Consider the following 283,498-nt stretch of genomic DNA (forward strand, 5'->3'; position numbering starts at 1 on the left):
AAGAAGGAGGCAAAAAAGAAGTACAAGAGGGGCTAGTGGTGGCAAGTGGGTGGGAGGAAATGGGCACCTCGCTTGCTTTTGTACCAGCGGCAAGCACCAGTGGACATTTCCAGAATTGTCTTTCATCAATGCCACCTCAGTACACTGCCTGAAAATGAGGAGTGCTGGGGGTTTCCCTCTTTCTAGAGCCACTTAAATAGAGAGGGCAATGAGCAGAGAGCTCTGAGAGGCACTGGGCCTATGCTCCAATTATAGCTGTTTATTTGCTGTGTGACCTGAGTCAGGTCACTGAACTTCTCTGAGCCTCAGTGTTCCCAGCAGCGTAAGCGGATTGTGCGGGGGAATATCCAGGAGATAATTTGCTAACCAAGTCCTTCCCCCTTCCTAGCTATCAAATCTGTTGCAATCAGAGGTGCCTGGGTAGTTCAGTTGGTTTAGCATCTGTCTTTGCTTCATGATTTTGGGGTCTTGGTATCCAGCCTGGAGTTGGGCTCTTTGCTCAGCAGGTAGTCTGCTTCTACCTCTCTCCCTACTTCTCCCCCTTCCTCTGCTCCTGCTCTCTCTCTGTCTCATTCATAAATAAATAAATAAATAAATAAATAAATAAATAAATAAATAAATAAATAAAATCTAAAAAAAAAAAATATGTTGCGGGATCCCTGGGTGGTGCAGCGGTTTGGCGCCTGCCTTTGGCCCAGGGCGCGATCCTGGTGACCCGGGATCGAATCCCACGTCGGGCTCCCGGTGCATGGAGCCTGCTTCTCCCTCTGCCTGTGTCTCTGCCTCTCTCTCCCTGTGTGTGTGACTATCATAAATAAATAAAAAAATAAAAAAAATCTGTTGCAATCATAGAGATCTCTATTGTTGAGGTGAGAAGGAGGTGGATGTGGGCACGAGGAGGAGGGGTAGGGAGGTTGGTTCAATGTCCAATTTCCCCCATTTCCTGCTTTCCCCTGGAGACCTGGTTGACCTTTTCTGAGTATTCCCCATTCCCTCCTTCCCCGGGGGCATTGGGCGAGCAACAACTTTGCATCCGTTTAGTCCTGAGGTCCTTAATTTCTTCATCTGTGAAAGAAGGGGGATCGAATCCGGTTCTGGTCTCCAAGATGCTTTGTTGGCGTGTCTGGGTGCTTGGGAAGAGGCGGTCTAGTGAGGGGTCTGTGGGAAGACTGGCGGTATAGTGGGCTTTTCTGGAAATCGCCGAGCGAGGCACATCCTTTATGCTTTTATTTATGGAGTGTTATCTATGAATGTCACCCCTCGTGATCTTCTCGGGGCCAGAAGAAGGGCTCATCCTAAGAATGCCATCCCTTCGTGGGGAGTGCCAACTCCCAACCCAGCGAAAACAACCCCGGTCTGTGGCTCAGTTAGTGGGGAAACATGTCAAGCACAGGGACCCAGGCGCGGGGCGCGGGGCGCCGGGCGCGGGGCGCGGGGCGGGGAGGGAAGCGCCCCCCTGCAGCCCGCGGTGTAGGCGTCTGACTTCGGAGGTCTCCAGCCGCCGGCGAGTTGCGAGCTGCGGCGGCGGACGGCGGCAGAAGGGGCGGTGCCAGGCCTGGGGGCGGGGCGGCCGGTCCCTATATAAGGCGGCACCGGGCGGTGCCAGCTCGCGAGCTGCTGCGGGAGACGGTGGCTTGGAGAGCGGAGGCGGGCGCGGATTCGCGGAGCCGGAGACCCTCGGAGGAGGTGAGGGCGTTGTGGCCGGCGAGGGGGCCTGGGCCGGCGGCTCGGAGCCCGGCCGAGGTGTCCGCCTCGTGTGTGTGTGTTAGTGTCCCAGCGGGTGAGTGTGTGCGTGCGCGTGCCGTCTTCACAGGTGAATGACGTGCGTGGGTCGGCGCGTGGGGCTGGGCTCGGCTCCCACGGGTGTCTCCGGAAGGTGCGCTTGTGCCGGAGGTCGGGCTGTGTCGGAAGCCCGGGGCGGCGGGAGCGCAGCAGAGCGGGGGATCCCCTGCCGCGCCCCCCGCCCTGGAGCCAGGGGAGGCGTGGACTCGCGCGCCCCAGGCCCCCGGCGGCGCGCGGAGGGAGCCCCCGGGCGCGGAGCCCCCGGAGGGGCGGGGAACGCCGAGCCCGGCAGGTTCACCGCCCTCCGCTCCCGGCGGCTGCGATCCAATCCGCGCCGTCTCCGCCCAGACCCCTGCGGCCGGGGTCCCCGACGCCTCCGCGTCCGCCACCGGCTGGGCGCTGAGGTCAGCGCGGGCGGCGTACCCCCCCCGGTCCTTGGGAACGTGTTGGGACACATCCTTTCAGGGCAATCGAGGAGGTGACTCACGGTGACAAGGAGACCCCGGGAAATGGGACGGGTGCGGTCAGAGCCCCGCCCGGGCTGGGGGACAGTGGCGCCCCAGAAGTCGGCTTCCTCCCCGCCCCGGGTGTCTGTGCCCCGATCGGCACAGTGACTGTTTGGCTGGCACAAAGTGTTCTCAGGGAAGCCGGGACATCGGGAGGTCCAGGACTGGGTGTCCGGTCCCCGCCTCGCAGCGCGCCCTCGGGGACCCGGAGCGGTGGCCCTGCGCGGGCTGGGCTCGCTCCAGCCGGCCCGTGGGAGAAGAACAGGGGTCGGACACACCTGTCCTCCTTCGCGCCCCGCCTGCCCTGGGGTCGGGGCGCCGCATTCCGCAGCGGGAGGGGAGACCTGCGCCGCGGGGCCGCGGGGCGTGCAGCCCACGCGCGGGGCGAGGGACCCGGAGAGGTCCCATCTGGAGGCTGGTCCCACCCTGACGGCCACATCCGGGGGCTCCCGGCGCCCCTCGCCAAACTGCCCTGTCCGAGGGCGACTGCTCAGCGCGCAGCGAGAGGACGAGCCGTCCTTTGGGCGCCGCCGCCCAGCGCGGGCCACCGTGCACCCCCCCCCCCGTCGGGGGCCCTCGGGGGACACGGGCGCCCGCCTCTTGCGGAAAAGAATCTTGGAATTGGGTTTGGCGCTTTGGGGTGCCCGGGCGGCTCCCTCCCTGCCCCCCCTTCCCTGCCTCCACGTCGCGGTTCGAGGACTGTCGAGCGGTTCTGTTTTCCTTGCTTTCGTCTATTTTTATTTTCCAGGGATCTGACTCATCCCGTGCTTTGGGCGTGGAGATAAGGTGGAGGGACCAAACCTCTGCGCGCCTCTGCGTGCGGAGTGTGTGTGTGTGTGTGTGTGTGTGTGTCACGGAGGCGCGCGCGTTTTTCCAACAGTGGCGGGGCTTTCGGAAGCCTGGCTGGCTCAGCGTGACGTGTTCGCGGCCCCCGGTCCGCCCCCCGGTCCGCCCCCCGCCTCCCCTCCCCACCCGAGGGTGACGCTGCAGCCCGAGCGCACGCAGAGTTGTGGCGGGCGGGGAGCGCTCCGCAGGAAACTGACTCATCGCTGCTCGCGGCGGCGGCTCGCGGCTCTGCCCACACGCCGACCCTGCGCGTGATTTCCTGGAGACCGGCGCCCCCGTCCGGCCCCGAAGCGAGTAGCAAGCCCGCCTTCCCTTCCCGCCTCGCTGCGCCGCGGCTGAGCCTGAGCCGCAGCTGCGAACGCCCCTGAAAAAGCATGACCCGTTGGCTCATCGCGGGGTGCTCAGTGCTTACTGGTTACTTCGGAATTAAAACTGGCTGAAGTCTAAGACACGAAGGCCAACCAAGGATGCTATTCTCGGTTGTTTGTGAAATAAGGGTTTATATTTGACTTTTCTCTGAACTGGGAGTTACGATAATGGGAATGAGATCAGATTTTGATGAGGAGCCTATGAGGGCCATAGGGTGGTAGGAGAGAGGATCCTTGCCTGGATTCTGGTCCCATCTTGAGCGCCTAGAAGCCTGGGAATACTCAGCCTCCTGGTGAAAAGCCAAGGCAGGCTCCTCCTCCTTGTGCCAGTGAGGCCATCCTGTGTATCCTCTCTTGAAAGGCACCCCAAGAGTGCCCATATGGGGAACTGCCAAACACCTGCTTAAATCCCCTTTATTTTATTATTTTTTAAGATTATTTATTTATTTATTCATGAGAGACACACAGAGGAGGCAGAGACACAGGCAGAGGGAGAAGCAGGCTCCCTGCGGGAAACCGGCTGTGGGACTCTACCCTTGAACTCCGGCATCAGGCCCTGCACCGAAGGCAGATGCTCAACTGCTGAGCCAACCAGGGGCTTAAATCCCCTTTAGTTTGAGTTATTCTGGGAAGAGAGGGACCTATCAACCTGTATTTTTTAAAAAGCTCCCTAAGTGATTCTGCTGGGCCTCTGGTTAGGAACACAAAACTAGAGAGGGAGTAAGGATGAACACCAGAGCACGGAACCCAGGATAAACAGGCCTGGGTTCAAATCCTGGCTGTGCCACTTGTGAGCCATGTGACCTCGGGCAAGTTACTTTACTTCTCTGAGGTCTTAGTTACTTCTTCTGTTAAAAAAAAAAAAAGACCAATATACCCACTCTTTAGGAAAATTAATATTTATTAACTTAGAACAGCCCCTGGCACATAAAAATATATAAATAAATCCTGATGCTTGCCCTAAAGAGAGTGGGTGAAGGTTATTTGAGGGCTCCGCCCACTGTGCTGTGTAACCCCTCTATGGGGCAGTGGCCCTTGGCCTTTTTAGTTTTCTGATTTGGGGGCAAGCCTCGTATCTCTCTAAACGCTTGCCCTTTAAACTTGGTCTGAGGTCACCTAATGTGTCCTCTCTCCTATAAGCTGTGGGAGGTGGGGTGGGGAGGGGGAGCTGTGGCAAGGGTCCAGGGCTTCCTGCCCCAGGAGGTCACTCAGCAGAGCTTTCACCCTCAGAGCCTGCAAAGCAGGACTTGTCCTCGGGGGAAAAGCCAGTCCCTGCCAAGGTTGCAAAGCCGCTCAGCCCTGGAGTCAGGCCAGAGCAGGGCAGGTAGGTGCCAGCACTTCGTCATGAGCAAACTCACCCTCGGTTTTCCCTCTTCTGAAGTGAAAGGAGAGGAACCAGGTAGACCGGTCAACTCTAATTTTCTTTGCCCGCAAAACGGGTTCCTCAGATGCAGCTAACACAGGCAGAGGCTTCCAGGCTGTCTAGACTTCAGATCACCTGATGTGCCTGGCAGGATGTGGCTCAGCCTGGGAGAAATCATCACCCTGGCCTGCCCTGCCCAGCCCCTCCTCACCTCCAGGCCTCCCGCCTGATGACATCCTTGGGAAAGGCCCCCAGCACACAGCACCTGTCAGCTGCTGTCTGAAGGAGGTGGTGGTGGGGGAAGGGGGGGAAGACTCAGCCAGAACTGAACACAGAGAAATAATAACACTTCTATATACCAGCTTCTATATACCAGCTGCTTCTCTGCCTGTTACCTACGTTAACTCAGTTAATCCTCACATCTGTCCTCTGAGACATTCACTATTACTGTCTCCATTTTACAGATGAGGCAAATAGAGTTGAGAGAAGTTAAGCTATTTGTGCAGGGTCACCCAGCGGAGCCTGGATTCCAACCTAGGCAGTCCTGCTCCAGAGCCCTCACTCTTAACTACAGGATAGAGCCTCCACCTCTGTTCTATTGCCTTGCTAGAAGGGACTCCCTGACCAATTGCTTGAGCATGCTTGCACAGCCCCATTTTTTTATAGATGAGAAAATTGAGGCCCAGAGACATTAAGTGACTTTATTTTTTTAATCTTTAACATTTTTAAGTGACTTATTTTTAACAGATTTTATTTATTTATTAGAGAGAGAGAGAGTTGTGCACAAGCCGAGGAAGAGGCAGAGAGAGGGGGAGAAGCAGACTCCCTGTGGAGGAGGGAGCCCAATGCAGGGCTCCATCCCTCAGGATCATGACCTGAGCCAAAGTCAGACACTTAAACAACTGAGCCACCCAGGCACCCCTTTAAGTGACTTTAAAGTTTATGTAATACGCAGCAGAGCTAGGAATAGATCCTAGGTGGGGTTTTTTTTTTTTTTTTCTTTTTATCCCAAAACCCTGGGGGTACTTTTGAATTTCAGAACAGAATTATCCCACATGGGTATCTTGGTAGAGGGATTCAGGAGGCCAGAGTTGCTGTCAGCCTGCCCTTTCATTTGGGACCTGACCTTTTGGTCCGGGCTGGGGTTGGGAAACTACTGGACTCTGGTAATTCACACCCATGAAGGACACCTCGAGGGGGAAACTCATTGATTTTAGTTGATAATACTGGTGGTAAACAGGACTCCGATCCTGCTAATGCAATAAACTTGTCTTTGTTGACAGAACCTGTCCTTCAGCTGCCCACTCCCCCAGTGACCTTGGGGTGCCAGGATGGCTGAGTTCTGGCCCCATCCGGGGGCTGTGGACTGGGGGCTGGGAGTGGCCTGTGGGGAGGAGATGGTGGAGAATCAGCTGGAAGGACTCAGAGACCTCGTGTTCTAGTAGGAAGCTCCCCTCTGAGCTTGCACAGGAAGCCCGGCCTGCTAGGGCAGGGTGCCATTCCCCAAGTGACCGGGGGCCTTGTGTCTCAGCTGCAGGTGCCATGTCGGAGCCGTCCAGGGACGCCCTGCCCATCCCTCATGGCAGCAAGGCTTGCCGCCGCCTCTTCGGCCCCGTGGACAGCGAGCAGCTGCGCCGGGACTGTGACGCGCTGATGGCCAGCTGTGTGCAAGAGGCCCGGGAGCGATGGAACTTTGACTTCGTCACCGAGACGCCGCTGGAAGGCAACTTTGCCTGGGAGCGCGTGCGGGGCCTGGGCCTGTCCAAGGTCTCCCTGCCTGCGGGGCCCCGGGGGGGCCGGGATGACCTGGGAGGGGGCAAGCGGCCCGGCACCTCGCCTGCCCTGCTGCAGGGGACAGCTCAGGAGGACCACCTGGACCTGTCGCTGACCTGCACCCTCCTGCCTCACTCCCCTGAGCGGCCTGAGGCATCCCCGGGTGTGCCTGGCACCTCTCAGGGCCGAAAACGGCGGCAGACCAGCATGACAGGTGAGGATGGGTGTGGGGAAGGACACTGCAGGGGACTCTCAGAATCCGTGGTGCAGGGGCTGGCCTGTCGGGTTCAGCTGGCTCATCAGGCCCAGAGGGAAACAGGCCAGAGAGAGGAAGTCACTCGGCAGGTCTACAGCCAAGACCAGCTAGCTAACATTTATTGGGAACATTTATTATAGGCCAAGCCCCTTGCTAAGGTGAATTTCTAAGACGGTTTCTTTTTGCTTCCTTCCTTTTTTTTTTTTTTTTTTAAAGATTTATTTATTTGAGAGAGTCAAAGAATGCGAACGGGGGTGGGGGGGTTGAGGGGTGGAGTGGCAGAGGGAGAGGGAGAAGCAGACTCCCATCCATCTTCCTTATTTTTTTCTTTGGCATATGGTTTGTTTGCTTGCTTGATTTTACTATCAACAGCTACTTCCTTATCTTAAGATTGTCTATGTCCCTCATGAAGTGATTATCTCCACGAGAAAGGGATCTGCATCTTTCTTGTTCATTGCTGAATCCCCAGCACCTAGGACAGTGTCTGGCATATAGTAGGTGCTTGATAAAAAAAAAAAAAATCAATGAGCAAGGCTGACCTTCAAGCACATACTGTGCCTGGCTCCAGATCAAAGCCTTTAGAGAGGGCATTTCATCCAATTCTTGGAGCATTGTACCAGTGGCAGCTTCATTTTATACATGAGGAAACAGGCTTAGAGAGGTGCAGTCCTGAATCCCATGGCAGGGGCACCTGGGTGGCTCAGTCAGTTGAGTGTCTGACTCTTGGTCTCAGCTCAGGTCCTGATCTCAGGGCTGTGAGTTCAAGCCCTGTGTTGGGTTCCCTGCTGGGTTTGGAGCTCACCTTAAAAAAAAAAAAAAAAAAAAAAAAAAAAAAAAAAAAAGAATCCCATGGCAAATTTGCAGCTGAGTCAGAACTAACAATACGGATAATAATAGTTCCTATTTATATGGCCCAGTCATTGTACGGAACACTTCTCGCAGAGTATCTAGTGGCATTCTTGGAGCAGTGCTGTTCAATGGAATTCTGCAGTGATGCAGATGTTCAGTGCCGCTAGCTCCAAATAGCCACTGAGCATCTGACGTGTGGCTGGTGTGACTGAGAAACTGAATTTTTCATTTTATTTGATTCTACTTCATTTAACGACAGACATAGCTGGCTACTGTAGTGGGCAGCTTGGCTTGGAGCCGGCCCACGGATGTAGGTCTGGTTATTGTTGGTCACAGCTGTGAAGCGTGGTGGGATGCTCTCTGTAATGCTCCCCGGGGAGGCAGAGTGGAAGTTGCCCCCCACCCCCACCCCCGGACTTGGCAATGTGTCCCTTCGGCCCTAGGAGACATCCCTGCCCCCTCTGCGTGTGCTCTAGACGGATATAGCTCTGCTGGGCCCTCTTCCTCCTGGTCAGCTGACTTCTGTTTTTTCTTCCCAGATTTCTATCACTCCAAACGCCGGCTGATCTTCTCCAAGAGGAAGCCCTAATCTGCTCACCGGAAGCCTCAAGCTCCTAGAAATGAGAGCCCCCCCACATCCCAGGCCCCTTCTACACCTTTTGCCTTTACTCCTTCAGTTTGTACGTCTTAATTATTATTTGTGTTTTAATTTAAACTTCTCCTCATGTACATACCCTGCTTGCCACCACCCTCCCCCCCCCACCCCTCCCCAGCCTTTGGCATTTAGGATTATTTAAAAAACCATTAGATAGCAGAATGATAGGCTTATTAGAGTGCTAGGTATTTTTATTATGCAAACTGTTATTTAAATACATCTTCCCCCTGTGCTCCTCATTTCCACTCTCCCAGAGGTAAGGTGGGGCTGGCATGACCCTCACCTGCTGGGTGGTGTTCTCTGGAGGGGCCTGGCTCCCTCTGCTCACCGCCTGGTAGGTGTTCTGAAATTTCGCCCCCTTCCTGCCTTCCCAAACCTGGATTCTTTATCATTTGAGAAGTAAACAGCACTTTGAAGGGGGGCCCAGCAGGGTGGGGGCAGCATCAAAACTTTGGGGTCCTCTCACCTTCTCTAAGGTTGGGCAGGGTGACCCTAAAGTGGGCACAGCCTAGAACACTCTGTCCTGTGAAGGCATGGGGGAAGGTAGGGTCCCGTAGCAAACCACCCCACCTCCCCTCACCCCCTCTGCCACCACAAGGGAGACAGTCTCCATGTTTGGCCTCCCATGAGGTCTTCTAGGAGCTCTGGATGCCCCCTGTTTTCCAGCTGGGCTTTCAAGTCTCTCTCTGTCCCCCGCCCCTCCCCCATTCTCTTTCCCACTAGGACCCTCTCAGTCCTGGGTGGCAGCTCTGGGATGCCTGTTCCCCCAGCTTAGTGGACTGAGAGGGTTTCCTAGGGGTATACTAGAAGTGGGGGTCCCCAGTTCTACCTCAGGCAGCTCAAGCAGCGACCACCTCCTCCTCTCACCTCCTGGGGCAGAGGTCCTGAGAGGGTGAGATAGGCCTACTTGAGTGGGGAATCTGTCAGGGGCGTATTGGGGGGGAGCAGATTTTTCTAGGAGAGAGAGGGCAACACCAGCCCCTGGAACTCATCCAAGGACTTTCCCCACTGCCCTACCCTTCCCCCATTTCATTGCACTTTGAATAGCAGCTGAACAAGGAGTCAGATGTTTTAAGATAGCAGAGGTAGACGCTGTGGATAGGGCATGCTACATGGGCTAGTTGTGAGTTATTGTCTCTTCTGGCCCTGAACATTGAGCCCCTAGAGGTACTGAAGCACTTAGTGGGTCTGACCCCAAACACTGTAAGCTCCTGTAACATCCTGGCCTGTACTGTTTTCTCCTGGCTCCTCATGTGTCCTGGTTCTCCTGTTTCCACCTAGACTATAAGCCTCTGAAGGGCAAGAACAAGTCCTGTACTGCCCTGGGTCTCTCACAGCCCCTCCCGCAGTGCTGGGTACACAGCAGGTGCTCAATAAATATTTCTTAGTAACTTGTATTGTGATCAATATGCCTCACCATTTGTAAGCACAAGTAGGTGGAAGATTATGTGGGTCGTTTTTACAATTTTAGCAATTAGGCATTTAAAGTTAAAAAATGCCGAGAGCTTAACAAAGACAATGAGGCAAAAGACGACAAAACCCAAAACAATAAACATCACACCTCTGCAAAGATTGCCCACCAGGATCAATATTTTGGTTCATTGTGTGGCCTCTTTTTAGTAAAGAATATGTTGTTAGTCACCAGGGACATGCAAATCATTACTCATTGGGGAAATGCACGTTAAAACCACAATAAGATAAACTGCACCCTTATAATAGAGTGACTATAAGGAAAAAAGCTGACCTTGCCAAGTGTGGGCAAGCATAGGGAACAACCGGAACTCTTACACCTTGCAGGCAGAAGTATAAAATATCTCAACTACTTTAGAAAACTGTTTGATGATACCTTCCAAAGATGGCTCGCCTCATGCCTGCCCCGTGACACAGGAATTCCATTCCTAAGTTTGTTCTCAAGAGAAATCAGTACATATTTCCACCAGAAACCATGTTCATAGCAGTCTTGACAGACCCAAACTGGAAACAACCCAAAAGCCCATAACAAGGATATATATGTAAATTGTGGTAGCTTTCTATAGTAGAGTACTGTAGAACAAAGTGACCCACAGCTCTATGGTCAACTCCTCTGCGACAAAGCAGGAAAGCATATTCAAAGGAAAAAAAGAAGAGACCGTCTCTTCAACAAATGGTGTTGGGAAAACTGGACAACCACATGCAGAAGAATGAAACTGGGCCATTTTCTTACACCAATAGAAAAATAAACTCAAAATGAATGAAAGACCTAAATGTGAGATAGGAAACCATCAAAATCCTAGAGGAGAACACAGGCAGCAACCTCTGACCTTGACCATGGCAACTTCTTGCTAGACATGTCTCCAGAGGCAAGAGAAACAAAAGCAAAAATGAACTATTGGGACTTTATTAAAATAAAAAGCTTCTGCAGAGTGAAGGAAACAATCAACAAAACCAAAAGGCAGCCTATGGGATGGGAGAAGATATTTGCAAATGACATATCTGACAAAGGTATAGTATCCAAAACCCATAAGGAACTTATCAAACTCAACTCCCAAAAACCAGATAATCCAGTTAAGAAAGAGGCAGAAGACATTTTTTTCAAAGAAGACATCCAGATGGCCAACAGACACACAAAAAAGATGCTCAACACCACTCATCATCAGGGAAATACGAATTTAAACCATGATGAGATGTCACCTCACACCTGTCAGAATGGCTAAAAATTAACAACACAAGAAACATCACGCTGTTGGTGATGTGGAGAAAGGGGGACCCTCCTACACTGTTGGTGGGAATGCAAACTGGTACAGCTACTGTGGAAAACAGTGTGGAGGCTCCTTAAAAGTTAAAAATAGAGCTACCCTATGATCCAGCAGTGGCACTACTAAGTATTTATCCAAAGGATACAAAAATACAGATTTGAAGGGATACATACAATCCAATGTTTATAGTAGCCTTATCAACAATAGCCAAACTATGGAGAGAGCCCAAATGTCCATCAACAGATGAATGGATAAAGAATATGTGGTGTATATATGTTTATGTACATATATATATATGTAATGGAATATTACTCAGCTAATGAAAAAGAATGAAATCTTGCCATTTGCAACAATGTGAATAGAACTAGAGGGTATTATGCTAAGCAAAATAAGTCAAAGAAGGACAAATACCATATGATTTCACTCATATATGGAATTTAAGAAATGAAAATGAACATAGGGGAAAGGAAGGAAAAATAAAATAAGATAAAAACAGAGAGGCAGGCAAACTATAAAAGACTCTATAATTAAGAGAACAAACTGAGGAGCACCTGGGTGGGTCAGTCTTAGGTTAAGTGTCTTGATTTCGGCTCAGGTCATGATCTCAGAGTTGTGAGACCAAGCCCAGCATCACTCTGCACTCAGGAGTGCACTCCAGTAGTGGAGAATCTCTCCCTCTCCCCCACCCCTCCCCTCAGTCATGGGTGCTAGTGCACGCTTTTTCTCTCTCTCTCTAATATAAATAAATAGGTCTTAAAAAAGAGAGAGAATAAACTTTGGGTTGCTGGAGTGAGGAGGGTAGGGGGATGGGTAAATTGGATGATGGGTATTAAAGAAGGCATTTGTCATGATGAGCCCTGGGAGTTGTGTTTTTTTTTTTTTTTTTTTTTTTAAGATTTTATTCATTTATTCATGAGACACAGAGAGAGAGAGGCAGAGACATAGGCAGAGGGAGAAGCAGGCTCCCTGTGGGGGAGCCCGATGTGGGACTCAATCCTGGAACCCCGAGATCATGCCCCAAGCCGAAGGCAGATGTTCAACAGCTGAGACACCCAGGTGTCCCAGCACTGGGTATTATATGTTAAGTGATGAATCACTAAATTCTACTCCTGAAGCCAATTTTACACTATATGTTAACTAATTAGAATTTAAATAAAAATTTGAAAAAATAAAAGAACAGAGTACTTTACATGTATCTTCTGATTATCTGTTTATAATTAACCACTCCAAGACTTTAGTGGCTTAAAACAATAATCATTTATTTGCTTCTGACTGCAGTTTGACCAAGAACTACTTTTCTTTTTTTTTTTTAATTTTATTTTATTATTTTATTTTTTTATGATAGTCACAGAGAGAGAGAGAGAGGCAGAGACATAGGCAGAGGGAGAAGCAGGCTCCATGAACCGGGAGCCCGATGTGGGATTTGATCCCAGGTCTCCAGGGCCGCGCCTGGGGCCAAAGGCAGGCGCTAAACCACTGCGCCACCCAGGGATCCCCAAGAACTACTTTTCAAATGTTGGATAATTGTCTGCTGTACAGGGGCATGGCTTTGCTCTAGAACCCTAGGGCTCCCAGTTGGAGCTCAGCCCGCACTGGGGCTTTTCAGAGACTTCACATATAATATGTGAGTAATATCCTATGGATATTTCTAGTACCATGGGATACACTGACTCATATGTCCTGAGTGCTTGTTCTATAGCATGGACCTGTCACAGATTTGTCTTTTGTCCTAGACTCCACTCAAACATGGCAGCTCCCCACATCATCTAGTAAATTTGCTGGAGAGTTAATATAGGCCTCCAAAGTCCAAATAAGCTCACCCATCCTGTGCCTCTCTATAGGGGGAGCATGTCCACATTACAATGGCTTGTCTTTTCTTCAAGAGGGAATGGCCCAGCATGTCTCTGTTCATTTGACCGCTTAAACTGTAACATGACAGGTCTCTGAATTTTTGTAAGGAATGTGAACATGGGATCTCTGGGTGGCGCAGCGGTTTGGTGCCTGCCTTTGGCCCAGGGCGCGATCCTGGAGACCTGGGATCGAATCCCACGTCGGGCTCCCGGTGCATGGAGCCTGCTTCTCCCTCTGCCTGTGTCTCTGCCTCTCTCTCTCTATCTGTGTGTGACTATCATAAATAAATAAAAATTTATAAAAAAAAAAAGAGGGAATGCCACATTTAAAAAAAAAAAAAAAAGGAATGTGAACATGACCCCTTTTTTTTAAATCCCCTTTCCTGAAATGAATTGGGAAGAATGCACTGGCCATATTATTAGTGTCTTACAGTCAGAACCCACGTAGACTATTCTATAGCAAAGGCACCATATCTGATGTAATGGCTGCAATTAGAGCTACTGTGTAGATAGCCATCAATTGCCATGTTTCATTTGAGGTGGATGGAATGGGGATCTGATGGGGACTACTTTGCATACTCTAGGTCTTGAGTGTAACACTAATGTCTGCATATCCACCTGGCTTGTGGTAGTGCTTCTGATTTACTGCTTGACTAGTAGGATGATAGCAGAGACTTCCACTTCATCCTTCTTTCCATAATGGCTCTTATTCCACAGATAAGGAAACCGATCAGTGAGGGTTCTGGCAACAGCTAAATATATCCATCCCAATTTGCACTCAGGGGCTGGGAGATAACCACAGAGTAGGTCCATAGGCCCACTAGACTCTGAGATGAACCTGGCCAGGACTCCATTATCACCCAGCCTTGCATGTCCTCCTCCTCTAAAAGGAGCCTATAATGGTATTTTGGGTCGGCTGGTACTGGGGTAAGCTCAGACTCTGTATCAAATAGACCTCAACAGATCTGTTCCACACTGCACAGCTCTTCTGCTAAATAGCCAGAGGGCACTTTGAAGGGAAGAGTTGAGGAAGTATTTATTTAGTATACTTACAGTGACATTATGGGGTTTTTTCTTCAATCAGTGAGTCTGAGTCTGAGAACTGGCTCAAATTTGGCAGCTGGGTGAGAAATTGTGATTTTTCTATGGTGGCAGCTGGCATCAGCTTTTGCTCACCCCCCTTGACCAGCAGTGGTTCAGTCAAGCCATGTCCTATTCAATGCTCCTCTCTCTTAGCTTTAGAAATGCCACTGTCAAAGGGCTCTGCTGACCCGGTCAGGCTTTGTGTCTACCTTGCCTCTGATGATTAAGTGGCTGTCTGAGGCCTCTGCTCCTCTTGGATCATAGTGTGTCCCTTGCGTTGACAGTGGCCATGTCATTTCATGATAGTATCTCCTAGCCAGCTCTGAGCTCCTCTCACTGGTACATCCTTTATTGCTTTGAGAAGGGAGGGCCTTCTGGGCCCTCCTGGGGATGACAGGTCCAGGGTGGGGGGCCTCACTAGGATGTTCAGTCCTGAGTTAAGAGAGAGACTTCCATACAAACTCTCTTTATCTAGTCTGTATTCCTCATCTCTCCCAGCACTGGTCCTTGAGATCTCCCATGGGTGTTTCCCTAGTCATACCCATACTTATTAGCCAGACTGTAGCTTTTTTGGTAACCTGTACTTTCCTGGTTGGGCAATGTTGAGACTTGACCCCAATGATTCATCTAGAGAAGGGGCCAGCAAACCAAAACTCTGTGGCCTAGCTACCTGTTTTGATTAAAGTTTTATGGGAAAGCAGACATGCCCATTTGTTTACCTATTGTCTATGGCTGGTTTTGCTCTATTATATTAAGGAGTGCAAAGTCCGAATTGAGTAGTTGTGACACAGACCATGTGGCCCACAGACCTAAACTATTTACTCTCATGTCCTTGAAGAAGATGTTTGCTGCCTCTGGTCTAGAAGCCATGAGGGGAGGTGGAATGGATCTTGGGGAAGGTAAACATTCACCTCAGGTGAATCCTTCGTGTGGGCTTCAGGTAGTGATAGAAAACCTCCTCTAGAGGGTGCTTCTGCAGGCCTGGGGAGCTTAGGGGACATGGGGTACAGGTTCCTGAGGGCATCCATCCACATATCTCAGCACCCCTCTCCCAACTTTTCCTGCTGGCTGGAGCCATGCACTGAGCCCTCCCGTAGCACCACCACCTTTATGATGAAATCCTGGGGCTGATTATCAACCCAGATGAGGGCCATTTAGAATGCTCTTATGGGGTTCTCCTGTCTCCCACAACATGCTCTAAGTCAAGCCTGTCATTCGTTTTCTTCGAGACCTCTAGGGCAGTTAACCAAAGCAAGCCAAGGTCACACTCCTCACCGCCACCCCCCCACCCCCCCACCCCCGTCTTTCCAGCGTTAGATCTACGGTATAAGTCCGTGTTGCCCTGGAATCCCACCTGTTCCTCACCCCAATCCACCTCCGCACAGCTGAGTGTTGGTCCTTGTGTAGTCACAGCCTGTCACGGGCTGTCAATACCTTGTTCATTGCCAGCAGTCCGGTCCCCCTTGTCGTCACATTGGCAAGGGATCCATTTTCAGAAGCCCATACTGCTTTCTGTCATTTTTGGTACCAGGTCTGGGAATCAAGTCCCGTATCAGGCTCCCTGCGAGGAGCCAGCTTCTTCCTCTGCCTGTGTCTCTGTTTCTCATGAATAAATAAATAAAATCTTTTTAAAAAATATTGGCAACTAAAGGGAAAGAATTGAACTTTTTTCTACTTGAAAAATTTATTTTACTTATTTTTACTATTTTACCAATGTGGTAAATATTTGGGAAAGAGCTATCTCTAGATCAACCAATACACTTTAAAAATATTTTGTATTCTGGGATGCACGGGTAGCTCAATGGTTGAGCGTCTGCCTTTGGCTCAGGGCATGATCCTGGGGTCGTGGGATCGAGTCCCACATGGGGCTCTCCGCAGGGAGTCTCCTTCTCCCTCTGCCTGTGTCTCTGTCTCTCTCTGTATCTCTCATGAATAAATAAATTAAATCTTAAAAAAAAAAATCACTGTGGCTTTACCCTCTCCCACCAGCCCACAGAAATGTGAGCTCCATGAGGGGAAGTCTTTGCCTGTTTTGTTTGCGGCTGTGTCCCAGGACCTAAAAAAGTACCCAACACAGGGCAGCCCGGGTGGCTAAGGGTTTAGCACCGCCTTCAGCCTAAGGCGTGATCCTGGAGACCCAGGATTCGGTTCCCTGAGTGGAGCCTGCTTCTCCCTCTGCCTGAGTCTCTGCCTCTCTCTCTGTGTGTCTCTCATGAATAAATAAAATCTTAAAAAAAAAGTACCCAACACCTAGTAGGTGGTCAATAATATTTGTTGAATGAATGAATTATTCCCTATGGCTTGTATTTCCTTCCTGACCCCAGTATTCATCTTTCAAACCCCACCCCACCCATCCCTGCTTCTGGTCCCGGGTTGCTGCCCCTCATGGCTTGACAATCAGTTTGGCATGTGAACAGGGCTATCTGCGAATTGGCAGGATGGACAAGTTGGAGACTCTCTCAGTCCCCTTCTTTTAACAGCCGCAAAAATAACAACAGCTAACACTGATGATCATCTGCCTAACACAGTTCCAAATGCTTTATGCGGGTTTATAGCATTTAATCCTAATAACAGACCTAGGAGTTGGGCATTGCCTTTGCCTGTGTTTTACAGGAGATAAACTGAGGCAATAAGCCCTTAAGTCACTCGCCTGAGAGCACTCAGGTGGGGAGCCAGGATATTCACGCGGATACCTCAGGTCATGTGGCCTGCTCCTTGAACCCTGGACCTCTACCATCGTGACAATTCTGGGGAGGCCTGCCAGCAGTCTCCCCTGTGCCCCTCCTCTGTCTCTGAAGTAATTTTGGGGTTTTCTCAATCATATGTAAAGTGTGCTGTATAAATGCGAATTTGCACCAAGCTCCCTGGCCGGGGTTCCCTGCAGGGAATAGCCGGCTGCCTACATGTTCTTTCCAGAGATAGTTGGGAGGCAACAGCTGGAGGCTGGGAGCCCAGCTCTCGACACTGCACCTCAGGACGGAGAGTATTTTGCTTCAGGATTTACTAAACCTTGAACTGAATTCAAGCATCTTTGGGGGATTGAAAAACAGTGAATGTGAAACTTTCCCATTCATAAAACAGTCTCACCATCTTGGATCTCCGTTCATCCACTCAGTTTTTGGAAAATGTAGTTTCTGAGCTCAGTGTTTTTAAGTCCAGTGACGCCGTATTTTAAAATAAGCTCTGCTGTTTCCAAAAAGGCCTGGCTCTAACTTTTATCTCAGCACTTGGCTCCAGCCTCTGGCCAGCTGGCTTGCAGGCAGGTTCCCTCCTGGGGCTGCTGCACGGGGCGGCCAGGCCTGACAGGCTGGGCTCTGACCACTTGGGCTCTGGCAGGGGGTCCTGGGACCAGCCGGGCCTTCTCCGTGCCCCTTTTATCTCCATGACTGGGAGGTGGGTCATGGGGATGTGGGGCAAATGGACTGAGGATGCTTTGAGATCCTGGGGGCTGGGTCTGAAAGTTCCAACTTCACTCTGCTTCCCAGGGAAATGGAGAGATTCCCTCACTGCAGAGAAAAAGGCCTTGGATTTGTGGCAGTTGCCCCATCCAGCAGCGAATTGGGTTGACCCTGCTTTCAAAATATATCCAGAGGTGTCTGGGTGGCTCAGTTGGTTAAGTTGGTTAAGCGTCTGACTCTTGATCTCAGCTCAGGTCTTGATTTCAGGGTTGTGAGTTCAAGTCCTGTGTTGGGCTACATGCTGGGTGTGGCACCTGCTTAAAAAGAAAAAATGGGGGGCACCTGGGTGGCTCAGTCGGTTAACCAACTGCCTTTGGCTCAGGTCATGATCCCAGGGTTCTGTGATCAAGCCCCAAGTCTGGCCCCTTGCTCATTGGTGGTAGTGGTGGGGGGTGTCTGCTTCTTCCTCTCCCTCTGCCCCTCTTCCCAGCTCATGTTCTCTCTCTTCCTCTCTCTGGTCTCTCTCTCAAATTAAAAAAAAAAAAAATCTAACCCCCCTACCCCCCAACGATATATATCCAGAGTTCTCTCACCATCACCTCCACCACTGTTTTCCTGGTCCAAACTATCTCTTCTTGTCTGAATTATCCTAACAGCCCCCTTCCTGGTCTCCTTGTTTCTGTGTTTGCCTTGTACAGTCTGCTATCCACAATGAAGGATCATGTCACCCTCCAAATGGCTTCCACCTCACTTACACTAAGAACCCAGATCCTTACGTGGCCTATAAGTTCTCCTTTCTGTTATTCCCGACCTTATCTTCTCTACTCTTCCCTCCACACAGGTCTAGCCACACAGGTTTCCTCACTGTTCCTTGTGTACACAAAATGTGTTCCTACCTCAGGGCCTTTGCATTCACTGTTCCCCCTCTTCACATTCTTCTTCTAAATCTTCTTCCTCATAAGGTCTCTTCCAATACCACCTCAGACAGGCCTCCCCCAAACACCTCATATAAAGTATGCTTCTCACCATTTTATCCATTCGCTCCGCTTTACTTTTCTTCATAGCACTTATTGTTACCAAACATTATATGGCATATGTTTTTTTCTCTTAGTTTTGTATTCTTTTTTTAAAATTTTTATTTATTTATGATAGTCACACACAGAGAGAGAGAGGCAGAGACACAGGCAGAGGGAGAAGCAGGCTCCATGCACCGGGAGCCCGACGTGGGATTCGATCCCGGGTCTCCAGGATCGCGCCCTGGGCCAAAGGCAGGCGCTAAACCGCTGCGCCACCCAGGGATCCCCCTGTTTTGTATTCTTAGTGCCTAGCACAGTGTTTGGTGCATATTAGGTGCTCAAAAAATATTTTGGGATAAAAACAACGAATGCCTTATTTAGTTCAATAAAGCTATAGAAACTCTGAGTATCAATTTCCTCAGTTGTGAAAATGGGATAAAAAGGGATGGTTTGTTGGGAGAATATATGTTTATTTAGAAATTAAATAATTCAATTTCAAAACTTTATTTATTTTTAAAAATATTTTATTTATTTATTTATTTATTCATGAGAGACACACAGAGACAGAGACAGAGACACAGGCAGAGGGAGAAGCAGGCTTCATGCAGGGAGCCCGACGTGGGACTCGATCCCGGGTCTCTAGGATCACGCCCTGGGCCAAAGGCAGCGCTAAACCTCTGAGCCACCCGGGCTACCCTCAAAACTTTTTTTCAAAGATTTTATTTTTTTATTCAAGAGAGACACAGAGAAAGAGGCAGAGACATGGGCAGAAGCAGGCTCCCCGCAGGGAGCCCAATGTAGTACTCGATCTCAGGGCCCCGGGACCATGACCTGAGCCAAAGGCAGATGCTCAACCACTGAGCCACCGAGGAATCCCCAATTTCAAAACTTTTGGTTTTGAAATAGTTTCAGACACACAGAAAAGTTGCAAAAATAGTAAGGTAATTCCCATATACCCTTCACCAATAGTCTCTGTATGTGACCATTTTAGCACATTTCCCGTATCATTCTCTCTCTGAATAATAAATTTATTTTTGAGCAGATAATGTATAAAAATGGTACAAAAAAAGCAGTGGAATATAAATTTCCCTCCTTCTCTCCAGCCAACTGCTACCAGTTTCCCATATGTCCTGTCAGAAATATTTGGTGCATTTACAGCCATATATGAAAGCACATGTATTTATAGAGCATAAATTTTATCCACACACTTTTTTCTTCATGCAAAACATACTGGACTCACTGTTTTGTACCTAGCTTTTTTTTTTTTTTTTAAGATTTTATTTATTTGTTTAAGAGAGAGAATGAGTGGGAGGAGAGGCAGAGGGAAAGAATCTCAAGCAGATTCCCCACCAAGCGCGGGGCCCGTTGTACCCTATTCTGTGGCCCATGAGATCATGACCTAAACCGAAACCAAGAACCTGATGCTTGACTGAGCAAGCCAGCCAGGCGCCCCTGAACCTTGCTTTTTAAATTCAACAATATATTTTGAAGATCTTCACACCCGTCCACCTGTATCTTTCTCCTCATTTTCTTCACAACCACAGGGTGGGTCCTATATGGGCATATTTGAGCTTCTTTAACCAGGTCCCCGTTGATGGAAATTTCAATTGTTTCCAGTCTTTTGCTTCTATCAACAATGCTGTAATGAAATCCTGTCGTATCGACATTTGGGGCATCACCTACAGGACAAATGACTAGCAGTGAAATTGCTGAGTAAAAAGCTCTTTCCTTTTTAATGTTGACAGATATCACCACATTGCTTTTCAGGAAAACTGTACCAATTCACGTTCTTACTCACAACATGTGAAAATGTTTTCCTACATCCTTTACAACACACCACACCATCAATAATTTTTTGTTCTAACAGTTGGAAAACTTAAAAATATCACATTGTAGTTTTTTTATTGCTTTTATTATAAATGAGGATAAAACTTTTTCACATGTTGAAAAGCCATTGATGCTTTTTTCCCATGAGCCACCTATTTATATAGTGCCAATTTTTCTAATGCATTGTTGCTTTTTCATTGATCTATGAGGAACTCATGATCTATGGAGGAAATGAACTTGTTTTCTGTGATATGAGAATATTTTTCATTGTTTGTTTGCCTTTTGGCTTGTCACTGGTGACCTTTATTTTTGTCACTCAGTTATTTATTTTTTATTTATTTTTAAAGATTTATTTATTTGAGAGAGAGAGCACGAGTGGGAGGGGCATAACAGAAGGAGAGACTCTCAAGCAGATTCTACACTGAGCACAGAGTTAGATGTGAGGCTTGATTCCACCACCATGAGATCATGACCTGAGCTGAAACCAAGATTTTTTTTTTAAAGATTTTATTTATTTATCCATGAGAGACACACACACAAAGAGAGAGAGAGGCATAGACACAGGCAGAGCGAGAAGCAGGCTCCATGCAGGGAGCCTGATGTGGGACTCGATCCTGGGTTTCCAGGATCACGCCCTGGGCTGAAGGTGGTGCCAAACCACTGATCCACCAGGGCTGCCCTGAAACCAAGAGTTGATGCTTAACCGACTGTGCCACCTGGGAGGATCTTCAGTCATTTATTTTTTATTTGGAAACTTCTATATAGTTGAATGTGTCAAATTTTTTTTTATGGCTTCTAATGATTTGTAATAAGCCTGAAATGGCTTACTTGCTCCAAGATTATTTTAAAAACTCTCCTGGGGCACTTAGGTGGCTCAGTTGGTTAAGCGGCTGCTTTCGGCTCAGGTCATGATCCCAGGGTCTTGGGATCGAGCCCGGCATTGGGCATTCTGATTAGCAGAGAAGAAAGAGCCTGCTTCTGCCTGCCTGTCCACTTACTTGTGCTCTCTCTCTGTCAAATAAATAAATAAAATCTTTTTTAAAGAGATTTTATTTGGGAAGCCTGCATGGCTCAGCAGTTTAGCACTACTTTGGCTGGGGCATGATCCTGGAGACCCAGGATCGAGTCCCATGTCAGGCTCCCTGCATGGAGCCTGCTTCTCCCTCTGCCTCTCTCTCTGTGTGTGTCTCTCACGAATAAATCAAAAAGATTTTATTGATTTATTCATGAGAGACACACAGAGAGAGACAGAGGCACAGGCAGAAGGAGAAGCAGGCTCCCTGCAGGGAGCCCGATGTGAGACTCGATTCCGGTTCCCAGGATCATGCCTTGAGCCAAAGGCAGACAAACACTCAACTGCTGAGCCACTCAGGTGTCCCATAAATAAAATCTTTTAAAAAATTTTTAATTAAAATAAAAAACTATCCCATGATTTCTTAAAAAAAAAAAAAAAAGATTTATTTACTTACTTGGAGAGAGAGAAGAGAGAGGAAGGACCAGATGGAGAAAGAGAGATCTCCAGCTGACTCCCCACTGAGTGTGGAGCAGGATTCAGGACTTGATCTCACCACCCTGAGATCGTGATCTGCCCTAAAACTATGAGTCAGATATTGAGCTGACTGAGCCACCCAGGTACTCCTATCCCATGATTTCTTTCTGCCTTTCATTTTCTTTTTTTAAGATTAATTGATTGGTTGGTTGGTTTTTTAGAGAGAGAGAGAAAGAGCATGCACATAAGCAGGGGAGGAAGAGAAGAGAGGAGGAGGAGGAGAAAAGCAGATTCTCTGCTGAGCGAGGAGCTGGGATGCGGGGCTTAGTTGAATGAGCAGAAATCAAGAGTCCCAAGTATCCTGCTGAGCCACCCAGGCACCCCATCCCATGATTTCTTACAGCATTTGTTCTAACATACACAAGAGTGTAGAGAGACTAGAATGAGCGGACAGTAACTTCATTAACTTCAACAGTAAGCAGAACAGGGCCAGGACTTTATTTCACATGCTCCACCTGTTCCCCCACCCTTCCATTATTGTGAAACAAATCCTAAACTTATAACTTTATGATCTTTTAATGTTGAAACTTCTGATCCATCTGGAATTATTTTATTATTTTAAAAAAGACTTCATTTATTTAATTTAAAAATACATTTCCTAAAAATTTTATTTATTTATTTATTATTTATTTATTTATTTATTTATTTTAGAGAGAGAGCATGCACATGAGTGGGGAGTGCAGAGGGAGAGGGAGAGAAAGAATCTCAAGCAGGTTCCATGCTCAGCACAGAGCCCGATAAGAGGCTGGATCTCACAACCCCTGAGATCATGACCTGAGCCAAAATCAAGAGCTGGACACTAAACTGACTGAGCCACCCAGGCACCCGGGATTTTATTTATTTTTAAGCAATCTCTACACCCAATGTGGGACTCGAAATCACAACCCCAAGATCAAGAGTTGCATTCTCTTCTGACTGAGCCAGCGAGGCGCCCTCATCTGGAATTATTTTAGAGTTAGATCTCCAGCTTCACTTTTGCAGATAGCTAGCTCATTTTTCAAATCGTTTATTGAATAAGCCATCTTTTATCCACTGATTTAAAATGCCACTTTTATTTATTTATTTAATATTTTATTTATTCATGAGAGACAGAGAGAGAGAGCGAGAGAGGCAGAGACACAGGCAGAGGGAGAAGCAGGCTCCGTGCAGGGAGCCCAACATGGGACTCGATCCCATGTATCCAGGATCAGGCCCTGGGCTGAAGGCAGCGCTAAACTGCTGAGCCACCCGGACTGCACTGTAAAATGCCACTTTTAATATACATTAAATTCCCATATGTACTTGAGTCTGTTCCTGTCAATTCTGTTCCATTCATTCATCCCTGTATATTCATGCACTGGTATCACACTCTTTTTGGTTGTAGCCCTACAGTATATTTTGGTATTAAGTTAGACTATTTATCTAAAAGAAAATTTGGATGAAGGCCTCCCCTGATATTCCTTACCACCTGAGGGTGAGAACCTGAGGGAAGGCACGGTGTGCAGTTACTCCAGGATGGTTCATACACCCAGCTTTAGCCACAACTGTGCCCATCAACACTCTGGTTGGGACAAGGCATAGCAACATGCTGGCAACCGAAGACTCAGTTCCAGGTTCTGGCCTTGCCACTGAGAGCTGGGTGACCTTGAGCAACCTGTCTTCCCCTTCAGAGCTTCTGCTTAGAAAGACCTCCCTCTCATTCCCAGCACTCTCTAATTCTACGATTTTAGGGTGAGAGACCTGAGGAGGACCAGGCAAGATTATGAAAGGACAACCAGTGCTTGCTTCTACAGGAAGTCCCATAGATAACACAGGAGATTGGCTCGCTGGGGAACGGAAAGAGCGATTAAGCAAGAGACAAGACTGTTAACAGTGCCAGAACTCGTGGGCTCCTGGGGGCAGCGGTTGCCTCAGCGCCAAGTCCAGGAGGCCAGGACTGTGTGCACGACTGGGAGCCTTTGAGAGGTGGGAGCCACCTGGAGTCACAATGCTCTTTTTCTTTGGAGGGGTTGGGGTTGGGAGAAGGAGCAGTGGTCCCCATTTGGCTCCAAGGACGCAAAGATCTGAGCCCTTTTTTCTCAAGAATTTGGAGCTCTCTGCATGGTCCAGTGAGGGTGCTGGGGCAGGGGGCTGGGATAGATTGCCTACCATAAGTGGCCGTGTGATTTTGGGCAAGTCACCTGTTTTCTCAGGTGCCTGGTTTCTCTCTTCGAGTCTGTGAGAGGAAGAGAGAGGTAAGTAGACTAGAGCAAGGCACTAGGTAGTCTCTCAGACCCACCAACTTACAATTTGGGTTCTGTGACCATCACTATTACTGGTAGTTATTGAATGACGTGAATGGAGTGAGGAGAAGACCCAGTTCTTTGCCCGTTTGGAGAAAGAATGAAGGAATTGGGGGAAGCCCTAGGGTAGCCGTTCCCTACCCTGTTTTTCTTATAAGGCTCTCCACGCCCTGACCCAAAGCCTATAGTGTCTGTTCCCCTAACCCAATGGCACAGTGGGGAGCTGATTCCTGTAGTTTCCTGGGAGCAAGATCGATTTGTTCTCAACTTTGGCTTCCAACTTTGTCTGGTTTCTCAGGTGAGGAATGTGGGGAAGAGAGGGGAGGGCTGAGGGTGCCAATGTGTGTTCCTGGTCACCAGGGGCTTCTAACGGTTTAGGGTATGAAGTAGGGATGTTCCAGAGAGGGGAATGTGGCAGAGGATGGAGGAGTGCCCCTGCAGGCTGACTGTGAGGGGTGTTGTTCTGAGTGACTCCGAATGGGCAGGAACCTTCGTACATGCCAACAACCTGTGAAGAATGTCCTATCAGACCCGTGAGGGAGTGGTCAGTGGTGGGAGCTGGCTGAGGAGGGAGTGTGTGTGTGTGTGTGTGTGTGAGCACCCATGTACGCACAGGTAAGGAGTGACAGAGAATGTCCCCTACTATCTTTGGGTGGTCATGCTTGGCTGTGAAAGAGGTGCAGACTGTTTTTAGGGTGTGCTGTAAGGCCATGAGGGGGAGGGGAGGGCCAGAGGGAGAGAAAGAAGCAGGCTCCCCACTGAGCAGGGAGCCTGATATGGGGCTCGATCCTAGAACCCTGGAATCATGACCCAAGCTGGAGGCAGATGCTTAACCGACTTAGCCAGTCAGGTGCCCCCAGAATTTATTTTAGGATTCTAGTTTCCTTTACTTGTGGGAGTCCAGCAGACTCAGTGATGTGGCACCCATATCATTGTAAACTCTTCGCTTAGTGTTTCAGTTCTGGAAGCTTCTGCCCTGAGAATCTTATCTTGCTGCCTCCTGTATGTTGTCTCCAACGGAAGTACATGTGCACCTTGAGTTTCCAAGTGTTACACCTACAGGCAAAGCCGGCCCACTCTGCCCTGCTCCCGAAGCCCTTGTCCCACACACTCTCTGTCAGGTCCACACAGAGATGGTGGCATCTATGGTCCACACAGGGGCCTTCGGCCACCAAGGAGGTACCTCTCCAGGAAGTGGTCTGGGGGATCCTGGGGGGATCCTATTCTACTAAGCGTCATGGCTTGGGCAGGCCTCAGCATCTCAGAGCTTTTCTTGGCCTGCTCACAGGTCAACTAGGAATAAATTGTATCTGTACAGTACTCGGCTTTTATGAGGCTCAAATGGAATCCCCCCCCCCCCCCCCATTTGTAGCCTTTGCTGGTTCACGTGTGTAAATACTCCCCTGGTGGCTGATCCCATGCCACTGGAAGAAATATGCACAATTGGCTTCTGCAAGCCCCTTAGACCCAGCTTTGCAGTTTTCACCTATGAGCTTTAAACTGCATCTGAAACAGACTTGACAGGCCCGAGAGAGAGCCATGGGGACAGCAAGACAGAGAGAAACAAATGCAGAGATAAACCACACAAGAAGAAAGAGAGAGAAAGGCTGGCGGAGAGAGAGAGAGGAGACACTTGACTTCTCTTTAAAGTCTGGGGAACTCTGCAGGCTGAGGAATGGCCTTATTCAAGTCCTATGCAGCCTGTGTCAGAGAACTTGCCCGAAGGGAGGCTGGACCAGTGGTGCCAGGACCCTAGAAGGAGCCCACCGTCCCTCCGTTCAGCCTGTCTGTGACCTTCCACCACAGCAGAGAAAGCCCAGAAGAATCTTCTTGTTCCTGCTGGCTCACACTGCTCATGTTTCTTTGTGCGTGCCGTTCGCTGCTTCTAAATCCCACCTGCCTTCTTTAGAGCTTGGCTCCAGTCCCACGCCCTGCAGGAAGCTGCCTGCCCGTGGGCCCAGCAAGGCCCTCGCACCCAATGGAATTTTATGTACCCCTTGCTTATTCCCCCAGGGCAGGCCCAGACTGGATATCTTCCAGACTCCTTGGGGTCTCACCTAGACAAATCTTCATCCATCAAAATCCTAATCAATTGACTGACCCAAGACTTTCAGTGATAGTTGGGAAGACTCCAATTAATGAATTGGACAACCCGTACATGAGCACCTACTGTGTGCTAAGGAGCTGGGAACACTGTGGACCAAAGTGCACAGTGACATCCATAGGGGGAGCCCAGAGCATCACGGGGCCACAGTCCAGGGGGCATTGAACGCTGCTTGAAGTGTGGAGATGGCTGCAGGGAAGGCTTCTCGGAGGAGGCAGTCTCTAAGGTGAGGGAGGAAGAGGCATCATTAGGTGGAGGATAAGAGAGTTGGGGAAGCTTGGCAAAGGGAGCAAAATGAGAAAGAATCTGATATTCTAGGAATGAAGGTGGTTCAGCAGACTTGACAGACCATGAGGGTGTGGGAGAGAGTGGGATGAAGCAGGGTGCAAGTCTGTAAGAGCTACTGATTCCCTGGTGCATGTGTCCAAGGAGCAGGGAAATGGTGTTTAGAAATTAAAAAAAAAAAAAAAGATTGTTGGAGGTCAGGTGAGATAGAGGGAGGAAGCAACCTCCAAGGTGAGATATGAGGAAATGAGCTGGAGAACTATCAGGAGAGACAGATGAGACAGCTAGATCCTGGACAACCGTGTGTCCGCACCCTCGACTCAAAACAGAACCTATCCTGCGTGGGGCTCTTCTCTATAATGGCCAAAAGATCTAACAGAGATGAGGACACATGGATAGCTTGGGGGAAAAGCATTCCAAGCAGAAGGAACAGAAAGGGCAAAGGCCTCATGCTGGAAGCCAGGAGGTGGGGGAGGCTCCCGAGGTTGGAGAAGCCAGCTGGGGTCCAGTTAGCTTCATCAGCTGTGGTGTGTTTTCTCCAAGAGCCGTGGGAGGGTTTTCAGCACAGTGACTGCTCAGCAGCCTGATGCCACCTCTCCATTCTTCGGTCCCCAGGCCAAAGCAGCATGGAGAGTGGACAGAGAGTGCCCCGAAAAGGCCGCAAGCTGGGCTCCAGCCGCCGGCGGCAGATGCGAGAACCAGCTGATGGCCAGGATGCCCCCGTGGCTTCAGAGCCAGAGCCCTTGTCCTCAGAGGTGGCCGTGGAGCTGCAGCGTTTCTTTCAGGACTGTGGTGCCAAGGAGAGGGGCTTTGTCACCCGCGAGGACCTGGCGGTGAGTCCACATCCCTAGCTCACCCTCTGAATCCCTTTTCTGTAGCCTCCTGAGACTTCCTATCCCAGGAAAGCAGGGCAGGCCTGCTCTTTCCCCTTTCTCTCATCTAAAATTTGCTTTCAAAGAGGAACTCTCATGCACTGTTGGTGGGAATGTGAATTGGTGCAGCCACAGTGGCAGATGGTATAGAAGTTTCTCAAAAATTTTGAAATAGAAATAGCATACAATCCAATAATTTCTCTATTGGGTATTTACCCAAATAAAATACTAATTCAAAAAGATATCTGCATCCCTATGTTCGTTACTTATAGTAGCCAAGATATGGAAGCAGCCTAGTGTCCCTTGATAAATGAATGAATAAGGAAGAAGTCACACACACACACACACACACACACACACACACACCACACTGGAATATTACTCAGCCACAAAAAGAATGAGATCTTCTTATTTGTAACAACATGGATGGACCTAGAGGGTATCATGCTACACGAAATAAGTCAGACAGAGAAAGACAATACTCTATGATTTCACTTAGATGGAGAATCAAAAAACAAAACAAATGAACAAACAAAAAGCAGAAACAGACCCATAAATGCAGAGAACAAACTGGTGGTTGCCAGAGGGGAGGCAAGTGGAAGGACAGGTGAAATGGGTGAAGGGAAGAGGGGGATACAGGCTTCTGGCTATGGAATGAATGAGTCACGGGGATGAAAGGTACAGCATGACGAATATAGTCAAGGGTATTGTAATAGTGCTGTATGGTGGTGGCTACACTTGTGCCAAACACAGTGTAATATATAGCCTTGTCCAATCATATGTTGTACATCTGGAACTAATGTAACATTATGTGCCAACTATACTTCAATTAAAAATTAATTAATTAGGGGTGCCTGGGTGGCTCAGTTGGTTAAGCCTCCAACTCTTGCTTTCAGCTCAGGTCATGATCTCTTGGTCATGAGATCGAGTTCCATGTCAGGCTCTGTGCTGACCATGCAGCCTGCATAAGTCTCTCTCTCCCTCTCTCTCTCTGCTCCCCCACTCTCTTCCCCTCCCTAAAAAACTCCAATTAATTAATTAATTAGTTAAACAAAATACAAAGATCAGTGGGCAAAAAGCATGGTTTGTATGCAAAGAAATGTTCTCTGTGCTAGTTGACAAGCACATGTATTTTCTGAAGCAAATAAATAAATATGATAAAATTTGTGCTCAGAAAAGGTGAGGAATTTGTTTATATTAATATGTAAATGGATGATCAGGCATTATGCATTCCCATCTTTCAGAAAGATTTGCACTTAACAAAGGAAAGGACCTCACACCAAAGAAGGAACTTGCAAGTGACATAATTTTAGGCCCATTGAGCAGAGAAGTTTATCCCGGGGAGCAGAGTCCTACAAACCATGTCAATGACTATAAATGTCAGTGACACATGAGATTGGCCATGGTTGTGTGTCCCACCCAGGAAGGAGTCTTAGGCTCTGGCCTAGACCAATGTTGACTGATATTTGGTTTTTCCTCATTCTCTGCAGAGCGGCCTATGTGGCTTGCTGGAATCTCACTGGGCCTACTGTCTCCTCTGGATACTTTTCCATGCTCCAGACCTTTTCCTGCCCCTGTCAAAACTGACTTTGCCTGTGTTCTATCCTCAGGGCCATAACAAAGTACATGCAAACGGCTGATACTGAAATTGAATTTTCAGGGGCGCTTGACTGGCTCAGTCAGTAGAGCATGTGACTCTTGATCTCAGGGGTCATGAGTTCAAGTCCAACGTTGGGCATAGAGATTACTGAAAGAAAGAAAGAAAGAAAGAAAGAAAGAAAGAAAGAAAGAAAGAAAGAAAGAAAGAAAGAAAGAAAGAAAGAAAGAAAAACTTTCTCAGGGTAGCCTTTACCAACTCCCTCAAATAAGTCAGTTTCTCTCTCTCTCTCTCTCTCTCTCTCTGTCATGAATAAATAAATAAAATCTTTTTTTAAAATTTTTATTTATTTATGATAGTCACACAGAGAGAGAGAGAGAGCCAGAGACATAGGCAGAGGGAGAAGCAGGCTCCATGCACTGGGAGCCCGATGTGGGATTCGATCCCGGGTCTCCAGGATCGCGCCCTGGGCCAAAGGCAGGCGCTAAACCGCTGTACCACCCAGGGATCCCTAAATAAATAAAATCTTTTAAAAAATCAAGCAAATAAAAAACAGCACTCATCAAAGTTCTTATCTAGTTAATTATTATTACTAATTAATGAAGGAACCACTAAGATGTTATGATTGGCTCAAAAGCACATGAGAAGCCAGTATACAGTATTTAAAGGCAATTTGACAGGAGAGTGTTAGGATAAGATTGCTGAGTTCAATTTTTAAAATGGCTGATGTCCAACAGGCTGTAAATCTTTGGGGTTAGTTGTTCTACAAGACAAAAATTATTTTCATCTCTCCCGGGCAAAAATCTGCAAGTTAACAAGTAACTGCAGCAAGTCTGGGACTTTTTAATTAAAGATAAACAATGAGATGGACTGAGTACATTCCTCTAGTCTAGACAATGCTTGAAGGGACGTGTTCTCTACCTTTTGGCCTGGTTTCCAAGTTTCCAGTTATTCAGATAATTTTCTGTGATGATAAATAATCTCCCAAGTCTATTCCCAATATAAAAAAAACTCTCATTAGGTTGCCACCTATTCCCATCCATGCAGCCAGGGTATTAATGACACATGGGCATGGGTTTGCTCTGCAAATATACACTTTGAAAATATTAAGCCATTTTCGCTTCTGTCCAGATGTTTTCACACAGAACCTGAGATTTAAAACCTCTTATTTGCTCTTCTACCTAGAGTGAATCTCTGTCCCAGTTTGCCAGGGGCTGGAAGGATGCCTGGGATGTGGGACTTCCAGTGTCAAAACTGGGAATGTCTGGCGCAGCCTGGGTCAAGCTGGCCACCCAATTTCTATGCTCAGGCCAGGAAACTAAACCCAGGACTTTTTTTACCAGCTGTCACCCGCAGCCCCTATAAGTGCAAGGAGTTTCCTTTCTTGAAATTCCCAATTTTTCTAAGGTCCCTCTCCAGCCCAGAAGTGGCTTTCCTTATCAACTGGTTCCAGGCCAGGTTGCTGGGAGGATTTTGCAAATATGATTCCATGGCTGTTCCTTACAGTAGACTTGTCACATATGATTGAGAATTAGTCTCCAACATGACAATCTTTTTTTTTTTTTTTTAAGATTTAATTTGTTGGGCAGCCCCGGTGGCTCAGCAGTTTAGTGCTACCTCAGCCCAGGGCATGATCCTGGAGACCCCGGATCGAATCCCATGTCGGGCTCCCTGCGTGGGGCCTGTTTCTTCCTCTGCCTGTGTCTCTGCCTCTTTCTCTCTCTCTCTCTCTCTCTCTCCCTGCGTCTTTCATGAGTAAATAAATAAAATCTTAAAAAAAAAAAGATTTCTTAAAAAAAAGATTTAATTTGTTTATTTGACAGACACAGAGAGACACAACACAGCCATGAGTAATAGCAGGCAGAGGGAGAAGCAGACTCCCCACAGAGCAGAGAGCCCAATGTGGGGCTCAATCCCAGGACCCTGACCTGAGCCGAAGGCAGATGCTTAACTGACTGAGTCACCCATGTGCCCCCAACATGACACGCTCATTACACAATTGATTCATCCAACTACATCCCAGCAAAAAAGGAGGACAAATTCTTATTGAATCCATGTAAATAACTATATTGCCATGGAAAGTAAGGAGGTTCAGTAAAAGTATCAGTTTCTGAATCAGGAGGGGGGTCAATGAGATTCAAATAATATTTAAAATGTTTAATTTTGGGGGCACCTGGGTGGCTCTGTGGTTGAGTGTCTGCCTTTGGCCCAGGTCGTGATCCCAGAGTCCTGGGATCGAGTCCTGCACCAGGATCCCCACAGGGAGCCTGCTTCTCCCTCTGCCTGTGTCTCTGCCTTTCTCTCTGTGTCTCTCATGACACAGAGAGAAATAAATAAATAAATAAATAAATAAATAAATAAATAAATAAATAAATAAAATCTTAAAAAGGAAAGTTTAATTTCAGTTTACAGAAGCTGCAATCTACTAAACTGAAAGTTAGACATGGCTCAAGAAGACAAAAATCTTCCTCATAAATCCATAAAGATAGAATAAAAAATAATACCAACTATATTCCCAACAAATAACCACACCTCCATTCCCTTGAACCATTCATTCAGTTCTACATCATTAATTCCTGATCTGCTGGATCTTGAGTGAGCTGGCTGCTTCTGGACTCAAGAGTCTTAGAAATTATCAGGCTGCCAGCTTGGCTCGCTAATGTCAGCTCAGAATCTTTGTATCCATGTGAAGCATCAGTAGTTCAGAGAACCTGGTACAATCCTTTTCCATGAGGCTTCGGGTCTGTACTTTGTGGCTCATGGCTTTTAACTGAGGTTTCAGGCCAGGGTAGGAAAACAGAAACATTTTTGGTAATGAGACTGAAAAGCTGTGGTTACTTATTACAGTAACTATTAATATCAGAGTGGAAGATGCTAAAATTCTCTGTTGGGATACAGCACGTAACTATTTTGTAGGGTTTGATCAGTGTTTCCTCTGAAGATAAGCACTTATCAAAGATCGGCAAAGGCACTGAGAAATCTCCAGGGCCTTCCTATAAAGCATGCAATTTCTGAAGTCTTTATATGAATTGCATTCTACCTACATAAACTTAGCCTAGGAAAGCCTGAACATCTCTTCTGATTTGATGGTTCTTCCCATGATGTTCTTTTTTTTCAACCCAAACCATATATATACATATACATTTTATTTTTATTTTTAAATTTTATTTAAATTCATTTCATTAACATATAAAGCATTATTGGTTTCAGAGGTAGAGACCAGTGATTCATCAGTCTCATATAATACCCAGTGCTCATCCCATCACATGCCCTCCTTAATGCCCGTTACCCAGCTACCCCATTCCACCACCCCCTTCTCCTCCAGAGACCCTCATTTTGTTTCCTATGATTAAGAGTCCCCCACCAAAAAAACAATGAGTCCCTTATGGTTTGTCTCCCTCTCTGATTTTGTCTTTTATTTTTTCCTCTCTTCCCTTATGATCCTCTGTTTTGTTTCTTTGATTCTACATATGAGTGAGATCATATAATTGTCTTTCTCTGATTGACTTATTTTGCTCAGCGTAATATCCTCTGGTTCCATCTGTATCATTGCAAATGGCAAGATTTGGGGTGTTTTGATGGCTGAGTAGTATCCCACTGTATACATATATATATACCACATCTTCTTTATCCATTCATCTGTCTGTCAATGGACATCTGGGCTCTTTCCATAGTTTGGCTATTGTGGGCATTGCTGCTATAAACATTGGGGTGCAGGTGCCCCTTCAGGTCACTACATTTGTATCTTCGGGGTAAATACCCAGTAGTGCAATTGCTGAGTGGTAGGGTAGCTCTATTTTCAACTTTGTGGGGGACCTCATAGAGAGGCTACACCAGCTTGTGTTCCCACCAAGGAGGGAATGTAAGAGGGCTCCCCTTTCTCCGCATCATTGACAACATCTGTCATTTCCTGACTTGTTCATTTTAGCCATTGTTCCTGGTGTGAGGTGGTATCTCACTGCGGTTTTGATTTGTATTTCCCTGATGCCAAGTGATATTGAGCATTTTCTCATGTCTGTTGGCTATTTGTACGTCTTCTTTAGAGAAATATCTATTTGTGTCTTCTGTTCATTTCTTGATTGGATTATTTGTTCTTTGGGTGTTGAGTTTTGATAAGTTCTGTATAGATTCTGGATACTATCCTTTATCTGATATGTCCTTTGCAAACATCTTCTCCCGTTCTATCAGTTGTCTTTTGGTTTTGTCGACTGTTTCCTTTGTTGTGCAAAAGCTTTTTATCTTGATGAAGTCCCAGTAGTTCATTTTTGCCTTTGTTTCCCTTGCCTTTGGAGATGTGTCTAGTAAGAAGCTGCTGTGGCCGATGCCCCAAAAGGTTGCTACCTGTGTTGTCCTCTAGGATTTTGATGGATTCTTGTCTCACATCAATGTCTTTCATCCATTTTGAGTCTATTTTTGTGTTTGATGTAAGGAAATGGTCCAGTTTCACTCTCCTGCATGTGGTTGTCCAATTTTCCCAACACCATTTGTTGAAAAGACTGTCTTTTTTCCATTGGATATTCTTTCCTGCTTTGTTGAAGACTGGTTGACCACAGAGTTGAGGGTCCATTTCTAGGTTCTCTATTCTGTTCCATTGATCTATGTGTCTGTTTTGTGCCAATACCATGCTGTCTTGATGATTACAGCTTTGTAATAGAGCTTGAAGCCTGGAATTGTGATGCCACCAGTTTGAGTTTTCTTTTTCAACATTCCTTTTCTTTCTTTCTTTTTTTTTTTTTCAACATTCCTTTGGCTATTCGGGGTCTTTACTGGTTCCATTCAAGTTTTAGGATTATTTGTTCCAACTCTAAGAAAAAAGTTGATGGTATTTTTTTAAAGATTTTATTTATTTATTCATGAGAATACACAGAGAGGAGAGAGAGGCAGAGACACAACACAGGCAGAGAGAGAAGCAGGCTCCATGCAGGGAGCCGGACGTGGGACTTGATCCTGGGGGTTACCCTGGGCTGCAGACGGGGCTAAACCGCTGTGCCACCTGGGCTGCCCAAATTGATGGTATTTTGATAGAGATTGCATTGAATGTATAAATTGCTCTAGGTAGCATAGACATTTTAACAATATTTATTTTTCCAATCTATAAGCATGGAACATTTTTCCCTTTCTTTGTGTCTTCCTCAGTTTCTTTCATGAGTGTTCTCTAGTTTTCTGAGTATAGATCCCTTACCTCTTTGGTGAAGTTTATTCCTAGATATCTTATAGTTTGGGGTGCAAATATAAATGGAATCGACTCCTTAATTTCTCTTTCTTTGGTCTCATTGTTAATGTATAGGAATGCAACTGATTTCTGTACATTGATTTTATATCCTGCCACTTTGCTGAATTCCCGTATGAGTTCTAGAAATTTTGGGGTGGAGTCTTTTGGGTATTCCATATAAAGTATCACGTCATCTACACAGAATGAGAGTTTGACTTCTTCTTCTTTTTTTTGTTTTAATTTTTATTTATTCATGATAGGCACACAGTGAGAGAGACAGAGGCAGAGACACAGGCAGAGGGAGAAGCAGGCTCCATGCACCGGGAGCCTGACGTGGGATTCGATCCCTGATCTCCAGGATCGCGCCCTGGGCCAAAGGCAGGCGCCAAACTGCTGCGCCACCCAGGGATCCCAGTTTGACTTCTTCTTTACCCATCCAGATGCCTTTTGTTTCTTTTTGTTGTCTGATTGCTGAGGCTAGGACTTCCAATACTATGTTGAACTACAGGGGTGAAAGTGGACATTTCTGCTGTGTTCCTGATCTTAGGGGAAAAGCTCTGTTTTCATATATATATATATGAAATATATATATATATATATAAATCATATATATATGATATATATATATCATACACATGGATACTTTTTCAAAAGTTTAACCTCCATCCTCCTAACCCAAGCCATATGTAATATCAGATTTTTTTTTTTACAGGTTAAACCCTCAGTTTTTATTTTCATCTACATGAAACAGATATTGTTAAGATTTCTCTTTATTGATATAATCAGCTCACTATCTTTTAGGAGCAAGTGTTAAACATAACTGTTTTATTTGTATTAATTAACCTTAATGAACTTTATTTTTTTTAAGATTTTATTTATTTATTTATGATAGACACAGAGAGAGAGAGACACACACACACAGAAACACAGGCAGAGGGAGAAGCAGGCTCCATGCAGGGAGCCCCATGCGGCACTCGATCCCAGAACTCCAGGATCACGCCCCGGCCAAAGGCAGGCGCTAAACCACTGAGCCACCCAGGGATCCCACCTTAATGAACTTTAAAAATACTTCATAAGTTATTCGTATTGTCCAAAAGGACATTAGAAATATTTCAGTATCAAGGATTTGAAGCAAGAATTTCTTTATGATTTTTGAAAATTATTTTTTCAGGTATTTTTAAATTGAGTCATAACTGACATTATATTAGTTTCAGGTATATAATGTGATGATTTGATATCTATATATGTTACAAAATGATCACCACAATAAGTCTAGTTAACAGCCATCACCATACAGTTACAACATTTTTTTTCTTGTGATGAGAACTTTCAAGATCTACTCTCCTAGCTACTTTCAAAGATGCAGTTCAGTATTATTAACTATTGTCACCATGATGTGACAATATTATATCCCCATGATTTATTCATTTTATAACTGGAAGTTGTACTTTCTTTGACCCTTCCTCCTGCAACCCCTGCCTCAGGCAACCACCAATCTGTTCTCTGTATTCATGAGCTCAGTTTTTAGGTCTGTTGGTTAGTTGGTTGGTTTTAGATTCCACATATAAGTGAACTCATTCAGTATTTATCTTTTTCTGTCTGACATAATTCATTTAGCATAGTGCCCCTCAAGTTCCATCCCTGTTGTTGCAAATTGCAAGATTTCATTCTTTTATATGGCTGAATAATGTTCCATTGTATATATATCCCATGTATTTATTTGTTCTTCCATCCATGAGCATTTAGGTTGTTTCTGCCTTAGCTACTGTAACTAATGCTGCAATGAATGTGGGAGTACAGACATCTTTTCATATTACTGCTTTGTGCTATCTTCAGGTAAATAGCTAGAAGTAGGATTGCTGGATCCTAGGGTAGTTTTATTTTGAATTTTTTTTAGCAACCACCATACTGTTTTCCACAGGGACTGCATCAATTTACATTCTCACCAACAGTGCACGAGGGTTCCCTTTTCTCTACATTCTTGCCAACGCTTGTTATTTCTTGCCTATCCTGCTCTTATGATAGTGGTGAAGTATTTAATAAAGACAGAGAACGATATCCTAAAATTTTTTCCCCTAAATTTAGGATCTTATATTGGGAGGGCAAAGTCAGAAGAACTATCGGAGAAGATTTTGGCCACTGGATTAAGATAGGATCATAGGAGCCTGAGAAATAGTACTTCGTTACCTATTTAATCAAAGTGACAATAAAATAAAATATTTTGAGATAAACATAGAAGAAGGTAATATGACTACAAGGATACTTAGCTCTTTCATAAAAGAGATGCCTTAGATGTTTTATAAATGAAAATATGATCAAGTCAAAACAGAGAAGTTTATTCTGTTGACATATGGAATAATTTATCTTGACAATTTACACAGAAGATAAATAGTAGCTACTTTTTAACTCCTGCTAAGAGCTCTACAACCAGTTCATCATTTTAATGGAGATAGAGCTGAATTCTAGTTTTTGCATTAATATAACATGTGGCATATAACATATAACAATTTTTAAAAATTATTTATTTTAAACCCATCAAAACAGAGACAAATTTGTCACTTGGCAAAAACACATTTCATAGCTTATTTATTATAAATCAAGGCAACTAAAATTCCCTTTCAGCAAATTCTTCACGTTTGTATTTTCATCTCTTTTCATGTTCTGAAACAATCAGACACTTAAGACAAAACCACTCCCTTATTCCTTAGAAAATCAAAACGTATCCTGTTTTCCTTGCAGACACAGCTGTATCTCTGCCACCGTTGGTCCTAGTAGAGGCTCAAACATCCGTAGTGATTATAACTTTTAACCAAAATAACTAACTTCTATTTCACAGAAAGAGCTGGGATGCAAATAATGGAGCACTATCTGTGTTATTTAAGCATTTTAGTAGATTTAGCAAAGTTCACAGACACGACACATTTTACAGTCACACATATCTCTTGCACAAGTTTTTAAAAATTTGTCATGAAAGGGGGGCTTGGGTGGCTCAGTTGGTTAAGCGTCTGCCTTCGCTCTGGTCATGATCCCAGGGTCCTAGGATCAAGCCCTGCATCAAGCCCTGCATCGGGATCCCTGCTCAGCAGGGAGTCTGCTTTTCCTTCTCCCTCTGCCCCTCCCCCTGTTCCTGTTCTCTCTCTCTCTCAAACAAATAATTAAAAAATCTTCAGAAAATTGTAAAAAAATATACATAACATGAAATCTGCTACTTTAAGCATTTTTATGTTTAGAGTGCAGTGGCATTGGGTGCATTTCACAATTGGTGCAACCATCACCACCACCCATTTCCAGACCTTCCCCAACTGAAACTGTGTCCCAGAGTTCCCATTCCCATTCTCCTTTCTCTTCATCCCTTGGAATCCCCCACTCTCCTTTCTATGAATTTGACCACTCTAGGTCCCTCATATAAGTGAGAAAATATAGTATTTGTCTTTTGTGACCCACCTCTTTCACTCAGCATGATGTCCCTAATGCTCATTCATGCCATAGCAGGTGTCAGAATTTCCTTCCCTTTTAAGGCTGACCAATATTCCACTGTATGCATAGACCACATTTTGTCTTTCTGTTCATCCCTCAGTGGATATTTGAGTTGCTTCCATCCTGTGGCTATTGTGAATAGCACTGCTATGAACTTGGGTGTAAAAATATCTACTTGAGTCTTGAGTTTCTGCTTGGCCTTGCACAACTATTTAAAGTGGCAAGAATGGGGGCACATGAGTGGCTCAGAAGGTTAAGCATTGGACTCTGGTCATGATCTCAGGGTTGTGAAATTGAGCCCCAGGTCAGGCTCTGTGTTCAGTGAGGAGTCTGCTTGGGATTCTTTCTCTCCCTCTGCCCCCACCCCCACCTGCTCTTTCTCTCTCTCTCAAATAAAGAAATAAATCTTAAAAAAAAAGTAAAGTGGCAAAAATGAATTCACTCATTAACATAACCCAAAGTTATAGCTGCCCTCTTGCATGTAAAAATAAAAAGTAAAAGGACATAAACTTAAAATTATGCTTAGCAATCAATATTTCAGTTTTTCTCAGAAACTATCCCCGTAGCCAAAAATTATTTATTAATTATTATTAATTCACATTTTTGAAGTTACCTAAGGATTTTGGGACTGTGTAATGAGTCAACTTAGTTGAACACAAATTTACTTTTTTTTTTTTTTTTTTTACATTTTTCTTATCTTAAACATTATGTAAGGGATCCCTGGGTGGCACAGCGGTTTAGCGCCTGCCTTTGGCCCAGGGCGCAATCCTGGAGACCCGGGATCGAGTCCCACGTCGGGCTCCCGGTGCATGGAGCCTGCTTCTCCCTCTGCCTATGTCTCTGCCTCTCTCTCTCTCTCTCTCTGTGTGACTATCATAAATAAATAAATTTTTAAAAATTATAAAAAAATTTAAACATTATGTAAGGATAATGTTGACTTATTTGGTCAGTAAGACAAAATCAGAAGTATAAGAAATTAATATTAACTAGTTTCTTCACATAAAACAAATCTAGATCTTATAAAAAGTAGAATGTTTAATTGTATTATACTTAATATAAAGCAAACACTGATAGCCATTATTTGCATTTTATAAACAAAATTACTAAACCAGTCTAATTTACCCAAAGATTTACATTAATTACGTTAACCTGGCTCCTTAAAAGCTTTCTGAGCTAGCAATTTCTTGTAAGAGGGATTTTTTTTTTTAAGTCTAGCACATTTAGGGGTTCCTGGGTGGCTCAGTCGGTTAAGCGTCTGCCTTTGGCCCAGGTCATGATCTCAGGGTTCTGGGATTGAGCCCCTTGTTGTTGGGCTCTGCACTCAGCAGGGAGTCTGCTTCTCCCTCTGCCCTTCCCCCTGCTCGTGCTCTCTCTCTCTCTCTTTGTTAATAAAATCTTTTTAAAAAATATTTATTTATTTTATTTATTTATGATAGACATAGAGAGAGAGAGAGAGAGAGAGAGGCAGAGACACGGGAGGAGGGAGAAGCAGGCTCCAGGCTCCATGCGGGAGCCCGACGTGGGACTCGATCCCGGGACTCCAGGATCATGTCCTGGGCCAAAGGCAGGCGCTAAACCGCTGCGCCACCCAGGGATCCCCAAAATCTTTAAATAAATAAAGTTTAGCACATTTAAAGCACTAGAAATTCAGTCTCTTTATTCATGATTTCGGAGAACATTAGATTTATATTAGTGCTTATTTGTTTCTACAAACCAATCAACACAGAAACCCTGTAAGACACATAGTACTCTAAGTCATTAATACCCTCCAGATGTAGAAAACTATTTCACACTCACAGAAGAGCTAAAGGTCTTTCTGAATTACAGCCATGTAGACACCCAGATACAGAGACCCAGGGGCTTCATACGTACAACTCCAGGGCACAGATCAAAAGTAAACACAGACACACAAAACTAAACAGTCCAGAACTCAAAGAGCTGGTCTCCTTCCTAGCAGGTACAAAATGCTTCAATTTGGAGCATACGTAGAAAAACCACCACCAACAACAAAGATCAGCAAATCAGATTTTCTGTTGCCTCTCAACCAACAGATACTCTGTCTCCATCATGCATCCCACAGGGATCGCCAATGGCCAGTCCATAGAGCTGAATTCCCCATCATTGCTATCACCAAAAATGAAAACACAGAATCAGCAAGAAAAAAAAGACAAACCACAATAGCAAGAGAAACAGCAAACCTAAAGTTCTGTCACACATGGGATTCTGTCCAAGAGCCAAGGGAGGAAATGTTTGAGTTTCTCAAAGCCTATGAGGGGCACATCTCCAGCACCACACATTCTTGGTTCTGACAAGTGAGTTTACGGGGGCATCTCCATGGAACCTCCAAAACTCTTACAGTACGAGTTCCAAAAAGGTAAAATCATGACCCTTGGGCAAAAAGAAAATAAATCCCTCTTAAAGGTTTTATTTAGCTCATTAGTTAATGAGAGATGCCATGAGTAGTTGACAGAGCATTTAAAAAGCTGGATAACAAAGAAGTGTTAGAACGAGATTGCTGAGTTAGATTTTTCAAAGCTGGTTAATGTACAACAGGTCATAAATCTTTGAGGTCATCTGAGATCTCCAGTCTGTCCCAGGAGATGAAATGAAGTACATTCTTACAGTCCAGAAGATGCTTGGGTGGCCTCTGCCCTTGTGGAATGCTGAAAGAGTGTGCTGTCCACCTTTGGGACTTATTTTCAAATTCCAGATAACTTTTTTGGATCTCGATAAACACGTCCTGGGGAGGATTAGCCACCGTCCTTAGGGATGAGACTCAGAAGGGGTAAGTTTTTATTGATGTCAGATGGAGGAAGGGAAAAGATGTGTAGGGAGTTGAAGGCTCTGCCGAGAGGGCTGTCTTGAGTGGGGTCCTGGAGCCTCCAAGGTAGGCCCTGGATCAGCTTGGGTCTGGGACTCCAAAGATGGGGAGGGAAGGGATGGGGGTCGCTAAAGACAAACATTTCTCTTTTTTTTGAGGATAGCCCAGAGTCTTCCCCAGGGCGAAGAGCGCCAACTTACCTCTTCCTTGCAGGTGGCCAAGTTCAGCTTCGTGGGCAGCGAAGAGGAGCTGGAGATGATCTTTGACTGGGTGGATGTGGAGCAGAAGGGACGCCTCTCTCTGGAAGAATTCAGCTCTGGGCTCAGTATGTCTGTCCTGGGAGAACTCTAGTGACTTGCTGCATAGCCAGGCATCCCATGCAGTGTGCCCAGTACAGGGAGGCTAGGCTGACATAAAAGGCAACATAAAAGGCAACAGGGAACCTCCACAGCACCCCGAGAGCAGTTCATGGCATGGATGATGATATGAATTACTCTGGAGATGAGGATACTAAGTCCATGCGGGCAAGCAGTTGGTTTAAGACAGGGCTAGGCCTTAAGGCTCTAGCCCAGGAGACCTGCTCACTTCCTTTCCTATCAGCAAGAGCAGTTCTTTGGCTGGGGATGGAGGTGCTCCTCTTAGCATCCTCCTCCTCCAGGGAGGCCTCCAGGCTTGCTTACTTTCTGATGCCTCACTTGTCTTCTCCCCAGCAAAAGGTTCCCTTGAGCAAGAGGTTAAGCAATCCCCAGTCTTGAGACCACAGGCTTTGTTTCTGCCTGAGGAAGGTCACATTCTGGCTTTGGGAATTCCTGGCCCCAGGGAGCAACAGAGGGTGATATTTAGCAGTTGGGAGCTTCCCAGGCTTTCTTTGTCCCCCTTTGGGCAGGGCTACTCCAATGCTTGCTTCTCAGGACAGGCCCAAAAGGACCTAAAAAGGCCAAGGTCAGCAGAGCACAATACTCCCACTGATCTCGATGCGGGTAAACTTTCCCGCCAGAGCAATGGAAGGTGTAATGTCCTTGCCGAGACCCTGCAGAGCACAGCTCAGGCTTAAATGCCTGCAAAGCCGTTCAGAGTTCTCAGGTCTGATGAGTCTCTGCAAGTTTGGGGGACAAGGAGGAAGAAGGCCAGGAATCTGCATTTACAGGTCATAAAATGGTCAGAATGTCTACCTTGAACAGATTCCCATGGATGACAGGGCGAATGTATGAACGTGGCCCTGTATAAATGTGATCACACAGAGAGAATTACTTCCCCAAGGGCCGGAACAGGACAAGATGGGAGATCAGTGGACCCAACTCCACTCTGCTGCCTTTTGTCCCCTCTGTCCCACAGAGAACATCTTCAGCTCCAGCCTGGGCACCCACAGGCTCCACAGGAAGAGGCCACTGTCTTCCAAGAGAGAACCTGCAGCTGCCAGTTTCCTGGCACTGGAGGAGGCTGACCATGAGGAGAAGGAGGCGTTCTTTGCCTTTATCCAGCAGCTGGGGGCAGGTGACGTCCTCCCAGAGTAAGGCCAGCACTGAGTGTGGAGGGGTGGGGGTAGGAGGCAGGGGCAGGCACTGCCCATCAGTGCGGGGCAGGACTGGCCTGGGCACAGGTGGGAGGCCACCAAGTAGAGCGGGGTGCAAATCTGGGTTTGGCCACTTGGGTTAGCTGTGTGACCATGGGCCGGTAGCCTAACCTTTGACATCTGTTCTCCAGCTGCAGTGTGAGTGTAAGGACAGTTGTGGGATGAAATGAAGCCCACCCGTGGAGAATGTCTGTTCTTGGGGAGTCCCTCCCACGCCCCCTCCTCCGCTCCCTCTCCATCCTGCCCTATGTGATTGCTCCCCAGGATTAGCGGCCTGGGGTATCAACCTCCCAGGTGTAGTCACAATCTTAAAAACATGACTACCTAAAAAAAACAAAAAACAAAAAACAAAACAAAACAAAAAAAAACATGACTACCTGAGGGGGCCCTTTTTTTTTTAAGATTATTTATTTATTTATTCATAAGTGACACACAGAGAGAGGCGGAGACATAGGCAGAGGAATAAGCAGGGAGCCTGCTGTGGGACTTGATACCAGGACCCCAGGATCATGGCCTGAACCAAAGGCAGATGCTCAACCACTGAGCCACCCAGATGTCCCTGAGGGGGCCTTTCTTAACTAGAAAAGAGGGTCCCGAGGATCCCTGGGTGGCTTAGCGGTTTTAGCGCCTGCCTTTGGCCCAGGGCGCGATCCTGGAGTCCCGGGATCGAGTCCCATCCCAGCATGGAGCCTGCTTTTCCCTCTGCCTGTGTCTCTGCCTCTCTCTCCGCTCTCTATGTCTATCATAAATAAATAAATCAAAAAAAAAAAAAGAAAAGAAAAGAAAGAAAAAAAGAAAGGAAAAGAAAGAAAAGAAAAGAAAAAGAAAAGAAAGAAAAGAAAGAGGGATCCCTGGGTGGCACAGCGGTTTGGCGCCTGCCTTTGGCCCAGGGCGCGATCCTGGAGACCCGGGATCGAATCCCACGTCGGGCTCCCGGCATGGAGCCTGCTTCTCCCTCTGCCTGTGTCTCTGCCCCTCTCTCTCTCTCTCTGTGTGACTATCATAAATAAATAAAAATTTTTAAAAAATTAAAAAAAAAGAAAGAAAAGAAAAGAAAAGAAAAGAAAAGAAAAGAAAAGAAAAGAAAAGAAAAGAAAAGAGGGTCCCCTCAATGGAGTGATTCATGTACAGTGATGCCCTGGGTTGGGCAGGTTTGGAGATGGGGAGGGCATTTCCTCCAGACTGTCTCAGGCTCTGGGCTTACGGGGTTCACTCATGCTCAGAGAAGGGGGACTTCTGCCTGTAAATACCCCTCTCACACCTCCCAGGTCCTCCTGGGTCTCTTAGAACCATCAGGGGAATCACCCTGCCTGTTTACCTGCCTCATGGGGCTCTGCAAGGACAAGCTCTCAGAGGGTGGGACTCAGGGTACAGGCAGGCAGGGCAGGTGTGGTGGATGGGGAGCCATTTACCTACTTGGCAGCTTGGCCTGGGCCCAGCCCTCTGGCATCTATCTTCGTAACTTAATTAAATCCTTAGGGGGGATCCCTGGGTGGCTCAGCGGTTTGGCACCTGCCTTGGGCCCAGGGCATGATCCTGGAGTCCCGGGATCAAGTCCCACATCGGGTTCCCTGCATGGAGCCTGCTTCTCCCTCTGCCTGTGTCTCTGCCTCTCTCTCTCTGTCTCTCATTAATAAATAAATAAAATATTTTTAAAAAATCCTTGGGAAAGCAGCATTAATTGAGTGCCAGCCATGTGCCTGGCCCCAAGCTGGCACTTTCACTGGGCACGGCTCATTCTCCGGTGACCCTACTGGGCAGGTATCAGGCTCCCCTTTGTACAAATAAGCCCAGAGAGGGCAAGGGAGTTGCCAAAGGTCACACAGCTACAGGGTGAGAGAAGAGGGAAGACAGATGGCAGCCTGGGGCCATCAGGCTCCCAGCTCCTCCCCTGCCCCATTGCCAAATCAATGAGCCACAAAGTACCGTGGGGGTTCAAGAAGGAGAGGGCACATCTGGGAAGGGTTCCTGGAGGAGGTAGTAACTCGAATTGTACCTTGCAGGGTATGAACCGATTTTTGTGGCCCAGGTGCCCAAGTTTCTTCGAATGTTGCCATCAAAATAGAGAAGTGGGGGGTGCCTGGGGGGCTCAGTGGGTTAAGCGCCTGCTTTCAGCTTGGGTCATGGTCCCAAAATCCTGAGATCAAGCCCCGCATTGGGCTCCCTGCTCCATGGGGTGCCGGCTTCTCCCTCTGCCTCTCTCTCTTTCTCTGTCTCTCATGAGTAAATAAATAAAATCTTTTAAAAAGTGAAAATAAAAAATACAATACAATACAATAAAATGGAGAAATGGGCCCTCTGCTTACTGGCTCCACGTCATATCTCCTCTCTGGCTGTCCCCCCTTCCCCAGGCAGGCAGAGATCTGGGAGCTGTGGGGGAAGCTGAGGCAGGAGGAGCCCCAGCTGGCAGGCAACCTGGAGGGCTTTCTGGCCAGGATGACCAGCCGCCTGCAGGAGGCCCGGGCTGACAAAGAGGTCCTGGAGCTGACGCTGAGGAAGTGAGTGGGGCTCGGGGGGGCCTCACCCACCTGGTGTCTGGCACAGAGTATGTGCTCTTTACATTTTAGCTAAACGGGAATTGAATTCCCTCAGCTCGGGGCTTAGGGGTGGGATATGGTGACAGCAGGAAGTGGGGCAGAGTGATGGGGCGAGTGGGACCATGTGACAGGGCCGGGGAACCAGTATCTTGATGATGGTTACAGGAGTCGGCGTGTCGGGATCAAGGTGACCAATGTCAAGGGTGTACGGGTCAGGGGCCATTGTCGGGATGACTGTCCTCAGGGTGACAGGGGTCAGTGATCACTGGCGGAGCGAGGCGAGCAGCGAGATGGACTCCACACCCAGGCCCAGAGCGGCCCTGCCCGCAGCAGGGTCCCCGGGTGCTCACGGGCTGCCCGGCTCCCCCTCGCACCCCTTCCAGGCGGCACTCCGACCACCATCGGGAGGTCCAGCAGCTCTATGAGGAGATGGAGCAGCAGATCCGCCGGGAGCAGCGGCAGCTGCAGGCTGAGGTGACCTCCCCTGGCAGCGCCCCATCCTGGGCTCCTCCGGGCTGATGCTGGCCAGTGCGGGGGGGGGGGGGGGCGGGCAGCTCCTCTCACCCCCGCATCCTCAGGGAGATGTGCTGGGAGTGCTGGGCCTCGCCCGGCCCTCCCGGCCCTGCCCACCAGGTCTCACTCTCCTCGCCTCAATCTTGTTGCCACAATCTCGGCCGGAGCCAGAGAAGTGGTCGTGAGAGGCGTCCCCGTACCCCGGGCCGGGTGCGGGTGCGGGTGCGGGTGGAGTGTGGGGAGGGCTGGGCGTCAGCAGGCCGCGGGGGCTGAGACCTGTCTGCTCCCAGAGCGACTCCCGCGGCCTGGCCTTCAGCTCCCAGATGCAGGAGGCCCTGGAGGCCAAGGAGCGTGAATGTCAACGGCTCACGGACGGCCAGAGGGAGGTGAGTGCCAGCGCCTCCCCGGGAGCCCAGATTCTGAGGAGTCACACATTCTGACACCCCGCTTCTCAGACTTCAAGGGGGTGGCTAGGCCCGAGAGTGGCTCCCTTTGCCGAGATGAGGTCAGGTAGTGCAGAGGGGCCACTGGAAAGGTCCAGGTTCAAATCCCTGCTGTTCCCATTAGGAGCCAGGCAAATCTGAGGCAATGACTTTGTTGCTTTTTTTTTTTTTTTTTTAAAGATTTTATTTATTTATTCATGAGAGACACAGGGTGGGGGGGTGGGGGCAGGCAGAGACACAGGCAGAGGGAGAAGCAGGCTCCATGCAGGGAGCCCAATGCGGGACTGGATCCCAGGACTCCAGGACCACACCCTGGGCTGAAGGCAGGTGCCAAACCGCTGAGCCACCCAGAGATCGATCCCCTGAAGCAATAACTTTGGCCTGAGTTTCTCCATCTATAAAATGGGACTAACCACATCTACTGCATCTCCTAGGCCAGTTGTGTCAAATGAGGTGATAAATAGGAAAGCACTCTGAAACAGAAAGTCACTGGGCTAACATGAGGTCACAGTGTTAGAGAGGCTGAGTGATAGGGTGGCATTCAACTCTTATGTCCGCTGACAGCTGAGTCACCTGGGGTAGGTTTGTAACCTCTCTGAGCCTTGGTTTCCAAATCAGAAAAATGGAGATCAGAACTCTTGCCCTAGAGGGCTGCTGGGATGACTAAAGATACCATATCTGAGGGCCTAGCATGGTTCCTGGCACACAGGAGGTGCTTTTCACATCACAATTGTTACTGACTCTGAATCTGACCTAGCTCCCTGCTACCCTGACACCCCAGATCTCGTAGCCCATAGTCACTTCCAGTTGGCATCGCAGCTAGGTGTTTGGGTCTGAGATCCTGCTCCCCCCACCATCTCTTCCTTTCTCAACTCCCAGACCACTGACCTTAGTAAAATCACCTTCTGATGGAACCAGGACAACCACCTTTCCTTCAGCGCTGGGCGAGGTTCCCAGAGCATTTTCCACTGTCGCCTCGCCTGGCTCTGTTATCTGGTCTCACCTTCCCAACATGGGCTGATTTCCAGATGCCTCTGCAGCAGCTGCTCCTTAGAAATTGAGGCAGGCCCCTTCAGCCAAGGGAAGAGTTTGGACTTTCCAAAATGGGGCCAGTTTGTCCTGTCCCCCGTAGATGTGAAGCCTCTCCTCTGAAGTCATTCATTCCTTCACCTGACAATTCTTACGGCATGCCTACTAGTGCCTGGCACTGCTCTAGGGTCCTGAGGAACATGATAGACACAACCCCCTGCCCACAGAGTGATAGCCTTAGTCAGGAAGATGGATGATAAGCAAAATAAGCAAATAAAATCTATAACATCCTGGAGGCTGGAGAGTGAAAGTGCTAAGGAGAATGAAGGGAAGCAAGGAAGGAGAGTAGAAGGGTTTTGACAAGAGGGTCCAGGAAGGCCTCCCTGAGTTGATGGCATTGGAGTAAAGGCCTGAAGGAGATGAGGCATGAGCCGTGTGATACCTGGGGAAGGGCAGTCCAGGCGGTGAGAATAGTGAGTTCAAAGGCCCTGAGGTAGGTGCGTGCCATGAATATCCAGGGAGCAGCAAGGAGACCGGTGTGCTGGAGCAGACAGTGGGAGGGGAGAGGAGTGGGAGAGGAGGGCAGAGACCTCACAGGGCGGGAGGGACTGTGCAGGCACTGGATGCCACTGTGAAGGCTTCACTTTCTCTTCTGAGTGCTCAAGCAGCCCCCCATCTCTGAGTATGTGACTTGCTGTGGCTCAGGAGCTCCCTGTGGACCACTTGGGGTTCAGAGACAAGCAACCATTGCGGAGCTCTGAGCAGAGGAGAGTGTGATCCAATCTACGTTTCGGGTCCTTGTGGTGCTGGCCGTTTGTGTTTCTTACACAGTCCCTCTGTCCTCCCTGCCCAGCATTTCAAGTGTCTCTCCTGGACGGGAGGTCACGGAGCTAATCAGGCCAACAAGGGGTAACCACGCCCCGCCCCCACCAACCCTCAACCCTTTGTTTAAGCTGGGTCTCCAGGAGCCTGGAGTCTGTGCTCCACAGTGGCTTTGGGAGGCTGCTTGTCGCCCTGGAGGGCCCCGGGGCTTCTCTCCTCCTCACCCTCCACCTCCCGCAGCTGGAGGCCCAGCTCCACCGCCTCAGCAGCACACACCAGGAGGCCTGCTCTGAGAACCAGCAGCTGCGGGAGACCGAGCATGACCTGGCTGGGCGGCTGGAGGAGGTGCAGGGGCAGCTGCAGGTGACCAGGGGGCATCTGAACGCCGCCAGGGGCCGCGTGTCCTGGCAGATGGAGGAGGAACCAAGGCAAGTAGCTGCCATCCGTGGGCTAAGGTGGGTACCAGGGCTTCCTAAAGGTAGGGAGGGAAGCTCTGGGTTCTCTGAAGCCCTGGTTCAGCACCCAGAACACATGCAGAGTTTCCCTTCTTAAACCTCACGACAATCCTGCAAGGCCACCTTCTCCTGCCCATTTCTCAGACAGGGAAACTAAGGCACCAAGAAGGGAAAGTCATGTGCCCAAGTTCACACAACTTGGATACACACACACACACTGCTAGTATAGTAATGGATCCCAGAAAGCCACTCACTCTACCTGTTAGAGCTCAGAGGAGTGGGATGGGCCAGAATGGTCAGGGAAGACTTCCTGGAGAAGGTGAGGCTTCATATAGGCCCTGAGAGATGGGCAGGATTGGACAAGGGGGAGGCATGGGGCGCATGCAGGGTGGGGACCACCTGAGGAGAGACTGGGGGTTGGGGTCAGCTGTGAGGTGTTACCGATGGGGAGAGGTTCCCCTGACCTCAGCTTCCTAAACCCTTCCTAGTGTCCCCCGAGCAGGTGAGGAGAAGGCTTCAGATGCCCAGGCAGTCCCCTCTGAGGAGGCTCCCCTGCCCGGACTGTTTGGGGAGGAGGATGACTGGGACCAGCTCCTGAGCAGCTTCAACACCTCCTCGCGCAGAGCTCTGCAGCTCTCCTGGAGCCCACCTCCCACCCCAAGGACCCCCGTGGGCCCCCAGACACCCCGAGTTGTCAGGCAGATCTCCATCTCAGAGCCACGTGCTTTGCCGTTTGGTCAGGAGCCACCTTCAGATCTGGAAGGGGCTCCAAGGGGCCCTGCTGGGGCGCCCTCTGGAGCCAAGGAAGTGAAAGGAGTGGGCGCAGATGGGCAGGATGACAGTCCAGAGCAGCCCATCCAGTCTCGCAGCCCGGAACCTCAGGAGGAGTCAGGGTCTGGCCCTGAGGCCCTCTCCCTCCGGAGTTTCCAAGGGACCACCACTGGGGAGTCAGGGAGCCTGGTGGCAGCTGCACTCAAAGTGCTCATTCCTTTGGAGGATGCACCTCCTCCTCTGGTGACCTGTCCTCCTCCCCAGGCCCCAGCTGGGCCCAGTGAACAGCTGCAGGCCTCATACCCAGGTGACAAGAGCCCGGGGCCCGGGCCTATCCCAGACAAGCCGCCTAGGCAGACAGAGGCCCTCCATTGGGACCGGCAGGATCCTGGCTCTGAGCCAGGACTGGGGTCCCCAGGAGCTGAAGTCCTTATACCAGGGCTGGCTGGGCCCTCCCAGGATCCGGGACCTGTGGGTCAGGCTCCCTCAGAGGGGCTGGAGCGGGCCTGGTGCAGCCCTGGTGTGCAGGGAAGCCAGCCCGGGGGGCCAACAGAAGCTCAGGGCCAGGTCTTTGGGCCAGATGGGCTGTCTGGCCTCTCCCTTGAGCGTCTGGAAGAGCCCAGGGTGGAGGGAAGGAACCAGGTAGGCCGAGGAGGACAAGACCTCAGTTCAGAGCAGTCAGCTGGGGCTCACAGCCTGAAAACTGGGCATTCAGAAGCCCCCCCTCCTAGAACGGGGTCACCTCCCCTGGAGTCTCCCCTGGAGGGGGCTCAGCCTGGGGATAGAGCAGAGCCTCAGGAGCACCGGTGCAGCTCCCCCACCACAGTGGAGCTAGAAGCTCAGCCCATGCCCTCACCTCCAACTGCTCATACAGAAGAACAAGGCTCCCTTCGATCCAGGGAGCCAATGGCAGAGAACAGACTCGAAGAAGACCCAGGAAGTGAGCCCGGGGAGGCTGCGCTGAACCGGTCCCCGGAGTCCCCCGCGGCCAGCGAGCCTCTAGCCGACCCCGATTACCTCTTCCATGTCATCTTCCTGGGAGACTCCAACGTGGGCAAAACATCCTTCCTACACCTGCTGCACCAGAATTCCTTTGCCACCGGGCTGACAGCTACTGTGGGTAAGGGCTGACCTGGGGAGGGAGGCTGCAGAGGGAGGGGATGCCCGGGGAGACCCAGGGCCAATGAGCTGGAGGCAAGCCAGACAGATCCATCTCCCTGGGAAGCTGCAGGTTCTGTCCTGGCCACAGGCCCTGCATTAGACTTTATTTTATATGGGCACAATCTTACTATTTTACTAATTATCTCTAATTATAGGTAATTTGCTTTGCTGCATTGATCTGATTAGCTTATAATGTGCCGCACCAACAAAGCACCCTGCAATTTAGGGGCCAGAGCTGGTTGCCAGTGAAAACAAGCAAGTCTCCACCCACATGGCCCTGGGGGCAGGCCACTGCAGGGTGGGTGCCTCTTGCCTTTGCTCACAATTAGCCCCAGGCCAATGGGCCAAGCTCTGGCAGAGAGTTGCCCGGGGCAAGTTGAGTACTTTACACAGAATGTGTTTCTAGAGTAAGGTCAGTTAGGAGCTCAGATACCTGAGTTCAAATCCCATCTCTGCCACCCACTAGCAGTAAGGACTGGGAGAAATTATTTAACCCCTCTGAACTCTCAAACCCTCATCTGCATCATGCAGACTGCATAATGCAGGCAAGTGTACAGGCTCCCTAAAATAGGTGTAAGGATGAGTTCAGTTTGTACATGTCTTAGAATATCTGGCATGTGGTAAGTGCTCAATATTATTTTTATTACTATTATCATAAGCAAATATTTGATCATGTCTAATGCAGTGGCCCCTGCAAATGAAATATCCCCAAACACAAAGACTCCTCTACCTACAAATGTTGGGATCTGTGATCGCTTGGCATTGTACAGAGCCACGGAAATGCAAGCTCAAGAATGAAGAGGACACCCGCTTAGGCACAGAGATGGGGGGACCCATGTGTTTGTGCCAGGCAAAGTGCATGCTAACTGGGGACCAGCGCCAGACCAATGGGTAGATGACAGACTTCATGCAAAAGAGGCTTCAAGATGGGTTCTCAAATTTTTCTTTAAGAATCCTCACCTGGGGGAACCAGTTAAAAATTCAGTGTCTTGGGGACTAGAGAACTTGCAGCAGGCCTGGCCTGCTGTTGGGGAGGGTCACAGGGTCTGCGAGCCCACTGTTCTGAATCATCTGAGGTCCTGGTTACTGACCACCTACAATGCGCCAAGCATCTTCCGTGCCTCCTTCCTTTACAAAAGCCCTCCCTATATAACTGATCTGCCCCCATTATTATGTGATAAGAAGGTTCCACAAAATTCAATCAAGAAAAACACAGGTTGCATAATTGTAAAAAGACAGGGCAAGCCTGCACTCACTGCTAGTCGGCTGGGAGTCCCCGAGATCCAGGGGAGTGACCTGTGCCCGTCCCAGTGCCAGCTGCAGTTTGGTGCCTCCTGGTGGCTGTCATCCATCTGGCTTCACCATCAATGGGGACAATTCTGGCTTCCTCGGTCATGAACATTTCCACACCCAGCGTCACCTCCTCTGTTTCCTCCCCTTCTCTCAGAAGATGAGAACTCTAGCCTGCTGGCATTTGAGAACAGGGCTGGGTGGAGCACCAGAGCCAGAGCCAATGGAGTTATATCTGAATGTGCATTTTTGCCAGGCTTTTCCATATCCCCATTTTACAGATGAGGGAAACAGATCATAGAAGACCTGGTCAGGTTTCCTGCCCTCGCTGGGGCCCAAAGTTCATACCCATGGTCTCCTGCTTTCAGAGCACATGCCCCACCCTAGAAATTCTGCTGTGTTCTGGGTTCAGCGTGACTCTGCCCCTGGGGCCGCTCATGTAAAATAGCAGATTCCTTGGGAAGGAGATAACTGTTATATTCTTAGCGATTTATGTGGTTAAGTTATAACACGTTTTGGGGACATATGGGAGCCACGTGGGTGGATTGAGGAGGGGATGGGCAGGTTGGTGGGAGTAATGGTGGAGTTAGGAAATGCAAGGAATACTTGTTAAAGACGTTCATAGATTACATGGTGGGCATTCAAGCCAGGCTGGATATCATCACCAGGGGTTGGGTTAGATAATCTCAGAGGTTCCTGCAGACCCTGGGCTTCCTAGGACAAGGATTCCTAAGGTAAAAGAGCAGTAAAGAGAAGCGGATGCTACAGACTTCTGCTTTGCCATTTTGCTGAGTCAGGTTCCCCAGGCTGCCACTTCCTGCGGAGAGCATGGGCGGGGGAACAAGGTTTCAGCCCCCACCAGGGACAGCTGCAGAGACTTTGAGAAAAGTCTCCACCAGCTCAGGGCTGGTATGAGGAGGCACGCCTTTCCAGAGCTGGCACAGGGCGTGCAGTGGGCTCCATAGCTTCAGGGCTCCCTTAGGAAAAGGAGTGGGGATGGGAAAGAAGTCCCTCTCCATCACTCCCTACTCTGCCTGAATTCCTTGGGGGTTGGCAGAAAGGTGTACCCCAAAAGTTTCTAAACCTTCCTGGGATTTCACTAATCCCTTTATATTTGCAGAGACAGGAAGGGTCCAGAAGCATGACCACAGCGAGGGGTGGGGCTGTGAAATTGGAAGGGCTGTGGCTCAGGGAGATGAGAATAAGACTGAAAATGATCACCTCCCAAGCACCCCTGGGCCAAACCTCAAACGTGATCATTCAATCCTCCCAATCTTTCTGCAATGTGGAGCTTTTATTTTCTTTATTATTGTGATATTCTTTTTTACAGGTAGTTTTTAAATTTATTTTTATTTATTTTAAAATAAGCTCTATACCCAAGGTAGGACTTGAACTCATGGCTCTGAGGTCAAGAGTCACGTGCTCAACTGACTGAGCCAGCCAGGTACCCCAATGTGGGTCTTTTTTAATTGTCACCTGGCAAAGAGGGAAGGGAGGCTCAAAGAGGTAAAGTGACTTACCTGAGGTCACGCAGCCAATAGAGCAGCAGAGGATGGGCAGCTCACAGCCCCATCGGTCATCCCTGAAACCAGTGCTCCTTCTTCCCTCTGAGGCTGCCTGTTTCTACCCCACTGTGTGGTTGTTGGGGGAAGATCCATGCTATACTTAGGAATGAAACAGAGAGTATTATAAAAATAAAACAGTGAAACTGATTTTCCTGAGGGACCTGAAGAATAAACATTGCTGTACGGTTGGGAAGACAGATATGTTCATAGAAGCCAAGACAATGCAAGGTGCCTCAAATTGGCACCGACCATCCGGGTGTGGGAGTGCAGTGGGCGAGGCAGTCAGGAAGGGTTTCTTGGAGGATTCAGGCTCTTGAGTATGGATGGGATTTGGAGAGCTGAGGGGAAGCTCAGCAGCCAGAGGAGCTGGTGTTGGGGACAGGTGTATCCTGGGGCAGGTTTGGGCTGGAAGCCCTGGATGGTAACTTGGCAGCAGGCCCAACACCCCTGTGTGTGTCCTAGGAGTGGATTTTCGGGTCAAAACTCTGCTGGTGGACAACAAGTGCTTCGTGCTGCAGCTTTGGGACACAGCTGGTCAGGAGAGGTAAGGGGCCCTGTCTCCGTTAGTGGCGTCGGGGCCCTGCGCTGAGCCCAAGGTGAAGAGGGGTGGAGGGCAGCCTGACCTTGACAACTCCAACTCAGGCAAGAGGTGATCAAGTATAAAAAAGCCATCCAGCTCCTAAGCATTTAGGAGGTTGGGAAAGCAGAGATGAGTCAAGCTTCTGTGGGCTCACAGAGGGGGCAGCAGACCCAGAGGCCCCCCCCGCCCTTGGCCTCGCAGGACAGCTGTGAAGGCCATTCCAACATGGCCCTCGGGGGACAGCTTGGCCGATCTCCAGGCCTTCTGAAAATGCTGGCCTGCCACTTTCCAGTGAGGCAGGAGTGATCAACGTGCAAAAGGCACACCCTTAACCCAGCAGTTCTGCTTCCAGAAATTCATTGTGCTGGTGAACTCACACATGACTGTAATACCAGCATGTCCATCGCAACATCGTCTGTGCTGGGAGCACCAGGAACAGCCTAAACATGAGGACTGGTGGGCCAGAGAATAAGTCAGGGTCTGGCTACACAGTCCATAGAATATTATGAAGCCACCAAAAAAAAAAAGACTGAGGACTCTGTCTGTGTGCCAGCGGGGAAACACCTGCAAGATGTTATATTAACTGGAAAAAGCAAAGCAGATGAGTGTTTTGCCCCCTATTTGTGTTTAACAGGGAAGAGAGGTGTACGTATGTGAAGGTGCGTATGTACACGGCGTGCATGTACGCATACATATATTTGTATATATTCATAAAATACCTCTGGAAACTGGTAACCCTGGCTGCCTCTGGGGAGGGAGACTGAGTGGTGGGGGCCGGGGGACGTGGGGACAGACTTTTCCCTGGGTACCCTTCTGTACCTTTTGAAACTTGAACCATGAGAACTGCTACCTTTTCAACAATCACTACGCTGCAAGAAGGAAAACGTCTGCACACTGTCTTCGGGAAGCAGTTAGGAGCAGGAAAGCTTCATTCTCCCACCTTGCAGCTGAAGTAGCTAAGGCCCAGAGGGGCCAGGGTGAGGGGGCGGCCCACCAGGCCTGGCCTCATGCAGACTGTCTGGGCAGGTATCACAGCATGACTCGGCAGCTGCTCCGCAAAGCCGACGGCGTGGTCCTCATGTACGACATCACCTCCCAGGAGAGCTTCGCCCACGTGCGCTACTGGCTGAACTGTCTCCAGGTAAGCAGCCACCTTAGCCACCTGCAGATGGCTGTTGGGCTTGGCCCCAGCTTTGGGAGTCAAGAGGGAACTTGTACCCTGCCCACGCCCTCTTTTCTCCCAGGATTACGAATGATACCACGGACATGTGGGTGATGTGACCCACTGAGGACATGGGGCTGGATGAGCTGGGAGCATAGTCATATGAAGAAACCACAACCACGTAGTACAGCCTCCAAAACAAACTACTTCCTTTATCTCTTGAACATTCCTTTCCTATATATAGCAGCTCTGCAATGTCTTCTTAACACCTGGGGATAATGCAAGGCTAGTACTACTCTAGGTGATAATTCCTCTGTCCACACATGTCTAGTTCTCTCCCCCATGTACTTAATTGTTCCATATATACTGAAATTCTGCAGTATGTACTAGCACTGCAGAGGGGTATGATGAAAGACATGTGTCTTCTCTCTGGAAGTTTCTAGTCCAGCTGAAGAGAAGTAGGATAAGGTCTAGTCCGGCAAAAGAAGTAGGATAAGGTACTATACGGGGGTGGCCAGGCTCTGGGTCTGACAGGACCTCGGTTTGAATCCCAGCTACCCTGCCCCGACTCTATCATCTTGGACAAATAACTTCTCTGAACTTCCATCTTCCCACTTTTCTCATACAGTTGTTAGGATTAATAGGTACAGTTGCCGTTAGAACAACACCGGGTATATTGTAAGTGCTCAGGAAGCAGAAGCTAGTGGTAGTAGTACTCATGAAACAATCAGGAAGTGAGCCAAGCCAGCCCATGTAATCAAGTGCTGGGCTGTTTGGCACAGGCAAGAAGAGAGGGTTGTGGGCAGGAACAATCCTGGAAGGCTTCCTGGGGGAGGTACCTTGGGGGCTGGCCTTGGGAAATGGGTGAATGTTTGCAGGCAGCAAGAAGGGGCATGTTCACTCTAGACTGAAGGGAAGATGTCGTGGGTGGGGTAAAGGTGTGGAGTGAGTGTTACAGGGAAAGGCCGGGGCAGGGGCCGGGGGCAGGGTTGGGTGTGCACACTGTCAGCTTCCTGGAGGGCAGGGCCAAATCCTCCCAGGGCCTGGCACACCACAGCAGAAACCCAACATGTGTGGCTAAGGGAATGTATTCTATGTGCAGGAATCAGGGCCCAACGGGGTGGCCATCCTTCTTCTGGGAAACAAGACGGACCGTGAGGAGGAGCGGCAGGTGCCCATAGAGGCCGGCCAGCAACTGGCCCAGGTGAGCACCTGGCCATCAGTCCCCCACCCAGCCTGGCCTGGACAGAACCCTCCCTGGAGGGACATGAAGAGGTCACCCTGGCCTGGGCCACTGAGAAGGACCCATTGCCCATCCCTGCCCCTACCCCTGCCCTGCCAGAGGCCGGGTCAGAGTGGACAGCAGCCCGGTCTCCTCTGCCTCCCACCCACCCTGTTCTTAGACTGAAACATGCAACCAGCGGGTCTGACTTTGGCTCTCAGATGGACTTAGCAGATCCCTACACAACATTCTGACCTATATAAAAATATCTTCAGAGTAAAAAAAAAAAAAAGTTTTAAGAGCTTCACTTAAAATTCCCAATCAAATCTTAATTTTCCCTCTGGTCTCTAATTAACATAACATTCCTTCTAATTTATTCTATCTTAAGACTCCAATTCTTCCCTGGCAAGATTGCATCAAAAGTCCCACCACCAGACAGTGGATACTATTTATTTATGAACAGAAGTTGACCACATTCCAGAAACTCCAGAGAATAATAAAGAAGGGAAAAAGCTCCCAGCCCCTGCCCGCCCCCCACCACAACCCCCCTTGGCATTTCCATATTGTATTTCTTTCCCCTTCTCCCCTCCTTTCTCAGAATCATGAGCTCATCACCATGGCTCCTGGTTGGCGCAGGAATCGCCCCCCTTAAATGTAGTGGCTCATCTCTTTGACATAGTAATTCCTCCTCTAGCAATTTATCCTAAGGAAAGAATCAGAAATAATAATCCCTACGAGAATAGCATAATGGATACCCACATATAATGTATAATCAAGCGTGTTTATATGAGGATGTTCTTTACAGTATTATTTATAAGAACAAACATTTGGCAGGAGTTGGTGGTTAAGTTGTGGAGGTTCATGTGAGAGGCCACCATTTGCCATTAAGAATCCTGTCCCAGAAAAATATTTGAGGGCGTGGAGGAAGTGTCTACAATGTAATGTGAAGTCAGAAGAGCAGCTGCAAGTCCCAGCTTAGGTTGAGTTGAACCCTGGGAGGTTGCTGACATTCGACTGGGTCCTGCCGGAGCAGCCAGTTCATAGGATTGACTCCACCAGCACGATGGCATTTAGCCCACTCACCCCCAGGGGGTCATATAAAACGGAATAGAAATATATATCAAACACTACCTAACACGAGTGGTTTATATTTTGCTTTTGCACTTTTTGAAGGCTGTATTTTCCAATAGTTCCCTGCCCTCAGCTGAATATTTTTGAAATCAAAAAACATAACTAGAGGACTCAGCGGTTGAGCACCTGCCTTTGGCTCAGACCGTGATCCTGGGGTCCTGGGATCGAGTCCCACATTGGGCTCCCTACAGGGAGCCTGCTTCTCCCTCTGCCTGTGTCTCTGCCTCTCTCTCTGTGTGTCTCTCATGAATAAATAAATAAAATCTTTTTTTAAAAAACCACATAACTAATAGTTTAAAATGTCCCCAAGGACATTTCTCCAATTTGGGACACAGGCTTTCCATCGTCACTCAGGGTGTGGGCTGTGGAATGTCTCTGGGGTGGCATCTTTGACACGGTGGCCAGCCAGGGTGGAGGTGCAGGGGGCAAGGAGCCGAGGGCCGGGGGCCAGGCTGCCTCACCCATCGAGGGTGGCCTAGGGACACCCTGGGTGGGATTCTTTGATGGCCAGGCCATGGGCATTTCTGCCAGGATGCTCAGTGGGCTCTCCCGGGGGTCTGTCTGCAGGAGCTGGGGGTCTCCTTTGGAGAGTGCAGTGCTGCCCTAGGTCACAACATCCTGGAGCCCGTGGTGAATCTGGCTCGGTGAGTTCCACCCCGATGCTCACCCCCTGAGTCCCCTGGGCAGCCTCCAGATCCCGCCTGTGGGAAGGGAAGACCCACTCTGAGGAAGCATCATGAAACTGTAAAGCTCACCCTCTGGGGAAGGGGAGAGAGCACTCTGTGGAGAGTCTGAGTCCAGCTCTACTAGTTCCATTGCTCTGCTCACCTTCTCAAAGTCTCCTGCACCCTTTCGAGCTTTAGCTTACTTTCTCGCTTACCCAGTGCAGTGGGCCTGAGAGGGTCACCTTCCTGCTCTCAACCTTCCAGTAACTTCCACTAGATTGACTTATTTATTTTTGACAGTTTTTATTTTTATTTGTTTACTTAAGTAATCTCTACACCCAATGTGGGGCTCACACTCATGACCCCTGAGATCGCAAGTTGCATGTGCTTCCTACTGAGCCAGCCAGGTGCTCCAACTTCCGCTAGATTTAGAATAAAATCCAAATGCCTCCAAACGGCCTTTGTCGTCTCTGGGGCCTCCCCCGTCCCTGTGTGCACACGTGCAAGCACACACATGCACATTTACTCACTCAGCCTCTGCCACTCAGAGGGGCCCTCCCTGACCACTCTCTGTCCCACCACTATTCTGGATCCCTGTCCCCTATTCGTGTCCTTCAAAGCCCTTCTCGACATATTGTAAGGACACAGGCATTTGTCTGTTTCTCTGTTCCCTGGTTGCTGTGAGCCTCCTGCCCTAGGCGGTAGCTCCAGGAAGGTGGGGCCATGTCTGTTGGGTCCAGCTCCCCTCCCTCTACACCCAGGGCCTGGCACCTACTAGGTGCCCCCAAAATGAAGGAAATGAGTAAGGCAGAAGGGGTCCCCGGCCCGATCATCTGGAAGCCCCTTATCTGACAAAGTAGCCCAGGTGCCACGTGGAATGCAGTGCAAGGCAGAGCAGATGAGAGAGAGGGGGCTTCGGGGGGCACAATCCCCCAGCCCCACAGAGGATCAGGTGATGCCCTGGGTTAGACACCTGCTCAACAGCTTCCCTCAGCTTCCCTCCTTCAAAAGCCCGAGTTCCTGAATGTGGCTTCCAGGCCCCCAGGGCTCTGAACCCCTATTGCCTCTAAGGCTCATTTATGGCCAATTTGGTCTTTGGGCTTCGCATCATTCAGCGCAGTGGTCCGCACACAGTAAATATATCGTGAGTGAATGAATGAACGAATGAATGAACTTCTTTGATTTCCCTAAGCTCTCTCTTGACACTGAGCCTTTGCCCTCAGCCGGAAACAAACCCCCCTTTTCTGCTAGGGTCCCTTGTCCTCTGCTCAGCCTCAGCTCTGACGCAGCCTCGGCTCTGACACTGCCTCCTTCCTCCCTAAACCCTTCGGGGACCCGGTGTGCGGTCCCTCCATGTCCTTCCTTATTCCTGGTTCTGACGGCCTCTTCTCCTGTCCGTTTCCTCACTTCTCAAGGCGAGGACATGCTGGCTTCGTGGTCTCGTTCAGTGTCCCTTGCACAGTGGAGAGGCACACAGTAGGCTGGAAAGAAAGCTAGGAAGGCCACAGAAGGCCAGAGTCTCCGTGGCCCCATTTTCCTGGTGCCACGTGGAATGCAGTGCAGGGCAGAGCAGATGGGAGAGGGGGCTTCGGGGGGCACAATCCCCCAGCCCCACAGAGGCACCCACAGGCCCCTCCGTGCTGCCCCCCGAAGGTGAGACAGAGGGCTGATGTCTCCTGTTGTCATACAGGTCACTCAAGATGCAGGAGGACCGCCTGAAGGACTCGCTGGTGGAGGTGGCCCCTAAGAGGTCACAGAAGAGAGCTGGCTGTTGCTTCTGACCATCTGGCCCAGCCAGGGTAGGACGCCCACCCCTTGGGCTTCCTGTTCCTCAGCTCCTGTCCCACCTGCCCAGATGCAGCAGTGACACAGATGGCCAGCTTGAAAGTTCAGGAAGATCTCCCTCAGGTCAAGACTTGGATCCCAGGGCAGGGGCTGCATGGACACTGCTGCTCTTGCACTCTGAAGAAGGATTTGACGGGGGTGGGGGTTGGTTGTTCATGGTGAAAACCCTCTCAAGAAAGGAAAAGTCTAGAAAAATGAATTAAGGAAAACATACCATATCATTGGCCACACATCTCTGTGTGGTAAAATTATAGGGTGAATATGTGGGGGAGTCATTTCCTTTTTTATAAGTATTTGTATTTCTCTATCTTTGGCAAAGCTTGGGTATTCCTTATATAGTCAAAAATAAAAATAAATGCAGAGAGGAGGGAAAGAAACTTTCCGAGGAGCTTGCTTTGGGGGCTGATGACTAATTGATACAACCTGTTAATTACAAAATACTCTTTATTAAGCAGTCCCACTGTTGTATGCCTGCCAAAACCGGTGAACCTTGTCTCACTCTCCATCTGTGTGCGAGCATCAAGTTTCTTCCGAGCAGAATCCGATTCCCAGGGAAGAGCAATGTTCTGATGCTCCCTGGCAGGCCCTACTCCCCGTGTGTCCCTGAGCCCCAACCCCATTCCGTTTCCCCAAGACCTGTCTCGCAGGGGTCATATTCGGGGATCCCACCCCTTGCTCCAATGCCACAGCGTCCCCTGGTGCAGCCTTCTGCCCTGAGGTGGGCTGGCGGGGTCTGGGGAGCAGTGGAGAAGCTGGATTCAGATCACTCAGAGGCTCCTCTTTGGAGCTTTTGTTGAAGTTCCAAAGTGGCTGCAGATTATAAACCAGGCCGGGGTCCTCAGTGCCATTGAGGAGTCTGCTTGGAAAGTCTTGGGGAGTTGACCCCTCAGTGTTGGACAATCTGTCATGTCAGTTTGCTGCAACTGCTGTCCTTGTCATCGTACATCGCAATGATGCTCGCCACATCCCGCAATCCAGTGTGTGCGGGACGCTGAGCTTGTAATGATTACTTTGTAATCGTTCAGTACTGGTGAACCAGAGAGGGTGGGAGGTAGAAGACAGAGCCTTCCTACAGGCTTAATCAGTCTCCAATCTTGGCTCTGTCCCTCTGCTCAGTTCCGGAAGGGATGCCTGGGATGCCTCTGCAGCAGTGAGCTGTTTGTCGTTCGAGGCATATAAGTGCATGTCGGGTGACACTTGACAAGAGGCAAGGTGGAAAAGATTCCGGCATCAGAAGCCACCAAAGTTTGCCTCAGCTGCCCTAACGGACCTCATCCAGCCTCTGGATATTATGCAGGATGATTTTGTGATACAGCCAGTTCTCACTGATTCTTACCTCCAATGTCTTCTCCCTGCTGCCATCCTCTTTCTCAACTCACAAGCCTCTTCCTGCTCTGAACAGTTATTAGGCTATAGTAGATTCCAGGAAAGACAGACAAGGAGAGGTGGCCACGGGTGAGGGTGGGGGGGCAGGTCCTACTGTTGCTAATGGCTCTCTCTGGGACCTGGGGACCCGGCAGGCATGGACAACTCTGTCCTGTAGGCCAGCCGGTTAATGAGGCAGGTAAGCAGGGTGTGATTCCTGGGGGAGCCAGCACAGCAGATAGAGGCCCTGTCCTTTGGGGGACCTGGTATAGAAGTGGCCTTGGGGCCTGCCCCTCCCATCTCAGCTCTCCCCCAGCTGCAGGCGGCCAGCTCAGGGTCCCTAGAGGTGGGATGCTAGAAAGGACCGCACACCTGCCCAGGACTATCTCTTGGCTTTCTCTGGCAAGATCTAGCTGCGGAGGAGCCTTTCCTGGTGTCAGAGGGCTCCAAGTCAGCAAGCAGAGCCCAGGAACCTCAGAGCAGCACAAGGCACATGTGGAGAGCAGCAGGAGGGACTCAAGGTAGATTTCAGAGTGAACTTGCAGGCAAGTGGTGAGTTCTCAGGGCATGTCTGCTAAGGGGGCTCGGGTCACACCTTAGCTTGAGACTGATTAAGAAGAGGCAGGACTGGGCTGATGGGACTCAGGATGCAGAGAGAGAAGGGGAGGGCAGGGGGAGACAATGGAGCCTGGACAGAGATGTTCGGGAAGAGAGCTGTTCAGAACTGGGGGTGGGCAGAAGCAAGACAGCCATGGTGTACAAAGTACCTACTTCGTGCCAGGCACTATTCCGGCACTTAACTTGTACTGCCCCATTTAATCCCCACATCTGCCCTGTGAGATGGGGCTTGTGGTTATCCCCACTTTACAGATGAGGAAAATGAGGCACAGAGTAGCTGGACCACAGTCAACACAGCTAGCAAGTGGTGCAGTGGAATTTTGAACCCAGGCTCCGGCAGCCACAAGCTTCACCACAAAATCATGGTAGTTAGAGGAGGGTATTGACACTTAGATGGAACAGGGCCCAGGTCCCTGGACCCTTTCTTTTCCTCCCCTCCCCTCCACTCATGTCATCTGCAGGCAGGCCTGGGCCAGGTAGAAGGGGGAAAAAAAGATTTACAGATGCTGAGAGAATGACTAGGATTAGGACCCCACAGGCTGTTGTGTTTGCTGTTGGCTCAGGGTAAATACTCAGGAAATATTTATTTATTGAGTTAATGGGCAAGTCTCTCCCCAAGAAAGCTAGGGATGCTGGCCTGGTCTGTAGGGTGGCAGGTGGAGACACTGGCTAACTCTGGGATGTCTAGACCCCGTTTCCCAGCCTGACTCCTAGCAATCGGGGACTCTCCATGTCTTCAGCATGTAGGATGGTGTGGGGGTGAGGAGGAAGCTGGGGTGCAGCGCTGCCCCTGACCCTGCCAGGTAACCAGCACACAGCCATAGACGGCAGTCATTCCCAAGCTGGTGTGCCCTGCAGAGTCCTCTGGGATCTTTCAAAAAACACCAAAGCCCAGCCCAACTAAATCCCGTCCCTGGGATGGGACCCATGGATTAGTATTTTTGCAACTCCCCAGGTGATCCCACTGTGCAGAAAAATTTGGGAACCCCTGGCAGGGGCTTCATGCCTTCTCAAAGCCCCTGCATATCCACTTCCTTACTTGAACCTCAAATTAATATCTGCCTGTTTCATAGGCAGGCAAGGTTTTTGTTAAAAAATATATAAATATATAAATATAAATATATATAGGTGCCTGGGTAGCTCAGTCAGTTGAGCATCCAGCTCTGGATTTCGGCTCAGATCTTGATCTCGGGACCATGAGATCAAGCCTGCACTGGGCTCTGCACTCAGCAGGGAGTCTGCTTCTCTCCCTCCCCTTCTGCCCCTCCCTCAACCCTCCAAATAAATAAGTAAAATCTAAAAAGTGCATTTGGTGTGTACACACCGTCCCCAAGCACTCCCTGCAGAAATCGTAGAAATAAAGAGATTATAAAGAGGAAAATGAAAATGACCTGAACCTCACCCTTTTGTAGCAGTTACTGATGACATCTATTTTTATTGTATTTTCTTCCTTCTTCAAAGTTGAGGAAGCTGAGGTAGGGAACCTGGGTAACTTTCCCAAAGTCACGGGGCTACAAAGTAGCAGAGTCAGGATTCGAACCCGGGGTGCTGACCCGGCCTGTCCCGCCAAGCTGTTGTGCGGTCTCAAGTGATTACCGCCCGCCAAGGGGCACCCACTGGACGCGGGGGGCTGAGAAAGGTGGGGGGCTCTACGGGGAAAAAGGAAGCTGGTTTGGACACGTGTCCTTGTGTGTCTGGGGCAGGAGGATGCAGCCCGGGCTGGAGCCCAATGCCACGTCCGCCGCGGGGCTCGCGGCCACACCCGAGCCACTGTTGCGACTCGTCCTCGCCGGGGCCTGTGGCCTCGTCCTGCTGGTGGGGCTGCTGGCCAACGGGCTCATGCTGCTGGTGGTGGGCCGCGGCCCGGGCGCCTCCCGGCCGCTCCTTGTCCTGACCAACAGCCTCATGGTGAACATCACGCTGTCTGACCTGCTCTTCCTGGCCTGCGTGGTGCCCGTGCTGCTGCTGAGCTTCCTGCGGCCTGACTGGTGGCTGGGCCCTGTCGTCTGCACCACCAGCCAGGCCACCAACAATGCCACCATGTTCTGTACCTTCTACAGCATGGTGGCCACGGCTTTGCTGCGCCATGTGGCCGTGGCCCGGCCTGATGTGGCCCTCCCCTCTGGCAGGGGCGCCCGCCTGCTGCTCTGTGGGGCCATGTGGGTCCTGGGCCTCACTGTGTCATTGCCCAACTGGCTGTTCCAAAGGGTGGTTGTGGAGGAGGGGGCCGCAGGGGCCCGGGCCTGCCTCTTGCTCCTGAGCCCGGCCCAGACCTCCTGCTACTTCACCCTGCTGGGAGCCCTGGCCTTCCTGCCTTGTATGTTGGGGCTCGGCTGCTCTTTCAGCCACGTGGGCTGGCTCCTGTGGACACAGCCTCGTGGCCCCATTGGGGAGAGCATCCTGGAGCACCAGGAGAACACAGGGTTCATCCTTGTGGTGCTGGTGGTCTTCGTGCTGATGTGGGGGCCCTGCTCCGTGCTGGGCTATGTGGCAGCTGTGGGTGGCCTGCCTGCCACGCCAGTGGCTTTCGTGGCATCCAGCCTCTGCACCATCCTGGCCTACTCCAATTGTGCCGTCAGCCCTGTCCTCTGCTTCTACCTGTCCCGCCCCTTCCAGGCGGGGCTCAGGGATCTCTTCCGCAGGCCAAGGGCAGCCAGGCACCCTGGGCGTGTGGGTGGGGCCAGTGTGCTGCTGGAGAGCATCCGGGACAGGGCCCCAGGAGGCCTATGGGGTCTGGCTGGGGTCTGAGAAGATAGGCTGATGGGAGACAGGGCTGAGAGTCAAGAGAAGTGGGAAGCCCTTTAGTGACATTAGAGCATGTCCCCTCCATTTCTCCAGTGGGGAGACTGAGATCCAGAGCAGGCAGGTGGCCCAGCAAAGGTGACACTAGGTTGATGTTCCCATTCCACTTTGGGACTCAGATACTATAGGCTTTACCATTTACCATTTTCTTGTTATATGGCCTTGAAAAAGTCTCTTACCCTCTCTCTGACTCTGTTCTCTCATTTAGAAAATGGGTAATGATTATACCATGTTCATGGGGTTGTTGTAAAGAGAAACTCAACACATGTAACACATATAACATGCTTAGAGGAATGCCTGGTGCTTCCTAAGTGCATATGAGTGTTGGTCATTATTATTACTATCATCATCGTTTTATTAATTCAGGGGCATTTCAGGTGAGTGGACGTGAGGTCAGTCAAGGGACTTCCAAAGGCAGAGAAGTGGGTAGAGGAACAATCCGGAGAATGACAGCCTGGGGTCTTTAGTCCTGAAGGCCTGGGGAGTGAGTGGGGGGTGTAGAGGGAAGGAGACAACTGCAGCCAGGGTAGAGGCCCAGAGGCCAGGAGAGTCTTTCAGGAACCTCTCCCTTCTTTGCCTGCCCTCCCCTAGCTCAGTCACACACACCTCTCTGCCCAAGAAGGGAACACAAAGCCACCCTTGGAGCTGTGACGTTCTGAATGCCCTCCTTTTTTCTCTGTGGTTTCTCTTCTCAATGTGGTGGGCCCCTTCCTTCTTTCCAGAGAAACTGAAGGTCTCCACCTCTCCTACTCCATCTTCTCTGAGAAGCTCCCAAACTCCAAGCCCTCCCCCTGGCCTCCTGGGAGCAGGCCTCAGACTTCTGTGTTAGCTGGGGAGCCCAGGAGATTGTCTTAAGTCCCAAGATAACCTGTTCTGCTTGGTAACAGTGTTACAGCTACACACACACACACACACACACACACACACACACACACACACAGTCTCCATGGTCAAAAAGTTTTGGAAACACTGTATTGAACAAAATTAAATTGGTCTCTGCTGCAGGACTTATCAGAGCCTTGAATACACCAAAGACCACTGGGATTTCTCTGAGAGGAGCTCGGAGTAGGCAGTTTCCCAAAATCCACACTAGAGAACCAGTGTTCTGTGGAACACACCTTCAGAAATAACCCAGGAGAGAAACTAGTGTTAAGCACAGTGAAGATGCACCCAGCCCCCTGAGGCAGAAGCTCTGGAGACTTGATTCCCCTGCCAGGTGGGCATCTCCCCTCGACACATTCCCCAAGGCGCCCAGGGAGAGGCAAAATGGGTCACTGGTTATGGGAATTTCCTTCTTCCCAAGCTATGACCCCACCCGGTTCTCACTCAAAGCGTATCGGAATGCGAGTCAGAGGGGTATCTAATTATAGGGACAGCCATGAATCAGCTCTAATTTACTATAAAATAATAAGAAGTAAATAAGTCTCAAACTTTGGTATAATTAGTCTCAGATTTCTTGTGATGTGCAGTTTGGGACTGGCTGGCTGGAGGGCTAATCTGACAGTAAGGTGGCCTAGAGGGAGAAGTCCCCTTTCCCTGTGATCCTGGACTCTGCCGGCCACAGGGATTTATATATGGAGAGGGACAGGGAGGAGAAACATGGTGTTGTCGTGCTCCTCAAGTGCACCCTGTGCGTGTCACATAACTCGTGTGGGCTTATCTATAGGTCCCACAGTTCGTCCACACAACAGTCCTGCAAGGGAAGGGCAGTAGTTCCATCCCACACAGGAGCAGTAACTTACCCTGGGCAGATGGCCTGTGAGTCGTCCAGGCTGTTCCAGAAGCGCCCCTTTGGTGCCCAAAGACCCTGGCTCCTCCCATGGGCTTAGCAGCAGTAGCCCAGGGTTGAAAGATTTCCTTGCTCACTGCTCCAGAGCAGGGGTCACCCTCTGAGGGTGCAACCGTGCGTGAATCAGTGTCTCCAAACGGAGCAGGGCCTGGCGCAAGTGCTCAGTAAATACTTGTTGAGGGATGAGTCAATGAGTGATCAAATGCAATAAAGTGACCCACTTGTTTTCGAGAGTAATCTGATCATGTTACTCACCTCTTTCATCTCCAGCTGGCTCTGTTTCACTCAGTAATGCTGAAGCCCTTACCATGGCCTACAAGGCCCCATGCATTCTGGATTCTTCACACCTCCCGACTCTCATCTCCTTTTTTTTTTTTTTAAGGATTTTATTTATTTATTCATGAGAGACACACACAGAGAGAAAGGAGAGGCAGAGACACAGGCAGAGGCAGAAGCAGGCTCCATGCAGGGAGCCCGATGTGGGACTCGATCCTGGGACTCCAGGATCATGCCCTGGGCCGAAGGCAGGTGCTAAACTGCTGAGCCACCCAGGTGTCCCCCTACTCTCATCTCCTGAACTATCCCCCCACTTAACACAGTTCCAACCACATAAGCCTCCCTACTGTCCTTTACACGAAGTATGCTCCTACCTCAGGGTCTTTGCACTTGTCTTTCCCTTCTACTTGGAGCCCTCCTGCCTTGGATACCAGTGTGCCTCCTTCTGCCATTTCCTTAGAGCTCATATCAACTTTCACTTCCTCAGAGAGGCCCTCCCTGATCTTGTGCCTGGTGGAGCTCAGTTGGTTAAGTGTCTGCCTTTAACTCAGGTCATGATCCCAGGGTCCTGGGATTGAGCCCTGCACAAGGCTCCCTGCTCAGTGGAGAGCCTGCTTCTCCCACTCCCTTTGCTCCTCCTCCTGCTTGTGCATGCTGTCAAATAAATTAAAAAAAAATTTTTTTTAAATCACCCTGTCCATCTCCAGTCCCTTATTCTCTGTTGTCTTTGTAACTTTTTTTTTTGTCTTTGTAACTCTTATCACCGCCTGAAATTAGGTTATCTACCTATTTGTTTATATGCTTACTGGGTGTTTCCCTGTCCTATTTGTGTTTGTTGTAAGCTTCATGTGGAGACAGGCCTGCGTTTTGTTCATTGCTGCATCCTGAGCGCCCAGCACAGATCCTGGCACATTGTAGTTGCTCAGGAAATCCTTATTGTACAAAACAATGGGAGAGGGAGAGAGAGAGAGAGAGAGGAGAACCTGGACCCTGTCAAACAGCAATATATTTCTATTTTTCACAGCAGAAAAGAAAACAAGGAACTTTACTAAAAGAACCAAATTTACTTCAGTTTAAGGCAAATTCCACACAGAGACTGTCTCAGAGACGGGTACAGGACCAGACAGTGTAGAAACACCACCATCATGCATGACAGGAAGGGAAGCGGTGTGGGACAGCAGACAGGGCGGGGGCCTGGTCTCCACCCAGGCATGGGATGTGTAGTGGGCTGAAGAGCCCCATGCTGCAGGAGGGGCTGGCATGCATGACTTGCTCCCTGTGGGGGTAAGGGCTGGGCAGCTCTGCAGGCCCAGGGGTGCCATCACCCTTCTCACCTTCCCCACAGCAGGGGCAGGGGCTCCGGCTCAGACACCAGAACCCAAGGCTGAAGGACCAGGGTGGATCTGAGGTGACAGGATGGAACAGGGTGACCCTAAGGGCCAAGACGGCCTGGGGTGAGGGGTCACACTGCTGGGGAGTGGGATGCGGGAAGCTGGGCATGGCATGAATGGACCCTAGGGACACCAGAGCGGAAGGTAAACCTGGGACTATCTGGTCAATCCTCTTGCCCTACTTCTGAGTCCCAGAAGGCAGAAGGGCCTTGCCTGGGCTCCCCCAGGCAGGGGCTAGATGCAGGGCTCGAACCCAGGACTCTTAGCTCCGATCCCTAGGGGCAGTGTGAGAGTGCTGGGGCAGGACTGCTCCTTCCAAGGCATCCAGGGCGGCAGCAGAGGACGGGGCTCGGAGGGCCCTGGGCAGCCATGGCAGAAGGAGGGGATCCCTGGAGCCAGGAGTCAACTATAGAGGTGCCTGTGGGCCCACACCCAGGAGACACTTGTGGATCTATGTATCTAAAACCAGCGTCATTCCAGAAAGGACTCTGTGCCCGTAAAGCCTCCATTCCTCACCCATCATGTGGCCTGTGGCCTACCATCACAGCCTCCTCTTCACAAGTCTGCAGGGCTCCCATGGCATGCAAGTATCCCTGGGAGGGGTCACACGTTCAGGCGTCCCTGCAAGCCCATCAGCCCCGCAGGGTTCACTGGAAACAGGGACGGGGTAGATACTGGGGTGGGAGGTCAGGGGCCAGGTGTAGGAGTAGACACCACAGGAGGAGGGGAGAGACTAGAGCCCTGGAGGAGAGAGGCCCAGCTCAGGCTTCAGGGCTGTCTAGGAACAGATGAGATTGCCCAGTTGGGCTGGGGGGAGGACCCCAATCCTCCAGACTGTTAACACCTTCCTGGCTGGGCTAGAACCAGGTGTCCAGGGGAAACGAGAAAGGCAGGGGCCCGGAACCTCACCTCCACCACCTGTACCCTCCAATTCCCTGGGTACGGGCCATGAGGCCAGGAAAGCAGAGAGGAGTCTTCAGAGGCCCCGTCCCCCGCCGGCCTCCCAGGCACACACGTTACAAAGGCTAGGCATGGCATAGTGTGAGGGGGTCTGGGGGCCCCGCCTATGCTGCCACGGGCCTCCCCAGGCCCCAGCGCCTGCCACAGGTCAGGGGGCCTCGGGAAGAGCGCTCAGATGTGTGTGTGCAGGGGGGAGGCCGGGGGCGTGTGGGCTGGGGACTGTGGGGGCGAGGGCTCTGGGGCCGCGGGCGGGGGGCGCGGGCGGATGCCCTGTGACTTCATGTAGGACACCAGCTGGTCAGGAATCTCGGCCAGCACATCGCGGGCCAGGCGCGCCATGCTCAGCACGTGGTTGCCAGTGCGGTCCACGTAGTCCCTGAAGGGCACGAACTGCCAGAGGAAGGCAGGTCAGGCAGGGTCTCCGGCGGGAGCTGAGGAGGGGGGCCCCCCAGTCTCCAGGCCTGGGACCCCGCCCCACTCCACCCCAGCCTCTTCTCTCCCCTCTCAACACCTCCTCCTGCTGGTGAGTTCTGAAGGGCTAGTCTGTGCGCCCAGCAGATGCCTCCTGAGCGCCTATCCCAGGCCAGGGTACACCCCAAAAGGAGCCCTTCGTCCTTGAAGCCTGGGCACCCAGCACAGGGACTTAGCCAGCACTCCGGAAATGCTGAATGAACCCCCTGGCTCCCCATCTCCCCCAACCTCTCTGTCTCTCTTCCTCTTCGGTCTCTGGGCCCCACACCTAAAGTCAGGCCCCTCTGGCTTCCTCCCAGGGGGTGGCCCCCACCCCCCATCCCCCAACCCCAGAGTGCCTCAGCTCACTCCTGCCTCCCGGCCTTTCCATGCGTGCGACCCCCCTCTCAGACTGCCCCTGCTCTGGTGCCCAGCCTCCTAACTGGTCTCCAACATTGGAATGCCCCTCCCCACCCCCATTTTTTTAATCCAGGGCGTCTGGAGAAGGTGGAGCCTCTATATTCCCAATCTCCTACACACTGCAGGACAGTCACAAACAGAAGTGCTTACTAAGGTGCATTCTGAGGCTTGACTGGGCAGGGACACCCTGGAGACAAAGATGCGTGTGCCCGCTATGTGTGCCATCCGACACGACAGGTTAAGACACGGGTCCAGTTAGCCAAGCAATGCCCGCTCCTGGAGAGGGCTAGAGCAACGCTAAAGACACCTCCACCTTCGAGCGTTCTAACTGGGAAGGCAGCCCCGCGGAAGACACTGGGAAGTGCAAGTAAGGTGTCAGTGCTCTGCAGGGACTAGGGAGGCCTGGGGGCCCAGGGAGGCCTGGGCGGAGCATTGTGGTCAGGGCAGCAGCCTTAGCAGTGTGTCTCAGAGTGGTAGAAAAGGGTCCAGCCGGGGAGGAGGGGTGACCCAAAGACTGCTTCCTGTTCCCTTCTACGGTGGCCAGGCTACTCTGCGGCTCTCTCCAGGGGCCCTTTCCAGAGAAGTCTCTAAAAGGGGGTACAGGGGGCATGGGGGAGGACTCAGTCAGTTAAGTGTCTGCCTTTGGCTCAGGTCATGATCTCAGGGTCCTGGGTTCGAGTCCCACATTGAGGGAGCCTGCTTCTCCCTCCCCCTGTCACTCCCCCTGCTTGTGCGCTCTCTCCCTCCCTGTCAAATAAAGTAATTAAAAATAAAATTAAACTAAACTAAAATAAACAAAACAAAACAAAACAAAACAAAACAAAACAAAATAAAATAAAATAAAATAAAATAAAATAAAATAAAAAAATAAATAAATAAAATGGGATATGAGGTCCGCCTGGCTAGAGGGGTTCTGGCATCTTCCTGGGGCAGGCAGGCTTTGGGCTTCACCTGCACGATGTCCCTCTCCGCCAGCTTCCCCCGAGAGGAGATCCGCACATCGTCGCCATCCAGCTCCACCATGGCTGTGGGAGGAGAGGCAGTGGCTGTGGGGTGAATCCAGGGTGGGCACCTGGGCCCTGCAGGGCCCATCCCGGACAGAGGCTGTCAGACCAGACTCCCAGGTTGGAGAGGAGGAGGCTGAGGCCAGGAGACGGGGGCAGCCCGCAGGTAAGTGACTTCCAGCCCAGCGCTCTAGCTTCACCATCCTCGGGGTTGGAGGAGGCAGGAGTGACCGGCCCTCCTCCCCACAGCCCTGGGACGTGGGCGTAGGTGCACACCGTGACACACCCTTCCCTGTGCAAACAGACACACCCAGACCCAGATGGCCACACCCAGCCAGCAGCTCTCCCTCTGCGGGAAGGCCAAGGCCGTTCCCAAGGGCCTGGAGCCTGCCGGGAAGCATCTGGGGGACGAGCACTCACCGTCGAACTCCGCCTGGCCCACGCCAATGATGATGATGGACATGGGCAGTTTGGCAGCCTGGGGTATCCGAATAGGGTCCAGAGGGGTGGGGCAACGGAAGACAGAAGGACAGAAGAAATGAGAGATAGAAGGACAGAGACACACACAGAGAAAGATCGGAAAGGGGCGAGGGGCAGGGACACAGAACATGGGGAAAAGGTGGGGGGTTTCAGAGAGGAAGGGAGGGTCAAGAGGGGAATAGGGGTCACAGGTCTGCTTCTCTGAGAACCCCCCCCCCCACTCTTCTTCTGTCCCTGGGCCTCCATCAAGTGGACATGTTTGATGTGGGCATCGAGCTGTGCCTGCTGGGGCCGGAGCCCCTCATACAGGGAGACCACCCAGGAGGGGGAGCCATGGTCCTTACCCCCCCCTCCCCCGTTGCTAGGCTCCCACTTGGACTGGCCAGGCTGGGCTGGGGTCTGGGGCAGTGGTACTAGAGGTGGGTTAAGAGGGAGCCGGAGGCGTTGAGAGGAAATGGACCATCTGGGGTGCGTACAGAGCTCCTCAGGGTGGGGGGACCCCTCACAGGCCAGCACGCCCGCCACCCCTCAAACTGCCCTGCCCAGGAAGCCTCGCCCCAAGGGTTTCTCCAAAGAAGTGGGAAGGCCCGCCGCCCGCCCCCAGCTCACATTGACGATAGCCTCCTTGGTCTGTGCCATGTCGGAGATGACCCCGTCCGTGATGATGAGCAGCACCGAGTACTGGGAGCCGTCCTGCACCGCGGCCGCCGTCCTGGGGGGCGGGGGCCGCAGTCTGTCTGGCCTGCTCTGCGCCCCTCCCTGCCCCCACGACACTTTGGTGGGGGCAACTCTTTGGCAGGAGGGGAGTCTCTTTAGGGTCAGGGCTCCCTGAAAGGCGAGTCAGTGGAAGAACCACCCCCTCCCACCTTCCTGAGAGGACAGGCAGGGACGCCCTCACGGCTGAGCCGCCGGGGTGGGAGTCCAGTGGCCGCACCACTCACCTGGCCACGTGGGTGACCACGGGGGCGAAGTTGGTGGGGCCGTAGAGCTGCACCGTGCGCAGGCTGTGGTGGTACGCCTCCAGGATGCCGTCGATGCCGCAGCATGAGGGGTTCTCCTGGTTGCCATTCTGGGGGCACCGGGGATAGGGAGGCTGAGCCCAGGAAGGAGGGCGGAGTAGGAGGGCAGCGGGGTTTCTGGGGGGTGGGGGTACAGCCAGGGTGGGGAAGGCCAGCCCATCCCGTCTGCGATCTCCTAGCCTCTTCTCTGGTGGGAGCAGGGGAGAGAGCCCCCTTGGCATCCCATGTCCCAACTGCACCATGTCTCCACTGCACCTCCCCTGTGTCTGGTCAGGAAAAGGAGGCCAGAGCCCACTGTGGGTGGCATCAGACATGGAGGGGAGGTGCTGGTGAGCAAGGTGCACCGTGGGCTTCTGGAGGCCCTGCTCCAAGCCCCCCTACAGATAGCAGGCCATATGTCTAGGCGGGGAGGATGGGAGATACCCCCTGCCCAGGCTTGCCACCACACCCGAGCCCAGTCAGCCCTCAGCTCGTCCACCCAGGACCTCCTACCAGCGGGAACTCGTGGGACACCCTCCCGTCAGGAGGCAGCTTGGCCCCGAAGCCAAGTGCAGGGAACATCTTGTCACTGTCGTAGTGTTGAATGATCTCCCCGACGGCGGTCAGCGCCAGCGCATAGGCGTTCAGCTGGTAGGGGCTCATGTAGTGCAGGGACGTGGACTGCGATGGGTTCCCTGGGACACGGGACACAGGGACACGTGCTAGTCTCAACACTCCATGCACCGTGGGCTCCAAATGCACAAGGGGGTGTCCAATGGGACCCCTAATTTTCTTTATTCTTGACTCCCTTCTTTTTCTCCTGCCACATTTTCAACGCTTCAGTAAATCCTGGTTGCTAAACCTTCAAAATATATGCAGCACCTCACCTACTTCTCCCCCCTCTGAGACCCCCCCATCCCCTTGCCGGCAGGAACCCAGAGGCCCAGACCAATTCCCAGCTTCCACTCTCATGCCTGCAGTCCAGCCAGAGGAGCTGTCAAACCCCAGGCAGCTAGGCCATGCCTCTTCCCTGCTTCAAAGGCTCTCATTTCACCCAGAAGGAGACCTACAATCCTTATGGGGGGCGGTGCACAGGTCCCACAGGGTCCAGCCTCCAGTTATCTCCCTCCTTGCCTCCCACCATCCCCTCTCCTCACTCACTCAGGCGTGGCCCCCTGCCATCCCCACCTCAGGGCTCTGCCATAGCGTGTCCTTCTGCTTTGGGGAAGCACAGATGTACACATGGCTCACTCCCTCTATGCAAGTGCCCCCTTCACATTGTGGTCCCTTAGTGGCCTCCTGAAAATTACAGCCTCCACCCAACACTCCCTATCCCTCTTGCCGGCTTCAGTTTTTCCCATAGCCCTCATCACCACCAATAACTGCCCATATTTTGCTTATGAATCAGGGGTTCAGCGGCACAGACTGCCAAGGAACAGATCCTGCTACAGCTGTGACTGTTCGATGGCTCCTTAACCTCTCAGCCTCACCTCCTCATGTACAGCGTGGGGATAACAGTCCCACCTCCTGGGATTGTTGTAAGGATGGAGCAGGTGTGATTCTTAGAATTCACCTCGTTGTTAGTATTACAGTTCCTCCCAGCTCAGACATCCTGCCACTCTCGGATGCTGGGGCCCATCAAAGACCTGGGCTGCTTCTGAGAAGCATGGAAATGAGCACTGGGCACTGCTAACAGGGGTCCAGACTCCAAGGAAAGTTGTGATGTTTCTAACCATGTGAAGCTGGGCACTGATTGCTCTTGGTGACTCACTCAGAGCCCCACCCTAGAGGAGGTCAGAGGTGGGAAGGGAGCCGGGGCTGGGAACTGGGGTTCCTGCCCTCGCTGAGGACCACAGAGCTCCCCTCCAGCCTGTGGGTTGGGCTGTGCAGAGGATGTGAGATTTGATCCTGTAAGGAAACACCTTTTCTCCAGCACTCTCCCATGGACCCAGAGCCCAGATTTGTTAGTGACTACAGTCCAAGCTGGGGATACTTCCGCCATCTTGGTTATACCTTTGGCTCTCCTGGCCTAAGTACCTCCTTCTTGGTGAGGCCAGAGAATATGGAAGAGCGGGCTCCCTGTGAGGGCCAACTATCACAGCTCTGAAAAGTCCTCCCCTTTCTTGCCCTCAGTCTCCCTCTGGCTCCTCTGCCCATCTCCCCACTCACCATTGGAGGCTGTGAAATCGATGGCCACTGTGAAGTTGATCTGGGTCCTGGAAGAGGAAGAGAAGCAGAGGAGTTACCTGGACAGGGAAAAATCTGGCTTCCACCCCAGCCCCACAGCTTGCCATATATGTAGCCTTGGTGAAGTCACTCATTTTCTTCTAGTTCTGGAAAATGGGGATAGGAAATGCCAGCCACACACTGCACATCCCTGCCCTCCAGAATTGTTGTGAGCATAAGAAGTAGTCAGTGTGAAAGCTCTCTGAAGGGATTACGCTCTGTGTGGGCACATGGTGATGATTACTTGTTTCCTCCCCAAACCCTGCCCCTAGAGGCCCACCTGAGTCCAGTGAAGTAGGGTCTCACTGTTTCTGGCTCAAATTCACAGTCATATTCAGGGTTAACACTTATTTGACAAAAAAAGAGCCAAAGAGATATTGTGCATCTCTGAGGCAAGAACAAGACACCACCCATAATGCTGTCTTGCCCAAAACTTGAAACTGAACCTGAGTGAGCTTCCAGAGCTATCTCCCAGTTTACAGGAAATACAGGAGACAGAGGAACATGTTAAATGACGTTAAATGGTGGAGAGTGCCTAGGTGGCTCAGTCAGGTAAGCATCTGCCTTCAGCCCGGGTCATAATCCCAAGGTCCTGGGATGGAGCCCCACTTGGGCTCCCTGCTCAGGGGGGAGCCTGCTTCTCCCTCTGCCTCTGCTGCTCCCCCTACTTGCACTCTCTGGCTCTCTCTATCTCTCTGTCAAATAAATACAAAAAAATTTGTAAATGTAACAATAAATGATAGCAGGGGGATGCAGCCAGTAAAAGCCAGTCTGGGGGAACCCTGTGAGGAGTCCAGGCCCCCCAAGACCTTGTGAATCAGAATCCCTCGGTGGGGAGCAGGAATCTGTTTTGGCAAATCCTCAGGTGCTTGGGGGAATCAACAGATGAAAAGAGAATTAAGGGATGAATCAACCAATCACAATATGTGGACCTTGCCTGGATTTCTGATTCAAATAAACCAATTAAACAACTTTATAAGACAACTGGGAGAATTTGAACACTGACTAGATATTTGGTGTTAAGGGGCTATTTGATTTTTAGGTATAATTATGGCATTGTGTTTCTATTTTACAAAGAGAAAGCCCTTACATTTTAGAGCTACATCCTGAAGTACTGGGGGCGGGGAGAAAATATGATGTCTGTGATTTGATTCAAAACAACTGGACAAAAGGGAGCATGCATGGAACACGACTGGCCAGGAGTTGGTAACTGGTGAATCTGGGTGAAAGATTCTTGGGGTTTGTTATACCTTCTCTCTACTTTTGCATGTATTTTAGAATTTTTCCATAATTAAAAGTTTGGTTTTGAGGATGCAGATTCAGGGTTGAAGCTTTCTGAGGGTTTGTTTGTTCTAGGTTCTGTACTAGATGCTGATAGAACAAAGCCAACAAGATAGGAGTCCCTGATAAAGTCTAGTCTTGTGGTTTTTATTCTGCAGTGACCACAGAGTCACCAAGGGAGCTTGTTTGAAAGGAGGATCCCAGGGCCCCACTTGCAAGGATGCCACATCAGTCCATCTGAGAGGGGGTTCCAGAATCTACTTCTTCAACAGACATTCCCTGACCTCATCCAGGGATGGATCCTGGGAAGGGGGTTCTGGGATCACCTTTAGGGACACCGTTCTGGTGGTTCCAAGATGGGCTGATATAAGATCAGCCACAGCCCTCTCTCCACCTGACCACAGAGGAGCTGATGCTCATGGAACCATCGTCCCCCAGGAAGGGTGAAGGACATGGTTAGCAGGAGACCCAAGGCAGGGTCTGCTGGCCAGAGATGGTCCAGAGATGGTCCATGCTCTTTCCCTTTGTCTACTGTCTGGGGACAGAGCATCCAGAGGATTCCAACCTCTGAGGGACACGGAACCACAAGATGTCAAGAGCCTAGGTTCCCAACTGACTGTGTGTGGAGCATCTCCCCACCCATCCCTGCCACCCCATGAATGAAAAATAAGCCTTTGTTTATATTAAGGCTTAAGGTCACAGGATTATTTGTGAAAGCAGTTGGCCTGTACTATTCATCTGCTGTTTGTTGTCAGTTCTCACTGGGGAATAGAGAGATTGTGTGTCTGTGTTAGAGGAAGGGAGACACTTGGAAGGAAAGAGCTCTACTCCTAGGGCCACCATCCAGAGGGTGGTTCTGGACTATGGGACGAGAGCAGAAGGACACCTCCAGCCAGGCGCATCCAAATAAGGGTGAGGGAAGAGGCAAGCCTTACTCCTTAATTGGTCTTCCCCTGCTCTGGGTTCTGAAATGACTCAGGGAGGGAAGGGGCTGGAAAGCAGGTACTTTTGTGGGATAGCTACTCCCTGCAGGCTCGCCCCTCCTGCCTAAGGGCAGAGCAGGACAGACGCAGGCTGCTGAGCAACCAGTTCCATCTCTGACACGGGCCGAGGTGGCTATTCCCTTTCTCTCGGGCCAGGTGGACAGGGGAGGGAGGCTGGGGAAGGGAAGATCCTGAAACTAATGCCTCCATCAGCTGCCTGCCTGGACACGCAGGCTGGGCTCTCACTCCCTGGAGTCAGCTCTCTCACTCAGGTCTCTGGAGAGGACGAAGAGGTGTGAGGGAGGGCGAGGGCTGGCGCCAGCATGCTAACTTGCCGGGTACTGGCGGCGCCAGCTTTGCGCAGAAGGCTGGCCTCTGAGGGCTCCTTCTCGATGAGACATCACAGCGCACCCAGCCCTTTCACTCTACTGTCTCTGCCTGCATTACACCCCACCTGGTAGCTATGAGGCAGGTAGGGCCGGGATTATTCATTACTATGGAAGAAATGCAGCATGTGTGAACAGAAGGAACCCTGCCACTGGCTGGGCATGTGGCCACCAGCAAGTTACAGAAAATGCAGATAATCATCCTCCCCCTGCCCACTGTGTTCTGTAAATTAGGGGCACTATGCAAAGGAGGATAAATAGGATGTGGATTTTTTGAAAATGAGCAGGTGCTATAGAATGTAAGTGCGGGTTGCTCCATGGGCTAGGGAACAGGGCAGTTTCGATGGGGGAAGGGACCAAGGGCAGGGTCTGGAGTGGGTTCAGAGGAGGGACAGGGAGGGGCAGCAGGGGCCTCTGGGTGACTACAGCGAGGCGTGTGCTCAGTAGGTAGAAGGAGAGCTTGCAACCTTGAAACCAGCTTCAAGGCAGCAGGGCGTGGTGTCATGGGAGAGTAAGTGTGGCTTCCCAGGGCCTGACTTTTCCCTCTGCCCTAGAGAACCTGGTAGCCAAGTGCCTGCTTGGCTGGGATGAGCCTTTGGCAGCTACCCTGCCTCTCGTCTTTCCAGACAGGTGTAGTCACTCACCTGCCTGCACCTGTGGGCTCTCGGCTACCCACACCCTAACCTGGCACCTGTTCTGGCAGGGAGCATACTCTCTTTCTGTGAGCTGTTGGCTGGAGCCTGCAGGCCTTCCTGCCTGCCTTGGCCTGGATGCCAACCCCTCTGGTTCTTTTTGCTCCTTAAACTCGTGTTTGACCACCTGTTGGCCTTGGGATCATCTGATGGCTCACCGCCCCCCCCAGAGCCTCCTGCCCCTTAGAGGTCCCTGATGACACTGGGGAGGTTAATCATGGCCCCCCCACCCCCTGACAGACCAGACATCAGAAGCTCAGAGAAGGAAGGGCCATTAGAATTCACTTAACTCCAGTCTCTGTTTATAGAGGTGGAAACTAATACTCAGGGAGGGAAAGTGATCTGGCCAAAGTAACCTAGCAAATTCATGGCGAGGCAGGGCCTAGAACCTGGGTGTCCTAATTCCTAGTCCAGAGCTCTTTCCACCTCCCTAAGCCCTTGGCTCTCTTTGTCAGGGAGTCCCTACCATGCCTGGGTCCCACCCCCACAGGTCCCAGGCTGGCCTCCGTGGCTCAAGAGCAGCCTCTGCGGCCACTCAGGATCCAGGGGCACGCGGGGCTCTGGGCAAGTTGTCTGAGGCCAGAGATGGGAGTTTGCTCACAGCTCACAGGCTATGTCCAGGGCCTCAGAGGGGCCAGGGTGGGGCCCCTTCCCACTCTCTGAAGCCAAAGAAACTGAGCTGGATCTCTTCTCACCCTCCTTTGATGTAGTCAAGAAATGTGCACTCTGATTCCACAGCAAAGGAAAGCAGCGTGACCTTGAAAACAAAACAGAGTTTGGTCAGCAGGGAGCTCAGGGCTGGTTTGCGGAAAGTGAAGGAGCAGGGAGTATGCACCAAGTTTGCAGACTCTGTCACATACGGTACCCACAAGGACCCTACAAAGTACAACTATTATCTCATCTTATAGACAAGGAAACAGGTTCAAAGAGGCAATGCAGCATGCCCAAGGACACCACCGGAGCCTGGTCGAGTGAGCCCAAACCCGGGTCTGTCTGACTCCAGAGCCTGCCTCCTTGACCATGATGCTCAGCTGCATCCCAGCAGGGCACGTTCTCTGTCACTGGAGCACCGGGGCTCAAGCCAAGAGCACAAGTTTCCCCTAAGTGGGTCCGTGCGTGGAGTGTAGAAGACAGGGGGTCTTCCTGAAACAGGCCTAACAACCTGCCACTGCTGACAAGGCCCTTGCCGTGCTAACGATAGATCCCAAATCTTTACCTTCTCAGCCCCAAGACCCTCATAAAGCAGCCTGTTCTCTCTTGGGAGGTAACTGACCTGGGGCTCCCTCCAGAGCACACGCTGCCGTTCAACCTCTGCCCCCTGTCGGCTTTGGCATTGGCTTTGCCTAGACAGGCAGCTACCTGGCAGCTTATTACGATAATGATTTAGGATCGTGGAGACAAGTAAGTGAAAGCCTGGCTGCCAAAATCAATTAAATGAGGCAAGATTTGGAAGCAGGGGAACTTTTACTTGTGTCAGAGAACTTGACCCTAGAATTTGGGGAACCCTCTACTGGTGCAGACTCTGCTATCTTTATCAACTCTCTGGATAGGCCAGGGAGGGCCTCTGCTTGATATTAGCCCAAATAAGGGGAGGGTGTGTGGGCGCTGCGCTGGGCCTTGGAGACCCCACCTGCTGTGATTACAGTGTTAGGCGCCTGGATGGACAAAGCCTCCCTTCCATAGGAGTGGACTATGGCAGCGGCCTCCACCCTGACTGATGACCACCAGCCTCCCTGGGGAGCTTTTAAAACCTCCTGCAGCCTGACTGAGGACCCCAAACCAATTATATCAGTTTAGGGAGTAGGGCTCTGGCCCTGGATCTTTTCTTAGCTCCTCACATGAGTCTACTCTGCAGCTGGGGGTTGAACCCCACTCCCCACTCCCATCCCCCAAAGGCCCTGGGATGAAGTAGTTCCCTAACCTGCCTGACCATATGGATACCCAGGGCCTTGCTGCTCAAAGTGTGGTCCCTGGGCCAGCAGCAGCAGTATCACCCTGATGCTGATTAGAAAGGTGGACATGCAGATTCTTGGCATTTTACCAAGATCCCCAGAAGATTCTGCACATAGTAAGTAAGGTATGAGAGAAGCTGTAAATATGGGTTCCTAGGCCCCAGCCTAGGCCTCCTAAAATGGAAGCCCAGGGAATAGACTAGGCATTTGTTTTTTTAAAAAAGATTTTATTGATTTATTTGAAAGAGAGAGAGAGATTGCAAGAAGGGGAGAGGGGAAGAGGGAGAAGCAGACTCCCTGCTGAGCGGAGAGCTCAATGCAGGACTCTATCCCAGGACCCTGGGATCATGACCTGAGCCAAAAGCAGATGTTTAACGAACTGCACCACCCAGGTGTCCTGGGCATGTGCGTTTAATAAGCATCCCGAACTGGGACGCCTGGGTGGTGCAGTCGGTTAAGCATCTGACTCGATTTCAGCTCAGGTCATGATCTCAGGGGCATGAGATCGAGACCTACGTTGGGCTCTGGGCTCAGAAGGGTGTCTGCTGGAGATTTTCTCTCCCTCTCCCTCTGCCCCTCCAGATCATATGTACTGTCTCTTTCTCTCTCTCTCAAATAAATAAATAAATCTTTAAAAAAAAAAAAAAAAAGCATCCTGGGCCCTGACTGATATTTTTATGGTGAAGACTGACCCAAGACAAATAATGTCCCCTCTGGGTGTCAGTTTCCTTATCTCTAAGAAAACTGAAGATCAGTGGTTTTTGGGCAGCCCTGGTGGCACAGGGGGTGATCCTGGAGACCCTGGATCGAGTCCCACATCGGGCTCTCTGTATGATGCCTGCTTCTCCCTCTGTCTGTGTCTCTGCCTTTCTCTCTCTGACTCTATGAATAAATAAATAAAAATCTTAAAAAAAAAAAAAGATCAGTGGTTTTCAAACTTTGTGTGTGTGTGTGTGTGTGTGTGTGTGTGTGTGTGTGTGTGTTAGCTGTACATCCAAGATTTCTCAGCTGGGGAAGGTGCTGCGTCCCCTAGGGGCATGAGAATGTGTGGGAAAATTTCAGGGGTCTCCCAGTGACTGTGGCACTACCAATAGCCATGGGCCGAGGCCAGGAGTGCTAAGCACCCCACAATGCACAGGGAAGTCCTGGGAGATGAAGAATGATCCTGTCCAACATGCTGACAGCATTCCCACTGAGAAACACTGCAGCTTTTCCAAGCCTGACTGGGAAACAGAATCATTCCCCTTTGAATGAGCAGAGTACTTTGCAGTTTACAAGTTCTCGTCTCCAGCTCTCTGTCAGAGCCACCCAGTGCAAAAAGCAGGGTAGGGATGATTTATTAGCCCCATTTTACAAATGGAGAAAATAAGGGTCCTCAGAGGAACCTCAGAGCTCCCTAATGAGGACCTCTTCTGGGTCTGGAGTTGCAGTTTACTTAAATCTAATGACTAAATGTGGCTACATTAGCTGATGGGGCTATGGACCTCTACAGTGGGGAGGGCAGGAAGGAAGCAGCTCTGAATATATTTGCAGGGCAAAGACATTGGCTTGTACAAGAAATGCACTGTGGGCTGTACCTCAGGACCTTTACACATGCTCATCCCTACAGCTATTATTCCCTTTCCTCAATATCCTGAATACTTGTTTGCTCACCTTCTTCAAATCTCTGCTCAAACATCACCTTCTTAGAGAAAATCTTTCCTTGACTACTTGATATAAAATAGTAGTTTTGTCTCTGGCATTGCCTAACCCTTTACCTTCTTATGCTTTTTTCCCACAGCACTCACATGTGACAAATACACATATGTGTGTGTGTATATACATATATATGTCTTCTACCTCCCTCACTAAAATATAAGTACCAAGAACCAGATATTTAGGTCTGTCTGCTTCCCAGCTGTATCCTTCATGCCGAGAACATGGTAGCACTCAGGAAATCTTCTTTCTTGGACAAATGCATGAATGTTCTGGAGACTGGCCCCTGGAAGCCACACACTAGTGTAATCCTAGGATCGTCATGACAAACAGGGGCAGTGCCAGCTACCAGCTCTCAACTGAACTGTAGTGCTGCCTGCCATCTCTAGCTCTGTGACCTTGGGTGAGTCACTTCCCTGCTGGCAGCCTTGGTTTCCTCTCTTCTGATGAGATGTCTGCCTCTCAAGGAAACAACCTGTGAAAAGCACCGCAATGGGGAATTTCCCAGAATTAAGGGCCCCATGCTCACTACTCCTTTTCCTCTCTCTTTCTGCAGGAAGTCCCCACGGGAGTTTCTCTCTGGGATTTCTTATTCTTTACCACAGTGCCTATGTGTGGCCTGCACCATCTATACACCGTCTACCATCCACCGGCTACCCCCCAACCTGTTGCTCCATCGGCCCCACCCCTCCCCACCCCCAACTCTTCAGGTCTGGTTCTCACACTCTGCAGGAACCCACATGGACACGCAGGAGTCCTGACACCAGACATAGCTCAGGCCTCAGGATGCCTGCACCCGGCTGCGGGGGTGGGGTGGGGCTGGGGGGTTGGCTACTCACTGTGCCAGAATTCACGTATTTCTTTTTCTTCATTTTCTTTTTTGGGTTTACCACCTGCATTAAAAAAACAGTTGGCGGGTAAGGAGTGTTTCCAAGCAGTCAGGGCCAGGCTCATAGAGCTTGTAGCCACCCTCAGGTATGGCCTCAGCCCCAACAAGCAGACTGTGGGGCATGAAGACTGGGGAGGGGGGGTACGGGAGGTCCAGGGGAGGAGGGTCCTGGGAAGGTTTTGTGAGATACTGGCATTTAGATTTACGCAAGCGGGCTTCCTGATTAGACCCGGTGTTGCACGACCAAACACACCAGGAATAATATTTATTTAACCTTTTTTCCCCATTGCTCCCCCAGACACAGCCTCCACCCAATGTGGCCAAAGGATGCCCTCTATGCCTGCTCTTGTGTGTTGGCTCAGACTGCTCCCCTCACCCCAAATGCCTTTCCCTCCTCCCTCCACCAATTCCCACCCTCCCTGCTCCTCCTTGGAGATCCAGCCCTAGGGCCTTTGAGGCTCCCCTCTCCACCCCCACCCCCACCCACCTAACAGGACAGTGAGAACTTTCTTAACTGTTCCTCTCGTGAAAGCTTTCATCCCAAACCAGACCTGTCATCAGAGAATATAGGACAGGCCTAGGCACATATTTAGTAGATGCTAAAAAAAAAAATCACTTATTGGTGGGCTTAACTCAGTGGTCTCAAATGCCCATGCCCTCAATATTTGGCCTTGTTTGGAGACACTTTGGATGTCATGACTCAGGGAGAAGATAGATGCCAGGGACGCTGCTGAACATCATGCCATGCACAGGGCAGCCCCAGCCACTCACCCCCACCCTGCCCCAAGAATCATCAAGTCCAACATTGAGTAGCATGGAGGCTGAGAAGCTGGAGGCCCAGTGAGGGGAGCACCTTGCCTTGTGAGGCCTCCAGGGGGCTTCCACATGGGCTGCATCTATACTGGCCTTCAGCCCCACTGGCTGTTCTGCTTGGGGGGTGGAGTTCAGGCCCCACTTTTCCCTAATCTCCCACCAAAGGAGGCAAGGAGGGTTGATTTTCATACTAGTTCTGTCCTCCACAGGTTTCTGGTGAACTCACTGGCCCTCCCCCCATCTCCCGTTCTTCTGCAGGCAGAGGCAGCAGGCTTTGTCTTTAGCAGAGGACTCTTCTGCCTGAATGAGTGCTGATACCCATTTCTGGGGATCAGGAGACAAGACACAGGGACAGAAACAATTTGCCCAAGGTTGCCTAGTGCTCTGCATGGTGACAAAATTAGAAACCAGGTCCCAGCTCGCAGGCAGATAGAGCTGCCCACCTGGGTGTCGCCCTGATAACAAATACAAATGCAAATATTTATGGGGTTGGGGAAAGATTCGTCTTCAGGAGATAGAGGACAAGAGGAACCAAAAAAGGGAAGCCAGGAATGTGAAAGGAGTTGGAGGAAGGGAGGACCATTCCAGGCTGAGCATCAGCGAGGCTTGCCGGGAACAGGTAGTGTTGAAGGCAGGTATTGGGGGCAGGAGGGTTTGGGCATGGGGTGATGGAGGGAGGGCTTTCCAGTCAGAGGAGATAGTTTGGGGGAGGGGCCATAGAACTGGACTCCAGAACCACAGGGTGGAAGAGTAAACTGGGCTAGCTGGAAGAGAGCCTAGAGCACCAAGTTAAATGTCTGAACATCACCCAGCAGCCAGCAGGGAACTCTGATGACCTCTAAGCTGATAGGGGGGCACGATCACAGCAGACTCTAGGATGCCAGGACCTGGTGGAAATGAGTATGAGGGGAGAAGGAGAGACACCAGGGGCATGTTTACCTGCCCAGTTTTGCCACGTAATGGCTGTGTGACCGCAGGCAAGTTACCTGACCTTCTTGTGCCTCAGTTTCCTCGTCTCTAAAATAGGAGTGAAAAGTACCTACTTTATAGAAAGGTATGGGGATGAAATAGGTCAATACAAGGAAAGTGTTTAGGACACGGTCCGGAATGAAGTAAATACTATATAAGCGCTAGCTGCTATTAATTTTTATTACTACCACAACTACCACCCCCGCTAGTCCAGGTGAGAGGTAATGAGGGCCTGGGGGTTGTTGGAACAGGTACCTAGCTATGACAAAACTCCACTGTCAAGAAGTGACCACAGACCTTGGGGCCAGGGCATGGCTGCGGGGGCAGGAAGGAAAGGGGCAGGGGTGACCAGGAAGACACAGAAGGAAGGAAGAGCTGGATTTGGGGCCCAGGTGGGAAAGCTGGCAAGCTCTACAGGTGGAAACTGTGAACATGGGGAAAGAAGCCCAGAACGACTTCAGAGCCCCCATGGGCACAGAGGCCATCCAGATGATACGGCATTCACAGACACATTTGTGGAACACCATGCTCTAGGCAAGCTCCAGTGCTGTGGTGCCTCATTTTCCCAGTCTGGTCCCAGGAGGGTGTGGAATTTGAGAACCGAACACATCTCCAACTTTTATTCCCAAGTAGCCCTCCCAGCTGAGGAGAATAAACATGGATTCCTGGGGGTCTGGGTGTCACCCAAAGACCTGGCCACAAGCACATTTCTTTGAAGTCTTCTACGTTACCTTTAAATTAGCCTGTAGTCCACATTTCCACTCTCTAATTATAACTGTTTTAATATTAAAGCAATGTTTTGTTCTCAGATCCTCATGTGAAGTGGGTACTGAAGAAACGCCCTGTTTATTCTGAGGTTTCATGCACTCCAGCACACACCTCCACCCCAGGGACCAGCCTCTCCAGCCCGCGTGGGCGGTGCCCTCAAGCTCTGTGTGGGGCACCGTCGCCCCCTGAGGGCCAGGCTGGGAACTTCCCAACTCACTGGCTGGAATTCTCAGCCTTGTCCTCTCTGCTCACACCCCTGGGCAGGTCTGGGTTCTGCCCTCCTGGGCAAGCAAGCAAGCCACCCGGTGGCTCCCAGGGGCCAGGAGCTGTGCAGGTTTTGGGAATAAATACAGTAGTGATTGAGACACCACCCCACCCTTGAGGACCCCATGGTCTTTGACGGGGTGGGAAGTATGGCAAACAGTTTAACACCCCTGGGAAGGGGGTTGGTGAGGGAGGCATGGGAGCATGGAGGAGAGGTATTTATTTACCTCAGACTTTGGGGGCGGAGTGAGTGTGCAGGTGGAGAAGATTCCTAGAGGAGGAATATACCCAAAGGGAGTCCCCAAGGATCCATAGGCCCAACCAAGTGAAGAAGAACAAAGGGAGCCCCAGGGGAGCACTATGGAGTGAGGCCCAGAGGCCCAGCCAGCAGGGAGGTTCAGAGAGCATAATGGGGCTACCACCGGTAGTGGGCAGAGGGGAGGGGCCAGGGCAAAAGCCCTGGGGCCTCCTAGGGGTGGGTGGTATGAGTCTACTTAGAAACCCCTACTGGTTGCTTGCAGATTCTAGGTTGCTGGGACATGGTGCCCATGTGGAGGAGCTTGGACTCTACCTTGTAGGTAAAGGGCCCTTTAGGATCTCAGCTGCGGCAGGGGAGTCATTCTGAATCTCCTCCCCACCCACCCCTCAGTGTGAACCCTGACCAGGCAGTAGGTGGGATGCAAGGCCAAAGGTTAAGCAGGGCAGCCATGTGATCAGATTATCATTTTGGAGGAGCCCTTGGATCACTGAATGGCAGATGGAAGGAGGTGGGAAGGCTGTTAGGAGGGCTGTTGCAAAGCCCCACACACCGGGGAGATGATGGCATTGGGGGTGGATGGGAGCAAAAGGAACAAAGGTCAGAATCTGTAGGTGATAGGAGGAGTGGGATTCAGTGGTGGAGTGGATGTGGGGTGAGGGGCAGGAGGCGTCAAGGTCGACTCCCCAGGCACCATGGCCCCCATGGTGACAGACCAGGAGATGGAGCCCGCTGGCCAGGGAGAGGGGACAGCTATGAGAGGCTTCAGCCGGTGCCTTCAGGTGGGGAAGGCTGAGTCTGAAGAGTGGCCGCCAGACAGCTGGACATGTGAGCCAGACACTCAGGCTGAGGCCAGCGCCCACGATGAGTCTTTCCTGCAGAAGCCTGTTCTCTCCTCAGGCAGTTTGGACCTTTAGAGAGGCCTTCCGGGGACACGGCCCACAGTGCAAGGCCTGCTCCCCTGGGACTGCCGGAGTGTAATTCCTTTTCTAACTGATGATATTTCCAATGGAGAAAACGAATCAATCCAACCTTTTCTGCTTTTAGCTTGAGAGATCATGGCCTCTTCTGAGCCTGTCAAGCACACTTAAAAGCTAAACTCCGAGAGACATAATCCCTTCCATTCCTGCTCTAAAAAACCTCTTTAGAGGAAGCCAGAAAAGGATGGATCCTGCTTCTCTCTGCCTGGGTGGGGGAACAAAGAGAGCCCTCCCCTTTGCCGATGCAGAAAACAAAGTAATTAACTGCGAGGATCAGAGCCCTTTCAAAGAAATTCACCCACGCTCTATCTTCACAGTGGCCTCGTTCAACTGAATTCAGTATGTGCTCGGATCACAAGCACCTACTGGGTGCCTGGCGCTGCACAGGCCGACGTGAAGGGAGGCCACGGGAAGGGCTGTCGCCTAGCCTGCCCTTACGGAGCTTCTGTCTAAATGGAACACAAGAGCTGCCCACTCAGAACAGAGACGCCTGGCTGGCTCAGTGGTTGGCCGTCTGCCTTTGGCTCAGGCCGTGATCCCGAGGTCCTGGGATCGAGTCCTGCACTGGGCTCCCTGCATGGAGCCTGCTTCTCCCTCTGCCTGTGTCTCTGCCTCTCTCTCCCTGTGTGTCTCTCATGAATAAATAAAATCTTTAAAAATTAAAAATAAATAAATCTAAAAAAAAAAGAACAGAGACACAGAGTGAAGGAGTGCAAGTGTGGAGTGGTTCAGACTCGGTGATGGGAGCCAAAGCCTGCTCTTCAACGTTACTAGCTGAGTGGCTGCTCCTGTGAGGAGGGAGCCCATTTCCAGGGCTGCCGTGAAATCTAAATCTCCTGGCACACAGGCGCGCAACAGATGACGCTAGAAGACAGCCTTGATGGAACGCTCACAAGGGGCAGGCACTGTTCTAGTGACTTCTTTAATGCTCAGCGTGCCTGGCACAGAATGGTTCAGGGACTTAGCCCACGTCACAAGGCTGGGACGTGGTTAGAGTCAGAGTATGAACCCAAGAAGTTATTAGGGCTAGAAGTTTCTGCACTTCAGTGGGTCCAGCATGACATGCTGTCCATGAAGCTGATGTGAGGGAGAAAGCACGAGGCCAGAGTGGTTGGGAACGCCAATAGGGGAGCTGGGACTCAAGCTGGGAGGGCACCCCAGGACGGTGAGCACACACGAGCAAAGGCTCAGCAGCAGGAACTGTCCTTTGAGGGCAAACACTATTATCTCCAGAAGGACTGGGGGCCCTGTCCAGGTTCTCCACATCCAGATGGAGCTGTCCTGACCTCTGTTCCTCTGACTCTCCTTCCAGAAACAGTAAGATACTCAGCAGGCCCTGAAACGGTTCTGATTGAAGGCAGAGGGCCATTTCCAACTCAGGACCTTGGGTGTCAGACCTCGCAGCCTTCTGATAATGTCCCCCACAGTCTGCCCCATCAGCACCCCTCCTCCGCCATCCTGTCAGAACTGCTTTTTGTGGGGTCACTATAACTCAACATTGTTTGCCTCTTGATTCTGCAACCTACAGAACCACATGTCCTTGGGCAAATTCCTGAACTCCTCTGAGACTCAGGCTTCTTAGCTCTAGACTGGGACAGTAACTCCCACCTCACAGGAGAACATGCAAAAACCCCCGCCCAGCTCATGGCACACTGCAGTCCTCAATGGCTGGGAGGTACGTATAAGGAGAGCAAACCCCAGACTTGGGGTATCCACCTCACCTCATAGATGTTGAACTGGCTCTGCCCGCGGGCCAGCTCCCGGTAGCTGGTGGTGAACTCGCCAATGAAGTCGTGGCTGCAAGAGAAGGCTACTGTGAGACGGCGTGGCCCAGGCTGCACACTGCTTCTAGCCAACTGCCCGCCTCTCACATCCCTTCTTCTGGCTCCCCATCCTGCCCAGGACCTCTGCTGCAGGGGTGCATGCCAGCAGAGAGCCTGGGTCCCTGGCAAGAGTCAGTGTCACCACGGAGCAGGAGACCCAGTGGTCACCTAGCCAAGAGCAGGGCCCCGGAGAAGGGGACCACTTCTACTTGGATTCTTGTTGGAACAAGCCAGCTGTGCAAGGTATTCTGGGGACAACTGGAGAAATTTAAATATGAGATGAATATTAGGTGGTATTCAAGAATTATTTATTGTTCAATGTGTCAGGTGTAATAATGGCATTCGTGGTTCTGTAGGAAAATGTCCTTATTTTTTAGACATTCTCAATGAGATATTTAGAGGTAAAAAATGCCTTGATGTCTGTAATTTAAACTACATCAGCAAAACACAGCTAAAGGAAATGTGGCAACATGTAACACTTGTTAAATTCAGATGATAGGCTTAAAAGCATTCATTAAAGTCTTCTCTTTTTCTGTGTATTTGCCATTTTTCCAATAACAGTTTTTGAAAAGACAATTTGCGTCATGTCCATCGAGGCAGCTGGAGGTGTTTTCTGCAGTGGCCACGCCTTCTGGCACTCTGGCCCCCACAAGTGTGTTGTATGTGTGTGTTAAGTGCAGCAAAAAGCAGGTGCAGGACAACTCCTGTCTCCTCTGCGGCTGGCTGTCTTTCACTGTCCCCGCCCTGACAGAGGGAGCCTGGAGTACCCCCCAGAGGTGCTGGAGAGTGATGCCCGGGAGAAGTCCCTGGGGCCTGGCCCTGCCTTGTACCCGCTCTGTATTTTCACTACACATTTATAGCTCTTGGCACTCAGACTATGAGCTCCTTGATGGCAGGACCCTATGACACCTGGTGGCTGTCCCCAGTTTTCCCTGGTGAAGAAGAAGTATGGGGGACCTCCAGGGTAAGATAAACATGTAGCTGACTTGCCTGTTATGTGGTTAACAAAGCAAGTTAACAGAGATGCTGTGGCCCTGGAGTCCTGTCTCGGAATGACTCACAGGAAGGTGAGCAACCAGGAATGGCCAGGGCCTAACTTAGAGTTATATCTGCACAGCCCTTTACAGGACCCCCTATCCACATCACAGACTGGAGAGGTACGGATGGAGATGATGGGGCTTAAAGCCCCCTCACGACACCTCTAGTAGTGGAGTCACAGAAGTCAGAATGACACATTAGGTTTGGTTCAACAGGCAAGTGGGAGCCAGTGAGGTTTCTGGACTAGAGGGGCCATGAGAGGCCACTCATGAGAGGCCCGTTCTTGTCCTCATCTATGAATTCCCAGTGACACTGCTCCTTGGGGGGCGCTTACATTCGCACACAGGGAGGGTACTGGCCTCCCAAAACCCAGGTAGGATGTGCCCTCCTCCTGGCCAGGCTTGGCCCTACTCAGAAACTGCCTCATGGCTCCAGAGACCATTAGGGTGCATCAAAGTGTACCCTTCCCATAGCCCACTCTCAGGGCCTGCTCCCTGCAAACACTTCCTTTAATATGCCAAGGGCCCTCCACTAGACAAAGAGGAGTCTCTGAGGGCTGAGCTTGTCTTCTGCACCTTGGTCACCCCACGATGCTTGGCCTCACACAGAAAACACGGATGCTCAGGGGATCACTAGTATCTTTGCATTAGAATAGGCACATTTCAGAAAAATCCTTATTCTCCCAAATGGGGTGAGCTTTAGGCACCGGCTGGCTGCTAGGCAGCTATTTGAGGAAGAGACCTCTTAGGCCCCTGGCACCATGTTACACAGGACAGAGATCCTCTGGTGCCTCAGCAGAGCCGGGCAGGGGCAGCGGACCTCCCACCGGAGAACCCAGGCCCCAGCACCCCCAGAGCTACCACAGGCATAGTAGTTCTCCCCATGTGAGGGCAGGGCCCAATCACCCTAAGGGGCTGTCCTCATTCCTGCTCACCTTTTGTCCTTCTGCCTGCTTACCTGCCATCCCGATCCCAGTCGTACACTTCCACCTTGATGGTCCTGCAAGGCAAAGGGCCTGTGGTGGGACAGGCTTGACCCAGACCGATGTAGCCTGAAGACAAGGCCCCTCCTGTGCTCCTGGGCCAGAAGGGCACACAGGGACACCCACCAGGCTCCAGGGCCCTCAGTGGAGGCGCGGGAGCCCAAGAGACAAAGGAACTATCTTGAGACCTTTTGGCAAAGGTCTTGGGACAGAGGCCCCCCCCAAGTTTCAGGCAGGATGTGGAGAAACGGCCTCTAGCTTCAGTTCACCCCACCTTCTCCTTGCCACCCCAGATGGGGCACAGGTCCCAGGATGAGGCCACATGGTGACTTTATCAAGGGTGGGGGCATCGCAGTGGGAGTGTGGCACTCTCGGGATCTCAGGCCTAAGCAGGAGGGGGTCTCCCCCCGAGGGGTAACAAGACTTGGTGCAGGTGGGAGCCTGAGTGCTGAGTCTCACACCGCAGGGAGGGGCTCAGGGCCCCTGCGTCAAGGACAGCCTGCTGAGCTTTTCCATTGCCACGACTGGCTCCTGAGTGAGGGTGTAATTATCTTCACATTTTAGCCTGGCTGCTTTAATTAGTTTGTTTTGACTCCTGTGCATGGGGCTGGGCTTTGGGAGCCCATTTTATTTTTAGCTCGTTTCCATGGCAACAGGCTAGCAGACCAGAGGTGGGAGGGAGGAGGGAGGTGGAGGGGTGCGGGTTAACCCTTGGTGAAGGTGGTCCTCCAGGGATGCCCAGGGAAGGGGGCGCTGCCAGGGTCCCGGGGAGCGGCCGGAGCGTGGGCAGCCGGGGTGTCCAGCCCCCAGTCCTAAGCGGGGCTCCGCAGGCCGCTGCCTGGGCCTGTCTTCCACTCACACGGCGCCCGGCGCCCGGCGCCCCGCGACCGGCGTCGGCCCCGGGGCGCTGCCCACTGCCCGGGTCGGCGAGGCGTCGGCCTCGAGCTTGCGCCGCGCCCAGCAGGAGGCGCTGTCACCCCGCGGATGCGCCTCCCCGGGGCTGGAGGGCGGGGGTGCGGACCTGCCGGCCGCGGGGCGCCGACTGTTCCCAAAGAAGGGGCGTGTGGTAGGTCGTGCACCAACCACCAGCCGGGGCTTTCGGTGACCTGTACTGTTAAAGGGGGCAGGCACGGCAGCCCGTCATGTAAAGGAATCCTCTGAATTCTAGTGAAACCCAAAAAACTGTGTCTCTCTGAAGTGAACTGGGTGGAAAGACCCAAAGGCCCCCGAAGGTCTGCTGGTGAGCTGAAAGGGGAACGAGGCCGCGGGCGGGCGCTGCGCGACCTGGAGGGCCCGAGCGCGGACCACCCTCGAGGAGGGATGACAGCGACTTTGCAGAACTGGGCACCCGCCGCGCAGGTGGGCCCCTGGAAAAGGGCCTCTTCCTCTCCACTTTGCCCTTCGGCCACAGTTGGAGAGCTTTTCGGGGGAAATTTGCTTAAATCCGGGACACCGGTGCCTGGGTACCTGGGCTCTGCAACTTCACTCCCTAGAATGACAAGGCTGGAAGTGACCTCAGTGGCATCCAAGCCTGGCTGCCTGGCAGATCACGGGGGAGCTTTTCAGACACACACGGGCTCCAAGTCCTGTACTTGGCAGCTCTGGCCAGGGCCCCGGGATCTGGTTTAAAGGCTTCCCAAGGGGCGCCTGGGGGGCTCAGCGGTCGAGTGGCCGCCTTCAGCTCAGGGCGTGATCCTGGAGACCCGGGATCCAGTCCCACATCGGGCTCCCTGCAGGGAGCCTGCTTCTCCCTCTGCCTGCGTCTCTGCCTCTCTCTGTGTGTCTCTCATGAATAAAAAATAAAATCTTAAAAAAACAACAAAGGGTTCCCAAGCAGCTCTGCTGTGCATGTTCTGGAGTGATAACCTCCAGCCCCCCTCATTTTCAGATGGGGAAGCTGAGCCTGAACGGCTGCCAGTGACGTGCCCAGGTCACAGAGCTGGTGAGGGTGGGGGCTGGGACCCTGCCCCACAATGCCAAGGTCCCCCAGTCCTTCGCAGAGCCGGGCACCTCTGCGGGGGACTTTCCGGGACCCAGCAAGGATTGCTTCTTCTCAGACCATGGACACCAGCCTTTAGGTGACTAGATCAGTGACAGCCACGTGTTCAGAGGCTGTAGGAGGACCCTGGTTACAGCCACAGCCTTGGAGACCCAAAATAATCACTGGAGAGATTTTTTTTTTTTTTTTTTTTTAATCCCAGGGCCAGAGGGCTTGATTTAATTGGTTGGGGTAACAGGCACAGGTAGTTTTGGAAAGTCCCCTGGCTGGTTGGAATGCGTGGCCAGAGCCACTGACCTTCTCTAGGGGAGAGCACTGCTTTCCACCCTGTTTGCACACAGGATTCCCTGGCACAATTTAGCAATTCTGAGGCCAGCGCCCTACCCCAGAGGTTCAAAATCAGTTGGTCAGGGGTACAGCCTGGGCTGGGGGCAGGGGGGACTATTAAAAGTTCCTTGGGGAATTTTAACTTGCAGCTGAGGTTGAAACCCCCCTGGGTGTGAGATTCCTGTGTAAACTCAGCCCAGCCACAGTGGAGGCTCTAGGGAAGACTAGAGTTTGGGGCTCAGATTAGCTCCGAGGCTGCAGCCTCCAGCACCAGGGCAAGAGGTGAGAGAAACAGTGCCCAGAGACAAGGCCAGGCAGCAGCAGAGGCCAAACACAGCTCCAAATCCTCTATAGGCAGCTCTGTCACTCTCCAGCCCCAGCTGGGGTGCCCAGGTCACCCCATGTGCCACTTGTGGGCTGTAGGCACAACCAGGCCTAACGAAGGCTCACAATAGACCAACTGTGACTTCTGGGGCAGGGCCCTAGAGGAGGGGCTGCTGGGTGTGGCACAAGGAAATGGGCCTCTGCTGTCCAAAATACGAACATCTTTGGCATTAAAGGCTCAGAACAACACAGAGCTCCTAATCTGGGAGGCAGGGAGGTGGCCAGAGAAGGCTGCAGGCTCTGGGACAGTTCTAGCATGCCTAGCATGTAGTAGGTAATATAAATATTATTTAAATATCTGTTGCCTGGGACATTTGGGTGGCTCAGCGGTTGGGCATCTGCCTTTGGCTCAGGTCGTGATCCCAGGGTCCTGAGATCGACTCCCGCATCAGGCTCCTTGCTGGGAGCCTGCTTCTCCATCTGCCTGTGTCTCTTTGAATAAAAAAATAAAATCTTAAATAAAAAAAATCTGTTGCCTGACTGAGACCTCACAACTTCGTGAAGTTACTGTGCAGTAATGATTCCCTCCTTCCATGAAATCACATGGGGAAGCCCGGAGTACGTGGCTTTCCCCAAATTACACAGCTGCTCAGCCGTGAGGCCAGGCCTGGGGCTGGGAGCCAGGGTCCTGTGGGTCTCTGGGTGCCTGGGGCTGCAGTGACAAAGCTGGGTCTCTGTGAGCGTCGACAGGCCAGCAGGACTGAGGGACACTGGCAAAGACCGCAGGCTTCCCTCTCGGCACCGACAGCTCTATCTATAGACTCCTCCGAGCAGAGCTGCAGGCCGGCCTCCTAATGAGCCTCACCAGGGCAGGAAGAGGTACTGGGCTGACAGGTCACCAGGGCTCAGCCCTAAACTGACTGAGCCCAACAGTCTAGAGGCTTCAGGGAAGAAGAGGGGTGCCGGGGCTCACTGCAGCATGCTACGACACCCCTCTGGATGGCGGGGCTTGGTGCACACGCAGCCATAGCGAAGGGGCTTTGCCTCCTCTGCCTGCATTCAGCTTTTTCTGCATGTGTAAGCTGGTGAGGCTAAAACACTCCGAATCCAGGTCAGATACACTGGCTGGGGCCTCCACATATTCAGTGTGCGGTGGGGGTTCAAAGGAGAAGAAGGCTTCTCCAGCAGGCCCACAGAGGTGTGAAGCTTCCGTGATGGGACACCCCCCATCCTGGGGAATCCTCTCCCCTCGCCAGGTAAGGACCCAGTACACTTACCCTCTTAACATCCACTCATTCAACAGTGAGGTATGAGTGTGTGGCAGCAGCCCAACCAGGAGAATCTGGCTCAAGGGGGATAAATCCTCAAGTTACACAGTCAGTGTTCAAGGAGACAGTAGAGGGGCTTTCAGGAAAGGCAGGGGGAGTATTTCTTGTCGTCACCTACTTCACCCCATGGAGGAGGGCTGGACTGGCTCTGACTCCAGCTCTGCTCAGCTGGCTCGCTTGGGTTTGGACTGGAGACACAGCAGAGGTAGGGGGACCTTTGCTTCTGGAGAAGGCAGCTTCCATAGAAGGGAAATGTACCTTCTCCTCACTTTGCCAAGATACATAAGCTCCAGGCCTCTGTTTCCCTCTCTGTGAAATGGGCATGTCACTAGTACCCAACTGCTAGGGCTACTGTGGAATTTAAATTCACAAAATAAGATCATTATTTAAACCAAGTAGAACACAATTTGGCCCATGTCCAAAAGACTCGGTAATCGTAACTGGTTTCCACTGCCATCATTCCAAGTAAATTGCCCTGGTTCTCACCCTCCCGGCCATCTTCTTGATGGTGGGAGCTGATACTTCTATTTGGATTCTTCCCCCTTGGCTCCTGCCTCCAACCGCCTTCTCCAGGTACCCCCTCATAGCTCCCTGACCATCCCCCACGACTCTCTCCTGCTCCCGATCTGTGCAGGGCCTTGGGCACCTCACCTCTGCCAGCATCCTGTCCTCTTCTCCCCTTGGCAGAGCACCGCCTGCCTGTCCCACAGCCGCCCCCCACCCCGGCTCCCTGTCACCTTTCCATTTCTGTCTCTCAACCCCAGCTCCAAACACTAATGACCTATACATCCCTTTCACCCCCAGATCTAGGCAGATGGTAAGGCCTTTGAGTCTTCACCTCCAGGCTCAAAGCAGACCTGCGCCGAGCCCCTGGGCAAACCTCCTCCAAACATACCCCCCTCACACCCGTCTTAACCCTTTGGCAACAGAGCGTGAGGGTCAAGAATAGATTCTCTAGCCAGCCTGCTTGGCTCCAAGTCCTGGTTCTACCACTGACTGGCAGTAAGATCCCAGGTGAGCTACTTAACCTCATTGGCACTCAGTTTCTTTACCTGTAAAATGTGGGTAGTATTTGTGCCTTTTTCAGGGGAACCACTCATGGTTAGGAGAATTAACTTAGTGCATGTACATAAATTACCACAGGAGTACTACAGGAGCCTTTACTATTATTATTAATTATTAATATTATGACCTGCCTGTCTCCCTAACAGGGAGGCTTAGGTCTGAGGTTCACTATGCCCATAGCACCCAACATGGTACCCGGTGCCTGGCTGGCTTGGAAGACATGGCTGCTGGGTTCTGAATGTGCTCTTGTGAACAAGAGGCACCTCGGAGGGAGCGGAAAAGTGGCTTCATTTTCCTGCACAAACCCCTCCCTCTCCCACCCTGAGAGGGCCTCTGGACACTCGTGCCTCCCAAGAGGCTGCTGGGTACTGAGGTCACAGTAGTACTCAGTGGCAGACGGGCCTGTTGGCTTACCAGGCCCACGTAATGGGCCCGGCCCCCTCCATTAACACCAGTCAGGCACATCACGGCCAATCTGTTCCCAGCTGTAGAGAAGGGCCTGAGCTGCCTGGCCATCCTGGAGGGCGACCAGTCTGGGGCTCTCAGCCTGAGAGGGGGGAAATGGGGGCCTACAGAGGTGTTCCCCACCACCTGCACCCTTAGCTCCTCTGGTGCCTGAACAGTAAGCCCAGGTCTTTGAGGCTGGCTGCCCTCCTCACTGTCCCTGACAAGGCTGGGGTGCAGGGTCCTGTGTAAGTGGCGGCCAGCTGGACCTCCAATAATCTCCAAGCAGTGGGGCCAAAGATCCCCTTTCCTCCCACCCAGTGAGATGTGAATTGCTAGGCTCTCCCATCCCCCAACCTTGAATTTCTCCTCCCTTCCTGTCATCTCTCCCTATCAGATTCATTCTTCCAAGAACCAATACCCCCCAGCACCTTCCAGCCTTCCCCAAGCCTCCTTTACACCCTACTGCTCCAACCAGACTGTCCTCCCACACCGCAGTACCCCAGAAGCCCCAGGACCCGGCCAGACACGTAGCCAGGGTTCATTTGGCCAGAATGCCTATTTTTGTCTTCAGTCTCATTTTGCACAATTATTTAGCTATCTAAAATGCAGATGTGTGCACATCTGAGCTCCCTGGGGTCAGACGAGAGGCTCCCTAGAGATGGAACTACATTCCCTTGAATGCCACACAGCTGCAGGTGTCGTGTGGGGCACATAGTAGGTGCTCGGTGACTGCCTGTGGAATACATGGTGGCTGCTCAGTCCCAGCCAAGAGGCAGGAAAAGGAGCCACCTCATCTCCTAGATCCGCAGCCTAATAGGGTAGCCTCAGGGTTTCGGGGGCGGGGGGGGAGGCAGGGGGTGTCTGAAGGCCATCTGCACTGTCATTCCCACTCCACCCCCACCACACATACCCAGTCCCAGGGAGCCCCTGCCAATGCCATCAGCCAGGATGCCCTGAGGGGTCGTTGTGATACCCCAGTGCTCCCTTTGGAGTGGCCAACAGAGGCCCAGCTTCCTCAAGGCAGCCTGGGTGGCCCTGCCTGTGTACCCTCTGCTAGCTCATCCACTGGCAACAGTGATCACCAGGAAGCAAGGCCGGGTTCACGAAACTTCACACAGACCAATACCACCTTGCAGCACCCATCTCACATGCCCTCCACTCCCCAGCACTTAGCACAACTTGTAATTATACGTTTCTTTGTGTGATTATCGGATTAATGTCTGGCTCCCCCACGAGAATGTAAACTCCCCGAGGTTGGGCGAAGGGTGAAGACTGTGTGTTTTGCTCCCTGCTGATTTCCCAGCATCTCGCTCGGTGCCAGGCACATGGCAGGAAGTCAATAAATGTTTGTGGACACAATGCAGGGTTTGGTATTTTATGCACACCAGAGCCTTCTGTGTAGGCTGTGTCATGTGAGCTTCTAAGCAGCCCTTTCAGGTAGGTGGATGTTTAAGACCCACTTTACAGATAAGGAAACTGAGGCTCAGACAGGTCAAAACTTGCCCAGGTTGACAGTACTTTTTAGTCACAGAGTCAGGATTAGAAACCAGGTCTCCAGCATCTACACCCAACAACCTACACTCAAACAATGATGGTGTGAGAGGACATGTAATCAGAGTAGGCTGCGTCCTATCAAAAAAGTTTCACAAGTTCTCTGTACTCCACCCCTCATCCCCCATTTGGGATCCTGACTCCCCAGAGTCCATCTGCTAGGAGTTGGGGTTGGGGTGGCCCCCCCACGCTGCATCTAGAGCCCCCCCATCCTGTCCCTGCCTGCTCCTCCACCGGAAATTGTGAAGAGATAGGCTGTATAGCTCCAGGCCAGGACACCCAACACCTAGCAGGGCTCCCTGGATCCCATCCCCCCAGCTTGGGGAGGTCCCCACCAGTGGAGGGCTGCCAGACCAGGGGGACAACAGCAGGGCAGAGTGCAGAGGGAAGTCTGTGAGGAGGTGAAGGCAGACACTGCCCAGAGAGGTGAGGGCAGGGACAGCACAGCTCCAGGGGGCTCTGCACATACTGCCCAGCCTGGGACAGCCTGACCCTCCACCCTCCATCTGGGAGGGACAGGTTCCCATCTCACCGGTCATAGTCCCCATTGCACAGCGCTCTCACAGGAATGGAAAAGGTTTGCCAGACTGGGTTTAGGGTGTTCTTCATGACCTCGGTCTTGTGGCAGATGGTGAACCTGGTGAAGAAGAGAGGGAAGATGTCAGGCCCCAACCAAGGGAGGCAGAAGAATCAAGGTCAACGGAGGGGCCAACCGATTAACCTCTGCAGTTGCCCGATAGTGGAAGCCAGAGCTTCCTGAGGTCATAAGCTGCATGGCACTAGCAGTATCCAGCTGGAAACTAGATGGCCATTTCTTGCTGATGCTTGAGAGGCAATTCCTGCAGCAGGTGGGGAGTGTCTGGAGATACTGACTCTGCTCCCCCTCCCCCTCACTCTCTGTGACCTTGAGCAAGCCAATCCCTCCCCTGTAACCTCAGGGAGTTAGCTGCTGTCATTCTTCATCTGAGATCCATGGAAGGATCTGTGCATGGGATTTAGGGGTTTGTGAACCCCTGAAATCAGGGTGAAATTGGGTCGGTGATTTTCATATGCTTGCTGTTCCCCTGTCCGGAGCGCTATCTCCCCAAATTTCCATGGTCATGGCTCACTCCTCTCTTCCATCAGGTCTTTACTCAAGTATTACCCCTCTGATATAAGCACGTGCTCCGAGACAAAATTTAGAACCCCTGGTCCCCTGACCCTGACGTCCCCTAGTCCTCTTCATGCTTCTCTTTACCTGTTATCATTTGACATTTGACATAGTCTGTGTTTCTCCTTACTTATTTCACGGCTTGTCACTAAAATGTGAGCTCTGGAAAGACAAGAGTTTTGTCTTCTCTGATCACTGGTAATGTATCTAGTGCCCGGACCGGTGCCTGGCACTCAGTGTTCACTATTTTTTTGGAACCAACTAATGAATAGATGTATTTCTCAAGAGGAGAGTTTCCACAGCTTTCACTGGCATGAAAGGCAGTGCAAATCGAGCCCCTGGATTCGACAATCTCTAAGACACTTCCAGCTCTTCCAGTCTGAATCCTTGAGCCTGCTCTGCAAACTAGAAGTGTAGAGCTGGCTTTCCCCGCTGGGCTCCCATCCAGCGTCCCTGCCCACTCCCCATGCCAGGCCTGCCGGCCGCATCCTGGAGGCCAGCCCTGCCACACAGAAGGGCAGCCAGGAGCCAGAGCGGAGCTGGGGGGCAGAGGCTGTCCCCCCTGAGATGTCCCAGAATCTGCCCCAGCCACCTCCCAGCCTGGAAAGGTCACCCCGGAAAGTGCCTGGGCCCCGCCCGTGCCCACACAGCCTGTGCCATTTCTTCTCTGGCAATTTTCAAGTCAAAATGTCATTCCTGTCACCGCGGCTCAGCGTTTCTCTTCTCTGCTCCTTCTCGCCCGCCCACTGGAGTGTGGAGATACATGTGGGAGACCTCCCCACACACCCCGGAGCTGGTGACGAGGACAGGAGTGGGGACAGGGACAGGAGGGGCCCCGTGGCTGCCCCAGTTGGGGAGGGGGCTCGGGAGGGAGAATCAGGAGCAGGAGCAGCAGCAAGGGAGGGACGATGGCCTGTGCAGAGGCCCCGGCTGGGCTCCAGATACCTCCTACCCAGAACAGTCACATCCACCTGCCCCAGCCCCTCCCAGCCCCTCCATCTCTTGGGACCCACTGACTTCTGACTTCTGTCTCTTCTTCCTTGCCAACCAATTTTCTTGACTGGGTCTTGAGCTTTTATTTATTTATTTTTCTTTTTAAATTTTATTGATTTATTCGTGAGAGACACACAGAGAGGCAGGGACACAGGCAGAGGGAGAAGCAGGCTCTCTGCTGGGAGCCCGATGCAGAACTCGATCCCAGGACCCTGGGATCACGACCTGGGCCGAAGGCAGACCTCAACCACTGAGCCACCCAGGCCTCCCTCTTCTGAGCTTTTAGCCTGATTTCCTCTCTCTGTGCTTCTCCCTGAGCCCTGCTATGGTCCTGTTTCGGCTTTCAGCCTCTGTTCTGAAACTGCTTCCCCAAGCCCCTCATCACCAAATCCACAGACCTCTCAACTCCCTGCTGTCCTTGCCGTGGGGGCCTGGCCCTGGCATGGAAATGGTCCCTGCAGACATCTCCTGGCTCAACTCCCTTCACTCTGACATCTGCTCCGGAGCCTGGTGTGGGACAGAGCAGGCACCAGCAGGGTGGGAAAGGGAGGGCTCAGGTCCCAGGGCCACTCCTACCAGTTGTGCAGCCCTGGCCATGTGCCTTTCTCTCTCTGAGCTTCCTCTTTGCTGTAAAATGGGGAAACACACCAGTAGCTAACACCACCAGGCCCTGTTCTCGTGACACGTAGTAACTCCTTTGGTCCTCACAGCAACCCTGTGAGGGAGATGGTAGGATTATCTGGACTGCACGTACCAAGAAACTCAGGTTGGGGAGGTTATACGTGCCCAGTCCAATATGGTGGCCATCAGCCACATGGGGCTATTTCTCTTTAAATCAATCTAAATTAAATTAAAAATTCAGTTCCTCAGGCACACAAGCCCCGTGTCACACACTCAACAGCTACATGTAGCTAATGGTGACTGTACTGGGCGGCGAGACACAGAATATTTCCATAGTCCCAGAAAGTTCCACTGGGTTAAGAGACTTGCCTGAAGGTATGCACGGCCGGTAGCCTGCAGAGCCCTGCTCTCCAGCCCGTTATTAATCCCAGAGGAGTGATTGCTACTGAATAAGGTAGGTGCAGTGCCAGCAGCACTGTGGGTGCTCTGTGCAGGCTTCCTTCCCGCTCCCTCCAGGACCTTTCACTCCCTGGGTTCCCTCACCGACCTTCCTCCTGACCTCTTCCTAACTGCGAGTGTGTCTCCCGAACCTTCTACTCTTCTCTCCTCAAACCCTGGGTGACCACCCTGCTTCCACCAGTTCAGCCTCTGACCTGTGCCCACAGCCTGGCCCAGCCCCTTGGGGGCCTCTGGGTGGGTTCTCCAGCCGCCTTGGTGTCCATTCCCAGAGAGATCCAGCCCATGCTTCAAGGGAAACTCGCCCCCAAAGAGACTCCCCCATCTGACCAGCTCCTTTGTCATTTTCATGCTCTGGGTTTCCCACAGCTCCATTACAGGGAGGGGGGCTCCAACTGCCGTGGCCACCCAAGTCCAGCCTGGCGAGCTCTGCTCCCTGTCCTTTTGCCCCCATCCCTCCCCTTCCCACGTTCTCCCCGCATCTTCCCAGCGAGGCTCGCCTGCGTTCAGCACCTCCCACCTGTTCACGGTGTCAGTCACGAGTCTCTCCCTCTTCCCTGCCCCCTCCCCACCCATCCTACACAGGCTCTGCTAGAACAATCACTGGCACACACTTTGCAACACACCCCTCTGCTGCTCCCAAACCCGCATCCCTCTATGCTGGCCAGCCGGCCTTCACCTCAGAGACAAACCTGGCCCAACCAGGCGTCGCCTCTCTGGAGGGGACCGCTGTGGACGTTTCCGTGGGCGTCCGCCTGCAACGTCCCTCGGCCCTTCTTCCTCCCTCCCTCAGTCAAGTCAACGTCAACAAGAATTATTTAAAGAAATCCTGCTGGGAGTCCTTTAGTGAGACAAAGACTCCTTTTGTTATGCAAATGATCGCACCTAATTTCCCTTGTTTTGCTCTTTCAGGTTTTTAAAATCAGTTTTCCCTGGAACTGAAACACATCTTCCCTGCTCCGCCCTTCCCCCCAACACACACACACACACACACACACACGCACACACACACACACGCACCGCACACACACCCAGAGTTCTAGAATCCAGGGGACCTTGGCGGAGCCCATTCTGGGCTGCCTCTGCTCAGGGCACACCTCCCTTGCACTCGCCTTTTCTCTATCCTATTATTCTCCTCTGCTCCTCCCCCATGGACCCATTTTCTCCCTCTCCTTCCAAACCTGCTTCCAAGTTCCCCTGCTCCAGCAGTGTTTCTCTAATTAACCTCCCTGGCCCCATCGCCTCCTGGTTCTGCAGAATCCCAGCCGTAAGTGGCCACAGCCTCCCAGAGCTGCGCTGCCTAAGGAGACTGTGGAGACCGCCTAATCCAACCTGTTCATTGGCCTGATGAGAAAATAGACCCAGAGAGGGGGCATTATAGCTTGCCCCAGGTCACATGGCAAATCGGTGGGGTGGACCAAGGTCCCCAGACCCTCAATCTACAATCTGTGCATCTGTGTGCATGGCTGACCTACATTTGCCGACGTGTCGTGTGTGTTTCCGTCATACCGTGGGTGGCTTCTAGATTAGGGAGAGGAGAGGAGGAAATGGGGCTCTAAAGACGTGTGCGGTTTTGAATGAAGCCTATGGCAAGGTGTGGGGCTGGGTGGGTAAAAGGGTCCAGATTTGCCAGGCCGGGCGTGTGGTAGTTGGGTGGGGGGCACATATGGTAGTGGGATGTTCAGAGGGCTGCAGGCGGAGGAGGGGTGGGCTGGAGATATGCATTGATCTGTGGGGAAGGAGGAAGATGCTATCAGAGGAGCCCCTTGTTCCCACCCTAGCCCTGCTTTTGCCACTCCCCTCACCTCCAACATTCGTAGCACCCACCATTGCTGAGCCTCTCAGAATGGCACTGCTGGCTTGGGACCTGCCCCTACCCGTCCCACCCACCTCACCCTCCAGCCCACAGCGGTCCCAACCGCGTGTCAGGCACTACCGTGATGCCCCCAGCTTCTACCTGGAGCAGGAAAGAATCCCAGGCAGCACTGCCTGGTAAGTCACCACACCCCTCCACCCCTGATTCCGGAAAGGGGTGACGTGTTATCAGAGAACTTACGTTCCATCCTCATTGCTTCTGTAGAATACCAAGAAGGGGTCGGACTTCCCAAAGAAATCCTTCTTGTCCAGCTTGTTGGCGCAGAACTGCATTGTGGCTACATCCTGGTGGGAAGGAGGGAGAACAGGGGTGTGAGGCAAAAGGAGGGGGGTGCCCCAAAACCTGTGGAAACACAGCCCCAAGAAAACAGGAGGATTCCAAGCTGGTTAGAAAGGACAGCATGTTATGTTCACCCTACACCAACCAAGGGCCAGGCTCTGGGCTAATACCTGTGGAGGGAAGGGTTTCATTGCATCTCAACCCCACTGGGCAGGTCTGATAGAGCCGTTGAGGGGCAGGGGGCAGGGGTGAAGCAGGTGGATTCTGGAGCTGGCTGCTCCAGTCTGAATTCTGACTCTGCCACTTTCTAGCTGTGTGACCTCAGACAATGGAGGCAACCCCTTGGAGCTTCAGTTTCCCCTCTGTAACATGGGGCACACACCTCACAAGGCTGTTTCGAGGACCAAAGGCAGAGTGTAGGCATGTCAGTGTTGATGTACTCAAGTCTGTTACTGTTTTACCCAGTGGCTCAGAGAGGTGAAGACACTCATGCAAGGCTACTCTGAGCTTGGTCTGCCAACCTCAAAGCCCTCGCTCTGTCCACACCACCTCATTCCTTCGCACACTGTGTGACCCCTAAAGGACAGTCAAGATGAGCCATCGCTGGGGTGCCAGGGTGGCTCAGTGGGGTGAGCACCCAACTCTTGATTTTGGCTTGGGTCATGATCTCAGGGTCCTGGGATAGAGCCCCTTGTTGTGTTGGGCTCCATGCTCAGCAGGGAGTCAGTCGGCTTGAGATTTGCTCTTCCTCTGCCCCTCCCCTCTAAAATAAATACATAAATCTTTAAAAAAAAATAAGATGAGGTGTCACTTTCATACCCGCTAACCCATGAGAGGCTCACCCAACTCTCTGAGAAGCCTAAGGCTTAAAGCAGGGAGCCACTCCCCCAGGTTCAACAGGAAGAGCCCTGGATATCTGACTGCCCTGACCAATTCATGGCCTCTGCTGATGCCACACTCAGTCCAAGAGCACAAAGAAGGTATCCAGGCCCTGGTGAGGATCTCTGGACCCCTCACCTGGGTTTGCCGTGGCTGACAGGGCACTGGGCAGAAATGCCCCCATATCCTCCTCTTCATCAATCCCTGTGTGGCCTCTTCAACCTGAAAGATCTGCATCCTGACAAACCAGCTGCCAAGTGGCCGGAGCTCAAAGCTTTGTCTTATAGTCCCTGGGGCCTGGCCTGCTCTTAAGGGCCAGCGCCTGTCAGGAAGTCACCTACCTCTCATGCTGCCCCCTTCCTCTCGCTGGGGAAAAGGTCTCTTGAGATCAGTGTCCTACAGCCCAGTGAGGACCAAAATGGTGGCAGAGATTAAAAGGCAACCACGTCCACAAGTTTGAAGGACATCATCAAAGGTTTGGGGATGAGTATGGTATAATGGTTAAGAATATGATTGCTGGGGGGCACCTGGGTGGCTCAATGGTTGAGCATCTGCCTTTGGCTCAGGTCATGATCCCGGGTCTTGGGATCAAGTCCAGCATCGGGCTCCCATAGGGAGCTTGCTTCTCCTTCTGCCTACGTCTCTGCCTTTCTCTCTGTGTGTCTCATGAAAAAGTAAATAAAATCTTAAAATACAAACAAGAATATGGTTTCTGGAGCCAGGCTGCCTGCTTCAGCTCCATCCCTTTCTAGCTATGTGACCAGAGCAAATTATTCACCTTCTCTGGCCTCAGTTTTCTCCTTCTGTAACATTGGATAGTGACAGCCTATGTCATAGGCTTGTTGTGAGGTTGAAATAAGTTAACATGACCATAGTGCTGAAAACAGTGTATGGAGCATACCAGGTGCCTTGAACGTGCAAACAATTACAGTACACTTGCCCCATCCTGTACACACAATGTGTGTGGCCTCTGTCCCTGCTCCTCTCCTCCCTTACCCCCTTTGGTGCCTTCCCTCAAGGACAGCTGACAATAGCAAACACAGAGCATCCCTCCATTCATTCATTCATTCATTCATTCAACAAACACGTATTAGATACAGTATATATGGCCAAGTCACTGAGCTCCTTATTACCTTTAGCCCTCAAAGTAATCCTTTGTCACTTTTTTATAAATGAGAAATCTAGGGGTGGAAGCAACTGACCTGCCCAAGATCACTGGCTGGTAACTGGTAGAGTGGCAATTCAACATATATGAACTGATTTCAAAGTCATGTCTCTTCGGGAACACCACTCCACTCCCACAGAGAGAGAGAGAGAGAGAGCGCATTCCAGTTCATGAGGCCTGCTTCCCTGGTTCCTTCAAACTCCAGACTCTGAGGTGGGTATGCAGGGAGGGAGGGGCTGGCCTCTGGTTAACCTGGGCAGGAATTACCCACTAAAGGGAGGCCCCAAGGAGGGGCAGTGTGGAGGCACAGCCACACACACAGAGGAGCCCAGGTAATGACAGCTTTCATCACCTCCCTCTTCATAGACCACCAGAGAAGAAGAAGGAGCTGGACTGGGGGCTTGCAAGGCCTGGGAACACCAGGAATCCTAGAACCTCCAGAGAACTCCAGGACATCAGGTCTGGAATAAGATGGGCTGATTCATTGAGCACTTACTACATGCAAGTCACTGTGTTAAGCCTTCTCTTTACATATATTATTTCACTGAATCCTCCTAACAACCACATGAAGTAACTCCACTACTCTCCGCATTTTACAGATAAGGAAACTGAGGCTTTTAAATCCTGTCCTATTCTCAAGGTCACATAGAAGTTCACCCAGGCAGAGCTTTCCCTCTCAGCCTCCCAGAAAGATTTCTAGCCTCCTAAACTTGCCCCCTGTAGTCACTGTATCTCTGTAGTAGAAAGTTCCATTTTGGACAGAGGGAGCATTTTAAATGCCTCCCTGGGGACCTCTATCCCATGGCCTAGAAAAAAAAGAGGAGGCCTTGGTCTAGGTGGGCTCCTCCCAATGCTGGCTCTGTAACTGGTGAGGCCCAGGGCAAAGGGGAAATGTGACAGCAGGGCATTAACGTGAGCATAAGCCCTGCAGGACTGCACAGTTCTTAGGCCCACGCAGCTGGCCCTTGCTCCTCCCCATGGGGGCAACAGACCTTGGCACCAGAAAACTCTCAGACTCTGCTGAGGACAGCAGGGGGGACAGCCCAGCAAGGCACCCAGAGTTCTGGGCTCTCAGCCTTGGTTTCCTTATCCATTAAATGCTCTGCTGGACAGGACAATGACATGTCCTTTAAGGCCAGGCAATTCAGGCTTCAGTGCTGATGCCCCGGGGAGCATACCAGGGTAGGGCAGCAGAGGGGAAGGCTGGCACTCCGAGGACAGTCCTGGAATGCACAGCCCCTCCAGCTTCCTCAGGATACAGCTTGGCTATAACTTAAGATGTGACCACACACATTTGGAGGTCACCTGAATGAACAGAGGCAGGCCATATGCGACAACCTGCACCAGTTTGACTATAAAATACATACATATGTTGAAACAACCCAGACAGATGCCACAAAATCCAGGGGCAAAAGCTCTTATTTTGCTTCCTAGGAGAAGCCCTCAAGGCCCTACAAGATCAGGAAGGGAAGGAGGAATATTAGGAAAAAATTAATGCAGACCGTAATAGAGCATCACTTCCAGAACCATTCAGTGCTCCCCTGGGAGGGCCACTTTCCCAGCATAGCACCTAACACACAGGTTAGTACACAGGAGCCAAGTCCACCTGTTTGGAACCCCATCTCTGCCAGCTATCCGCAGAGCAGCCCGTGGCAAGCAACTTCACCTAAGCCTCGGTGTTTGGCTCTGGAAAAATGGAGAAATAATGTCCCCCCCCCCGCCCCCGGTGACCTGTTGGGACGAGTAAAGCAATGGACCTATGTTAAACACCAGTCCACAGTGAATGGAGCGTGGAGCATCTATAAGAACGGGAGCCAATCACTGTGGAGCGCCATCTACTCCTGCGCTCAACCCTATGGAACTGCCAAAGTTTAACCGGTGTCTACCTATGAAAATGGCAGTGGAACATGGATCTACCCAATCTGTGCCAAGCACTATAGTTATGGCTATTAATTCATTTAATCCCCTAAACTACCTCACGAGGTAGGAACTATTATTATTCCCATTTTAAGGATAGGGAAAGTGAGGCCCAGAGAGGTTAACACCCTTGAAACCACACAGCTGTTAGGAGGAGAAGCTGGGATTTGGAACAAGCCAGTCTGGCTTTAGAGCTTAATAACTGAGATTCCGAATGATGACCCCAAAGCATCCAGATAAGTTTAATTATGTTCTGTAGCCTCAGTTTGAGAAGTCAGAGAAGTGTGAAATCCATTTTAGAAAGGCCTCCTCCGTGCAAACTAGTTAAAATTAAAGAAAAAAAAAAAAAAGACTGGCTCTGAAATTCAGCTAACTGGAAAAATCCTCCAGTGAGCCACCCCTCATTCCTGGTGATGGGAAACATATGAGGTGTTGCTGGCAGTTTATCTTGCCGCTTAACCTGATCTGCCCTCCGTAACACAATCTAGACCCGGAAACATTCACCAAAAGCCCATTATGATAATCAGTACTATCGTGCCACTGTCGAATCCATGAGGATAAAACAGACCTTCAGTGAGACTTCTAGGCTGTGACCAAGGCAAGCTTCTTCCCTCATGGATGCATATCCCATGGCGGGGAGGGGGGTGGGGGGCAGGGGGTGGTGCCTTGAGACAAGGAACTGTAGCTGTCTGGGATGGTGGTGTTTTTAAATTTTACTTTATTTAAATTCAATTACTTAACATATAGTATAGTTATTAGTTTCAGAGGTAGAGTTCAGTGGTTCAGTTGCATAGTAACTAACACCCAGTGCCCATCCATCTCATCACATGCCCTCCTTAATGCCAATCACACAGTTGCCCCATCCCCTCACCCACCTCTGGGGGACTGTGCTTTTGAAGGTGGCTCTGAGTTATGCGAATAATCATATTACATGGACAAGGCCTTGACCACTCCCCTTAAATGCAGGTTAGTGAATGAACCCCAGGAAGAGTCTGGGAAGTGGCGATAGATGGACTGGGCCAGCAGAAATAAGGAAGCAGCCAATTCTGGCTGAGGTCAGAGGTCCTGCTGTCTGAAGGCTCAGCTGGAGGGCGGGGACTCTCTGAGCACATGAAATGCTGTTCCCAGACCAGAAGCATCTCTGGAATCAACTGTGGAGGAGATAAACAACTCCTGCAATATATAATTTCCTGCAATTTCTGCCTTTTCGCCCTATCTTTTTAAAAAAACATATTAAGTTCTTCCAAAACAGCAGGATTGCCTCAATTTGCATCTTTCCACTGTTAATCAGGCTGCTGGGGAGACTACAGCAAACAGACTTTCACTCCAGGGTGGCCTGACCTATGCCTGCTTGCATGCTAGCCCTCCCTGACCCAGAGAGGGCCCTGCAGGTCAGATTTCAGGCCCAGGGCCAGGAGAGGGTAGCAACACCCAGGAGGGGCAGAGGGAAGCTGGGTCTTGTTGGCATGCTCCAGGATCAGAACAAGAGTAAGGGAAGTGCAAAAATTTAAAAGGTGCCCAAAATCTCAGTCATCAAAATCAAGATTTTAATACGACACCTTGAAAAATCAAAATCAATGCAAAAATCCATGACAAACAAAACATAGACAATTTGAATAAAGCCATTTTACAAATGAAGAAACTGAGGCACAGAAAAGTCGAGTAACTTGGCCAGAGTCACCTAGCTAGCAAGCAGTGGCATCTGGTCTGGATCCAGGGCCCAAGTTCTTAACTGCTTTGTCCTCCTGCTCCCACCCTACGCCCTAAAAAGAACTTTGAAATAGATGATGTAACCATGGTGACATCTATGGTCTGCTCTTCAAAGTTTGCTGGGTTTTCCAAATTTCCTGGCACTAGTACATGGTCTTTTTTAGTCCAGAAAAAAAAAATCGATTAAAAAGAAAAAGAATCATTAGCCACTATTCTGAAATTCAGCAGTCCAGCCGGAGGCAGCACAGCACAGAGTCAAGAGTGATTCTGTGAACTGTGACCTTTGGGAGGGCTTCTTCAGGCACAGAAAGGCCTAGAGCCCCAGCTTGCCCGGGGAAGAAGCAGGGCATCTGGGGTGCAGGCGTTTCGGGGTGTCCATGAAGACCCCATAGGCCAGGGTTGATTGGAACACAGATGGTGGGCGGAGGAGTTGGTCTAGGAGATGGGGCATGTGGCTACACATTGACTGTAATGACCATGTGGGGGTGGGAGCTGGGTTTTTTCTGCCGTCTTAATGACTGACTCCTCAAACAATCTCATCAGCTGTACATCTGTTGATTTGGTCATTCAGATGCTGAAAACCCCAGATTGACCATTTTCCCCTCACATTCGTGGAATGTATGTGTCTGGGATACTAACCAAAATCTATCAACTAAAGTTCAAAAGAAAAATCGAACCATTCGGCTAGGAGGACGTTCACAGGAAACAGTATAATACATACTGTGTATTCCTATAAGAGAATAGATTTAATAAATTATGGCCATCCACATATTAGAGAGATAATATATAGCTACTAAAGACATGTTCTCAAAGAATATCTAATGACCTGGGAAAATAAATCTGGAAACCATACTCTACGAATCAGAAGAAAAAAACTATACATGTGTACACCTAGAAGGACGAAATACGCCAAAAGCACCAAAATGTCAACAATGACTTATCTCTTTGTATTTTGTATCATATCCACTATGAACATGTTATTTTTTTAGCATCAGGAAAAAATGGTTCTGTTTTGTTTTCTTTCCTTTTTTTTTTTTAACTGGAGGGATGATTTCTAAGAGCAAAAAATTACAAACTAACTTGTAGAAGGGTGGTGTGTGACTGCTGGTCATGGATTATGCAGGACACTTACGTCTGTGCTAGCCACAGCACACATCTTTCCCAAAGATCAACCTGCATACTTCTGAGTCTCAAAAAAGCTTCATCACTTCCCCTTATTTCACCTTACCTCTTTCTTCTTATCTTTCTCCCCTTCTCCCAGGACTCTTCCCTAGGCTCCCACATGGAAACACTGGGCACTCCCTGATGTCTGTCCTTAGAACAGTGAGAGTTCTAACTTTATCAAGATTCAAAACTACTAAGCAGTCTCGCTACAAGGTCCTGCACCATCTAGCTCCTACTCCCATTGACTCCCTCACCTCTCTGGCATCATTCATTACTATCTTCCTGCCCCAGGGCCTTTGCACAAGCTGTTTTCTTTGCCTGGACCCATCTTCTTCCAGGTAGCTGCAAGGGCTTATTCCTTCATCTGTATGTTTTTAGGCATATTACATGGTATCATCCATGGATTTTTCCTTCAGGATAGTAAAGACTAGCAGTAAAGACTGCTATAAAATACTTGCTATTAAAAAAAGAGGCAATAGGTCTGACGAAGTTAAGGACCACTGCTATACTATGATTGCTGGTTGGCATTTCTGTCTCTCATGCTAAATCAGAAACTGTGGTGCAGGGTGGGGGCAAGGACTGAGCCAAGGCATATTTGCCTAAAAAAAAAAAAAAAAAAAAAAAAAAGCTCTGAATGAACATATGAACATATGAACATAAGGGTGGTGATATCTAAGGGGTGGGGACCCCCAGAGGCAGCTACAGGTAAGAAGCTTTGACTCCCCTGGCTTGTCAGAACTGAGCTGCACTCTTGAAGTGTGTACAGGGACCTGATTGGGAGGCAGTGAAGATGTGCTATCTGGCCAGGGACTCCTGGCTCTTGGCAAGGCAGGTCTGGGGACCTGGGAGGCCTAAGGGTAGCTAAGGGAAGGGGAAGGGAGGGCAAGGAGCTGCCCAACCCCTGCATCTGCAACACCCCCTGCCTTTCTCTAGAAGCCCAGCCACTCACCACACCTGCTGAAGGCTCCTGAACCCACGAAGATCACAAAGCCCACCAGTATCCCATGTATGGTCAAGCTTATGGCTTCACTGTGGGTAAAGGAAGTTCTCCCTGAGGATTAGGAGTCCACAGCTCAGGGGCAACTTCGTGGCTCAGTGAGTGAGCATCTACCTTTGGCTCAGGTCGTGATCCCAGGTTCCTGGGATCAAGTCCCACATCTGGCTCCCTGCTGGGAGCTTGCTTCTCCCTCTGCCTGTGTCTCTGGCTCTCTCTCAGTGTCTCTCATGACACTGTAAAAAATAAAATCTTAAAAAAAAAAAAAAAAGGAGTCCACAGCTCAGCAATCTTAGGCTGGCAACCTCTCTGCATCTGTGGATCAGGAGCTTTCACCCCTCCCCACCTCTCAGCCCTGTGGTGAGGATCAAATAGACTGCAAAAACAAGGGTCTTGGTCAACTGTGTGGACACTATGCCAATGTTGGTCAGTATTACAGGGAATAATGACAGTTTTCCTGCTGAGCGCAATTAAATCTTTGGTGACTCAGAGGCCCTTCAGGAGCTTGAGCTCATCATTGTCAACATCAAGTATTACTGAATAGTATTTTGGATCAAATTCTGATTGTTGCAACTTTCTTGGTATTTAAATTCTAGATGATCAAGGCTTTTCTAGAACCTATTGAAGCATGCGGTGCCCCCACTGGAGTCCACTCCAGTCCTTTGAGAGTCCCCAACCTCCCACACCATCCCTGTGGATGGAGGAAGGGTTTGTCTACTTAGGCAGAATGCATTCACTTGAGCAGAAAGCCCTGCACTGGTAAGAGGGGGAAAAAAAAACCCACCCCTCAGACTCCACTCTCTTCTTTTGATCCTCCCACTGAATGCCGAGCTGGAACACAGAAGCAAAGCAGTTCAGATGTAATTATTTTCATTCAGCCAGATGCTGGGAATTAGTCTCTTTTCCTTGCAAGTATTCTAGGGAAAGACAGGACTCAGCCAAAGATGCCCGGAAAGAAAAGGAGCTGACAATCTCAAGAGGAAGGAAGGGAGCCCACCCCCCACCTCCTTGCCTGGGAATAGCTTAGATCAAGGAAACTGCTGCCATCCCTGGATGAAGGAGGGGAGGGGGATGGGGAAGGAGGAGGAAAGGGGAGGCTCCCAATAAATACTAAATGCAGACTGTTTGACAATCGCGGAAAAACTAGCTCTACGGCAGTCCCGGCATTGTCTAGAGCTTTAGCATTTCCAAGCACTTTCCCTTCTATTACCTGATTTAATTATAAACTAAATCACCAGCTGAGCTAGAAGCTGGGGGGGCAAACCAAAGTCAGGCTTCAAGGAATTCAGATTCCATCTTTCCCCAGGCACCTGTGAGGCCCAGCTGCCCCCATGAACTTATCCAATCCTCATAGCACCCCTATCAGCCCCAACATACAAGTGGAGAAACTGAGGCTCAGGGAGCTTAAATAGCTCTACTGGAACGTTGGCTGGGTTCTCTCTCCCTTGTCTGAATCCCAGTAACTTCTGGATAGTCCGTATACACCCTTCTAAGAGTTTCCATCAGCAGGAGAGGCTAAACATTTGATCTGTGCTTCCTATTCATTCAGTTAATCACAGATTCCTGAGAGATCCTCTGTGAGTGCCTAAGTTAGCATGGTCATGGCCATACTGCCCTGTCCTGTCAGCTCTGTGGCTTACTCTCCAACTGGAAGCCCCTGAAAGCAGGATTTGGGACCCCACAACCTGGTGGTTAAAGACCCTGGCTCAAGAACCACACTGCCTGGGTTCAAATCTCTTCAACCCAGTGGCTATGTGGCCTTGGGCAGGTCATTCCACCTCTCTGTAAAATAAAAACCATAATATATCAGATATTATAATACCTCACACTACCACAGTCTTATATCATATAATAATACAGAAAAATAAGTTGATGTGTGTAAACCACTTAGCAGTGTATGGCTCAGCAAAATTGTTCAGTTAAGGTACGCTTGGGTGCCTCGGCAGTTGAGTGTCTGCCTTTGGCTCAGGTCATGATCTTGGGGTCCTAGGATCGAGTTCCGCATCAGGCTCCTTGCAGGGAGCCTGCTTCTCCCTCTGCCTGTGTCTCTGCCTCTCTTGAATAAATAAACCAAACCTTACCAAAAAAAATTGTTCAGTTAATCTTGGCTAACAATTTATCCCCCCAGAGCAGCAGTTCTCCAAGTATGGACCAGGGACCCTCAAGGGGTGGCCCATGAGGCCAAAGCTATTTTCGTAATAATGTTAATAAGACATGGAGTTTTCTAGACATTACCCAACAGTGCTATCACAACAGATTGACTGCAGAAGCAGATATGAGACTCCAGTACTCCTCGGTTCAGCCTGACATTAAAGAGATTTACAAAAATGCAAAACAAGGCCACTCTTTGCACTAAATGACTTTTGTTTTGGAAAACAGTTGTTTTTCACTAGAGTCGTCATTTATGTTATCCTGTAATGGGTTAAACCATTGTCATTTTTAAATGAATTCGTATACATATTTTGAATTTCTTAATTTTATTTTCTAATATGGCAAATATTCATAGCTAACAAATACCATAGTTGCACTGACTTCCCAGGAAGTCACAAAATCGTGTTTCCCAGGCTCTCTTACCTGAGCCCCACGTGAGTGTGGGTTCCCAGGTCACCCTAGGCTTGGCCCTGTGTTCATACTCCATGGCTACCTCTTGCTTCTCTCCCCAGGACCCACCCCACTCCCACCTGTGGCTCCTAATTAACCTAAGAGGCATGCAAGGCCGGGAATGAGCCCCAGTTTTAGAGGTTTTAGAATAGGTTTGATCTGGATTAGAACCATGATTCTACCACTTATTGTCTTTGAAGAGATGTCTTAGCTTCTCTGAGCCTCAATTTCCTTATTCATAAAATGAGAATAACAATAGTATCTATCTCTTTGGATTGTTGTCGGGAGTAGTGACAAGTTACATAAAATGCCCATCCCTTGACAAATAATAACTATCATCATTACTATGTTTCATCATTATTCTTTATTAGCCCTCAAGCCCCCTGAGCCCCTTCTCCATCTGCTCAGCTACTCCCTCAGCTGTCCCCATCTCCTGCTTCTCCACAGAAGAAGCAAAACCAAGGGCTGCGTGGGATTGCAGTCTCTGGCTTCGCAATACGCACACCCCAACCACACACCCTCACTCCCTCAATCCCATGCAGGGTGTCACCCTACTCCAGAGCTAAAAGTGACATATGACAACTAACTGCCAAGCACCCAGGCTTCATGACTAAAAAGCCCCTCTGCTGCCAGTGATGCAGCCAAAGCAGTCTTAGTTCACAGACATGTAAGGGGGACCATGATGGGGAATGGAGAGCCCTAGTGTGCACAGCAGGGGACCAGGGCCTAGCCTGCTCCTGCCACTAATTGTGTGTGTGTGGGTGGGGTGTCCATCCCTTCTGGACCTCAGTCCACTCAGCTATAAAAGGAGAAGACACGTTCTAATTCTGATGTTACAGAATTCTAGGACAGCCAGGTTAAACTGGGGAGCCCCGTCTTCCCCAGATTCCCTCCAAAGACACACACGTGGCTGTAGGGTCACAGGGACAGCAGCCTGCCCTCTGTCGCTGCTCCACCCCCATCCCCACCAGGTCCTGTCCTGGAGTCCCTCTGCCACTCACCCTACAGTTGCTCAGCTCCTCAGCGGACAGGATGATGGTGCCACATTTCTTCCCTGGGACACCACTGGGAGAGGAGAAGATGAAACAATGGAGAGCCAGACAAAGACAGACACACAAAGTCTGAGCTCTCCGTGAGTCGGCCCTCCTCATCCTCCCCTCTCCCCATCCAGCAGATCTGCCCAGAGCCCCTGAGAAGACAGAGTCTCCTGAAATACTTGTGGCAGTGTGGCCTAGTGCACTCCTTCCTGGGCCAGGCCCCCCAGGCCTGGAGCTGCCCCACCCCCTGCTCCCCAAGAGCCCACCAGGAAGGGTAGTGTCTGCAATGAAAGTCCTAGAAGTGGAAAAGCATCCAGACTCACCCGGAGGCTTCCAGACCAGTGGTTCTCAAACTTTCCATCCAAAGACCACTTCTGTGGGCAAAAGACCTCGTGGGCCAGCCACCCCACCCTGCACCCAGCTGACCCCCAGAGTTCTCTGAGTCACTTTGATTTATCACAAGTGGGGGGGGGCAAGCAGAAGGAGGGAGTTAAGCAGAAGGGCTGGTAACTCCTGGTGGCAGTTTGTCCAGGCTCCTTCCCACGGCTGCCTCCCCTCGAACTCCCTGGCTGGGATCTCTCCAGGGAAGAGATCTAGGCCATTCGTTCAGCTTCTCCATGAGGTGGGCATATGAAGTCAGCCCAGGCAGAGAATCCTCTCCAGGGGGGGCAAGTTCTCAAGGTGGGGAACCTCCCAAGGGCACCTGTCCCACCTCTTCCCTGGGTCAGGAGGGACCCCTCCCCCAGGCACCAACCAGCCCATCCCAGCTCCAGTGTTTGGAGGAACTCGGGGTTGGGGGTCCCAGCACGGCCAGGGCCACTGGGAAGAAGAAATGTCATGTTGCCCAACATGACAAAGTTATGCAACTGCATAACTTCGGACTCATGATTGTATCTCTCTGAGCCCCAGCTTCCTTGCCCATAAAGTGAGTGTGTGTACAGGCTCCATTATTAACAATGTGCATACACACGTTCGAGGCACAGAAAAGGTCCCCAAGGAGCATAGTTTCCTCCCTGCCTCCTTTCCTTCATAAGTTCACAAAGTGGATAAAATCCAGCCCCACACCTAGGCAGCCTTGAGGCTCCCAGCATGCTGTTTGCAGAACACACTTTGAGAACCACTGATGGAGCTCTCCCCAGTGCCAGCTTTTGGAGGGAGAGGCTCTCAAGTACAGGAGGCAGGGGAGCTGGCCCCAGAGGCTGAGCCAGCCCAGATCTCTCCGGATCAGGTGAGTAGAGCGGGGGCCACACTTAGAGGTTCCCCTGCCACAGCCAGGTGGCAGGGCCTGCGGCTTGTCCCCCTAGCCATGGCAGCTGAGCACAGGGGCCCCAGCCCTGGTCCAGCTCTCCTTGGGCATAGAGATATGATTTGTTTGACCAGAGAGAAGAATCCTCACACCAGCCTCCTCCGCCAGTATTTCTCCATCTGTTCCCCCTCTGCCTAGGGCCCCTCTTCCCTTCCTTCCCCTCTAGACCAACCCACTCCCACCCGCTCACTTGGCCCTCCTTTTTCTCTCTCCACCTTTCTGCCCTCCCTCTCTGCCTCTCTCCCGGACTCCAGCTCCCTCTCCAACTGCTGCTTCCTTACTCCCCTAGTAAATGAGCATCCACACCCTTCCTGGGCTGTGAGCACCCGGGTCCCCAGAGGCCCCTTTCCCATATTCAGGAGCCCTGGGGGCCAGTCCAGCTGCTGGGACCCGGGCTCCTAGGAGTTCTCAGCAAGGCCAGAAGAGCTTTGCTTATTCAGCCAAAATGCTTCTTAATGTGAGGCCCCTGGGGCTGCCCCCGACCAGGGCAGATATTCCCTATTCTGCCCCACCCCACACCCCTCTCAGGGGAGGACACTCCCTCCAACCAGCAAAGGGGGGTAGGAGGGAAGGAGGATCTTTGTGGCACAGAGTTGCTGGAGGCCAGCCACAAGCAGATGGTCAGGGTGGAAGCCAGGGGAGTGAGGCTGGCTCACCACAGCCGGTGAGCAAACACAAAAAGTGAGGATTTAGCAGAATCTCCTCCATGAGGAAGCTGACATCCAGCCGTGGAAGCAATGGAGGGGAAGTAGGGTAAGGAGATAAACAGAAGGGGGGGAGGGGAGAAGGCGAGAGGTGGGAGGCAGAAGAAACTAGGCCAGGGAGGGAGGAAGGAGTGTCCAGCCCCTGCTGACCACTGGAGGCAGATGCCCACCCTGTTCCCCAAAGTCCCATGAGCCACGGGGGCTGGGGATGCTGGAGCTCGGGCCGGGTGGGGGAGGGGCCGGCTGCAGAGTGGCCCCTTGTGCCCCCCCATGACCCGGGCTGAACGCACAGGGTGGGAGCAGGGAGCAGGCCTGAACTCTGAGGCCCCCTCTGCAGAGCTGGCTGGATGTCTGAGGACTCCAGAGCCAGAGACGTCTGCTGACCTACCCGTTGGACACAGCTGGCATGGGCTTGCCTGTCCTGGAGTTCAGGCTGAATGCTCCTATCCTGTAGAGAGAGACGAAGAGAGAGCATGCCATGAGCTAAGCATCCCCGCCCCGAGAGGCCACAGTCCTTGGCCTCGGAATTCTTGGAGACAGGTATCTATTCTGGATCAAACATCAAACCAGGACCAAAAGCCACAGGCCAGAGAAAGGAGAGATCTTCCTCCCAAACCTTGTTGTCAAGCACTGGGTGACTGTACCTCAGGGGTTCTCAAAGTGTGGTCTAGGACCCGCACCTGTCGGCATCCTCTGGGAATGTGTTAGAAACATAAATTCTCAGGTCCCACCCCAGACTTACTGGATCAGACATGGGGTGGGGGTAGCAATCTGTGCTTTAACAAGCCCTCCAGATGATGCTGAAGGCTGCTACAGTTTGAGAACCATTGCTCTACCTCTTCGAGCCTCACTGGCTAGACTGTGAAATGGAGAGGCTGCTGAGAGAATAACAGGAGATCAGAGAAGCTGATGGCAGTTTGGCCCAGAACAGATGCCCAGTGAAAGAGGGTGCTGTTGTGCAAGGGTCTAGCCAGGGAGACGATGAGACTGAGACACATGACATTTTTAGTGGGGGAAACAAGTCCCCCTCCTTCACCAGCCCGTCATCTCCAAGATCCTGCTTGCCCCCCAAGGTTCGCCTCCCCAGCTGCCTCCCGTGGAGGTCTTCCTCAGTCTCCCCCAGAACGTATGCCTGTCCACCAGAGATGGGCCAGGTGACAGCAGGGAGGAAACAGATGCAAATGACAACTGGGCTTCTGACCCAGGCAGGTAGTTGCTGAGAGGGACAGACACACACTCACTCTGGGGACCCCAAATTATTATAAACTTCAGAGCCGGGGATCCCTGGGTGGCGCAGCGGTTTGGCGCCTGCCTTTGGCCCAGGGCGCGATCCTGGAGACCTGGGATCGAATCCCACGTCGGGCTCCCGGTGCATGGAGCCTGCTTCTCCCTCTGCCTGCGTCTCTGCCTCTCTCTCTCTCTCTCTCTCTCTCTCTCTCTGTGACTATCATAAATAAATAAAAATTAAAAAAAAAAAACTTCAGAGCCCTAAAAAACAAACTTCAGAGCCTTCCAAACCTGGGTTTGTTTCCTATTTATTTATTTATTTATTTATTTTTAAATAGTTTATTTATTTATTCATGAGAGATGCAGAGTCAGGCAGAGACATAGGCAGAGGAACAAGCAGTCTCCCTTTGAGGAGCCTGATGTGGGACTCAATCCCAGGACCCCAGGATCATGACCTGAGTCAAAGGCAGAAGCTCAACCACTGAGCCACTCAGGTGCCCCTGTTTCTTATTCTGAATAAATGATAGTAATATCATTCTCTGTGAAGCCAGAGGAGATCTTTTTAGGAACAGAGAGCCCTTTCTGGGGTTGCCATACAGTTAGTTGGGGTCAGAGACAAGGGCCTGGGAGAGAGATGCCCCTGCCCCACAGTAACACATTCTGCACTTATTGATCACCGTGAGGGGGCAGCATCCAGCGCAAATTTGGCAGAAGCAAGCAGGGGGCTGATGCCCAGCCCAGCCTGACATTCCCCCCCTTCCTGCCCACCCTGCCATGTGGCCAGGATGCTTGTCCCAGTCCGTAGGCTCCTCTTGTCTGGGTTCTGCCCCTAGGGCTTCCTGAGAAAGAGGGACAAGAGAGGGCATCCCTGCTACCCAGCCAGCCCTGGCCAGTCCCTGCAGCTGCCCGCAGGCTCTACCATAAGAACCCTGGGGATTCCTCATCCCAGAGCCTGCCCAGAGTAATAGCTTTCCCCAAAAAGCACTTGCAGCCCTATAATGCAGGTTGTTGGGTCCAGAGGGGGTGGGAGTTGAGGGTGAGATGAGGAGGACCTCACCATACCCACTTCGGGCCTACAATAAGGGGCGAACAACTGGAGGCATATGCTATGTGAGGAGAACCCCGAATTCAAATCCCAGCACTCCTACTGCCTAGCTGTGTGGCCTTGGACAAGTCACTTTCCCCTCTCTGGGCTTCGATTTCTTCCCCTATACTTTGGCAAGGGTGAGAGGTAAGAGTAGATGCGTGGATAGTGTCTCAGGCCATCCCAGGAACATGGGGCTCAGATAACTAAACTTGGGTCCTTCCAAGTTAACTGGGTTAAAGGCCCAGGGTCTCCTCACTCCTAATTATCCTGTATGACTGGCTGGTGGCTGTGGCCCTGCCCTGAGCTAAGGGTGGGCAGGAGGTTGGCCCATCCCTGCGGAAGTGACCCAGACAGGCCCCACTCCCCCCTACACTTACGTGAGGGGCTTCTCCAGGCGGCTCCCAGGGGACCCCACGATCTCTCCAAGGGTGCAGAAGGCCTGGCCCAGGAAATCCTGCAGAAAAAAGCCAGTGTCACCACCTGCTCTGCTCACAGCCACTCCACTTCCCCATCACCCCACGCCTAGAAGTGAGTGGGCTCCGAAACAACCAGAAGCAGCATCAGACACATGGTCCATGTCACAGCGCGGTGCTGAGCCAGACTCTGACACTGAAGAGCACTGCAGAATCTGGCAGGACTCACGTGTTTGGATAAATCAGGGCTCTTCGAGTCAACGTCGTATCTGCATGGAATACAGAGATGGTAAAGACAGCTGGATCAGGACCCCTACACCCCAAAATACAGGCTCTGACACAGTGGATATTTCTGGGAGTGATGGCTGGGAGGCACACGCGGGCACCTTGCAGGCTGCTGGACATATGCTATCTCTTGATCTGGGTAATGGTTACATGAGTGTAAACAGATACAAAAATGCATCTCAGGATGGACTCTTAAGATGTGTGTACTTCACCATGTATATGCTATACCCCATCAAAGACAAAAAGTAAAATAAACTTGCTCTGCAACCCTGGCTGGTTCTCAGGCGGCTGAGCCACCTGGCCCTTCACTGCCTGTTCTCCTATCTGCCCAGCTAAGGCTAGGTGCCCCTGGAGCTCAGTACCTTGCCTCTGACCTTCCCAGATTGTTTCACCTGGCCCAGGCCTGCTCAGCCTGACCTTGGGCGCCGCCACTCAAGAACGAGGGAGGCATTCACACCTTCACCTCTTCCACCTGCAGCTGGGCACCTCCCTTTACCCGGGAGCTGCTCACCTGGAGCCACACTTACAGCCCTGTTTCCAGCAGCACCCCGCCCCCCAACAACTGGCCACCCAGGCCCAGATGCCTCCTGCTGAGGGGCAGGCAGTCTTGCATGACCCCTGCTCTAGCACTTTCACTCTCCAAAATGTCCCCAAATGGTAACTTCTCTACGGTGGGCTGCAAGTCCTCCATCCATCGGTCCCTCCAAAGTCATTTCCTTCCACTGCATTTTTCCCTCTGCTCCTGCAAGCCGCAAAGCCCCGTGTGGCCCACTCTGTCCACAACTCTCTGGGATACGGTCCCTTCTAACTACCCCATGCCTTGGAAAAACAACAAAGCAATGCTCCCCCACCTGCTCACCAGACTGAAATCCCATCATCATCTTTAACCTGAACAGAGGGGCACGCTGTACCTTTGTGAGACACGCACATGCCCTGAGCCCCATCAGTCAGGCTATCTCTGCAGGAAGGGAGACTGGAGGGCACCCTCTCCCAGAATAAGCTCGGACAGAGGGAGAGGTCAGTGGGGACCTCCCCATCACCTGGGCAGAAAAAGGCTCCCCAGAGGTACAGTTAGAGCTGCCCCCAAGATCAGTCCTCAGCTAGTCCCCTGAATCAGGAGGCCCGCTCAGCACCCTCGCACACTTACTTCACTGAGACAAATGGTGGGGAGCCTCTCTTCTCTCTCCCCACCTCTTTTCCAACTCCTGATGAGGGTAGGCCTGGACTTCAGCTAATTTTCATTTTTATCCCAGGCCAATCCTGAGCTCCCTCTCATGTCACATGCCCCCCTCCTTCCCTGGTAAAAGGAACTACTGCCACCCTCAGGTCCTACAGTCCTCCTCCCATTGGTGGATCCTCCTACAGCCCCATCCTCAGCATCAGCTTCCACTTACAGGTCGAAACGGAGGTTCTGCTTCTCCTCAAAGAAGTAATCCACGATGAACTTGCGCACAAAGTCAGGATTGAGCGTGTTGTCGATGACTTCAGTGCGTCCGAACTACAAGAGAAAATGGGGTGTGGACCTCAGGGCCAGGCTGGTGGGGCGAGGGAAGAGCACAGAGCTTGGAGTCCCTCTGTCTTGGCCCTGGTAACTAGTGTGCCTTCTGGTCCCTCCTCCATCTAATAATGGAAACCATCCATGCTGTGGCTCCAAAACTCGGGCATCAGCTTTATTCTCCCTACATCTGTCTAGGCTCCAACCAAGTCATAAGGTTGTACTTGTTTATTTTTAAATATTTTACTTTTTTATTTGAGAGAGAGAGAGAGAAAGAGCACAAGCAGGGGGAGGGACAGAGAGAGAGAGAGGGAGAAACAGGTTCCCCACTGAACAGGGAATCTGAGGATGCAGGGCTCGATCCCAGGATCCCAGGATCATGACCTGAGCTGAAGGCAGACACTGAACCCACTGAGCTACCCAGACACCCCCAGGTCGGAAGGCTTTGATACCTGGATATCTTCACTTTCCCATCTCAGCTACCTTTGCCTATGCTCTGTCCTCCACTTGGCCTTCCCTTTTCTGCCAGTGGCATGTCCTCCATTTCTTCAAAATCCTTTGTTAATGCTGCCTCCTCCAAGAAGCCTTCCTGATTCTTCCCCTCTCTGAACCACCATTGAACTTATGGTGGTTGACCACTGTCCTTCTCTGACCAATTCCACAGTTAGGCAGGTACTTATCTGACGTCACAATTGTAAATGAAAGGGCAGAAGAAGGGATTGTGGGATCTTTTAATAGGTCCATTTCCTGCCCTTATGCAATCCCTTCCCCTTGAAGGCAGGCTAGACTTCATGGCTCACTACTAATGAATAGAACAGAGCACAAGCTACTCCTCGAATTATGTTATAAACTACTATGACTTTGGTCGTGGGGACCCTTTCTCACTCTCTTTTGCTTGCTCACTTCGAGGAAGCCAGCTGCCCTTTGGAGAGGACTGTGTAACTAGGGACTGAGGGCAGCCTTGGGCCAACAGCCAGTGAGGAAGCAGGCTGTCAGGCAACTGGCCTATAAGAATCTGAATCTTATCAACAACTACTGAGTGAAATCAGAAGGGGCCCGGCCAAGCAGAAGCTAGAGATGAGATGACTGAGGCCCTGGCCAGCACTTTGACTACAGCCTGGGAGACCCCGAGGTAGAGGACCCCACAAAGCTGCACTCAGATTCATGATACATTATCTGTTATTTAAGTTGCTCAGCTCTGGGCTAATTTGTTACACAGCAACAGATAGCTAATACATTGACTTAACTCTCTTGGTATCCCCTGCAGCATATCCTCTAGAATTTTACAAATGTTAGACACTTGATAGTTGAGTCCCGTTAAACTCCCTAAATGACTTAAGGCAAGTCACTCCTATGTGTGGGCATCAGGATCACTTGGAGGGTTTGTTAAAAGATAGATTGTGTGAGGCGTCTGAGTGGCTCAGTGGTTGAGCATCTGCCTTTGGTTCAGGTCATGATCCCAGGATCCTGGGATCAAGTCCCACATCAGGCTCCCCACAGGGAGCCTGTTTCTCCCTCTGCTATGTCTCTGCCTCTCTCTGTGTGCCTCTCATTAATAAATAAATACAATTAAAACAAAAATGACAGATTATAGGCCTCACTCCCAATTGTTCTGATTCAACAGATTTAGGGTGAAGTCTGAGAATCTGCATCTCTCAAAATGTGCTACTGGTGTAGGGACCTCCCTCAAACCAAGGTGCTCGATTGTGGTACACATGGCTCTGAGCTCCTCGGGATCTCCCCACGCTGTGGAGGAGGGCAGTGGGACATGGTTCCTGGCCATCAGTTCCATTAAAACAGCTCTCTCTTATCTGGTTTATTTTTCTTATATCTGTTCAACACACTGGACATTTTTGGTGAGATTTTATTTCAAAGAAGGGACAAGAGACTTTTATTAAAAGATAAAGTGTAAAAGCACTGCACTTATATGCTCCATGAAGAGAAGGCGTGATACTCTACAAAGTGAGCAAGATAGACAGGTGAATGATAAATATTTTAAACAAACTGAATATTTCTGAATACAAAAACACGTTTTTTCAACTTGGGCAGTAATTGCCAAAATAAAAAATTGATCCTGAGTACTAGTCTTCCTTAATGGGGCTCTGCAGCCCAGAAAAATGCATGGGCCCCTCTCCTGTGTGGTGAGCAAGGCCCAGTTATCTGGGACTTAGCTCAGCACTCACTGGTACCTTGAATTAAGTTAGAAAGCTGCAGAGAGAACCTTCCACCCAAGCCAGTGTAAGGTCATCTGAGAACAACAGATTTGGCACCTTCTTGGGACGCTGGGTGGCTCAGTGGTTATTCAGGGCGTGATCCCAGGGTCCTTTGGTTCAGGGCGTGATCCCAGGGTCCTGGGATCGAGTCCCACATCAGGCTCCTCAAAGGGAGCCTGCTTCTCCCTCAGCCTATGTCTCTGCCTCTCTCTGTATCTCTCATGAATAAATGTTTAAAAATCTTAAAAAAAAAAAAAAAGTTTTAGCACCTTCTTGCTCTCATTCCCTATCAATTCCACCAACTGAATCTGTCTTCTATTCCCCTAACCCTGCTTCCTCTACTGTGGCCTCAGTCAGAGCTCACCATTTTCTGACCTTAACCCCTGCAGCAGCTTCTTTGTGAGTCTGCTCAGTGGGAACATCGCTAATACTTGAAGACTCAGCTCCCCAGAAGTCCTGCTCTCGGACTCCTGGCCCCTCCCCTGTGCCCCCTTAATCCGCCTGGCAGCCCTGTGGTCCACTTACCATGTCCCCTAATAATGATATACCAAAGCTCTTCCCACCCCTCTAGATAGAGCTTCTCAAACAGCAGAGGATCTGAGGTCTCCCCATCTTTGCAGCCCAGGACCCTCCACTATTTAATAGAGTCACAGGCTCATGGTCACAAATGATTATATAGCACCAGGAACTGTGTGATGCATTTTGCACCATATTTATCTTTAGTCCTTTTATGGTAGGCTTCTCCATTTTACAGATGGGAAAATAAAGGCACGGAAAAGCTAAGTCATCTGTCTGGGGTTACACAACTAATAATTGCTGAGTGCAAGTCACAATCTAGGCATCCTGGGCCATGCTTTCTAAGCCACGTTGTGCTATATGTGAGGTCCCTAGTGAGGACAAAGGCTGGTCACTGCTCCCAGTGACAGGTCCACAGTAGTTACTCAGGAACTGTTGAATGAAGCAAGGTGGAATGAGGAAATGGATGAGCAAGTTTGAGTCCCAAGCTTATCAAAAGCTAATTGTGAGACTTGATTGGAGAAAGCTTTAGGTTCCTCATCAAAAGACAGGAAGATACTACTATGTATCCTACTTACTTCTTAGAGGTAGCATCCAACTCAATTACTGATTCGACAGTTTTTCAGCACTTATTATAGCTAAAATATAGGCTATATTATAGCACGTGCTGGGTGCTGAGCTACAAATGTAAACAGAACATGAACCCTTGGGACCCCTGGCTGGCTCAGTGGCTGAGCGTCTGCCTTGGCTCAGGGCGTGATCCCGGAGTCCTGGGATCAAGTCCCACATCGGGCTCCCCACAGGAAGCCTGCTTCTCCCTCTGCCCGTGTCTCTGCCTCTCTCTGTGTCTTTCCTGAATAAATAAATAAAATCTTTATATTAAAAAAAAACATGAATCCTTTACCTAAGGACTTGGACTTGTCATTGGTGGGACAATTCATAAACAATAACTACCATACAGTGTGACAGCAGGACTAACAGAGCTATAGACAAACCTCCACAGCAAGGTGTCCCCTGGCTGCATGCCAGAAGCACTGGGAAGTGTGAAAGATACTGAGATCAACACAAAAGCAGATTACTGGGTGTCCTGTTTCAGGTACTGGTCCAGGTATCTGACTGCTTAGAGATCTGCACCTTTTTTTTTTTTTTTTTTTTTTTAGAGATTTTATTTATTTATTCTTGAGAGACACACAGAGAGAGAGGCAGACACAGGCAGAGGGAAAAGCAGGCTCCATGCGGGGAGCCCAACGTGGGACTCGATCCCGATCCCTCCCAGGTCTCCAGGATCACGCCCTGAGCTGAAGGCAGCGCTAAACCACTGGCCCACCTGGGCTGCCCTGATCTGCATCTTTCATTATTGTTGAGCTACTTTACAACTGTGAATTTCAGGAAGCACAGAGTAATGCAAATGATTCTTTTTTTTTTTTTTAAAGATTTATTTATTTATTTATGATAGACATAGGGAGAGAGAGAGAGAGAGAAAGGCAGAGACACAGGCAGAGGGAGAAGCAGGCTCCATGCACCGGGAGCCCGACGTGGGACTCGATCCCGGGTCTCCAGGATCGCGCCCTGGGCCAAAGGCAGGCGCTAAACCGCTGCGCCACCCAGGGATCCATGCAAATGATTCTTAACTGTAGAAATGTAAATACATTTTGTTCAACACTGTGCAATTATTTGATTATTATCCCTGTCGATACTGACCAATTTTGCATCTATTTATAAATTAATTTCAGCATTCCTGATTGCCTGTATACAGCTGACCCTTGGTGAACAATGCCGGGGTTAGGGGAGCTGACCTCTACACACTGTCCAAAATCCATGTATAACTTTTGACTCCCCCAAAACTTAACTAATAAGCCTACTGTTGACCGGAAGCCCTACCAGTAACAAAAAGTCAACAAAGATTTTGTATGGTATATGTATTACATACTGTATTCTTATAATAAAGTAAGCTAGGAAAAAGAAAATGTTATTCAGAAAGTCATAAAGAAAATACATTTGCAGTATTGCACTGTATTTATTGAAAAAATCTGCATATAAGTGGACCTGCACAGTTCAAACCTGTGTTGCTCAAGGGTCAACAGTATGTGTTGAGTCATCTGAACCAACTGTAACATCTTACTGGTTCCCTCATTTAATAAACGAGTTAAATAAATCTTTACCATGCATTCATTTTATATTTGCATGGGAATCATGATTTTACCTTACAAAAATGTATCCTTAACAGGAGCTATTTAAAAATACCCATGCTCAAAGCCCCATCACAGACCAATGAAACCCCATCTCAATGGGTGGGGCCTGAAAAATTGTTTTCTCTGTTTCCTAAGTGATCCTAACATGCAGTTGGAGTTGAGAACTGCTGACAGAGGAAGAAAGAAAACTAACATTAACTGAGCCCCGCTGAATGCTCACTAGATCAGCTCATTATCTCATTCGATTCTCAAAAAACCCCTGTGAGTCACTACCTATTTTCCAAGTGAGGACACTGAGAATCAGAAAGGTTAAGTAACTTGCCCAAGGTCACACAGGTAGGCAGAGCTGAGACCTATATGCAGGCAGGTGTAATCCAAGCCCATTATACTTTTACTTCATCTCACTTCATCAAGTACTATGAAAATGAAACAAAGACATTTATTTCACAAGTATTTATAAAAGCCTTACTGTGTACAAGGCAATAGTGGAATACATTGAGTTAAACAAGACTGGGTTCCTATCACATCCCCTAAATCCAATAACAGTCTTACAATGTATAATCCATCCTTGTTCCCGGAGAATTCCTGCATTTTCCTCTTCTGCTCTTTCTAATTCTTTTTTTTTTTTTTTAAGATTTTATTTATTTATTCCTGAGAGTCACAGAGAGAGGCAGAGACACAGGCAGAGGGAGAAGCAGGCTCCATGAAGGGAGCCCTACGCGGGTCTCGATCCCGGGTCCCCAGGATCACACCCCTCGGGTGAAGGCGGCGCTAAACAGCTGAGCCACCCGGGCTGCCCCTGCTCTTTCTAATTCTTAACACCTCTAGTCTTCAGACAAAAGGAAAATTTCTCCTAATGGCTTTCTTGCAGAATTATTCTGGGTAAACACCCAGGTACCTGTGAGAGAGTCCTCCTTTCGGAAAGGGCTCTATCTCCTCTTCAATGTACTGCTCCCCCAAAACTGGTTGAAAAAAACCCCTCTGGCTGAATTTTAGATAGACGCCAGTCCAGAAGGAGAACAGCATTTGTGCCACCTCCCTCCTCATCCGTCTCTCTTCTCTGACTCTCTTCTCTCGGCACAGACTTTAAGGAAAACACCCATTAGGGAAGATGACAGCGCTGCTTTTAAAATGGCACTTGAAGCTTCAATCGAGGGGAATTCCCTAGGGATTGATCTCTGCCAGAGGAGAAAATGGAGTTCCCCTGGAAACAGGACTTGGAGAGGGACTCCACGGGCCCCCAAGATCTAGCGAGCGAAGGGGGCAGGCGTGCCAGGCTGGGCAGTGATGAATTTCCAGCACGCAGGGGTAATTACCACACGCCTGGCACGAGCAACTGTGAAATCTACAACCGAGGGACTTACTAGAGATGTTTTCTAGCCTTCATTACTTGGGCTGATAACAAAGGCAAAAAAAAAATCTTGGATTTTGAAAACTCAAGAAGCCACCAGGTCTTTGTCAGGCCCAATTTATACTCCTATTAATGACCACAGGAAACAACCTTACTGATGTTTAAAAAAAAAAAAACAATTTGGCTGCATTTCGTTCCACATAGAATTACAGTTTCCAAGCCTGAAGGGACTTGGACAGATGAGGTATTAGTGCAGAGCAGTGGGAAGTGCAGGAAAGCATACAGCCTGAATGCTGTATGGCAAATCCTGCTTGGAGCGAAGCAGGGGAGAGTGGGTTAACCCTTTGCCACCCATAATCGGAGCTGAACCAGCCCCGAACCCTCTTCCAGCTCCCCAAAAGTGCCTGTCCCTCCCTCCGGTCCATTCTGAACCCCTCTGTCCACACTCCAGGCTCTGAGCATGGCAGGGGGTGCCTCACGTTGCTCACGGTCTGGGGCTACAGGCCACCCAACACCAGTGGGCACAGGAATTCTCTGATTACCAAAGGTGAAGAGAAACCCCGAAATCTTTGTTTTACCAAGCAATCCTGATACAGACAGCCTCAGGGGGGTTTAGAGGGGCCAGCATAGACTAGCTAGGGCATGAGGTGAAATTGGGGAAGGGGCTGAGTACTCAGAAAGGTAAGGGGGGCCTCCCTGACCTCAAGGCCTGGCACAGCTTCTCAGTAGGGGAGAGAGAAAGAAAAAGTACAAATGAGCCTGGAAATTAGGTATTCACCCTCTCAAAAGCTCACGTCTCGTCCCTGGCAACAAAAACCAGTGGGAAAAGCTCCTGACATGCCACAAAAGATGCTCCCGAGGGCTCCTAAAACCTCCATGACTAAACCCCAAGAATATCAATTAAGCGGCATTAATTACATATCATCAGTTCCAGTGAGACCCTCAAAGGGAAAGCAGACTTGAAACTTCTTTGAGGACAAAATTAAATGGCTCCCAGGGGCTCTGCTACACATAGAATGCTGAGATTTATGGGAGCGGCTGGGCAATGTCCTGCCAAACTGCCCTGAGACAAGGGCCGTTGCTGGGCTGGGATTGAGAACCCAGGTTAGGCAGGTAAGGTCTTCCCATTCTACATCCAGCTGTGAGGCCCGGAGAGGAGGGGCGTCCTCTGCCAAGACATGGGCCTCCTGACCTGCAGCGGGGTAACGGGCTGGCAATTAGGCCTGTACCCATTCGGAGGCTAATTCTCTGTGCCAGAGAGTCTCCTGCTGCTGCCCCCACCCCACCCAGCTCCTTCTCTGTGCTGCTGTACACTCCGGGGGACCCGTTCTCCCTTTGAACACCATCACCCTGGTTCCCTTCCCTGTGGCCTCCAGTTGGGTTGGCCAATGGGAGGCACGAGCAGATGGAAGATGGGTGGAGAGAGAGGTTGGGGTATTTCTTCCCACGCTGGCCCAGCCTTGGCACCATGGCTCAGGCAGGGGCTGCCTCTCCCAGGACCATGCTCTGGCTCTCACTCACAGACGGTAGCACTGTCACCTCCCACCACCCATGAGAGCAGCTCCCTGCTGTTGCTGGGCCCTGGTGCTCCACTTTTGCCTGTGGATTTCCTCAACCTCACCCACACTTTTGAAAGAACTCCCTTGAAACTCTTCAGTTAAACCAAGTAAACTCTCTCTCCTGCTGGGGCCATGACTGATCTATTTTCTCTCTTGCAAACATGTTCATACACATACAGTTGCCAACTCAAGTGAACATAAAACCAAGAACAGTCCCCACCCCACTCCTTCCGCTGGAACACCGTGTCACGTTCCTAACACCAGTGACCCCTGCTCATGCAGCCAAGATATGCAATGTCCTGTGACTGCCTTCTAGGATGCGGGGTCTCAGCACAGATGTCCCACCTAAGGGCCCCGTGGAAACTCCCAGGGACCAGGGGTCCCACCCCAGCCTCCTCCACTTTGTAGAGCGGCCATCCCGGCCCCATCCAAACAGCTGCCAGCATGAGGCCCAGTTAGTGGAGAACACCTACCAGATTAGAGTCAGAGTCCGAGGCTTTCAATCAGCTCTAAGTGGGTGTGTGGCACCCTGAAATTGAATGCAAATGTCTGTCTGTACATGTCTGCATTTTCTGGGTGGAGGAGCTATGGTTTTCATCAGTTTCTCAAAGGGAAAGCATGCCTTCCAAAAAATTAAAGAACCACCGATTCTACCTTTAAAGACAGATCTTTGGGATCCCTGGGTGGCGCAGCGGTTTGGCGCCTGCCTTTGGCCTGGGGCGCGATCCTGGAGACCCGGGATCGAATCCCACGTCGGGCTCCCTGCATGGAGCCTGCTTCTCCCTCTGCCTGTGTCTCTGCCTCTCTGTCTCTCTCTGTGTAACTATCATGAATAAATAAAATCTTTAAAAAAAATAAATAAATAAAGACAGATCTTTATGGTTTTCCACATAAAAAAGTACAGAGAAGCAGTGAATAGTGAAGTGAATAGAACAGAGTCTGGGGTCAGGCTTCCTGGGTTCAAATCTAGCTTCGTTACTCCATTGGCTGTATGACCTAGGAGAAATCCCTTTTACTGCCCCCCCACCCCATGTTTCGGTTTGCTCTTCTGTAAAATAGGATCGCCAATTTATTTATACACACTTTGTCGGGTTATGGGAGGCTTATATGATTTGATTTATGGAATGTGCTTAGAAGGCAGCCTGGGACATTAAAAAAAAAAAAAAAAAACTCTGTAAATTAGTGATTCTATACTCTGGTCCTTCCCAAATCCTGAACCCTGGCCCAGTCCGTCCAGGAAGTGTGGCTCTCCTAGGTCTCTGACCTCAGCCTTATGTCTAAGATGCTCCCAGCCTGTAACTGCTAACACTTCCTGCTCACCTTCCATGCCCAAGAGGCCCCAGCTCCAAGTGGCTTCTCTCCAGACATCCACACACAGGCAAGACGGCGGGGGAAATGCAGGACTGTCCCTTTGCTCTTACACAAGCAGCTACTCCTTTAAGATCTAGGCTCTGCACTCCTGGTGGGCATTCCACAAAGTTGGGTCCAATAATGCCTAAGGCCTTTGTTAGAGAGAGAAAAAAAGCTTGGGACACCTGGGTGGCTCAGTGGTTGAGCATCTGCCTTTGGCTCAGGATGTGATCCCAGGGTCCTGGGGGGGTCGCACATTGGGCTCCATGGAGGGGGCCTGCTTCTCCCTCTGCCTGTGTCTCTGCCTCTCTCTCTCTCTCTCTCTCTCATGAATAAATAAATAAAATGTTTTAAAAATAAACATTTAAAAAAGCAGTAGAATGTGTAAAGTTTGCTTAGAGACCCAGACCTGGAGAAGAAAATTCAATCTCCTGCCACTAGCAGGAGAGGTAAAGCAGAAGGACCCTTCGGGCAAGAAGGCTGCTTAGTGAGGGTGGGGAGGGGAGGACCCGGCTCAGACACACAGATTACTCATGAGAAGGTGCAAAGCAGGGCAGCCTGGAAAGAGGCTTTCTCTGTTCCTTCTAGATTTCTAAAGTCTGGTTCCCTCCTTCCTCACAACCCATCTGCAACTCCCCGCAAATGCCCATGGCCATGCCCAGAGCCAGGGTGGTGTAGAGAGGGGTAGCTAGGACCCCTACCAGCCAGAGTTCTGTTGCTATTATTTATTTAGTGGAGGCCACCTAGATTAGCCCCTCAGGGATGCATTTCCCCACTGCTAAGACAAAGCAAATCATTGTTTCTCCAGGGGAAGGACAGAAGGGAATGTGCATGAAGTGTGACCTGGAATGTTTGCTGCAGAGCTGAGAATAACCCTCACGTAGCCCTAAAGGGGCACATTTTGTCTCATTTAATCTTCATAACAACTTTACGAAGCACTACGGTTACCCCCATTTTACAGATAAATTAACTAGGATAAGGCTCGGAGAGAGGCAGTGACTTGCCTGAGGTCATACAGCTGGGGAGGGCGGGAGAAACAGGATTCGAACCCAGGCTACCTGGCCTGGTTCCAAATCAGTATGGGTTGATGTAGTCACCAGCCAATAAGAGATTAATATTGTGAGTGAAGCTTGGACTATATCCTATCCAGTCCTTATTCCTGTTTTCCTACATACAGCCAAACCTCTGAACTTCTTCAATGCTTGCTCTCTCTTCCACCTTGCTGGCTCTTCCTGAGGGTCGGGGTAGCCCCAGGTCACATGGCACAGAAGAGTGAGCCTGACCTATTCCTCTGCTCACCCCCCACCAACATTTCCTTTTTATTTTTAAACATTTTATTTATTTATTCATGAGAGACAGAGAGAGAGAGAGAGAGAGAGAAGCAGAGACACAGGCAGAGGTAGAAGCAAGCCCCATGCAGGGAGCCTGACATGGGACTTGATCCTGAGACCCTGGGATCATGACCTGAGCCAAAGGCAGACACTCAACCACTGAGCCACCCAGGTGCCCCCCATCAACACTTCCAATCCCTACAGACCCCCCCCCCGCCACACACACACACACACACACACACGCACGCATACCCTCCTGGCCCCTCCTGTGATTTCCATAAACATTTGTTGATTAACAACTTGACCTAGAACCTAAAGATTCTGGAGCTGGAAAGAACAAAATCCTCTCAACCAATGAGAAAAGAGAGTCAGAGAAGAAGGGTTCATGCTGTGACACCGGTCACACAGCTCATTAGGAAAAGGGCTGTGATGGGAACCCAGGCCAGGTCAGCCCTAGCCCTGAGCAGCACCCTTGTTCTCTAAAAGCCTGTCACCCCCTCTGTCAGGTTTCTCTCAGGTCTTCCTTCCATCAAATTCTCTTTCTCCTTCTGCTTAGTATAGTGACTCCCATCTTCAAAACACTTCGACATCCATGATCTCATTTAATGCCCTCAATGACCCCTGGAGACGTTATTATTGTTCTCCCATTTTATGGGATGAGAGAATGGAGCTTCGGGAGGCCAGAAGGACCTCCCGGAGGCACCCAGCAGTGGGGAGGGAGGACCAGGGCTTCCAGGAGTGACGGAGCCACCGCGTCCAATGGTGTTCACCACAGTCCCCTGCCTCAATAATGAGTGGGTGGCTCTGCAAGCCTGAACAATGTTCACGGCCCCAGATTTAAGTAGCTCTGGCCTTTTTACAAATTACAGCTGGATGAAGCTCCAGAGACCTCCCTCCAGCTGCAAACCCCCAGTGGCTGTGCTGCCTGGGACAGAAGGAGGCCGGAGCTGACAGACTGCTCTCCACGTCGAAGCTGCCCCCCTTCCCCAGCCCAAGCTCCCCTATAATTTTCATATATAATTGAAGGCTCCTTAATTGGTGATTCTAAAAGCCCTGCTGCAAAGCCCAGCCCTGGCCCCTCATGAATCATGTTCACCAGGATTAAAATTAGAGGAGGCCAGAAAGCTATCTGACTCAAATAGAAATTGGAAAAGGCGGTGTGCTTGGTGCGGGAACAGGGGTCCAGCAGGTGCCCGAGGCTGGAGAATGGCCCGAGGTCTGGGCACTAGGGCCTAGGTTTCGAGGGGGAGCACAGAGGACCTGGTTCCGTACCAGAGCCGCACTGTCTTGGTCTGGGAAGTTCTCTGCGCTTCCCTCACTGGAGGGGTCCAGGATTCTGCTGCCACCCTCTCCTCCTCAGAGAGTGAGGAAAGCCAGGCCCAGAGAGAGGAAGGGACTAAGCCCAGCAAGGTGAACCATGACTTCTGTGGCCTGGTACTTTCCAGACCATTTCTTGTTGTGTTAAGGTCTCTAGGTGAGGAAGGGCAGAGGTGAGTGAGGAGACTGGAGGCTCTGAAGGCCTTCCCCCCTGCTCAGGCCTGGATGGAGAATTTTCCCTCCCTGGCCCCAGACAGCAGCAGCAAGGGCCAAGTTTATAATGAAAGACTTCCTGACAAAAGGCTTGGTTCCCAATTAGCCATTGTTGCAGATAATCTGTTAAAAAGTCCCAGCTCCTGGGGGAATGGCCGTTTTACCAATAAGCCTCGCTGCCAAGTCCCTGGCCAAACACTCTGCACCAGACATGCCCTGATCTTGCCAGGAGGCTGAGCCTTGGGTCTGGCGCAGCCTGCGTGGGGAGGGCCCTGAGCAAGTCCTGCCCTACAGGCACCTGTTCTCCAGAGCACCCCAAAATGCCCAAAGCTCCTGCCAAGTGGCATCAGGGTGTCTGAAGTAACACCACCCACGGTGGTTTCCTCCAGGTGAAGCTCTGGTTTCTCACTTTGGGGCTTCTTCCAAGGAGTCACTGTTGAGCATTTTATTTTCTCTTGCCAAGCGCTTTCCCTGAATTAGCGCCTTCACCCCTCACAGCGGGCCTGGGAGCCACGGCGCTTGCCCAAGAGCTCCAGCTGGGAAGGTGGTGGCCCAGGTTAGGACCCAGTCACCTTGACTCTGGAGCCCATGCTTTCCACAGCTCAGCCACAACCGTGAAGTGCACCTGGACTCTAACACTGAAGAGTAAAGAGATGTACATATGAGCCGCCAAACGACCTAGACCAGAACCTTGGCTTTTCGCAGAAAAGCAAACTCCTCTCTTCAGAGATATCTCAGGCTCCTGCCGAATGTATGACACAGGACTAACAAAACGTCTCTGGCTGAGTGGGGGAAGGGGAGGCAGAAGCCACACACAAGTTCACAGTTGGCCCTTGACACCACATCAAACCCTGGAGCTAGCAGCCTGGCCAGATGGGAGGACTCAGGAGACCATATCATGCCCCAGCTCCACACTCTCTAGCTGAGGCTCTGGGGGAAGCAGGGACCTCTCTGTGCCTCTGCTTCCTCATCTGGGGTGTGCTGAGGGCCAATGGGGGTAATGAGGTGTGGCTAACGGCTAACGAGGAGCCACACCTGCAACAGGAATGCCATGCAGCCTCCTCCTGAGGGAACAGTAGGGCAGGGACAGAGCCTCTTCACAGCTTCATCTGACACGACTGCATAATAATATCGACAAGTGTTGAGCACAGCCAGGCACTGTGCTGAGCAACTCTGTCATAAAGTCCCCACCACAGCCCAGTGAGCAGACATCAGGATCCCATCCACTGAGGGAAAAAACTAAAGCTCAGAGAGTTGAAGGGAAGGGACAGAGTCAGAATTTCAGGGGACTCTGACAGTACCTCACTGTCAGAGGTACCAAAGCAGGTTCTAAAGCCCTAATCCAGGGACACCTGGGTGGCTCAGTGGTTGAGCGTCTGCCTTCAGCTCAGGGCCTGATCCTGGAGACCTGGGATTGAGTCCCACATCGGGCTTTCTGCATGGAGCCTGCTTCTCCTTCTGCCTGTGTCTCTGCCTCTTTCTCTCTCTCTCTCTCTCTCACTCTCTCTCTGTGTCTCTCATGGATAAATAAACAAAATCTTAAAAAAAAGATAAAGCCCTAACCCTAAGACTGTGAGCAGGCACCCATGACCTACCTGATCCCCAAAGGCAGGTGTCCGTCCCAGACTGCCTGCTCCTGCTGATGGCAAGTGAGGGCCCTGAAAATTCGGCTGCATGACAAAAGCAAAGGCCACCAGAGGCTGTCCACGGGCCCTGAGACTCAAGTGAGACAAAGGTCTTTGGGAAAGCCTTGAAGAGGTGGACTCTTCTCTGCAAAAAACAGTCTAAAAAGCCAACCCCATGCTTGCCTTGGTGTCTATCTCCTAGAGAGGCTTGTCTCCTGCTTCGAGGTTTAGCAATAATAATGATCCACTGGCTCCTGGGTGACTCAGTTGGTTAAGCATCTGCCTCTGGCTCAGGTCCTGATCCCAGGGCCCTGGGATTGAGCCCTGTGTCAGGCTCTCTCTTCAGTGGGGGAGCCTGCTTCTCCCTCTCCTTTTGCCCGCCATGCCCCCTGCTTGTGCTCTCTTGCTTGCACTCTTTCTCTCTCTGTCAAATAAATAAATAAAAATATAAATATAAATAATATAAATAAATAAGATCTTTAAAATTGTTTTGTAAGTGAGTTTCATCCACCCTAGGGGTGGACGTTACATTTGAAAAACCCTAACTAGGGGATCCCTGGGTGGCGCAGCAGTTTGGCGCCTGCCTTTGGCCCAGGGCGCGATCCTGGAGACCCAGGATCGAATCCCACATCGGGCTCCCGGTGCATGGAGCCTGCTTCTCCCTCTGCCTGTGTCTCTGCCTCTCTCTCTCTCACTGTGTGACTATCATAAATAAAAAAAAAAAAAAAAAAAAAAAAGAAAAACCCTAACTAGGAGACGCTACCTCAGATACATTATCTTGCAGGCACTGGAGAACCCTTTTAACAGAGGGAGGTTGGCAATGATTTTCACAGCCAACAGGAAGGTGTGGAGAGACACGCGTATGGCTGGCAGGGCCACACAAGCGCTCAAGCACTTGCTCGAGCAGGGAGTGAGAACCTGCAGAGACCTCATGCCTTGGGAGGGGGCCTGGGTTTCTGATACCCCTGGGCTCTCCTGCCAGCGGAGGCTGCGCTATTCTCATGTGTGCTGGAACATCATCTGTTGCGGCCTACTTCCAGGGAGCTTTAGGCAAGACCCTGGGACCTCACTGAACTGGTAAGGACAAGCAGGTAACTAGGGACAACAGCTAATATGAGATTAGAGTCTAACCTAACCATTAGACTATGTTAAATGGCTACTTTTTTCAAATTTGCAAACTGCAAATCCATATGGTTCAGCTTAGCGTGCTGATGCGTGTGGCAGAAATTGGCCCAAGTCCTGCTTTCCTGGTCACATAGGCTCTGGTGTCGAGGTTCAGTGGAAGCAGAGCTGTGCCCACACCCACTTCTGTAGGAGGCTGCTGGCATCTGCCCCAAAGGCCTGACAGCTCTGGACAGCCATCCAGGGTTAGGTGGCTTCCTAACAGATTTGAATGCCAATCCTTTGTCAACTAACAGTGAGGCCTTGGACAAACCACTTCATCTTTCTTCACAGGTGGCTGCAACATTAGGGATGAGCCCCAGAGCACCTGCAGGGGCTCACTCAGGGCCAGTTCCTCCCTCAGATCCAATTTTAGGGCAGTCCAAGTGGGAGAGGCTCGAAGACCAGGCTAAGAAGTTGATGGTTTCTCTCAGAGGCTCAGGAAACAGGTGAATTCCTGAGGTGTGATTTTGAGAGCCACTGGAACCAGGAAAAGGCCCTTTTCTGGTCAGGAGGAGCTAAAGGGAAGAAAAAAAACACTGGCTGCTGGGGGTGAGCATGGGGGTGAACTTCAAGGTCAGAGCCAGGGAGGATGATCAGGGTTTGGAAGGGGGCAGGAGCCAGATAGGCCACCACTCAGAGAAGCAGGGTTTTGGGGGCATGCTGAGGAGATACCCCAGGACAAACAGCAGGGTGGAACAGAGTCACCAGAGGGGCAGGGAGTAGGGGTCCCACGCTGTGCCAGTGTGCTACACTGCAATGCTGTTTGGGCACAGCATGATGATAAAGGCACCTCTGGGTCCAGTATTTTCCTAGAAGAGCCCCTCCTGATGAAGGACCCTTCCACACAAGGCTGAGATGTTTCCCTTTAAGCCTTTCTCCTGGAAGCCCTCATTCCTTAGAGCCAATTGGACCCTGGAGTCCTAAGCAGAGAATGGAACTCAGGTTTGGTTTGGTCCAAGTATGGCTGCTCCCACTGTGACAGAGCACCCGGGTACTCAAGCTGGGCAAGAGCACATCGCAGTGGTATTTCCAGGCATTTCCACCAGTGTTATCTTAGCTGGTCCTCCTAAGAAGGACTCCTAGCTCCATTTTATTGATGAGTAAATTAAGACTCAGAGAAGACTTTGCCCACGTCCCATTGTCAGTAAATCTCAGAGCTGGTCGGGAATGCAGGGCTAGATGTCAAGTTCAGGGCTTCATGTGACAAGGCAAAGGATGGTTATTCATGAAGCACTTGGAGAACAGATCAAGAAACATGGGATGGATTATAACCAGATTATGTAGCTCCTTGGTGGCTGAATGGCATACCTCAAAGACCAACTAGAGAAATTAGGTCAACCTGGGAAAAGATCTCCAGTGCGGGACCATAACACTCCATCCTGTTCAACCTCTCTTTTTTTAAAAAAAAGATTTTATTTATTTATTTGGCAGAGAGAAAGAGAGCACAAGCAGGGGGAGTAGCATTAGGGAGAGGGAGAAGCAGGCTCCCCACTGAGCAGGGAGCCAGATTCGGGCCTCAATCCCAGGACCCTGGGACCACGACCTGCCTGGAAGGCAGATGCTTAACCTACTGAGCCACCCAAGGCGCTCCAAACCCCTTATCATTCTTGTAGACAGTGACTGTTGCTAACGCAGGACCAGGAGGCAGAACTCAGATGCCAAATGCACGATCATAATTCAACATGATCTTCACGGCCAAACAGGCTCAATCTACCAAATGACAAATCTACTAAATAACAAAGATAAATGTAAAATCTCCCACTGAAGGCCAAAAATTCAATCGCAAAGTCTGAGCTGCGGGAATCCTGTTTGGATAGCAGTTCGTGCAAGAAAGACCCAGAAGCCCCACATTCAAGATGAAATAAGTCAGAGACGCTTGCCAGGAAGGCCAGGGGAATACTAGAGAGTACAACCGATATACGACCCTCAGAAACACACAGAATCAGAGACCCGAGGCAGGAGCAGGATCATCTGGTTCAAGCCCCTGTGCAGAGGGGGCCAACCTATGGTAGACAAATAAGTGGGCGGTGCAGGACACTCACTCTGGGGGGGCGAACACTTCTGTGTGGACTGGTGTTCCAGCGGGGAGTGACCGGATTGGTAAAGGGACAAGAGACCGTGATATAGAGGAAGCACTGATAGAAATGGTCATGTTCTCAATCTGCCCAAAAGTAGGGGCACCTGGGTGGCTCAGTCAGTTCAGGTCCTGATCCCAGGGTCCTGGGGTGGAGCCTGGTGTCAGGTTCCCTGCTCAGGAGGGAACCTATTTCTCCTTCTCCCTCTGCCCCCACTCCCTGCTCATGCTCTCTCTCACCCACTGGCTCTCTGTCAAATAAATAAAATCCTTAAAAAAAAAAAAAAAATCTGCCCCAAAGTGGAATAACAGGAGTGTGAGCTGTCCTCAGATATTGAGGAAAAGAGTATTTGGAAGAGAAAATCAACTTGTCCTGTGTGTCTAAGGAGGGTCGAATTTGGGATGAGTGGAATTTTGCCCTTTATATATAACTATCGTTCTTATGACATCATGTTCCAGATGTGGCTTTCACATTTGACTTCTCTGTACTTCGATTTCCTCCTCTGTGAAACGGGGCCAATAATAATAATAATATCTTCTGCATGGAGTGGTTGTGAGGATTAAATTAGTTACTACATGTAAATACTTAGAACCGTGCTCGGCACATCACTGTTTCAGAAGTGTCAGCTATTAGCATTCCTTTTTAATTTTTAAGATTTTATTTATTTATTTATTTATTTATTTATTTATTTATTTATTTGATAGAGAGAACATGGGGGATGAGGGGACAGAAGGAGAGGAAGAAGCAGGCTTCCTGCTGAGGAAGGGCCAACAAACAAGGGTTTGACCAGGGCCTCCATCCCAGGACCCTGCGATCATGACCTGAGCCGAAGCCAGACACCCCTGCTTTTAGCATTCTCACTGCTGTTGTCATTATCGTTACCTTCTTGAGGCCAGAGGGAGTTCCTCTGGTTGTAAACAGTGTCTGGTCCCCTTTTGCGGGAGGACCCTGGCACACAGTAGGTATCCACACGTTCTTGTTGACATTTAGAGATGAACTGGCATTCCCAGCTGGTGTTAAATGTTCTAGGAACTGAGGCTGCTCAAAAATAGCACCCTGGCAGGGCTGTGTGGGTGTGGTCGCGGGGGCCAATGCCCTGCAGGAGGTGTGGGTCCAGCACTCGGACGCCCTACAATTCCGTAACACCCATCTCCTCCTTTCCAAGGGGCCCTGGGCCAGGACATCTGCCTGGCAAGCGAGGAACAGGGATTACCCGCCCACACACTTTGCAAATGGGGAATGGAGAGGTGCTCCTGGTGAGAATATTTCTGGGACCCTGCCTACCGGGCCATCCTGCCTTCCCTGGGACATGCAGAAAGGCAGGCAACCCTTGATGCAAATAGTGCTCAATTTGCTAGGCTAAAATTACATCTTGAGTCAATTTTCATAAAATGCATTGACAGATTTAGGTGCTGGAAGACAGAGCTTTCTCAGAAGGCATTTAAAATGACCCAAACAGTTAAAATCAGCTGAAACCCGGCAGCCAGGGGCTGAGAGAACAGCTCTCGGCCCTCCACAGCCTTGTGCAAACCCGGGACCCGGCCCTTGCCTGGAGAAACTGCTGTGCCTGCACTTCACGCCTCCTAGTAACAGGATGATCCCCTCCCGGCCAAGGTTCTGCTAACAGATGTTTGGCAATGAACTAACAGGTGGGAACTGATTCCTGTTTACGAGCAAAAGCCTTCTTCCATCCCAGAGGCAGTTCCAGAGGCAGATCTGGATTTTTCTTTAAATGTCCTCTGTGGGTCATAGAGAAATCAGGCAAAAAAATAAGGCCTCAAAGGAATAGGGAAGGTGTCTTCCCGTCTCCAGAAACAGCTCGAAGCCTGTGTCCTAGGGATACCCATGCGGCTGAGCTCTACCACCGTCACCCCTGAAAGCTGCATGTGGTGTTGACTATCCACAGGGCAGGCCCTTCCATCTCTAGGGACACGACCCCAGCCGTCCTCAGCCATGAGCTCCCTTAGTGGCCTCTTGCTGTATTTTGCCCTGCCTCACTCATTGCCTACTGTCCACCCTGGACTGTCTCTCTTTGCCCCTCTGGATCCATTCCCCAGTCCACCCTGCCCAGTGCGGGGGAGGCAACCCCATGTAGACTGCATCAACAGTCCTCCACCCCAGGGCTTCCAGTGGGGTTACACCAGGGGGGGCCACCGACAGGAGAGTAGAGGGTGGAAAGAGAGTGACATCGCCTGGGGCCCCTGCTCCTCTTGGGAAGTCCTGCTGGGGTTCTGGGAACCTCCTGCCTCCCTGGCCTCCTCAGGCCTGGAGTAGTAATGACTTCCTACTCCTGCCAGCCAGGTGATTCATACCCCTCATTGTTTTATCTAAACCCCGAGCACTCCTTTATAAATAGCCCTTTATTATTATAACTTTGCCCAGCTACTCCGGACCTGGACTGACTTGCTCATTTTGGCCTCCCCCATGCCTTCGCTTCTGTCGCCACCTGTGTGGCTGGGCCCTTGTGCCATGGCCCCCAGCTTCACTGAGACCCAGCTCCTCCAACTGGATGCCCTCACTGCACGGGGGTCTAGGGCCCTGCTTCCACCACCTGAGCCCTGTTCTGGCCTCTCTCTATAGAATGGGAGGTGGGGCCCAACGATCCCTGCAGTTCCTTGTGACCCACATTCTCCACGGCTCCACTTCATGCACCCCGTAGCCAGCTGCCTTGTGTCTCGTCATGTTTGATTTTTAAAAGTCCAATGAGCTATCAAAGTGCTTTGGCTAAACATGGCATGCTGGCCGGAACTTTCTCTCCTCTGAATTCCCATTTTATTCTCACTGATACTCTTCTGCTCCCCGTTTCCTGTTAGGATTGTGAATCTCCCCTTCCAGACGGCAAACTCCAATCCAGCTCATGCTTTTGGTGAAACTGTTCTTTTGGCTGTCTCCCTCTTTCCCCACTGCACCTGGGATGTTGCATGGGACACCACAATGCTTATTCTTGCCAATATTGACCAATGGGGGAGTGACCGGGAGGCTCTGAACATTCTAAATGATGCTATGCAATGGTATTTACCGAGCAATGACTACACACCAGCAACCCTACACTCATCACTTGTTTTCCCTTTGCCACGGGCCTACCAGGGAGGTCTTAGCCTCATATTACATATGCAGAAACTGAGGCACAGAGAGGGTAAGGAACTTGCTCCAGATCCCACTTCCAGAAGGGCTGGAGCCAGCAGTGAAGCACAAGTGTTAACTGACACCAACTCCTCCCGCCTTTTGCTTGCTCCACCCTGAGGGCGTGGGTGGTAATGATGCCACGTGGCAAGTCGGGGCCCCTGACCCAAATGGAGACAAATCTCAATTACTGAAGGTCATTGATGGCGAGACCAGCAGTGTCTTCTGAAGAGGCCCTTCCAGACTTGCCTGAATGAATCACCACAACATTAGCACATTGGTGCTGTCTATGAAGCTTGGCCAAAAGGCCTCAAAAGTAATTAGTTCACTTAAGTAGGCTAAACATTTCCCCAGCAATCTGATTCCCACTTTAATTGGCTTAGAGTCTTGGAGAGAGCGAAAAAGTAAACTTTAGTCCAGCCCCTATGGAAATATTTCCCATACATTTTATGGATAAAATTCACCCCTTTCAGCCACTTCCTCCTGCCACATCTAGGGACAAGAGGTGGGGAGCAGGGCAGGTGATGCTCAGACCAATCTGCCAACAAGGAAGAGGAGGTTTGTTAATAAAGTCTAAGTTACCGAAGCTTTCTCATTCTTGTCGCGTCATGGGGGTGGGGGGGGGGGTATCCCCAGGCTCTTGGCAGAGCTAGGAAGCCAGACTAAAGAGTTAGGACTTGATCCAAAGCAGAGAGGAGTCACTGAAGGTTTCCTGGGGAGGGAATCACCTAGCTGACTGCTCAGGTTGGTCAGAAACAAGGGAAGGCTGTTCTAGAGGAGACATGGCGCTAGCTGCTATATCCATGTCTTAGGTCACCAGACAAGGAGATCCCTTTTGTTGGGTCTAGGCTCCCTTTGTCTCCTGCTCCCTGAGGTGCAGACTGGGGCTCCCTGAGGCCGGGGTTGTGTCTCCCCTCAGACTGGGGCTCCCTGAGGGCAGGGCTGTGTCTCCCCTCAGACTTAGGCTCCCTGAGACCAGGGCATATCTCTCCCTCCGACTGCCTTCTAGAGGGCAGGAACTTTCCTCTTCACTATGGTTCTTCCTCCGACAACAGGGACAAAACTCCTTATTATCCTCCCTAGGGGTTTAGATGCTACACTTCAAAACATATCAGGTGGGATGTCTCCAGAGTCAGACAAAGAGACAGATAGTGAGGGGCCGATGATGTTTCGGGGGGGAAGGGGCCACCTACCTCCCGCCACTGCTTGTTCTCCATCCCTTGAGTATACATGACACATACTGTGGAGAGAAGAGAAAGACAGGGTTAAGACCCAGGCCAAAAGGAAAGTGGGGGCCCCAGATGGGGAGGGCTCTGGATGGGGAGGCCCCTCAGGAGACTTTGGCCTGGTAGCACTGTTGGGTCTGGAGTGAGCAGGGTCTGCTTGGAGAAGGGGGCCTAGAACATAAGCATGTCTGGGAGAGGCTCCTTGTGGAGGGGGTCAGGGGCTGTTCGCATCTAGGCCAGAACATGATAGAGGGCATGTGGAGCACTGAGTTGCAGATATGTGGCAGGAGAGAGCATCTGACACCTGATTCAGTCATCCTTTTAGAGCCCAAGGCAGTCTCATGAGGCCTATTACTAGCATCAGTTGCACTCCACTGATAAGCCAACTGAGGTCAAGAGGCCAATGACCTGCCTAAGGTGATAGAGTTGAATGGCATTGCTCAGGGCTAGATCCCTGGACTTGAAAATCAGTGCTCATCCCCCCAGGACCACAGCCAGTTGGGACTGGCTCTGAAATGTACTGGTTTCCCTGGGATTAGGAACTTCCGGCCCCAGACACCCTGACCCTGCCAACCCCCTTGGTTGGGTTGAGTCCTTCACAAGTTCCTGGGGGCTGGGGAGGGTCAGACACGCCAGCCCTCCTTCTCCAGACAGTATCAGTAAAACAGTCACAGCCTGAATGCACCCGGAATGGGGCCTGGCACATAGTTGGCGCTCAGGAAGGGCTCAAGTGTGTCACTGCAGTGGGTCATAACGTCATTGCTGTTGTTCTTATTAGTGTCAGAGCAGGACTTACGTGGATCGGACTTGGAAAACATGTCTTTGTCCAAAAGGTTCCTGAAAGAGGGGGAGAGAGGAAGAGTCAGCACAGCCAGAGGAAAGGATGGTCTCAAGGGAGTCAAGCCTGAGGTGAGACCCGGAGACTGCTTCAGGCCTTGCCTCAGGCAAAACATGAAGAGGAGGCTCCTGGGGGAGACATCTATTAAATGCTCATTAAAGCCAGCCCAGGGAGGGCCCTGGAGGCCCCTGGGCTCTGCTTCCGGAGGAGTGTGACTACCCACCTCCCACCCCTACCAGTGCCAAACATGCCCTGGGTACCCAGCAGCCCGAAGGAGCTCACTCTCGAGTCAAATCTCCATCAGCCCAATGGCTTAGCCTGTTCTAGAAATTCTCCTCTTATCACATCTCTACCTCTCAAGAAAAAATAACAATAATAATAAAGTAAAATCAACCAAACAAAACTCAGCCACCTAGGGTCCCATTCTCTGAGTGGGAAACTGAGTCATAGCCAGTTTATTGGGTCAGCTCACCTATGCTGAGAGATTAACCAGTGACACCTCCCACAGGATGCACTCATTTTTTACAGGGTCCTTCTGTGGTCAAGGCCAGAAGCTAACACGTGACCCTGATCATCAGACTGGAAGGCACTGTAGCAGGATAATGGACACGTCTGAGGATGGAGAGGTCTAGAACAGGGGGCAAGCCGCTCCTCCCCGCTTCCATTCACTCTTGAACCCCACGGACGGGTCAGGCACTGAGCTAAGTGTTCTACAAATATTAACTCCCAATTCTCACCCTGCCCCGCAAGGTCAGTACTGGGCAGGCATCACCCCATCTTACAGATGTGGAAGGGGGGCATAGAGGGATCAGACAAGGGGAGGGCCTGTGCCTCTGGTGTTCACCATTCCACGTGACCTGCTGCTGTCACGAAGCAACACAGCCACTGGAAACTCAGTGTCTAGCTGGAAAATGACACAACTTCGAGCCTGTTTCTTTATCTGTACAATGGAGACAGCAGAGCCAGCCCTGAAGATTGTTGATGCCCTACCCTCTCTTGTCAGCCCTTCTAGTTCCCTTATGCAGCCAGGGTTTCCTCCGGTGCCTGCTTCTCTCCAGGGGGCTTTCTCTGGCAAGCCAGCTGCAAATACCAGGATGTTTATGCTCCTCAGGGCAGCCTTCAACCAATGATGAGCAGGATTTGGGGGATAAAAATCCAGTTCTTCAACCCTTTTCCCAACCCCAACCCTGGCAGCTCCCAGGCAGTCTTCTAGAAGGACTGAGACCCAGAGGCCCAGTGAGAGACCTGCTCATCAAAGACCCTTGTTGACTCGTGCAAGGACCACAAACACCCCAGCCCTGAAGGACTTCCTGTGAGCCCTCCAGCTGTGTGAGCTACTGGCTCCTTCCTACATTGCCCTAAAGGAAGCTCTGCCCTTGCCAGCCATCTCAGCCTTGTCCCACCACCCTTCCAGATGTCCCCAGGGGTCTTCCCCCTCCTCCCACCTCCCTCCACTCCACAAGAGCCAGAACAGAGAGGTGATCCACACTCGTCTGTGTGGCTTCCTGACAGCCAACTCCAGCTGTCAGAGCTGGATGGAACCCTCTGGATCATCTGTTCCATCTTCTCCCAGAGGAGGGGGGAGACTGAAGCTCAGGGAGTGGCATGGAACAAGCAGTGGTAAAGCCAGGAAGATCTATAAGGAGGCCTTATCCTGGATCACTGCCACCAAAGCCATCAGGAGTGCAGCCTGTAGGGGCAATTTGACCCTACAGTCAGTGCTCACCATCCTGAGGAGGGGGCCAAAGTCCAGCTGACACAGGTAGTCAGATCCATAGCAACCTGGTGGGGGTGCCGGCACGTGGCATCCCCTGCTGCCGGGGAGGTGCCAGATTGTGTTCACGAGTCACCCCAGCTCTGGTCCCCAAGATTCCCAGAGATGTCTCCAAGAAGGGGATCCCCAGGTCCCCACCCTCGTTCCACTCTCTTCACTCAGGGCCCTCTTCCCAGAAGGCAGCCACCCCAGTTAGTCCTCCATGGCCCCAAGACCCACACCCCCTCTGCTGGTCTCCACACTCCTGCACCAGACCTGCTCCAGGCCAGCTGTCACTTTGGAGACCATCTGATAAACCTCCCAGCCCATTGCAGTGAGCAACAGATGAAATGACATGCAAGGTGGCTCTGAAGGGGGCAGGAACCCCCAGGGAGGGGACAGGTAAGATACCACTTTTATGTATGCTCACCCACCCCAAAGTGGGCTGACTGGTACCTGGGTTGGCCACCTCGTCCTGCAGCATCCTAGGTTTGGAGGCAGAGGTGTCTATCTTAATTTCAATAAAGGACAAAATGCCTTCATACCAAGATGAGACTGTGATGGTGGAACCTGAGGCACGGTGAGCTGCTGGAAGTAATAAAGAAGTGGGGAGGGGGCCCCAAGGACAAGACTTTATTAAAGAGAGTGCTGGGGTTTATCTTTGAATTCTATAATGAAATTCTGTAATTGCACAAAACCTGAGAACATTCAAGCTGGAAGGGACCTCAGAGGTCACGTTTTCCAATTCTTTTACAAATCAGGAAGATGCGACTCAGAGAGAGGGCATCTGACCTCTCCAAGGTCTGTGTTCTAGAATTCAGGTTTCATCATGTCTAGGCTAGTGAGACCCTGGATTTCAATGTGTGTATGTGTGTGTGTGTGTGTGTGTGTGTGTGAGAGAGAGAGAGAGAGAGAGAGAGAGAGAGAGAGAGAGAGGAGAAACAGGAGAGACAGAGGGAGGGATGGGGTGGGTCTTGTTTTCAAAGAGAAGCAGGCAGGGAGAAGCAGATTGTCCTGGCTCCACCACCCTCCCCGGGCAGAGACACAACCCTGCACCAGGAAGTAGAACCAGCCGTCTAGCTTCAGCAGCTCCCTGCCCAGTGACCTCTGGACTCTGAGTCCTGGGGCTTCCCTCTGCCCTGCTGAGATTGTCCTTGTCACCCTTCCAGACACATTCCTATCTATCCTCTTGGATTCTGCATTCCCTAATAGGCTCTGATCAACAACCCATTTCTTCTCCCCCTCCCCTGAGCTCCTTTGGTCTATAGTGTGCAACTCTTTCTTGTAGGACCCCAGGTCCACACTCAGAACACCCTGGGCTGCAAAAGGAGGGGCGCATCTATCTCTCACCGGCTGTGTGCCCCTCTATGCTAGGGACCCCACCTCTGCAGCAGGCCAGCCCAGCACCTGACTCAGAGCAGGGGGCTGGCACATCAGATGGATGAAGGAAGACCAAAACGAATGGCCACATGGCTGAGTGAGGCTCTTGTCTCTCCGCCTGCATGGTGTCTGGTCATGTTCAGGGCCAGCTCCTATACTTTCCCTTAGCTGTATAGTCTCAGGGTTAAGTCCATGGGTTCACATCCCAGCTCTGGACAAATTATTTGTCTTCCTTAGGCCTCAGTTTCCCCATCTGGAAAGTAGGGCTAACACATATCCTCCATCGGAACCGCTCTGGAGCTTTAGGTCATAGTGAGGCTGGTCAGAGGGTTAGTCATCATTGGCCCGCTGCTGAGCAGAGCAGTCACCTTCCTGGTGGGTGCTCAGGTCTACTGGGTGAAAAAGGACACACAGGATGGGCAACACAAGCTACCTCCACCTTCGCCTGTCCGAAGAAGTCCACCTCCAACACATACACTCCCAGCACCCCACTGTGAGTATGCTCCGCCCACCCCAGCCTCAGGCTCCTCCTTGGCCCCCTGTCCTTCCCCCAATTCAGCTCTGAGGCTTCTGCCCCTTTGCCTAAGTCCCTGCACCCTATACCCTCTCTGGTCCCTTACTCCATCCACACTTGGCCCTCTATGTGTCTCACCCCAAGCAGAAGTCTCAGGACCCACTGAGCCTACTCTCATAGCCTTGAGATGATGGCTTCACCGCCAGGAGCAATGGGCCTCTCACTTCCTGGGACTTGCCCGGGTCTACCTTGTAAAAAGGCAGATTCCTGGGCCCCCTGCCCAGAGCCCAGTTTTGCAGGTCTGGATGAGGCCCTTGAAGTCATCTTTCAATTAACTGCCCCACCATACACACCCACCTACACACACCCACACCCACGCCGTCATCATGTTTCTGATGGCTGTGATCCTAATACTCTGTGTTAGGACACTGGGGCCTCAGCTTTCCCCACTGGAACAAAGTACCCCCACGCAGCACTTGAAAGCTCCTCTGTGACCCTCACCCCAAAGCACTGAGGACTCCCCGGGCTGACAGACAGTGAGTGACTTGTCCACAGGCACACAGCCAGCCAGAAGCTGAGGGGGGAAACCAGGTCTTCTGCCCCAAAGCAGGGCCCCAACCAGGAAGGCACTGACACACCAGACCGTAAGTGCTTTTTCTCCATTTTTCTGTCTTTGGAGAGCTCAAAGAGAATTTTTTTTCCAACAGGCAAATGTATTTTTTCCCCAAAAGAATATAAAACCCTTCAGCTGTCCGCTCAGCAGCCTGGAGCTTGGCTTCTTTTGTTCCTTAAACCAAGGCCCAGTAACAGAACCCAGGGCTCCCTTCCATCCTGCTTTCCCCCAAGGAATCATTTTCAATTCAGTGGCAGCAAGAAAATGACCATGCACTGGCTGGTGAGGTCAGAAGTCCTCAGGCCCCCAGCAAAGGAAGAAAGCACTGGAAAGGTTACAATAAGACCCCTTTGCTGGTGCTAAAGGAGGGAGCCTGAGGGTCTCACTCTCCCATCTGGGAGGCTTAAATGAGTGGGAAGTAGAGGCGGGGACTCTCTAGTCAGAGAGAGGAGGAGATATGGCCCTGCCCTCAGGGAGCCCCAGTCTGAGGCCAAGATATGCTCACTCTTGAGCTGAGCTGCTGGATAAACTGACCATCACACATCTCTGGTTGTCTCGAAGCAAAGTCCATAAATGCTGCACAGCAGCTCTGAGCAATGACTCCAGCTCAGCATAGGAGGAAACACATTCAGAGCACTCACCCTCAGCTTTCCCTGGGTCAGGGGTCCCCCCACGGACTCCCTGGAACTGTAAGCAAAATGTGGCATATGGGTACATACGGATGCATTCTTTTTGGAGAGCTGGTCATCAGATTCCCAAAGAGGTTTGTGAGGTTAAAAAGTTAAGGAAAGATGGTTCATCTTTTTCCCAACAACCCTCCCTAAGCATCCCTTCAACATCTGGCAAAAGGTGGGGGGCACTGAATGCAGATTTGGAGACTCATGCTCAGTCAAAAAGTCAGCTCTGCTCTTGCCCAGGTGAATGACCTCACTTAACCTCTCTGTGCCTCAGTATCTCCATCTGTAAAGTGGGGATAATAAAATCCCTCTCTCCTAGGGGTTTTCTGAGAATTGATAGAGCTCACAGGGGCAAAACAGAAAAGTGTCGAGCATGTAGTAAGCTGCAATCCAGCACTCACTGATGGCCTGTGGAGAATGAAGTAGGGTCTCTAGGGATGCCCATGTTCTCCCCTCCCTGCCCCCTAAATGGGCTGGAGCAGGACCTTAAGCAGCTGCATACCCACCACTGGCCACCATGGCTGTCCAGCCTTCCTTAAAGAGAGCAGACTGGGGACAGGTGAGCCACCATTGGGCAGAAACAGGAATTTCGAGCAGGCCCACAGAGATCCCCAGACCCAGAGAGCCTGCCAATAACACCTCCTTTTTCCATGGAGCAATTCAAGCTCATCTGGCCAACACCCCAGGCAGGCAGAGAATGCAGGAGAGAGGGGAAGTTAATCACAGATACAGTCTGCACCACGTCCTTTGTTGGGTAGTTAATCTGACACCCCACCACCCTATGCATCAATGCCAGGAGGTAGACATCCCTCATTCTAGAGGCCAGGGAGCTGGGGCTGAAAGGTGTGCCCCATGTCACCCAAATTCCCAGGGAACACACCAAGTTTGACCTCTGAAGCCCAAACCCATCTAGAGGTGCCCATGGAGAGTGTCTGCATTTCCAGACCCAGGGTCTCCCCAAACCCCATCCTGGCCAGCAGTGCCTCCTCCCATTCTCACTCTCCCCTCTCCTGCCCCTGGCCTCATCAGGGCTGAAGAGAAGAACTGGGGGGCTTGTCCGTCTCCTTCTGCCCTGCTCTCTGCCCAAACACGCAGAAGCAATCCTCACAGAAGCAATCCTCGAAAGGAAGAGGAAGGAGCTGAGGAGGAAAGGGACATTGGCACCCAGCCCCAGCCCCTGGCACTCACCCATCTCCCCTTTCAGATCCCGCTCCTCACCCGGAAGCATTGTCTCCCTGCCAAGCCACCTCATCAAGGTCTAAAAAGTAATTTGCACATGGCTTAAAGAGCTCTCCTTCCTGAGGCTTTTTTGCATTATTATTATTATTATTATTATTATTATTTATTGGAATAATTATCTCTCCCATGCTACATGGCCGAAGGAAGACAGCAAGAGCTCTGGCCTCATGTGCATCCACACTGGGATCCCCACATGGCCACTGGGTAATGCTGTGACCCTGGACAAGCTACTTAACCTCAGTTTCTTCATCTGTCTTATGGAGTCATGTCCCTGCCCTCTGCCATCACGAAACCAATAGCTTAAAAACAGAAATGCAGGAAGCATGTTCGATTACTTTCTCCTTTATGCCCCCTCTCGTCCTATTCATCAAGTCTTAAAGGCTTCTCCTTCAAAAACACATTCCAAATCTGTCTGCTCTTCCCCACACCACTGTCACCACTGTCTCCCCTGGGTGCTGCAGTAGCCTCCTGCCTGGCAACGTACTTCAACTCCTGCCTCTCCCCGTCCTACCCCACTCCCCCTGTCCTACCCCACTCTGCCCCAGCCCCTTCTCTTCACAGTAACCAAAGTTTTTTTAGAAAACAAATCAGATCAGGGCACCTGGGTGGTACAGTCAGTTAGGCATCCAACTCTTGGTTTCAGCTCAGGTCATGATCTCGGGGTCCTGGGATCGAGCTCCATGTTGGCTCTGTGCTCAGCATGGAGTCTGCTTGGGACTCTCTCTCTCCCTCTCCCTCTGCCCCTCCTCACCACTCTCTCTTTCTAAAATAAATAAATAAACCTTTAAAAGGAAAAAAAAAAACGCATCAGATCATATTACTCCTGTTTAACCACCTTAAACTTCCAAATGCTCTTAGAGTACCAAACTCCTTAGCGTGGGTCACAAGGCCATGACTCGCACACTCCCTCCACCCCCACGTCCCCCATCTCCTCTCGAACCTCATTCCCCCTTCACTCTCTACCTCACACTGCTCCAGCCACACCAGCCTCCCTGCAGTTTTGCAAGCATACCTAAGTCTTTCCTGCCACAGGGCCTTTACACTTCCTGTTCTCCCTAACTGAATTACCTTCCCCAGATCCTCCCCCAGCTGGCTTTCTCATCCTTTGGATCTCACCTCAAAGTCACCTGCTTATCCTGTCTAAAGTGCCCCAACGAGGGCACCTGGATGGCTCAGTGGTTGAACGTTTGCTTTTGGCTCAGGTCATGATCCTGGGGTCCTGGGATCGAGTCCTGCATCGGGCTCCCCGCAGGGAGCCTGCTTCTCCCTCTCCCTGTATCTCGGCCTCTCTGTCTGTCTCTCATGAATAAATAAATAAAATCTTAAAAAATAAAGTGTCCCCTACGACACCAAACTTACCTGCAGAGCACCTATCTTAACAGACATTATTGGCTTAATAAAAAAAATGAACACATTTGTTATATCGCCCCCCTACACACACACCATCGTGAGTTCTATGGGACAGTCATTCTTGTTCACCACTGTATCCTCGGCACTTCAAACTGTAAAGGCTCAATAGCAAATGAGGATCAGTATCAATTATCGAAGGAATGAATGTATCAGTAGTGATCAGTTACTGGTGCCTATTAGCACCATTAATTTTATTTAGCACATTCCAGTTTACATAGAACCTCATAAAATACAACCTCTTTTGTCTTCATAGCAACCTTATAGAATGTGGACAGGACCAATATTTCCCCCTATTTTACAGATGGAGAGACTGAGAAACTTGATGGAGAACTTGAACAACCTGCCAAGATTTTGGAGAGGGTAAGCCGGGAATCACCTTGACTTTCAGTGTCCTGCCGAGGATTCTTCAAGGTCTAAAGGCATACAGCTCTCCCATAGCGACCTTCAGGCACTACCCTAGCTCATCGGAGGCAGGTGATAAGAGAGGACAGAGGCACCTTGCCTTGTGTTTTGTCAGGAATGTTTGTCAATTTATCATACTGTTTTGGGTTTTTTTGCCTTGTGAAGAAAACAAGAAGAGAGGTAGTCAGGGATCTGGCCAAGCCGTGCTTGGAAAATCAGTCCCCAGTCACCTAACACAGGCTGTCTACTGACTGCAGGAAAATCTGAGGAGCTAGTCCTCAGAGATGCCAAACTCTAGGCCCCTGGCACCCCCAGGGAGCTCGGGTTGCTATGGATCACTTGGAAAGCCTCGTGTGGCAGAGTCCATGGCTGTCCACCTAGCAAGCATTCCTCACTCTCTTCCTGCTAACAGAACCCACATTGTTTCAGGTATCTGATGGAAACATCCAAAGTCTTAGAAGGCACGTTCCTGTCCCTTGTTGCTATTAACTGAATTGTGTACCTCCTAAAATTTATATATTGAAAGAAACACTAATCCCAATGTGACAGTATTTGGAGACATGGCCTTTGGAAGGCAATTAGGGTTATCTGAGGTCATGAGGGTGAGGCCCATGATGAGATTACTGCCTGTATAAGACCCCAGAGAGCTTGATCTCTCTTTCTCTGTCATATGAGAACACAGTGAGAAGGTGGCTATCTGAAGCCAGGAAGAGGGTCCTCCCTAAAACCCAACTATGCTGACCCCTTGATCTCAGACTCCCATCCTCAAGAACAGTAGAAAATAAATTTCTATTGTTTAAGCCACCCAGTCTATGGTATTTGGTTACTGCAGCCCATGCTAATTAACATGTTAGTCTAGGGGTGGACATGAGACCTGGCTTTACCCATTAAAATAGAAGGGGAAGTCTGGTGAGAGGTTTTGGGAGGGACTGCACTTTTCAGATAAAAAGAACTTGTCAAAGAGAAGCCTTTGGCCCTATGCCTTGCTTCCTATCTTTGGATGTGGTTGTGATGCCTGGAACAGAGGCTGCCATTTTGCAACAATGAGGCCCACCATTTGGGTGATGGAAGAGGAGAAAGATTGCTGGGTCTTCGATAGTAAAGTGAGCTGATAAACCCACACTGGGATAACCTACCTCCAGACTCACTGTGATCTGAGAAAAATAAATATATTTTGTGTTTGAGCCACTAACAGATTTTCTGTTATCCATAGACAAAGCATTTCTAGCTGAACCTGATACTCAGTGCCCCCAAGCTTTCCAACCTTATTCCCCTTACCTCCTTCCTACCTTCTCCTCCAAGTGGTAGGGCATCTCCAGCAATGCCCTTGGGTTGAAGCAGGGAGAACTGTGAGCTGAGAGAGGAGGGATGGTAAGCTACCACCATGAGATCTGGATGCCATGGAAAGCTGGCTGCCATCCCTTGACTCTCTGGCCTCTGCTTCCTAGAGATTTCTCCAGTTCTGAGTTTGCCTCCCAGAGCCAGAGGCATCTCTGAGTAAGGAAGGCCTCTTCCATCCCTAGAGAGAGTGCAGCAGCTCTTTGGTACCATCTACTATCACTGGTACCCAGGCCCTTACCATGACCCTCATGGAGAACTCAACCCCCAACCTCAAGAAGGCCTCAAGGCTTTGAAGTCTGAGGAAACTGGATTTGGAGCCCCTTCTCCAAAATGTGCTAACTGTAACCTCAGGTAGGTCCCTTAATCTCTCTGAGCTCTGGTTTCCTAATCAAAAAGGGAAAATACTAGGGATCCCTGGGTGGCGCAGCGGTTTGGCGCCTGCCTTTGGCCCAGGGCGTGATCCTGGAGACCTGGGATCGAATCCCACATCGGGCTCCCGGTGCATGGAGCCTGCTTCTCCCTCCTCCTGTGTCTCTGCCTCTCTCTCTCTCTCTCTCTCTCTCTGTGACTATCATAAAGTAAATAAAAATTTTTAAAAAAAAGGGAAAATACTACTCCCTACTTTATAGGACTATTGAAAGGTTAAAAAGATATAGTCACTGTGGAAGGCAGCAATCTAAGATGGTCCCCAAGAGTCCTAACCCCCCTCACCTCCGTGTACAAGCCTGCATGATCCCCTCCCCTTGAGTGTGGGTGGGACCTGGGAATGTGATGGATACTCACTCCTGTGATTACTGTTACTTATATAGCACTCCGTCATGGCAGACTGGGAAGGAGGAAGCTGCCATGCCCACATGCCTAGGCCTTGAGGGTGGCCTCTAGGAGCTGGGAACCATCCCAATCCAACAGCCAGCAGGAAAACAGGACTTCAATCTCATCGCTGCTGCGAGGAATCAAATCCTCCCAACCATCTAAATGGGCGTGGCCTGGGCCAGGAGCCTCAGATGAGGATCAGAACCCCTGCAGACGCCTTGATGTCAGCCTGGGGAGGCGGTAGCAGAGACGCCAGATATGCTGTGCCCATGCTTCTGACCTACAGAAACTGTAAGATGAGAAACCGCTAGCTTTGGGGCAATTTGTTACTAGGCAATTGAAAATGAACATCATAATCCATAATCTCAATTTGAATCAAATTGCTACTCCAGTAGGTCAAAAACCATTGAATATAGGCAACTGCATATGGTTGAGCCTCATACTGATGTAAAGCGCCTAGCATGTAGTGAGCACTCAGTAAATCCCACTGTTCTCATTCCCCTGGCTCCACTAACAAGTGCCCTGGAGTATTCTGGTGGCTGGATGGACCTCTTTCTCCTAGCTCTGGCTTTGACAGCTGCCACACTGTCCCCAGGCTCCTCCTTCCCCAAAGCTGCCCTCCCCATGCCTGTCAGAAGAAAGCATTCAGAGCCCATTCACACTCCTGAGAGGCCCAGGGCACAGCTCCTGAGCTAGGCTGCCTCTCAGGCCCCAGGGCAGCAAACCGCCAACCTGAACAGACAAGCAGAAAATATCTTGGGGGCAGAGGCAACGGCTGCCTACCAGCCCCGCCCGCTGGCAAGGACAGGGCAGCTGCTTGAGAGATTCCAGCACGGCCAAGAAACTCCCTGCCTCTGGACTCTCCCCTCCTCGTCTTCCAGATGGGTCTCAGGAGCCCCACCATGTGAAACCGTGCATCCCTTCTTCCAGCAGATCCTCTGGAAGTGCAAAGGTTTCCTGTTACATAAAAAATGCAAATCACTCTTTCTAAGCAACACGCTGCCAATCTGGATCCCTGCATGGAGAGACCTGAAAAATAGTGAGGACTTTGGGGAATGGAACACTGGATAGCTGAGTTTTGACCTGGTCTGCAGGGAGGCTAATAGTTAGGAAAGGTCGAACAAGACCATCAGAGGAAAGAGAAGCTTGTGGCTCACATTTTCTACAATGTCTGCTGGTATCTGGTTCCACAAACCCATCTACCCTACTCACCCCCAAAACAACCCCTCAGAATATTTAAATGTATACAGTATGTCAAATATATCTCAATAAAGCTGAGGGGAAGAGAAGTGAAAAAGAATCTCTAGATGGTTCAGATCTCCAGGACCCACACAAACCCCGGGACCCAACTAGAAAGATTTTTATTTACTCCCAGGTATCAAATAAAGGCAAATAAATTACTACTCATGGATTAATCTATTTTATCCTCAGAGCTGTGATAAGAATTACTACACATCTCTTACAGATAAGGAAACTGAGGCACAGATTAAGTAGTTTATGCAGTATCATGAGGACAGGGCTGGGATTTGAACCCAGGTAGATATACCCCACAGCTCATGTTCCTAACCACTGAGCCAAACAACCAGAAGCTTTACAATATTCAACCTTGAATTCACCAAAGTTGGCAAAAACAACTGTTTGGGGGTGGACTTTAGATTAGCCCAAGAGCCACTCTACCCAAAGCAGGGACCCAAATATGTCCATCCCACACTGTCAGGTGGCTTTAGGGGAGGTGTGGCTAGGCCTCCAGGTGGTTCTGTGCTGGGGCTCAGACATGCACCTTTACCAGGCAGCTTTTCTCAACTAGGAGTTTCCTAGGATAGGCATGGCAAGGGGCTGGGTCTTCTCCTAGGCAACTGCAGAGAGTTCCTGGGGGTGCAGGGGGTAGCAGGGATCTTTCTGAGGAGCAGAGCAGAGAGGGAAGGTAACTGGCACCGAGAAAGGCTGGTTTCCAGTTCCCTGAAATATGGCCTCCTCAACCCCAGCTGCCTATTCTAAAGCCCACTGGAGTTCTCACCCCCCCAACCCCCCTGCCTGCTTACTGCTCCATGCCTACCAGAAGGGGTCACTTGGGAGACTCAGAGCAGGGCATCCCTAGGCCTCTTCTCCTGGGACCCAGTCAGTGCTGACCATGGGATATAGTGGAGGAAGACTTATGACCACGGAATGTAAGATATGCTGGAGAAAGCCAATCTGTGCAGCTCTCCCTCCTCCCTAAGCTTCTTCTTAAACCCCTCCCCCTTTGCCTTCTCTCTCTCTCTCTCTCTCTCTCTCTCTCTCTCTCATTCTGTCTCTTGTAGAACCTAAACAGTTGGACCTGGCTGAGGCAAAGAGATGGATTTACAATTTCAAGCCCATCTGGACTGTTTTCTGGCCTCCTCTGTTCCAGGGGCCTCCTGCCTCCTCATTCTTCCTACCAAAACCCTTCCACTTTCCACACTCTAGCTTTCAGGAAACCAGGAGCAGGGCCTGAGTCAGGCCTTCCTCAGTCTGATGGATCATGTCCTTTGAGAGGGAAGAGATACCTATCCTTTGGGAGGGTTGATCCCAAACTACATTCCTCAGGAACTCGGGTGCACCCCAAGGTACTTCTTAGGCAAAAGGTTTGAGTCCTTTGGACACCTCCACTTTCAGAGAGCAAACAGGAGGGGCCAAATACTACTGCCTTACGGTAATCATCATGGCTACTTACGGAGCATCTGTTACATGCCCAGCAAGTGCAAAGTAGTGTGCTGGGGGCTTCATGATCCTCTGTTCCTTAAGTTAGTTCTTCCAACAATATTTGTTGAATATCCCACTTCATGCCAACCACTTTTTGAAGCATGTGAGCTACCTCAGCAAAGATTTCTCAAATACAGGTTCATCGTGTGCATTTGACAAACAGGGGCAATGGAGGCTAAAAGTTTGCCTCAAAGGGTGGAGCAAAATCCATTTCAAGGTGTTGGACTCCAAAGCTACATGACCACATGCCCTCTGCCTCCTCCAACTCCACTGCAGTAGAGGGGTCACGGGTCAGAGCCAGGGTGGGGATCCCTGTCCTCCACTGCTTCTACGGTTGCTTTGGGGGAAGAGGGATGAAGTCTCCGTACCTGAGGTGTCTTCAGAGATTCAGTGCTCAGTGTGTGAGTGAACCCTTGGCCCTGGCTGAGTACTCAGGACCTAGAGGACACAGAAGCCTGTGTGATGCTGGCTGGGTGTCTCATGGGTGAGAAGGACAGCTGGAGGTGGGGGGGGGGCATGAGGCTGGACTTTTCAGGATGGGGGGACATGAGCCAGCAGAGATGAAGGAGGGGTGAAATCAGGATGGGGAGTTGGCTGCTCGGAGCTCAGCGGTGACAAGGATCTGGAGACAGCTCTGACACAAGCCTGACAAGCTGGGAGGGAGCATCAGGCGCAGGGATGTGTGCTCCACAGGGGAGGGAAGGCAGGCTGTGGCAACTGTTGATGGCTGAGGAGGTGAGACGGGAGCTAATGGGCCATCAGGAATCTCCCAGCAGAGCCATGGCAAGATGCAAATGGTGTCAGGACATAATTCTGATAGTGATGTGTGCGACCATGGCGGAGACATGTGGAAGCTACCACAGGAGACCCAGGAAGGGTCTGGCATGGGGAAGGGGGCTGTGTTCCACCGCACTAGCCCTCGCTCCCACTCGCCCTCAAATCCCCAGTCGCTCCTCAGGCTCTGTCTACACACGCGCGCGCACACACACACACACACCAACATCAGTGCCACAACTTTGGAAAAGAAGGTTGGGAGGCCATGAGGGCGAGTGAAGGCTCTGACCAGAGAGGGACCTGGATAAAAATGGGGTGGGTGATTTGTTACAAGGGCACAGCCAGGACTCTGGAAATGCTGTTGGTCATTGGGGCAGGAGGAATGGCATCTCTGGGGTTAGGTCAAAGGTGGTCTCCGCCTGGCCCATAGCACCCCTCACAGCCTCAGCCCCGCAGGGACCCCAGGCCAGCCCTAAGCCACCACTGCGCTAGAGAAAAATCCTCCTTCTCCACCGGCGCCCCTTTACTGCTTGGGGCAGCCTTCTCCCCAGATAGGAGAAACAGGAGGAGACCTGGCTCTTAGATGGAGAAGTTATCCCCAGACTCCGTGTGCCATGACTGAGGATTTGGGGGTGGTAGCCCACAAAAACACACCTCCCCTCCCCTGCTGGACTCTAAAATTCCATCCTCAGTGTTCTAGTCCTTTGGCTTAAGATTTTTGTACCTAAGTTATTGGGTTTTTTTTGTTTTTGTTTTGTTTTTAATGGCGCCACTTGAAGAAGTTGTTATCAGTTATCCACAGCTCAGTATGAATGAATCAATCTGATCCTTTTCCACGAGTCAGTTTTGCTGTTGGAGGTGAAGAAAAGCTGTAAATCCTGGGGTCTGGGACAGTGGGTGGGGGCAGAGGAGAGGAGGGTGTTGGGGCAAAGCAGCAGGGAGACGGCAGGAGAGAAGGGCATGGAAGGCAGAGGCTGGGTATGCCTGGGAAGGATGGGGCAAATCACCCACTTCTCCATTTGGGGAGGAGGTGATCGGAAATCGCCTGTGCTGAGACCCTGGGATGGCCTTTCACAACCTCCCTCTCCTCCTCCCGGGTCTGCCTTTCTCCTCCCGGCAACAGCCTGGAGTGCAAACTTTCCGCGGTGCGACCCCGAGCCTGGCCTCCCATTCCGCCGCCCCCCCCCCCCGTGGCTGGGCAGGGCTCGGCCGCAGGCGGGCAGCGGTGGTCCTGGAAGCTGGAGGGGGCGCGACGGGAGGGGTCCGGGCGGCGGAGGCCGCGGGGCTCCAGGGCCGGGCGCGGCGCGGCGCGGGGCGGGGCGGGGCGGGGCGGGGGGACCGGCCGGCGGGCGCTCACCTGCAGGACACGGTGATCTCCACCTTGGTGGCCGGGATGCTGCCCGCCAAGGAATCGAACTCGCTCAGCGACGCCATGTCCTCGGGCTGCTCCATCGCCCACCGCGCCCCCCACCCCCAATTAGTCAATCCCTGCGCGATTCACGCCTCCTCCAAAGCGACTGAAACCCTGGGCTCTCCCCCAACTCCGGAGCCGGCGCTGGGCGGCAAAGGGAGGAGAGAGGAGCGCGAAGAGGGGGCGTGGGAAGTGAGAGAGGGAAGGGGGGCGGAGGGGAGGGAGCGGGGCCGCGGCGAGGGGAGGGAGCGGGGGCCGCGGCGAGGAGGCCGGGGGCCCGCAGGGGGCCAGGTGCGGGGGAGCCGGGGCGCGGCGGAGGGAGGCGGAGGGGCGCGGGGAGAGGTCACCGGGAGGGACGCGCGGCGTCGTGGAGAGCGGCGTGCAGCTTCGGGGGGACGAGGGGGTGCGGGCGAGGGAGGGGGCGTGGGGGCCGGGGCGGGCGCGGGCGCGGGCGCGGGGGTGGCCGGGCGCCGGCAGCGCGGAGCGGGGACGCCGGGGCTGCGCCTCCTCTCGCGGGGTCTGCGCGCGGGCGGCAGCGGGGCTGGGGAGCCGGCCGCGGCGCCGCCTCCTCCCCGGCTCGGGCGCGGGCTCCCGGGCGCCCGGGCTGCGGGAAAATCAAATGTGCCCGAAGCCGCCGCCTCCCGCCAGCCGGGGCGGGCTGCGTGCGGGGTCCGCGAGCGCCGGAGGGGGCGCCCGCAGGGGCCGGGGCGGGGCCGCGGGCGGGGTCTGCGCACGGGTGTGAGGGTGTCGGTGCGAGCGTGAGTCTGTGTGTGCGCGTGTGTGCGCGCGTGGCGGGCGTGGGGCCGCGGCTCCAGATGCTGGAAGCCTGGGGGGGGGGTGACAGCCGGAGATGGTCCCGGCCGCGCGCGTCTCCCTCTGCGCCCACCGCCAACCCCCTCAGGGGTTTCCTACTGGCAGAGGGAGAGCGGCTCGTGAACCGCGGGGCGTGTTGGAGGAGGGCCTGCGCGGGGCGGGGTGGCAGCGACGTGCGCAAAGGAACCATCCCCGCCCCCCCGCCCCCCGCCCGAGGCTCGAGGGGCTCTTTGCTGCGGGTGCGCCCCACGGAGCGGGGGGGCGGGGCGAGTCTATAAGCAGAATCCCATCTCTTGGGCAGGTGTGTGGGGGCCACCCCAGGGCCCAGAGGGGCCTCCTCGGTTTCCCAGGCAGGGCCGTTAGGCCTAGGCAGGGCCTGTGCATGGGTGCCCCCCAATCCACCTCGGGCGCCCTCCGGGCCTGGCGTCAACCACCTAAGCCACCCGCCAGCTCCCTCCCCATCTCCGGCCCGTCGTGACTAGTGGCTGAGCCAGCCCCTGGGGTCTAGAAGCTTCCTCTACCAGACTGAGAGGGTGGCTGGAGCCCCCTGGGCTCCCATCCAACCAGCACCGCGTGGAAGGCTGCTGTGTGCCGGGTTCTGATCCCTGTCCTGGGACCGAGGGGACAGTTGAGGCACCCCTCAGCTGGGGCCCCCTCCAGAACCAAGCCCTTCGTGGCCTCAGGGCCCGACCGGCCCCACCCTGCCTCATCCTGGCCCTCCCAGACTCGGGGTCGCCACGCTGTGGCGTCTCCCAGGGGCTGCACGCATAGACTTGGCTCCGGAAAATCCCCCGCAGCCCCTCCTCAGCCTCCGTGCAAGTTGTGCTGAGCTGGAGCCCGCTTTTCCGCGCCCACCGCCCGACGCCGGGGAGGGAAGGGACCGGGAGGGGGGTTGCGGGGAGGCCTAGAGCCTGAGGCTGGACCCGGGGAAAGCCACGCCCTCTGGGCCCTGCCTCAGGCAGCTGGGTAACTGGCTTGTTGAGATTGTTTGAAGTCAATTCCCAGAACGTTAGAAACAGCCAGAGTCAAAGATGAATATAAGAACACATTCCTTGACCTAGGTTAAGTGTTTTCCTTTTACTCGGGGGTTCAGGGTGGACTCCTTCTGCTACCTGAGACCCACACCAAAGGGGCAGAGGCGGCTGGGATTCGCATGGCAGTGGGGCTCGCCTGGGTCTGAAGGCCCACCTCCGTTTGGATATGTGGCCCCATCTCCCAAGAGAATAATTCAGGCCAACTTTCCTGAGGGAACCAATACTGGGCTCAGAATTTCTATGCCCTCCTCTCCCTCCCACCTCCCACCTCCCACCTACCTGTCCTTGACAATGTTCCAAACATACTTGTGGAATATGTTATCCATTCATTCCACAGGTATTTACTGAGTACCTACTGTGTGTCTGGCCCACTGCTAGGGCCACTTGGGAAACTTCTTGATAATCAACCATTCTATTTTCAGAGAGCCTACCGCAGGCTAGAAACCATGCTTAATTCTTTTTTAAAAAATATTATTCCCCGGGGCAGCCCTGGTGGTGCAGGTCCCAAGGCGTGATCCTGGAGACTCAGGATCGAGTCCCACATCAGGCTCTCTGTATGATGCCTGCTTCTCCCTCTGCCTGTGTCTCTGCCTCTCTCTCTCTGTCTCTGTGAATAAATAAATAAAATCTTAAAAAAAATATTATTCCCATAGCATAAAATTCACCATTTAAAGTATACAACGCAGTGGTTTTAGAATCTCTCATAAGGGCTGTGTATGATTTTAAATTCTCAAAATATAAGTGTGAGGCATTACTATCCACATTTAATAAATAAGGAAGCTAGTGTCAAGAGAGGCTAAGGAACTTTCCCTGAACAGCCAGGTGGGAACTGACAGAAGAATTTGAACCCCAGTCTTTGGGACCCAAGTTTGACCGCCTCTTGGGATGGGGCCAGATGATGGTCTTTAAAACCATATATGAAATCAGGCCATGTTGGGGAGGGCAACCATAGGGAGCTATTGCAGGTTGCTCAGCCAGTGCATAGTGAGACTGAAACTCTACCCCGTTACTTTGTTATGTGACAGCATCTGGGCTAGCAGCCCCCAGGCCTTTCTAGAAGGATTCTCTACTTGTCTATTTCTCTCCATTCCCTCTCAGTCATTGCATTTCCACTGCTGGGTCTTTGGCAAAAAAAAAAAATTGTTTTGGGTACCTGTTCTGTGCCACATGCTATCCTAGGCTCCGAGAATAAAGAGACAAATAACATGTTGTCCCCAAGGAGTCCTCAGGCTAGTAGGGGCCCCAGGACATGCAGACAGATAAGCCACAATGCAGCGGGAGGAGTGCCTTGGAGGTAGGTATAAAGTCCCTGGGAACAGAAAAGAGTGGCCAACAGTTTTGCCTTAAGAGTGGAAAGAAGGGAGGATCAGGGGAAACTGCAAAAAGAGGATCTGGGGGTGCCTAGGTGGTTCAGTTGGTTAAGCGTCCAACTCTTGATTTCAGCTCAAGTCACGATCTTCGGGGCATGAGATTGAGCCCTGCGTCAGACCTTGTGCTGGGCATGGAGCCTACTTAACATTCTTTCCCTCTCCTTCTGCCTCCCTCCTTCCATGATCATGCACGTGTGTGCTCTTTCTCTCAAAAAAAAAAAAAAAAGTGCTCTTGAAAAGGACATTGGAAATGATGTCTGTTTGGTTCCCCCAGAAGCAGACCCTGAGAGAAAGGTTTGAATGTGAATAGTTAGCTTTGCACAGTGGCAGTGTCATAGCCAATGAGGTTTATCGGAGGAGCGATTATTGCTAATTGAATGTGAGTAGTTTATTTGGGAGTTAAAGAAACACTATGTGGGGAGGATGGGGGTAAGACAGATAAGTAGGCCCTTCCGGGGGGTTTATCAGGCCAGTTATCCCTGAGCAGCTAGGGCTCATTCCCACAGAGGAGCTCGGGCAAATTATGTAGAACACGCCTCAAATTTAGCCCCGTAGAAGGGTGAGAGAGCAGGGTGTGTATACACCAGCGTTTGTCGGTGGTTGGCTCAGGGGCTGAGGGTCACTGTTTTGTGGGGGCAAGGGGGAACTCCCGGGCACTCTGGCCTAGCCAGCACAGAGTGGCGAATGCAGGTTCAAGAGGCCAAGAAAGCTTTGGGCAAAGGAATGCAAGTGCTGCCAGCAGGTTACGGGGCTGGAGCGCACTGAAGTGGTAAAGATGAGGGCATTGCCAGAAGAGCTGCCGCCACAGGTGACGAACCTCTGCCCGAAGCACAAAGCTGAGCAGGTGCTCCTGGCAGACAGCCAGCACGACCAAGGGCCAGAGAGCCGTGTTGGGGGAGCTTGGTGTGGCTGGGCCGCCGGGTAAAGGTGGCAGCAGTAAGAGCGGGAAGCCAAGAGGTGAGGGGCCATGGCACCAGGCCACAGGTCTTGGCCTCTTCCAGGCACATGAGCTTTTCAGAAGGGAACGCTGAAGGATTGCAAGACACTCCTCGGCTACATGGTCAACAGAGTGAGCCCCAGAATCCAAAGCTTGCTGATCAGGCCCAGGGCAAAATGCTCACAGTCCTTGCTTTTTTTTTTTTTTTTTTTTTTTTTTTTAGTCCTTGCTTAAATGAAGTGCCAGTGGTTCAAAAGCAGCCAGCAGATGTGCCATCTGATGGGTCATTTCTCCTTTGAGGGCTACGCTAGTGCCAAGTTACTGAGGTCCCTTGTGATGTTGAGGCAAGCCAGCCGATAGGCCAGCAGGTGCTGCAGACGTGTTGTCTGGGCCTGGTGGCCAGATCAGAACCAACCACGGCCCTGGCCCGCCCGGCCACGTAACCAGTACTCATCCCTCTGATTAGGAACTGTGAGCACGGAATGGGCCATGCCCAGAAGATCTGGAATAATCAGCATCAGCGCTTTGCCTTTGCCATCCAAGACTGCAAACACGCTCTCATCTGACCTAATCTGCGGTGTTAATGATGGCAGAGCAATTTCGAGAGGCAACTTGCAGCATTGATAAGAAGGAGAGGAAAAGCACCGCGGGGTATATGAGGCAGAGATCTTCACAGCGAAGACAGCTGCTGCCCACCCTCTCAAGACACTTCGTGTAAATGCTGCCCTCAGATCTGCCCTGTTTCAGACTTGTGATGGTAGGAGAAAAAGGACACAGAAGAGCAGAAGGACTATGCATGCGACAGGGCAGTGGGGGCTGCCCATACCACACCTTAGAATAAACTAGAAAAATGTGTTCTTTACTCTAGGGACATGAAACTCTGAGCCAGACAGGGCACATGGCTTGTTGAGCAGAGTGTGGGCTGGCTTTGAGCCTCCACTTACTCCCTTGGTTGGGTGTCCTTGTGCAGTGAATACCCTCCACCTCCATACATGGCAGCCCTGAAGACAAAAGGAAAAATAGAGGGCACAACAGAAACCTGAAACCTCCACGGCAGTACAGAGGTGGGAAAGATGTAGTGTCTGATTCCATCCATTAATAGAAATGCTAGAAGGGGCTTGGAGACCATCTAGCTAAACCCCTTCATTGACTAAGAAGCTTAGAGAGGGAGAATGATGCACTCAAGTTCGCCTGAACTCTTTCCTCCCAATAAGAAACTCCACCAATAGCAGCAAGGTCAGGGACCCAAAACAGTGAGGACCCGCCTGAGGTGTGGAGAGAAGCCCTGTTCTGTCAGGGTGAAAGAAGCAAAAGCCAGCCACAGAGCTCGCCACACCTCCAGTACCCATTCTTCCCAGAGGGTGGCAGCGGTCTTCCAGCCAGATGCCCTACCATCCCAACCTGAACTGCACACTAGCCCTCCCTCCTACTTCTCCCCAGATCATAGGGCCAGCTAACTGGGTCCATGATTCACTGGGGCAAAGAGAAGCCCCAGGGCCCTTCTCTGCCAGCCCAGCAGCCTTCTTGCCCTAGGATCCACCCCTCCCACCACCCACCCTGCCCTGGTATCTATGGCAGCCCAGTGGGCACTAGCTTGCTCTCATGTCTCTTGCTCTCTTCTTCCCTCCACCCACTCATGCTTTTCCAAGTGAAGGGCACCTCCCACCCAGTACAGTCTAGCTACTGGAATCTTCACAGCAGCATGGGATCCACTTTAGATGGACCAAAGTCATCTAAAGTCTAGACCAAAGTCTAGACCGTGAGACCAAAGTGAGGTTGTGATGTTCCTCTGCTGGAGATCCTCCCCTGGCTCCCATTTTACTCTGTGGTAAGAGGACTTACTGGGCTATGGGCTCTGTCCCCTCCCTTCCCTGTGATTTCTCTGACTTCATCTCATCTTTCTCTTCACCTCACTGACTGCGTGCCAGCCACACTGACCTCCTTGTTGGCCCTGTAACTCCTTTCTCAGGACCTTTGTGTCCTGCTGTTCCCTCAGCCCAGTCCCTCAGGTCTCTGTCCAGATGCCCCCTCTGCATGGAAGCTTTCCTGGCCATCCTAGCTAACACAGTGCCTCATTACTCTCATCCCCTGACCTTCTTTATTTTCCCTTATAGCATTAATCTCGTCAGTTTCTCACTAGGATTTAAGTTTTATGCAGGCAAGGACTTGGTCTTGTTCAGTGGTGCACTCCCGTCCCTGAGACAGTGCACGGTACATTGTGAGTGCTCAGCTTGTCAAAAGACTAAATGAGGAGCACCTGGGTGCCTCAGTCAATTAAGCATCTGCCTTTGGCTCAGGTCATGATCCCAAGGTCCTGAGATGGAGCCCCACCTCAGGCTCCCTGCTCAGTGGGGAGTCTCCTCCCTCTCTCTCTGCCTCTCTCCCCAGTTTGTGCTCTCTCTCATTCACTCTCTCAAATAAATAAATAAAATCTTAAAAAATTAAAAAAAAAATAAATAAATAAAAAAAATCTTTTTTTTTTTTTAAAGACTAAATAAAAGTCCACCCTTTCCCTCTGAAACATCAACTCATTCAGGAGGACCTTCGGCCTCCTCCTACTGGTCCCAAACAGAGCCTGTCTTCCCCACCACACACATCTCATCTAGCCTTCTGTCCAGCAAACATTTAGTGAACATCTATAATGAATTCAGTTTGACAACTGTCAGATGGCGAATCTCTGGGCCCCTAGGCCAGGACCACAGAGAAGAGGAGGGATTTTTATGTATCTCTTTTTTACCAAGAAGCTGCCATATACTAGGCATAGCAGGGGGAATTTAACATGTCACATATTTAATCCTCACGTTAACCCCATGATGCTACTTACTGTCCCATTTGGCAAATACTCCCCTGTGCCAAACCAGCTGTACAAACTAGCTGTGCTAGTTCATCACCAGGGATGTAGAAATGAGGGAGACCCAGTCTCCTCAGAAGCTGTCCAGTGGAGTTAAAGCACCTACTTTGAATTACTGGTTCTAGAAATCTGTAGAATAATGGGCACTATCTGCTCCACTTTACAGATAAAGAAACTGAGGTCCAAAGTTGTTCAGTACCTTAACCTGCCCAAGCACACACAGGTAAGCAATGACAGGATGCAGACCCAGGACTGTGTGGGTCCAAAGGCCCAACACCATCGGGCCTCTTTCCCGTCCTCCTTCAGCGCCTGACCAGGAGTCTCTAGCTCCCAGCCCCTCACTGGTCTGCACCATCTGATCTGTGCTCAGGACCATGACCCTTACACTTCTCACTTTGTCCAGTGTAGACCTCACAGTCCATCACCTTCCCTCAAATAGGTAACCCAGTATTCAGCTCAGTATTGTTAGTTACCATCTTAGAGAGCTCAGCACTGCCGACTTTAAAGATAATTCAACTTGCCTAGACTTTACAGACCTGGAAAGTGAGTCCTAGGGAGGAGAAGAAATTCGCCCAAGGTTGTTCTGTTGAGAGGCAGTAACTAGAAATAAAAATGAATGGGAGCTCTGATTAGAATCAGTCTCGGGCAGCCTGGGTGGCTCAGTGGTTTAGTGCCGCCTTCAGCCCAGGGCCTGATCCTGGAGGCCCGGGATCGAGTCCCGCATCGGGTTCCCTGCATGGAGCCTGCTTCTCCCTCTTCCTGTATCTCTGCCTCTCTCTCCCTGTGTGTCTCTCATGAATAAACAAATAAAATATTTAAAAAAAAAAAAAAAAAGAATCAGTCTCGGGAATCTTCTCTCACCTTGGCTTCTTCAAGAAGAGATGGGCCTTCTTGACTTTCTGTTGATCGATAAACACAAATATGCCGTCTCTGGGCCTTCCACAAGAAAAGCCAGGGTGATTGTCCACCTCCCCACCACCCACATTGGGCTTTTGCACCCAACCAGAGTCAGCTGCACCTGGGTGCCACTGGCCTTTCCTCCTGCCATTTCCTTTCTGCCAGGCCCAAATCCTCCCCATCTTTCAAGTATTACCATTTCCAAGAAGTTAGAATGGATTTTCCTAACCTTTCTCCTTTCACAACTCTTCTTAGGTAATTTTTTCCCCTCCTCTCTCCACTAGCAGGGAGTGTGCCCTGCAGGCCTTGGACCTTGGTCCTCCACAGCCTGGCCTTTCCCCCAGGGCCTCAGCCTCCCTTTCTTTTCACTGGACTTAATTGCATTTGAATACATTACTGCCAGTCAGCCAGTCTGCTCCTGGGCCTCCTGAACTCTTTCTCCACTTGATGGAAGCCCATTTCCTCTTGTTTGAGCATCTTGGGAAATGAAGAGTGAGTCCTCACATTTCTTCACAAGCTCCAAAACAAATTGTGTCCCTCTCTGAAGTCCCAGCCTTCCACCGACACACTTGTCACGTTCCTGAGTGGCATGTGCAGGCCTGGGTGAGGGACAGAACAGCTCTATTTGTACCCAAGTGGCCTAGATTGATTCTATTTGCAGAAACCCCTCTCAGTTCTCCCCTGCCCCAGTGGCCATGAGTGTCCTGGCCACAGGACTCTTTGCCCCTCCCTACCTCAGGCTGATGGGTGCAGGGCTACCATTTCACCGAAGCCCTCAGATTCTATCACCATCGCTCCTTAGCACTTCTTCTGGCTGTACCTGTACTGGGGTGGCCTGAAGAGCCACTGAGGATGAAACACTTTTTTTTAAGGTCGAAATTAATTTTCATGCCAAGCTGCCTGGTGTTTGCTTGCCTGGCTGCTGGAGAAAACTTAAACATGCACAAAATGCCATGAGATTGGTTTTGTGCAGAAGCTGAAGTCCCAGTGGCCCTGCCCCTGGAGCTCGCCTGCTTGCATCTCCAGCTGTCTGCCATGATTTCCCTGGGTTTTATTAACTCGGGGCCCTGCACTGGGAGAGGAGCTCATCAGACACACTTCACATCTTGCCTCCTCCACCCCTGGCTAAGAAAAGTTGCCCTGATTACGGGAAGTATGTGTTCCCTGGTTCTCTGATAATTCTATCAGGAGCCAGGGTGAGGCTCAGGTGTCAGGCTCCCAGAGCTGCTGCTGACAGCCTCAGAGGCAGCCTGCCTGCAAGCTTGGGGGCCGGAGGCAGAATGCCTGCTTCTGCATTCATGCTGTGACCTTGAACACCTCATTGCATTTCTGCTTTCTCAAGTTCCCCTAGCTTAAAAAATGGTAATAATACCCATACTGCCCTCCCCTCCGAGTTGGTGTGAGATTCTAATTAGCTGAGGATGTGCTGGGAGCCACCAGGGAAGAAAAATCACTGAAGTTTAGACAAGAGAGGGGTTAGTCCTCAGGCTACAGATGGAGGCTTGGGGACGGAAGCCGCCATGGTCACACAGTGACCTGGTTTGAATACTAGTTTCTGTTTTTTTGGGGTTTTTTTTTTTGAGTGTTAGAAGAGAGCAAAGGGAGAAACCAAACCCATGGGAGTTTAGAGGATGGTGGAGGGAAAAGAGTAGATCTCCCAGCTTAGCCCTGCCAACTGGGTGGAATCTTCACCCATGATGTGGATGCATCTATGAATGAGATGTCATAATGCCTTGTTCGCGGGCCTTCAGAGAGTCAGTGGAATAATATGTGCAAGGCATCTGGCACCTGGTATGTTCCCCAAATGCAAGTTCCTTCCCGACTCTTGTTTTATCTTAAACAGCATCACAAACACTTTCAAAAAGGGAGGCACAAAGAGAATTTTCTCTGAGCTGAATGTTGCCAAAAAGACAATTGTGAACCTTGGATTCCCTTTCCTTTGGGGGCTTTTCTTATACAGTGAATGTGAAATGGCCATTTTCCCTGTCAGTGTAATGAGGAAGGAGAAATATTGCTTCTTCCTCCTCCCCCACGGCTTCTGCTATACCAGAGCTTCCTCACAGGTACACGTGGGCCAGCAGCTTTTAATGGAGCTGCGGCAAGATCCTCAAGGAGAGGAAAGTGATTTCTGTGCGATTCACTGAGTTGTGAGGCTAATACAGTTATGATCCAATAAACACACTGATTAGGGTCATTTGGGCTCCCTCCCCCCTTTCCCTCCTGCTGTGCCTCCACAGGCCTGGTTCAGGCTGGTGGGAAGGAGCTTAGAGACAGCCAGGTCTGGAGCCTCCCCAGCCAACTCTGCCAGGGGGCACTCCAGGATGCAGCAGTCAGGTTGGACAGGCCAGCCTGCAAGGCAAGAGACTCAGGTTCTCAGCCCTGCCCGCCACCAGATCATTCTCTTTTTCTCTATGTCCTCTTCCTCTCCCATATGCCAGAAGTGGAGATAAAAGGTCTGAAATTGGGATCAGAAGTTCCCAAGGTCAAGTCCTAGCCCAGCCTTGTACTAGCCACACAACTGTGGAGCGGATATTCTATTCATTCATTCATTCACTCTGTACAAGGTTTGATGCTCCTTACCTTTGATTTCCAGTTTGCTTCTCTGCAAATGGGCATACAAATGCCCACCTCAGAGACTGAGTTGGGGGATTAAGAGAAAAATACAGATAAGAAGCTTCCATGGAGCATGGAATAAAGGCCATGACTTTTCCTTTCAAGCTTCCTCCTGTTGCCTGATTCTATAAAAATATTTGCTATTACTGGGCGTGAAATAGGGCCTCCAAGAGTACTTGTTGAATGAGTGAGTTCAGCTGTGAGTCAGAATATTAAGCAGCTAAATGGGAACTGGCCCTGGATAACGGGGCATGCTACAGAGCCAGGCCCTGCGGTTCCAAGGCCTCTGCCTGTCATGCCACGCACAGAGGGCTTTCTCCTCCATCTAGACAGGAAACAGGGCTGGTCGGCATGTACCAACAGACGCATCTACTGCGAGGCTGCCATCTCAATTCTAGCCCCTTGCAGTCTGGACAGGTTCTGGTTTTCACATCTAAGGGGTGGCCCGCCTGGCTTAGCAACATCATGAATGGCAATGAATGGCAGGCCTGGCCTTCCACAGCGGCTGCAGGGCTAAACCATATTTACAGCGGCCTCTAGTGGCACATTTCCAGAACAGCAAATACTCCGTGGAAACTTGGCGACTGAAGGAATCTTCTCAGAATGACCTAGATTCAGAAATTTAGGGCTAACAGGAGCCTCGTGCTAATCTTCGCTTGACGAATGAGGAAACCGAGTTCCAGAGGGAAAGCTTTGCCAGAGTTCACACAAAAGCCTCGCATCTGTCTGTCTGCAAACTTTGCCCCAAACTGGCCATCTCTGGTTTCAGTTGCAGTTAAGGAATTGTGAATTTTACCCACTTGGAAGAACAAAGGGGGATCCAATTTCTAAAATGAGACCAAGCCAACCTTAGAGTGAGACCCTAACATGTTTTCTTCCCCTGCACTTTGCTTCTCTCTTATCTGTAAAAGAATGTTGCTGGAAAATCCCTATCTTGGCATTTACCTGGAGTAGTAACCTACTCTGTAGGCAACAAGGCTCCGAGGCCACGAAGCTCTTTGTGGGCAGTAAACTCCGCCACTCGAACAAATATGCTTCTCAATGTTTCCTCCTCCACAAGCTGCAAGAATGTGGTGCCAGAAGGGGCCACAGTGATGGCTCAGATTGGTTCGAGGATCTGTAGGTAGGAATAGGAATCATTTCCCTTCCGCGGGGAAAGCTATTTTGACGTATTCTGGAGACACAATCCAAAAATAAATCAAGCTGAGGACTTCCAGAGGGCTTAGTTGGAAAGGCTTTGCTGCCACACCAGCTAAAGCCTGGGTCTGGAGATGGGGTAAAGCCCGATGCGGGACTCGATCCCGGATCCAGGGATCACGACCTGAGCCAAAGGCAGGCGCCCAACCACTGAGCCACCCAGGCATCCCAAGCATCTGCCTTTGGCTCAGGTTGTGATCCCAGGGTCCTGGGATCTTGTCCCACATCAGGCTCCCTGCTCAGCAGGGAACCTGCTTCTCCCTCACCCTATGACTCCCCTCTCCACCCACACCCCTGCTTAAGCTTTTGCTCTCTCTCAAATAAATAAATAAATAAATAAATAAATAAATAAATAAAATATTTAAAAACGGGGGGGGGGGCATTAGGACACTGTTTCTAAAAGCTTAATCTCAGCAGCCAAAGCCAGAAAATGTTGAAGCTCACCCTGCACTTTGAATCTCTTCATCCTTCCAAGACCACCACTGCTCAGGAAGGCAGATCAAGTTATGGTGCTCACTGCCCCATGCTCTGAGGAAAATCTCCCCTACCCCCACCTCCAAAGTCATATTGAACAAACACGACCTCTGGGATCTCACTAAAGTGTGGTGTCTGGATCAGAAGTTACCATTTCCTAGGAGCTGGACAGAGATGCAGAATCTCTAGCCAGATGCCAAATCCTGATTTGTTTTCCAGCAGGCTCTCCCAGTGATTTTATTTATTTATTTATTTATTTATTTATTTATTTATTTATTTATTTATTTATTTATTTATTTATTTATGATAGTCACAGAGAGAGAGAGAGAGAGAGGCAGAGACATAGGCAGAGGGAGAAGCAGGCTCCATGCACTGGGAGCCTGATGTGGGATTCAATCCCGGGTCTCCAGGATCGCACCCTGGGCCAAAGGCAGGCGCTAAACCGCTGCGCCACCCAGGGATCCCTCTCCCAGTGATTCTTGTGTGTGGTCAAGAGTACTGGACTCAGGTCCTTCTGTCCTTCTCAAAATAGTGATGGCACGTTTCCACCCCTTCCATGACCTGGGTGAAATTGGGCATTTTCAGGACTTTAACTCTGGGAAGAAAGTGGATGGGCATCTTATTCTTTGCTCCTAGAGTTGGATCCAATTATGTCTGCCCAGTCCACGCCAGAAGAAGTTTCTATTTCCCCCAGAGTCTAGAACAGTACTTTGCCCAACACTACCTCTGAAAAGTTACAAAGTCATTTATATAGTTTGTTGTTAGGTTTTGCTTTTTTGTTGTTGAGAGAAAAGGAAGAGAAGGATGGAGAAAGAGGCTGAACATGGGGCAAGCTTGGGGAATAGAACTTTTTGGCCATTCCATAAAGCAAATCATCATTTCCAAAATTTTAGACTGATACAGAACATTAAAGCTATAATCCCTTCAACCAAGGAGCTATCAATTTTTTTAAAATTTATTTATTAGTTAAATAAATTAAAGAGAGAGAGAGAGGCAGAGACACAGGCAGAGGGAGAAGCAGGCTCCATGCACTGGGATGACTGGGAGCCCGATGTGGGATTCGATCCCGGGTCCCCAGGATCGCGCCCTGGGCCAAAGGTAGGCACTAAACCACTGCGCCACCCAGGGATCCCTATCAATTTTTTTTTAAAGATTTTATTTATTTATTCATGAGAGACAGAGAGAGAGCCAGAGACATAGGCAGAGGGAGAAGCAGGCTCCCCACAGGAGCCCGATGTGGGACTCGAAACCAGGACTCCAGGATCACGCCCCGAGCCAAAGGCAGATGCTCAACTGCTGAGCCACCCAGGGATCCCGAGGAGCTATCAATTTAAGGAAGGCACAGTACGCACTGCCTCTGGGTCCCTAACAACAAAAATGTAGATTTCCCACAAATTCAAGAGATGCTTTAGGTCTCTCAGCACATCAACCTGGCTAATGTATAGATGATTCCCTCTCATTCAGAAATGCCAATTGATATCACTTAAGCTCTTTGGTACTGCCTTTTTACTTTTTTCTTAATTTTTATAAAGATTTTATTATTTGAGAGGGAGAGAGCACGAGCAGAGAGAGAGAGGGGGCAGAGGGAGAAGACTTCCTGCTGGATGAGGAGCTCAACATGGGGCTCGATCCCAGGACCCCGAGATCATGACATGAACCAAAAGCAGATGCTCAACCGACTGTGCCACCCCGGCACCCCTGGTACTTACTTTTTTTAAAGTTAGACTTGTCCTTGAGTAGAAGTCCACTGGAGATGCACAAACCTAAAATGTGAAATCTTGAGGCTGAGCCCTGCAACACAACTTGAGATGGTTTATAGGTTAAAATGGCTATTAAAACTTCACACAGTAGGGGTGCCTGGGTGGCTCAGTTGGTTAAGCATCTGCCTTTGGCTCAGGTCATAATTCTAGGATCCTGGGATCAAGCCCCACATTGGGATCCCAGCTCAGTGGGGAGACTGCTTCTGCCTCTCTCTTTGCCCCTAACTTGTGTTCTTTCTTTCAAAAAAATAACATCTTTAAAGAACAACAACAACAACAACAACAACTCTATTTATAAATCAGACCACAGCAGCAATTTCAACCATCAGTGGCATTTTATTTGGAAGTTTCTATGTATTACATAGGTGTTAACTTCCTTTCTCTTACTGTTCACCCCCCCCCCCCAAAAAAAAGATCAGAAACACTTAAAAAACTTAACATATAAAATCTCTCATCTAGTTTCTCTAGACTTAGGTTAAAAAAAACTTAAGTGGTGCCTCTCCTTTATGACAATACTGCTTTTTAAGGAGAGTTCATAGTCTGTCCTTATGCTCACTACAGATTTCTGCTCCTTTCTGGGGAAAAAATGGTCAATGCTTCTTCTTCCTTTTAATAAACTCCTTTCTCGATTATTACACATTATCATTCCCCACTTGACACCTTCTTAGAAACTTGATTGTTGGATGCATTTTTCATTTGGCAAAAATTCAATGTGGCTTTGCGTGGGATGTCTAAGTGTCAGAAACAGCAGTGTTGATGTTCTGGTTTTGAGAGGGAAAATATATATAGAGATGGATACGTTCCTTGGAAGAACAAATATAGGAGACTGAAATAGGGTGTGCAGAGAGTTAAGAAGGCTGATAGACACTACTTGGTTTTGAATTCTGTGGCCGTCAGCCACTGAAGACTGCAGTGTAGAATATAAATCTCTGCAGAAAAGAAGTTTGGTTAGGCACTATGAAATGACAGAGTCGGCTTCATTTTGTTCCAAGTGTATTAGAACAGACACACGCAAGGAGGAGCAGTATGCTCATTTGCAATGAGCGGTTCCCTGTGAATGATCATTTATGAGCATGTCTGCAAATGCTCTGTCAACCTAGGCACCACGGGAAGAGAAAAGAAGCATCCTCCTAAAATATACTTCCATCTCTAACTCACTTAAGACCCCAGGTCTCTTTAGCTCTGTGATTTGCAATGCCAAAATGAAGTTTAAGTACGTGTCTTTCTAGGTCATCTGGAAGCTAGTTCACTGGGCCATCTCAGAAGATCTGGGTGTGCCCAAGACAGCAGCAAGCCTACCCAGAAGGGTATGCCTTAATGATCTTCACATCGTCCACAGGGCGGTCCTGAGAGTTGGTTTCCACCATTCCTACTCGATTCACCATTCCTATACCCTGGCACACGCGGCCGAAAATGGTGTGCTTGCCGTCAAGCCACTGGGTGGGCGCTAGGGTCACAAAAAACTGGCTGCCGTTGGTGTCTGGCCCTGCATTGGCCATGGCGAGGATTCCAGCCCCTGGTGGGAAAAAGAAAGGAGTATGAATAACTTCCGTTGCTCCAGCCTGGCACACATTACACTATCCTAGACTTTATTCTGGTCTCTGTCATCAACGATGTGACCTGAACACTCTTCCTCTGAGGCCAGGCTCTCTGCTTTTACACAAAGACCATCACTGCCCTACCCCAACAACTGCACCTTCCTAGTCTTCACCTACTCCCCAGCTTCTCTAACCATGATAATCCCCACTAACTGCTGGACCATGTTCCTTATGCCCCTCAAAATCCCAGCAAGGTATCTGGCTTCTTTGAGGAAGCTTTTGCTTTCCTATAGTTTATAACATCAACATTCAACAATTAGAGTCTAGAACACTCAGATCAGCTGTCTGAATTACTCAGGAGAGAGAGGCATCACTTTCTCTAATCCACCAGGGCTCTCTGTGGCGCCACAGCTGGGCAGTTACGTGGCACCACGCCATGGTGTCAGACACACACCCTGAATCCCAGCCAAGAGTGAGCTTTTAAAATCCACTCCCCCTTCCCACCTAGTGCAGCCAAATTATATACTTACCCGTGAATTTCAAGTCTGGATGAAGTTCATCTTCGAACTGCTTACCATAGATAGATGCACCACCTCGACCTGCCAGATTAGAAGACAAGAAACGAGTCGGTCAGTCCCCTGCTCTACTTCACAGCAAGGATTATGGCTTAGGGTCAAAAGATCTCTCAGAGTACGGGAAAGGAAAAAGCAGCAAGCATGCCTAGCCCCTGCTAAACATATTCCAACTCCATAGTCCAGCAGCAGAACCAAGCACTGACACAGCACATTCAAACCACTGGTTTCATTCAGGTAAGATGTTTGTTTTCAAAATGACACTAAGAGTGTTTTTGTCTTGGGTATTAAAGTAATACACGTTCGCTGTCAAATATGCAGAAGGCATAGAACATTATCAAAAGAACATTAAAGTCCCCTAGAATCTAACCATCTACAGATAACTACCATCTATAATTTGAGACATAAAAAGATTTCTAAATTTTTAACTTTTTAAAGGAGTATTTTAGACAGGAGTGCCCCCAAGCCTTAACACTGTGCCCATCAGATATTGCTAGTCAATCAGCATTCCTCCCTGCTGAGTTTTGATCTACATCCTACCAACTTAGAACTCTAGACAGCCATTTTTAATGAATCAGATTTGGCACAAGAATTAAAACCTATTTGCCGTCCTTGATCTCAATGAAGAAAAACAGCATTTATTTCGGTCAAAGATATCCAGCTTAAGGAGAAGAGAGACAGTGGAAAGTGGCAATGTGGCAGAAAGGAATATTACAGCAGGCAGAGTCCACTGAGAGGAGAGGTACGGCAGGCAGAGTCCACTGAGAGGAGAGGTAGTCTATCACAAGGATACTGTGAAGAAACATGGGATTAGGAATGATTTGCCAGCAACATAACCACCACGTGCTATTTATATTATGTCCACAAGAGTATGGTGCTGTTAACCCAGGTTCTGTTCTTAGAGGAAAGTGATGTAATAAATATGGTTTTCCCAATGGAAAAAAAAAAAAAGTCCTAATAGGAGGCAACTCTCCTGATCAACTATTTACTAAAATAAATAGGACTTGTTGAACTACTTTGGTTTCTCCAAGTTGGCCAGCTAAGACAAAATAGCCTGGAACCAAGTGAATGTTGTGTTTAACACCCTACTGTTTGCCTGGCAGCCAGAAATTAGCCCAGACTAGCTCACCTTCTCCAGCCTGCTATGAAAGTAGGGTGTTAAATTAAAGCACCACATCCTCCTTCCCCCTAGACCCTCCCCAGACCCCTGGGACCAGCTGAAGTGTTCCCACAGTGAAATCCCTTGCATTACCTTTTAGGATGTTCCACCACAGAGAGCCTGTCAGAGCCCCTGGCTCTAAAAAAGAAACACTTCTTTTTTAAGATTTTATTTATTTGAGAGAGAACGTGCATGTGAGAGAAAGCATGAGCAGGGGAGAGGGGCAGATGGAGAGGGAGAAGCAGCCTCCCCGCTGAGCAGGGAGCCCCACACAGGGCTGAATCCCAGGACCCTGAGATCATGACCTGAACAGAAGGCAGATGCTTAACCGACAGAGACACCCAGGTGCCCCTGGAAGAAAACACTTCTAAGGGGAGCCTGGCTGTTTCAGTTAGAAGAAAACACTTCTCATGCAAAAAGGAATAGGGGTGAATCCTGACTAACGGAAGTCTCCCGTCTGACCCAGGCTACTTATGCTTCTGGAAAAGTACTCAACTACCAAATTTTGTAAAAATTCATTTCCCAAATTCCAGCCTGCCAATATACTTCTAAACAGCAATTATAAGACCACTATATTTTCTCTGACCAGCGAGTCAAGGTTCCCACCTGAGGCTAGGGGCTAATGGGGTGGTAAGTGGGAGTGCTAGGGCTGAATAAAAGAGAAGGCCATGGGGGGAAACTGGTCAATCTTAAGGGACTGAGTGAGCAAGTGGAGGATGAAGTTCAGTAGTGGGCTGTCCATTGTGGGCTGAGCCTTGGAAGTGTGATCCCTGCAAATTTGGGGTTGCCAGGATGAAACCTCAGGGCCCCTGCCCTCTAGAAATGGAAAGCTGGGACACCTGAGTGGCTCAGTTAGGCATCTGCCTTCAGCTCAGGTCATGATCCCAGGGTCCTGGGATTGGCCTGCACTGGTTTCCTGCTCAGTGTGGAGTCTGTTCCTCCCTCTCTCTCTGTCCCTCCCCACAGTTCGCACTCTCTCTGAAAGAAATAAAATACTGAAAAAAAGAAAGAAACCGAAAGCCATCACGTAAATGGCACTGCAAACAAGTGGGTTAAAGCATGGGCCAGTCAAGAGTCATAGATGAAGCTAGGGGTTGTAAGTCATCAGGAGATGAGAGGGAAGAGCATGGAGGGCTCCTCTGTACTTACTAGGCAGAGTTTGGCCAGCCGCAACTAGTTCTGGTTCTCTACAGCACCATTTATACATAATATGTTATGGTTTCATAACCTAATTCAACCCAGTAGGGTTTGCAACAAAATGTCAGAAAAGACAAAAATAATTCCAATCAAAACATTCCTTTGGGCATGTGGAAGAGGGGAGAGATGGGAGGGGGACAAAGTGAGCAAACAGTTTTCTGGTACAGAGCAGGCTACACAGATGTCAAGGATCACTTACAAAGCTGACAATTTGGAAGCTTCGCACTCAGAACTTTGCAGAATGCCGGGTCCAGGGTACATACATTGGCGACAGGCACTGATCTGCTTTCTAAACTCTGCACCCTGAAAGTTCTTTTACTCTTTGTCTTCAACGTTTATTCAATGTACTTAATATTTCAGACATATAAAAGAGAAAGAATATGACGAATTGCACCTTCAACTCAGGAAACAGTGCAGCATATCCAGCCTGAGACCCCCATGTATGCACCCCCTGCACTCCCTACCTAACAATGCAACAAAGAATCACAGTTTGCCTTTGGGGTACCACCATGCTGACCAGGAGTCTGTCACTTAGTTGGTCACTTCCGTGCATTTTTTCCTTTCTACACCTATGTATGCATCCCTTAAAAAACATGTATGGCTGCTGGCCGCCTGGGTGGCTCAGTGGTTGAGTGTTTGCCTTTGGCCCAGGGCATGATCCTGGAGTCCCAGATCGAGTCCCACATCGGGCTCCCTGCATGGAGCCTGCTTCTCCCTCTGCCTGTGTCTCTGCCTCTCTCTCTCTCTCAATCTGTGTGTGTATCTCCCATGAATAAATAAATAAAATATTTTTTAAAAAAAGAAAGAAAGAAAGAATACTCTGCATTCTTCGGCAATTAGCTTTTCTGTGTTTACCACTATAAGTGATATTTATCATCTGGTTCCATGCAGCTTTCTATGCTATTCATTCCACTACAGATTATAACACCAATCTTCTCTTTTCTCAAGCTGATGGATATTTAGCATCCATTCTATGTTTTTGCTGTTATAAACCACACAAATAATAACCATTCTTGTACAGTCTCCGAGACATAAGTGCAGGACCTCTCAGGGGCTACACATTATGGGGGATGGGCAGGGCTATGGTTTGAGTATTTCCTCATTACTAGATGTCCTCAACTTATCTTGCCAGAAGTGGCCCCAATGTGCACCCTCATCCACAGTGCTCACTCTTACTGCTCTAGGTCCTTTAGCCAGACTTTCTAACATTCGTCGGCCTGAGAGGTGTCAGATCTCTTGTGTTTTAACCTGCATTTCCTTGAAGATGTGTGCAGAATTTCATGTTTACTGGCTATTTAGCTTTCCTCTTCTGGGAACAGCCACTTATCTACTGAGTGGTTTGACACTTACTTTTTTTTACATACATATATACATACTTGGCATATTATTAAGATTAGTATTCTGGATACTAATCCTTGGTCAGTAAATGCTTTTTGCGAATACTTTTTCTCAGTGGACTTCTCTTCACTCTTTGTTTAAATTCAATTAATTAACAAATAATGTATTATTAGTTTCAGAGGTAGAGTTTAATGATTCATCTGTTCAAAATAACACCCAGTGCTCATTACATCAAGTGCCCCCCTTTTTTCCAGTCTATTATTTAATGGGGTCTTCTGATGCACAGAATGTTTTACAGTTGAAATTCCTTAATATTTTTTATGATTGGTGCTTCTGCTTTAAGATCTTTTCCTATCCCCAGGACTCCTCTGGTATCCCTTCTTCCTGTTTACAATGTGGAAACCTCTCACAATGAACTAGAGTGGCAACTCAGACATGTAGCATGCTCTCACACAAAGATGGCCATACTTGGTGCTACTGATCCCCACTGCTCCCATGCCATTCATATCCAGCCCCCAAACAGCCACAGGTGGGCCAGTGACCCATTAGCAGGCCTAAGTGAAAGCTCTGCCTGGGGGCACCAGACACCACAAGGCTACTGACCAACTGAAACCTTTCTTCTGGCAAGAGAGCATCTAACTGCAGGATAGCTATCCTCCCAGCATTTCTAAACCCCTTCTTCATGGCCTGCATCAACTTCAGAGACAAGAAAGGCAGGTACCAACCAGTTCCTTTTGCAGCTAGGGGTGGTCAGGTGATCCAGTTCTGACTTCCTGATATAAACAGAACCCAGTTGTCGGCGGGGGGGGGGGGGGGGGGGGGGGGGGGGGGGGGGGGGGGGGGGGCCGGCAGTTTCTGGGAAAGCTATAGCTTTCCTGATAAAAAGGCATAATATACTCCTTTTGTCTTTCACCATAGCTCTTTTTCTGTCTTCCTTCTTTGAAAGCAGAGGTGATGTCAGGAGCAGCAGCAGCCATCTTGCAACCATAAGGCAAGTTTGAGATCAAAAGCCAACACACTGGGCAGCCCTGGTGGCTCAGCGGTTTAGCACCACCTTCAACCCAGGGCCTCATCCTGGAGACCCAGGATTAAGTCCCACATTGGGCTCCCTACATGGAGCCTGCTTCTTCCTCTGCCTTTCTCTCTGTGTCTCTCATGAATAAATAAATAAAATCTTTAAAAAAAAAAAAAAAAAAAGCCAACACACTGACAAATGGAATGGAAAGACATAGTGAGCCCTGCCCCTGACTGCTCTGCTGGGCAGCTGAACACCTTCAGACACTCTGTTAAGTGAGAAAAACAAAAGCTCTCTTCCTTTAAGCTCCTGCTCTTGAATTTTGTTACTTGTAGCAAAAAACATCCCAAATTGATACAATTGCTTGTTAGTAACAGAGTCAGTGAAGCTGCTGCTGGATGGATTACCAGGGCAAAGCCCAGATACCAGACCTAAGGTGGGAAAGTATGCTTCCTTTCTCTGAGAACTCAGCTTTGCAGTTCTTAGGTGTGTTCTCTTCCTGACCAGCCTGCGGGGCAGAGAGATATCTGGGTTTTTGTTCCAACTCCATCACTTACCAGCAATGTAGCCTTAAGCAAACTACTTGTCCTCTCTAAGCCCCTCAATTTCCTTGTCTGGAAAAGAGGAATAGTAGTAGTAGTACTTCTATCTCACAGGCTTGTCATGAGATAGTTAAAGGGAACTCATCATCATTGATAATACTGTGTTTGCTTCATGGTTTACACAACTCGTTTCCAGGCACTGAGATAACCTGGGCGTTTTCCATGAGGAAAGTGTAGGTAGAGATTAATAGTTCAGCCTGGGGGCCAGCCTGCTTGGGTTTACTGCAATTCTTCTCTTGGCAAATCTGCACCACTGCACACTCTGCTCATCACTCTGTGTTAACTTTGGCTTATTTCACTGACAAAATTTCATAGAGAACTTTCACATGCTCTCACCACCAAATCCACTTCCCTTTCTACATATCCACCTGTTTACCTTCCTTCTTCCCTTATTAATACATTGTATTAATACACTGTTCATATGACCTTCCCACTACCACATATCTAATCCCATTCACCTTTAAGGAACTTTGCAACTGCAATTCCTCCCTGTCCTGTATCAGTTTTTCTTTCTAGTGGATCATTCCTATCTGCATTAAAAAAAAAATGGTATTAATATTTCCTGTCTTGGGGGACCTGGGTGTCTTAGTGATTGAGCCTTTGGCTCTATCCTGGGATAGAGTCCCATATCAGGTTCCCCATGGGAAGCCTGCTTCTCCCTCTGCCTATGTTTCTGCTTCTCTCTGTCTCTCATGAATAAATGGGTGGAATCCTAAAAAAAAATAATAAATAAATAAAAATAAAATAAAATAAAATAAAAATTTCCAGTCTTAAAAAATAAACCAAAAACTCTATCTGCAAGTATCCCCCTACATTTCTGCATCCCCTCACAGAAAAACTCCTCAAAAATGCTGTCAACACTTCATATCTTGGCTTCCTCTCCTGCCTCTGAACGTTCACTCTCCATTTAGATTTTTGCCCTCATCACTCCAATGACCTGGCTCTTGTCAAAGTTATCAGTGACCACACATCATTAAATCCAATGGTCAATCCTTGGGCCTAGCATTGCCTGCTCCAGGAGCAGCATCTGACAGCTGATGTCACCCCTCTTGAAATCCCACCTTACTGGTGGCTCCTCCTTTTCTATACTGGCTCCTTCTTCTCTGCCCCCTCTCCTTTCACAGGTTAGACCTACACTGATGTCTGAAGACCTCCCCTTCCAACTCTTGCTTTCTTGCCCCTTTAACTTTCACAGGTGTTATTCCAATCAATCTCCTAAATGTCTAACTCTGTCTTGCCACCTGTTTCCCAGAGGACCAGAACCAACAGAACCAATATCACCCTAATCCAAATACAAAAAGCTCTGGCTCTGACAACCGTGCAAGCTTCCAACTGGTCTCCTTGTTTCCAGCCTTGTCTCTCCTTTCCACACCACCTGATTTTTCCACATGGAAGCCAGGAGGATCCTTTTAAAACAAGCATCATGGCAGTCCTCTGCTCAAAATCCTCCAGTGGTACTTTATCATGCTTAGGACAAAATCCAAAGTCTTCATCATAACTTATGAGACTCCACGACCTGGTGCTCTGCTACCCTCCAAAGTTATCTCCTAACACTTTTGCCCTCATGCACCTTTTCTCCTCACTCACCTGCTCCAGGGACACTAGTCTGTGCTATTTCTTGCCAAGCACACTCTGGTCTAAGGCCTGTGATTGCTATTCCCTCTGGAATGTCCTTGCCTCGGACACTCTCAGGCTCACTACTTTACTTTATTTAGAGGTCTGCCCAAATGCCACCTTATCAGAGAGGTCTTCCCTAATCACACAATCCAAAATAGCACCTCCCTCACTCTCTATCCATCCCAGTGGTGATTTTGTGGGGGTGATTTTGCCCCTTAGGATCATTGGGCAATGTATGGAGACATTGGTAGTTGTCACATTGAGGAGTTCTACTGGCATCCAGCACAGCAAGGTCAGGGAAACAGCTATACATCCTACAATGTCCAGCTAGGTAGCCCTCTACAACAAAAAATCATCCAGCCCAAAATGTCAATAGTGCCAAGGTTGAACATTTTGGCTTATAGAGTATTTTTTCCATATCATTTGCTATGGCCTCATAGTATATTACATACTAGCTCTTAGAACAAAGTCTGGAATGTGGCAGGAGTCCAAAAGACATTTGTTAAATAAGTTAACCACCAAAATAAATAATAAATGACATTTTTAAATGCTATTTTGTGTCAAGCCTGTAGTCACCATTTTACAAACATCAGCTCATTTACTGCTCACAACTCCATGAGGTGCATACAACCAAACCACACTGTGCATTTATAGGTAAGAAGGTTCAGGGAGCTTACAGAACTTGCCTACATTTAGTAAGTGTTCATGTGAAGCTAAGGTTCAACCCCAAACCCACCAGGCTCTACAACCCAGGCTGCTCACCCCATGCTACATGACTTTTTTTTTTTTTTTTTTAATTTTTTATTTATTTATGATAGTCACGGAGAGAGAGAGAGAGAGAGGCAGAGACATAGGCAGAGGGAGAAGCAGGCTCCATGCACCAGGAGCCTGATGTGGGATTCGATCCCAGGTCTCCAGGATCGCGCCCTGGGCCAAAGGCAGGCACCAAACCGCTGCGCCACCCAGGGATCCCATACATGACCTTGCCATATACTACCACTGAATTAAACTTCCTCACATATTTTTCTTATCCCAGACTCAAGAAACTCTGGAGCCCAGAATGGTTCCAGAAGAGGTTAGATCAAACCTGAATTCCTGTCTGGGAGTCTCCATAAACTGGTCTGATCTTATGCATCGTGCTATCTCTAACAACTCTGTGCACTCTGTCCCCAGTTGCTTCTTAACTGTCCCCTAACTATGCAGTTCAGGGATCACATCATACACATTTGTCCTGGACACGGAGAGATAGCTAGATTATGTCACAGAGCCGGTCAGGCACGTGAGACACGACATGTGGGGTGCTGGGCTCTCCTTCACACTTGACGTGTCTCTGTCATTTGTGCCTCTGCTCTGTACTCTTTCTTCTTCCTAAATCTATAATGCCCTTCTCTGTTCCCCCAAGAGTTAAAATCCTATCTTTCCCTCAAGGCCCACTCAAAATATGCCTCTATCCCATGCTAATCCCACTTCACTGTCATATTATGAATTCTTCCAATCTCTCTTATATGTGATCCAAAGCGTACCACTGTAAATGTGCACATTATGTCATCATTACTCTCTAGTTGTTTCTTAAAAGAACTATCTTGTCTTCCTGACAGAGAAGGAACACTGCAAGGAAAAGAAAATGCCTTGGCTTCTAACACCTAAGTCTCTCCACCTAAGACTTAGAATAGCACAGGATACCCAGCAGACTCTTGCCAAATATTCATCAAATGAATAAAATTAACGATGAGCTTGCTGTTCAACACGTTAAATTTCAGGTGTTCCTGGGGCTACCAAGAGGAGACACGAAGTCAGAGGGAGGGTGATGCACAGCATAATCAGCATGCAATTAATCACTACAATCACACCAGCTGGTGAGCACTGAGAGGCTAAGTACAGAGCATGAAGAGCAAAAGGAAGGGCTTCACAGGATGTCATGTCTTATAGGAAGAAGAAAGGGAAGAAGTTAGTAGAAAAAGATAAAAAGATATTTAGACAGCTAAAGAAAAAGCCAGCATACAGTCATTAAAAGAAGAGAAATTTAAATGAGGAAAGATAGTTTAAAATCCAGCAGGAAGTCAAAGGAATTCAAATAGAAAAACACCTGGCAAAGGTGTCTAAGAAAAACCGTGGAAAGAATGGTTGCACAGTAGCCAGACTGAGGGCCAGTCGGGGACAGAAATAGTACACTGGCTTGCTGATGAGCCCAGGATGCCTCATGCTGCTCATCTGAGATATTTAGCAAAAAAAAAAAAAAAAAAAAAAAAAAAGTTTCTAATCAGCTAGCAGTTCACATTAATGACCCAGGAGGGTCTAACTCTTGTTTGCCTTCTACCACAGACCTGCTAGCTTAATCATTCATTATACTTGAGGCTGGGTGCAATTTACTTGAAAATCCTTTTTGAGTGATTCAGTCTCATTAAAACTGCATCATGGAAATGTGACATTATGAAGGACTGCAAACCAATTATAGAAATATAGGGAAGCTCCGACATAAGCAATTCACATTGGAGTCACTCTCAATTCTTGTACACTCATCATGGACTCTCTCAGCTCACTGGTGTTATAATTAAAATTTTATCTCATAACAAGAAAGAGGAAGAAGACAGGAAAGAAGTACATCAAAGTGTTTACAGGACACTTTCAGATAAAGAAGTGGAGTGAAGGGGTGCCTGGGTGTCTGACCCTTGATTTCAGCTAGTTAAGTGTCTGACCCTTGATTTCAGCTCAGGTTATGATCCCACGGTGGTAGGATTGAGCCCTGTGGGCTCTGTGCTCAGCGTGGGGTCTGCTTCTCTCCCTCTCCTTCTGCCCCCCTCCATGTGCATGCTCTCTCTCCCTCCTAAAATAAATAAATTAAAAAAAAAAAAAAAAAAGAAGTGGAGTGAAGCAGGATTAGACTCTGCCTGTACTCTCTATAGGTAGTAATCAGGAAAGAAAGAGTATAAACCAGAGGATTCTTACAAATACCCTCCAATTCCAAGAAACCAATAGAAGGGTGGGTGGGTGGATGGGCCAGCAGTCCTGAAAAAGATAAAGAGAAGCCCCTAAAGGCAGAAGCCTGTGCATATCACAGGAGGAATGCAGCAGGCCACCAGTGCCCATCAGCACCTGGCATCTTGTGGGGAACACTGGGGCCCTGATGGATTTCAGGACAAGCTACCCCAAAATGTAGCGCTTTGATACATTGAACATTTCAAGTTGAAGGAATCTGAGAAACGTCAGGTACAAGAATGACATTCTGACTTTCCCTTGAAGTAGGTCCTAAGACAAGACCTTCATGTGAGAGGTGCTGTCCCTATACCTGGAGGAAAAGAATATCCCATCTCCAAGACAGAAGGACCCCAAGAGGAATCTGCAATCGGGATCTTCATTTCTTTTATCAAGGCCTGGTGTCATCCACACCTACAGCAAACATATTTGCATGTTTTTCCCTCATTAATCTGTCTTGTTATAGAGACCCAGCTATGAATGACAAAGGGTAGGAGGATCTTTCTCCTCCAGTACAGCTATTCTCAGGAGCCAACCCAGAGCCTGGAGTGGGGGAGATGGATATCACTGATTGGTGCAGGTGACCCACGGACACGACTTTAATGGAGGCTGGAAAACAGAACAGAGCTGAGCCCTCCCATAAGGTGCACTCAGGATTAGCTCTCCTACCCCACCTCTTCGGGCTAGATAGAATAAGATGGAAACAAAGTAATCTAGCATCTGGAATGAAGATAACTGGTCCCACAAAGGTGGTAATAATGACAAAGAGAATCCACTTATACTGTATCTGAGCAAATAAAAGGTACAGACAGCATCAGTGCCGACATCAAGTATGGAAAAGATGAAAAGAAGTGGCACAGAAACTATGCAGACATATTACAACAAATGGAGAAAAAGAAAGAAAGGGTGTAAGAAAAAACAAAACAAAACAAAAACACACCTCAGGAACTCAGTCTGGGAGAAAACAAGCCAGTCCAAGAAGGGCTTATCCGCAGCTGTCTTAAGCTATAGATGCTTCAACAGAAATAAGAATCCAATAAAACAAGAGCTCAAAAACAAGATAATATACCAACAGAATAAGGTGAAAAGATTGAAGAGCTAAGGAAACAGATTGAGTCTGATAACACCAATACAGAGCTAATAAACCAATTAGAGCAGTAAAGAACAGAATAGACATAACTAAAAGTTGAGTAAGGCACAGAGTAAAGGTCTGACATTATCTCAGTGGACACAGAAAAAAAATAGGAAAACATCATCTCACACACTTAAAAGAAATGTTATAGATATGGAAGGCAGAGGTCATGAAACAAAGAAAAACTGGCTTCCTGAAATATAAAATCAGAGCAAGTAACAAGAAAATATTCAAAAAATACAAATCAAAACATTTTCAGGACGCCTAGGTGGCTAGCAGTTGAGCGTCTGTTTTTGGCTCAGGGCGTGATCCCGGGTCTGGGGACTGAGTCCCCATCTGGATCCCTGTGAGGAGCTTGCTTCTCCCTTTGCCTGTGTCTCTGCCTTTCTGTGTCTCTCATGAATAAATAAATAAAATCTTTAAAAAGCAAACAAACACATTTTCCCTGAGCTGAAGGAAGGAGTAAATCTGGCCTTAGTGTTCTCCAAAGCCACACTTCAAACCAGAAAGCAACAGAGCCGAACTGCCTAAAAAGATCTGAGGGAATGAGTGTGGTCCAAGAACAGTAGACCCAGTCATGGTCTTTTCCAAATTCTCAAACATGACTGAGCTATAAAATATAACACCCTCCAGCCCTTGCACAAACCACTCAGCAGGAAATTCTGCCTTCTAGCATTTTTGAACAGAAAAGTCTAGTGGTGCGCACCAAACCCTCTGAAATGCAGAACCCATACTGTAGCTGAGGGAATCAAGCACGGTGTGCAAAATGTGCTCTGACGAGGAAAAATACAACTAATGACAAAAACTGAGAGCCAGGTTGGGCGGGGGGGGGGGGGGGGGGGGGGCGGGCAGCGCGAGATGAAGGGGGGGTATAGGTGTGAGGTAATAGAAGATATAAGGATATAACTATATATATCTACATATAATCTGTCCCCAGTTCCTGGCACTGAGCTCCTAAAACTCCTGTAATTTCCTAGATGATAACAACACTAGGAGCATCTCTTGTTCTAATTTTTGGTATCTGACCTGTCCCTGAAACAGGAGCTTCTAAAACCCTTTTAAATTCTTAAATGATAAAAGCACCAGGATCATCTCGTTCTAAAGAGGTAGGTGGGTTCCTGGATGGCTCCTAGATGGGGACTGTCACCTGAAGACCAAGCCATGATTAAAATATTTTATTTATTTATTCATGAGAGACACAGAAAGGCAGAGACACAGGCAGAGAGAGAAGCAGGCTCCCCACGGGGAACCTGATGCAGGATTCAATCCCATCATTCATGCCCTGTGCCAAAGGCAGACACTCAACCACTGAGCCACCCAGGCGTCCCTACCATATCCTTTAATAAACTGGTAAATGTACTTCCATGAGTTCTGTGAGCTGCTTTGGCAAATTAATTGAACCCAAGTGGGTTACTGGAACATCTGATAACCTAGGCTTGCAAATGAAGTAGGGCGAGGGGGGCAGGGGGCAATCTTGTGGGACTGGGCCTTAACTTGCGGGGTCTGATGACATCCTGTTTAGATGATGTTGGAACTGAGTTAAATAGTAAGACACCCACTTGTCAGAGATTTGTAGTGTGTGTGTGTGTGTGTGTATACACACACAAAAACTAAATATATTTTTTTGGTTTAAAAAACAACAGCATGCATGACATAGCCTATTCTCTTACAGTTATTTCCATTTAACTAGTTATCCATCCATCCATCCTTTTGACTAGGTATCTAAAAAAAAAATGTCTAGAATAATGGCCACCAAACAGTTAACATCAATCATTTCTAAGAACTGGGAATATTGTGGGAATAATTAATAACTAATAGTGGTTAGAGATCTTTAGGAAGCATACTTAAGAGTGTTCTTTTTGGGATCCCTGGGTGGCGCAGCGGTTTGGCGCCTGCCTTTGGCCCAGGGCGCGATCCTGGAGACCCGGGATCGAATCCCACATCGGGTTCCCGGTGCATGGAGCCTGCTTCTCCCTCTGCCTGTGTCTCTGCCTCTCTCTCTCTCTCTGTGTGACTGTCATAAATAAATTAAAAAAAAAAAAATTAAAAAAAAAAAAAGAGTGTTCTTTTTTTGTAGTTTCCTGTATATACTGTATTTTTTCTTAAGATTTTTATTTATCTTGGGATCCCTGGGTGGCGCAGCGGTTAAGCGCCTGCCTTTGGCCCAGGGCGCGATCCTGGAGACCCGGGATCGAATCCCACGTCAGGCTCCCGGTGCATGGAGCCTGCTTCTCTCTCTGCCTGTCTCTCTCTGTGACTTCATAAAAAAAAAAAAAAAAAAAAAAAAAATTAAAAGATTTTTATTTATCTTGAGAGAAGGGGGCAGAGAATGTGTTCACGAGCAAGAGGAGGGACAAAAGGAGAGAGAGAACCTCAAGCAGACTCCATGTGGAGCCCATAGCCCAACTCGGGGCTCAATCTCATGACCCCGAGATCATGACCTGAGCTGAAATCAAAGACTCGGACGCTCAACCAACTGAGCCACCCAGGTGCCCCCATACTGTACTTTCACATGTGTCCTTATACATTAAAAAAAAAGGAATGCCTCTGGTCATAAAGGATAAACAGAGAACAACTGAGAATGACAAAGAGGAACAGGACTAAGAAAAGACTGCCACAAAGAATATCAAACTTATTTAAAGGCAAAAAAGCAGGAGCAGGAATCAGCAGGGAGAAAACGCAGGCTTAAAAGGGGCCTTGAAACTAATGCTGGCATCCACCAATTTCACTAATAAGTTTCATCTAAATGATAGTAACTCCAAGATTTGTACTTCCATCCCAGGTCTGTCCATGAATTCCACATTCAGTATCCCTTTACTTATTCAACATCTCTATTTGAAGATCTGGCAAGTATTTCAAATGCAACATATCCAAAACCAACAACAAAAATTTCCCCCCCTCCACACATGCTCCTCTCTCAGCCTTATTTTACTGAATTCAGCTAAGGTCGGCTTAACTATACCTGTCCCTGTTGGGTCACCTCCCTGGATCATGAAGTCTTTGATGATCCTGTGGAATTTGGTGCCATTGTAGTAACCTCGACGTGCCAACTCAGCAAAATTCTTACAGGTCTTCGGAGCATGCTTCCAGTATAACTCCAGCACAATGATCCCCATGCTGCATGGGGAGAGGACAGTAGAGCTCCAGTCAAGATTAAGGTCACAGCAGGAAAGAATATTATGGGACGCATCCGGGACTCTTTATTTTCGAGCTTATATAGTTAATGAAATTGTAATACACACCAGATTTCATGCTTGGCAAAGGAAAACATCACATTCACAAAGTAACATAAACATACATATTTTGAGTAAAACATACAGGAGCTTAAAATACTGCTTTTAAACAAAGTAATTGAGCAACCCAGGTGGTTCGGCGGTTTAGCACCGCCTTCCGCCCAGGGCGTGATCCTGGAGACCCAGGATGGAGTCCCACGTTGGGCTCCCTGCATGGAGCCTGCTTCTCCCTCTGCCTGTGTCTCTGCCCCCCCCCTCTCTCTCTCTCTGTGTTGCTCATGAATAAATAAATAAAATCTTAAAAAAATAAAAAACGAGGTAATTTTGGACAACTAAAAATCTGAACTTTATAATTATTACTTTAAAAATATTTATTATTTTTTATTTATTCATGAGAGACACGGGGGGGGGGGGGCAGAGACACAGGCAGAGGGAGAAGCAGGCTCTATGCAGGGAGCCTGACGTGGGACTCGATCTGGAGTCTCCAGGATCACACTCTGGGCAGAAGGTGGCGCTAAACTGCTGGGTCATCCAGGTGGCCCAACTTTATTTTTTTTTTTAAAAATCACTGATCATGGGAAACCAATATAATCAGCCCTTAAACTAGGAAAAAAATTGCACTTAATTTTTTTTAAGAGGACATTAACATATCAGGAATTTGTACTTATTTATACATGCATAAGTTTCTGGGTGGGAGTAGAAACTGGGTAAATGGGAAACAAGGCTTTCAACGAGAATCTTATTTTTCCTTTTAAAGATGTTATTTATTGATTCATGAGACAGAGAGAGAGAGAGAGAGAGAGAGAGAGAGAGAGGGGCAATGGCGCAGGCAGAGGGAGAAGCAAGCTCCATGCAGGGAGCCCGACATGGGACTCAATCCTGGGACTCTGGGATCACGCCCCAAGTCAAAGGCAGGTGCTCAACCGATGAGCCACCCAGGCATCCCAATGAGAATCTTATTTTAAACTTTTGTATTTTTGAACCATGGAAATATAAACATTTTAATGGGGGGAAAAAAGTACAGTTTGTGTGTATTTAGGAGGGGGTGCAATAAGTGAAAAACCTAACTACTTCTAATCTCTATACCTACCAAACAGGATGAGCACTTCTTCCCCTGAAGTATGGCTAAGGAAAAGGAAAAAGACTTAGACAGGTGCCTTCCCCTACATTCAATCACTCACCTAGATTTTAAGCTCCAAAAATGTGAAAAATGAGGCAACTCTGTATAGCCTGGATACCCAGTGCCAAGCACAGTGTAAGCACTCTATAAATATATATATATATGGTGTGTGCTAGAACATACCTTTCCAAAAGCCCTTCTACCAGCAAATCATCTTTCGTACTACTAACATTCTACGGGGATTAACACCTACTCTGTGTAAGGCATGGTTCTAGGTGCTTTTCCCCTCGTGGAGCTTGTATTTTGGTGCATGTTTTTTAAATACAGGGAATAACTTTTTGGAATGGCATTCAGGAAATACCCATATAATTTTCAAATCTGCATATCTGTTGACAGCAATTTCAACTTCAAAGTATTCTACAGCAAAACTTACAAATGTGGATATAGTATGTGCAAGGATATTTATTCCAGTATTTATCCTAACAAAAATCGAGAGGCAATTTAAGTGCCCCTCATATATATATATTAAAAAAAAGTGCCCCTCAAAGAGGAAATGATTAAAATACAAAAAAATATCAATACTATGGGAAGCCACATGAGCAAGTGAAAGAAAAGCAAATTACAGGGGGAAAAAAAAAACATACAGCATACAGCATACAATCCTGTTTTTAAGAAACAGAACATAAAAGAGAAAAACACTTGTTTATCTGTTCACAGACAAGGATGTAAGTCATCCAACAAACTATTAACTGTTTTTACAGGAAGAGGCGGCTTTTATTTAGTCTATACACTTCCATGCTGCTTAGATTTAGATTTCATTTTATTTTGTAACTTAAAAAAATGTTAACAGATGAATTCAGAAATTACTTTCAAGCAGAGGCCTGAAGAAGTAGAATTTTGTAATATAAGACACAGAAGATGACCAAAGAGCAAAAGCAGCGTCTGAGAACTGCTCTGGGGGAAAAACACATGGCCAAGAGCATTGGGGAGACAGAAAACCATGGACTGGACCTTGGCTTCTGATGTGGGAATGGCAAAAGATGCAGCCGGAGAGCTAGCTGGGCAGAAGGCCTAGATGAGAAAAACCATCTTGAATGTCAGACTGTGACGTTTTCATTTGATACTGTTGTAGCAGTAAGAAGTTCCTAACGGTTACTGTCCTATTTGGAAAGACCATCTGGACTTTTTCCAAAGAGGCAATGGAATGAATGGGGCTGAAGGACAGAGCACACGTGAGGCAGGCCGTCCAGGCTCCAAATGAGGATCCCCTACATGCTAGATAGATGGGTTTGGTCAAATCATTTAATCTGTAAACGCTGCCATTTCCCCCGCTAAGACTGGAGAGAAGGTGTATTAATACCTATGTGATTTGAGTTGCTAAGTGGATCAAACTCAATAACATGCTCTACACGTCAGGGGCATGGCACTAGCTGGTGGGCGCTCAAGGATACCACTCTCTGATAGCGGGGAAAATGTGCATCTTCCGTGCCTTCCCAGTAATCCTATTTTATGCAACTCAACTACCTACAACGTTCGTATTACAGACCTGCCCTCCTCACTACACTGCAAGGTCCTAAGTGCAAGGCGGTGCGCGTCTTCTGCACCTCCAGCCCGATTCCAGCCCGACGCCGCCGGCTCGTAGACTCGACACAAGCTCGCTGAGGGAACGGAGGCATGAACCTGAGGTCTCGGGGCGAGCGGGTGCGGGGCTCGGACGCGGGCGGCGGCGCTCCCCACTCAACCCTCAGGCGGCCCCCCCCGCCGCCGCGGCGGGCTTCTCCCCCAGGAGGCCGGGCCCCTGCGCGGAGCGCACCGGGAGCCCAGAGCCGCGGCACAGCTTGGACTCCGCGTCGCCTCCGCCAGCCCAGCCCCAGAGGCCCGAGCCCTCTCACCTGGTCTCCAAGTACACGTTGGGCGGCTGCCAGGAGTCTGGGGGGATCGCCGCCATAGCGCAGCAGGCGGGATCCCGCAGCACGGCTACTTCCGGTGTCAGTTCGTGGGGACCCGCCGCCGCGGCGCACACTTCCGGCTTTCGTCGCTCAACCTCCGCGATGCCAAGATCCGCCGGGCTGAGACAAGGAAGGAGGAGGACCCTCCTTCCACCTCCGAGAAGCTGGGATGCGAGGCGAGAACAAGCTAGCTGCAAGGGCGGAGAGAAGGGCAAGCTCCATTGTCGGGGTCCCCAGGCAGGGAGAGACCGCGACGCCCTCCGGACGCTCTGATTGGCTCATTTAGGCGTGGAAGGCGGGAACAACCAGCAAAGCTGCACTCTGATTGGAGTTAACATCCTAACTATCAATTAGAAGAATTTCTTAGTCCTACAAAAGGGCAAGGACCTGAAAGGAAATGCAAGTGGTTAGTGCCAGTCCCTGACCTTTGTAAGGGTCTGTACCGTTTACGTAGCTCAACACTTTATTCTTATAATTTTTTAAAAAGATTTTATTTAGGGATCCCTGGGTGGCGCAGCGGTTTGGCGCCTGCCTTTGGCCCAGGGCGCGATCCTGGAAACCCGGGATCGAATCCCACGTCGGGCTCCTGATGCATGGAGCCTGCTTCTCCCTCTGCCTGTCTCTCTCTCTCTCTGTGTGTGTGTGTGTGACTATCATAAAAAAAAAAAAAAAGATTTTATTTATTTATTCACAAGAGACACAGAGAGCAAGAGACATAGGGAGAAGGAGAAGCAGGCTCCATGCCTGGAGCCCATGTGGGATTCCATCCTGGATCCCAGGATCACGCCCTGAGCGAAAGGCAGATGCTCAACCTCTGAGCCACTCAAGCATCCCTCTACACTTTATTCTTATCCACTCCACAAAGCAGTCCTGCGAAGTAGGTATTATTGTTTCCATTTTTCAGTTGTGAAAACAGACCCAGCAGTGAAGTGACTTGTTCATTTGTCCAAAGCAGTACAGCCAGCTCGATTCTCCAGACTCCCAAGAGAGAAGGGTCTGGAGAGAGAAGAAGGGGAAGGGCCAGGAAGAAAATAAGAAGGAAAGAGAGAGGAGAATGAAGAACAAAGAGATGAGGGTTAAAGCAAGGCTCAGAGTGACTGGCTGGGATAGATGGGATAGAAGGTTGTCAGGAGGGGTTTGTTCAGGGTGAAAGAGAAGCAAAGTAGAGGCCCTGAAAGGTTTGGAGGGAGGATAAGAAGGAAATGGGGTAAGTAAACATATGTTATAGATACTTTGCACACTGATTCATAAGCATGGTTAAATGAATTCTTACTTTATGTCAGGCATGGAGCTAAGCACTATTATATAACTTTCACATTGTTAAAATCAAACACAGTTGGAGACCAGACTTGAAAATTTCCTAAGCAGGGAGCACCTGCCTTTGGTTAAGCATCTGCCTTTGGCTCAGGTGGTGATCCTGGGGTCCTGGGATGGAGCCCTGCATCAGGCTCCCCGCAGGGAGTTGGCTTCTCCCTCTGCTATGTCTCTGCCTCTCTCTGTCCCCCATAAATAGATAGATAGATAGATAGATAAAATCTTTAAAAAAAGAAATTTCCTGAGCAGGCAAACCAGTTTAATCCTATCAGCAAATCTGAATTTAGCTTGTTCTGTAAAATAAGCAAAACTTAACTTGGGCCGTTTCTTATTAATGCCTCTGAAAACCAAAAATGAAACTTAAAAGTGTTCTCAAGATGGATATGAAGTAACTACTTTTACCCCATCCCTATCACTAGGAAAACTAACATCATAACCGATTTGAAGAGTAAAAAGCCACTGCCTCCTCACCATATGAACTGCTTCGTGACAATATACCTCTGAATTTAACATTCCCTGTTCAGTTGGAGTGCTTCCAGTTTGCAAACTATTTTTTGCCCATGAACTTTTACTAATTGCTATGTCGGTGATGCAGCGGTTTTGCTTCTGCTATTTCTGAACCTTTGGCAACGCTTATCTTCCAAACCCCACGACATAGATATTAGTATTCTCTTTTTACTTTAAGGAGACTGAACCTTCCAAAGATTAAGTAACTTACCACAGCTGTGAGCCTCTGTGCCTAACCATGGCTTAATTCTAGATTCTTTAGTTATCAGGTAGGGATAAAGGTATACAATGTTGTGAAGATAAAATTAGACAGTGAGCAAGCTGGGCCTCCTCCTCCATCTCTGTGTCCTCTCAAAGTACTGAAAACAGGGTGTTCAGGTTTTGTTGAATGAAAAATGGGCAGAAAGTGACATTTTACACTGACGAGTGCTGTGCTAAGTTAAGGTGTAATACATTTTACACCTTTTGCAGTCTCATGCTCATGTCCTCTTTGTGACCCTTGAGCTGGTCAGGAAAGTGGTCATCATTGGTCCATTCTGTGTTTGTTTTGTTTTTTAAAGATTTTATTTATTCATGAGAGACACAGAGACATAGGCAGAGGTTAGAAGCAGGCTCCCTGTGGGGAGCCCGATGCAGGACTAGATCCCAGAATGCCAATCTGAGCCAAAGGCAGATGCTCAACCACTGAGCCACCTAGTTGTCCCAATTCTGTGCTTTGTTATTTGAATTGCCTTCCTCTGGACCTTATGTAGTTCCTTACTATATATTTGGGGAGTCTTAGGGCACAGTGAGGATGCATTTGGATTTTACACAAGAAAAAGTCAGTGACTTGCTGTCTCATCCCAAAGTCCTTCCCCAAGAGACTCGATGTTTGTTGGCCTTTTGTCCCCGAGAGAACATTGGGTGACTACAGGGAGGAATTGACAAAGATTTCTTTTCCAACTTAAAACTAATAGTCCACATTAAATTAATCAGAGTAGTTTGTATTTACTTCATCTATTCTGTTAAGTTTAATGTGTCTTCTGAATATAATTACAACCTTATTTTTGGCGCTAGAGGACTGAAGTTCATCCTCTTGCTCTCTGCTCCCTGTGATACATCATCAAGACCTGTCAATTCTTTTTTCCCCAAGATACCCAAATTGTATCCTTTCCTTCCTATTTCCACTGCTGTTTCAGACCTTTAACACCAGGATTATTTTAGAAACTCTCTTGTGGAGTTCCCTGCCTTTTGGCTTTTCCCCACTAATCCATCCTATGCACACATAGCAACCAAAGCTTTCCTCAAGAGATATAGTATGTTGCTTGTTGTATGTCATTTCTTTGCCAAGAAATGTTAAATGGTTTCCTTTTGCCTATTAAAGTCCCAGACTGGGATCCCTGGGTGGCTTAGCGGTTTAGAGCTTGCCTTTGGCCCAGGGCATCACCCTGGAGTCCCAGGATGGAGTCCCCCATTGGGCTCCCTGCATGGAGCCTGCTTCTCTCTCTGCCTGTGTCTCTGCCACCCCCCGTGTCTCTCATGAATAAATAAATAAAATCTTAAAAAAAAAAAAGTCGCAGACACCTGGCCTGGGCTTGAAGGCCCTTCACCATTGGCTCAATGATTTCTCGAGCCTGATTTCCTGCTATTTCATCCAAGTCTTATTTTTTAAAGATGTTATTTATTTGAGAGAGAGAGAGAGAGAGAACAAGAGAGATCACAAGCAGCGGGGAGGGGTAGAGGGAGAAGCAGACTCCCCACTAAGTAGAGATCCCAATGTGGGACTTGATCCCAGGACCCTGGGATCATGACCTGAGCCAAAGGCAAATGCTTAACGAACTCAGCCATCCAGGCACCCCCAGAGTACCTTTTTTAAAGTAAAAATGTAAATTTTGAATATATCCAGAAAGGTGGACAGATCCCATGACAATTCAATTATTATAAAATAAAAACCCACCTGTGTAACCACCATTAAATCAAGAAAAAAATGTTTCCAACTCCAGAGTTCTCCCTACCAATCAGACCCTTTTCCCCACAAAAGAAACCACTTTATGACTTCTTAATTGTTCTTCTGTTTTTGAAATTTACATAAATGAAATCATATAGTACTTTTTGTGCGTCTGGCTTCTTTTGCTTAACATTATGTTTGTAAGGTATATCCATGGTATTGTATTCAGTGGCCGTGTAGTATTCTGTTGCATGAATATACTACAAGGACTTTCTTTTCTTTTTTCTTTTTAAAGGAGGCTCCATGCCAGCATGGAGCTCAATGCAGGGCCTGAATTCATGATCCTGAGATCAACACCTGGGATGAGATCAAGAGTTAGATAGTCGGGATCCCTGGGTGGCGCAGCGGTTTGGCGCCTGCCTTTGGCCCAGGGCGCGATCCTGGAGACCCGAGATCGAATCCCATGTCGGGCTCCCGGTGCATGGAGCCTGCTTCTCCCTCTGCCTGTGTCTCTGCCTCTCTCTCTCTCTCTCTCTCTCTCTGTGTGTGACTATCATAAATAAATAAAAATTTATAAAAAAAAAAAAAAGAGTTAGATAGTCAATGGACTGAGTCACTCAGGCACCCCTATACAATCTATTCTTAATGGGCATTTGGAATTTTTCCAGATTGTGTCTATGACAAATAGTGCTGCTATGAATATTTTGTATCTTGGTGCACTTGTAGGTGAATTTTTTGGAGTATATCCGTAGAAGTAGAATTGCTGGGCCTGGTATGAGATTAGGTTATATGTATATTATAATTTCATAGTTAACCAGACTGTTTTCCTAAATGGCTATAGCAGTTTACATTTCCTACCAGCTCTGTGTGAGTTGCTGTTACTCCACTTCCTCATCCACACTTACTTAGTGTCACTAGTCTTTTCCATTGAAGCAATTTTGGAACCTGTATAAGATCTCAGTAGTCCTTTCCCAAACAACTAATCATTAGTGAAGTTGAACACTCTTTTACATGTGTTTGCCATTTAGGTATGCTCTTTTGTGGTATTATCTTTGTGTTCAAATCCTCTGCCCATTCTTCTATTTGGCTGTTTAGTCCGTCTTTTCTTATTGGTAGAGTTCTTTATGTATCCTGGACACAAGCTCTTTGTTGGTTTCTCTCAATCTGTAGGTTGTCTTCTTGGTTCTCTTAATTGTGTCTTTTAGTGATCAGAGGTGGTAGCTAATTTTAATGTGGTTCACTGTATCAATCTTATCTTTTACAGAATGTCTCAATTCTGACTAGCCACATTTAGGTATTTAGTAATCACTTGCATGGCAATGGCATTGGACAAGAGCTGCTCTAAAGTTGTATTACTTTATTTTTCTCATGTAGAGCAATAATGCACATAGAATTTATTTTGGTATATGGTGTGAAGTTGGAGTCAAGTTTCATTTTTTCCTATAAGGATATACAACTGACCCAAAACCCTTTATTTATTTATCAGAACTATTTATTGAAAGTATTATCCTTTCCTTGCTTCTCTGTTGTACCTCTTTGTCATAAAGCAAGTGTCTATATATGTGTGGTTCTCATTTTGGTCTCTCTGTTCTGCTTAATTAGTTTGCTTATCCCTGCATCAGTATCACACTGCCTTTGTAGTTAGCTTTGTTGGTCTAAACCCCATAGCATTTTGATGGCTGATCTCTAGTAAAAAGCAGTTATGATCATGGCACTAAAGACAGGGCAAAATAAGGAGCCTGGGTTCAAATCATGACCCCACCACTCTGTGTAATCCTGAGCAAGTCAACCTTTCCATAAACCTCAGTTTGGCTGGTATGAGATAAATGTTGTGGGGTATGAAGGAAGGATTTCCTCTGCACTTTCAAGATTCTTCCAGCTGGACAAAGCATCAAATGGACCTGCGACAGATTAATAGGAGAAAATCAAATTTAGGTTCATACATACAGGGAACACACACACACTCTCACAATTCCAAAGACAGCCAACAGGAGGCTTATCTGAGACAACCTGAGCTAGCAGAGGGGCAGGGTCTGGGCATACAAAGAAGAGAAAGGCCCCCTTCTGTTAGCAGAAGGTGAGAGATGTTTGGAAAACAAAGGTGGCCCTGTAAATTTCTTAGGTAAAAAGTAATCTGTGTTAATAGTTCTCTTGCTGGTACAGGCAGGCAGTTGAAGGGGAGGTAGAAGTTTTCCTACAACTGCTGGGTTTTGACTGCTTTTAGTTCAAAATAATCCCCATGCTAAAGTGCCCCATCTTGGGGTGGTCTGCCCTTGGCCCTACAGGGACTCTTTATATAAGGTTGTTGAATTGGTTTCACGAATATGAAGGGCTTGGTGATATCTGGCACAGAGTAAGCCTCAATAAATACTCACGAGTAGGCGGTGGTGTGTTCTTTTGAGTTTGCTGCCGTTAGACTAAGAGCGCCCAGAGGCTTTAAGGGCCTGCCCTCCATTACCCGTCCCTCCCACGCCCACCCCTTAATGCCCAACATCGGGCCCGGCAGGTAGTGCGGGGCTCAGCACACGCTTGTTCAGCGCATCAGCGCGGCTGCGACGCCCGTCCCACAACGGGAAGAGGACAGACCCCGCCGGGCACGGACTGACCCGCCCCACCAGAAGAGTCTGACGCCAGGGGGAGCCAGAACCCGTGCCCTCCAGATCTCGCGGGAGTTCGCCCGGCCGCTGTCGCGGGTTCTGCTGCTGACGGCAGCGCGGGGCACGAAGAAAGACCTACCCGAGGGCGCGCGGCCTCGGCTGTGGCGCGGGAGTTACTTCCGGGTTACGCCCCCGGAAGCAGGAAGTCGGTTTACCCTCCTCGCCCGGCGGCTGCAGTCCCCGAGGCGGGAGGAGCCCGAGGGGGCGCGGGCCCCGCATGTGAGTGACTGGGGCCCGAGGCCGGGAGGGGGGCGGCCGCCGTGTGACAGCCTCACCGCCGCGCCCGTCTGTGACATCCTCGCGCAGCCGCTTGCCCCTGCGCAAGCCCCGTATCTGAGCCGCGGGTGTTTCGCAGACTGACGGCCCCCCGGCGACTCCTCCCCAGCCCCCCGCCAGGGTCGGCTCCTTCAAGACGGCTTTGCTTTCCTTGGCTCGGCGGGGCCGGTCACAGCAGTGTCCGAAACACGACTGGCGCCAGCCAAGTCTCGATGTCCCTGCCTTGCTGACGGATCTCTAATTTTTTTGGTATACTGAGAATAGATTCCCCGCCCCCCCCCCCATATCTTTTCCTATTGAGGAAATTTATCTTTTATTTTTTATTTTTTGAGGAAACATTTTAAGTGTGGACTTGGTACATAATAGCGTAGCATCTAGAATTCCAGAAAGTTGGTTTGACCGGTTGAGCGGTTCGTTATCACCTTTTAGTACAGAAAAATCGCCTGTCTAGTGTTCCATAGTGTTTTAAGATCATTAACCCTGCTGGCACACCTCCTGCTTAAGAGCCTGCATAGCCTTGGTATTTGCGAGTACATTAGTCAGTCATCACTTTGTAATAGGAACTACTTCCAGATACATATTACTCCGACTTTTTAATAAGGTTGCTCATTTGGTTGTTCCCTTGGTGGAATGCTCTATGAGCATTTGTCCCTTAATAAAATTGTGCATTTGAGTTTATCACAATTTCTCTGCAAAGAACAACCCAAATACAATTTTTCTACATCGAAGTTTTGACTGCAGTTCACATAGGCCAGCTTGCATACCTTTGTTGCCCGTCAGGCCCTTTCTGCTTTTGACCAAAACAGTTTTCTTTTTTTTTTTTCTTTAAAGATTTTATTTATTTATTCATGAGAGACAGAGAGAGGGGCAGAGACACAGGCAGAGGGACAAACAGGCTCCATGCAGGGAGCCCGACGTGGGAGTCAACCCCGGGTCTCCAGGATCACACCCTGGGCTGAAGGCAGGCGCCAAACCACTGAGCCACCCAGGGATCCCCCAAAACAGTTTTCAAGACCTGGTTTGAATCCCTGTTCCTCTTACAGCTGCCCTAGAACAGCATAGAGATTGTCTAAATGGGAGGTTCCTAAACCTTCCATTTAGTTTTCATCTAAAGCCTCCTTAGGCTGATGTATTTTTAAGAATAAGAACAATAAGAGGTAAAATGAATAGTTTGGGAATGAACGATCGCTTTGGAGCCTTCCTATGCATTTGTTTAGTAGACATTGATTAGGTTTCCTTTCCCTGAGGTGAATTTCCATGTCTGTTCTTAGTTTTTTCTGTTGTTATGTATTCCATTTATCTCTTGCTTTCACGTGTTAAATAACAAAAATTCAAATGAGTAAGTTTTAAAGATACAGTTGGCTTTATTCAATTCATGAATCCGGCAGCATTCCATCTAGCAAGTAGAGGGGAGCTTCTAGGGCTACAGGAAAGGAAAGGTTTTTAAAAGTAGAGAGGGTCTCCATCGCTATCTCTGTCTCTCTCAAATAAAGAATACAATCTTTAAAAGGTTGGTGGGGGGCGTTTGGGTGGCTCAGTTAGTTAAGTGTCTGCCTTGAGCTACAGTTATTATCCTGGGGTCCTGGGGTTGAGCCTCCTGTCAGGGTAGCCTGCTTCTCCCTCTCCCCCCTATTCTTGCTATCTCTCTTTCTCTGTCTTTCTCAAATAAATAAAATCTTAAAAAAAAAAGTGGAGGGGTGCCTGAGTACCTCAATTGGTTAAGCATCCAACTCTTGATTCCAGCTTAGATCATGATCTTGGTTGTGAGATGGAGCCCTAGTTGGGGGGGGTGGGGGGTGGGAGGTGCTCAGTTGAGATTCTCCCTTTGCCCCTCCCCTCATTCACTCTCTCTCTCTAAAAACAAATAAAATCTTTTAAAAAAATAAGAGTGTAGAATAAAGACCCCCCTTTTTTTTTTAAGATTTATTTTTATTTATTTATGATAGAGAGAGAGAGAGAGAGAAGCAGGCTCCATGCAGGGAGCCCAACATGGGACTCGATCCCAGGACTCCAGGATCAGGCCCTGGGCTGAAGGCAGGTGCGAAACCGCTGAGCCACCCAGGGATCCCCAAGACCCTTTTTTTTTTAAAAGGCAAAGTCACTCTGAATGGGAGGAGTTCTATCAGTAAATTCTCTAGAGCTGACCAGAAATTCCATGTTGATTGGTTAAAGTTTTAGGGGATTTTGAAAGTGCAGTTAGGTTAGGTGGTAAGTCTTGGTTAACTGACTGAAGCTAAGGGACACCATTTTGGGCCTTTGATTTTCTTTTTAACACAAGAAACAATTTAGTGTGAGGAGACATGGAAATAGGTATAATACCGAATGATAAGGGTTGTGTTTAAGGTTCCAAGGACAAACATCGCGGCTGAAATAAGGAGTTCATTCATTGGAAAAGCACGGGAGCTAGACTTTTTAGGCAGAGGAAATTATTTGTGCAAAAGCAAAAAGATGTGTAATGATATGGCAGTGAAATGTGTGTGGAAGGAATGGGAAATGAGACTGAACAGGTAATCAGTGACCAGGTTGGAAAGGGCCATGCTAAGTAATCTGGACTTCATCTTATATTATTAAATATTAAATTTGGGTATCGGGACAAATGCTTTACATTTATCATCTTGTAATCCATTAATGACAGTGTTGGAAACAGAGTTATCCTCGTTTCATAAAATAATGAAAACTCTGAGGTTAGATTAAGTTGTGTCTCATGGCTAGAGGAGATGGAAGATCAAGGAATTATCCAGCTTTTCCCAACTCCATTGCTTGCTTAACCCATGGTGCTAAATTGTTCTGCAGCAGGGCATGGGGATTCAAGGAAGTTGCTTTATTTATTTTTTAGAGAGGAAGAGAGAGGATTTTTTTTTAAAGATTTCATTAATTTATTCTTGAGAGACACAGAGACAATAGAGGGAGAAGCAGGCCCCTTGCAGGGAGTCAGATGGGGACTTGATTCCTGGGACCTGGGATCCCCCCCCCCCCCCCCCCCCCCCCCCTGCTGCAGACAGAGGCTCAACCCCTGAGCTACTCAGGCTCAGGCGTCCCTGGAGAGAATTTTATTTTTTTTTTTATTTTTTTTTATTTTTTTTTTTTTATTTATTTATTTTTTTGGAGAGAATTTTAAACAGACTCTATGCTGGGTCTTGATCTGGATCTTGATCTCACAAACCTGAGGTCTTGACCTAAGCCAAAATCAAAAGTCAGATGCTTAACCAGCTGTGCCACCCAGGCGCCCTCAGGGAAGTTGCTTTAAACAGACAAGTAACATGAACTAGTTTGTGTTTCAGAAAAGCAATTTGTGGAGAGTAGAGGATGGATTGGAGAGGAGGATAGTATAGAGATTAAGTATATCTTTGTGATGGTCCATGGAGAGAATGTTGAGGGCCTTCACTGCCATTAATGTAGGACTAAAGAGGAGATGATGAATGTGGGAACCATAAAGGAGGTGGAATTGAGGATTTAGTGATCAGTTCATTGGTGGTGAGGAAGAAGGAAGAGGGTTTTAAATTTGGAGAACTAGTATTTCTGTTCCAAAACAGATATAAATTCCAAAACAATATAGTAGGAGAAATGAGTTACAGGGGGACAATAAGAAGTCAGTTATGGACACATTACATAGAGGGGTACAGCAGGAAATTTCGGTCATTGTGTCTGGTAGATAGATGGATGGGTCTGGAGTTCTGGAGAGTTTAAGACTGGAGAAGAGATTTGGGAATCACTAATAGGTGGTGGTTAAAGCCATGGAGGGAATGATGGGAAACCTGGGTGTCTCAGTATTTGAGCATCTCCCTTTGGCTCAGGTCATGATCCCAGGGTCCTGGGATTGAGTCCTGTGTTGGGCTCTTTGTGGAGAGCCCGTCTCTCCCTCTGCCTATGGCTCTGCCTCTTTCTGTGTCTCTCATGAATAAATAAATAAAATCTTTTTTTTTTTTTCAAAATTTTATTTATTTATGATAGTCACAGAGAGAGAGAGGCGCAGAGACACAGGCAGAGGGAGAAGCAGGCTCCATGCAACGGGAGCCCGACGTGGGATTCGATCCCGGGTCTCCAGGATCGCGCCCTGGGCCAAAGGCAGGCGCCAAACTGCTGCACCACCCAGGGATCCCAAATAAATAAAATCTTAAAAAAAAAAGTTATGGAGGAAGTGAGAGGATCAAGGACAACTGTGATGAATACCAGCATTCAGGGGTATAGTCTTTCAGAAAAGAGAAAGAATTATGCCAGAGTTTGAGAGCACTTGAGGGAGAGCATAGATAGCAATAGCAGCTTCTGCAGAGAGGTCAGGTAAGGTGATAGTTGAGAAAACATCCTTTGGACTTGGCATGTAGAGAACCACTGGTGACCTGAGTGAGAGTAGTATCAGTGGTGTGAGGGGGGCAAAAATATGATTTCAAGAGGTTAATAAACAAATGGAGACCCGAGAAAGAAGAAGGTGAAGTTTTGTCTTTTTAAATTTTTTTGTAAAGGAGGTTGGCTCTGAAGGAAGGGGTTGTCGTCGTCGTTGTTGTTTTAATGGTAGAAACTGGAAAAGGTGTGGATAGGACCAGGTAGAAATAAGTTTTAAAATGTGGGGGTTACTACTTCAAATATGTTCATATCATAAAGGGCAAAACAACAAACAAACCCAGGATCTGTTTTAGATTTAAATAGACCATAGAGACATGATAGCTAGTTGTGATTGGATGACAATTGATTGGATCCTGGGTTTCTAAAAAACTATATGGCTTTTTTTTTTTTTTAACAGAAATTTGACTGTGGAGTGGATATTAGGTAATGTTAGAGAGTTGTCTTAATAGGTATGATAATTATGCTTATGATTAAGTACAACAGTGTCCTTACTCTGAGGAGATGCATGCTGAAATATTTAGAAGTGATTCCATGAAGTGTTGCAACTAACTTTTAAGTGGTTTTGGCAAAAGCAGAAAGAGAAGTGACAGATAAAACAAATGTGGTCATATGTTAACAATCGACAAATCTAATAAGTAAAGGATATACAAGTGTTTATTGTACCATTTCAGCTTTTCTGGAATCTTGAAATTTTTCAAAATAAGCAATTGGAAAAAGTGGAAGAGGCATATTTTCAGCGAGTGAAGAAAGTATGACTCACTAAGTTTCACTGGACAGAGATGTCCAGAAAGAGTCAAGTGATGATAAAACTACAAAAAAGATTTCCCTCAGTTGTACATTTTAAGCACTTTCTACATTTTTAAATCCCTACTCTTTTAAGTCCTGTTGTTTTAATATTCATCAGCTATTTTTCCTTTTAATATGATGTTTCTTTTTTCTTTTTTTTTTAATTTTTATTTATTATTTATGATAGTTACACAGAGAGAGAGAGAGGCAGAGACACAGGCAGAGGGAGAAGCAGGCTCCATGCACCGGGAGCCCGACGTGGGACTCGATCCCGGGTCTCCAGGATCGCGCCCTGGGCCAAAGGCAGGCGCTAAACCGCTGCGCCACCCAGGGATCCCGATGTTTATTTTTTCTTAGTGATTTTTATCACAATCCAAAGGCCTCATGTTTTTCCTTTTAGTAGAACATCTTCAATTGATGGGAATCAATGGATAAAATAGAATGGAATTTGTTCCTAAAACTGAGGAATGGATTATCAAACTGCATAGCTAGCATAGTACTAAAGAACCTAGTACTAGAAAAGAAAATTTAATATTACTCTGGATATTGCCCCTACTATTGAAGATTAGGACATATTTATATTTTTTAAAGATTTTATTTATTTGAGAGAGAGAAAGCAAGCAGAGGGGAGTGGAAGGGTAGGGCAGAGGGAGCAGGGAACCTGATGCAGGGCTCAATCCCAGGACCCCAGGATCATGACCTGAGCTGAAGGTAGATGCTTAACCAACTGAGCCACCCAGGCGCCCCTAATTAGGACTTATTTAGATGGACTTTTGAAACTTTCTTTTTGAATTATAGCATTTCTCCTTTCATGTTTTAGCTAGATACATCAATATTGCGTCTCAGAGTTGCGTAGTTGGCACAGCTGTTTAGTTTGGAAAACTAAGAACCTCCTGGGTGATGTCAAATCAGTGTTTAGGATGTATTTATAACTATAAAGGAATTCTGTATTAAACAGGACAAAGCAGTCTGACCTCTTAATCTATTTTCTGCTTTAAATCATTTTTATTGGTAAGTTCTGTCAGAGTCATTCTATCAGCTGTGCCTCTGTCCTGTTTTTTTTCTAGACTGAGACCCAGAAGGAATTGTGGAGAACATCTCATCAGAGCTGTCAGTGGCTTCCTTCTATTCCTTAGATGCTCCTTCTGAAGTGAACAGCCTCCTAGTTTACCTCCCCCCTCATCTCCACCCTGGCCTCCCTTGAAAGCAATATTTCTTAACCTTAGCACTCTTAACCAGTTTGAGTGGGACAGTTCTTTGTTATGGGGGCCTGTCCCTGTAGGACGTTTAGTCTTTACCGCCTAGATGCCAGGGGTGCCCCTCCAGTTTTGACAATCTAAAATATCTTCAGACTTTGCCAGATGTCCCCCAGAGAATAAAATCACCCCTAGTTGAGACCTGCTGTTCTAAAGCAGTGTCTCCTAATTGAGGGTGTGCCTTTAATCAACAGGGAAGAGCTTGAATACTTCTGCACCTGGGTCCCACTCTCAGAGGTTCTGGCAATTTATTATGTCTAGGGTAGTGCATGATACCTTGATTGTCATAATTCTGCTAGTGACCCTGCCTGTGCCCTTGCAGGTGTAAGCCACTGTTGGGAGTCAAGCTCACTCTTTGGAACTTCCCTCTGTGGCAAAGTTCATTCCTGCCAGAGTTGGATCTTCTTTCTTTCTGGAGGTAAAGGGATTGCCGTCAAGGCTCAACTGATTACAGTCAGTCCCCTGATACTTGTTTCTTAGTCATGACTTGGTGTTTGACTTTTTTTTTTTTTTGTAATATAAATCATTGTGTTGAGGGCCAACTTTCAGATTACAGCAAGGGTGCTGCTTTGCTAGTATGAAATCCCAACCCAAAGAAACATTATTTGTGTGTATTTAATTAACATCATATCTACTAGATGCCAGTACCCCTCAAATGTGAACACCAAAAATGTCTCCAGACTTTCCAAATGTCGTCTGTCCAGAATCACCCCCGTTGAGGACCACTGGTCTTTTTTTTTTTTTTTTTTTTTTTTTTTTTTTTTTTTTTTTTTTTTTGAGGACCACTGGTCTAACCAAAGCCGAAAGAAGGGCTTCTTATGAAGATCCCCATGTGCTCTTAAAAACTTTATGAAATTATTAGTAATGCCCCTTCCAGTAACTTGGGAAATATGTCAGAATGTCCAGGAAGAAGGATGTACAGCTTGCAAAAATATATTCAGTATCGTAATGCCATTGTATTGAATTACAAAAAATTACTTGAATTACAAAAAAAAAAAAAAAAAAAATCCCATTGTTTTTGCAATACAGACTGGGAGTCTAGTGAGATGTTTATGTATATTAAAATTAGGCGGAGATTTATGAAAGTTGTGAAATAGTCATCAGAAAAGATGGTAGTTGGCTCTCCTCGCTTACACTTTTGTTCCCTTCACGGTTCTCCTAAAGGCACACTAATATGATGTTTTTTTCTGCCTGAGGGATACCTACATTTGCTCCACCTTCCAACATTTTAAAATTTTTTACTGAAATTTTTTCTAGAATTCTCACTGCTCTCTTTTCTGGTTTTTTTTTTTTTTTTTTTTTTTTTTACTGAATTTTAATGGATTTTGACTGGATATTGTTGGGTAATTAATTGTAGTTTGTTTGAATGAACATTATCTTTGCTTGCTTGCCTAGAATGTCCTTGTTAATTTCAACAGAAAAATGCTGTCTCTAGAATCACTAGTCACAAAATCATGATATGGAAAATATTGTAATAAGTTGCTGCTTTATTCTTTTTCCAGGAATCATTGTAGTTGTCACTTTTCCAGTTCTCAACCACTCAGTTTTGATAATCGAGCGACACAGTGTGGTTTCTGCACCAGCTCAGAATAGGAAAATACTTGGTAAGGGAGGCAGCATACATAAAGATTAAAAGCATCAGCCCTGAAGTCAGGCACACCTGACTTCACATCCCAGCAAGTTATGGAACCTTTCTGAGTCTTAGTTTCAATATCTGTGAAATGGGATTAATCACACCTACCTTTTGGCAAAACAAAGAAAGCAAAGAAAGAGACAAAACAAAAATCAGACTCTTAACTATAGAGAACAAACTGAGGCATGCCAGAGGGGAGGTTGGTGGGGTGGGTGGGGTAAAAAGATGAAGGAGATTAAAAGTACACTTAACTATGATGAGCACTGGGTAATGTATACAATTCTTGAATCATATTGTACACCTGAAACTGATAGAACACTGTATGTTAACTATACTGGAATTAAAATTAAAAACTTAAAAAAAATCACACCTACCTTCTGGGATTGATGTGATAATTTATTAAGATAATTTTTCACTGTGCCTGGTATATAGGATGGCATAACAGGAAGTGGTAACATAGGAATGCAGTTCAGCACTAGTCTTTAGTTTCTAATGAATTGAATTTTTTCTACTTCCTGAAGTCTTCATTTACTCTTAAAATTTTAGAGCCAAAGGAGACTTTGAAAACCTTAGTTTAGTCCTTTTATTTTTTAGATGAGGATATAGACCAAGTGACTTAGATCATAGCAGTGTAGTGTAATAAATACCACAACAAGCTTAGGTTCAAATTCTAGAAATACACATTTTTTAAATGTCTTTATGGAGCTTTATATGCCATAAAATTCACCCATTTGAAATGTATAATTCAGTGTACATTTTTAGCATATTTTTAGTATACTCACAAAGTTGTGCAACTACCACCACAATCTATTTATTTATTTATTTATTTATTTATTTAAAGATTTTATTTATTCATTCATGAGAGACACAGAGAGACAGGCAGAGGGAGAAGCAGGCTCCATGCAGGGAGCCCGACGTGGGACTCGATCCCGGGTCTCCAGGATCACACCCTGGGCTAAAGGCAGCGCTAAACCGCTGAGCCACCTGGGATGCCCCTATCACCACAATTTCAGTTTAGAACATTTTTCTCACTCTAGAAAGAGACCCTGTATTTACTAACACTCCCCATTCTTCTCCTGTCTCTCCCCTGGATAACCACTTATTACTTCCTGTCTCTATAGATCGCCTCTGTTCTTGACTTTTTTGCATTTTATTGATGTAGCATTATGTGATCTTTTGTGACTGTCTTCTTCCACTTAGCGTAGTATTTTCAAGGTTCACCTATGTTGTAGCATATATCAATACTTTATTCATTTTTTTAAAAAGATTTTATTTATTCATTCATGTGAGAGAGAGAGAGAGGCAGAGACACAGCCAGAGGGAGAAGCAGGCTCCACGCAGGGAGCCCGACTCGTGACTCTATCCCAGGACCCCAGGAACACGCCCCGGGCCGAAAGCAGGTGCTAAACCATTGAGCCACCCAGGGATCCCATACTTTATTCATTTTTATTGTCCAATAGTATTTCATTGTATGGATATACCACATTTTATCCATCCATTTAGTAGTTCATGGATATTTAGATTGCTTTTATTTTTGAGCTATTATGAATAATGCTGCTTGGATATGATATTCTTGTACAAGTTTTTATGTGGAAATATGTTTTAAGTTCTCTTGGGTTCATACAAGTGGAATTACTGGATCATATGATAACTCTGTGTTTAAATTTTTGAGAAACTGTCAAACTGTTTTCCAAAGTAGCTGTACCATATCATATTCCCACCAGCAGCGTACAAGGGTTCCGGGTGCTCAACATCTTTGCCAACTTATTATCTGACTTTTTGATTATAGCCATCCCAGTGGTTGTGAAGTGGTGTCTTTGTGGTTTTGATTTGTATTTCCTTGATGGCTAATGATGTTGAACATCATTTCATGAATTTATTGGCCATTTGTGTATCTTCTTTGGAGAAATGTCTATTCACATCCTTTGCCCATTTTAAAATTGGGTCATCTATTATTGAGTTGTAATAATTCTTTTTGTACTTTGAATACCAGTCTCTTGGGATTCCTGGGTGGCGCAGCGGTTTGGCGCCTGCCTTTGACCCAGGGCGCGATCCTGGAGACCCGGGATCGAATCCCACGTCGGGCTCCCGGTGCATGGAGCCTGCTTCTCCCTCTGCCTGTGTCTCTGCCTCTCTCTCTCTCACTGTGTGCCTATCATAAATAAATTAAAAAAATAAAAAAAAATGTTTGAATACCAGTCTCTTATCAGATATATGGTTTGCAAATATGTTCTCCCATTCTTTGGGTTGTCATTTCACTTTTCCTAAATGGTATCATTTGCAGTACAAAAATTGTTAAATTTTAATTTAATTTAATTTAATTTAATGTAATGTAATTTTTTTCTTTTGCTGCTTATGCTTTTGGTGCCCTAAGAAACCATTGCCTAATCCAATGTCATGAAGATTTTCCCCTATGTTTTCTTCTAAGAGTTTATAGTTTCAGTTAAGTTTATGTCTTTGATCCATTTTGAGTTACTTTTTGTGTATGGTAGAAGAAAGGGTCCTACTTCACATTCTTTTGCATGTAGATAACTAGTTGTCTCAGCACCATTTGTTGAAAATACACATTTTTAAAAAGAGTTTATACCATCCTTTTATCCGAACCTTGAAATGAAAGCCTATAAAAAACACACCAGGGCAGCCCAGGTGGCTTGGCGGTTAGGCGCTCAGGGCGTGATCCTGGAGACCCGGGATCAAGTCCCACGTCGTCAGGCTCCTTGCATGGAGCCTGCTTCTCCCTCTGCCTGTGTCTCTGCCTCTCTGTGTGTGTGTCTCATGAATCAATGAATGAAATCTTAAAAAACAAACAAACAAAAACCATACACTGAGCAAGAGCAAAGACTTTGGAGAAGGGATTTAGCCTCTTTGGGTGTGGGGTGTTCTCCCCTCCCAAACCAATTCCCCAAAGTTGATATTCCCTGCCTGTTAATTCACCATTAGAAGTCTGATTCTGATTTAATTGGTTTGGGTTGAGGCCCTGGTATGAGCGTTCATTAAAAACTCTCCAGGTGATTCTAATGAAAACTAGTGAACTAAAGAGTTAATAGTCCTAAAGAGAACCAAACAGTCCAGGAGGCGCTGCCAGAGGGGGAGATAGGCTGAGGGCTTGCTGGTTGGTGGCACTGCGGGCCTGCTTTTCTCCACTGAGCTCCAAAGACTGTTGTCCTCTGCTCTACAGGGGGCAGCATCTCCTTACTAAAAAAAAAATAGAATTGTACCATGTCAGTGCTGTTTGGGGTTAGAAGTACTTTGGGATTGAAGTATGTGAGATAAAAGGACCTTTACATTTAAGAGAGAAAAAGACCAATAGAAGAGAGCATAAATCCCAAGTACTATTTTTCCTTCTGTAAATGAAGGAAAATACTGTTTTGTAAGAAACACTTTTTTAAAAAGAACTATTTAATTGCATTTTACAGATGTTACAAGTGAGTATTCTACTTTACCACTTTGATTTTTACCTTTTATTCTCAATGGCCACTGTGAAACAATTTTGCTCTGAAGTAACTATGAGAACAAGTTGAATTTTGAAATGAAAGATCTTAGGTCTTTTAAGTATATAGAAATACAAATAAAAGGCTCTTTATTGTCTAAAATCCTATTTGCAGAAAAGCATGAGGACTGCAACCTGCAAGGTCTGAAGAGTCCCAGAGCCATGGTTTTTGTGTTGCCTGGAATTCTTGCTCTGCCAGTAACAAAGCATATCAGCATGTTCCCCACAGTAAATCTGGCTTTCAGTGATTAGTTCCTCCCTCTATGTTGCTAAAAGGCATATCTTATGTAAATGCCCAAGAAATAAAATCAACAACACTCCATATTGCATTTCTTTTTATTCAAGTAAATTACCAGTAGCGGACCTCTTGTGATTGGTTTCAGCAGTCATTTTGGTTTCAGCAGTCATTTTGGACGGCACTAATGTTTCAGAATGCTATTAGGGATTTATTGTGCTCTAGACTAGTACTGCTCAAAGTGTGTGGCAACTGGTGCTGGTCCTTAAAACTGTTACTAGCTCACAATTAAGGAATGCTTAAAAAGCATTGGCCTGGGGCAGCCCGGGTGGCTCAAAGGTTTAGCGCCGCCTTCACCCTGGGGCGTGATCCTGGGGACCAGGCATCTAGTCCCACGTTGGGCTCCCTGCATAGAGCCTGCTTCTCCCTCTGCCTGTGTCTCTGCCTCTCTTTCTGTCTCTCATGAATAAATAAAATATTAAAAAAAAAAAAAAAAAAGCAAAACATCATTGGCCTGCAGTGGGTTGGGAAAAACAAAGTTGGTCCTGCTCCGTAGGTAGTCAGGAAGCACCTTTCTAAAGGAAGGAGCTTTGAGGAGGAAGTACTTGAAATAAACCATCCTCCTTTTTACATTTTATTTTCTTTCTCTCAGGGATTTTGTATTGGAAGACATGGATCTTGCTGCCAATGAGCTCAGCATTTATGACAAACTTTCAGAGACTGTTGATCTGGTGAGACAAACAGGCCATCAGTGTGGCATGTCAGAGAAGGCAATTGAAAAATTTATCCGACAGCTGCTGGAAAAGAATGAACCTCAGAGGGGGCCGCCCCAGTATCCTCTTCTGATAGCGATTTATAAGGTAAAAATGTGTTCCGATGTGGAGATACCTTACAGAGCACAAACTCTTCAACTTTCTCTCCCAAAACTGCTGTTGGCTATTCCACCACTGAACCTTCATTGTTCTGGGAATAAATAAATAAACAAATGCCTTTGTTACCATGTGTTTCTAGGAAACTTGACTATTTTGTTAAGTATCCTAGATGAAAGCTATGTATAGTTAGACTGTATTTGTGTGTAGTTTTTAATGGTGGACATAGCCCCAGGTCATATGATAGAAGCTTGGGGAGCCTTGCAATCCTCATAGTTCTCAAACTTTAAATGTTTTCAGAAGTGAATGTAAATAGCTTGTTTATGAAAATGGATTAGTTCCTAAGGCACATTGGAAATAATAGAAGAGGTCGGTTTTTTCCTTGGCATTAAAGTATTTTGTTTCTGGAGACAATCATTAATCCTTTCCCTGTCTTTCCTTATAGGTCCTTGTAACCCTGGGATTAATCTTGCTCACTGCCTACTTTGTGATTCAACCTTTCAGCCCATTACCACCTGAACCGGTGCTTTCTGGAGCTCACACCTGGCGCTCACTCATCCATCACATCCGGCTGATGTCCTTGCCCATTACCAAGAAGTATATGCCAGGAAATAAGGGAGTTCCTCTGCATGGGGGTGATGAAGACAGACTCTTTCCAGGTAGAATGCTGCATTTTACTACTTATCAGCTTTCTTGACAGTATACAATGGGAAAGGAGTATCATGTATTGACATCTAATGAAAGACACTTTCCCTATCTTGTCTCATTTAATTCAGTCCCCACCAAAACTGTGGGATGGGTTTTATTATCCCTGTTTTGCAGATTGAGAAACTGAGGCTCAGAGAGATTAAGAAACTTGCCAGAAAAACACTTCTGGGGGAGCCATATTCAAACCCCCTGATTCCAAAGCACATGTGATAGAGAGGAGTGTTTTTGTTTATAGGAAGGATCTGAACCTGTCTTATTCATCCTTTTCTCCCCTGTGTACCCTCTCCGTAATAGATATATTTATTTTTATTTTTATTTATTCATGATAGTCACACACAGAGAGAGAGAGGCAGAGGGAGAAGCAGGCTCCATGCACCGGGAGCCCGAAGCAGGCTCCATGCACGGGGAGCCCGACGTGGGATTCGATCCCGGGTCTCCAGGATCGCGCCCTGGGCCAAAGGCAGGCAGCCAAACCGCTGCGCCACCCAGGGATCCCCCGTAATAGACATTTTAATAAATAGCTCTTGATTTACTGAAAGCATCTGAGTCCAGTTTACTTTTAACCAGGTCCTCTAATAGTCCTTGCCTGTTGGACTAGGTTTTTGTCCCATTTTGTCATGGTCTTTTAGTTTAGTCTTTTCTCTGTTTCACAGTGTGCTTATTTAATACTCTGAAGTGTTCATTTTGGCCAATCAATTGGACTTAAGAGGCACTTAAACTTAGTAATGGTGCCATCAGTTGCAGCACAGGAATTTCTAGTCTGACACACCATTTGAGACTTTCCTTTTGAGAATAGCATAATATAAGACTTGAAATTTACTTTTTGAGAAAGAAGGGGGGATTTTATTATTTTGTTTGTGTTAATCTTATTGCCTATATGAAGGAATATGTAGATTAATTTCACAGATGGATTTCAGAACTTTTTGTGTAACTGTGTTCTGAAACCTTTAGGCTTAGGAAGTATGTTTCCTCTTCAGTGTTGTTTCCAGCAAAATTTCCTATTGGAAGTTACGCTTTATAATACCACTCTTTATTTTATTTATTTTTTTAAAGATTTTATTTATTTATTCATGAGAGACACAGAGAGAGAGAGAGAGAGGCAGAGACACAGGCAGAGGGAGAAGCAGGCTCCGCGCAGGGAGCCTGATGTGGTACTCGATCCCAGGACTCCAGGATCACACCCTGGGCTGAAGGCAGGCGCTAAACCGCTGAGCCACCCAGGGATCCCCCTATAATGCCACTCTTTAAGCCAAGATCTAGTCTGTCATAAAGATCACTTGGACTGAGTCTTCTTTGAAAGCTATTTTTGTATACTCGAGGGAGGAAATTATGGAAAGATATCCAAAATTATACTAAAATCAGAGGGAAGGAACATAAGACAAAAAGCCTCGTGAGGTTTTTTTTTTCCTTAATTAGCTCATATATAGAAAGTTTTTAATTCCAGGTATAAATTAGGGTTGTTTTTCAAATGTCATCCAAAAAAAAAAAAAAAAGGCATCAACAAAGCTTAAAAAAAAAAAGATGTTTCCAACACCCTTATCAGGAAGGTCCAGAGCACGTGAGGGAAAGATCCAGAGAAACTTGTCAGGCCAGTCTATGGTGCTTCCTCACATGCATCAGCCTCCTTTCTAGTCTTCCTCTCACTGCCTCCCTCAAGGTATCTTCTGCTCTTTGGCACACAGAGATGAAGTCAGCGGTGTTTAGCACCAAGCTGATGGTAGTTACTTTCTTTTCTCCCCATCCTATAAGGGAAATTTCCACAGGCTATTGAATTAAGAAGTGAGAGTTGTTGGACCATGATTCCTTATTCTCTAAATCAGAGTCTAATAATTCAAGAAACCTTAGCGTCTCATCAGCAAGCCTAACTGTTGGGTCTACTCCAAATGAATATTTTGCCTTGCAGATGGAAATAAAATGACTCCTTGAAGCTCAGTTGTAAAGAGAAAGCATTGGAAGGGTGTGGTTTTAGCTCTAATGTTGTTGACTCTATTAAAAGTGCTGCTTTTACTTGTAAATGTGGATATTGATGCACCATATTTTCCTGCGTATAATCATTCTGGGAAGCTGTGGCCACGTAAAACTAATAGTATTTTGCATATAATTTGGGAGGAAACTAAAGAATGCATATATTATAAGGAGTAAATAGAAACATATTGGGGAGAATTAGGTACAAGAAATAGGAACTGGGCCTGCAAGAGGGCTAGAAAAGGAAAAAAATAAAGTTATTATTCCTAATGTCTTGGTACCAAAAAACAACTGCCTTTTATTCAAGATTGCTTAGTGATAACTTTGAAATAAATGTAGAGAGAATGGCATGACAGATCCAGCACCCTGAAGGAAGGCCCCCAAGCATATTATTTCCTACAGGCTGGCTTGTCTGTGTAACCTGTCATCTGTCCGTCTGTCCATCCCCCCCACCCCCTGGTCATCTGACACTTTTTGCAGTGGCCTTTTGAGAATGATGGAGGGCAATGCAGTGCTGATGTACCCGAGGCACCCCCACCAATGGTACTAGCTTTCCTCCTGACCTCTGGTACTTTTTCCTCTTGACTCCACCTGGGGAACTAAAGGCAACAGAAGTAAGGTTCTTTTTCTCGGTTCCAGCCTTGGATAGGAAACCCTGCTTCTGAATCCTCTTGATGCGAAAAATGAAGTGACTCTGTAGTGACTCATGTCATCCTCCCACTCTGTAGCAGAAAATAAATAAGCTGACACTTACTTAGTATTGACCGGATGCCAGACCTTGTTCAAAGGGTTTTCCATATGTTGCCTCATTTAATCTTTACAATATCCCTGTGAAGTAAGTTCTGGTTTTATGCCCGTTTTAAGGATGGAGACACCGAAGTACAGTGACATTAGGTCACTTGCCCAAAGTCCCAAGGCTAGTAAGTCGTGAAACCATGATTTGGCATCCTATCCTCAGAGTCTGAGCTCTTAGCTTCTGCTGGGGGTAGTGTGTAGCTACACAGTATACCTGAAGAATCTAGCTTTAAGTTTTATTTGGGGGGGGGGGGAAACGGTTGATTTTGGGGGGAAAAAAGGTTGATTTGGGAGTTCTGCACTCTGTCTCAGCTCACCAGAAGCTTTATTTCAGCTCCCTAGTGCCTGGAACAAGGTTTTGTGGCTGATACTACAGATCCAAAGATAAGCTAAGCTCTTGGCTCTTTAGAATTTTCCCAATCTAGTCTTTTCCTAGGCATTCAACCCAGCTCATCTTCCCAGTCTGCACCCTTATGGGTAATATTTGACTTGTTGTTTGAAACCTTTATCTTATTAACTCATAGTTTTCCCTTCTCAGTCAAATTCTCAGTTCTTGTTTTACCCCCCTCTGGCTCATATTTTTATATCCACTTTGATCTTACCAGCCATCCTCTTGATTTTTCACCCTACCATGGAATCGCTGAGTCTTAGAGCTAAAAAGGAACTTTAGCATGGATCTAGTGCATAACCCCATTTTGTAAAGAGCAAATGGAGGACAGGAGAGGGGAGGTAACTTGCTTACCCAACTCAAAATACCAAACTGGTACTTGAACCTTTGTTTCTTAACTCTAGTATTCTTTCCATCATGCCATACTGCCTGCTGTCTCACCCTCAGCCAAGCCAGGCTCCTGCATGTTCGGCCCAAATTATTTTGTTTACTTCAGGCATCTGTAATTTTTTTTGAAAAAGATTTTATTTTTAAGTAATATCTACATCTAACATGGGGCTCAAACCCATAACTCTGAGATAAGGAGTCACATGCTCTGCCGACTGGGCCAGCCAGGCACCCCTAGGCATCTATAATTTTTAATTATGACACCCATTTATACTGAGGAGACCTCATATACAGTGAGAAAGTGTATCTCTGTATCTGAACTGCATTGGAACTTCATGCATCCATGAACGTAGATCTTGTAGTATGAAGGAGTTGTGAGAATAGCAGATCATTCATGGACTTAGAACTAAGGACCTAATCAGAGTCTAGGCCAGTGCCTGAAGATGAAAAGTCAGACCTCAGGGAATATCCTATTCGTTTATTTGCAAATAAAATTTGAGGGGATAATAGCAACTGTGTCAAGCACCTACTGTATATCAGCGGCCATGTATTTTCTCAGTTGTCACAACAATCACAGAGTAGTTAACCATTGTTTCAAAGATGAAGAGACTGATGTGCCAGAGGATTGACCAAAGTCTCACAATTAGAGACCATTTTTTAAAAACAGAAATATAGTTGACACATGATAATTATGTTAGTTTCAGGTGTACAACACAGTGACTGAACAAGTCTGTATGTTATGTTGTGGTCACCACAAGGGTAGCTATCATCTGTCCCCATACTGTGCCGTTACATTACCATTGACTGGATTCCCTAAGCTGTGCCTTTCATCCCCGTGACTCATTCACTCCATAACTGGGAGTCTGTGTCTCCCAGTCTCCTTCACCCATTTTGCCTGTCCCCCCTCACTCCTCTTTCCTCTAGCAACCATCAGTTTGTTCTCTGTATTTATGGGTCTGTTGCTACTTTTTTTGTTTTTTTTTTAGATTCCACATGTAAGTGAAATCTTAGAGTATTTGTCTTTGCCTGACTTAATACTTCACTTAGCATAATTTACTCTCTAGGTTCATCTGTGTTGTCACAAATGGCAAGTTCTCATCCTTTTTATGATTGAGTAATATTCCTGTGTGTGTGTAATATGTGGGATTTCACTTCTCTGTCACACCTTTTTATTTATTTATTTATTTATTTATTTTTTTATTTTTTAATTTATTTACGATAGTCACAGAGAGAGAGAGAGGCAGAGGAAGAAGCAGGCTCCATGTACCAGGGAGCCCGACGTGGGATTCGATCCCGGGTCTCCAGGATCGCGCCCTGGGCCAAAGGCAGGCGCCAAACCGCTGCGCCACCCAGGGATCCCTGTCACACCTTTTTAAAATATAAAACAGCTAGTTTAAAGTTATTTGAAATAAAGAAACCTTAGACATTGAAAGTTGGGTGATGACCATCCCAACTTCTGCAGGCCTATCTGTCTGGTGCTACTCAAAGAGGGAATAGGTAGAAAGAGAGGACTAGAAAGAAGAGATACAGCATGTAAGGTGGCTGAAGAAGACCTGTGTACAGGAATGACATGGGATGGTCTGCTATGTGCTGTTGGCTATTTTCCAGGGAGAGATTTTGCTCACTTTGCAGTGTGATGGTTCCAGCCAGATGTATAGAGAATGCATCAGATGAAGCCTTTTCAGATAGATGGAGGCCAGATTGGGAGTGTGGGTACTTTTCCTTTTGCTGTTGGGGATTTTACGGGAAAGAGAAAAAGGAGCCCCAACCGTACACCCCCACATATACCCAGACAATTTATTACCTGGCCATTCCCCAATCCCTTCCCACAAAAATACAAGCACATTCTTTATCTACCTTGGTGATCTCAAGGCTGTAGAGAGATCAAAAGTAGCTCTTCCCCGTGAAGTTTGGCTTCCCTAATTCAGATGGATGGCATAAGCTACCCCCTTCCAGTGATCCTTTTTCCTCATCACTTCCCCTTTTCCTTTGCTGGCTACCAGCTTGGCCAGTGTCTCTGCTCCTGTCAGGTACCACTTCAGAGGCCTTCCCTTCTTCTAAGATGACTGAACTCTACATTTTGTAGTTGATATCCTCAGCTTAAGTTTTCATGGTCTTCAAAGAAATTTTTATTTGGAGAATACATGGGACACAAACAAAGACAATGAAGAGGTATAAGATTTTTATTGTTTTTTTTTTAAGATTTTTTATTATTTGAGAGAGAGCAAGAGTGAGAGAGATCAGAGGGGAAGCAGCAGACTCCCCACTGAGCAGAAAGCCTGATGCAGGGTTTGATCCCAGGACTGGGATCATGACCTGAGCTAAAGGCAGATGCTTAACCCACTGAGCCATCCAGGCACCCCTAAGATTTTTATTTTTAAAAATATACTTTTAATAAGGAAATTCCTCTTGATCCCTCTAATTCCTTTATGTAGCTAACTGCTGGTAATAATTTGATATACATACTCCTGAATTTTTCCATGGCTATATAGATAAGTATACTTAACATATATAAATGTAAGATATTTTGGTACATGCAACATAGGAAAAGCACTTATGTTCATACTTCCAGTGAGTACCACAGGTTGGATGGCTTAATACAACAGAAATTCTTCTCTCACACTTCTGTTAAGCGTGAAGTCCAAAATCAAGATGTTAGTAAGGCTATACTCCCTCTAGGGAGGATTCTTTTTTGCCTCTTCCAGCTATTGGTGGTTGCCAGTAATCTGTGGTGTTCCCTAGCTGTGGTAACATAACCCCATCTCTGTGTCCATCTTTATGTGGCCTTTTTTCCTCTGTGTGTCTTTGTGTGTCCTCTCATCTTTTTATAGGGATACCATTTAAATTAGATTTACTTCAGGATGACTTCATCTTAATTAGTTACATCTGCAAAGATCCTATTTCCAATTGTGGTCACATTCTGACATTCCAGAAGGACTTGAATTTTGGGAGATCTATTCAATGCAATATATACACTTTTCAGGATTTTATATTCTATTCGTGAATATCCCATAATTTAAGTTTCTAGAGAGGTTTTTTTTTGTCCTTTTTTTTTCTATTATAAAAAAAATGCACCTGGGACATTCATATATATAATTTTTATATACTTGTACTATTATTTCTGTAAGAAATTCTTAGAACAACTGGGCCAGGGATCCCTGGGTGGCGCAGCGGTTTGGCGCCTGCCTTTGGCCCAGGGCGCGATCCTGGAGACACGGGATCGAATCCCACGTCGGGCTTCTGGTGCATGGAGCCTGCTTCTCCCTCTGCCTGTGTCTCTGCCTCTCTCTCTCTCTCTCTCTCTCTCTGTGACTATCATAAATAAATAAAAAAATTTCAAAAAAATAAAAAAATTATTAAAAAAAAAGAACAACTGTGCCAAAGGGCATGCACATTTTATTTATTTATTTAATTTTTTTGCACATTTTAGATTTTAATAAATACTACCCTAAATTGTCTTCATAAACTTATACTAATGTGTACTTTCATTAACAGCATATGTGCACTGGATATTGGCATTGTTTTGCCAGTTAGAAAACTAAAGAATGATATCTTATTTTAAGTTGCATTTCTTTGATTATTCTGGAGTTGGGTGTCTTTTTCATGTGTTTTATAAGCCATTTATATTTGTTTTTCTGTGAATTACTTATATCTTTTGCCCTTTTAATATTTTTTATTAAATAGGAGCTCTGGGGCACCTGGGTGGCTCAGTCAGTTAAGTGTCGGCCTTCAGCATGGATCGTGATCCAAGAGTCCTGTAATGGAGCCCTACATTGGGCCCCCTGCTCAGCAGGGAGTCTCTTTTTACTTCTGCTTCCCTCCTCTGCTCCGGCTCTCTTATTGTCTCTCAAATAAATAAATAAAATATTTAAATAAATAGTTCATTATACATTAGAGATGTTCTTTGCCTCATCTGCAAATATTGGCTCAATCTGCCCATTTTTTCTTCGTGGCATCTTGTTAGTGTCTTGCTTAGGAAGCCTTTATTTCTCCCAAAATTATAAGAATCATCTCATACTTCGCTCTATTTTTAAAAATTTGTTTTATCCATTTAAATCTTTATCTAGAATTTATTTCAGTGTATAGTGAAAAGGATCAAACTTTATTTTCTTCCAAATAGGTGGCTACTTGTCCCAACATCATTTACTGTATCTGTACTTTTTCCACTGAATTAAAATTGACCTTTATTACAAATTAAATATTCTCGTGTGTGTGTGTGTGTGTGTGTACTGGATATGTTTTGTTTTGTTTTTAAAGATTTTATTTATTCATGAGAGACAGAGAGAGAGGCAGAGACACAGGCAGAGGGAGAAGCAGGCTACATGCAGAGAGCTGGATGTGGGACTTGATCCGGGGACTCAGGATCATGCCCTGGGCCAAAGGCAGATGCTAAATCATTGAGCCACCCAGGGACCCCTATACTGGATTTGTTAACTGCATTCTTCATTTTTTTTTTTTTAAGATTTTATTTATTCATTCGTGAGAGAGAGAGAGAGAGAGGCAGAGACACAGGCAGAGGGAGAAGCAGGCTCCATGCAGGGAGCCCGATGTGGGACTCGATCCCAGGTCTCCAGGATCACGCCCTGGGCTGAAGGCAGGCACTCAACCGCTGAGCCACCCAGGGATCCCATCTTCATTTGGTTTTATTAAACTTTTTGTCTGTTACTTTATTAGAACATAGTTCTCATTATTTGCTATGGTTATGTTATATAAAGTCCCTGCCAACTTTTTGTCTGTTGCTTTATAAAATAATACAGTTGATTCTCATTATTTTCTGTAGTTATGTTCTGTAAAGTCCTGGCAAACAGTGAATTAGTGCATATTGACTTATTGCCCTTAGGGGAAATCAGAGTTAGGTTCCTGAGAATGTCTAGGTACATTTTCATCAATTGATGAATACTTGACTTTTGTTTTATGTATGTTTTTGTTTAAAGATACTTTATTTAATATAGATTGTTGGCTCATTAACATAGAGTTCACGGTCAACAGCACTATAACTCATGCCTAAAAAAAGCTTATCTAACAGGTGTATTTTCTCTGTAAGGCACATCACATAGCTTGCTTACACTTGGGAATGCTAGAGAGTACTTTCATTTGCACTATGCTCAGAGGCCCCTTTTTAATTAACAAACTACTTGTTGAGCAGTTTTGGGTTCACAGCAAAATTAAGCAGAAAGTACCGGGAGTTCCCATATGCCAGTATCCTCACAAATGATAGCCTCCTTGGGAACCATTCTAAACAGCAAAATCATAATAAAAATGCAAAGAATGTAACAGCACATAGCAAAAAGGACACTTGTTTACAGTTTGAGAGTTGCAATGAAAACCCACTTCAGCTAACCCACCTCAGCTAAGATTTGCCGCCCTGCATGGCTGGGGATGCCTGCAAAAGCACCACAAGAATTGATTGGGATTACAAATAAATTTCAGGGAATAGACAAATTCACAGATCGAAATCTGTAAATAGTGAAGTTTGCCTACACTCTTTTAATTACAGTGGCTTTATAGAATGCTGTTTTTACATCTAGAAGAGCAAATTCCTTGTTATTTTTTTCTTTTCCAAGAATTTATTTTCTTAAAGTTCAATAGTAGAAAGAGAAATAACCCAATTAAAAATGGGCAAAAGATTTGAATAGACATTTCTCCAAAAAGGATATGCAGATAATGGGAATGTAAAATAGTACAGCTGCTTTGGAAAACAGTTTGGCAGTTCCTCAGAAAATTAAACAGAGTTACCAAATGACCTAGTCATTCCACTCCTAGGTATGTACACAGAAGAATTGAAAACACATGTCCACAAAAACTTGCATGCAAATATTCACAGGAGTGTTGTCCATAGTAGCCCCAGGGTAAAAATGTAGTTTATCCATGTAATGGAATATTACTTGGCAATAGAAAGAAAAGGGCAACCAGTATGCATCGTAGGATGGATGAACCTTGGAAACAGGCTGAACGAAAGAAGCCAGACACAAATGACCATATATTGCACGATTCCATTTATTTGAAATACCAGAATAGGCAAATCCTTGGGGACTAAAAGATTAATGGTTGCTTAGGGCTGGCGGGAGAGGGGTTAGAATGGGAAAAGTGTCTTAATAGGTATAGGATATCTTTTTTTCTTTTTTTTTTTTTTAATTCTTGAGAGACATAGGGAGAGAGGAAGAGACATAGGCAGAGAGAGAAGCAGGTTCCATGCAGGGAGCCCAATGTGGGACTCCATCCTGGGACTTAAGGATCACACCCTGGGCTGAAGGCAGGTGCTCAACTGCTGAGCCACCCAGGCATCCTGGTATAGGATATCTTTTTAAGGTGATGAAAATGTTTTAATATTATGTAATGGTTTTAATATTAGGTAATAGTGATAGTTATTACAGTTCTGTGGATATACTAAAAGCCACTAAATTATACAGTTTTTTTTTTAAACTTTATTCATTTGAGAGAAAGAGAGAGCATGAGGAGGGGAGAAGGGCAGAGGGAGAGGGAGAAGCGGGCTCCCCACTGAGCTGGGAGCCTGACGCGGGACTCCATCCCAGGACCCTAGCTGAAGGCAGATGCTTAACCAACTGAGGCGCCCCTATATGGTTTATGTTGTTTTTTTTAAGATTTGTTTATTTGAAAGTGTGAGCAGGGGGAGGGGCAGAGGGAGAATCTCAAGCATACCCCCCACTGAGTGCAGAGCACAACTCTAGGGCTCAGTCTCAGGACCCTGAGATCATGACCTGAGCTAAAGCCAAGAGTTGGCCTCTTAACTGACTGAGCCACTCAGGTGCCGCTGAATTGTGTACTTTAAGTGAATTAATTTTATGGTCTGGGAATTAAATCTCAATAAAACTGGGGGTTTTTTTGTTTGTTTTTTCAAAGATTTTATTTATTCACGAGAGAAGCAGAGACACAGGCAGAGGGAGAAGCAGGCTCCATGCGGGGAGGGGAGCCCGACATGGGACTTGATCCTGGGTCTCCAGGATCACACCCTGGGCCAAAGGCAGGCACTAAACCACTGAGCCCCCCAGGCTGCCCCTAAAACTGTTTTTTTTTTTTTTTAAATTATTTATTATTCCTGAGAGACACAAAGAGAGGCAGAGACCACATGGAGAAGCAGGCTCCATGCAGGACCTGATCCCAGGACTCCATGATCACGCCCTGAACCAAAGGCAGGCACTCAACCACTGAGCCGCCCAGGCGTCCCTAAATCTGTTTTTTTAAAATGTTTTACCTATAGAGAGAAAGCAAAATAATGCCCTTTCCCTCCTGCCTGCCCTCTTCATGCCCAGCATGGAGAGAGGCTTGAGCCATCCAGTGACCTATGAGTAGTCAGGGGTGAGGGTCCTCAGGTCTGCCATCTGCCCAGGGTCTAATACGTGGGCTCTTACTGTACTCTCTAATGGTATCTGTCCCCAAGGGGGGGTGTCCTCAATAGCTCTGAAGCAGGGACCATACTTTGTAAGTCATTTGTATTACCAAGGATGCCTTCTGTCCCTGAAATTATTTCTGGAGTTAATTTGGGCAGGGGATGGATTGTTGCATTGCTGTTCTCACACATTTACTTTTCTAGATGAACTTCAGAATGAGATTATCACAGCCCCAACCCTCCACCCAACCTTGACCAGTAAGAAACTCTGATGGGAGGCTATCCAAGTTCTACTAAATATATATTTGGGGAAACTTGGCCTCTCTATAATACCTAGTCTTCCTGCCCAGGATCATGGTATGGTATGTTTATTTATTCAGGTCTTATTTTATGTCCTCCAGTCAAATTCTATAGTTTTACCTTTCCTGTGAAACTGATTACTAGTTAGGAATGAGGCCATTTTCCTTTTCAGTTTTGAAATGACTGTGGTGAGGAGAGAAAGAAGTAATTGATGTTTGTGTGTCTAGATGTGTATATCTCACATTCTGACACCTTATTGAATCATCTTTGTAGTACTCTAGTCTTTCTTTTTCTTTCCTGATCTTTCTTTTCCAGAGTTTTCTTCCTCCACCTGCTTTTCAGGGCATTTCTACCTAGAAATCCCAAGAGTGTCTGAAAAGCTCAGAATGAAACTGAAATTAAATAAATAAGTCATAGTTAAAATAATCTCTCCATGCTCTTAGGTTCAGAACCACATGCTGCCAGCCCTTGAAGCACCTTTGTGTGAACCAAGAGAACATACCCCTTTATCCTGACACTTGACTCATCTCCTGGAAAAATCGCTGCAATTAACTGATTTAGTTGGAATAGGACACATGCCTGCAGGAACATGGCATGATAAATCTGTGGGTCTCCAGCATGTCCTGCATTCAGGCTCTCTTAGGCAAGGTATGCTCGGGCAGTCTCAGCACACAAGCATTCTTGTAGCGCTGCTTAGATCTATAGATTGTACTGTTGCTGCCTCAGTTTACCTCTCATTATATGTCCCCTCTCATCACAGTATAACTTCCACCCCTCTAACAAGAGGACAAAAACAAAGTACAACCTGGTCTTTCTCTTCCAAGCCTCTCTCTCCTCAAACACTTTATACACAGCCCACAATAACATTCCTAAAGCATTGGAAACCCCTACCCAAAGGCTTTTGCTGGTTCCTTGTTTTGCTCAGAGTCAGAATTGCTTCATGCCCTGCAGGGGGCTTCTCAACCTTCCTCAGCAGCTACTTTGGCAGATACTTTTCATTTTCGCCCTCACCCCTTCTGTGGTCTTCCCAGCACACTCTGGTGCCTTGATAACTCCTATTGCCCCTCAGTCTCCACTTGCTCGTCTGTAAAGGGAGAAGAGCAATGCCTTCTCAATAGTTATACAGTAAAAAATAAATGATAGATGCGAACATGACCAGCACGGCCTGACACTTAGCACATCTATTTCCTTTCCCCTTCCTTCCTCTGAACTCCCTCACAAGGACTTTGGAAACTGAAATGCTGTACAATTATAACATATTGTTAGGATTATTTATGCCTCGTTGTATGTCCATTACCCAAAGTGCTTATATTTGGGCAAGAAATCTTCATATTTGATCTCTAATGAAGGACATTTGAAAATATTCCAGAAGAGGTACACCTGGGTAGCTGAGTCAGTTAAGCATGCAACTCTCAGTTTTGGCTCAGGTCATGATCTCAGGGTTGTGAGATGGAGCCTGAGTCAGGTTCTGTGCTGGGCAGAGAGCCTGCTTAAGGTTCTTTCTCTCCCTCTCCCTCTGCTCCTGCCCCATCGTTTCAATGTTTCTCTCTCTCAAAAAAAAAAAAAAGAATCCGGAAGGAAAAAATAAGCGTAACTTTGTAGCCTTGATGTGCCACCTGAAACAGGTGCCACAGAAGGGTTTCTGGCTGTCCCAGGAGGCCCCTGGAAGGATAAGGGTGACAGTCTGCCCACAGCTGAGGCACATGAGAAAGGGAGGTGGCAGCTGTCCCAAGGAAACACAGGTTCTGTCTGCAAGAGATGAAGGGTGTTTGGAGGGTGTGCTCAGGAGACAAGCTGAGAACAAACGCAGTCCTTCCCTGGTGGGGATTTCCTCCACCCCACTACTGTTGCTTTAAGAAAACAAGGAGAAAAAAAAAAGAAAAGAAAACAGGGAAAAAGCACTTGCTGTCGACTACAGCAAATGTGTTGTGGTTAAGAGTCAGTTTCCAAGTGCGTTTATTGGTTCAGCGAATTGACTTCATCTCAGCCACATCTGGTGGTCTGTGTGTCGTTTATTCAGGCCTTCTCCTGACTTGATTTCCATTGGGCTTTAATGAGAAAACATTTGTGAAAATTTTGGATCCAAATTAGAGTTTATCATAAGCACATATCTCAGAGAACACATATGAAACCCAGAGTGGAACAGAAAGCAAACAAGAAATAATGCAATAACATTAGAAACAGAATAGAGTCAGAAGGAAGGAACACAGGGAAACTGAGAAGGGCTGTCTGGAGAGGACGAGCCAACTCTTCCTTCAGCAGAGGACCAGCCAGAGAACGAAGACAGAGGCAACTAGCACTCACATCAAGGACTGATGAGCCGTTCTTCCCTTGCTCACCAACCCTTAGTCCTTGGGAGTAGACACCATGGTCAGTAGGCCCTACCCACACCCGAGCTGGGACAGAGCACTGTCTTTTTTTTTTTTTTTTTTTTTTTAAGATTTATTTGAGAGAGAGCAGAATGGGCTTGCGGGGGGCAGGAGCAGAGAAAGAATCTCAAGCAGACTCCCCACTGAACACAGAGCCCATCCAGGCCTGATCCCACGGCCCTGAGATTATGAGCTGAAACCAAGAGTCACATGCTTAACCGACTGAGCCACCCAGGTGCCCCACGGAGCACTGTCTTAATGGGCACATGCAATTCACTTTACACCAGAGATGGGCCTGTGAGAAGTCCTGTTTCCTCTCCATCCTTTCTCTCTGCCCTCTTTTCTCATTCTTTCCCAGAGTCATCCTGGCCTCCACTTCAAGAAAACACGCAGTGGGGCTCATCACTGATGGTGGGACCACCCTTTCTACCTGCCCCGCCTTTATGTGCTATAGACTTTCAGACATGTGGGTCACTGGGTAGAAAACAGTGGAAGATGGGCAGCTCTGGTGGCGCAGCGGTTTGGCACCACCTGCAGCCTGGGGTGTGATCCTGGAGACCGGGGATCGAGTCCCACATCGGGCTCCCTGTATGGAGCCTGCTTCTCCCTCTCCCTCTGCCTGTGTTTCTGCCTATCTCTCTGTGTCTATGAATAAATAAAATCTTAAAAAAAAAAAAAGAAAACAGTGGGAGAGCTGTATCTCCAGCCACATGTCACTGAGTATCTTCTCCAACTGGCTGACATTGTTGATTGGACTTAGGAGATACATGTACATATTAAAAAATATTTTTGACAAAATGTAGAATATACAGAAGAACATACCTCTTCCACCCACTCCCATCCCTATGTCCTCTACTCCCTCTTCAGAGGCTACTTTAAAAAAAAAAAAAAGATTTATTTAAGAGAGAGAGAGAGTGCACAAGCAGAGGTAGTGGCAGGCAGATGGAGAGAGAGAAGCTGATTCTCCGCAGAGCTGGGAGCCTGATGTTGGGGCTCGATCCCAGGACCCTGGGATCATTACCTGAGCCAAAGGCATACGCTCAACCAACAGAGCCACTCAGGTGCCCTGAGGCTACTTATTTCATATGTACCTTTTCAGAGGTGATTCAGTGCTCATCATTGTTAGCTTTTAAAAATTCAGGATGCCTGTGTGGCTCAGCGGTTTAGCGCCTGCCTTCGGCCCAGGGCCCAGGGCGTGATCCTGGACACCCAGGATCGAGTCCCGCGTCAGGCTCCCTGCATGGAGCCTGTTTCTCCCTCTTTGCCTGTGTCTCTGCCTCTCCCCCTGAGTCTCTCATTAATAAAATAAATTTAAAAATATTTTTTAAAAATTTTCATCTTTTTTACTTAAATTGCTGAGGCTGAAGATTTACCTGCTGTGTTCTTTCTGTATCTGGCTTCTCCATATCCCTTCCTCTTAGACTTTGACCCTTGGTGGACAAACAGCTGTGAGCAGAATGAGTCCAACCCCATCCCTGCCAACTGCACTGGCTGTGCCCAGAAATTACCCCTCAAGGTAATGCTCCTGGAAGATACCCCGAAGAAATTTGAGAGATTCCATCCTCTGGTGATCAAGGTGAGCAAGAAGCCTGATTGTCCACTGATAGATATCTGTTTAATGGAGACCTGAGTGGCTCAGTGATTGAGCGTCTGCTTTCGGCTCAGGGTGTGATCCCTGGGTCCTGGGATCGAGTTGCTCATTGGGCTCCCAACAGGGAGCCTGCTTCTCCCTCTCCCTGTGTCTCTGCCTCTCTCTCTCTGTGTCTCTCATGAATAAATAAAGTCTTAAAAAAAGATTATCTGTTTAAAATGGCTAGAAAGCATCAAGCTCTGACATTGCTGAGAAGTAATCCTGTGTTGTTTTTTCCTTGCTTTTGTTTTCTGCCTTGCCAAGACCGGACAGCTCTTGTTATCAGAGGAGCTTCAGCATTTCCTGTGCTGGTATCCTGAAGTAACAGAAGGCTTCAATGAAGGGTTTTTCACCAAGTGGTGGCGCTGCTTTCCCGAACGGTGGTTCCCATTTCCTTATCCATGGTGAGTGTGGAAAAGGGCACTTAGCCAACATGTGGTAGAAAGGGGGCAGACCAGACATCAAAACAGTACTAGCCACCACTGAGAGCTCCCATGCCTTGTGCCAGGTAAGCACTCTCCAGTACACTCTTCAAGTCAAATGATACTCAGGAGCTCACTGTTGAAAACTCATCAATGAGGAATAAAGAGGATGAATCAAAAGAGGTGTCTCCAGAAGGCTGTCACCATGAGTGGATATTGAGCTTGCCTAATACAATTTTATTCTGAGTACATGTTTAGCATTTGTTTGTACAGAATGCTCCTGAGTGTTGAGGGCTAATGAGAAAGCATGAATAATAGAAGGGAAACTTCATTTCCTGGCACTTGTTTGTGCCAGGCTGTGTGCCTTAGTCGTTAGTATCTGTTCCTCACTAATGATGCTCATAATAGCTCCAGGAAGTAGGAATTATCATTGTCATTTTTCAGATCAGTTAAGTACCTTGCTTAAGGTTACCCAGCCAGGATTAAAATCCAGGTCTGTCTCCTTCTTCCTTTCTGTGTCCAGTAGAAGACATGGTTGGGGCACCTGGGTGACTCAGTTAAGCGTCCGACTCTTGATTTCAGCTCAGGTCATGATCTCAGGGTTTTGAGACTGAGCCTCCCATCAGGCTCCCTGCTCAGCGAAGAGTCCACTTCTCTCCCTCTGCCCCTCCCCCTGCTTGTGCTCACTCTCTAAAAAAAAATAAAATCTAAAAAAAAGAAATAAAACCTAGTCCATTTCTTAGGGTGAAAGTTGCTCTCTAGAAAAAAGAGGAAAGCCAGTTTCCATCTAGAACCTTTCCAAGAGAGAATTAAAATTGGATTTTTTTGCCTTCTTGTTAGCTAATTTCTCAGTGCTTGTCTTTTTAAAAATTTGCCATTTATATGCATGATCGAATACTCTAGTTAAGCTAGTCAGGCATCCCACTGCATGCCATACCACCTTAGAAGAAAGTTCATGATTTTTGTCCTCCTTCTACTCCCCCCTCCTGTTCTCCCGCCTGGCCTACTGTGTAGTTTACTTCAGTCTCTTTTCCAAGATGAAATGAATGGACCATTTCTTTCCTTCCTCTATATGTTGTTTTAGCTGGATTTTATAAACACCCCACCCACACGTACAAATTAGGGCTGTGGAGTTTTGTGTGTATGTGTGCGTGTCACAATTAATTGATTTGGCATGACTGTTCTTCACAAACCTAATACTTGAGATATTGTCCTGATATTTTTCCCTGTTTACCTACCACCCACAGTTTTCCCACCCTTGCTTAGCTCTCTGTTAGTCATGGAGATAGAGGCTGGCTCGCCCAGCTGAATTACTTTTGTCTCTTTCAAACTTTTACAGGAGAAGACCTCTAAACAGATCACACATTTTACGCGAGCTTTTTCCTGTTTTCACCTACCTACCATTTCCAAAAGATGCCTCCTTAAAAAAGTGCTTCCTTCTTCAACCGGAACCTATTGTGGGTAGTAAGGTAGGACATTTTTGAGAGGACTTGGGTCTAGAATTTTCCTCTTTTGGCACCTGGTCTGATGTCATAATCCCTCCCTTCCTTGCATGTCAACCCAGAGGGTGAATTAAAGGGACACCCACATAATCTAAAGTTCTCTCCCCTGCAGTGGCCCACCCTTTTATGAAGGCATGCTTACCGAAAGTCTGGTTACCTTGCAAATCTGTTTCCTGCCCTTGACACCTAAGATCAAGCTGCTTTTCTACATTAGGAAGTAAAATCCTGAAATTTGAAGGGACCCAAGCTGTAGCTAGTCTGAGTTCCCTACGTCAAAGGAGAAAGCAGGCAAGCTGGAAATGAGTAGCCCAACTTACTCATTTTGTGGATAAGGACACTGAGCCCCAGAGAAAGTAAATGATTTGCCCAAGGACACAGCAAGTTAACAGGAAGGCTCTACCCCGCCCCCATCCCCAGGTTCACTTTCCCCAGAAATAAATGAGAAACCTCAAGTGGAGAACTGGGAAAAGCAAAAAGCTTGAGAGGTTTGGGGATAAAAGGGTTGACAGGATATGCCCAAGGCAGGCCAACCAGTTTGGGTAGCAACACTTCTTACTCAAGTCCATGGCCAAGTACCCAGAGCCCACATTTACCTCTCTGGGGCCGGTGGACTGGGTAAAGCTGTTCTGTGTTGTGTCTGTTTACTTTTCTCTGAATTGCTTTCTTGTTAAATCTCATTCCCAAGGAAGGTTTTTGAATTTAGGTTGGTTTGGAAGAATTAAAAGGATGAAATTTCCCAAACTGTGACCCTTACCAACTCCGAGTTGTGTTTTCACCCTCCCAATACTATTCTTTGGCTCCAAACTTGCTGAATCGTATTAAAGGAATTTCAAAGCCTATAAAAACAAGCATTTTGTCTAGAAGTAAGAACTTCTGTCTGCCAGCAGTAGGGTGGAGGTGTTGGGCTCTTGCCTCAGATTTTAGAGAAGTTTATTCTGCTGTCCCCATCTAGAACTCAGGGCCCTAGTATGATTTCATCTTCACAATTATGATATAATTCTGGGCGAGAGCTTTTATCTTTATCTTGATTTTCCCACTTGAATCTGAAGTTAATTTCACCAGTCTGCTTAATAGGGACACCAAGAATCTCAGCCAAAAGGGTAAATACTAAGTTACTCAGACGCCTATCAGAGTCATCTTGTGGTACTCAAGCATGTTTTCGGAAGGGGAGTGGTCCAAATAGGCAAAAATCCTGAGAGTCTTGTTTCTTAGAGCATCTGCTCCCCGCCTTGGCCCAGGCTCTCCTTTCTCTACAGCCTTGTTACTCCACCCTGTTGTCCATATCCCTGAGCTCTCAACCCTGGTAAAGTCATATGTCTGTGGGCCTCGGATCCCAGAGTCAACCTTGGGATAGAAGATAAGAAGTGGGGATCCAATCATAAGAGGTGAGGGGCTCCAAGGCCCACTTCACCCAGTTCACAGTGTTGCCTGGGGGGTTGGCCTGCTCCATCCTGTTATTTGGTTCTTCCCATCCTGGGTATAGAGGCACAGGGTCCTGCCCCCTCTCTGCCCTGTATGAAGAACTGCATTTATTTGGTTTTGGTCTCCTGGGATTTCCTTAAGACTGTAGGGCCTCTGCCCATCAATTGCAAGCCACTAGCCTGCCTTAGTCTTCCTGCTGTCACCACAGTGGCAGTTGAATGGCTCTGGTGTTGCCACGGAAACGGAGTCCTGGCCAGGGCCTGCAGGAGCAAGAAAAATGGGGTTTGGGGACAGGAGAAGATGGGGCCAAAAACAAGGCTCTGGAAGGCCTCAGTACTAAACCAGGACGTGGCCCGGGGAGTCAGACTTCAGACCCTTTCATTATATGGACATAGAAAGGCTCTTCCTGGAGGGCCTAGGGAGGGGAAGCCCTAGAGGTTTTCTCTCACTATCTAGGTAGGAAGAAATGCCTGAGCAAGACCAGCCTAGCCTCTCCCTTTGTTTGTGTTTGTTTGTTTGTTTGTTTGTTTGTTTTTAGCCTCTCCCTTTGTTCCTGCTCCCTGTCTACTGGCACCAGGGTTCGCAGCCATACTGACCACACATTAAGTGCAGGTTGCACTTAATGCCCAATGGTGGTGGTAGTCTGCCCTCATAAGTGCAGTAGGTAACCTGTGCAGGTGCACAGGCTGGTTGCCTCCTTAATACTCAAAATCTAAGCCCAGTCTTACCGTCATTAGTTTTTAATCAGCAGTATGATATCTCTGTTCACCTACGTCTTGCCAGAAAGTGTGAACCTGAACTTCCTGCTGTTCGATTCTCATCGAAACCCTGGCAATATTACTTCTGTAATATTCCATGGAACATGCCCAAAGATATGCAGACTCTGAAAAGTCTGAATCCAACCAGACCCTCAGAAGATTGTGTACTTAGACCACTATGTGTTGGCCTCTCCTAGACTTCTGTTAAATTGTACCTAGATAATTTGCCTTTGGCCTACTTTGGAGCTGTGGCTAGAAATAGCCATGAATTATGAAGCTCATGCTTGATCTGTATTAGGGCTGGTGTTGAAGATGTCTCCCACTAAATCACAGTGTCTCTTTAGGAGAACACACAGAAGGGATTTTAACCCGGTCTCAGTACTAGGAGATGCCAGGCTTAGGAGAAACTTTGTTTTTGTCATTCAGGCATAATTGTGAATTGTGTCATTGGTTCCGTTTTCCTTTTTGTTTAGGCTGCTAGAAAAGTCAGAGACATATATATAATTTTGTATGTTACTCTCCCATGCCACTGAGTTTTATTTTGTTTCCTTTTCCTTCTCCCTTTTTTTCCTCCAGATGCATAGGATGCATGACCTGTTTATCATTGGCAGCGGTGAGGCCATGTTGCAGTTCATCCCTCCCGTCCAGTGCCGAAGACATTGCCAGTCTGTGGCGATGCCACTAGAGCCAGGGGATATTGGTAGGTGGGGCCCCCAGAGGGCAAGGTCAGTCACAAGATCTTTGTAGTTTTTAACTCAAAAAATATTGTGAAAATTAAATGTGGTCTTCACAAAGTTTCAATTAGGTAGAGTCAAAACTAGCATTCTTTTACGGATACAGTTAATATTTATACTTAAGTAGAACAATATGCTAAGGAGGAAACGTAGCACAGAGAAATGCCTTGTATATACATTTAGAATGGATGATGTGTCCATCGATCTTAGAAATTTCAAGTTAGAAGGCATTATGGAAAATACTTATAGCAGTCCTTTATTTTACAGATGAGGAAATTGAGACCCAGACCATCTCAAGTTCCCACCATCAGCTAGGCAAAGCTTTAAGTGTCTCCTTCAACAGAGTCAGGCCAGGGGAGGTACAATTCTAGATCCAGGAAACCCTTTCTGTGCCTATTTTGCTAATAAGACAATGCAAGCAGTATGCAAGGGCAACAGCCCATGGGGAAATAATACCTTCTGTGTGGGTCTCACAGCCAAAGCCCAGCCTCACAGTCATGACTCACCCTTGGCTCTGTGATTTCCCAACTGTGGCCTGTTCTGTGCATTATATTCTAACAACCTAGTCCAAAGAAACAGACTTGAATCAACTGCTGTCCATAGCAATCAGTCTGACAGTAAAGTTTTCTTGGCAGAAGCAAATACCAAGTGTCACCTCTGTGTTTTTTCCTTAAGAAGCCCAGGGGAAGCCTAATGCCCCCAATAGACCCCAGGCTGGTTTTCCCACCTGATTTCTTTTAATTTTATCTTTTAGAAGACCCCAGTCTCTGGAAACCTTTTTCCTCATTTGGAAATAGGGTACAGACTACAGACTGTGACTAGCTTTAATCCATGTTACATAATGTATTTCAATTTAGAAATGAAAATAATGCACAGATTAAGCATTAACTGATAATGGAGCACAGCTGGCCTGGCCCTTGGGAATTACTGCAAAAAGGAGGATTTTTGTGTAGAAATGGTTCTGAAGCTGTTTTCCTGTAGTGAAGTGACCCTGCCACGAGGCATGACTATTACACAAGTTGAGTGGCATTTCGGGTTGAGAATGTGTAGTTATGCTTGAAAAAGTTTCTGTCTTATGTTCTACAAATGTCTGAGAGTTCAGACAACTACAGAAACACCTGTTATCCAAATTTTAGGTTTCTGGATCCCACAAACCTCTAGAATGCTAATTATAGAATTAAGGGAAGTAAATGGATGACTGGCAGTGATCAAAGAAGCTTTGAGCATCAAAGTCTGGTGGGAATAGTGCAGAAAAACTTCAGATCCCGAGCATGATAGCCTATCAGTGCTGTCACTGGCCAGTTTGCAGACCAGGAGAGGAGCCCTGTGGGCGGCAGTGTCCGTGAATAGCCAGCCACAGGCCAGGGACATAGAGAAGGGATGGGGGGCTGACTAGAACAGGAGGAAGAAAGCAGGTCTGAGAGAATAGCTGGGTAGGGGGTGATAGGGAAGATAGTGGGCTTCTAAAGCAGTGGCAGTAATAGAAGCCATGGCTGTGGCTGCCGCAGTTAAAAACAAGGATAAGAGGGACTCCTGGGGGGCTCAGTTGATTAAGCATCTGCCTTCAGGTAAGGTCATGATCTCAGGGTCCTGGGATCGAGCCCTGCATCGGCTCCTTGGTCAGCAATTGGGGAGTCTGCTTCTCCCTCTATGTCTGCCCCTCCCGCTGCTTGTGCACGCGTACACACACACTCTCTCTCAAATAAATAAATAAAAATAAAGCCTTTAAAAATAAATAAACACATAAATAAAAGAGATGAGGACAGGAAAAACAGACCCTGACAGCGAAGGGGAGTAATTCAATGCTGTTTATAGGACAGATGGCAGCTCTAGCACTCCCGGGATCCTTAAGAATGGCACTGTGACAAGCGGGCTCTGTGGTTTGTTTTTTGTTTTTGTTTTTGTTTTAAGATTTTATGTATCTATTCATGAGACACACAGAGAGGCAGAGACACAGGCAGAGGGAGAAGCAGGCTCCATGCAGGAAGCCTGATATGGGACTTGATCTGGGGACTCTGGGATCATGCCCTGAGCCAAAGGCAGACACTCAACTGCTGAACCACCTAGGTGTCCTGGACGCTGTGGTTTTTGACAAAGTAAGCATTGTTTTTTGAAGGAAGAGGACAGGGACACTGATCACCAGGAAACCTGTGATGAGAGGCATTTTCAAGAATGATGTAGGGGTAAGCCCACTCTGGTGCCATGATTGACGAGTCACTGCTCATAGTGACCTTTCTTGAGTCACCAAATAGAGCTTAAGTTCTATTCAGTGCTCTCAGCTTAAAGATAGGTAAAGTACATCATACTCTAGAAAATTTTCCATTGGGAGATTATTGAAGCATTCAAGTTTTTTTTTAAGTGTTCAAGTTTTTAAAGCTTTTAAGTTTACACCACTCATAATATAGGTCAATGTTTCCTAAACAGTTCGTCAGATCACTGATGACCCTGGGATTGGGAACAGGAACCCCTTAGAAAGGCCCTTGGCAAGTAAGGCTCTTGAGTCAGTGGATTCTGGGAACTATCTATCTTGGTTTTTTTGTTTGTTTGTTTGTTTGTTTTGTCTGTCTTGTCAATACATAGTGCACATTAGTAAACAAAAGGCTCCAGAAGCCTTGGAGGAACCTAATGTTTCTTAAACCTACTTGACAGTGGAACCCATTTTCCTTAGACTATGTTACAGGATGCTGCTGTTTGCAGAACACAAGTTAGGGAATGCTGGTTTGAGCTAATCTGGATGTTCTATAATGAGATGGTGTTACAGATTACATTAGGAGAATTGGATGGTGAAGGGGGGTGTTGTGCTCCCCCTTCAGAATTCGTCCTGTCTTCCTTGCTGATAAAGATGAGGCGGGCCTGAGAATCGATGCCTGGCACCAGCCTTATCTAGAACATCCTGCCCTTGTAAACCTCCTGAATGAAGCACTTTGGTTCACAGTGGCTCCTGTTGGATGTCAGGTTACAGAGAGGACTGATAACTGGGAATGCTATGCTGGGCAGACTTGCCTTGCTGGTGCCCACAGGTGTGCCTCATCCCTGACATTCACCTGCTTTCCTGTTGCTGTTTCCCTTCAAGGCTATGCCGGTGCCAGGAAGGCCTACGTTATAGCCAGAGGGGTCCAGCCTTTGGTCATCTGTGATGGAACCACCCTCTCAGAACTATAGGAAACAAGAACTATACAGAGGAACAACTTTGAGTGCTGAAGACCAGATTGAAAGGGGAGAAATAAAAACAAAAAACGATGAAACCACTTGCCAAGGTTACTTAGTTACCTGCCCTATGCATGCGTGAATGAGCCAGCTGTATGCTGGAGGCACTGGCCAGATCTTGGCCCTCCCGACTCTTCCAGCCTAGCTGCCTGGCCAGGGCTTTGCCAGTACCTGTCTATGAGAGACTGGGCTCTTCTATCTTCTATACCTTTTGGAGCCACAGCCTTGAGGCTGCCCTTCAGGCAGGAAACGAGATTGGTGCCTTCCCTCACTTGCATGGCATGATCCCCTCTGCTAGCTCCCTAGCCACAGAGAGGGCAGACAGCAGGTCCCAACTTCAGAGCCATCCCTTACCAGGTGGACCTGCTTGTCTCTCTACTGGTCACACCATCCTATACTTTGGAAAGCCATGGCTGATTAAAGAAGTCTTTGCAGTTTCCCAAGCAGAGTGGAATCTAGAAGCAGTGAAACAAGATTAAATAATCTCATTGCACTCAAGAAATGCACTGCTTTCCCAGTGTCCCTGACTCTTGGGAGTCTCAGTGATGCCAGATTGGAGTCTGATTATAATTGAACCGCAAATTCCTAGGGGTAGCACTTTCTTCCATTTGATCAGGTTCTTATGCACCATACCCGATCCCCACCTTTAGCTCCCTTCCCTTCTTGCTTGCCACTATGGCTGGTTTCTCAGAAGTTGGACCCCTTCCCTGGCTGGTCCAGAGCCCTTACTGCTGAGGCAGCACTGCTTCTGTCAACTGGGTTGCTTTTACCAAGTGTCTTCAGAGGAGACAAGTTAGAATGCTGGCCTGGGGAGTGTGTGCCTCCCCGGGTTTGATCTTTAAGGTCCAACTTTCAGCAGGGAAGATGTTTTACAGATGTGTCAGGCTGATGTTGTAATGTGGTTGGGGAAGGAGCTCCAGGCCCAACATATTTGCCAACTGGGTGTGCGACTGTGGGATCCTCTGTCTTAAAATTATTTCTCTCTTTGTATCAGGAAACAAGGTGAGGTATTTTTATCATTTGTAATGACATAAAGCTATGTTCTTTCAGTTGGGTGACTGATTCACTATGCTTATTGTTTTCCCCAAGTGCTTTTAATATGTATCAATCAAACGGTATAAATAGGGCATACTTTTCTTCCTCTTTTTTTTTTCCTTTATTCGTTTATTGATGCTGCTAGATACTTGGCCTTTAGTCATGCCATCACCAAGCTGAAGACAACCCACCATCGCACCTGGTTCTGAACTACAGAAATCAGATGAGTACAGGTACCCATGGCAGATTTAATGGACCAGAGGCGGACAGTGGTGAGAGAGGGACCTATGAGTCCTTGCAGGGTGCTTTTCATCCATGAAGGCACCCTTGTACCTTATCCCTGGGCCCTCTCTTAGCACATCTCCTAAGCAGCACTGGGGATCATCAAGACACTGGAGGGCTTGTTTGTATACTTGTACGGGACAAGAATGGTTCACAGAACTTAAGGTGGAAATATTCAGCCTCTGCAGACGTGAATAAAACTAGGATAAATGGTACCAGAGGGAATTTTTCCTTAAACCAGTCTGTGCCTTGTGTGGCTTAATACAGGAAAAACAAAAATTTTTGTACATATAAAAGTCACGCTGCTAAGCAGTTATGATTTAAGAGGTTCTAAATCAGAGGGATCATTTCGAGGCCAGCTTTGCGCAAGCTTTTAGAGCCTTTGCAGTGTCCTTACCCCTGCTGTGCATGGAGAAGGATTATATGTAAACAAGTTCTTTAGAGTTTTCTTAAATTAGGTCCTTTGAGTTAACAAAAGAGAGGGTTTCTTAGAAGAAAAACTGGATGATTGAGATTTCTGTTTTGTCTTCGAGTTACCCTGGATTAGTTCCCCATTTCACTCCTGCCCTTCACATCTTAAACGTTCATAAAATATCCACTTCAGCTCAAAACTTTGATAACTAAGAAACCCTCGCATGTGTTGCCATCCTGGGGCATCCCCTGGAAAGTGCCCTAAGCCCCTGAGCTGTCTACAGTTCAACAGAAAATGACGTGGCAGCAGATGAGGCGAGACTTACGTGCATTTCCTACTCTAAACTTAAAATATGTCCCATTCAGAATTGAGGGTAGATTTCTGTGAAGGAAGAAATTTTCCAAAGAGAGTTTCCCACTCTTAATTACTGGAGATGTAGAAGTAATTTGCCTTCTTCTCAAGGCAATTCTGATAAGTGGAATACAGGAATGGCTTCCCTCAGGAATGACCTCGATTGCCAGCCTGAGGCTTTGTATGAGGGTGCTGCTCACCCAGCTCTCTGCTCCTCTGTGGAAGCAGCAGAAGTCCCTCCACATGACCCAGGCAGCAAAAGAAGGTTATCAAGAAGGGGAGGGGGGGCATAGTGGGACTACCTAACCAACCCCCAAGCTGCAACACAAGAACAAAATGCTCACAAATGTGTTGAGTGTTTACTAAGAGGTGACATGGTGGTGACCTCCACACATGGATTAGGTCCACTTTCTTGTAGGTGCCCAGGGTAGTGACTTATATCCCCTGATCAGCTCTCTGGGGAGAAAGGCTGCTTTGGCACCAGTCAAAGCATTTATGTCCAGGTGTCCTGACATCTGTAGGGGTCAAGTATTGACAAGACATTACACCTGTTCAGGCTTATAAAAAGAGGCAGAAAAAAAAAAATAAAAAGAGGCAGAACTTAACCTCTCCTGACTCAATTTTTTTAGGGAAGGGAGGGAGTAAAATAATATGGTTTATGAAAACAGAATCTAGGGGTGCCTGGCTGGCTCAGCCAGTGGAGCATGCCACTCTTCATCTCCAGTTGGAAGTTCGAGCCCCATGTTGGGTGAAGAGATTACTTAAAATCTTAAAAAACAAAACAAAACAAAAAACCCTACTTATTTGGTGAAAAACAAAATGGCCAGAATTGGCGTCATTTTCTGAGAGAAAGAATAGTAATGTTTGTCCAGTCCTTTCTAAGAGGGCCTTGATAGACGTAATCTCCTTTCATCTTTCCTCAGTACTGTCAAGTAGGTGTTAGATCCTCATTTTACATGAAACTCGGGCTTAGGGCAGTTAACTGTTGGTCAGTAGGTAGTTGGTTTTACCGCATATCATTTCCCTGCTTCAGCACAGCGTGGTGCCCCAGGATGGACGAGGCTGTGGGTTTCATTACCTGGGGCGTGCCCCCACTGGGACAGGAGGACCTCGGGAGAGGGTCAGCAAGCCAGGAACTCTTCAGGGTTTGTTTTCAAGATTGTTTTGGACAGAGATGGAAGAGGAGAGAATCTAACCAGATGACTTTTATAAAAATCCTTTCACTTTTTTCCCTCCCCATTTGAAAACTCTTGAAGAGTGAGTGTAGCTGGAACACGACTATGTGTCCAGCCATTTTCCCATCACACATGTTTCCAGATGTGTGACCAGAAGAGGGACTCTGCCCAGTTCCAGTCGTGACTCCCCTTAGAGTTTACCTCACTTGTTTTTCAGCTCTCTGTCTTCTTGTCCCTTCTTCCCAAATCCAGTATAGACCTCTGTGTAGGAGCAATTTGTTTTTTTTTTAAACTCTCAGTGTCTTTAGCTGCAGGTGATAGCCTCACTCATTTTAATATCCTCACTCTGGGATGAGAATTTGCTCCTTAACCAGTGGCTTCCATAATGAACATCCAAAAACCGAAAGCAGATGTTCACTTCTCACCTAATCCTTGCCTGCAGGAAGCGGCCACGTTGTAGGGGGAAGAGCCAAAACTGCCTGCTGATTGCATGGAGAGAGGCAATACGGGCCACCTTTTGAGAATCAGTTACTAATCAGAGGGGTCTTTTACGCTTTTGAGCTCTCCCTAGTGATGGAAGAGAAACTCTCCTGAGTTCTTAAGTTCACACTCATTAACTTTGAGGGTGGCCCATCTACCCACTAAAATTGGTCAAAGGAATGCCATGTGAGATGTGCTTTAAATGGCATTTTTCCTTTTTTAAAATTTAAATTTTAGTTGCCATACAGTGCAAAATTGGTTTAGATGGCATTTTAGATTGAGATTCTCTGTTTGGAGCTGCGCCTGTTGTGCACAGTGCTGATGGTTGTTGGGGGAGGGAGGCTAGGAAGGTGCTGGTGCTTATAGGGATAGCCTTATATAGCACATGAGAAATGAGAGGCTCTGGGAGTACACTAATATTGCCATCAGCATACATCTCCCGGCCTTCTCACCCCCAGCCTCCTGATATCTAGTGGCTTCTTCCACAAATGTATCTCTAAGAAGATGGACAGGTGCTGTCGCTGCTGTGCATCATACCCAAGTTGGTCCACCCTTGGACGCAGTATGGTTTTATATGCTGGCCTTGGCGAGACACCGTCCAGCCAGCTTGTCTGTTGTCTGGGTCCCTTAGAGTCTGGTTTCCCTGCCCTGCATAATTTAAGCATTAGAGCTAAATACATCTGTCATTTTCCTCTCTGGAGACTGGGAAATGCCCAGAGCTTTTCAGAATAGTGGAGAGAAGAAATGTTATGTAACTGCTCGTGGAGGCCCAGAACCGTTCAGACATGGAGGGGCTGGGGACAACCCAGAGACCATTCCTCCTGCACTTTGTGTGTCTGTCATTCGGCAGCCGTAAATCCAAGAGTGAGCCCCAGCTGCAGGCACCTGAGCAGAGAAGGGAAACCAGTCTAGAGTTTCAAACAGAAACTGGAAAGTCAGGCCATCAGCTGTGTACCAAGCCTCATTTACATCCTTTCCTCACAACAGCTCTGTGGGGTAGGGAGTAGGAGTGGTCATCTTGTAAAGCCACCTCTACTCAAAGATCAGCAGTGTCCCAACCTCCAAGCCCCAACCCCTCAGAGCAATTTTGGCCCTTTGAGGAACAGACTCACTTATCCACAAGAATTGGTGACAGAATCAGACAGACACATGGTATTCCCAAGAACCCTAGTCTTGCAATTGGCACTTTCCTCCAGACTTTGCCAGAAACCTGCTGGCTGTAGTCTCCTTCCCTCCTGTGGGGAGTGGAGACTGGAGGGGCAGATGTAGACAAGGAACTAACACGCGGCCTCTTCCCTGCCTTCGTCAGGGACAGGACCCAGGACAGCTGCTGTGCATCTTCAGGGAACCAGGGAAGGTCCCAGTAGGCAGAGGGAGACACCTGTCCCAACTGCGCATGCACCAAATGGCGTGCACTATTATGTGTTCGGTGCAGAATGTTGATGGTAACTTAATGTACTGCAAACTCGTAAAGACTTTCACCATGTAAAGAATGTATGTAAATTAAAGTTTTATGTAATGAAAGTTTTTACTTTTGCAATTAAAAGTGTATGTTGGTTGATAAGAACTTTCCTATACTCCGTGTCATTTTTTAATTGCCTGATTTCTCTTCTTCCATAACTCAGGAGATCCCTGGCCACATCCTACTCGTGAGCCAGCCCCAAGGGGCCTTCTGGGCGCCTCCCGGTCACCTGTCCCTGCTGGCCATGGTCCTCTCTAACATTCTCTCCCAGCTTCCAGTCTCTCCCAGACTCCTCTTTTCCCTCCTCCCTGCCTTTTGCCCAGAATTTAAATGAGACCCTCAATGCCTTTTTCTGTTCCCCAGCTAGCTGCACATGGTCCAGATGCCATCACAGTGTCACCTGACCTTTAGATGTCCTCTGTTCTTGCAGTAGGACAGCCAGGTCCCTTGCTGGCCCATGGGAGCCAGCTTGCCACTGATCAGGGCCACTCTTGGCATTCAGTTAGCTGAGTACAGGTTTGAGTTAAGTCATTTTGGTGTGTTCATATTTTTTTTTGTAATTTCTTTTTTTTTAATCTACACACAAGTTTTATATAAATGCATAAAGAGAACTAACACTCAGTCTCTTCCCTTTGGGATGCCTGGGTGGTTTTGGGGGTGCCTGGGTGGTTCAGTCGGTTGAGTGTCCGACTCTTTTTCAGCTCAGGTTTGATCTCTGGGTGGAGCCTCGCATCAGGCTCTGTGCTCAGAGTAGAGCCTGCTGGAGATTCTCTCCCTCTGGATCATACTCTCTCTCTCTCTAAAATAAATCTTTAAAAAAAACAACAGCAACCTGTTTCTAACATACTGCTTAATGTCCTATCTTACTTTCCTTCGTTGCTTTTTGTAGACCTCTGTCTTCCCCACAATCCTTGCTGCCTTTCTGTGTATCTTTCTGAGGTTTCTTCTGTGCTCTCTAATCATGATCATAAATCAAGTTTTTTGTCATTGCTTTATCAGAAGTGCAATCATAACAGAGGCACTAATTTGTTGCTTTGTCTACTCAGTACCTTCCAGAGTTTTCTTCAAGTCCACTGACATAGCTCTACTCCTTTCTTTTTAATGACTGATACTCCAGGGTGTGGATATGCCATCATTTATTCCACTGTTCTCTGATTGAAGCTAAGTCACATCCTGCTCAATGATTATTTGGATTATAAATCAAGAAGTCCAGAGTTAGTTTTAAAAATACTTGTTTTGACAAAATGTATATTCATCCTTCTTTGTTTCAGCTAATATATATCCTTCAAAAATTTAGAAATCATCTCATTCCACAGTGCTATTCATTTACCTGCTTGAAAGCTGGACTTCAACAAGAAAAAAGGGGGAGGGTCTTGATTCCATGTGAAAAGATGACAAAGTCACCAGTTTTCCATCCCCTTCTTTCTCTATAGCACTTGACACCGACTGGGGCGGGGAGGGGAGGGGGCCAGCATCTCCCTCCTTTGGCTTCTGTGAGAATCACTACTTCCTGAATCTTCTCTTTTTCACTTCTGTCTGCTTTGTAGCATTTTTTTTTTTTTTTTTTTTTTTTTTTTTAAGATTTTACTCACCTCTTTGACAGAGAGCACAAGCAGAGAGAGTGGCAGGCAGAGGGAGAGAGAGGCAGGCTCCCCACTGAGTAGGGAACCTGATGTGGGGCTTGATCCCAGAACCCTGGGATTGTGACCTGAGCTGAGGGCAAATGTTTAACCCACTGAGCCACCAAGGCGCCCCTAGAACCTTGCTGTTCCACTCCTACCTAGACCCTGCCGGTGGTTGCCTATTTCTCTCACACTCCACCCTCTCCATTCACCATCCACAGAGCGGCCAACAGTGCCCTTGCTAAAGCACATGCCTCCCTCCTGCTCAGCACTCCTCAGTGACTCTCCGTTACCCACAGGATAAATCCTGGCCATCCGCTTCAGCCTCATTCCACTCATTTACGGTGCCTTACCTCTTCTGAACCATCTCTAATTCTTGGAAACATCTAGGCTGGTCTTTCTTTTTTCTTTCTTTCTTTCTTTCTTTCTTTCTTGCTTTTCTTTTCTTTCTTTCTTTTTTTTTTTTTTTAAATTTTTTATTTATTTATGATAGTCAGAGAGAGAGAGAGAGGCAGAGACACAGGCAGAGGGAGAAGCAGGCTCCATGCACCGGGAGCCCGATGTGGGATTCGATCCCGGGTCTCCAGGATCGCGCCCTGGGCCAAAGGCAGGCGCCAAACCGCTGCGCCACCCAGGGATCCCATCTTTCTTTCTTTTTTTCTTTCTTTCTTTCTTTTTCTCTTTCTTTCTTTCCAAAAACTATTTTTTAGGGCACTTTTACATTCATAGCAAAATTGAGCAGAAAGAGTTCCTATATACCCTCTGTCCCCTCACCCTTACCCCACCAACACAGTCTCCCCACTACTGGTCAAAGAGTGGTACATTTGTTAGAATCAATGAACCTGCATCGGCATGTCATTATCACCCAAAGTCCATAGTTTACGTTAGGGTTCTCTTGGTGTACATTTTATGGATTTGGACAAATGTATAATGACATGTATCCACCATTGTAGTATCATACAGAATAGTTTCACTGCCCTAAAGACCCCCTGTGCTTTGCCCTCCCCGCTAACCCCTGGCAATCACTGATCTTTTTGCTGTCTCCATAGTTTTTTCCAGGATGTCAGATAGTTGGATTCATAGAGTATGTTAGCCTTTTCAAATTGGCTTCTTTCACTTAGTAATATGCATTTAAGGTTTCTCTGTGTCTTTTCATGGCGCAATAGCTCACTTCTTTATAGTGCTGAATGATTATCCATTGTTTGAATATACCACAGTTTATTTATCCATTCACCTTCTGAAGAATACCTTGGTTGCTTCCAAGATTTGGCAATTATGAATAAAACTGCTATAAACATCTGTGTGTGTCTTTTCACATGGGCACAGTTTTCAGTGCTGTTGGATAAATACCCAAAGAAGCATGATTGATAGATCATATGGTAAGAGTAATGTTTAGTTTTATAAGAAACTGCCAAACTTTTCCAAAATGGCTGTACCATTTTGCATTACCACCAGTAATGAATGAGAATTCCTGTTACACCACGCCCTCACCAGCCATTGGTGTCAGTGTTCCAGATTTGGGCCATTCTAATAGTTGAATAGTGAAATCTCATTGTCTAATTTGCATTTCCATGACGTGTGATGCTGAACATCTTTTCATTTGCTCTCTTGCCATCTGTGTAACTTCTTCCCTGAAATACCTGTTCAGGTCTTTGGCCCATTTTGTAATCATGTTGTTCGCTTTCTTGTTGAATTTTAAGAGATCTCTGTATACTTTGGATAACAGTCCTTTATCAGATCTTCCTTCCTCCCTTCCTTCCTTCCCTCCCTCCCTCCCTCCTTTCCTTCCATGTAGGCTCCATGCCCATTGTGGAGCCCACAGGGCTTGAACCCACAACCCTGAGATCATGACCTGAGCTGAGATCAAGAATCGGATATTTAACCGACTGAGCCATCCAGGCGCCTGCAGCTATATCTTTTAGAAACATTTTCTTCCACTCACTGTTTTGTCTTTGCATTCTCTTGACACTGTCTTTCGGTACTACAGAAGTTTTACATTTTAATAAAGTCCAGCTTCTCATTGTGTCTTTCATGGATCATGCCTTTGGCTCTGTACACAGAGTCCTCACTGTACCATAGGTCATTTAGATTTTCTCATATGTTATCTTTTAGGAATTGTGTAGTTTTGTGTTTTACATTTAGGTCTAGGATCTGATTTTTATGAAGGGCGTAAGGTCTGTGTCTAGATTCAGACCTTTTTTATTTTATTTTATTTTATTTTTTTGCATGTGGATGTCTGGTTCTTTCAACACCATTTGTTGAGAAAATTATCCTCACTACATTGTATTGTCTTTGCTCCTTTGTCAAAGATTGGCTGCCTGTATTCATATGGGTCTATTTCTGGCCTCTCTTGATTCTGTTGGCCATTTGTCTTATTCTTTTGCCAGTACCACAATGTTTTGATCACTGCAGCTTTATATTGAGTCTTAAAGTCAGGTGGTGTCAGTTTTCTGACTTTGTTCTTTTTTTTTTTTTTTTTTAAGATTTTATTTATTCATGAGAGACATACAGAGAGAGAGAGAGAGAGAGGCAGAGACACAGGCAGAGGGAGAAGCAGGCTCCATGCAGGGAGCCCGAAGGTGGGACTTGATCCTGGGTCTCCAGGATCAGGCCCTGGGCTGAAGGAGGCACTAAACTGCTGAGCCACCCGGACTGCCCTGTTCTTCTTCAATACTGTGTTGATGATTCTGGATCCTTTGCCTCTCCATATAAACTTTAGAATCAGGGGCATTTGGCTGACTCTGCCAGTAGAGCATGCAATTTGGGGTTGTGGGTTTGAGCCCAATGTTGGGTGTAGAGATTACTTTTAAAAAATCTCAAAAAATAAAAAAATAAAAAAAAATAAAAAATCTCTAAAAACCAAAACTTTATGGGTACCTGGGTGGCTCAGTCAGTTGGGCATCTGCCTTTGGCTTAGGTCATGGTCCCAGGGTCCTGGGATCAAGCCCTAGGTCAGGCTTCCTGCTAAAGTGAGGAGCCTGCTTCTCCCTCTCTCTCTGTCTCTCTCCCCCTCATTTGTGCTCTTTCTTTCTCTATGCTCTCTCTTAAATAAATAAAATCTTAAAAAACTAAATAAATTTTAAAAACCAAAACTTTAGAATCAATTTGCCAATATTCACAAAATAACTTGCTAAAATTTTGGTTGAGTTTGTGTGGAATCTCTAGATCAAGTTGCATCCAGGTTGCTGTTAATTCAAAGTTATAATTCCTGTCCCATGATAATATTTGTGAATTTTGATATGTCCTTTCTTTTGCTCAGTTTGAATTCGGCTTATTAGTGCACATTCCTCTAACATGACACATGTCCTTTAGGCTTTCTTAAGAAGTCCAACTGACAAGCTTCCAGACACGATGTTGAAGACACATTTCACCAATCTTATTTTTTCCAGAATAATGACTTTATATTTTTGTCAAAATGATACATTCTTCTTAAAAGAATTGAAGATGGTTCATGTGATTTTATGAAAATCTCCACCCAGAGAAAATAACATTAGATGAACAGTATTTGGGGCATCCCTAGGACACTTCTAGCTAGGCGAGATAGAAATGCTTTTATTAAAATGGAACTAGTCATGCTATTTAAAGAATAAAAGAAAGCAACTTTATGTGAATCTAACAGAAGAAAAAGAAACCAAAGTAGACATTTCTTCCCTACAAAAAATAGCTAGTTCTTTTTTTTTTAATTTTTTATTTATTTATGATAGTCACACATTGAGAGAGAGAGAGAGGCGGAGACACAGGTAGAGGGAGAAGCAGGCTCCATGCACCAGGAGCCTGATGTGGGATTTGATCCCAGATCTCTAGGATCGCGCCCTGGGCCAAAGGCAGGCGCTAAACCGCTGCACCACCCAGGGATCCCTAAAATAGCTAGTTCTTAAAAGATCTCTCTGAGGTTAAGATTATGAGAAACATCAAGAAACTTGAATGAGTCTTAATAAGATTTTCTAATGTCAGGTGCTCAGTGGGGAATCTGCTTGATGATTTTCTCTCTCCTTCTCCTTGTCCCTCCCCCTGCACACATGCATGCTCACTCTCTCTCTAAAAATAAATAAAATATTTTTTTTAAAAATAAGGTTTTCTTTTTCAATGGTATGGTTCAAGGATCTGAACATGAGCAAATCACTCTCACTTTATCTCTTCCTCTGCTTCTCAGTTTGCATTAACCTGTACCTGTATCAATATTCTCAAAATCTATGCATTGCCTTCTGCTCTGAAACTGTAATTCTCAAAGTTATTTAGCCCTCATCTTATATTTAAGCTAATTTGTGACTCACTACCAGCACTTTTAATGTCACTTTTGAATTGTTTTTAAACTCTCAGTTGGTTGAATTTCATCATAAAGCTCCTCAAGAATGGCTCATGAATTCAGCATTTTCTGTTTGAGAATGTTTCTGTGGTTTTTATACTTAAATGCAATTTGGCTGAGTAAAACATTCTTGCATCACACTTCCTTTTGCTCGGAACTTTGGGGACATCTCACCATTATTGTGTGGCAGCATTGACTATTGGTAAAAACAGGAAGGAATCCCCCTTAAAATGAAGGTGATTTTCTTCTTCCTTCTAAAAATCTGTCTGCCTGAAGAATTCTATTTTTCTTATTCTTTATCAGGTTTTCCTAGAACAAATTGTGCTCTTTTTTTAAAGATTTTATTTATTTATTCATGACAGACACAGAGAGAGACAGAGAGAGGCAGAGACACAGGCAGAGGGAGAAGCAGGCTCCATGCGGGGAACCTGACATGGGACTCTATCCCAGGTCTCCAGGGTCACGCCGTAGGCTGAAGGCGGTGCTAAACCGCTGAGCCACCTAGGCTGCCCTAAATTGTGCTCTTTCGAGCTGCATTTCCATTCTTCTTTTGGGAGAAGATGCCTTATATTTTCTTTCAGTTTTTTTTTCTTCCAGTTTTATTGAGAAATAGTTGACCTATGTCACTGTATAAATTTAAGCTGTCCCACATGATGGTTTGATTTATAGATACTGTGAAATGATTACTACAGTGAGTTTAGTTCACATCTGTCATCTCGTGTAGATACAATAAAACTAAAAATCGTGAAAAAAATGTGATTAGAACTCTTCAGGTCTAGTCTCTTCATAACTTGTATGTGTTCTTTATGAATACTTTTTCTTTTCCATTTGTGGGATTTTCTGTTTCATACTCTGTAACATGTGTTATGGTCCTGATCTTTTGCAAGCATTGTGTTCAGTTTGATACTTATCTTTTTTTTCTCGTTTCCTATAATTCTCTTAAGACTTCCTTCTAGATTAGCTTATTTTTTCAGTCATATCCACTTTCTTGTTATTTCTGATGCATTAGTTTTATGAAAGTGCACTCAGTTTGTTCTTTTATCTCATTCTATCATTTCATCTTTGCTTACTTTCTTGAAATCATGTTATGTAATTTTTCTATGGCTCAGCATGCTATAGGGATTTTTTTTTATGTTCCTTAGATGACATTTTCTCCTAGACTTGGTTTTCATCGGTTATATATGCATGTTCCTCTCTTTCACATTTTCCCCATATATTTGCATAGCTACCATACCGTATTTTTCAATGTCTTGTGCTTAAATGTGGCAGCTCTGGCCAGGTCTTTTATTTAGACCATCTGGATATATTCTCAATTCCAACACCATCTCTGCCCGCCACTAAAATTTAACAAATGTTAACATTTTATCATATTAACAAAGTATTGATTTATACAATCCATTTGGTACTTGCTACAAAAGCCCCATTTTTGCTTTTTCATAACTGAGGATTCTCTAAGTAGAGTGAGACTCTCTCCTTCTCTTCCTGATCTCAAGTCTTCTTCACCCCGTCCCAATCAGGAACTCCTATTTTCTTAACTATCTACCATATTCCATTTTCTATGGTTAAAAAAAAAAAAAGAGAGAAATTTATTTTCCACAACCCCCCCCCCCCCCGCAAGAGAAAGTACTGAAAATTAAGTTAACAAAAATCAAGTAAATACAAGAAAATATAGCATCAATTGAGAAACCAATAGATTCATAGCCCTTCCTTCCCAACCACCCAGACACATATCCTGGGCTCCCTTACTGCTCAGGAAGCTTTCCCCTGAAGTGAACTCAGGAGCCAGAGGCCTTGGTAGGATTCCTAGTTTTGGCTTGCTAGGGCAGTGAGGCAGGAGTTCCCTTAACCTCCCTAGTTTTGATTCCCTCATCAGTCAGTGTGGCTACTCTTGTCTTCAGGGGGTCAGTTTAAGGATACTGGAGACCTTATGTGTGAAATGCCCAGCTCTGTCCCTGCACAAAGCAGGTATATCATGCATGTTCCCCTCCACTGTGGAGAGGCCTGCTCCAGTCTCAAGAGCCATTTTCAAAGTCACCAAGGGCAGAGCTAGACCAAACCCAAAAGATTCTTTGACCACACCCTTTCTTTTTTATGAATAGGTGAGGAAGTTGAGGCTCACAGCTGTAGCAGGAGCAGAAGAACCCACCCAGTGCTCTTGACCACCATTCTTTTTTTTTTTTTTTTGATCACCATTCTTCTTAAGTTTACAGAAACAATGTCTGTTTCTGTTCCCTGACCACCTCCATAGTCCACCTTGCCCACCCCACTCAGCCCACTGTCTTCCTGAGCCCCCTAAAATTCACCTAAAGGATACCATCTCCCAGGCTTACATCAAGCCCAAACCTCATCCCCTTTGCTGACTCCCAGCATCTAATGTTTTCCTTCATCAGACATTCTCTGAGAATTAGACTCTAAATCAATAGGGAATTAATCAGAACAGGTATGTACAATCACCTGAAAAAAATGGCTCCCAGGTTTGACTTATCTCAAAATAGACACAGAAAAACATTAGTGTAAAGATTATGTCCATCAGAAGGGGGAGAGTGGCCACCAGTGGAAGCCCAAAAAAGGAGAGCTCTAGAGGCAGAAGCTGGCAGTGCCTCTCTGGGCAGGGAGACCGTGCCCCTCAGGTGCTGGTGTAAGTGTCCTGCCTGCTGCCAGGCCTGCTCCTGTTGTATTGGCAGTACTGCAAGCTGTCGAGGCCTGATTCTCATCAGTGAGCCTCAGATCCTAGCAAGCGTTCCCTTTCTCTGCCTTCTTACTCACAAAGCAACCTTCTACGACTTGGATTCCCATGTGATGTGTCTCCAGAAGAGAAGTGTGAGCCTGTAAACAAGCATTCCTGTTCATATGCGTCAGTGTCTTGGCAGCACCCAAGAGAAGCATGGTCATGTCGGAGCCTCTGGGGCAGGACGCTGTGAGTGGAGGGCCAAGCCTGTGCTGTGGTTGGTTCCTGCCACCTCCAGTTTCCTTTGCAGACTTCCAGGAAGCCAGCCACGCCTGATCCTCACCCCTGGCCAACGCAGGCCTCACCCACCCGGGGCTCCATCTCACCACTGCACCCACGCCAAGCTGCAAGGAGAGTGTGGACTGCTGGGAACTGGGAAACGAGTGGACTGAGGTCCCGACAAAAACCAGACTGTGAACTCCATGAGGGCAGGGCTCTTCATGAACATTTCCGGAATGGATGCTGCAGTGAAACACTCTCCCAGAGAAGATGAGGCCTGAGCAAGACTCTCATAGATATTAATGGACTTACACATGTGAAGGAGGAGCAGGAAGATACATTCCAGCGTGAGGAGATGGGTGCCTGACAAGGAAAATGAAGGCACAGAGGTAGTAGGCAGTTGTAGCCAATGAGTTCCTGAGAGAGAAAGACACATGTGAGAGGGATGCTTGAGAATCATCAGTCTGACTGGCTGGGCTGATGGATGGCAGGAGAATGATGGGTGTGTGGAGGGGGAATCGAGGAGGGGCAGGCAGCCAGAAGGGAGGGAAGGAGGAAGAACGGAAGGAGAGAGAGAAAGTAGGGTGCCTGGGTGGCTCAGTTGGTTAAGCGTCTGCCTTCGACTCAGATCATGATCCTGGAGTCCTGGGATTGAGCCCTGCATTAAAAAAAAAAAAAAAAACAACACACACACAAAGAGAAAAACAAGTTTTAGCAGGATCTGACACATGCTATTCAACACAGTAGCCACTACCCACATTTGGCTATTTAAACTTCAATGAATTAAAATAAAGCATGCGGTTCTTTAATCACACTAGGCACATTTCAAGTGCTTGATAACCACATGCTGTTAGTGGCCATCATTTTGGACAGCGCAGACAAAGAACATGTCCATAGAGTTCCTTCAGACAGTGCTAATGTTTTATTTTAGTTTATTATTATTTTAAATATTTTTAATTTATTTATTCACGAGAGACAGATAGAGGCAGAGACATAGGCAGAGGGAGAAGCAGGCTTCCCTGCGGGGAGCCTGATGCAGCACTCGATCCCAGGACCCCAGGATCAGGCCCTGAGCCAAAGGCAGATGCTCAACCACTGAGCCATCCAGGCATCTCAGTGCTAATGTTTTAAAGCCTACAAAATAGTATTACATGTTGTGTGTGGATAGTGTTTAGTAAAAGTACAATGGAAATCATGCGAATGTCAAACAACACACTCAGACCAAAATTACAGCTGGAAAAGGTGAGAGTACTCCACCCAGAGAAGAGATGCTGGGGGCTTCCATGTTTTATCTCTGAAGGCAGATTATTATTATCTATAGTCCTATTTATTTCATTTATGCCTTTTTATTTTTTATTTTATTTTTTATTTTTTTAAAGATTTTATTTATTCATTCATGAGAGACACACAGAGAGAGAGAGGCAGAGACACAGGCAGAGGGAGAAGCAGGCTCCATGCAGGAAGCCTGACGTGGGACTGGATCCTGGGTCTCCAGGATCACAACCTGGGCCGAAGGTGGCGCTAAACCGCTGAGCCACCCAGGCTGCCCTATGCCTTTTTATTATTTATACTTTATACTTTTACACCTATACCTTTATCTATGCTTTTTTATTATCTATACTTTTATGCTTTCATTACAACCACTTCATAGTAAAACATTTTTTTAAAAGATTTATTTATTTATTTGAGAGAGAGTGCAGTGAGGAGGGGTAGAGGGAGAGAATCTCAAGCAGACTCCCCCAGTGAGTTCAGAGCCTGACATGGGGCTCAATTTCACAATTCAGAGATCAGGACCTGAGCTGAAACCGAGTCGACACTCAACCAACCGAGTCACCAGACCCCCCCACAGTAAAACATTTCTAAAGAAGCAGGGCTGGACATTGGTGCACCAGGGATGGAGACTGAGCTTAGGACAAACAGAGACTGTAGTAGCCTGGATTTCTTGCCTGGGAGTCCGAGCAAAGGGACTGGCTGTGGGGACATCTGACCTTACTCATTCTGTATCCACACCATCCCACGTGTGCCGTTTGTTCCCTCGTGATGACCAGGGTCCTGCATCCTCATAGATAGTCTCCTCTGGTACTTGTGGCTGTGGTTACCTAGCATCCCACCAGCTATGACGGGGTCAAGCTGAACACCTGCACAGGCTGACCTCCTACTGGTCCCAGACACCTCATGGGTGTCCCTCTCTCTTGCTCAGCTGTGGCCCCCACCACTCTGACCGCATGCCCCTTCCCACCAGTCTCCCCAACTTCAGTTCTAAAACCAAGCCGGCACCCATACTCCTAAAGACGTTACCCGACACTGGGTTTGCTTCTTGATGGGTGTCAAGCCCAAAGACAACCAAGCCGAAGAGCAGGAAAAGGAAGGGTTTTACTTGCAACAAGTCAGGAGAACATTGAGGATCTTTCCCAAAGCAGTGTCTCTTCAAACAATGACAATGGGGACTCTTTGTTTAAATTTAAATTTATTTTTTAATTTAAATTCAATTAATGAACATACAGTGTGTTATTAGTTTCAGAGGTAGAGTTTAGTGATTAATCACTTGCATATAACACAACATTTGGGAAATTTTAAGCTAAGGGTACATGCATATTCATGAAGGAGCTTGCACAAAGGGGAATTCAGTATTGAATTGGGGTAAAAGTCATCCTAGATTGACAAGTTTCAATTGATTAAAGTCATGAGGACCAGCAAGAGTCAACATCATTGGTTCTCAGGCTCCACCATGTCGAGTATCTGAGTGCTCAAAGGGATTCAAATCCTTTTTGAAGGACTTCAACTCTAGAATGCTTCAGGTCAATCTTTACTTTTGAAACAGCACTGGGAGTTTTACCCCTGACTTCTTGTCTCTAATATGGCTAGACTACTTCCTGGCCTTGTAGTGGCTGTTTGTTCTTATGTTCTTTGGTTCCCTTAAAGCCCTTAACTACTGAGGTCTAGTTCTTTTGCCATTTCTACACATCCAAAGAAGTTCTGCAGGAAATGTGCGTGGGCCATTAGTGCTGGCCAGGCATAGATCACAAAATGGCTGTAGACCTAAAATGACTTCTCCTGTGATGTCTCATCTTTCTTTTTCCTAACCCTATCTGCCTAGAAAATCCCTCCTGGAGATCTATCACTCCTCATTCTTGAGGGGCATAGGGCTGAAGTCCATTTTTCTATAGCCACTTCCTGCTGAGAATGTGCATGCTGTCTCCCCCACTGGAAGAGTGAGACTCTCACTGAAGCTAGACAAGTTTCCTTCAGCTCCAGGTGTCCCTTCAGCAGAGCAAGCTGAAGCTGAATTTGTGACAGGTTTCCTGGGAGTCTGAAGATGCATGGGCCAAACAATGAAAGTAGTACAGTAGTATAAGTGTTAATGGGGGCCCCATCAAAGATCATAACCGTGAAAACTATCCCTCAAATGGACTGTTAGAGATTGAGTCCCAGGGCCACAATTCAGTTTTTTCTAGTATTTCTATATTTCTTTTTTTTTTTAAGATTTTATTTATTTATTCATGAAAGAGAGAGAGAGAGAGGCAGAGACACAGGCAGAGGGAGAAGCAGGCTCCATGCAGGAAGCCCAATGTGGGACTCAATCTGGGATTCCGGGGTCATGCCCCAAGCCAAAGGCAGATGCTCAACCTCTGAGCCACCCAGGCATCCCTATCTTTCTTTTTTTTAAGATTTATTTTTTTATGAGAGTGAGAGAGTGGGGGTACAGGTAGAGGGAAAGAATCTTCAAGCAGACTCCCCACCGAGCAGGGAGCCTGATGCGGTGCTCAATCCCACAACCCATGAGATCATGACCGAGCTGAAGCCAAGAGGCAGATGCTCAACCAACTGAGCCACCTAGGCGCCTCTATTTCTATATTATCTTTTTATGACCTCTAGGCTTTCTTCAATTTGGTTAGATGTATTTTTTTAAGATTTTATTTATTCGTGAGAGACACAGAGAGAGAGACAGAGACATAGAGGGAGAAGCAGGCTCCATGTAGGGAGACTGATGTGGGACTTGATCCCAGGACCCTAGGATCACGACCTGAGCCGAAGAGAGATGCTCAACCAACTGAGTCACCCAGGTGTCCTGAATGGATGTATTTCTGATTGACTTTTCTAGTTCTGGGATCTCACTGAATCAGGAAAAGCCCCTATAGATAGTACTACCAAGACCATTCCAGTCTATTGTTGGGGTTGTTTGTGCTTACAATGCCAAAATCCAAGTCCCTCTTAGCCCAGATCCCCCGATCCAACTCCTGACCCATTTAAGGCCGTGGCAAACAGTGAACCCAAGTTAGAGATAGAGGCTGTAGGTCCTAGGGAAGTCATGTTATAAACCTCCAGCAGAAGGTTTTATTTTCATGGGACAGTAAGCAAGAGATTTCTTCCACAGAGGAAGAAGTCACCAGTACTCTTTAGAGTATTTGCTGTGGTGTACCCTTGGGCCCAGATCCAGGTATGATTAGTTTCTGCGGGTCAAGTATCAGTGTTGACAGCAGGGTCCCTGGGCTTCCAGGAATCTATACCCTTTGTTCCTGTTCCTGGCCTAGAGTCATCTGTGCAAAGGGCAAGAAAGGTGTGTACGGGTTCAGCAGCAGATTACGTTAGAGCAGGAATCAAGGGACTGGACAGGAATGGGTGGAATATATATTCAGGGGAACCATTTACAAGCTGCCAAATGTTGCCAGACTATTCATCTATAGCTCCCACTTGGATTAGGCCTGATTATTCTGCTTCCCATTTTCCAGAGGCATTATATTTATTATTACCCCAAGCAAGGCTCTCATTAACCTCATACTCACTCAGTGCTTATATTTACTGGAACTAGAGAGGGGTCAGTGGGATTGTATGCTACTGCGTAATTGCAAAAGGAAGCTGGCAAGGTCCCAAGCAATGGTTCCCATCCATGTAGACTGTGCATGCATATGACAGCACTGAAAGGCAAGGTGTATACTATTCCCACCACTTCAGGGAAAGTTGTATCTGATTCCCCTGTCTGGGAAGGGAATCTCAAAGGTAGCCCACCTCTTTTGGCCACTCCAGGCCTCTCCCTTATCAAGTAAGTTATATAGTTATATCCATCAGTTTAACTGAATATTTACAGTTCCTCTAGTATGAGGGGTATTTCTATATTTGGTTCATTTCCAGTGTGATTCCATTGAGCACATAACCAATAAGAGGAGATGTTAGCCTTCTTTGCTAGACTATCTAGGGCTGGTGAGAGAGGGCATCTGTAGGTTCCAAGACTTTGTTCCATTAACAAGAATAGGAGGAAAAGAGACATTTCCCACAAAGACATGGGCTTTAGACTTACCTTGTTTTCTCTTAGGAACTTAAGTCTCTATCTAGCTGGATTTTCTGAGGAGGGGCTTGAAAGTCAATACTGGTTCACTGCTGTAGTTTGCATGATCCCCTTCTCTGCTGCCTGATGGGGGCTCAGCTGCTCTTTTCACTCGGGATGGAGGATCCAGGGTGTTAATCCCTCCAACTGAAGGGAAGAGTGTGTGGCCAGGGGTACTGGATAAGGCCCATCCCATAAGGGCTTAGTTGAGTTGAGGGTGTTCCTGTTTTCCAAGTCTTAGATATATCCAGTCTCCTTGTTCATAAGGATGAATTGGGGACTGGAAGGCTTAGGTTGGCATAGTGGCTTGGTCTGAGCACAACTTGCCCTAGCTGTACTATAGGTTTTACAGCATCTTCTGTTTCCATATCTACTTCAGGCAGGGTCACATTTGTCCCTGGGAATGGCCTCCCATACCTCATTTCAAAGGGACTGAGTCTTTTCTTTCCTTTGAGGGCTGCCTGGAAGGGGGTTAAAGCTACAGGCAACAGCTTTAGCCATAGTTTGTGGGATTTTTTTTTTTTTTTTAGGATTTTTTAATTTATTCATGAGAGATGCAGAGAGAGGCAGAGACATAGGCAGAGGGAGAAGCAGGCTCCCTGCACGGAGCCCAATGTGGGACTCGATCCCAGGACCCCGGGAACATGACCTGAGCTGAAGGCAGACTTTCAACCACTGAGCCACCCAGGCATCAGTTTGTGGGATTCTTGGCAAAATTTGTCTAATGTCTTTTTCAGGGTCTGATAGCCTTCTCAGTTTTGCCTGAAGACTGGGACCTTCCAGGCAGCATGGAGTTTCCATTTTATACCCAAGGAGTGAGCAAGTCCAGCCAGCATGTTGGAAGTAAAGGCTAGAGCATTGTTACTTTGAACTATTTGAGGTGGTGGTTTATTCCCAGCCTAGGAATAATATTTGTAGGAGGGCTTTAGCTACTTCCCCTGTTTCTTCTGCAAGAGAAAGCTTCAACCCTGCCAGTAAAAGAATCAACGAGGATCAGGAGATACTTGAAGCCACCTGATGCAGGAGGCATCCCAGTAAAATCTACCTGCCAGTCCTCCCTTAGCTGGGTGCCCCTGAAGCTGAACAGCCCTTTTGAGAGATGGGGCAGGAGGCCTGCTATTAACATTGTTTTTCTGGCCATATGCACACGGGCTCATGAGTTCCTCAACCAGGTCTCATAAGCCAGGTGTGCTGATTATTCTCATCAGCCAGTTGTACATTGTCTCTTTACCATCAGGAGTGGAGGGGTCGGGCAGCCCTGGTGGCGCAGCGGTTTGGCGCTGCCTGTAGCCTGGGGTGTGATCCTGGAGACCCGGGATCAAGTCCCACATCGGGCTCCCTGCATGGAGCCTGCTTCTCCCTCTCCCTGTGTCTCTGCCTCTCTTTCTCTGTGTCTATGAATAAATAAATAAAATCTTAAAAAAAAAAAAAAAAGGAGTGGAGGGGTCATGGGTGCTTTTAACAATTGCCCACTCCAGACTTAGTGGTACCCAAATTTTCCTGGCATCATTGGTTAGCCAGCCTTTGAAGACTGGGGTTCTCTTGTACCCCTTTGTGTTTTTAAAAGATTTTATTTATTTATTCATGAGACACACACACACAGAGAGAGAGAGAGAGAGAGAGAGAGGCATAGACACAGGCAGAGGGAGAAGCAGGCTCCACACAGGGAACCTGACATGGGACTTGATCCTGGGGCTCCAGGATCACACCCTGGGCTGAAGGTGGCACTAAACCGCTGAGCCACCCGGGCTGCCCTCTTGTAACCCTTTGATTGTGCCTCTTGCAGGTCCTCGGGAGAGTAGTTGGTCTAAATCTGGAAGGAGGGATCCCTGGGTGGCGCAGCGGTTTGGCGCCTGCCTTTGGCCCAGGGCGCGTTCCTGGAGACCCGGGATCGAATCCCACATCGGGCTCCCGGTGCATGGAGCCTGCTTCTCCATCTGCCTGTGTCTCTACCTCTCTCTCTCTCTCTCTGTGACTATCATAATTAAAAAAAAATAAAATCTTTAAAAAATAAATAAATAAATAAATAAATAAATAAATCTGGAAGGATGCATGGGTGGCTCAGTGGTTGAGTGTCTGCCTTCAGCTCAGGGTGTGATCCCAGGGTTCCTGGGATCGAGTCCCACATCGGGCTCCCTGTAGGGAGCCTGCTTCTCCCTCTGCCTGTGTCTCTGCCTCTCTCTGTATCTCTCTCATGAATGAATAAATAAATTCTTTTTTTTTTAATCTGTAAAGGGAATGAAGGAATAAATTGAAATTCTAAGGCTTCCATTCCTCGGGCTGCCCTTTTGGTCTGCCAGGTCCCTTGACCTCTTCCTTTTCTCCCTTTTGGTGTCCACTGCGATGAAGCACAACTATTTCTTTGGTTTGCGGATGGCTTCTAAGAGCTGGAGAATCTCTTTGCTATGTTTGATTTCTTTATTAGTGACTGAGAGTTGGCCTCCCTTTCTCCAGATAGTTCCATGAGCATATGTTACTGAGAAGGCTAAGTCGGGGCTATTTGCTCAGTCTCCTGGGCAGAAGTCCCCAGGGCCAGCCATTTGGCTTCTATTTCTTCATGCAGGAAGATCATAGCATATCCAGCTTGATGCTTGCCTCCCTCCATAAAGCCTCTTCCATCCACAAACTATGCTTCATCAGCATTTGGCAAAGCCTCCCTTTTTAGATCTTTGCCACTGGAAACACCAAATCAGTGGTTTCACTATAGTTATGGACATGTGACCCCTGGGAGGCCAGCAGCAAGGTGGCAGGTTTCAAAGTTTGACAGGGTTTGCTAAGTAGTCCTCGGGTATTAAGTAACAAGGCTTGAAATTGGCCTAGTCTGCCATCTGTTACCATTTGCCGTGGCCTTTGGCATCCAAAATTTGTCTCACTTGGTGAGGGGTCCATACTATGAAAGGTTGCCTCATAAGAGTTTTTCTTGTCTCCTTCATCAGTTAGCAGGTTAACAGGCCACTACCCTCAGGCATGGTGGCCATCCCTTTGCTACAGTTTGTAACTGTTTTTGGAAAGTATTCGATAGGGGCGCATGGGTGGCTCAGTTGGTTAAGTGTCTGACTCTTGATTTTGGCTCAGGTCATGATCTCAGGGTTGTGAGATTGAGCCCCACATCGGGCTCTGCACTGGGTGTGAAGCCTGCTTAGGGTTCTCTCTCTCCATCTCCATCTGCCCCTTGTGTGTCTCTCTTTATCTCTCTCTCTCTCTCTCTCTCTCTCTCTCACACACACACACACACACACACACAAGAAAGTACACTGTGACTCTTCTCAGGGGTCCCCAGAGTTGTCCCTGCCTCTCATGGACATACAGTCCAAATGGCTTTGAGAGATCAGGAATGCCCAACCCAGGAACACTGAGCAGTGGTTCATTTAGTTTCTGAAAGTCTTGTTTACTTTGGCTGTCCCACTCAATGGGGAATAGTCTCTCTCCGTGCAATTTTTCATAAAGGGGCTTTGTGATCAAACGGAAGTTGGGAATCCTTATTTGGCAAAACCCCCATGTTCCCAAAAAAACCCCTCAATTGCTTTCAAGTGTGGGACAGTTAGCCAATATATGGCTTGCTTTCTCTGAGAGTCTCCTCTGTCCTTCAGAGATCAAGGATCTGAGGTATCTGGGTCTTTGTCTTTGAGACTCTATATCCTCTCTCTCCTAGAAAGTTCTGAACTTTGATCCAAGTCCTCCTTTGTTGGGCTGGCTATCAGAATGTCATCAACATATTGGAGGATTGTCCCCTTTTATGGGTGTAGTCCTCTCAAATCCTGACCCAAGACCACTCCAGGAGTACCTGGCCAATTTGGTCAGTGGTGCGTGCAACTCCTGATCTCAAGATTATAAGTTCGAGCTGCACACTGGGTGTGGAGATTACTTGAAAAAATAAAATCTTAAAAAATAAAAGACATCCCCAAAGATAGCAGGAGTGTTTTTAAACCCCTGGGGGAGAACAGTCCCTGGGGGAGAACAAAAAAATCACAAACCCTCACAGGTTGGGCATTCACAGCTCAGCTCAGAGAAAGTATTCTCTCCTGCCCAAACTCTGGCCTTACTTGATCAAGTGTGTGGGTGGGAATAGGTTCTGGCACAGGGAGATCTTCATTAAGAAACACCAGAAGTGTAGCCTCTAGTGATTTGGGCACATTTATCTCAACTTTATCTTAGTTTATTTTTTTTCAGATTTTATTTATTTATTCATGAGAGTCACAGAGAGAGAGAGAGAGAGAGAGAGAGAGAGAGAGAGAAAGGCAGAGACATAGGCAGAGGGGGAAGCAGGCTCCATATGGGAAGCCTGATGTGGGACTTGATCCCAGAACTCCGGGATCACGCCCTGAGCCAAAGGCAGACGCTCAACCGCTGAGCCACCCGGTTGTCCCTTTGTCTTAATTTAGATGTACAGTGGCTCCCAATTTGACCAGCAGATCTCTCCTGGCCAGAGGGATTGGGCATTCTGTAACACAGAAGAAGGGATGCTTTAAAGGTTTTGAGCCTATTTCACAGTTCAGAGATTCCAAAAATATTCTTGTATTTCTGTTTCCTGACACCCCTTTGATATTACATTATGGTTCATAAAAATGGTGCTCATCAGATTCACAAACCCCTCAGGGTCTGCCCTGAGTCCTTGAGTATCCAGTTTCTAGCTGTATGGGTCTGAGGTGGAGAAGGAGACAAGCACAGTGATCAAATTTCCTTCCCCATCTGGGACCTGCCTCAGAGGGCAGGTGTTCTCAGACTGATAAGAATTACCACTCCTGGTAGTGGCGGGGCTGAGCTCAGAGTGGACCTGGCAAAGACTCAGGATCTGGAGGGGACAGAAGGGATTGAGGGCTGGGGATCTGTTTGGGATCTTCGGGGCAAAGGGAAGCCTAAGTGGTCTTAAGGAGTCCTTCCAAAAGAGCATGGTCTTACCCCTTGAGTTAGATAGTTGGATAGGAAAAAAAAAAAAAAAAGATAGTTGGTTAGGCTTAAGCCCACATTTCTTCTGCAATGCCTGATTCTGGTGGAGGGCCATAAAGCACTGTACATAAGGGAGCACATCCCACTTCTCTTCCTCCTTACAAAATAGGTCTAATTGCAGTATGCTATTAGAATTTAACAAGCTGTTTTCTGGCTGCTTCTTCTGGTCTCCTCATTGGTACTGAGGCCAGGCTGTATCACAAAAGAAAACGAGTTTTCTTTGTAATTGGGATATACCCAAAGAGCTTCCAATGACTCAGGAGGTCCCCTAACAGGCTGTCTGGCAGGATCAATGTTTGGTTCCCCATATCCTTGGATCTGTCTGTAAAGGATTTGTTCCTCAACTGCCAAGAGGTCTATAATAAGGGTTAGTGGAGACACAGATTCAGCTTCTCTGAGCCCACTGAAAATTCCCTTCTCCAGAAAGCTAGTAAGTAAGCTCTTCCAATTGATAATTTAAAAGTGCACACACAGGGACGCCTGGGTAGCTCAGTGGTTCAACATCTGCCTTCAGCTCAGGGGGTGATCCCAGGGTCCTGGATTTGAGTCCTGCATCAGGCCCCCTGCAGGGACCCTGCTTCTCCCTCTGCCTATGTCTCTGCTTCTCTGTGTGTGTCTCATGAATAAATAAATAAAATCTTAAAAAAAAAAAAAAAGTACACAAGCAGATTGTTCACCTTTACCAAACTGCTGCCTCTCTACCAATACTTCCCAAAACCTGTGATCTACCTCATTGAGGCCTTTGATTATCAGGCCTCCCTGATCAGCCTCTAGGACTCAGGAAGACAGGGATGTCTTAAAATCTCTAGGAGCCAAGGGCAGGCTGCCTTAAGATGGACCGCTCTGGCATGAAGATTATTTGGAGATGAAGGCAGTTGAGATCCTATGGCTCAGGAGAAACTGTTGCCCCTTTTTTTAATTACGTAGAAAAATCTATATTAGGGGTCTTTCCCAGAATAAGGCTTAGTACCAGAGATAAATTTTATTTGAAGTGACCCATTTGTATCCTAGGGAAAACATCTAATTTACCAAACACCTCTCTTCTTATTTGCTCTGTGAATTATACATTCCTTTCCTCCAAAGTTTCAGACCCCTATCCCTTTCTCCTTAGTTCAGGATGACATATAGACCTTATTTTGCCTGGCTGCCTTTGAAATTTCTGTGTCTGTATGGATTCCCTGTATATATGCTATTAAATCTGATTTTTTTTCCTGTTAATCTGTCCCATGTCAATTAGATTCTTAATCTAGCTACAAGGCCCCTTGAAGGGGACAGGGATTCTTGCTTCCTGACAAACCCTGAACACCCTCCTGAGCTAATCTGATCAGACCAGTGAACTGTGCAGACCTGAGTCCTTCCTCCCTTCGCCTTGAGATTGGGACAGAGATCTAAAGCTGATTTGTGGGTAATTGCCACTAGTCTCTCTAAAGGGACTCTCCAATTAAGATGATCAGAGCGGCCAATGAGCCCATTCAGCAAGTGGAGGCACAAGGACCCAACAAATCAGGTGCCAAGAGAGATTCTCCTGTGCCCTTCCCTGCAGCTTCCCCAGCAACATAGATGGCATTACCTGGGGGAGCCGCCCACCGTGTCACCTGCTGAAAGTCCGAGGACCCCAGAGGGTGAGGTACTATCTGGGTTGCCAAAATTTGTTACCCAAAGTTGGGTTCCCTTCTCAGTGGGTGTGAAGCTCAGAGACACGACCGAGACAAAGAGTGGAAAAAGGAAGGGTTTTTCATGCAACAAGTGGGGAGAACACGGGGAATGTTCCCCAAAGCAGTGTCTGCAGAATTGGAGAGGTTTTAAGCTAAGGGTGCATGCATATTCATGAAGGGGCTTGCACAAAAGGGAATTCAGCAGAGTACTGAGGCAGAGTCATCCTAAATTGACAGGTCCTCGCTGATGGAAGACACCGGAAGGGCAAGATTAGCATCATCAAAGAGGGCCATTTCTGCCCCATTAGAGTCCCAGTGAGGCCTGAGACAGCTGTGCTCCGTCAGGAATTTGTCTGCACCAGGAAGCCAGCAGCCCAGGGGAGGTCTGGGCCCAGTGCCCAGCCCTGGGGAGGCCAAGGGTTCCTGGCCGCAGGCTTTGGGCATTGGCTGAGCTTGGTATTTCAGGAGGGGAGGAAGCCTCTGTGGAGCTGCAAAGAGCTGGGGCCTGGTTAATATTTGGTGTCAGCTAGGCAGCCAGGCCCTCCTCTTTGGGGTAATACGTTGCAGTCCTCGCCTTGAGGATGACACCCTCTTCTCAGAGCCCCTCAGCACCCATTCCCAGAGCCATGAAACACCTATCACCACCACCAGATTAGCAGATTCCATTCAGTCCCTGTTGAGGCACCTGGGAACCTCCTGCCTCTTTCCATCTATTCAAAACAGCCACCATTTACCAAGTGCCAAGTGTTTGGCATCCGTTTTATTGAATCACCCCAGCAATTCTGAGGTCAGGCGTCAGGATCTCATTTTACATACAAACAAAGTCAAGTCCGAGGGGTAAATGATTCTGCCCAGCTAGTGAATGAGCTTACCAGCCTGGATGGGTCCGACCTGCTTCTGCCTCTGAACCCCCTTGACCTGCTCTTTCTCTCTTCCCCGGTGCTCAGTTGGCCAATCTGGCCTCTCGGACTGGCCTCCCCGGTCTCCCTCTGGGTGTCCACCTGTGACTCCCTGCTCTGCTCTCTCCTTCCTGATCATGGGAGTCAAGTGTTGAGTAAAGTGTTGAGCTCACCATTCTTATTTTTAGGTGAGTTCAATCATTCAAATGTCTTTTTTTTTTTTTCCTAACTGAAAAATACCCAAAGCAAATTAAATTACTTCTACTTGCTATTAGGAAAAATCTGTTCAGCCCCGGTTTATATGGTGCCCCGTCTTAGCTGGGCTTGGAGAATCCCCAAAGGACGAAGACCTGGGCCCTGTCCTGAAGATGGGACCCAGAGGCACAAAGATAACTCACTGTCCAAAGAAGGTGGGCTTCCCAGAGTGGTCTGAAGTGCAGGTCCAATGGGTTCCAGGTGAGTGAGGCCTGTGTCCTCAGGAACTCAGGCCTGCCAGCCCACAGGAGCAAGGTGGCCCTTCTGTGGGGGCTCCCCTCCCTGGGGACACCACACACACCCCACCATCTGGGGAAGACTGAGGAGAGGAGTCCTTGAAACTGCTACAGAAGTATCATTTTTGAGGAAGAGGTGACAGGAAGAAGGTGTTAGGGCCCAGGATTTGGGGGCAATGGGAGGCAAAGGCAGGGGGCTACTCCATAAACTGAGAAAGTGCCAGGCACTGTATAAGTGTGGGCGGCATAGAATGAGAGAGGATTCCAGTCTCCTGAGCCCCTGCCACAGAAGCTCCTTAATGACGCTGGCGGTTGACCTTTGGGTGGAGCCATTCCCCACTCATCTACTTCCCAACAGCACTGGACAGAGGGCCATGGGTAGACTGGCTCAGGTGGTCCATGGCAAACTACAAGTCTCACATCCCTTGTTCAGGGCTGAAGAAAAGGAGAAGCAAGATAAGGTAAACCAGAAGAAGCAATACTTTGATTCAGGACAAAGGGGTAGAGGGAAGCATGTTTGCAGCTGCCCACACCACAGTCCTGAAAACCAGGACGGCAGTTTGCACGTGAGCTGGAGGCCTGGGGTACGGGGGAAGAGGCATAAATGGAGTGAGTGTGAGGGAAGGAGGCCTGGCATATTCTTCTCTATGATCCCCTAAGTCAGAACTGTCTATTTTCAGCATTTTGAGCAGACTGCCTTCCACTCTTCGACATGGTTCTCCGATGCTCTCTGAGGCCCTTGTCTGTCCTTTAAAAGGATCTGTGTTTTTCTCACCAACTGCTACTCCTGCTCTGGAGCCACTGCCATGGAATGAAAGTAAACTTTAGCTACTGCTCTATCAAGTGGCTGGGACTGTAAAAGCCAGGCTTCTATGAAGGGGTCGGGGTGTTCCAGTCAATGCCAGTGACCTTTTGTTTCCATGCAAACGAAGAATGTGCCAACCCAGCCTGACACCAGGATCCTAAGAAAAGAGCAAGCTGAGCTACAATGGTGAGAACGAGAACTAAAAGATAGTATCCAAAATATGAGAAAAGGCTTTGTGCCCAAAGGCGGGAGACTCACAGTTGTCTCTAAGTCCCCCAGTTGTTAGTAGCCTGATGTCTGACCTTGGGGACTGGCTGAGGAAGCTATACACAGCCCTTCTCTGTGCATATGGTGCAAACTCCATGAGTGGTTGTTATAAAACACAGAGCAAGTTGGAGAAAGTATTCACAATAAAATATCTGGGGAACAAAAGTCAGGAGCCAACCTGGTACGGGTGCTATTGTTGCACTAAGGAAAGAAGGGTGACACTTGGGTGGCTCAGTGGTTGAATGTCTGCCTTTGGCTCGGGTCATGATCCCAGGATCCTGGGATTGAGTCCTGCATCGGGATCCCCTCAGGGAGCCTGCTTCTCCCTCTGCCTATGTCTCTGCCTTTCTCTGTGTGTCTCTCATGAATAAATAAATAAAATCTTAAAAAAAAAAAAAAAAAAGAAAGAAAGAAGAGGGAAACATACTAAACTGTGCTTCTCAAACTATCAGAGGTGAAGGGCCAGTTTATTTCCCTAATATTTCCAGTCCATCACAAACCAACAGTTTGGTAAAATACCATAAACATAAATGACAAATACATGTCTATCAAAGGATGTGTATTTTAAAAAACCCTCAAGGGGTGCAGGGGTGGCACAATGGGTTGAGTTTCAACTCTTGGTTTTGGCTCAGGTCATGATCTCAGGGTCATGGGATCAAGTTCCATGTTGAGATCCTAGCTCAGCAGGGAGTCTGCTTAGGACTCTCTCTCTCTCAAATAAATAAATAAGTCTTAAAAAATAAACAAATAAAAACTCTCAAAATTCAGCAGTGAGAAAACAAAACAAAACAAAACAATCCAACTAGAAATGGGCATTAGACACGAATAGACCCTTTACCAAAGAGGATGGCAGGGAAGCACATAAAATCATGTTCACTCTCCTTCTCCACTGGGAAATACAAATGAAAACCTCATGAGGCCTCACCACATACTATTAGAAGGCCTGTGGTGGGTTCCGGGGGCCGCACGACAAATCACCACAAATCGGTGGCTTCAAGCAACAGAAATGTATTTTCTCAGTTCCAGAAGCTAGACATCTGAGATCAAAGTGTTGGCCGGGTCCAAGGAGGGAGCAAGGCTACGAAAGAATTCTTCCTTCCTTTTCCAGCCCCACGTGGCTGCTAGCAATCCTCATGTTCCTTGGCTTGTAGCTGTGTCACTACACACTAGCTGTCCCATGGCCTTCTTGGAAGCACAGCAGTCACTGGATTTCAGGCACACCTTAATCCCAGATGACTTCTCCTTAATTCAATTACATCTGCATAAACTCACACCCACAGGTATCCAGGGTTAGGACTTGAACATATCTTTTTGGAGAACGCAATTCAACCCACAATAGTGGCTAGAATAAAAAAACAGAGTTAGGGACGTCTGGGTGGCTCAGTGGTTGAATGTCTGCCTTGGGCTCAGGGCGTGATCCTGGTCCTGGGATCGAGTCCCACATTGGGATCCCTGCAGGGAGTCTTTGGGATCCCCGCAGGGAGTCTGCTTCTCCCTCTGCCTGGGACTCTGCCTCTCTCTGTGTCTCTCATGAATAAATAAATAAAATATTAAAAAAAAAAAGAAGAATTAACCACAAATGCTGACAAGAACGGGAGGAACTGGATCCTTCATTCGCTGCAACTGGAGAAGTTTGAAAGTTTTATAAAACTAAATACGTACTTACCCTAAATCTCAGCCATCACAGTCTATTGCATTTATCTCAGAGAAATGACAACTCATATTCACACAAAAATCTGTACGTGATGTTCATTGCAGCTTTATTCATAGTAAACAAAACATGGAAACAATCCAAATGCCTTTCAGCCAGTGAAAGGTTAAGCAAACTCTATACATCTCTATCATGGAATACTGCTCAGCCATAGGAAGGAGTGAGCTATTGGTACATGTAACGCCTGGCTGCATCTCCAGGGCATTTATGCTCAGTGAAAAAGCCAATCTCAAAAGGATACATGCTGTAGGACTCCATTTAAGGAATTTTTTTAAGGATCTTATTTTTGGGGTGCCTAGGTGGCTCAGTCAGTTAAGCATCTGCCTTCGGCTCAGGTCATGATCCCAGGGTCCTGGGATCTAGCCCCTGCTAGCCCCGCTGAGCAGGGAGCCTGCTTCTCCCTCTCCCTTCTGTCCCTGTTTATGCTCTCTATCAAATAAATATAAAATCTTATTTTTATTTATCTGAGAGAGAGAGAGAATGAGAGAGAGAGAGAGAGCATGAGAAAGGAAAGAGGGAGAAGCAGAATCCCCAGCGAGCAGGGAATCCCAATGTGGGGCTCGATCCCCATCCCAGGACCCTGGGATCATGACCTGCTGAAGGCAGGCCCTTAACTGACTGAGCGAACCAGGTGTCCCCATTTACATAAATTCTTAAAACAATAAAACTATAGTTATGGGGAACAAAATAGTGGTTGCCAGAGACAGTGTTGGGGTAGGGTGCGTGACTTTAAAGGGGTAGAAACAGAGAGCTGCTTCAAGTTCTGTGCCTTGTTTGTGGTGAGGACGATCATCTGAGGTCAAACTGCACAGAACGAATGACACACACAGCTGTATATATGCATACACACATACATGGCTGAGGAAATCTGACTAAAATCTATAATTAGTTAATAGTACCGTACCAACATCAATTTCCTGATTTTTGTATTGTGCCATGGTTATAGAAGATGTCACCGTGAGGAAAAACGAGGCAAAGGATTCATGGAAGGTTGTGTTATTTTTGTGTCTTTCTGTGAGTTTATGATTATTTCAAAATCAAAAGTTAAAAAATTAGTTATTAGGAAAGTGAGATGAAAAGCAGATAAACTGGGGCACCTGGGTGGCTCAGTAGTTGAGCATCTGCCTTTGGCTCAGGGCGTGATCCACGGGTCCCGGGATTGAGTCCCACATCGGGCTCCCTGAATGGAGCCTGCTTCTCCCTCTGCCTGTGTCTCTGCCTCTCTCTGTGTGTCTCTCATGAATAAATAAATAAACCTTAAAAACAAAAAAAGCAGATAAACAAAACTCAAAGCCCAATTTGTAGATCACAGATTACACAGATGTAGAACAAGTATGCTGGCTTGCTGCAGGAGTTTCTCAATGCTCACTCTTGTTTTCTGCACCTCGGGCTGAGGGGTAGTCACGAACATCTGGCAGAGTGGCATCAGGCCATGGACCACACTTGGAGGAGCACCTGCTCAGAGATAAGAAGAAAATACTAGAGGTGGATTTTTTTTTTCCCCAAAGAGGCCTAATTTTTTTGCAGTGAAGATATATTTTGCTATTAGAAATGAAACTTGATTTGAAGTATGGATTGAGGGACGCCTGGGTGGCTCAGTGGTTGAGTGTCTGCCTTGGGCTTGGGTCGTGATCCTGGAGTCCCGGAATCAAGTCTTGCATCAGGCTCTTGCATGGAGCCTGCTTCTCCCTGTGTATCTCTTCTTTGCCTGTGTATCTCTCTGTCTCTCATGAATAAATTTTAAAAATCATTAAAATATAATAATAAACTATAGATTGATAACACCATAATAATAAAGAAATCCTAATAAATGCACATTTATATAAAATTGCATTTAGAAATAAATTATATATACATTTATATTAATTAAATGAAATTTTAAAATAATTAAAATATTTATTTCCTCCCCAATCCTGGTTTATAGATAAAAAACACAGTTGATGGAAACCACACAATCCTCCATATGCCTGATTTTGTTCCCTCTCCCTCCAGGTCTCCTTCCCTATTGCCTTCTCTTTACTGCACCTCCCGATCTCCCTGACCTCCCGGCCTCTCTCTCTCTGGGCTTCTGGCCTGCAAACCACCAGGTCCCCACTGTGTACCCGCCCCCCCCCCCCCAGTATCAGGGTCATTCCCTCTCTGAGCAGATCCTTGCGTGCGGTGTTAATGAGACCCACCTTGGAGCTGTCGTATGGGGAGTAAATGAGATCACCCACGTGGCAAGGGCTCTGAGAACCACTTGGGAATGAGCGCGTACAGAGCGGGCCCTTTTGGCAGCCTGTCCTTGTCCCCAGACTTGGAGGCTAGCTCTGGTCCACCTCTTAGTCTTTGTTCCCATCTAACCCCGTCCCTCTCAAAAAAACCAGGCTCCTCCTTCTCTGGCCCCTCTACCCCGGACTCACAGGAGCAACCCAGCCCCTCAGAGTTAGGCCTGTGCCTCCCCTTCCAGCTGCCCAGGGTTAAAGCAAAACGAAGCCACTGTATTTTTTTTCTTTGCTACAACTTGAGGTCCTGTTCATTCACTCCCACCTGTAATAACAAGAATGATAATAAAAATGAATACATTCACACTGGCTAAGTCAGTGAGCACTTAGAAGGGCCAGGCACTATCCTAAGCCCTAACCCATGTATTAACTCATTTAATGCCCACAACCATCCTATGGGGTGGGTTCTGTTCTAAACCCAATTTACATGGGGATCCCTGGGTGGCTCAGAGGTTTAGAGCTGCCTTCGGCCCAGGGTGTGATCCTAGAGTCCTGGGATCGAGTCCCACATCGGGCTCCCTGCATACAGCCTGCTTCTCCCTCTGCCTGTGTCTCTGCCTCTCTCTCTCTCTGTGTCTCATGAATAAATAAAATCTTAAAAAAAAAATAAAATAAACCCAATTTACAGATGAGGAAACTGAGGCCAAAGAGCAGAGAAATAACTTGCCAGAGGCCACCCAGCTTGAAAGCCCCACACTCTAATCTGCAATGCTATCCATGTTTCCTGCTAGGTCTCCTGTTCTGTGACAGGGGGAACCGGGTCTACATGTTCCAGCTCAGCACCTGGCACAGTGGAGGCTCCGTGATTACTTGTTGAATGAATGAATGAGGTGCGAGTGAATGCTGCCCATCATACTGAGCCTACAAAGCTGTTCTTCTCTGCTGTTAAGGGGCAAGGCAGAGGCCTGGGGGTGGCCACACAGGGCACCCTGAGCACCTGCCTGCTTCTGCCCGAGAGGCATCTGAGAACCTTATCCTTCCCACTTCCATCCAGCACCTCCCAGGCTGGCTCTTGAGCACTTTACTCCCTGGGAAGTATTCTTCTGAGTTTCCTTCTTTCTTTCTTTCTTTCCTTTTTTTTTTTTTTTTTTTAAGATTTTATTTATTTATTCATGAGGGACATACACAGAGGCAGAGACACAGGCAGAGGGAGAAGCAGGCTCTCTGCGGGGAGCCCGATGCGGGACTCGATCCTAGGACTCCAGGATCACGCCCTGAGTGAAAGGCAGACGCTCAACCACTGAGCCACCCAGGGATCCCTAAGTCTCCTTATTTCTATTTCAAGCTCAAGCTGCTGTCTGGCACTTGCTACTTTTTTTCTGTCCCTAGAGGAAAGATACCCCATCTTGCAGTTTCATCAGCTAAACACGCTGGAAGAGCTGCCCCCTTGAGGGCTTAGCCATTGTGAATCTGGTGGCTCCTACCCTTCTCTCCTACACTGGAACTTTACCCAGTAGCTTTCTCTCCTCCCCACAGACTCACATTCTCTCTCCGACTATACTCCACTCTCCCTCCTAAATTACACCTGCTCCCCACCCAAAAATAAATAAATAAATTACACCTGCTCCCTTTTCCAGCTACCTATTTATTTCCTTCATCATCTTAAATATAGTTATTTGAAAGGTTTCCAGATTGTTCTATTATCTCAAATTTGAGAGACAGAAATCCTCCCATTTGTGTTGTATACTGCTGCTCACAGGAGCTTAGTTCCTCATGTGTTTCAGAATTTTTGATTGTGCACTAAACCTGAGGATTGTTTTCCCTCGTGGATGGTCCAAGTGGCCTGGGTTGTGAAAGCTCCCTCCAGACATGATTTTAACTTACTCCTGCTGAGCTTACTCCCGCCACCACCACCACCACTACTACTCCATATCCATCTCACTCTGGACCAGTTTAAGAATTCCCAAGTTTTGGGTGGCTCAGTCGGTTAAGTGTCTGCCTTCGGCTCAGGTCATGATCTCGGGGTCCTGGGATCAAGCCCCACATCAGGCTCCCTGCTCAGTGGAGAGCCTGCTTCTCTCTTTCTCTCTCTTCCCCTGCCCCTCCCCCTACTCTCTCTCTCTCACTCTCTTAAATAAATAAATAAATAAATAAATAAATAAATAAATAAATAAATAAATAAATAAATAAAATCTTAAAAAAGAATTTCCAAGTCTTTTTTCCCCAAGTTTTGTTTTGTTTTGTTTGTGGTAAAATATATGTACCATAAAATTTATTATCCTACCCATTTCTTAAAAAAGACTTCATTTATTTTTTCATTAGAGACAGAGAGAGGCAGAGACACAGGCAGAGGGAGAAGCGGAGAAGCAGACTCCATGCAGGAAGCCCGATGCGGGACTCGATCCCAGGACTCCAGGATCACACCCTGGGCCAACAGCAGGCATTAAGCCGCTGAGCCATCCAGGGATCCCCTATCTTACCCATTTTTATGTATATAGTTCAGTGGCATTAAGTACCTTCCCATTGTTGTGCAACTATCATCACATCCAGTTCCAGGATTTTTCCATCCTCCCAAACTGAAACTGTACCCATTAAAAAATGACTCTTGGGCACCTGAGTGGTTCAGTCAGTTAAGCATCTGCCTTTGGCTCAGGTCATAATCCTGGGATCCTGGGATGGAGCCCCACATCCAGCCTCCTGCTCAGTGAGGAGTCTGCTTTTCCCTCTGTCCCTCCCCCACCCCCACTTGTGCATGTGTGCGCTTGCTCACTCTCTCTCTAATACATAAAATCTTTTAAAAAGAAGACTCTTCATTTTCCTCTCCTCCAGCCCCTGGATACTACCATTCTACTTCTGTTTCTATGATTCTTACTACTCTATGTCCCTCATATAAGTGGAATCATACAATTTTTATCCTTTTGTATCTGACTTGCTTCACTTAGCAGAATGTCTTCAAGGTTCATCTATGTTGTAGCAGATGACAGGATTCCCTTCCTTTTTAAGACTGAATAATATGTAATTGTATACATCTACCATTCACTGATGGGCATTTGGGTCATTTCCACCTTTCAGCTATTGCAAATAGTGCTGCTATGAACATTGGTGCTCCACCATCTGTTTGAATCTCTGCTTTAAATTCTTTTGGATATATATCCAGAAGTGGACTTGTTGGATCAAAACGTAATTCTGTTTAGTTTTTCTGAGTAACCACCATACTGTCTTCCACAGTGGCTGTACCACTTTACATTGCCATCAGCAAGGCCCAAGGGTGCTAATTTCACTATTTCTTTGTCAACAGTCACTATTTTGGGGGGAGTGTTGTTGTTGTTGTTGTTGTTATCATAGCCATCCTAATGGGTGTGAAGGGATATCTCATTGTGGTTTTGATTTGCATTTCCCTAATGACTGGTGACACTGAGCATCTTTTTACATGCTTTTTGGTATATCTTCTCTGGAAGGATATCAAGTCCTTTGTCCATTTTTTAATCATGTTGTTTTGTTCTTGAATATAGGAGTTCTTTATATATTAATCCCTTATCAGATATATGATTTGATAATATTTTCCCCCATTCCATGGGTTTCCTTTCTGCTCTATTGATTTCATCCTTTGAATGAAATTCATCTATATTTTATTTTGTTGCCTATATTTTGGTGTCACATCGAAAAAATCCTTGACAAATCCAATGTCATGAAGCTCTTCCCCTATGTTTTCTTCTCTTGTCTTATAGCTTTAGCTCTTATGCACAGGTCTTTGATCTGAGTTGATACAGTGCAAAGTAAGGGTCCAACTTCATTCTTATGCATGTGGATATCCAGTTTTCCCAGCACAATTTGTTGAAAAGACTGCCCTTTCCCCATTAAACGATCTTGATTTGACACCCTTCTCAAAAATAATTTGATCATATATGTAAGAGTTTATTACTGGGATCTGTAGTCTATTCCATTGGTCTATATGTCTGTCTGTGTGTCAATGCCACACTGTTTTGATTACTGTAGCTTTGAAGTCACTTTTAAAATCAGGAAATGTGAAACCTCCAACTTTGTTTCTTTTTCAAGGTTGTTTTGGCTACTTGGAGTCCTTTGAGATTCATATGATTTTTTGGGATGGATTTTTTTTTTCTTACTGCAAAAAACCATCACTGGGGTTTTGATAGGGATTGCATTGACTCTGTAGATTGCTTTCGGTAGTATTAAGACTTCTAATCCATGAACATGGGATGTCTTTTCATTTATTTCCTATCTTCTTTAATTTCTTTCAGCAATGTTTTATAGTTTTTTTTAAAAAAGATTTTATTTACTTATTCATGAGAGACACAGAGAGAGAGGCAGAGACACAGGCAGAGGGAGAAGCAGGCTCCATGCAGAGAGCCTGATGTGGGACCAATCCCAGGTCTCCAGGATCACACCCTTGGCTGAAGGCGGTGCTAAACCGCTGAGCCACGGGGGCTGCCCCTATAGTTTTAAATGTATAAGTTTTTTGCCTCCTTGGTTAAGTTCACTCCTAAGTATTTTATTATTTGTATTGCTATTGTATACAGAATTATTTTCTTAATTTCTTTTTGGGGTTATTCATTGTTAGGATATAGAAATACCACTTGTGTGTTGATTTCATATCTTACAACTTTGCTGGATTTTAAAATTAGTTCTACACAATAGGGGTGTGTGTGTGTGTGTGTGTGTGTGTGTGTGTGAGTGATCCAAGCTGTCTTTGTCTCTGCTTTTGTTTTAACCCAGAGATGTGAGCAGAAATGGGTTTTCTTCCAAAGCCAATGAGCAGGCTTTTTCTAGGTCCCCATTCACTAAGAGTACAGGCTTTAAGGATCCCAGCTAAACTCAATAGTACTAGTTCCAGACTCCTGACCCATGAAGGGCCAAGACCTTGGTCCCTGCCCTGCATGGTCATTATGGTGCAAGTGCTTGACCACTGGGCCTATTTCCCCTCTAATACCCTCCCCTCCAAGCTCCTACTGCATCAACTCACCCTTCCCTCTGCTTTTCTGCTCTCTCGATTTCAAAAACAGACACATTCAATATTCTAGATATTCAGAGCAGGAAAGGTTCCAGCATCCCACTTCTAAACAAGCACCTCAAGTACATGCATTCACAAAGGGTACGCAGAAGCCAATATTTTAACCATAGTGAAAAGCCCTATTCCAGGATACAACTAGAGTGGGAAACACCCCATCTCTTCTCCTGTGAGCAGGAGTCCTGCCTCCTCACGGGGCTGAGAGCTGGCCAAGGCCATGCCATGTGGGTAGTTCCTGTCTACTGCTACTCAGTGCCAGGTACCATACTGGGTGTCTTACATACATTTGATCTCATTTAATCTTCCTTCCAGCACCATGAGGTAGGTACTATTATTGCCACTGATCTGATTAAGAAAACTGCCAAAAACATAGCCAGCAAAGGAGCAGAACCAGGATTCAAGTTTTGGCTGGCCCATCTTTTTTACAAAATACATCTTGTCTTCCTCTGTCCTCCCATAAGCCAACTACAGCTTCTTTATCCTGCCCAGTCCTCAGGGGCAGGGTCCACGTGGTTCCCGTCCTCTTACTTGTCCTCAGCACCCAGTGGGTGTGACCTGGGTTACTATATTTTGCCCCTGAGGACCTGTCCACCACTCGGGAGGACTGCAGAACACACACAGCACTTGGCCTGAGCCCCCGTTACCAAGAGAAAGAAGGCTTTTGCCAAGGACTCTGAGGGGAGATAAATGCTGGGAGCGAACTCAACTCTGGTCAGGACCCAAGCACCCAGCCCTCCTGGAGACATTGTGTGAGCTGGGCCAGGCCTGCAGACAGCCCCTCCCGCCGCCCCAGCCAGGGTGGTGCTTGTGTGGGAAGGACTTTAAATCCAGCTGCCAGACCCCTGGCCGGGAGAGGCTGAGAGGACTGGCCACCATGCACAGCTCCTGTGATCTGCTGCTGCTGCTGCTGCTGCTGCTGGCGGCCACCGTGGGCCCTGCTGGCGCCCTCACTGAAGATGAGAAACGTGCAATGGTGGAGCTGCACAACCTCTACCGGTCCCAGGCATCCCCACCTGCGGCTGATATGCTGCAAATGGTAAGTGTGGCCAGGGACACTCACCTGCCAGGACTGAGGGGTGCTGGGGCCAGGCCCCCCAATCCCTCCCACCCCTGAGTTGAAGCTACCTCAGAGACTCATGTCTCTGGTCAGTGACAGAGACATATTATATAATTCACAGGTCCCCAGAAGTAGTCCCATTAAACAGATCAGGAAACTGAGGCTCAGAGGGACTTGCTGGTCCCTCAGGGGCTTTCAAGTCCCTCAGCTGGTAGAGCCAGGCCTGAGACACCCAGATTCCCACTCCAGTGACCCCTTCCTAAAATCCAGGTGCCCGTGATAGGGGGAACACAAGTTCCTAACACCTGGGTGAAAACGGTCTGGTCTTTCAGATGCCTTCCAAGTCAATGAGAAGAGGAAACGCAGGCAGCAGGATGGGTCCCACCCAGCACTAGGGTAGGAGGGATGTACTAAGGAGGTGGGTGAGAACAGGAGCCAGCAGCGGAGAGGGCTCTGCATCACACAGTTCACATTCTGTCTCGGTCACACCGCAAGACCTGCGATTTGGGGTGACTCCTTTAACCTAATAAGGACCATCAGTTTCTCATCTTCTTCATTAGAGCTACCTATATATCAACATGGACACTGAATCTCACAGATATAACACTGATAGGGGTGGGGAAGGAAATCTCAATATATATATACAGTAGGGCATATTTACATAAGGTTTAAAAATGTAAAAAAAAATACTATTGTATACTGGTGGGGACACATGCAGATGTAGTAAACACACAGGGACATGCCTATAGATGATGGAAACCAGATTTGGGATGGAAAGCCAGATTTGGGGTGGTGGTTACCTGTCGAAAGGGAGAATTATTTGATGGTAGAATTAGGGGCAAGATGTTAATGCTCAAGATGAAAAGAGATAAAGCCGGAAATTCACCTCCTTCCTGCTCTCCCTGAGGACCAAGCAGGCCCATCCTCTCTGGCCACCCTCAGGTGCTCTGGAAGGTTCATGAGCAATGTCCAGGGACCCCATAGCTCATGCCTCAGAGCAAGTTCACACCTGGGAAACAGAGCAGTGAGCCTGAGGGTCTGGGGACTGGAGTTCTTATAGCTTTGTTCCATCTGGCAAAGTACTAGGGGTGGGTCCTTTACCTTCAAAGGCTTCCATTTCCTGACCTATCTCTTGAGACTAATGATCCCTACCTTCAGGGTCAGACAGGATGACAAAGATCCAGGAAGTCCCCTAGAAATGCACACAGCTCAACCAGGAACTACAGACAAAAGATAAGCTCTGCCAGTAGCTCCCTGATTGAGGCTTGGAACCCACTTAGCCTTAGTTTCCCCATTTGTAGATCCCTGATGCCCTACAGATTTGTTGGCTGAGGCTGGGGGCTAATCACCCAGGAGCTGCTCTGTGGACAGAGGTGGACCTTGGTGGAGGGACAACATTCTGGGAAGCAGTTTGGATATTCAGGGGTTATGCTGCTGTCTGGTGGGAAGTGATGGGAGGAGGTCAGGGGCTGGGACACCAGGATAAATTTGGAACAAGGCTCAGGCTCAATCTCAGGAATGGTAAATGCTGAAACTCTGGAGCCAGATGGCTTCTCTCAAATCTTAATTCTGCCATTTATTAGCTCTGTGACCTTGGCTAAGTTACTTAACTTCTCTGTGCCTCAGCTTCCTCATCTGTAAATTGAAGATGATGACAACATAGCAACTCCCCTGTAGGATGGTTGGGAGGACTGAATGAATATGTAGAAAGCGCTTAGAACATGTGTGACACATAGTAAGTGCTCAGTAAGTATGTGATTAACAAAAGAGGGAACGGGTCCAGGGTGAGGCAGGTGGCAGTTCTCGTGGACTCTTTTCTCTCTTGTAGTTTCCACATCTAATTGTCACCACTTTTACCTCCCAGAAGGTTCGATCTTCCTTGACTCCTACTCCCACATCCTGCTCCCTTGGTACAACCCTGGTCCAGTCTTTCAAGACTTCTCTCAAGACTCCTAGAAGAGCCTCTACCTGCTTCGCCAGGCTCTGGCCTCCGTTGCCAGAATGAATAATCCAACACATGGTCTTGACCTTGTTCAGTACCTTTCAACAGCTCCCAATGGCTCCTGACTGCCTCAGGATAAAGCACCAGCTCCTGAGAAGGCTCTGTGTGTCCGGGGCCCTGCTTACACCGCCAGCTTCCTCTCCTGCTCCGTTTCTCCCTCAGTTACCTCAACAGCTTATCCTTCCCCAGCTAAGATGGTGTTTCTCACCTCTACACCTTTGCTCATGCTATGGCTTCTGTCCAGGATGTCCTCCCCTCTCCACCTGACCAATGCCTCAGTTCTAACCCTTAGCTTAGTGTCTCCTTCCCACCCTCAGGTTGGGCTAAATGACCCTCCTTGGTGCCTCTTCATGACCCATTGCGAGTCTGTCATTTACCATGTGGTAGCCCAATCGTTTATGACAATGTGAACTTGGGCTTCACCTCCAGGCTGGCACAGGGCCCCCAGACTGTTGCATGAGTGAATGAGTAAATGAATGAATAGACTTGTTTTCAGATGGTGACCATGTGGCCAGTGTGGGTGGATGCCAGGACTCAAAAATCCACAGGGGTCTCGGGAAGACTGAGAAGCCTTGAGACCCATAGGAATGACTCTACTGGTGAGATTCCACACATCCAGGCAGAATAGGAATCACAGCCAGCCTCCGTAGGGAGACCACTTAAAACAGAGCCAGTCATCAACAGCTGACAAATGTCTACTGAGCACCTGCTATGCGCCAGCACTGTGCCAGACACTGGGGCCACATCACTGTCTTACCCTGAAGGAGCTGACTATTCAGTCTGAGGTCCCGCAGGTCATCCCAGAAACCCTGATCCCGGTCCCCTACACCCTGCCACTTCTCACTCCCCAGCTCCCCTTACTGCCAGAGTTTGAGACAACCTCAGGGACCAGTGATTTGGGACAAAAACACCCAGGGAAGGAAAGGGATTCACCCATAGTCACAAAATGGGGCTGTCCCAGCCCTGTGTTCTCATCCCCACCCCAGGCAGCTGCTCCTGAGAGCCTTGTGTGGGTGAGGAGCCACACAATCCCCTCCTCTCAGGGTCACCCAAGCTCTTGGCACTTTATAGGCTGTCTGGCTCCCACAGCTGGCTGGGCCCCCAGAGGGTGGAGCAAGAGTTGCCGCCAGGCATCCATTTCTAGGAGAGGCCAAGGACAAAGTTTAATGGGATCCAGACCTTTCTCCTCAATCCTTTGTTAATCGCTCTTTCCACCCACACTGGGCCTGTCCTCCCAGCCAGGGACACAGAGAACCTCAGGGGTCCCTTAACCTAAAATGCCCCCTCCAGCTGCCTCACCTCAGGTCCCCCCCCCCCCCCCCCCCCGCCCCGGGAGAACGGTGCTTTTGGGATCTGATAGCTCCTGGAGACACCAAAGTTCTGAAAATAGGCCTCTCAGTGAGGGTCACATGGAGACGCTTAATAGGTTGACAAGGGTTGAGAGCACTTGGGAGGGAAGTCTGGAGCTGGTAAAGCCATGGAGGCTGGGCAACCCCAAGGGGAGAGTGGGACCTGAGAGGGGAGTGCTGACCCCCTCTTACTTATGATGCCTGGGTAAGAGGGTGGAGGGTGGTGGAATAAATAATGCAGCCCTTGAACACCTTACTGGACATCCTGTGGTCTTCAGAGCAGTCGGGCAGCCGTGGGAGGTAAGCAGGGCACAGCCGTCCTCCGTTCACATAGAAGGATATTAATATTAATTAATAATAACACCATTACAAACATCAACTCACTTATTCTTCCCAAAGCCCCATGCAAGTTTAGGAAGATGAGGCAATCTGTCTGAAACCACATAGCTGGTAAATGGTCCCAAGTTTGGCTAACTCCATGGCCCGGCGAGGCAGCCTCCCACCTCCCCACAGAAGCCCACCAGGAGCACAGAACTGTTCCTGGTCACGGCCTGGGTCACCCCGAGGGAGGGGAGGGCTCCGCCTGCAGAGGCCCCCAGGACACCTCCAACCTTCTTCTCTGACCCCAGAGTTGTGGGCATCCCCACGTCCCCCCCCCGCTGCCTCCACGGAGCCCAAGGCGTTCCTCACCTTCCTCCTCGACCCGCCCCGCAGAGGTGGAACGAGGAGCTGGCCGCCTTCGCCAAGGCCTACGCGAAGCAGTGCGTGTGGGGCCACAACAAGGAGCGCGGGAGGCGCGGCGAAAACCTGTTCGCCATCACGGGCCACGGCTTGGACGTGCCGCTGGCCATGGAGGAGTGGCACCACGAGCGCGAGCACTACAACCTCAGCGCCGCCACCTGCGACCAGGGCCAGATGTGCGGCCACTACACGCAGGTGCGAGGCCCCAGAGCACTGGGCGGGGCTACATGGCGAGGGGGCGGGGCCGTATGAGCAGGGGGCGGGGCCGGGGGCGGGGCGGAGGGGCGGGGGGCGGGGCGGAGGGCCGAGGGGGGCCGCCTCTCCCTCCCCAGGACTCTAAGCCCACAAGACCCTCCGTGGAAGTCTTTCCACGGTGCGCATGTGTTGTGCAGGCCTCTGAGGAAGTCTGCTTCTCGGACTCAGCCCAAACCATCTCCAGTTAACTCTTGAAGAACCACGATCGTTTGAAAACCTAGGTGGCCTTCTGGGCCTCCTCGTACAGAGGGGACCTAAGTGAGGTGTCGCAGAGCCAGTTTCGGGGGCCGTAATTATTGTCCCGGGCAATCCTGGCCAACCTCTGAGCGGTCCCGTCCTCTGGCCCAGGTCCGGCAGGGCTTCTGGCTTCTCTCACTGTCCCTCTTTTGTCATCTCTCATGGCGTCTGGGGTGCTGCTTCTAATCAGCCAGGGACCGATGAGCAAGCACCACTGCGTGTGTTTAACCTTCTTCCTCTTTTACAAACTATGTGTGAGGGCGCCTGGGTGGCTGAGTGGCTTAAGGGTCTGCCTCTGCTCAGGTCATGGTGCCAGGGCCCTGGGATCCAGTCCTGGCATCAAAGCTCTCTGCTCAGTGGGGAGTCTGCTTGTCCCTGTCCCTCTACCCCTCCCTCCTGCGCATGCTCTCTCTCTCTCTCTCAAATAAATAAAAATCTTAAAAAAAAAAAAAAAGGCAACAAAACCATGTGTAAAATAAGAACAAATGGTCACTGTATAAAGGTTTCAGGGAGACCTTGAGAGCATTTCCTGCCCTTCCCAGCCACTTTTTGCTTATGTAAGTGTTCTCACTGCATTTTGAACGTTTGCATTTCCAGATAAGAGATGTTGGGTGCAAGTGTGTATGGGTGTGTAGGGGAATTAACATTAGTGTTATTGAATTCATGTTCTTCTCCACCCAGTGCTTATTGTTCAAACAGTAGCATGACAATTCTCTTACAAAAAGAAAAGGAAGCTCAACCTTCTTCCCCCTCATATTCACCAATTCCACTTTCCAGTGCTTTTTTTGAGTGGTATTTTTAGTGCTAATCTTTCAAGAATAAAATCCCAACATCACCCACCCAGATGAAGAAGTTGTGAGGGCCCAGTAGCCCTCCCTGTCCTCTTCCCTCTGTACCCTGCCACATCTCACTTTACCCCCCTACCCCTAACACACACACACACACACATGCACACACACATTTCCTCCTGCTACGATTGCTGTAAGTGCCCAGCAGGAGTGGGTCTGGCCCACTCCCACCCCAGTGTCCTCCAGGGCTGAGTGCACATGTACTCTGGGGGCATTTCTGCCTATGAGATGCTCACCACTGCTGTCCTCAGCTAACTTAAACAGAAAAACCACCAGTCCTGGGGGCTATGTGCAGAATTAATAACCAGAGTCAGATCTCACAACAAAAACTAGCCTCTGTTTGAGTGTCTCCTAAACAGACCAGGGCCTGCAAATAGCAAGGGGAGGCTGCTGATCTCAGCCCATGGTGGTGCACAAAGATTGTTTGGACTTCTAAAATTTTACACTTAAGACAGAATTCCTTCTAGCAGCTAGGAGACCCAGACTTAGAGCAGAACAGATCCTCACAAGCACTCACTTGTGCTTTGGGGAGGAATTTCTACATCCAAGATGGCTCTTTCCATTCTCTTTCTTGGATTTTGTTTGTTGCTGATATCTAAGATTCTCCCATTTGAGATTCATTCCTTTGGGATATACTCCTTGTTTAAAGTGCACAGGAAGTTGCAAAGAAAAAAACACACAGGAGGAGTTCATGAGGGTATATACAAAATGAAGTTTTTTCAGAGAAAGGCCTGGTGAAACAGTGTATGTGGTTCAGGACAAATTCCTACAAAACTCCCTGTTTAGAGTTTTATCCTGAAGCTGTGTGTCCTTAGAGACTTGGATCTGACAGGTTGTAGAGATCTTCTTCTCCTCATCCATAGAAGACTGGTGTAGACAGACACTAGCTACTGGCATCCCACCCAGGCTAAATTGTTGGGTTTGCCCTTCTTCAGGTGGTCTGGGCCAAGACAGAGAGGATTGGCTGTGGCTCCCATTTCTGTGAGAAGCTCCAGGGTGTCGAGGAGACCAACATCCATTTGCTGGTTTGCAACTATGAGCCTCCGTGAGTGCCCAGGGAGCCTCTGGGATAGAGGATGGGCAGAGCCAAGGGGACGGTTGAGTTGGGCAGCCTAAGAATGTGGGAGGGGGCCAATTTGGGCCTATACCCCATACCCTTGGGGGAGCTGTGAGGGCACTGGTGGGAACCCAGCAAGCTAGTGGGAGAAAGTAAGACCCGGGGTACTTCAGGCCTAGGTGTGTGTATGAGGGATAGGGACTCAGGTTTGCAGGGACCGCCCTGGCCCCCAGCATCATCCTCGCCTCCCACAGGGGGAATGTGAAGGGAAAGAAACCCTACGAGGAAGGCACTCCGTGTTCCCTCTGTCCATCCGGCTACCGCTGCGAGAGCTCCCTCTGCGGTGAGTTGGCCTGGGGTGGGGAGAAGCAGGAAGGGGCGGCCAGGGATGGGGCTGGGTGGTCCTAGAGCCTCGGTGGAGTCCCCAGCGGTGCCCGGGCAGGACACCACCTCCGGGGACCTGGGGACCGTGGTGGGCCCGCCCTATCGGGCTTCCAGAGCCCACTTTGCCTGCCTTGCAGTCACTTCGGCGCCCTGTCATTCAAAGTGACTGGATTTCAGCTCTCCCAGGGGAGGGTGGAGGACAGGAGGGGGGTGGGCTCCTGAGCTTGAGTTCGAGGAAAGGGTCCCCGAGGTGGCGGTGCCTATGGTGGGCGTGGCCAGGGCGACGCATTAGGGACACACAGCTAGCTGGAGAGTCCCCTGAACAAGTGGTTGTGTGAGTGCGGAGAGAGGCAGAGTTGGACACGGAGGTGGATGGAGGGGACACTGTTATAAAGCTAAAATAAAATAAAACTTACTATCAATGAAGGACAGATTCGCTGGAGAGCGTGTGTGTGTGAGAGAGAGATCACAGGACATTTGGTCGCTCACCGTGACTGTGGTGGGGCAGGGATGTGGGGTCCTGCCACAGCACTAACGCGGGCCTTGTTTCTTGTCAGAACCCGTCGCGGGCCGGGAAGAGGCTCAGGATTTGCCTGGCCTGGTAACCGAGGCCCCATCCTCCCTGGCAACTGAAGCTTCAGGCTCTGGCAAAAGCCGTATCCCTTCTTCCCTGGCAACAGAAACTCCAGCCTCCTTGGTAACAGAGGCCTCAGGCTCCCTGGAAACCAAGGCTCTACCTGCTGTAGAAACCAAGGCCCCATCTTCCGTAGCAACGGAGGAGCCCCCCTCCACCGCAAGGGAGGCTCCACCTTCCTTAACGACTGAGACCCCTTCCTTGTTGGTGTCTCACAGCCTGTTCTCCTTGGATGAGGGGCCAGCTACCTCCCCCAAATCAACCCATGAGCCCATCTCCAAATTGGCAGACAAAGAGGCCAGCAGGACAAGAATGACTTCCAAGAGCCCAGAGAGTTCTCCACACCCCAAGATGTTCTTGAGAGGGACACGGGAGCCACTACCCCAGTCCCAGAAGGTGGGCAAGGCTGAGGCAAAGTTATCTCCTTCCAGTGAGGTCTTGGCTTCAGTTTTTCCAGGCCAGGACAAGACAGGTGAGCTGCTGGCCACATGGGACCACATGGGGCACACCTCCTCCAAGTCCCTGTCCAACTCCCCCAATACCTCTGCCAGCGCTAAAGCCACACGTACCCTGGCCCTGCAGTCATCGCTGCCAGGTAAGGCCTGTAGTGTTGGTCCCACCTTCCCTCCTTGTCTCCAGAATGTCAGCACCCAGCCCCCAGCATAGGTTATGCGCACAGCGGGGCATGCACCCTCTGAGTAAGAGCTTCCTCCCCGGCTGCTGGACCCCACTTGCACCCCTGGCAGGGAGGGTGGGAGGTCAGGCATAGCCTTGTCCAGGCTGAGACAAAGCCTCTCCCTCCCCACAGGTGCAGAGGGCCCTGAAAAACCTAGCATCAAGTCAGGGCTGAACCAGGGCCCTGGTCATATCTGGGGCCCCCTTCTGGGACTGCTGCTACTGCTTCCCCTCGTGCTGGCTGGAATCTTCTGAAGGGGTCACCACTCAAAGGCAAGGCCTGTGGGGAGACCCTGGCCTTATGCCCACACTGCATTGTCTTTCTCCAAGTAAGAGGCCACAGTTTCCTGGGCAGGTCCTGCTCTGTGGCCCAGTAGCCCCCCTTGACCCCAGCTTCCGGCCGGACTCCAGGCAAGTGACCTGTGCCCCAGGAGGCCTCTATAAGCCCGACTCCTGGCACTGGCTCAGGAGTGCCTCTGTCCCTATGGAGGTCCACCCCTCAGCTAGCTGCAGATTGTTCTGAGCAGTGATCCTGTGGCTGCTTGTGCTCATTCTCCAGTGTCCTGGTGGCCATGGTTCTGCTCTTCCAGGAACGGATCTCAGCGCTTCCCAGAAACCCCTTGACCCCTCCTAGGTCCCTGGCTTCTTCCTTCAGCCATCTGAGTCTGGGGCTATTCCCAGGAATACCTCCTGCCTTCCCAGGCTGAAGAGGTCAGCAGTCCTCCTGCCATCTCCCCCACACTGCCCCTCACCCCACAAACAAGATGCTTCTTGGCTGAAGGTGCTCTGAAAGGGAAAGGCTGCAGGACACCTGCCTCATCCTCAAACACCTTGGGGGCATGAGGCCTGGCTGGCTATGAGCTCAGGGTGCCAGCCGGAGCGCCTCCTGCCCCTCCAGTCTTAATCTTAGGGTGTAGGTGGAGATTCAGGGGAGATCCCTGGCTACCTGGATGGACTGCCACTGCAGATAGGGGGCTCTCCCTGAGTGCCCCTTCCCCCTACTTGCAGATGTAGCTGGGGAGGTGGAGTTGTGAAGGGCAGATGAAGGACAAGCTCATCTGAATGGGGTTCCATGATAGGCAGAGACCGGGAAGGGAAGCCTCCCCCCTCCCCCCGCCCCCGGACTCCCGAATAAAAGCCTGTGTAAGAGTACCGAGTGTCTGTGCTTATGCGGGGCGGAGGGCGAAGGAGGGTCTCTGAGAGTCCTGAAGAGGCTCCCCTCCCAGGCCCCAGCACCTGTCCCCTCCCCACCCCACACCATCTAGTCCTTTGGGGGCACCTTTCTTTTCCTTTCTATAACCTGGCCCCCTCCCCAACTCTTTTTAAGATTTTATTTATTTATTCATGAGAGACACAGAGGAGAGAGAAAGAAAGGCAGAGACACAGGCCGAGGGAGAAGCAGGCTCCATGCAGGGAGCCCGATGCAGGACCCAATCCCAGGACCCCAGGATCACGCCCTGGGCTGAAGGCAGACGCTAAATCGCTGAGCCACCCAGGTATCCCCCCGCCCCCTAACTCAAACTTTCAGGTGGCCAGCAGGAAGGAGGAAGGGCCCAGGGCTGACCCAGCCAGCTCCAGGAGTCACTGGCCGAGGCTAGTTGGGTTTTAGACCAAGTCAGGGAGTGGCTACAGCCTCTTTACGGGGTGCTGCGGCTCGGGCCCATCTGGTACACAAGGTCAAAAGGCTTTGCCAGCCCTGGGTGCTTTGAGGAATGCTGAAAAAGGCTTCTGGAGTCCCAGGCACACTCCCCCAGGGGAGCACAACTGGATTGTGCAGTGCTGCAGGGGAGGAAAGTGTGTGTGTGTGTGTGTGTGTGTGTGTGTGTGTGTGTGTGTGGCTAGCAGCAGCAAGTAACGGAGGACGGCTTGGGACCCAGATGGGGCCGGTGGGGAGGGTCAGAGCGACTGTCTACAGGCCAAAGCTGGAGCGGGAGCAGTTAAACAGGAAGCATGCAAGTCAGACCGTGTGCTAATGTGTGTGTGTGTGTGTGTGTGTGTGTGTGTGTGTGTGTGATACAATGTATTAAGACATAATATAAATTCAGATGTAACTCATATAAAATCCACCCAGTTAAAGTGTACCACCCAATGGTTTTTAGTATATTCACAGGGTGGTGCAACCATCAGCACAATTTTAGAACATTCTCGTCATGCCAAAAAGAAACCCTATTCCATTAGCAGCCACTCCCCATCCCCCCACCACCCCAAGCCCTGAGAAACCACTAACCCAGTGTCTCTATGGGTTTGTCTATTCTGATATTTTGTATCAACAGAATCATACAATAAGTGGTGGCCTCTTCTGTCTGGCTTCTTTCACTCAGCATAATCTTCTCCAGATTTATCCATGTTGTAGTGTGTGACGGTACCTCATTCCTTTTTATTACCAATGTCCCCTTGTATAGAATACATTTTATTTATCCATTTGTCAACTGGTGGACATTTGGGTTGTTTGCACTTGTTGGCCATTATGAATGATGCTGCTATAAACATTCATGTTAAAAGTTTCTGTGCAGGCATATGTTTTCATTTCTCTTGGGTATATACCTAGGGGCAGGATCATATAGTAACTGCGGATCATTCGGTCACTCTATGCTTAACATTTTTTAGGAACTGCCAACGTGCTTTCCAAAGTGGCCGCACCATTGTACATTCACACCAGCAATGTACAAAGGTTTTTGTCTCTCTACATCTTCACCAACACTCATTATGCCTTTTTAAAATATAGCCATTCTAGTGAGTGTATAGTATCATCTCATTGTGCTTTTGATTTTTATTTCCTTGATGGCTAATGATGCCAAGCACATCTTTCCATGTGCTTATTGGCCTTCGGTCTATAGAGAGGTATCTTTGAATTTTCTGCCCATTTTTTACCTGGGATATTCATCTTATTATTGAGTTGTAG

General features: G+C 48.5%; 6 protein-coding genes, 1 long non-coding RNA gene and 1 pseudogene across 21 annotated transcripts; 5 read left to right on the forward strand and 3 right to left on the reverse strand.

Moving 5' to 3' along the window:
* Positions 1 to 1,566: 1,566 nt before the first annotated feature.
* CDKN1A (cyclin dependent kinase inhibitor 1A) lies at positions 1,567 to 9,795 on the forward strand. Of its 2 annotated transcripts, none has more exons than XM_038553885.1 (3): positions 1,567 to 1,686; positions 6,397 to 6,852; positions 8,283 to 9,795. In XM_038553885.1, the coding sequence occupies exons 2-3, from the start codon at positions 6,408 to 6,410 to the stop codon at positions 8,330 to 8,332; spliced, it is 495 nt and encodes a 164-aa protein (XP_038409813.1). In that variant the 5' UTR covers positions 1,567 to 1,686; positions 6,397 to 6,407; the 3' UTR covers positions 8,333 to 9,795. The 2 variants fall into 2 exon arrangements, with proteins under 2 accessions (XP_038409813.1, XP_038409814.1); XM_038553886.1 differs by having other exon boundaries at positions 1,588 to 1,686; positions 6,403 to 6,852.
* A 13,875-nt stretch (positions 9,796 to 23,670) lies between these two features.
* RAB44 (RAB44, member RAS oncogene family) lies at positions 23,671 to 59,626 on the forward strand. 5 transcript variants are annotated; one of them, XM_038553887.1, is made up of 14 exons: positions 23,671 to 23,800; positions 27,122 to 27,339; positions 40,699 to 40,810; positions 41,821 to 41,995; positions 44,410 to 44,556; positions 44,979 to 45,069; positions 45,399 to 45,494; positions 47,643 to 47,857; positions 48,346 to 49,748; positions 53,107 to 53,188; positions 54,251 to 54,365; positions 55,489 to 55,590; positions 57,307 to 57,383; positions 59,095 to 59,626. In XM_038553887.1, the coding sequence occupies exons 2-14, from the start codon at positions 27,133 to 27,135 to the stop codon at positions 59,183 to 59,185; spliced, it is 2,913 nt and encodes a 970-aa protein (XP_038409815.1). In that variant the 5' UTR covers positions 23,671 to 23,800; positions 27,122 to 27,132; the 3' UTR covers positions 59,186 to 59,626. The 5 variants fall into 5 exon arrangements, with proteins under 5 accessions (XP_038409815.1, XP_038409817.1, XP_038409816.1 ...); XM_038553889.1 differs by having other exon boundaries at positions 47,643 to 47,830; XM_038553888.1 differs by lacking the exon at positions 23,671 to 23,800 and adding an exon at positions 25,708 to 26,447.
* Positions 59,627 to 62,939: 3,313 nt separating this feature from the next.
* LOC608496 lies at positions 62,940 to 63,980 on the forward strand (annotated as a pseudogene).
* A 3,163-nt stretch (positions 63,981 to 67,143) lies between these two features.
* CPNE5 (copine 5) lies at positions 67,144 to 157,559 on the reverse strand. 7 transcript variants are annotated; one of them, XM_038553892.1, is made up of 22 exons: positions 157,287 to 157,559; positions 142,251 to 142,291; positions 141,422 to 141,468; positions 120,099 to 120,202; positions 118,649 to 118,688; positions 118,384 to 118,460; positions 116,081 to 116,140; positions 114,006 to 114,056; positions 113,647 to 113,710; positions 102,117 to 102,220; positions 97,373 to 97,477; positions 89,775 to 89,816; positions 87,678 to 87,753; positions 81,857 to 81,910; positions 78,066 to 78,127; positions 73,972 to 74,018; positions 72,316 to 72,497; positions 71,746 to 71,873; positions 71,414 to 71,516; positions 70,745 to 70,802; positions 70,272 to 70,345; positions 67,144 to 68,840 (listed from the first exon to the last, which is right to left on the reverse strand). In XM_038553892.1, exons 1-22 carry the CDS (start codon positions 157,379 to 157,381, stop codon positions 68,622 to 68,624), a joined length of 1,833 nt encoding a protein of 610 aa, XP_038409820.1. In that variant the 5' UTR covers positions 157,382 to 157,559; the 3' UTR covers positions 67,144 to 68,621. The 7 variants fall into 7 exon arrangements, with proteins under 7 accessions (XP_038409820.1, XP_038409825.1, XP_038409823.1 ...); XM_038553894.1 differs by lacking the exon at positions 67,144 to 68,840 and adding an exon at positions 69,268 to 69,907; XM_038553893.1 differs by lacking the exon at positions 114,006 to 114,056 and having other exon boundaries at positions 68,622 to 68,840.
* Positions 157,560 to 171,683: 14,124 nt separating this feature from the next.
* On the reverse strand, positions 171,684 to 197,130 carry PPIL1 (peptidylprolyl isomerase like 1). Of its 3 annotated transcripts, none has more exons than XM_038553902.1 (6): positions 196,855 to 197,130; positions 195,385 to 196,380; positions 190,675 to 190,922; positions 187,392 to 187,546; positions 173,355 to 173,423; positions 171,684 to 172,802 (listed from the first exon to the last, which is right to left on the reverse strand). In XM_038553902.1, exons 3-6 carry the CDS (start codon positions 190,728 to 190,730, stop codon positions 172,582 to 172,584), a joined length of 501 nt encoding a protein of 166 aa, XP_038409830.1. In that variant the 5' UTR covers positions 190,731 to 190,922; positions 195,385 to 196,380; positions 196,855 to 197,130; the 3' UTR covers positions 171,684 to 172,581. The 3 variants fall into 3 exon arrangements, with proteins under 3 accessions (XP_038409830.1, XP_038409828.1, XP_038409829.1); XM_038553900.1 differs by having other exon boundaries at positions 190,675 to 191,118; XM_038553901.1 differs by lacking the exons at positions 195,385 to 196,380; positions 196,855 to 197,130 and adding an exon at positions 195,338 to 195,353.
* Positions 197,131 to 197,203: 73 nt separating this feature from the next.
* Positions 197,204 to 239,259, forward strand: C12H6orf89 (chromosome 12 C6orf89 homolog). The gene is made up of 9 exons (XM_038553899.1): positions 197,204 to 197,355; positions 204,118 to 204,213; positions 209,806 to 210,013; positions 210,468 to 210,681; positions 225,704 to 225,858; positions 226,177 to 226,316; positions 227,674 to 227,803; positions 230,593 to 230,716; positions 233,824 to 239,259. Coding segments are annotated over exons 1-9 (1,158 nt in total). The 5' UTR covers positions 197,204 to 197,353; the 3' UTR covers positions 233,913 to 239,259.
* Positions 223,836 to 227,890, reverse strand: LOC111098238. The gene is made up of 2 exons (XR_005367621.1): positions 227,736 to 227,890; positions 223,836 to 223,961 (listed from the first exon to the last, which is right to left on the reverse strand). It is a non-coding gene; the product is annotated as an uncharacterized LOC111098238 (long non-coding RNA).
* Positions 239,260 to 271,973: 32,714 nt separating the features above from the next.
* On the forward strand, positions 271,974 to 281,748 carry PI16 (peptidase inhibitor 16). 2 transcript variants are annotated; one of them, XM_038553904.1, is made up of 6 exons: positions 271,974 to 272,393; positions 276,480 to 276,701; positions 278,782 to 278,891; positions 279,158 to 279,246; positions 279,845 to 280,393; positions 280,730 to 281,748. In XM_038553904.1, exons 1-6 carry the CDS (start codon positions 272,232 to 272,234, stop codon positions 280,849 to 280,851), a joined length of 1,254 nt encoding a protein of 417 aa, XP_038409832.1. In that variant the 5' UTR covers positions 271,974 to 272,231; the 3' UTR covers positions 280,852 to 281,748. The 2 variants fall into 2 exon arrangements, with proteins under 2 accessions (XP_038409832.1, XP_038409831.1); XM_038553903.1 differs by having other exon boundaries at positions 272,174 to 272,393; positions 279,845 to 280,516.
* Positions 281,749 to 283,498: the final 1,750 nt, after the last annotated feature.

Source organism: Canis lupus, chromosome 12 (genome assembly GCF_011100685.1).
Source record: "Canis lupus familiaris isolate Mischka breed German Shepherd chromosome 12, alternate assembly UU_Cfam_GSD_1.0, whole genome shotgun sequence".
Lineage (NCBI taxonomy): Eukaryota > Metazoa > Chordata > Mammalia > Carnivora > Canidae > Canis > Canis lupus.

What these genes read in the sequence shown, in the direction of transcription:
- CDKN1A (XM_038553885.1), top strand. Translation starts at nt 6,408, where the DNA reads ATGTCGGAGCCGTCCAGGGACGCCCTGCCCATCCCTCATGGCAGCAAG. An exon ending in GCGGCAGACCAGCATGACAG is followed by an intron (nt 6,853 to 8,282) that starts GTGAGGATGGGT and finishes TTTTCTTCCCAG; the next exon opens with ATTTCTATCACTCCAAACGC.
- RAB44 (XM_038553887.1), top strand. Translation starts at nt 27,133, where the DNA reads ATGGAGAGTGGACAGAGAGTGCCCCGAAAAGGCCGCAAGCTGGGCTCC. An exon ending in CGGGCTGACAGCTACTGTGG is followed by an intron (nt 49,749 to 53,106) that starts GTAAGGGCTGAC and finishes TGTGTGTCCTAG; the next exon opens with GAGTGGATTTTCGGGTCAAA. An exon ending in CCGGCCAGCAACTGGCCCAG is followed by an intron (nt 55,591 to 57,306) that starts GTGAGCACCTGG and finishes GTCTGTCTGCAG; the next exon opens with GAGCTGGGGGTCTCCTTTGG.
- CPNE5 (XM_038553892.1), bottom strand. Translation starts at nt 157,381, where the DNA reads ATGGAGCAGCCCGAGGACATGGCGTCGCTGAGCGAGTTCGATTCCTTG. An exon ending in GTTTTCCAAGTCCGATCCAC is followed by an intron (nt 141,469 to 142,250) that starts GTAAGTCCTGCT and finishes TTCTCTCCACAG; the next exon opens with TATGTGTCATGTATACTCAA. An exon ending in TGTCCCACGAGTTCCCGCTG is followed by an intron (nt 71,874 to 72,315) that starts GTAGGAGGTCCT and finishes CGGTGCCCCCAG; the next exon opens with AATGGCAACCAGGAGAACCC.
- PPIL1 (XM_038553902.1), bottom strand. Translation starts at nt 190,730, where the DNA reads ATGGCGGCGATCCCCCCAGACTCCTGGCAGCCGCCCAACGTGTACTTG. An exon ending in AACGTGTACTTGGAGACCAG is followed by an intron (nt 187,547 to 190,674) that starts GTGAGAGGGCTC and finishes CTCCCCATGCAG; the next exon opens with CATGGGGATCATTGTGCTGG. An exon ending in AGGTGACCCAACAGGGACAG is followed by an intron (nt 173,424 to 187,391) that starts GTATAGTTAAGC and finishes CTAATCTGGCAG; the next exon opens with GTCGAGGTGGTGCATCTATC.
- C12H6orf89 (XM_038553899.1), top strand. An exon ending in TTCCCATTTCCTTATCCATG is followed by an intron (nt 226,317 to 227,673) that starts GTGAGTGTGGAA and finishes AAACTTTTACAG; the next exon opens with GAGAAGACCTCTAAACAGAT. An exon ending in ACTAGAGCCAGGGGATATTG is followed by an intron (nt 230,717 to 233,823) that starts GTAGGTGGGGCC and finishes TTTCCCTTCAAG; the next exon opens with GCTATGCCGGTGCCAGGAAG.
- PI16 (XM_038553903.1), top strand. Translation starts at nt 272,232, where the DNA reads ATGCACAGCTCCTGTGATCTGCTGCTGCTGCTGCTGCTGCTGCTGGCG. An exon ending in CGGCTGATATGCTGCAAATG is followed by an intron (nt 272,394 to 276,479) that starts GTAAGTGTGGCC and finishes CCCGCCCCGCAG; the next exon opens with AGGTGGAACGAGGAGCTGGC. An exon ending in CCTGCAGTCATCGCTGCCAG is followed by an intron (nt 280,517 to 280,729) that starts GTAAGGCCTGTA and finishes CCCTCCCCACAG; the next exon opens with GTGCAGAGGGCCCTGAAAAA.